Consider the following 222,183-nt stretch of genomic DNA (forward strand, 5'->3'; position numbering starts at 1 on the left):
TTTATGAGATTTGTAAATTATTCCATTCCTTTTTTACTCACAATTTGCATAGTGTCCCAACTTTTTTGGAATCATGTTTGCAATTAGTAAACTGTCAGTATACCTATAAGTTCACTTTTAGTATAATTGCAGTACAAACAACAAACATAGAGGTAAACTAGTTGTGTACTCAAAGTTTGCTACTGTTATACTTAAAGTAAACTTATATATACTAAAAAGTGGTATAATTAAGTCAAGAAGTATTGAAACAGTACACTACTAGAACACTGGTATTTGTATACTTGATACATAAAGTATACTTAAAAATATACTTGAACATTACTTAACCCTTTAAGCTTTGTTTTTGAAACCCCTAGATGCATCAAGAATGTGTTCATTGTTAACTGAATTTGCGCTGTTATGTTAAATTCTCTTATAAGAATGCTATCTGGTGTCAGTGATATCTCACTTCTAGCACTGGAATATGGACAATTTAAAGATGACTTTGTTCTTTTTCACATATCTGTCCACAGTAAGATGCACAGAATTTAGTGTTCCTCATTACCCATCTTTTTCTGTCTTGATGTATTTCATATTTAAACAAGAAGCCAGGGCAGGATATATTGAAGGCCTCATCCTTTTTTTTTAAATAGCTTTACGTTTTTTTGTCTCTTCCTTGCAAACCCACCATTACCAAAAAAAATGTATACTTCAAGTTTATTTTATTATATATACCTAGTTCACCCAAAAATGAAAAGTAGCCCATGTTTTACTCACCATCAAAGCAGTCTAGGTGTATATGACTTTCTTCTTTCAGATGAATCCCATCAGAGTTATTCGAAAAATCACCCTGGCAAGCGTTAGAATGGGTGTAGATGGGTGTTTTTGTTAAACAGTCCAAAAGTAGTCAAATAAAGTGTGCACATCCATAATAAAATGTGCCTCAAATGGCTCCAGGTGCGAATAAGGCTTCCTGTATCGAATCAAGGAAGCCTTTGAATGACAGAATGACTTGCACGTACAGTATGACAGTCATCCCCAGGGGCCTTGTGAGGCACATTTTATCACAAATGCGTGCAATTTCTTTAACTACTTTTGAACTGTTGAACAAAAACACCCACCTACTCCCATTCTAACACTTGAAATAGCAAGGAACTCCGATTGGATTTGTGTGAAAGAAGAAAGTCATACACACCTATGGTGATTTGATGGTGAGTAAAACAGCTAATTTACATTTTTTGGGTAAACTTACCCTTTAAACAGAGCAGGAACTGGATTCCACCACAATAAATTCCTTTAGGAGACGCCATGCCCCCAAAATGGTAGATAATGCACATCCTCGAGGACAGAGAGATTGAAGCTTTTACCAGAAATTTGACCCTTCAGTTCCTGGCTTTTGTTTTATTCATGACTAATGTAGCATGCAATTTTGTATGAATTAACTCTCCTGTTACCATGTTGCATTTCCCAGACATCCTTTGTGATTTCCTTTTGGACAGACACAGTCAATTGGTGGAAAACATGAGTCTTAGATTGAACATTTAAATGTCAGTGCACTATACTCAATCCACTTCCAGCTTATCATTGAAGAGAACAATATGCTTATTCAGGAGCAATTCAACCGGTGAACAAAAACAAGCAGGAAATCAGCCGAGAACACAAGATCCAGAGCTCTAGTCTGTCACGCCAAGAAGCTTTCAGTAATTTATTCATTAATTTGTAAATAATAAAAATTAATAAATAAATAAATAAATAACTGAATTGAGTAAATGCATTTCCATGAGTCCTGTCTGTATTTCATGTAAATGTTCTCAAAGTAAACACCTGATACTCTTTTTATTAGGCCATAGAAAGATTGTTTGAGCTCAAGCCCTGCTCACCTGTTTCTCATATGTTAAAGACAAAACTGTCAATACTTTCATCCCAAGCTTCTACAGATGCAGTCATCTAACAAAATAGCCTTTTAAACTCTACAGGCGCAGAAGCATAGAAAAAACTGCCAATAGAGAATTAGGTAAATGTGTTAAGATCATTAAAGGGTAACTAAACCCCTGGTCAGAGCCTGACTCCACCCACTGACAATATTTGAAAAATGCTGAAAAGTGGGCAGATCACAACGGAGATAGAGGGGATGAACCGAGGGTGGGGCTGAGCGAGTGCGGCGTGAACTTGAGACCCGCAATGACAGATTGATTGACAGCTGCTTTCAGAGACTCTAAAATGGAGAGTGACTATAATGACGCAAGTAGCTTTGCAACAGAGCGATCATTTGAAGTAGAGGACTTTTCTCCCCCACTTTCACCTTAAGTGGAGGATGTCGAGGTGTTCATATCAATTCGAGCCGCTGGCTCAAACTGCGGTCTTAACTCCCGCACCACGTCGCTTTTCAGCGCGAGCTGCGTGGAGAAGCCCATCTCCACCTCCATTGCGTTGGAGAAGCAATCCCGTGTAAAATGCAGTTTGCACACACCAGCTCTAGACGGGAACTCGCGGTCTTCCAGCCCAAGCGCATGCAACCACCGGCGCCTAATTTTAAAGCCTGCTGGTAAACTATGCAGTCCAGCAGTGCTGTTGCAACCAGCAACACTACACATACGTACCATCCTGACCACTGTACTAAATAAATTAAATCTATGCTAACTTGAAGATCTAAATAACTATATAATTGCTATGCTAAATAGATACTATAGTAGTCTATCCTGGTCGTTTTCAATACTCGCAATTCCAACTCCTGACTCACTACAGTGATCTTGACGGAACAAGATGGTTTTATACTCCCAAGGATGTGGTAGCTCGTACCAAGGGGCGTGGTGAGCTGGAAACTGCTTACGTCACTTGCCACCGCAACATCCAATAGGAAAAATCAACTGCAGTAGCCGTTTTTACACCATATATTGTAGAATTAAAACACTTTATACTCAAATGTCAAAAAAGTTACTCGAATCAATGAACAGCACTAATAAAGCCCCATTCTTAAAAATCATTAACTAAAAAAAGTTGGTGTAGGGTTTAGTTACTCTTTAAATAGTTTCATTTTATATGCAATTTTACTGTAAAATACAGTCGCATTGATGAATTCTGAAAAACTATTTGAAAAACCATACTATTAATGATTTTTTTTTTTTTAAGTTGCACGTAACATTATATTTTAACATGTTAACAATGCAAAATATAATTGGGTGAAATCTCTGCAGATGCCGAGCATTCCACTGCTGTCCCATATTCATAAAAGCCTCAGAATTCATATTCAGAAATGCCACTGGCATTTTTTTCATACAAAAGTTGCTGCAGCATAAGGCACTCTAAGTTTTTTATGTTACTTATGTTTTTCTGCATGAATTTGCATTTCACAAGGTCCGTTCCGATGAGACCGTTTTTAACCACAAACAGAGTTTTACATATAGTTTGACACTTGACTTTTGTAACCACAACACACATTCACAGAAAAGACATCTCCGGGCTTCTGGGTGTTTACTGTAAATAGAAAAGTTTGGCTAGTTGTCATTTTCCGCTAATGCCTATTAGTTCCCAGGCTCTGGAGGAATTTGGCTCAGTTGCAGAACTAGTTGAACTAAGCTGGGAAAAGAGATATCAAGTTGGATAATAAACAATAATGTTTGCTGCCTCTAGCTTGCTTTCTTTGTTTCACAGGCCAGCCGTTTGCTGTGATGGTGTATGTGGGCAGGTGACAGGTGAGGAAAATCTGAGAGCAGTTCTCACACACACACACACTCACACACACACACACACACACACACATTTGCATTTGTGGTTAACGGGGCCTCTCCATAGGCATAATGGTTTAAATTCTGTAAAAACTGTATTTTCTATAGCCCTACACCAACCCTATACCTAGACACAACACAACACTTTTGACTGTTCTCTTACAGGAAACTACTGCCATTTTTTCTTTCATTAAACACTGTTCTGGATGTTTTTAAGCCTTTAGTTTTATGGACACACAGGAAGTGTCCTCATAAACCATATATACCAGTACACACACACACACACACGTAAATCATACACATGCGTATGATTAAGATAATGTTATCTAAAAGGAGCTGATACATTACACATTAGGAATTTACTATTAAATCTTCTTTAAAATTTGGGTCTGAAAGTGACTCAAACTGATTAGACTGTTTTTTTTATTATTATTATTCTATTATCAGCATAACAATCTGAGTGAAAATTGGATCTGAAATCACAACATGAAAATCATAATTTCTTAGCATTTTTTTTCTTTAATAACAGCAGCATTCAAGCATGAACTCCAGATTTGTTTCTAAACTTGATGATCAGGTTCCCCGGCATAATTTTACATGATCAAAAGAGCATATTGAGCTTTAATAAAAGAACATTTGAACATCTGTACAAAGAGTCACGTGATCAATTTATTTTAATTAGGAATCTGGAATCCTTTTATTTGAAACAATATTTATATATTTTTTAAATATACGTATTTATTATTATTTTTTTGTCTATTTCACTGTTTAAATAATAATAAAAATCCATCATTTTTAGATGATACTGTATAAGACATCTTTTATAGAACCTTTCAGAAGTTCCAAACACAGGATAATAACATTTCATGTTTTGTTATTAAATATATATGGATATATATATATAGAACAAATTGCCCCTTCGGGGGGCAATAAAGTTTTTTACAATTACAATTAAATTACAATATAGTTGCAGTGAATAATAATTAATAGATATTAATGATTAATATTGTTATTTATATTATATGTTTTTTTATATAAAATATGTATATAGATATTTTATAATTAGTTAATGTAAAATTTGGAGAACTCTTTTGTACAGATAAGCTTCATTGTTTTTTAGAGAACTTTGTTGCATAAAAAGTTCTCCTTGAGTTGAGCAAAGGACCCTAATGAACTTTTTTTTTCTAAGGGTGACTAAGGGTGTGTATAATGAGAAAGTGACAGACAATCGCAAACAGAGGCAGCTGTTTATGGACACTTAATAGAAGATGTTGTATAACAGAATGATTACACAGGATTAGCGGACGTAAATTAGCCTTTGTCTTCTTCCACCATTCTCACAGTCACACTCCCTCCCACTTTCTTTATTAAAGATTTTCCTTTGTGGTTTCCCATCTCAACGACATTTCCTTCACAAGACTTCACACCACTCCCCGGCTGAACAAGAACTGGCCTGATTGGTGTCAGAAACTAAAACTGACATTGTTTGTCCAGCATCTTCTTGGACATTTGAGGAGCCTGTGAAAACTGCTGCGCCGCCATAGGAATATCTGAAAAGGTGGTTCACGTGCGATAAGACCAATTAGATAACAGGGACTTAAGTAAACAGAGAAGACTTCAAAGAAAATTCAACAAAAACATTTAATGTCCGCTGGGCTTTTTTTGAACGATGACATCAGTCTTATCATCTAGTGAGACACGGGGATCTTTGATCCAGCCACAGTGACTGATAACAGTCTTTAGAAAAAGAAAGAAGTGGAAGTTATGTCATTGATTCCTCATGGACCAATGATTATGTTTTAAACAGAATAGGTATGATTGATCCATTGATGCTAAATTTATTAAACTAACACCTCATATTCCCATATTCTCATATGCCCAAATCTTTGGAGAACCACGACAGATGTCAGATCTCAGATGTCAACAGCGAAGTACATCAGCAACAATTGAATTGCAGTAACATTATCGTGTATAATAACACACAGGGGTTTGCAAAGTTTATAGACAATATGCTGACATCTGTTATTTGTTATTTATACAAAGAGAGCAATAAGTCAGACTGCATAAATTACTTTGAAATCAAATTCAGCAGGGAAAAGGAGCTAAAGATAGGGACATTTGAATGTCACCTCTCTTATGGGACCATGTGTCACAGTCCCAGCGGTGGAACTTTATTTAAGCTTCATTCCCATGAATGAACACTGGTTATTTACCCAAAGTTCCAGACTGTATGGAGCCAATGTGTTTTTTTTCTGATCAGTGGTCCTTCGGGATCACATACAAACATCAGACTGACTGGCCATTTAATTCAGGTCTAAAATTATGTCGAATTTACGAATTTTCAAATAAAAATGTTTTTACATCGTACTTACATTTAAAAATATCTCTATGTAAATACAATATCTACATCTGTATTTAATTTATATTATTTTATAGACTGTTGAGACTCACCCCTACAAAGGAGCAATTTACCCAAAAATTAACATTTGCTGAAAATTTACTGAACCAAAATAAGATGTAGATGAATTTGTTTCTTTATCATAACAGATTTAGAGAAACTACATGCATTACTATATCACTTGCTCACCAATGGTTCCTCTGCAGTGATTGAATGGGTGCCGTCAGAATGAGAATCCAAAAAGCTGATAATACATCACAATTATCCACAATAATGCATGTTTGTAAGGGAAAAAATCCATCATTAAAGCATTTTTAATTAATACGGTTGCTTTTTGGCCAAAATATGGGTTCATAATTCATATTAAGGCTTCCTCCAATGAAAAGGCCTGTTGTCGTCCACATCAAATTCCACTGAGATTTTTGCTTGTAAATGGTGCTTGATTTCTGCATATTTCTTTCCAGATTCCAGAAAATGCAAAATGCAGATTCAGACGAGATGACTTTTGTACTGAAGAAAGCTACAGATTAGAAGACTCATATGTTAGCAAGAGACAATTTTTGATTTGTTCATTAATGCAATTCACCACACTCTCCCAGCTGGTTAGGAGCCAAAGACCTTTATTTATTTAAAAATACCTGAATTTAGTTTGCACTCTAAAACCTTTTATTTGAATTAAAGCAGGGGGTAAATGCCATCTGCCTCAGTGACATAGTGACAAATAAAAGATTTAAGAGTGCAGACAACCCATAGCTATATTGGAATTGTTTATTACAAACACATCACTCTCACTTCACAAAGTGTTAATTGGAGTCATTTGAATAACTTGGGGATTATTGTGATGTTTTTATCAGTTTGAACTTTCATTATGATGGCACCCATTCACTGTAGAGGATGCATTGGTGAGCAAGTGATATGATGCAAAATTTCTCCCAATCTGTTTCAGTGAAGAAGCAAACTCATCTAAACATTGCATGGCCTATGGTGAGTACATTTTTTGAAATGTAAAATTTTGGGCTGGACTATTATTTTAATCTACCCTTAAGTAGGGATGTCCAGATCCGATCATGTGATCGGAAATCGGGCCCTTTCGCGTGGTTTCAGACTCGATCGGAATCAGACGTTACCTCCCGATCAGGACTCATATATATATATATATATATATATATATATATATATCATCTCATTAAATTTTACACATCTTTAGTTATGCGGTGGCACAGAGTTAGACCCTTTTGACTCCACACAGAAAAAGCAACGCGTGCGGCATGACATCACTTTGTTTTCAAGAGCTGGTGTGAATAAATATAGATTGAAACTCAAAGAGACATGATAGTCTGTGAATGACCTGATATTTCATTCGGACCCAGAATACAGTGAGATGGACATCACGGAGCTCTAAACTCTCATGCAGTGTGTGTTTCATACTAGAAGCCGGAGCATGCTCTCGCGCTGATATCAGGAAATTCCTAATATGGACAAAAGCGTCCCGCTATCGCTTATCGCTATTGCTTTACAAGACTCAAGAAGCAAATCTGTAAAAACCTACAAATATACTGCAAATATCCAACAAACAAACTACAGCGGAATATATATATATATATATATATATATATATATATATATATATATATATATATATATATATATATTTACAGTACAGACCAAAAGTTTGGACACACCTTCTCATTCAAAGAGTTTTCTTTATTTTCATGACTATGAAAATTGTAGAGTCACACTGAAGGCATCAAGGGCTATTTGACCAAGAAGGAGAGTGATGGGGTGCTGCGCCAGATGACCTGGCCTCCACAGTCACCGGACCTGAACCCAATCGAGATGGTTTAGGGGTGAGCTGGACCGCAGACAGAAGGCAAAGGGCCAACAAGTGCTAAGCATCTCTTGGGGAACTCCTTCAAGACTGTTGGAAGACCATTTCAGGTAACTACCTCTTGAAGCTCATCAAGACAAAGCCAAGAGTGTGCAAAGCAGTAATCAAAGCAAAAGGTGGCTACTTTGAAGAACCAACAATATGACATATTTTCAGTTGTTTCACACTTTTTTGTTATGTATATAATTCCATATAAAATTCCACATGTGTTAATTCACAGTTTTGATGCCTTCAGTGTGACTCTACAATTTTCATAGTCATGAAAATAAAGAAAACTCTTTGAATGAGAAGGTGTGTCCAAACTTTTGGTCTGTACTGTATATATACTTACAATGTACATAATGAAAGTTCGGGAAGAAACTTTAAAAAAGTAAAATCTGAGCAAATTCATTCCCAGGGAATTCTGGGAATGCACTCTTTCTATGGTGATTCATAACTTTCACATAAGTCGTCATTTTAACTATATTTTCCTCTATATACATATTAATTAAATGGACAATTTAATTAAATTGTACAATTGTACTTCTACAAATATTTTTTCTAATATTTGACATAAAAATGCATGTTGTCTTTTCAAATATTATATCATTATTTCTATGGTATCGTTTGTGTAATTTTTACTCAACATGGCAACAGATTCAAATCTATCAGAAAGATTACTATTGGACATGTACAGATCAAAATGTGAGATACGTTGGCCTCACATTTGGGTCTTTAAATGATCAAGGATGCACACAGAGATTGTTGAGAATTAAGAGAAATGGGGCGACATGGGGTCTGTACCACAAACGTTCACATTCACACAACCTCCAACAAACAAAAGGGGGAAGTACCTCTGTGTGACCAGCCCAAAGCAACTTCCTGTTTGTGATTATGTAGCCAAAAACAAAGCCTGTAAGGGAACTGTCCTGCAGTTACAGCTCTATGGTGCATTACATGCGTGCTGGTGTTTGTCCACACGCTGTATCTCTGTACAATGCTGGGAAGCAGCTGTGGACTCTCTAAAACAGACAAGATAACAGACAGCTGGTCAGTAAACATGTCAAAGGTTTTTGGTTTGACATTTTTGGATTTTGAATTCTAAATTAGAATTTTAGAATTTTGCTCCACTCATATTTTGCCCTTTGCAACACATGGGCTCCATATCTACAAGAAGCCAATGTCTTAAAATGTTCTCATATTTCAAACAGTAAGAAGGCAGACATCTATTGTTAGAAGAATCCAGAGGAGCAGGATGCATAAATCAATCGCTGATTCACTAAGGAAGCTATTAGACTACAATAGAACCACAATAGGACATTGTAGTAATTTTTGGTGGGCTGTCCTCCAGCAACACCAAATCCTTACATGCAGATCCCACAGACAGCCTTGAAGTTACAATGGCAGGATTCATTCAGAAAAACAGGAGACATCAGACAATAAACATCAGCCATAAACCTGATGCTAAGTGATTTAGATTGTATGCTGATGTTCGAAAGCCTGGAATCAGTAAGATATTTGTAAAAAAATTTATTCAGCAAAGACACATTAACAAATGTGACGATCACATCGTACGTCAATCAAACTGTTGACTGGTGCACGAACGCCTCCTCAACATGGTTCACAATCTCCAATTGGAGAGCATGCGCGCTGTTCAAGCAGCCATGGCCAGTGTGGCCACGAAAAAGAGAAGATGGACTTTTAATAGCAAATGGACCGCAACATACTCTTGGTTAAGGCCTGTAGATGGTGAAGCAGAGAGAGCTTTTTGCATTTTATGCAAAGGCAGTTTTTCTGTGGGACATGGTGAAGAATACGACGTGAAGCGACATGGTGCATGAGAGTAGCTACCACAGACAAAAAGCACATCATCAAGAAACATGCAAATCAGTGCAATCGTTTTTCAATAAACCAAATGACCCACAGGCTGACAAAGTTTGGGCAGCAGAAGTGATGAGCATTTATCATGCCGTATACCACACAGATTCATATCGCTCTACCGACTGCAGTAACACGTTAGCCCCAGTCATTTCCCAGATTCTGCAATAGCTAAGACAAAAGCTGTAGAAACTTTGGGTGATATTTTGGGTCAGGTAGTGTCTTAATCTTTTAGTCGGTGGGCTTTAAAAAGAAATATAGGCAATATATTATAGAAAGCTTGAAATGTGTACCTTTAAACTAAAATATTCAAACCAAAATAAATAGGCTAACGTTACTCTCTGATTATGTAATCCATAAGAAATGTGTATTTCTCTCTGGCGATCATGTCTGCATCGACAATTTCATCTTAGCAGTGACACAGAAAACACCAGTTTATTACTAAACAATTAAATGTCTCCTTGCTAATTTTGGACACATTCATAATCATTACTTTAACCGGTTCTTTGTGGCAAGCCTTATTATTCTGTATTATTCTTATTATTCTTAATATAAAGGGGCGACGCATGTACTACTTTACAAATGCGGGTCAGGAACCGGGTCGGGTACAATTTTTTCTTTTTCGTTTTTTGCAGTCCGAGTTGCGGCCGGGTTAGTAGAAAACATCGGTCGGGTGTGGGTTGTTTATACATTGACCCGCGCATCACTGCTCTGTACCAATGAAATATATTGAGTTTAAGTAAATATTGTAAATAATGTCCTGTCTTTTGGCACATGCAGTAATAAAGTCTTTTACACATCCTGAAGCTATTTACGCCTCTGACCCTCTGTGAAGTGTTTGGTGATTAGTGGCTCTTTGCCAGAGTGTGAACACAGCAAGAGAGACCTTCACCTTCAAGCATAAACAATTGATCAGTTTATTAATGAAAGTATAGAGGTGACATGAATTGTGAACTGCGGTGTGATATTTTTATTCCAGTGTTTTCTTGGCTTTCTGTCTTGGTCTTAAATCATTTCAAATGCATCAGCAAACAATAAACTTATTTTTGAAGATATTTGTTTCTGTGCTATTAATAGCCTGTAGGAAAATATTCAGTAACAGTATAGTATGGGACCAATTTTCACTATAAACCTATTATTAATATATTGGCTGTTCATTAGTTCATTAGCACATATTCTGCATGATTATATTCTACATCCCTAAATCTACCCAATACTTAAACTTAACAAATACCTTACTATTCATTAATATGCAGCAAATTAGGAGTTTACTGAGGCAAAGTCATATTAATGCTTTGTTAATAGTGAGAATTGGATCTTAAAATAAAGTGTGACAAAATTCTCACAGTCAGCCTCATGTTGCTCCAGCACTTCTTCAGGAGGTACATTAAAAGTACAGTACATATTGTAAATTGTAAATATTAGTATCTAAAAGATACAAAAGTGCACCTTTTGAGAAGTACTGCCACAGTGTATTGCCTCGAACATTACTTTTATTGTATAAAACTATCATATATGTCATTGTCATATGTTTTTATTAAATAATATATCATTGTTGCTTATAAACCGAATGAGTCCCAAAACAATTGTGGGAAACAATGATTTCTATCTCTGATGTGCCTCTTGTGAACTGTACTCTACACAAGTGTTTTCTTTCCACTACAATACAATAATTACTTTGCAGTATGTTACTTCCATATTCACTTATTCATTAATAAAGACCAATAGTGTGAATAATAATGTAGATCCATAGAATGAAACCTGTACTGGTTTAGGGTTGTGTGGTAATAAATATCTTCACATGTTTACAAATAATTATTGTAAGTCATGAAGTATGCCGTCAGATATTCATGGAGTAGTGAGGGCAAATATTTTGAATGTTTTCAAGTGGGCCATTTAGTACTATTTGAGCTGCTTGCTAGTGTCACTTTCACATATAAAGATGATGATGGTTTTATCCTGACAAATAAAACCTCTATTAATATCCAATTAGAGGGTCTTTATTCATAGAAAACTGGAGTAGCACACAGTGCCTCCAGGAATGTTGTGGTTTGCAGGTTTCACTCAATCCTCCACAGATACGCACAGAAGTCCACAATAACAGCCTCTACTCACAAAACATATACTGTTTTTTTTAGCATGTCATAACCACAAATGCTTTTTAATAGACCCAGAGAGCACATTTGGTTCATGAATTTGGGGATATTGGTGTTTCATGAATTCCTGATGATTGTTATAATAATTTCTTATTTTTTAAAAGGGAAGATTATGTTATCATGTACTGTCCTCAACCTCAAGTTGTTCCAAAGCTGTGTGAATTTCTTCTAAAATATTATGAATAATGTTGATGATAGCCATTGTTTTCCAAAAAACTATGGAAGTCAATGGCTACCATCAGCTCTTGGTTACCAAACGTTTTCATTTTGTGACAAACCTCATAATGGTTTGGAACAACTTAAGGGTGAGTAAATAATGAATTAAAATATTTGGAATGAATTATTCCTTTAACTGTTCCTTAACTTAAAAAGGCTTGTCTCCGTTCTATGAAGTGATTCATCAGATTTAAAAAGCCCCTTATGAAATGGATTTTTTGGCTGGTGTGGGAGTCATGATGAAGAAACACATGGAATTAAGACAAGCTGCTTACTTGACAAAACAGAATACACAAATTGAAATGCAGACAAAGGTCAAACATTGCAAGCACATGCAGGTGCCAGATAGGATGTCAGTTCTCACGCTTCTGATGCCAGCTATGAGTGTGGGAAGTGTTTCTGCATGTCCACACACAACAATTATCTCCTTATCATGAACACCTCCTCTACAGTCTCTTAGTTTTCCCTGGCCCTCAGGTCACACTACATCTCGAGACATTGCCTGCACAGCCTCACTTTACCTGAAGCCTTTTGACTTACAGAAACAAAAACGCAAACACACACATATAAAGGTTTATAGGATACTGTAAGGATTTGAAACACAAAACTCTGCCTGCGGGTGCTAAAATATGCAAGTCACACCCTTAGCTTACTAATTCTACAAATACATCAGTCCTGATTACGCTCCAGGAAGGCCAAATTATTCAATTATTTATTTTTTTTCTTAATACTTTAGGACAATTTATGAATTTGGTCTTTCATGCCTGTGATTTCTTTATGTAGGTCATTCACAATAAGTGCTTTTCCATTATCTGTCTTTGTCTAGCTCTACTTTTACTGTGCTATAAATAAGCCAACAGTTCACAAAAAAATGTATATATGGTCATAATTTACTCACTGTAATGTTGTTCTTTCTTCTGCGTAACACCTAAGATTGGTGATTTCAGTGTAAATGTATGCATTTTTCCATCAAAAAACATCAAACATCATGCTGCCTCTAGTGTCTTTTCCCAACTTGTCATAACCTGAGCACTCATTGGCCAAGATTAAATGCAGTTAACTTGGATGTGCTTAATACTGTATGTGGTCTCAAGCAGGCTTACAAGCCTAGATCATTCACTTAAATAGTGTTACTTTCATCACTGTCAGGATATGATCCGGCCACTTATTATTGCAGCCTAATTTCAAAGCATTTCTGTTTTCTCTGCCTGATACTGCAAAGATCTGCTATATTCCTCCTGTGGTTCACAGCTATGGAGCTCAGGGACTTTCCAGTTGTGTTCAGAGAAAGTGAGAATAACCTCTGTGTGTTGTGATTCATCACTGCATGTTCTGACTCTGCATTGCACAATTCCTTAAAAAATGTTTGTGTGCACTTGGATTGGGTTAAATGCAGAGCACCAATTTCCTAGTTTGGGTTACCAAACTAGGAAAATGTCACGACTTTTCAAATATATAGCAGCACCCTAATTTTGTAGGTCCGTGGAGATGTAATTAAGACCCAACTAGAACTCTCACCTCTTAATGAAATTAAGAACTTTCGTCTTTTAAGTTTTGCTGTTATTTCCATGTATACAATACAGGTCAGTGTCAAAAACAAACTTTATTTTAATTTTTTAGGGGCATTATTTGAGCCATGTACAGATTGGCACCAGCATTTATATTTGTAATAAGGGCATGCAAACCATGGCACACTGAATTTATGTTAAACACTTTAACTGAAGTAGTTCATCAGAATAATTATGGCTGTTATTAATAACATCAGATGGCTCTTGGGTGGTTCTGCTTTAAACAACAGTCACCTTTAAGATGATTGAACACTACAGGCCAACTAAGAGGCATCAATCCCTAAACTGGAGACATGTAGAATATGAAATGTAACTATGCTATATACATTTTAAACCTTTGGAACATTTTTGAGCCTAAATTGTAGACTTTATGATCATAACAGTCTGACTCAAAACGAAATAGAATAAAAATGTACAGTCTGAGAATTAAAAATGTCAACCCCCAAACCACAGCATGCTGCACATAGTATATGTATCTATTTTCAACCCCTAAGCACACTTTATCAGCAACCAGCATCTCTCAGGCAAATCAAACGGAGAAAAATCTGTAGCCTTAAACTGAATCTACACATGATAATAATTAGGTTATGCATGTTACTGTGGAAACTGTTACTGTTTTATACTAAAAGTCAAAATAACATTATCTTAAAAAAGCACTTGAACTTTCTGCATTTACTTTGCACTTTCAATAAATCAAGAAGAAAAAAATCTCTGGTGTATATGGAGGAAAAACAATCACCCATTATAATAATAATAAATAATAATAATAAATACAAGAATAAGAATGCTTAAAGAGGTCATATGGTGCGATTTCAATTTTTCCTTTCTCTTTGGAGTGCTACAAGCTCTTGGTGTATAAAGAATATCTGTAAAGATGCAAAGACTAAAGTCTCAAATCCAAAGAGATATTCTTTATCAAAGTTAAGACTTGGCCATGCCCTCCTAAAACGGCTCATTCAAACACACCCCCACATGCCTACATCACTATGTGGAAATATTTGCGTAATGCCGCCCAAATGTTCATGCAAAGAAAAATAAAAAAAATTTCACTAACCGCAGTTCGTGTTGAAGACTAAAGTAAAAGCACTTTATTTGGCTATATAGAAATCTTTAAGATTAACAGAACAGCAACACATTTTACGGTGAATCTAGGAGAGAAGGTAATTCTGACTTTGCTACGACAATCTGGCGCTTCTGAATCAGCTACTGTAAGCATGTTTTGTTATTAGTTTAAGTATTTGCTGTTGAATGTTTAAAAGCAGAGTTTTGCGCAACGCATGTGTGTGTGTGCTCGAGCGTGTGTGTGTGAGAGAGAGAAAGACGGTCACACAGTGGAGTCAGCTGTCTTAACTGTCTGTGGTTTGTGTACTGCAAACACATACGAGCTTCATCACTGTTATTGACACGCGACTCTGTTCCCCTTTTGGGTTTGAACTGGCGGTAAAAAAGGGCAGTATTAACTGTCTTTCCATTTATTTTGAAAGATGTAGCTCACGATTATGAAAAGGAGCGTTACATTTCAAACGAGTGCTTGCAGTGTTCAGCCACTCACAATATATTGGGTCAGTTGGCCAATCAGAGCAGACTGCGCTTGTTGGAAGGAGGGACTTTGAGTGAGGGGGGCATAGAGGGCCTACAATAATGTACAGTATTTGTAAAATAAAGTGTTTTTTGAACATTAAAGCATGTCAACATATTCTGTTACACCAAATACACTAAATAATGATCTTTAAAAAAGCATCATATGACCCCTTTAAATAATAATTGACATAACCAAAAAAATAAATTATGTGAAAAATGTTTATTTGTCTTCATTTTGACAGATTGGTTCCCCTAGTGAACATTGTAAAATATCTAATTAACAAAATGTTGGAAGGGCAAAAATATCTAAGTTGAACAAATTTTCTTGCTTGGACTTAGTTGAAACAAATTATATTAATTATATTAAGACGTACAAATATATTTAAAAAACATCATATGAAGGGTCCATTTTAAAGCAACATTTCAGAATATCAAGTTACTTAACTTAGACTGAATGTATCAAAACATATATATTTAAAAGGTGTAAATGTTACCACTGGTATTTATCAACAACAGGCAGGACAGTTTTATTTCAAACATATGTATTTATACACAAACATTGGGGACAAGAACACGAGAACTAGACGAGTACTCTGCTCAATCTGACCTGGGTTTCGGCCTGTAATTAAACCACATCATGCTCCTGTGTATGAAAAAAAAAAGTTCAGACTGTTATTAAATAAATGCTATTATTATGCTATTTATATTTGTATAAATAGACAAAAAAAAAACATTGTGTTATAATTATTTTTATTTTATCACAAATCATTAGGATATTAATTAAAGATAATGTTCCATGAAAATATTTTGTAAATTTCCTACTGTAAATATATCAAAACTTAATTTTTGATTAGTAATATGCGTTGCTAAGAACTTCATTTGGACGACTTTAAAGGTGATTTTCTCAATATTGGGATTTTTTTTTTTCATTCTCAGAATACAGATTTTTAAATTGTTGTATATTTGCCCAATATTGTAATATCATAACAAACCTTACATCAATGTTCATTCACTTTTCAGATGATGTATAAACCTCAATTTCGAAAAAAACTGACATTTATGATTGGTTTTGTGGTCCAGGGTCATATATATAAAATGTAGTAACTAGTTCCACAGCAAATTCTTATGTTGCCCAAATAATAAATCTTAGTTAATATAAAGCACGGTTAGCAAATGGTTACATTTTAATTTACATAACTTGCTGTAGTTTTTTAAATGATTGACCAATTTAAACATTTTAGCTGAATGGACTATAAAACTAGTTCAGTAAAGGTCTAGCCTACAAAATAGGCTAACTACAAAACAACAAAAAATCTTAGTTTCAGCATCGAGTTCTGAGATTTTCCCGCTTAGATGTTTTGAAATCCCCAACCGAGTTTAAAGGGAGGGCGTGTTTTTCCCACTGCCATTTCAGAAAGTTTGTCAAGTTAATGAATAGCTCGGGCTACAGCTCGTGAAGTGCTGTGGCGGAAGGAGCCTCTGGATGAGACTGAGAGCAGGAGAATGAAGCCTTGAATACATGATCGCTCCCTCTCATTCACTCAGCTCAGACTGCACGAGCAGCACCGGATTCGCGAGCACGAGACACAAGTGCTGTTTTTGGATCTATTTTTTTTATACTTACGTGATTCATTTCCTTTTCTTGAACAGACCAATGTTGGATATAAGTTAAGCCTGCGTGGAATCCCACAACTATCCATAAGAAGGAATGCATCTTTTCCTCGTGAAACTTCTTCTGATATCACTGTTTACTTTGACGCATGGTACGTTGCATAAGATGTTTTCTTCATTAGCCGCGATTCGCAATTTCTGTTCTAACATTATGCTTAACATGCTTTCTAATAAATAGTCTACGTTTATTTCTGACATTTACAGTAAAATGAAACACCTTGTCCGAGAAGAATTCACTTGTTGCACACTGATGTCAGTAACGTTACTCAGTTTATTCACTTGTTTCAAACGGCATTAAGAGCATACATGAAAAATTGTTTAATATTCTGTAGACTGAACTTTAACTTTGTTACCTGTAACGGTATTACTATCAAAACCATGTCTGACTAACACTACTAACTTGTCGCTACTTTTTCTCTAACGCAAAATAGACCAATCCAACTTTTTAATAACCTATATTAAAAGTTTCGTACGTCATAATGAAACAGATTTTTACGCATACAAATTTGTTTTTGAATCAGTTACACCACATGGCGGTTTCATACAGTTCACACTGTGGAATAGTGTCACAAGCTTATTGCTCTAGAGCAGTTTGATTGAAGTTTCAATACTTTTGCAGTAAGATGTAACCCAGTGTAAATTATGGCAAGCCTTTTGTATTGCTTGCAGCTATTAACTATTTTTTTTCTTGCTTATTTTTTATGTTAATATAATTAGGCTAAGTAGAGTCTTTTGTAATATATTTAGTTATTACTGATAGGTAACAGTGTCTTAGAAGTAGGCAACCCTGTTCATTATATATTAATACTTATTCAGTTGCTTTTAGTCACCAACCAAATAGTGACAAGTAACATTTCATTAATTTAATTAATTTGATTAATTACGTTTTTACTCACAGCTATTCACTTCTGACTAGTATGCATACCAACTGCTTCTGGTAGCTACATATTTCAATCTAGTATCTATTCAAGTAGCAATATTGCAGTTTCCCAATATATTCAATCAAAACCATTTATTAGAATTTGTATATTCCAGCTATTAGTAGTATATATATGTGTGTGTGTGTGTGTGTGTGTGTGTGTGTGTGTGTAATCTTCATAGTAAGTCCTGATAAGGCATTGTATGTGACACATAATAAATAGACAGTCACTATAGGAAGATATACTAGCAAATAATGAATAGGTATTTGTAAAAAGATACTAGTCACTTTGGATTGCTTACTTATGATTAAATACAAGTACTACACAATAAGTGAAAGTAACATAACAGATATTAATTGGTTTTAAAATAATAAATGTTAAAACTGCTTGCCATAAGACATTCCCCAGAACAGCTGCAGAATGAAGAATGCTCACAGTAGTGTACTGTCAAGTCCCTCTGTCCACAAACATCACTTTAAGGTGTTAGGAGTCACACTTTCTTTTGGGTTTTTGCCCAGTATTTTACCAACTACAAACTGAAAATTTAAGAATGTGTAATAAATATTCTTATTAATATTTAAAAATGAAGGATGATACCACCTTTGGCACTATATATGGATCTACTCATGCAATACTCAGTAGAAATATATAACCCTGTTTCTATATTTCCAGGCCTGGAATGCCCAGAAAAATGCCAAAATGGTGGTACGTGTGAACCTACTGCAGACGGGAGGGGAGAATGCAAGTAAGTCATCGAATTCAGTTAAATAAAATTGCAGTTTCTGAACCACATCAATACCCTGTGGAGGAATTTAATAAATTGTTTCAGAATTGCACACATCACTGATATGAAATTTCATTGTGATCCGGTTCCGAGAGTTTCAAATTTTCAGCGATGCATTAAAAAAAAAGTTGTATACCAGAACACAAAGTGATCAGTGATTTGAATCTCAACCTTTTAAACAAAAGCAAAGTGTGATTCTCTCCTTGAAGAACATGGCCTCAGCTAATGAATGACATAGACAACCTCTGATGAAGAGGGCCCAGGGCATCACCCCCCTCCGGCTGGTCATGAGTACGGGCCACTTCTCCAGCCCAAGTCTCAGAGACACCCGGAGCCCTAAATCTTATTTCGCTTTTCCTTTATGGAACGACAGCTGGGGTTTGCTAGAAGCTCGACGACCATTGTTCTCCAGTCTAGATTAATTCTGTGTGACTAATCTGTTTGAGGCTTCCCAGAATGCCAGAGCCCCTCCAACCCCGCCGCCCCCCCACACACACACACCCTGCCCCTGCTCTGGTGTTTTGTCCTATTTTGAATGCCCATTCACTCTCTGTGATTTACATTAGAAGGACAGATGGCAGTAGAGTGTAATTGGACTGGATGTTTTCATAATTGGTAGCATTGCGCCACTGGAAAATCAAGAGCAAACAGGTTGCCTCAGCTCGCATAGCATCACATAACTCTCATTTCGCTACTGCGCCTGAACACGACGGTCGACTGCTTCTTTGCTCTAATTGTGTTGGTCGATTTTCTAATAGGGTCAACTCTCTTTGGCCCTCTGTACTTTTTACTTCAGCAGTGATGTGAATGCAGGATTGGGTTGCAAGCATTTGGCCATGGTTGCATTGTTTTTCTCCGGCTATCAATGAGTTTATCAGGGTGGCTGTGGAGGAGCACACTGGCAGGGTTCATTTGAAGTCGGATGGTGGCGGCTTTGTTTTTGGCCTCCCTCAGTGGACTGCGAGCACATGGAGCCGCGCTGGCGCTGGGCCACATCTTAATTCTGTCTGGCAGCCTCCCTGCCTCGGTCGGGCCACAAAGCCACCATTGTGCCCTATCATACTCAGGCTCCTCTAATTAAACATGGAGATACAAACGAAGGCCGCTCTCCCGCTCAGGATGGCACGTTACTATGTCTAGTACCTTTTATCTATTGTTCAAATGCAACTGGTGGATAAACCAATGTAGACTGGTGGTCCTGCAACATGTCTGACAAACTTTGGCTAAAAGTGAGTTCGTAGGTCAGTTTTGGCCATGCTGTCCCTCTAATCAAATGGATCCATTGCGAATGCCCTCAGATGCTTTGTGACATATTTTTTGCATTTAGTTGCCGCACTGTAAATACTGAAAATGTGCAGTTGTTCTCTTAAAAAGGCAGTTCAATCCAAAAATGTTGTTCTGTCATTATTTATTCCCCCTCATGTTGTTCTAAACCTGTATCACTTTTGTTTTCTTCTGATTTGTAATATTTTGAAAAATGTCTGTGTTTTAACTTAATAAAATAAGTCAATTTAAATATAAAGTACTTTATATTAATTGACAAAACATTCACATTGCAATAATTTAATGTGTCAAATTAAGAGTAAAATCTATGTAGAAACATATCAAATGTAACTGCAGGTAGATCATTTTAAATCAAGTTTTGTTCAGCTGGTCTTATATTGTTTTGGGAAGATGTGTTGAATCTATTTGACATTGCATGCCAGGAATACCTAACACTCATATCTGGCACTCTGACAGTGACAGGCTCGTAAAGGAGTGAGTGAGTTGTTATCTCTGACGCTTTGGCAAGGCCAGAAGACCAACTGACAGTAATACAAACCAGCGTCCACATCTGAATTCCTTGTATGTTTGAGGGACGGCAGATTTGAATCAAAAGGTTTAGTGTTCAACAAGGAGATGAGAGATGCGAGACTGGAGGGAGATGAGGAGGAGTTCACATGCGAACTTCAGACCTTCCGACTATGTCTTTGATGGGTGGCTGTTGATGTAATGTGCAAAAAGAGCTCAGTGTCTTCCGATTGGGTCCCAACAGAGTCATAAAGATTTGAATACTGAGCTGAAAAACTGATCGGTGGGATAAACCTTGCTTTAATTAATCACTAACATTATTCATCTCATACTTAGAGCTTAGTTAGATAATTGCAATTTAGATCAAGTGTTTGTGGGTTGGAATTATAACATCTTATAAGTTTTTTTTTTTCAAGATTCTCTGATGACTAGAAAGTTAAAAAGAACAGTGTTTATTTGAAATGGCTCTTATTCTTATCAAGAATGCATTTATTTGAACAAAGATACAGTAAAAACACTAATATTGTAAAGAAAATACAACAATTTAACAGTTTTCTAATATATATTTTTAATTATAGTTATAAGCAATGTATAAAACAGTTGCTTCCTAATATTTATGTGGAAACAGTGATACATACTTTAATAAAAAGTAAAAACAAAACACGTAGAAATTTTTTGTGGCATCATAAATGTCTTTACTATCACTGATCAGTTGTTCAGTTTAATGCATAATTGGTGGATGAAAGTATTTATATATTTACAAAATAATAATACTTTTTATTGACATAAAAGTTTGAATAATCTCTTATATATATTTAAAGTCAGTTCATGCAGGATACATTTTAATTTGTGTTTTAACACTGTATTAGTACAGTTTGTCACTGTATATTTATGATCCCTAGTTTGTAAATTTGAGCCAAAATGGTTGTAATTCACACCCTGAGCCATGTGTGGTGTTTCTAAAGCAGTAATCCTGAATGACCACTTGATTGTGTGGGATAGTTTCAGTACAAGCTTGGTTTGCTTTCTAGAGATGAGTTCCTTGCTGTATTTTGATACAGGAAATGGACACCAGTGCCAAAGGAAGAGATGTTGTAGTCTCTTACTATCATATCACCGCAGATGCGGAGTGTCCCACTCTTGGCAGCTTTATGGCACAGCATCATTTCTTGACTGACCAAAGGGACTTGTGTTGGGTTGAAATCTGATTCTGCCCTATTTCTATCAGGAATTCGGCAAACTTTGATAGTCCATTCTGTTATTGCCAGATTGTGTTCTTTACTGTATGTACAGCTGGCCAAGTACAAAAAAAATAAAAAATAAAAACAAACAAAGGAAAAGCCAGCAAAACACACCAGGCGTGTGTTGTTTTTGTTTGATGCTTTTGACCTGAACCATCTGCCTGTAGAACACAGCATTACAAGAGATCAGTATCAAGGTAAATAATTCACAATGTACAATGGCTGCTACTTACAGCATAATACCCGCTAATGCCTGTGGTTTTTCTATTCAGCCCTGGCAGTGGCAGATGTTTAAATGTTTCCTCTCACATTGTCACACTGTCACAGGGGTTGACAAGGATATTTTAAGGAATAACCCACGTCCTCTTAAGTTTCCGGCATCATTCCACTCCAAAATTATTATTTAGTGTCGTGAAGGACTTCTGAAAACATTAACCTTTTCCCTAGCCTCATAAAACCACCAGGAGCAACACTCATTAGAAAAGTACTGGGTCTGTAAATAGCTGCTCCCTGTTCCTCAGTGGAACTGTCATTCCCAGAGGGTCCTTCAGTACAAGGGACAAATCAACACAGGCATAATGAACACTAACCGATGTGGGCCTGGAGGATCAGGTCTCCTCTGGTGATTACAGAGAGAGTGCGAAGAGCCCAGGTCCGTTGTTTCATAAAGAAAAGACAAGACTGCAAAGACTCCTCAGAGTTAAACTCCAGACTCCAGGAAATTAGGGCTTAAAAGAGAGTAGATTTTGCGTCATTGACACACTGCCCAGGGGGACAAGCAGGCCAGTGGTGCAACGACCTTCTTATCAAAACCTGATGACAATCTTACAGGTAGCCTCATCACACAAACAACTAATGCTAGCTAATTGCCTTTAGGAATGTTCCGGGCAACTTATCAACTCTATTAAAGGCATTCAGGACATAATGCTGACAACCAAAGCAAGTAATTTCAGCTTGTTGAATTCAAAGCAAAATCACAGTTTGTAAGGTACTTATAATACAAATAAACAGGGCACAAAATATTACAATTAACTTAATATTAAATCATATTTTAAATATAAAACAGTAAATATGGTTGAAATTGTAGTTTAAAATAAAATTGTTTAAATAATGCACTGGTTCTAATAGGACACAAAAGCACCATAAATGTATCATAAAAAGTGCCCATGCAGCTTGTGTTGTCTTCTGAAGTCATTTGATAGCTTTGCGTTAGAAACAGACTGAAATTTAAATTGTTACCGATAATCTTCCCCTCCAGTGAGCTGTTAACTTGAGAAGCTTTGCAACCGGATAAGTCTGATTTATGAAAGAATCATTCAGGCCAGTTTCGTGAACTGGATCATGGGTTTTTGCATGGCTATGAGCTAGGGCAGACGTTAAGATTTTCTGTAAATAGTGTGTGTAATTTTTGTAAAATTGTGCAAAAATTGTATCAACTTAATTACTATCACTTTTGATCAATTTAATGTGTCCTTGCTGGTTAAAAGTATTGATTTTCTTAAAAGAAAAGGCTCTTATGCTTATCAAAGATGCATTTACTTGATCAAACATATTGTAAAAATTTTAACATTTTAAAATATTATTGTAAAATATTACTGTTAACATATTACTGCAACCGTGTCAGTCTGATTTTTGAAATAATAATTTAGGCCATTTTAATCATGGCTATTAGCATAGCCTCTGAACTAGGTTAGACGTTAAAATTTTCATTTTGTAATTTTTGTAAACAAAAATTATATTAACTTCAGATAGACATGGGAAGTATTGCATTACTAATATGGATTAACTTAATATATTATGCATTATACATTTATGCTGTTTTTGTGTCCTTTTTGAATAAAATAAAATGACTTTATATAGGGAAAAACAGCAGTATCCCCACCCCAAATGTTGGCTTAAATAATAAACATTTAAGCGCAAAAACACAAGCTTCATTTCTAGTTGCCTTACTTTAATTGTGATATTTGCTTTTTGTAAGGAAGACAGAAGGAATAATAGATCTGTGGTAATTAACGTTGTGCACAAATTTTCAAATGTCACAGTGCTGTTTTGGACATTAATTCATTGTCTTTACAGCCACTATTTACAGTATTCTCTGTTCAGTCCTGTAGTTCAGCCATGAAAGGGCTTTCAAGTTAGACTTTAACTTTTTGTTGTGAGAGACAACCCCCTTCACTTTGTGACCTTTCAATGGCAGATGGCAGATTGGAGCGCAGTGGGTGGAAACCCCCTGTGTTTCATCTGGCTGAGGGTCAGGTGTCAACAAAACATCTGCTCTGGCCTGGGACAGCATTGCAGTGCTAGTAAAATCCTGTTGTTATGGGCTACTGGTGGCCACAGAATGAATCCCATCACTTTTAGAGGACAAAGGGATTTCTGAGAGAGGATGGTGAAGGTAGAATAACAGTATGGGGTCATTCTCTGGTCACAGAATCAAACACAAACTAGGTCTGTTTACAGAACCTGTGATTTATTTTTATGGGCTTTTTCTGTCTGAGTTAAGGATGGAAATTTGCAAATGGAGATCTGGCAAGAAATGTCAAGAAATGCACTGATGGTTTTATAGGACACAAGCAAAACAACAAAACATTTTTGTTTTGTGCAGTTGCTGTTTGGGCAAGATATTTGAGATGAGAAAGTTAAATACACTTTTTAATTATCATATTATATAGATTTGTAGATCGTTGAACAATACACTGAAATATTTTTCAGTTAATTTAAAAGGGACAGCAAGCAACACATGGACAATTTAAATTAAAATGCTCATTGTTTTTGTTCTCTTTAATGTATTTTTATCTTAGTAGGCTACCTCTTTGTGGCCTAATGCCATTTTAAGTAGCTTGATTGCTAACGTGACAAGCATCTGCCAAGTTAAAGAGCAAACTGGCAGAGTTTCCTACGGAGGTCCTCAGTGCACTCACTGTGATTCCCTAATGTGTGCTTTACTAGCAGGAGCCAAGGCTGACTAAGTGCCCCATGTATTTACCCCCTCAAAAAGTGTAACTGTTTGCCAGGACGGGCAGGTCTAGTTGACTTTCAAAGGTGGTGTGATTTTCCGCAGGGTGCCGTTAAGTGCGGCTGCCAGGCCTTTCCATTGAGGAGTGCTGTCAGGGATGGGGACACATAGTGGGGTGATTTTTTATGTAAACGGTTACATTCCAGCAAGGCCATAGACTCCACCCTCGGGCAATGCAAAAATCCTGTAAACCAGGTTCATATGCTTTGTCTCAGAAAGAGTCAAAGGTCCATGCATCATGGAATCCTACTAGACATGTCTTGGGAAATTGAACTGAAGAACAACACAAGGATTTGGGCTTTTAGTGAGCTAGTCTTGTCAGACTGCTGTGTACTTTAGAAAGTGTTCACAGTTTATTTTATGGTCCAGTTCTCGCTATTAACAAACCATTAACTATGATTTTGCCTCAATAAACTCCCAATTTGCTGCTTATTAATGGTTAATAGTAAGGTAGTTGTTAAGTTTAGATTTGGGATAGGATTAGGAACGTAGAATAAGGTCATGCAGAATAAGTGGTTTATAAGTACTAATAAACAACCTATTATGTAAATAATAGAGCTAGGTAATAGCTGAGAATTGGCCACTAAAATAAAGTGTTACCTTTTCTTCATTCCACATAATATAGGGATTGGGCTAGATAGATGTTTAGTTTGGCAACTCTTTAGATTAGGGAACACATATTCACTATTAACTAAGGGTTTTCCCTCACTTGACTCCTAAATAGCTACCTACTGAAAGGAAGTAAGGCAGTTGTTGTAGTAGTTATGTTTAGGTATTGGGTAGAGTTAAGAGATCTAGAATGCACTATATAACAGCCAGCATGCTAGTAATATGCATACTAATAAATAACCAATTAATAGTGATTTTAATCAGATTTTATCCTAAATCTGAAGTGTTACTCATAATTCTGACCAAAAATGTTTGCAGTTTTTAATTGCTGTAGTTAAGTTAATCATCTTTTCCCCAAAGATAGTAACCATTGACTCTAAATATTAAATCCGCCAATGTAAGTGTTGTTGGTTGAATAGATATGTGCTTTTACTTCTCCAAGTCATCCAAATGCTGATTTTTGTCTACCACACAATAAAACAGAAAATGGCACAGTTTCTTCAGGAAATGTACAAATCTTGTAGACTTTCACCATCCAGTTAGGCACATCAACTATAACTCCTTCAAAAACAGTTATGATTGATGATCAGCTGACTTTCTCAGACCACACTGCTAAAACTGTCTGGTCCTGCAGATTTGCTTTATTCAACATCAAGAAGATCAGGGCCTTTCTTTTGTAACATGTTTGTTCAACTCATTGTTCAAGGTCTTGTTCTGTCCTGGCTGGAGTATTGCAATGCTCTATTGGCAGGTCTTCCAGCCACTTCTATCAAACCTTTATAATTATTCCAGAATTAATATTTAATGAAACATTAATATTTAATGAGCCAAAAATAATGCACGTAACACCTCTATTTATCAATTTGCATTGGCTACCAATAGCTGCTTGCATAAACTTCAAGGCATTAATGTTTGCCTATAAAACCACCACTTGTTCTACACCCGTTTACCTAAATTCATTACTTATTTATTTGCCCTCTAGAAGCTTTGTGTGGACAGCAAATACGTATATTTTCTAACTGCTTGTTTTCTTAATGGGGTCATCAAATGCTACATTAACTTTGAACTGAAATGTGTGTTGGCAGTGTGTGAACACAACCACCCTATAATGATAAAAATCCACCCAGTGTTTTTTTTTATCTACTAAAATATTTACCCATTTCTCAAATCGAACCAATCTCAGATGCTTGTCTGTGTGATGTCACAAAAACAGGCCCCTCCTATGATAGTTGGAGGCAACAATATTAAAATTCTGGCTGATACCAATAAATATTTCTGATTATGGCTGAAAACAAATATTTCTATTTTGCATATATGAATGAAAAATAAAAGACTGTTAAGCATCACAACATTATAATGTACAGTATAAAAATTGATATTCAGGTTTTTAATTTACTAACAATTACGTTCAGTCGTGTTTTACTAGATTACCTTTAATGTTGCTGCTAACTTATGTTCACTTAATATAAAAATAAGCAAATTAAGTAAATATCCAATAACCTAATACTTATAAATTAAAATAATATATTTAATACTGTCTGATAACCAATATATTGTACCAATATTAATACTGATTTCGCATATTTCTGAGTAATTTACTGGATGTAAAATAAGTGGTAGTTTAATTTTAGCAATGTTGTTTATGTCTGACCTTCACAAAAACATTGTTTATGTAAAATACTATAAATATATATAAAAACAAGAGTGCCCAGAGTGCAGAGGGCACATGTTTGTGTTTCTGAGTTCATTCTTTTGAGTTTCTCTATGCATAATTTCATAGATATGTGGCTATATTTAACCACTGGTTCACCTACAACTCTTACACTATCTGTAGTTAAATGGCATGGTTTGATATAGTGCTCAGGTAAATTTGATTAAGTAAATGTTAAACTTTTGAAATCAGAAAAAAAAGAACCACATATTGATGAATCAATACATGAAAATTATATATCTGTGTCCTGTTATTTATCTTTTGGTATGCATTTCAGAAAAAAAAAATGGTTAGGATTCAGGTGTAATTGCAAATAGTGATTAATCATGATTAATCCACTGAAAATTCTGATTAATTTGATTAAAAATTTTAATCATTTGACAGCCCTAACATATATATATATATATTACTGACACTACAGTTCTCTTATGAACTTTTGGACTGTGGTGTATAAGTATATTTTATATATTATATAAAATATAATAATCTAAGTAGTATGCAAATAGATATTGACACAGGCCATTAAATAACCCTTAAACCCTTTGTAACTTTTAAAAGCAGGAAAGGGAGTTGTTTTCAGCAAAGGGCTGAGGTGTTTGATTAAAAAATGACCTCATCATCCAGACATACTAGGAACTGCTGAAGATGAGAGGAGAAGGTGGGAGACAGTGAAAGGCAAACGTGGAGGAGTGTGAATACAGCTCTAGCACAGCCAAGTAGGAAGGAAGTGAAGAGGTGGCTGGAAGATTAAAAAGAGAGGCCATGATGAGAACAAGAGGGATAGAGATGTGACCGCGGGATGGGATAGAAGGGAGGGGAAAGAAGAGGAGGTTTAACAGCTGAAAGCACACTCAGAGGGGTTAGAGGCACCCAGACTGCGGTCAGCTCCGCTCTGAATGGTGGCAGGAACAATGGGCCTTCTCATGGAGCCTGTCTGCTCTGCTCTGTGGTGGGCAAACCATTCAACTGCCTGCTGCCTTGGCCCTCTTATTCTCTTTGGGAAAGTGTGAGGGGAGTTTATGAGTAGGGAGTCGGGTGCACTGTGACCAGCAGCTGCCGCTCCCTCATTAGCATGCGCACCTGCTCCCTGAGGCCTTTCTGGAAGGCCGACACAGGCCCTCATAACTGCACACAGCGATGTGTTGTCTGGGTTAAATCAGCCTAATCTTTCTGTATCGGATCCCAATTCTCATTGAAGGGGTGATATCATCTTTTTTGGGTGATATAAGAGCATGATAAACTATGAAACCAACTACAACCAAATACATAACTTCCTCTCTATATTTATTACAAAAAAACATTAGAACCGAGCTGTAAAAGACTTGGAGAAAAATAACAATATCATGAGAAAACTATTAAGATATAAGTCAATATAAGTTCATTCTGCTGTTCCCGGCTGTTTGGCAACTGCTGCTCTGCATCTCCTTCTGAGAGAAGTTAGAAATGATAAAAGTTCGAAATGACAGAAGTTAGAAAGTTTATTTCTATCAGTATACCTGAAAATTTCAGTCTGACTTTCAGCAGCACATTCAACACACCCCGAATCCAACCTGTCCTCCAACCAATACGCTTGTATAGGTCGTTTGTCCAACTCCCTGAAATACGACCCATCAGAGCGTATACTACAATTACGCCCCTATCGGCAAAAGTTGTTTTCATATTAATGTTTTGTACTCTTTTATTTGCACTCTGGTTTGCGTTTCGTGTAGCTCAGTTGGTAGATTAGGGTTAGGAGATAGGTTTAAAAAGTCTACACATTGCATTTAAATAAACGTGCATTTTGATTGGTAATGACGTTATACGTCATTTCATGACAACAGACGCAATACGATACTTTCATTATATTTATGCCTGTTAGAGGGCGCTTAACTTTAAAACGTAAATATAGGTCGTAATAAGGTGCTTGCAAAAATGACCTATATGGTCATATTTTGTTGGAGGACAAAATAAGGCTGGGGACGTCAAACGCAATCGGATTCCAAAAATTAAGTACTTGTTATGGGTTACATTACATTGTAAAATACTTCTAATTATATTACAGTTACTATTTATAGATTACATAGTTACATATTATTCATATATTATTTTACTCTAAAATATTCTCTTGAAAAGTAAATATTTCAGTAATTTAACAACACATTTGCATGTTTACATTAATCTAATATCAGTTTACGGTCATGCAGCTCAACAAGTAAAATATTTCTGTTTATAATGTTCAAGTATTGTTTTTATTTTAAAAGTATTTACTTTTTAAGTTTGCATTTTTATGATTTTTTTTTCATGTGCTTTTCATTTACCCACAAACCCCAAACTTTTTTTTTTTTTTTTTCAATAATCTGTCTAATTTAGATGACATCAAAAAACTGACTATTTAAATACTCAGAATTAGGTGGAAATAAAAAATATGCAGGTTTCTGGTGCAAAACAATTAATAAATGGACTCCTGTCAAGAGAATTAAACAATAAAAATGTAAGCTACGACCCTTTAAATAGAAATGGATTTGAATTCATAAGCATTTGTGGCTGTTCCACAGGCTGGAAGCCTTCTCTTCTATGTAATTGTTTTACAATGTCTAGCTTGATGACACTTACATAACTTCAGAGTTTGTCGCTGTGCTAGTGATGCATAAGATGTTTGTGTAATAATCACAAAAACCTAAATGAACCTGCAGAAATGTGCCAGGGTGGCCATAGGACAATGGGAGGAAAGGTAGCATTGTGGGCAGCAGTGCGGTTCCCACCGTGCACTTAATGGTTTTGTCGTGCCTGGCTCTCAGTCCCCTGTGTTTTCTTTTCTTGGTTGAAGTTATTGGCCATCATAATCCTGGGAGAGACACAGTAAAAACATCCAACCCACTGAGGGGGGCCCTGTTTGGATCAGAGAACAGTGCACTGGGAATGTGTTGAGATATTCCGGCTGCCCCCCGAGGCCAAAAACATGGCTTCGGTATTCCAGAGGCTCTGGATGGCTTTAGCTTTTTGCAAAAGGTTATTTCAGCATAGTCATGTCGAGGGAGGGCCCCTTTTGTGTCGCTGAGTAAAATCGGCAAAAGATTACTTTCAAGCCAACCCAGGAAAAACCTGTTATGAAGTCTGTATGGCTCTTTTACAAAGTTTCTGCTATGCCATCTCTGTATTCCCAAGGTCCTGATTGATGCTGCGGAGTTCTGTACTGTAGAAGAATAGCAGGCATTGAGGTGGAGGAAGACAGCTTTGAAGTCCTGATAATGTTAGGCCTGGGTTCAAAGACCCTTGTATAGACACTGCCTTGTCTTTGGAGTGAATGAATTCAGATTCATTCAGAAAGGCTGAGGTGCTTGTTTTTTTCCCCTAAGAGCCGCTGATGGATGGCTGACTTTCAAAAATCTGTTTGAAACAGGATTAAACCTGTGAAGCACAACCTCAATCTGTGAGAAATCTTAAACATTAAAAAAGCACCACCAGCTATCACTATTAACTAGTTGCTTATTAGCATACCTATTATTAACATATTGGCTTTTTATTAGTACTAATAAAGCACATATGAACATTCTACTGTACATCCCTGATCCTACCCAATACCTAAACTTAACAACTTCCTTACTAACTATGATTAAGCAGCAAATTAGAAGTTTACTGAGGTAAAAGTCATAGTTATTGGTTTGTTCATAGTGAGAATTGGACCTTAAAATAAAGTGAGACCGCACAATCTTTTTACATTTTGTATTTCTTACCCTTTTGGCTTTGCTGTGTATGTTTGGATTTCTCAGGCATACGTTACATGTTAGCATGCATGATGTTAAAATTATGGCCGATACATATAAGGTGATAATTATTTAAATTTTATGTCTGATAATGATAACTGATAAATGGCCAATATTAAAGGGACACTAAGTAGGAATTACTCCCATCTAGTGGTGAAATTGTATTTTGCATTCAAACTAATTTTGCTCTCCAGCGCCTCGCTTTTTCAAATGCGCGTTGCATCTACGGTAGGCGATATGTACCAAAAAGCTTTGACGGGATGTCTTCTAATAGCACTTCGTCGAGTTTTCCTTCAGGTGAACAGGTGTGTTATTTCAAACAAACTGCAACATGACAACTAACAAACGAATGTTACAGTATGAATTACTGACTGTGGAAAACATGAAATATTGTAATTAGTAGTTATGTCTTCTTTATTCGTTATATTTTCTGAATAATGTGCATTGTTAGATATAAAAAAATATTATAATATAGATTGTAACACTGACTTACCTGTCGAGAAGAAAACTGGCCACTTCAGCGTCTCTTTTGAAATCTTTATCCAGCATTAGCTCTTTCCACCTAGAAAAAGCTTCCCCGACATTAACTCTTGTTTTCTGTAATCTACGGTCACGTTTCCTTTTACGTTCTATTTTTGACTGTTTTGGCGACGATGTTTTCTTCTCCTGTGGCGCGGCATATGTATGGTCCATAATAAGAATGCAATCCAGACTTTTAAACTTGCCGGTGCAGTTTCAAGCGCCTCTCACTGCTCTGCACCTGCGTTTCTGGCTCTGACCGAAAACGCGCTGTGGAAACGCGTTGGCTTAGTACTTTTTGTCCCTCTCTGCTATTATAGTTTTGCAAGATGGCAGAACTACATGGAAGCCTCCGTCGACCTACCCGTCCCATGTATATAAAGATAATAAATTCTTCATTTACGAGGATTAGTTTAAACATTGGCATAGGTATTTGTACACCATTGAGGGCATATTTATGAATAAAAATATTGATTTTAGATAATAAAATACCTAAAAAGTTACTTATTGTCCCTTTAAAATTGCATACTTGTTTATCTAAATAATTGATAAAGAAAATACTAAATACTAACATCAATCATTGCAGAAATAGTGCAGAGTCAGCAAAGTTATACTTATATCACACTCTCTCTCTCTCTCTCACACACACACACACACATACATACAGTATATATATATATATATATATATATATATATAAATAGAGAGAGAGAGAGAGAGAGAGAGAGAGAGAGAGAACTGTAATAGATAACTGATATGTTACCTATATTACATATTCATAATTATATGATGGCTTAGTTATAGATAATAATAATTTTGCTATAGTTGTAAACCTATAAAGCCAGTGAGGTCATCATACAGAACCCGTTTTTGCATTTCACTGTGCTGCTGATCCATTGTTTCTCCATGTAAACATGCTCTGTATTGATATGTTTGACTGTTAAATTTGTGACAGTAACTCGCACGTGACAGCTAAGTTAACAGTGCTCAAGGTAAAATAAGTTAAACTTTAAAAATGTGTCCCAAGACCTTGTTTACCCATTCCATTATACTCGATTATCCTGAGCAAGTCCCGTTCAGTGCTGCTGCCAGATGATTACATGTTAGTATGCATGATGTTAAAATCATGCGCCGGTCTATGTGTGCGGCGGGGGGCGTTTTTTTTTTTTATAGGATAAATGCCTATATAAGGAGTTCCACCCTCATCTATGTCATCAAAAGCCACGATCGAAAAAATTTCTCCAAAACTTTTATGAACCCGTAATTAAGATTTTTTTGTCACAGAAATACTCATGTGTCCAAATTGAATTTTGTCCATGCTTAGCATGAGAATCCAACTATTTAACACTGTAAACTCTGAATGCATGAAACAGCATTGTACCCCCCCCCCCATTAAGAGAAGTTGAAAACTTAATTATAATGCAGTGGTTTCATTACAGTCCAGTTACATCGATTTATACTGACATTTTATCCATTGCTAGGCTAATGCCATTGAAAGTGGCTAACTATGAAGTATAAATCGTATACTGAGTGCAGTATATACAGTATTAATTCTCCCTGTGCTTGCTTTCCACTCTACAGGTGCCCCGAGCCGTTTGCCGGCACAGCGTGCCAGTTCCGTAACCCTTGCTTCCAGTCCCCGTGCAGAAATGGCGGTGTGTGCAATTTGATTACTTCTGTCAATAAGGTGGACTTCGTATGCAACTGCAGCCTGGGTTACACGGACCGACTGTGTCTCACTCCCACCAATAATGTGTGCCTTAGCTCTCCTTGTCGAAACGGAGGCACATGTGAACTCACCAGTATCCACAGTTACAAGTGTAAATGCCCACCAGGCTGGTCAGGTAAGACCACAATCCAGTTTGAAACTCTGTATATGAGGAGTATGAACTAACATCTCAAATCTAGACAGTGTTGAGCATATCCTGATCGTAAACATTCTTTATCACTAGGTAAGAACTGCCATCAAGCTGATCCTTGTGCCTCAAATCCATGTGCCAACGGCGGTAAGTGTAGTCCCTTTGATTCCGACTACATCTGCCACTGCACGCCCTTCTTCTCTGGCCAAACCTGCAAACAAGATGTCAACGAGTGTGCCCAGAGTCCCTCTCCTTGCAAGAACGGTGGCGTGTGTGAGAATGAGGTGGGCTCATATCGCTGCAACTGCCCTGCGGAGTACACTGGGAGACAATGCGAGACCCTCTATCAGCCCTGTAACCCTTCACCATGCAACCACGGAGGCACCTGCGTCCAGAAGGGAGAGACGAGCTATGAGTGCTCCTGTTTGCCAGGTAGGCATCCTTAACCTTTTAAGCTGCACGAGGACTCTTATTTTAATTAATTATTTCATCTTATTCTTTTCAATAGTAAATGCTCTGAAATCATTTAATTCAAATGAAAAAAAAACTGTAAAAAACAATTACAGAATTATTAATAAAATCACAAATACGTAGTTAAATAGTTCATCGATTGAAATGGAGAGATTGAACTGATTTTTGGAAATGAAAAAAAAAACTACCAAATTTAAAACAGTTTGGATCGAGAGAAAAAGTAGTCATGAAAAACGTTCAGATCAACTCAATATTCACAATGTTGCCATAATTTAGCCAGCTAAATCACCATGAATATGTGGATATTTGATATATTGCCTAGGTCTGAAGCTTATGTGATTATGTACTTTTCTGACTTGTTCGAACATATACCCATTCCTAGCTTAAGAGCTGTTTAGCAAGCTAATATTCAAAGACTTGTCTTAAATACCCCTCATGATTACGGGGTCTATGACTCTTTTTAATCATGATGAGGGCCTTAACTGACATTAGTTACGTAACAAATGAGTTCATTAAATGAGGGATCAATGGCAGCCTCTTAACTTTGATCACTAAGAGGAAATCCACTCAGCTTATTTTGACTCACAAGTGTCCTGTTGACGACATCGGTTCCAGCAGTAAGACAAATGATACCGGCCCTCTATCTGGGTCAACACTGAATTTAGAGATTTCAGATGAGCTCAGTGAGTTTGCAATAACAATGCAGTATCAGTGTTTCCCACAATTTTGGAACATGGGATAGGCTACCTCTCCCAGAATGCCCTTCTCACTTGTCACCTCATTTAATCCCAGCCTAGTCATAGAATCTATGCTCCCGCTGCAGCTCTGTTTGGATGTGTGTGTGTGTGCGTGTGTGTGTGAACAGACCGGCAGGAAAATATTTGCGCTTATCATGAGGAAATGTCTGAGCGACAACATCCTTATGCTGGTGTCCCTGGGTTAGAGTCAGTGTTGGGAGAATGAGAATGCATGTGTGTGTGTGTGTGTGTGTGTGTTTGTGTCTGTGTGTTCGCCTCCCATCACTATTCCTTTGACCCAAGTGGATCTCATTTCATGCCAGACAACATAATCTAAACCTCTGCATTGAGGAAACATCACTAAAGTTGTTATTCCATGCATTCATGGACTTTGAAGGAAGAATAAATAATATATGATGTGATCAGTTATGAAATATACCATAACTGCACTTTTTTGACTTAAATTGTAGGAAATTGTGGTTAGAGTCAGTAGAGTCGTTGTCGTTGGTGCCCCAACAGAATCCTGGTACTGCCAGAATTCTCAGAAAAGGAAGACTGTTGACCGCAACAAAAATAACGACTTTTTTCAGATGTTTCACAACATTTTATCCCTCTGTTTATACCAGGAAACAATTGAATTTGCATGTTTGTGTTAAAGGATCTGTGCTGTGCAATCTGATATAAATATTTAGTTCTTTGTGAAGAAACATGAATTATGTCAGCAAACAGTTGCTCAAATATTTATCCGTGGCTAGAAAAGTGCAGATTTTTTTTTTATTTCACACTGCTCAAAAGATACAGGATATGTTTATGATTTTTAGATGAACAGCTAAATAAATACATTGGACAGGTACACTGCAGTTCAAAGTTTAAAATCATGAAGATTTTCGGATATGTTTTTGAAAGCAAGGCTTTATTTATTTGACCTAATATGGAGCAAAAATAATATTGTGAAATATTGTTACAATTTAAAATAACTGTTTTCTTTTTTCAAAAAATTTTAAAATGTTTTGTCAAGGCTGAATTTTAAGCATTTATAACACAGTCTTCGGTTGTCACATGACCCTTAGAAATTATTCTATTATGCTGTTTTGGTGCTTTTCTTATCATCAATGTTATCAACAGTTGTGCTGCTTAATATTTTTGGGAGTGTGAGCCATTCCTTTCAGTATTCTTTATTCAATTTTGAATTCGATTTGAATAGAAAGAAACAGCATTTATTTGAAATAGAAATCTTTTGTAACAAGTCTTTACTGTCACTTTTTGAATTTAATGTGTTCCTCCTGAATAAAAGTGAAATAAATAAATAAATAAATTATAAAATTGCCCCAAACTTCTGAATAATACTGTATATAGTTCAGTTTATAGGAGTGTAACCTTGAACGGCTCTGTCTGAAATGGCTATGTGAACAATCTTGTCAGTTCTGACTTTTAAAACTAGACTTTTAAGAATTTTTACATTTATTTTCAGGCTTCAGTGGTCAGAACTGCGAAGAGAACATTGATGACTGTCCAGACCATCGTTGCCTTAATGGAGGAACCTGTGTGGATGGAGTGAACACCTACAATTGTCAATGCAAGCCAGAGTGGACAGGTACCAACTGCCTACTCAACCCCAACATTTTACTTACAGATACAAAAAACAAAACAAAACTGATTCAGTAAGACTAACTAGACTTCAATGGTAAAAAAAAATATATATGTTTTTGGCATTTCATCTGTGTCTGGAAAATGAATGTGGTGAAATAAATGCTTATATGTATATTAATTCCTCAGGTCAGTTCTGTACTGAAGACGTCAATGAGTGTGACTTGATGCCCAATTCCTGCCAGAATGGTGGTACATGCTTGAACACCCAGGGTGGATACAACTGTGTGTGTGTAAATGGCTGGACAGGGGGCGACTGCAGCGAAAACATTGATGACTGCGCAGATGCAGCCTGCCACGCAGGAGCCACATGCCATGATCGCGTGGCATCCTTCCTCTGTGAATGTCCTCATGGGCGCACAGGTGTGCAACTTTTTTTCTTCTCGTGAATCATGCATCGTGGTTTGAAACCCTCATTTTGTTATGTGAGCGTTAGTTGTGAGTTTTGAGCAAAATTAAGAGAAAAATCTCCCATTTTCTACTAGATTTTTTAAGAGTACACTTAAGTACAACTAAGTGACTTAAAACAAGTTTCATAGGGTCTATAAAATCTGCCATACTGTTTAAAAAAAGAGATGTTCAATAAGGTTTAGTTTTATATATTCCTGCACAAGTTCATTCTCATTGTGTGTCTCTGTGTTTTAGGTCTGCTGTGTCACCTGAATGATGCTTGTATTAGTAACCCATGCCAGAAAGGCTCCAACTGTGACACCAATCCAGTCAATGGCAAGGCCATCTGTACCTGTCCTCTGGGTTACGTTGGCCCATCCTGTGACCAAGACGTTGACGAATGTTCGCTGGGTAAAGAATGGCTGTATTGTATTGAATACATAAATAAATACTGATGATGCTTGATAAAAATACAAATCATGTTTAAAAAGGTAGCTATTACAATGGACTATTTTAATTGTTAATGTTTAAAGGGTGTTTTTTGTCCCCTTTTAGGTGCAAACCCTTGCGAACATGCTGGAAAGTGTATAAACACGAAAGGTTCCTTCCAGTGTAAATGTCTGCGGGGATATTTGGGAGCTCGGTGTGAACTGGACATAAACGAATGCATGTCCAACCCATGCCATAATGACGCTACCTGTTTGGATCAAATCGGAGGCTTCCATTGCATCTGTATGCCAGGTAAATGGTTTTATGGTTTAAATGCTCTCTATATAATACCCCCACACTGGTGATGTCATTACCTCACATGACAAATCTGTGATCCAATAAATTGCTTCTTTTGGCAGTAACACAAATTATACTGATGCCTGACTACATGCAATTAATATATTCTGTTTATTACACACAAAAGAAGCACTAAAAGCATTGTTAAGACTTGCTAAGTCTGGAGCTTACTCCCCTCTGTTAATTGGCAGGGTACGAGGGACTCTTCTGTCAGATCAATACGGATGAGTGCGCCAGCATGCCCTGCCTCAACAATGGGAAGTGCATCGACAAGATCAACAACTACCAATGCGAGTGCCCCACAGGTGAGCGTGCAGGGGTCAATCACCTCCCAGGACAGAACAGAGTGAAGAACACTAATCCCTGCCCGGAGGCGGGCTTACACAGCCCCGGCTAAAATGCTTCAAATAATCCAGATGAAAGCTTCTGGAAAGTTACAATTTCAGACAGTTTTTGCTTGAGTAAGATGATGCATATCATTTATGCACAGCAAAAACTTATTATTATTTTTATCCAATGTTTTTTTTTCTCTAGTGCACTAATATTTCTTTTTTTTTTTGTAAGAATACTTTTTGCCCCGACTTTGATCCTTTGTCCAGTTCCAATGACGTGAAACAAATTTTGCTGAAAATGTAGGTTTGTGAGAGGCTCTTCTTGTTGTAAACCAGCACATAAGGATGCAGAGGAATACATGCATAAATGAAATAGGGTAGAGCGGGGGTACAATATTCGGCATGATGAGGTTGTGTAAGCAGAGGGGCCTACGGGGACCCCCAAGAGTGGTGTAAAGAGTTTTGGGAGATAATTCGCTGAAGAAGTGGAAGCTAGGCCCCTTCACTGTTTCAGATGGAAATCAGAGCTCCTTTTCAGCATGCGGCGCAGGGATCCTTTTCAGTAGTGTACACATTGAAACCATAGGAACCACAATGGGCACTTTTTAAAATGTGGCATTTTAGAGACTCTGAAGGAATTCCTCTTCTGAAGACGCATGGGACACTCCTTGATTAACGATGCCAGGGGGTCTGAGGGAATGGCAGAAGCAAATTTGGAATTTGTTATCAGGATTATCTCTGTAATAATACAAGATGTGAAATTTATTTTCTAAGTGATCAGACTTGATGATAGAAAGGACAGAAAAATCCCATAGATTTAGACTGAAGCCATATCTAGAGAACAGAATGTCAAAGAGTCTGAAGGTATGCTACAAAGACTAACACACAGCACTGCAGGAACTGCATACCAACAATTTTGTTTTAGTGTTGCTTTTACTAGGATAAATGTCCCATAATTCTCCACACTGATGGATTTGTAGCCCTTAATGGGTTCAGACTGTATATTTGAACAGCAGACGTCTTTAGCGAAGGATTAAAATAACTGAGGGAGAAAGCACAAATGTTGGGGGTTGCTGAATAACATGAGGTCAGGGGTTGCGTGGGGCTCTTTTGGTGAGACAGACTCAGAGAGGGGGGCAAAGGCTGGATGGGAGAATGCACATTGTGATGGAAAACTTCTACGGGACAAAGGAAGAAACCGCCATGGCTTGACGTGCCTCTGAATAGACAGTTCCTCTTTGTCTGGTGCCCTTGGTCAGGAGGCCTTGGAAGGTTTTTACCGCCATTTTACACCCTTCTCCCCCTCTCACTGTGATGGTTGGTTGAAAAGCAGCTTGAAAACCTGAGAGCTTGTAGCCGAGTATTAATGAATGCTGACCATGTTGCATAGACGGGTGTGGAGGAATGAAGCGGGTGCAAACCGGAGGAATCTTTGTATTGACCCCCCTCCCCTTCCCTTCCCTCTCGTCTCCTTCTCAGGATTCTCTGGGAGTCAGTGCCAGTTCGACATCGATGAGTGCGCTAGCACCCCCTGTAAAAATGGGGCCAAGTGTATCGATGGGCCCAACATGTACACCTGCCAGTGCGCTGAAGGTATGAAGACGCCGTCTGCTTGGTTCAACTTTTACAAAAAGTCATAAAAAATACATAAAACATGATATTTCTGTCGTGATTATACATTTTTTACAGCTCTAAAATATTTATTTTGCTAGAAATTTCTCTCTGAGTCATGGAAAAACATGGAAATTCCAGGGCATACATGTGAGGAAATGTGTGTCATAATAAATATAATGAATGAATCTGTTTTCCTTTTTAGGATACACAGGGCAGCATTGTGAAACAGACGTAGATGAGTGTCTATCCAACCCGTGTCACTACGGCACTTGTAAAGATGGCCTGGCGTCCTTCACCTGTATGTGCCGTGCTGGTTTTACAGGCCGTCTGTGTGAGATCAACATTAATGAGTGTCTCAGTCAGCCGTGCCTGAATGGAGGCACCTGCCAGGACCGTGAGAATGCCTACTTATGCATCTGCCCTAAAGGAACCGCAGGTGCCACTTTTACTGTAATGGTCCAAAATCTGAACCGCTTGCTAATAGAATGCAAAAGCCTGCAAAAGCTCTATTCTAAGTTCTATTTTGTGTTAACAGGTGCTAACTGTGAGGTTAACCTAGACGACTGTCAAAGCAATCCCTGTGATTTTGGAAGATGCATTGACAAGATAAATGGTTACGAGTGTTCCTGTGAACCGGGATACACAGGTGAGTGGATCTTAGATTGTGTGCTTCATAGGTCGATAAATAGCAAATGCTCTGAAATATAAAATAGTCTCATTCATTTGAAATGAGAATTCAACTGGATAGTTTGCACAGCAAAGAAAATTTGGTCATGATTTCATCACCCTCTTGTCATTCCAAACCCATATGATGTTAAGTTTTCAAGATCTTAACAAGACAAAAATCTTTACAAATATATTTTCCATACAAAACAGTTAACAGTTTCCATGAGCTGTCAAGCTTCAAAAAAATCCATAAGAACTATAAAAAGTGATAAATTTTTTTTTAATTTGCATCATTATTTATTGATAATATTTTTTTGTGTGTGTTCTGTGTATGTGGGTTTTCTACCTTAGTAGCAATCGATTACAGGTACACACTTTACAGTTAAATAAAGAGTTAAATGTGTAAAACTGCTAATTATAATGTTAATTTTTACTACTAAGAGAGAAAAAAATGAGGAAAAACCTTTTCTTATATACTGCAAAATACATCAATTGTGCCTATTATTTTATTTTATTTTTATATCAGTTAATCACAAACCCCAACCCGCAAGTTATTTTTTATAGATAATCTCAGTCACCCGTAGAAGAAAAGCTCAGAATTTATGGATTCAGGTAAGATTTCAGAAAAGTCACATACGGATCTGATCGGGACAGTCATGATGTCTATCAGGATTTGCTACCAACTCTACACTATGTACTGCGCTTAACTGGTTTAGCCACTAAAATAAGTGTCCTGAGTAATTCTCTAGACTTTGTAAGTAAAATTGTCTGGTCATGGTTTTGGAGAGTGGTTGTGTGGTCTAGAATGAAGTGAATAGGTTAGCAAATGGAGAGGTGTTCTAAAGTTATTTGTACTCAATTTCATCTACTCCTACGTGTATCCTCTAGTATTTCATAAGAGATCTAAACAATGTCTCAGACTGTGCTCTGATTTGCCAATATGAACTCAAACATAATTTTTTTCCAGAGACTAAACTTACCACATTTACTGTGTAGCTCTTACTGCATGTCAACAAGTCTTATTTTTTTATATTTAACAGAGTCATCCGGGACAAAGTTGATACTTAAATGAAACTTACTCCACTAGGTCATTTAAGTACTGCGTTTGTGGTTTTATCAAGGCAGTCTAGGTGGTATATTGAGTCCAGGTCTTTATCAATGTAGAAGAGATGGGGAGTCAACAAAGAGTTCAGCAGGTGAGACAGGCAACAAAGCAGGGTGGGGAGAGACAGCTGGCCAGCGAGCACACATTTGGCCTGGGCCGTGGTGTTGGCTTACAGTCTCGCCCAATCCCCTGCCTGCCGAGCAGACACGCAAGCCAGCCCGCTCCCTCATTCAGCCAGAGATCTCCAGGACATCTGGGAGTTTGAAAGGAGAAAAGATTTGTGAAAGTCGATCTTTTAAAAGGGGGAAGTTGGCCAGTGCTTTAAAGACAAGTGACAAATGAAACCTCTGCCTTTATGCTGGCATTGCGTTCAGTAAATAGTGGTGCTGCCTGAAGTGAAGTCTAAAAGCCAGGCCTTAAGCCTAGGATTTCAAGAAAAACAAGGAACGGCTAAATGAATGCAGTTGATTCAGAAGTTATTTGGACTACTATACGGCATGACATTCTTTAACCATTTTCCTAATTCTGTCATTTGTTTTTTTGTTGTTGTTTTTTTTTTTTTTTTAGGGAAAATGTGTAACATCAACATTGATGAATGTGCCATCAACCCCTGTCACAATGGTGGAACCTGCCTTGATGGAGTCAATGGCTTTACATGTCAGTGCAGAGAGGGGTATCATGACACGACCTGCCAATCACAGCTCAACGAATGCTTTAGCAACCCCTGCATTCACGGACACTGTAAAGACAAAGTCAATGGGTGTGTATTATTATTTATGCACATACAATGCCATATGAAACGTTTGGGGTCATTAAGATTTTTTGTTAAGAAATTTATACCTTTATTGGAAAGGATGCATTAAATTGATCAAAATTGTAAAATTAAAAAATAAAAAATGTTACATTTACAATGTTACAAAGCATCTCTATTTTGAATGCATGCTGTTCTTTTTAACTCCATCTATCAAAGAATCTCTGCTTTGAACACTGGTAATTACAAGAAGTCTCTTAAGCAGCACATCAGCATATTTATATGATTTCCAGAGATTCTGAAGATAATATAAACATAAATTATGTCACCCTGCTGGAGAAACCAAGTACCAATACCAGTTTAAAATTGTTTTTTGCACGATCAATATGATCAAGATGGCATATTGAATCCAACCCCTCTGTAAAAAACAAAAACAAACAGCTTACCAGCTTACGCTGAACTCGCTGGTCTTTTGGCCAGTTTTAGAATAGTTTTGGCACTTTGGAGACCAGTCTGCTAGCCAGCTAAAACAGCTGAACACTGTCTTGGCCAGACATGAGACCTTATACCAGCAAACCAGCTCAATTCAGCTTAAGATCTGATGGTTTGTTCAAGACCAGCTAGGACAAGCCAGAAACCATGTAAAAGAGATCTCGTTTCTTACAGATATAACTGTATTTGTGACTCTGGCTGGAGTGGTGTCAACTGTGACATCAACAACAATGAGTGTGATTCCAACCCCTGTATGAATGGAGGCACCTGTAAGGACATGACCAGCGGCTACGTCTGCACATGCCGCGCTGGCTTCAGCGGTTCGTATCATTTATTTAGCAAATTTACTGTAACTATGTGGTGTGCCCTCTTGACCCATACTCAAACACACAGTGTCTTTCTAACATTTAATTATAGGTCCCAACTGCCAAACAAATATCAATGAATGCGCCTCCAACCCTTGCTTGAATCAAGGAACCTGTATCGATGATGTGGCTGGATATAAATGCAACTGTTTGCTGCCTTACACTGGTATGAGTTAGGCTTTATTCATTACATTTTGAGAATGTTATTTGTTGACTGTAATACTTTTCACCACAATGTAGTATGTGACTGTTTAGCTGTTTAAACCAGTTAGTTTGGGAGTTGATGAGACGCTAACAATCAAGTAAATCATAAAAAAATAAAGCTGTTTTATTTGATTCGTTTTATTATTTTATTAGCTTACCAGTATTTTACCAGTTTACATCAGAGAGCTGCGGACATGCAAATGGGTTGTTAAACTACTGAAATATTAACTCAAAATCTCAGGAGGGATTTCAAGAACAAAATTTAATTTGACTTCAAAGGGATTCGGGTGACAGAAATGTTTGAGAATGTCTGAGTGATTGATTTTGAGTGAGTGTTTTATTTTTTTCGAAAACCATGATGACATTACGACAATTAGCTTTCTTTCCTGTGTTGATGTATTTCCCATTGGAACAGGAAGTTGTGATGGGCTATTTCTTGTAAATAGCCAATACCCTTTAGTTTAAGACATAAACATGAACAATGATTTGCTAATTGAAGGAAGGATTCTCATTCTAGATACACCTGAAAGTGGAACAAGATTTATAAATATTGTTTGTGCATGTTCATGAAGAAAACCTTAATCTATTGAATATTCTAAAGTAAATTTTGAAATACAAAAAATAAACACATAAACCCTATTTATTTTATTAGCTGAATAATTAAAAGCCTGAAAAACCTTTTTACCTTTTTGATAGGGTCTTTAAACAGCTTTAGTGTGGCTATTCCTTTTTGTTAGATTTTGCTAGTTTTACTTTACTTAAACAACTTTAAATCAAGAGTAGTTTGTATTGCAATTTCAAAGTCAGGAACAGCAGACCCTTCTCCATCAATCGAGTCCCAGACTGCTGACAGAGGCCCCTCAAGAGCCCTACAAGTATCTCTGTTGACAACACAGGAAAATGTTTTTAACAGACGACACATTCTTTCCTCTCAATGTGTTATTTGACAAAACAGATAATGATGTTCTGCCTCTGGAACAGAAATCATTTTAATTCCCAGTGACAATCTTTTCGGAAAAATCCACACAGCGTTATATCAAGAATAACAAAATGTAGTCGTACCAGGGTGGGAACAGTGGCCTGTCATGTTTCCTGTTTGCCCTACTTCCTCTCTCACAGAAACGCAAATGGCCAGACAATGGCAGGAAAACCTGCTGGCTTCCTGCAGGGGCCGGCTGTCGTGGAAACAGATAGGCCAAATGTGCTTTGCTTTGCTAGGACTGACAGTCTAATCTCCAACAGAGAAAAGAGGAATCGGCACAGAACCTGTCCTGAAACATAGTGTCACCTTCTAAATTTAGGCCTTCATTGAGGAAGAATGTCTCTTGAGAACATCTTCAATGCAAAACACATACTGAATGACAAAACAATGTGGAGTTCTCCTAATGCTTCAGGTTTTCTATATATTTTATCTTCCAGGTGAGAACTGTGAAACCCTGTTGGCCCCGTGTAGCCCTAAACCCTGTAAGAATGGAGGCGTGTGTAAGGAGTCCGAAGACTTTGAGAGCTTCTCTTGTGTGTGTCCTGAAGGATGGCAAGGTACAAAATTCACAAAACTAGCAAGAAATTATATCCTAGCTTTAATATTATGCATAACTACATTCATACTTTGTGCACTCCCTCAATTGTAGGCCAAACGTGTGAGGTGGATATCAATGAATGTGTCAAAAACCCTTGTCGAAACGATGCCATCTGTCAAAACTCTATTGGCACCTACAAATGCAGTTGTAAATCGGGCTACACAGGCCGCAACTGTGAGACAGACATTGATGACTGCAAGCCCAGTGAGTGTCCCATTTCAGCCTTATTTCATTCTAGTTGATGCCTTGATGTCTAACCCAGTCCTTTTCCTGTAGACCCTTGCAGTAACGGTGGCTTCTGTAAAGACGCTGTGGACGCCTTCACTTGCACCTGCCTACCAGGTTTCCGGGGGAGTAGATGTGAGGAGGACATTAATGAATGTGACAGTAACCCATGTAAAAACGGCGCCAACTGCACGGATTGTGTGAACAGTTACACCTGTACCTGTCCACCTGGATTCAGTGGGATTCACTGTGAGAACAACACACCTGACTGTACTGAGAGGTAACAACGGCACTCTAATATAAAACAAGTCTCTGTTTTAGCTGCAACAGAAAACTCTTACAATAAAGAGACAACAAGACACACACATATCGACGAAGCAGTAACAGATATGTACTACAAAACAATCGCCCAACCTAAAAATTCAAACCCTATATGCCATTTCTGCACCGCAGTAGAGGTGCATGCAAACATGCTGTTTTCACAAATATAAAACCCTTATAAATACTTAAGAATTTAATTAATTGCCATCACATGATTAAATTACATTTAAAAATTTGTTTAAATAATACTTCACAATACCGCTGTTTTTCTGTATTTTTGAGTAAATAAATGGGTAACACTTTAAATTAAGGTTCCCTTTATAAAGGGTTTATAAAAACAAAAATTGATTGCATATAATGCATTTGATCGCTCACGTGCAGGTTACTGCTAGTCTGGATGAACAAATATTGAAGTTACAGTGGGCTTTATTAATATTATAATTTTCTGTAACAGTGCTTTCAGTCATTGATTTAATTCTATACTCAAAACTGCTAAAATAGATACAAATATTTGGGAGTTTTTACTGATTTTGCATTTATCAAATATTTTTAAGTATAGATTTGATGATTAGTTATAATGTGTGTTTACCTTTATAAGCCACTTTTTTATGTGAAGTTATGTTCAGTGACTTTCCATTGTGCTGTAAAAGAAAATATTAATCTTTTTGTTTCAAATTGAAAGTTGTTTGCTGATGTAGTGCAACAACAATAAAATTTATTTCACCAGAAAATACAAGCTTTTTCTGTGTGTGCAATACTAATCAATCAATCAATCAATCAATAAGTAACTAATATTGTGTCCACTTTACATCAATGTTCACTTTCACAGGTTATAAACAATTGTTACTCATTAATACATGGTTCACTTTACATCAACCTGTTAACCTGACCCCCATTATGGGACTCACAGCTGAAAGTGTCCTACCTAACTTAAAATTGCAACAGTTCCTTACTTCAGAGTGTTACACACATATTTTGGAGTCTTTGGAAAGAAGAACCTTTGGACTTGACTTTTCATCATCCAGAGTTGATAATACTCAAAAAGATTAAAAGTTATAGACACTATAAATATATTTTACGTGAAAATACATTAAATCAGTCCTGAAACAATCTAGAAAAGTTATGGGTTGAAAGTGACATGCATCATGAGTTTCTATTTCAAATCAAATCTGAAGAAGATATCATGAAATATTTGATAATATTCTGATAATATGTCTAGTCCCCCCCCCCCCCCAAATATAAAATAATTATAATACCACTGCATAGTTTTTCAATTATAAACAATAGACAAATTCTTAGACATCATATAAGTGATTTATTTGAGGACTAGAAAAAAACAATAAGAATAATTTTGAGTAATAAAAATAAATAGATATCAACTATGTATGCCAATTACAGTACATCCTGAGATTGCTAAAAATACAGCATTTACACTGATTTCTGCTCATATAGTCAGTTATCACGTGCTGATGACAAGTGTGTCACAGCGGGTGTCATGAGCTGTCATGAGAGAGTGGCAGAATTAAAATAAGCAATATTCCGCCTATCTTTGACTTTTTTTGTGGATCGTCTCATTCTGTTTGTGACACTGTATGCTACAAAACCATGCTGTTTTTTACTACCAAGACACAATTTTCTGAGCCTGAGTTATTCCATAACGGACACAAACAATACTGTCCCTAAAGAAATGAAATGTAAACAAAGTAATTATCATCCATATTACAACGTTATTGGTTCATTGGACTAAACGTGCTCTATGAGATGTCATTCAGTGGACCCTTACCTTTCTAGCTAAACCGGGATTTACAGCACGTGAATATGACTCATTGTTACGATGAATCTAGTATGTACTGCGTTTTGATTCTTCATGTTTTGATGTGTACTGCTTACACAAATTTAGCAAATACATCTTTTATAAGCTTTCCATTGAAAAACAGCGATCTGTCGTCGATGCTTGAGGCTTAGATCTTTATAATGATATATAGTTTGTCAAGATTAATTTTGTGTCGTTTCATTTAATCTATTCGTAAACATTGACACGAGCAAAACAAAGAGAGTTCAGTAAGCCCGCTTCCAGGTGCAGGTTAAGGCTTGCTTTCACAGGTTACTAACGTTTATAACTCATTAATAAATGGTTCACAGGTGTTCACTTTACGTTAAGGTTCACTTTCACAGGTTATTTAAATTTAAAACTAATTAATAAATGGTTCACAGATGTTCACTTTACATTAAGGTTCACTTTCAAAGGTTACTAACGTTTATAACTCATTAATAAATGGTTCACAGGTGTTCACGTTACATTAAGGTTCACTTTCACAGATTACTAACGTTTATAACTCATTAATGAATGGTTCACAGGTGTTCACGTTACATTAAGGTTCACTTTCACAGATTACTAATGTTTATAACTCATTAATAAATGGTTCACAGTTGTTCACTTTGCATTAAGGTTCGCTTTCACAGGTTATTAACGTTTATAACTCATTAATTAATGGTTCACAGGTGTTCACGCTATATTAAGGTTCGCTTTTACATGGTACTAAAATGTATAACTCATAAATAAATGGTTCACAGGGGTTCATCTTACATTAAGGTTCACTTTCACATGTTAATAACGTTTATAGATCATTAATAACTGGTTACCAGATGTTCACTTAACATTAAGGTTCACTTTCACAATCTATAAATCATTAAGAAGTCATGGCTTTACATTTATAATGTTTCCCCAAAATAAAAATAAAGATGATAATTTCATTCTTAATAAACAAAATATATCAGTTTCATACCATTGCTGTGGATAGGCATCATGAACTTTTGCGAAGAATCATGGGTATGGTACAGATTAGATTCTGGTAGGAAACATTGTAAGAAAAGTGACACGAGGACCTTAAATACAACACCCTTCAGTCTTGCTAAAAAATATTTTTTCTGCATCATGAATAAAATCAGGAATTTGGTTTTGGGTGAAATAAGTATTTATAAATATATTTGTTAAGCATTTATAACATGTGAGTTAAAAATGGCTCACTATTTGGCAGATATTGCATCAAATTCACCCTTTTATTCATGCATTTATAACTGCTTATCAATGATTTATAATGCATTTGTAAGTTAATTATTAGTCATCTATTAACACCTTTATAAACCCTTTATAAATGGAACCTTAAAAAGTGTGAACCTTAAAGTGTTACCAATTATTGTAAAATGTCTTTGAAAAAATACTCTTTCAAAAACAAAACAAAAAAATGGACCCCAAAAGTTTTAATTCTGATATGCAAAGAGATTTCAACATTATTGCTCTATACAACATGGCTATCACTGATCCCAGCTCAGTTTTCAGAATCTCATTGTTACGGTCTAGGCTTGTCAGTCAACCGATCTACCTCATGATAAAGTGAACCAGAAAAAAAGCCTCTAGCACTTTTTCCTCCTCTGTTGTCCATGAGTGCCCCCTTTGGTAAACAAAGGACAATGCACACCTTTACATATTACTTAAAAAACTACATGATGTTAAATTAATGTAGTAAATAAGACTTAAAATTATTTTTTCAAACAGCTCTTGTTTTAATGGCGGCACATGTGTGGACGGCATCAACAGTTTCACTTGCCTGTGTCCAACGGGGTTCACTGGAAACTACTGCCAGCATGACATCAACGAGTGCGACTCCAGACCCTGCATGAATGGAGGCACCTGTCAGGACAGCTACGGCACATACAAGTGCACCTGCCCTCAGGGATACCATGGCCTTAACTGCCAGGTAACAAATCAGATTTAGACAGCCTGTCACATGGATAAAGCTATCATACATTCATTGCTTACAGTGTTTCCTTGTTGATTCTGTAGTATAAATCTAAAAATTGCTGAAAAGTTCTCAAATTAAATGAATATTTAGTTATCACAATATTCCCTAAAATATATATACAATTTCTTTTTTAATACATTTCTATTCATTCCACTTCTTTTAAGTAATCGATGCCAATAGTTTAAAATGTAGGCCTATTACTTTATATGTTGAACTGAGGAACAGTGTTATATTTTACAGTTTCACGATATTAAAGTTACCTGTCCTTTTTCTTTGTTTGAAGCTCTATGATTTTAAGACATCTTAGGAGCACTCTTGATGTGAGAGAAATGTCAGTATAAATATATATAGAACTTATTATCTTTAAATTAAAATAATTATACTTGTAAAATATATAAATAAAATGCATGAATTTTAATTGTAATTTTAATATTAAATATTTATCATGTAGACACATATCCTTTATTTCACTTTTTTCTCCATTTTCTAAAACAAGTCTAATCAGAAAATAAATTTTTAGTTTTCTCTGTATTTTTATACTTTAGAGTATCACATTCTTAGCTTAGCAACAAACTAACATCAAATACTGTTATTGTAATTAGAATGCATAGCATAATTTAGCCGGGCCATTATTATTATTTCTTTTTTATACATATATCCCTAATTCATGTCAGCACTTTATGTCAAAAATAATAAAATAAAATAAAATATTTATTACGACTCATGGATGCATGAGTTCAAATTGGATGAACTCTTGTCTTGCAGGAGCTGGTGAACTGGTGTAGGCCGTCTCCCTGTAAGAATGAAGGTATCTGCAGACAGAGCGGCACTAGGTACAGCTGCCAGTGTCAGGCGGGCTGGACTGGTTTATACTGCGATGTCCCCAGCGTTTCTTGCGAGGTGGCCGCCAAACAGCAAGGTAGGTTTGTTTGTGTGTATGTATGTGCCTAAAATATGTTTGCAGTTCGGGGCAGTTCAGTGTTTCACAAATCTGCTGTGATGTTTGTTTCTTCCGTTTTTAGGTGTGGAGGTGGCCCGGCTGTGTCGTAACTCTGGCCAGTGTCTGGACGCTGGAAACACACACTATTGTCACTGTCAGGCCGGATACACGGGCAGCTACTGTGAGGAGCAGGTGGATGAATGCATTCCCAATCCTTGCCAGAACGGAGCAACCTGCACCGACTACCTGGGTGGCTATTCCTGTGAAGTAAGTCAAGAAAACCTGGTGGTTAGGGACAGAAGTGACTGTAGAAGAAGACAATTTAGGTCAATGCCTGCTAAATCTCCCTTCTTTGTAGCGGAATTGCTTGTTTGACAAAGAAGGACGAAACCGCCAAGTAAACAGAAACAGGCTTGTTTTATGTTTGGCATTAATTCGCCTCGCTCCTTCTCTCGTTTCTTGAAGTGCGTGCCAGGTTATCATGGAGTGAACTGCTCTGATGAGATCAATGAGTGTCTGTCTCAGCCCTGCCAGAACGGAGGCACATGCATCGACCTGATCAATACCTACAAATGCTCCTGTCCTCGGGGAACACAAGGTCAGCTATCACTTACTCCTCGGTTTTGCTCTTTTTGCCCATTCCACGCTTCATTAATTAGGTCTTAACTGTTATCAGCTGGCTTAGACGTTTCTCTCTGATTGATGTAGTCATGCTTAATTACAGCTCATAAATGGACTTTTATTTAAAAAAAGAATAGAAACATTGAGTGTGTTGTATTACCCAGTTGTATTAAACATAATTATCCTTTTTCTTTGTCTGTATATATGGTTTTAAGGCATCATGGAAGCAATGTCTAAATAAATTAATAATTAAATAACTTTATATTAAAATAGTTACCGGTATGCTAATAACATTTAGCAAAATGTATTATTGCATTTTTATTTAAGTAAGTTTAGTTATATTTCATTATAATTTATATGTATATTATATTATAGAATTATAATGAATTTATAGAATTCATATTATATAGACATATTTCTCATGTAATTAATCATGAATTATCTACAATGAATCGAATTAAAACAGAAATGTTTGTGTTTGCTTTGTGTTTTTATGTTTAGAATACATCTTTGTTAGCTTTGTAACGTTAACATCCATCTCTGTTGTAGTCAGTAGAGTGCTTTTTCACTGGCCTTGGTTCTGGAAGTATTTTTTTTTTTCATAGGGATTTAAACAGTTAAACAGTTAAAAGCCATAAACCAAACAAACCAGCTACAGGATGAATCACAACATTACAAACTATGACTGAAGCAAATATAAAAAAAAAAATTTAAGAATGTGCAGTAAAGGTGCATGAAGCACAGGCAATGAAAAAAATACGTATATATATATATATATATATATATATATATATATATATATATATATATATATATATATATATATATATATATACCAGGAATTCTGCAATTAAAAATGATTATATAAAACAATAAGTTGCAATAATGCATGCATATGGCCACAACAGAAGCATAAATCATTGATTATCATCCTTATAGCTCATAGGTCAGTTTTTAAAGGTTCAAAGTTATTGTTCCATATTCCATCATGGAGAAAAAGAAAAGTAATTTTATTCCAATTTTACAGTAAACCAACTGTTGCACTCTGTTTTATTTAAGTCATGTTTCTTCATTCCAAATTAGTCAGTGATGGCTATTATACTGCTTTAGAGGACAGCTAGGCAGTATTCAAGCAAGGTCGCTCACTAGGTTTTGTAACAGAGCCTAAATTTACTCCTTTACTTCTGTAATAAGGTTGGCTTTTATGAGACCTTTCCTCCCCGTTCTCTCTCAGGTGTGCACTGCGAGATCAACATTGATGACTGCACACCCTTCACAGACCCCATCACCCAGGAGCCCAAATGTTTTAACAAGGGCCGCTGTGTGGACCGTGTGGGTGGATACCACTGCATCTGTCTGGCCGGATATGTGGGGGAACGCTGTGAGGGGGATGTCAATGAATGCTTGTCCAACCCTTGTGACCCCCGTGGCACGCACAGCTGCATCCAGCTAACAAACAACTACCGCTGCGAGTGTCGCACAGGATACACAGGTACTGCAGTTTGCTTGGATCATGAGAGTAACGCTACATTCTGATCACATGATAACCTTGTTTGTGGGTCACTACAGGTCAGCGCTGTGACAAAGTCTTTGATGGCTGTAAGGGGAAACCTTGCCGTAATGGAGGCACCTGCGCTGTGGCTAGTAACACTCCTCATGGCTTCATCTGCAAATGTCCACCGGTTAGTCATAATCACTGATTCATTTAGCCATGGTCTTCTGAACCTGCTTTGCATCATTTTGCAATCCTATTCTTACCACTACTTTTATTATTTCATATCATGAACTAATCAGGCATATCATATACAGACCATAAACATAAATGTGGCCTTAAATATGGTAAAATGTATTATAAATTATATATAATAACTTATATGAATAAATGATTTATCATTTTAAACCACTATCTTTATCCTTAGTTTTTCCATTTCAGTTACAAGGACACACATTTATTCTATTATACAAAATGTTTTAATTTCTTATATATATATATATATATATATATATATATATATATATATATATATATATATATATATATATACTATTATACTATAGATAGATAGATAGATAGATAGATAGATAGATAGATAGATAGATACAGATAAATGTTTTAAATGCTTTATTCTCACATTCTCTCAAGGACACACTAAATTGATCAAAATAAAGAAAATAAACTTTCACAAACTTTTTTTAGTAAAAAAAAGGGTCTGTTTCAACATTTTTCTTTTTCGTTATGTTATTTCTATCCCTAAAAAGTTACATTTTCCACAAATATGAGGCAGTTTTCAACATTGACAATAATAAAAAAAAATTATTGAGCAGTATAGAATAATTGCTGATCATGTGACACTGAAGACTGGAAATATGGCCGCTGAAAATTCAGGTCTGTCATCACAGGAATAAATTACATTTTAAAATACATTACAATCCAAACAGTTATTTTAAATTGTAATAAGTTCTCAATATTACTGTTTTACTATATTGTTTAACAAACAACTGCAGCCTGAGACTTTCAAAAGCATTCAAAAAAACTTTTAACATAGCTTTGGAACGATACTGTATAGATTTGCTATTAAAAAATCAGTGTACTATGATACATACATTTTACAACTGGTGTATGTCCCATTTAGGGTTTTATAGGCTCAACCTGTGAGAATGACGCTCATGCATGTGGGAGTCTCCACTGTAAAAATGGCGGTACATGCATTTCTGGTCACAAGAGCCCCAAATGCCTGTGCACCCCTGGCTTCACTGGTCCTGAGTGCCAGCATCCCACTGAGGGTCACTGCACCACCAATCCATGCTACAATGGAGGCACGTGCGAGTATATATCAGAGGCCCCATACTACCACTGCATCTGTCCTACCAGCTTCAATGGCCTCTTCTGCCACATCCTGGACTTCAGCTTTCAAGGTGGCCCTGCTCGAGATATCACACCAGCTCCAGGAGTGACAGTGAGATGCGAGATAGCAGACTGTGAGAATAAGAAAGGCAATAAGATCTGTGACAGTGCATGTAATAATTATGCCTGTGACTGGGATGGAGGGGACTGCTCGCTGAACTTCAATGACCCGTGGAAGAACTGTTCAGGCACGCTGCAGTGCTGGCGCTATTTTAATAACGGGAAGTGTGATGAACAGTGTCACAACGCTGGATGCCTCTACGATGGATTTGATTGCCAGAGACTGGAGGGCCAGTGCAAGTGAGTGCGGTTTGAGAATTTTTACACAAGTTTCAGGGAAAGGTACAAGTTGTATATTTGCAATAATAGCCAACAGTTTTAATATAAAACGATCATGCTAAGAGAGATTATCAGGAAGCTTTAATTGGAAATCACAATTTTTTTGAACTCCCAGGCAATTTCTCTTCAGCAGCTCTGAAAGTGTCATGGCAAAAAAACATTAAAGTTATGCAACATTTTCTATTGAAAATAATTGAAAATGTATGTTTTCTCAAGAATCTCTTTAAATATTTTTTGCTCCCAAATTTCTGGCTTTATTCAAATCCAGTCTTATTTTTTTAAGAATTTTAAATTTCTATTATAATTGTGACACAGCTAGAGAATTTCTGAGTGAAAGTCAGTATTGTAGTAATATATGTAATTAGCATTTAGCTAATTATAATTCAGAATGCAACAGTTTCTTCAACATTGTTATTAATGAAACCAGCATGTTAGGTAAACTGAAAAACTACTAAATAAAGACTAAAGCTATATAAAAGAGTCATTACTTAAAATAATATTACTGAAATAACATTTACTGAAATAAAGTTAATTTTATATATATATATATATATATATATATATATATATATATATATATATATGGTAATGATGCTGAACATTCAGCTTTGCCATCACATTAAAAAAAATACATTATAAAAAAAAAAAATAAATATATATATATATATATATATATATATATATATATATAATTTCAGGAAACCTTTTACTTTTTGCACATTTTAATAAAAACAGGCATATTTAAAGAAAATAACAAAACTAAAATGACTAAGACTAATGAAAATAAAAATAGAAAATATACAAATAAATACTAATTTATAATATAAAAAAAACCTCAATCATACACCATTTGAGAAGTAAGACTAACTGATTATCATTTAGCTAAATGCTAGTTGGTCAAACAAGTTCTCACGACATATAATAGCTGTTTCTGCAGCTGGTCCATGGTCTTAAATCACTCTGCTGTATTTTTGTTAGATGGTACTGTAGCTTGGCCAAGTTGGTATACATGTAGTCCAGCTCAAGACCATTTAGAAATCCTATAAAACCAGAATCATATGCTTTTTAGCTCTGTTTCCGAGAATGAATGCTATTTCTAAACTCTGCTTTCCTCTCTCACAGTCCACTCTATGACCAGTATTGCAAAGACCACTATGCAGATGGCCACTGTGACCAGGGCTGTAATAATGCAGAGTGTGAATGGGACGGCCTGGACTGTGCCAGCAACATCCCCGAGAAGTTAGCTGCTGGGCTCCTAGTTGTGGTAGTCCACATTTTACCCGATCAGCTCCGAAACAACTCCTTTGGATTTCTGCGCGAGCTCAGCCGAGTCCTCCACACCAACATTGTTTTCCGGCGCGACAGCAAGGGAGAGGAAATGATCTACCCTTATTATGGTAACGAGCAGGAGCTGAGAAAGCACAACATCAAACGATCACTAGATGGCTGGAACGATGCTTCCACCAGCGTCTTGAGCTCCGTAAAAAGCGGCATTTACAATATAGTGGTGGAAGGAGGGAGGAAACGCCGGGAACTGGACGAGATGCAGATCAAAGGGTACGTTTGTGACAGTCAAGGCCTCGTATGCTTTAAGAATGTGTTTTAATAAAAAAATAAAAAAATAAAAAAAATCACACTTTTGATTTCCATCAGCTCGGTGGTATATCTGGAGATTGACAACCGCCAATGCTACCAACAAACCTCCGAGTGCTTCCAGAGCGCAAACGACGTAGCAGCTTTCCTCGGAGCCCTGGCTTCCAGCGGCAATCTGAATATGCCTTACGTCATCGAGGCCGTCACAAGTGAGTGCTTGGCACAAGCATTGTCGTGTGCCTCACGTTTTCCCATAATGCCCTTGATCAAGACTAGGCCTCCCATCTTACTCAATGTATTCAGCACACCCCCAACCTTTAACCCCACCACCTCCTACCACAGATTACAGGGATCACTTTGAAGGTTGTATGCTTCTTCCTTATAACAATGAAGCAAATGTTCTTTGTGCGTTAGACAGACTAAACAATCAATGCGGCAGTCTGAGGGCAGATCCGCTGGCTCCAGGCACCAAAAATAGTTAATTGATGCAAATCATGTCAACTCGTTTGGCCCAACAAGACGCTCTCACAAACGCGCATACAGCCCAATCATGGTTTGAATCTAAAATGATGGGGGCTGCTACAAGCATAACCTTTTGAATGTACCAGGAATTAATGCATCTCCAAGGGTTAAGGTGAGCAGAGTTGATCATTTCAAAATCGTTAGTGGAGAGAGCATGAAAAAAGCGGGGAGAAAAATTGATCGGGAGTGTGCTAGAAGTTGGGAGTCTTTGTTATCTCGAAAATCCTAATAAATCCTTCGTCTTTACAGCTTAAAGTGTGCGCGGTAATTTGAAGTTCATTAATCCCTCCCTTTTTTTCCCTTAAAGAAGAACTGGTAAAGTTGTCTCCTGGTACCCTAGGCTGAGAAAGGGGAGAGGAGGTGTTCTTTCGTTTTTCTTTTTTCTGTCCTCCTCCTTTTCTTATTTGCCAGCTCCTTCTTTTTGATGAGAAGCGGTTAGCAATTCTGATGACTGCGAACGTGTGCCCTGCCGTAATTTGTCCACCTAATCGTCTTCCAATTTGTGCCTCATAGTTGCATGAGGAACGCATTCTTGTCTCTTCTGTGGGTTTGACATGTCAACTGTGCTTCCTGTGGCAGGTAAGATCGATGGACCATCATCTATAGAGCTCTATCCAGTCTACGTGGTTCTGGCAGGACTGGCGCTGCTGGCCTTTGTCGCCGTTGGAATGGTCGCGTCCCGTAAACGCCGCCGGGAACACGGTCAACTCTGGTTTCCAGGGGGTTTCAAGACCAGTGAGCCCAGCAAGAAGAAGAGGAGGGAGCCGGTCGGCGAAGACTCCGTCGGTCTGAGGTCAGTTGCGTTATCTTTGGGGACAAACTATTATGGAGGGAAAGTTTTTCTTTTTATTGATCATCTGTTGAGTTGAATTTAATTAAGTGGTTTTAGGAAGAAGCTGGTGGTTGATTACCTATGATGGTGTTTGGTGTTGGAGAACAGTCTTTAAAGTATCAAAGTAAAGTATTTTAAAGTAATGGATTATTGTTCTAAAATCAGGCCACTTAAGAACTGCTCCGACATTTCATTAATGGATGACAGCCAGAATGAATGGGGAGAAGAGGAACCGTCAGACACCAAACGCTTCAGGGTGAGCAGAGCAAAGAGTTTCACATGGAAGAATATCTGTCTTACAATTAGTACTCTTGCATTAATTAATAATATTAATAAAAATGTTGGTTTTTAATTTGTTAATGTCTCATTCTCCTATTTTAGTCTGAGGAGCAGGCGATGCTGGATTTAGACCATAAGCCAGATCACCGGCAGTGGACGCAGCAGCACTTGGATGCAGCCGATCTCCGCATCCCCTCCATCGCTCCTACACCCCCTCAGGGCGAGATTGAGAATGACTGCATGGATGTCAATGCCCGAGGACCAGGTTTGGCATTGTTGTATACCCCCCCCCCCCATGTAATAACGTTATAGTTATTGGGTATTGATGACCTATAGAATAATTAAATATATTTAAATGTAACTGTAATAAAATGTTATTAATGCAAATTTCAATTCTATTTATAATAATATAATTTGATTATAATTAAATTAAAAACTATATATATAAAAAAAAACAATAATTTAATTCATTTGAAATTCTAACTTTATTATATTTGCCTTAAGTTATATGTATATATATAATGTGGCCTCATTGACTAGGTCATTTTTAGGTAGATAAATATAATATTTTGGTTGATTATATTTTTGCTGAAATCATTTGTTCTAATTCTTTGCTTATGGATTACACCTGTTCTCCGGTTTACCCTCGATGTGTGTGCGCACGCTGTCGAGTGCTGGGATGAGGAACTGAATTGAGTTCTAAGTAGGAGTTAATGCTCAGGGCCCTTTGGGGAAAAAGAATCCACTTCAAAGGCTCTGACTGAAAGCTGGAAACCCTGGGGACTGAGCACATTTTTACCAGCCTTACCGATTCATCCTGTGATATCATTCTGCTGACATGTGTTTTGTTAATTAAACTCTTTATGATAAGCTCACCCACTCTTTATGTAAACACCAGAAAGCACTCCCTGACAACACTTTATTATTGTCAAAGGCAACATTATTTTGCCATCTCTATGCGAGCTGTTTTTCCCTTTTTTTTTCTCTTTGTGTGGATTGATGTTTTTAAATCGACCAAATCAGGTCTGATCTGGGAATAGCTATTCTTTTGAAGCCGAGAAGCCCCTGTCGAAGTCAGCAAAGAAAGCAGCTTCTCAGAGGTGATAATACTCTGTTTTACCAGCGGTTGAAATTTCAAAGCGTGGCCCTCGTCCCTGAGATTTTCCAAACTCCCACGCTTGATTACAATCCGTTATCAAAGCCATCTGGGGCGCTTCAGAAAGAGAGTGCGTCCAATCCAACTTCGATTTGTTTGTTTCTTTGCCGTTACTTCGGTCCAGGAAAACATTTCTTTAGGTTGGCCTCAGACTAGTCCTACTCAAAGGAAAACTTGTGCTACTTTCAGTGTTTTCTCTTCAAATTGTGTAGTAGAAATAACAATGGAAACCTGAAATATGAAAAAAAAAATTGATTGGCTCCTGATTGGTCATAATGGATTTTAGAATTTGAAAAATGAATGTCTCCTTAGTATAAAAGCTTGTGCTACCTAAATACTAATAAACATAACATCTTCACTTTCTTTTTCCTTTCTAGATGGCTTTACTCCTCTCATGATCGCATCTTGTAGTGGAGGAGGGCTAGAAACAGGAAACAGCGAGGAAGAGGAGGATGCTTCGGCCAACGTCATCAGTGATTTCATCTACCAAGGTGCCAACCTTCACAACCAGACAGACCGAACGGGTGAGACAGCCCTACACCTGGCTGCCCGTTACGCCCGCTCAGATGCTGCAAAAAGGCTCTTGGAGGCCAGTGCAGATGCCAACATCCAGGACAATATGGGACGGACTCCATTACATGCTGCTGTGGCTGCAGATGCACAAGGGGTCTTCCAGGTATGTGAGCCAGTTTTTCATAAGGGAATACAGAATAATAATAATGTTTAACATTGTGTGTCTCCACCGATTTCTGCATCATTATCTCTTTTTTCTGAAACATGTTAACTTTTGTCCCTTTGCAGATTTTGATACGTAACCGTGCCACAGACCTGGATGCCCGCATGCATGATGGCACTACACCTCTGATACTGGCAGCAAGACTCGCGGTCGAGGGCATGGTGGAGGAACTCATCAACTGCCATGCTGATGTCAATGCCATTGATGATTCTGGTATACTGCCATACTCAAACACTGTCAAACATATTATTGTTATCAATTATCATTACATGTACAAGTTGAATCAGAAAACATTGAACCAAAAAAATAAAGTGTTCAGCAAAGGCCAGGTGGCACCTCATGAAGTTGGTTCGGAGAAGATAAGATATACATTACCATTCAGTTTGGTTTTGATTCAAATCTAATTTTAAAAATGCGGTTCCTTTGCACTTTCTATTCCTCAAAGAATTCTAAAAAAAGTGTATTACAGCATCGACAAAAATATTAAGCAGCAACAAAAATGTTTTTAGCATTATTAATAATAAAAAAATAATAGTAAATCTTGAGCACTAAATCAGCTTATTAGAATGATTTCCGAAAGATTGTGTGACCCTGAAAACTCAAGTAATGGCTGCTGAAAATTCCACTTTGCCATCACAGGAATAATTACATTTTTAAAATATATATAAAAGAGAGAGAGAAAAAAAGTTATTTAAAAAAAATCACAATATTACTGTGTTTATTTTGTTTAAATACATGCAGTTGAGACTTATTTCATTAAACACCGAAAATATTTGACCAGCCTCAAACTTAAGTTTTGATGTATCCATATTGTTCACCAATACACAATCTACAATATTTAATTAGATTTGTTTATTAATTTTTATGACTTTGCTATTATCCTAAAATGTGTAAAATAGTAATAATTAAGTAGTTTTGTCCAAACATTTCACTGGTCACATATAATATGGTGAGATTTTACTGCTAATGTATACAATATTATATATTTATTACTATTTTATCTCAATGACATTACCATGTATTAGTATTGTTGGTTTCTTAGTAAATGTAATTGAGCACAGGCTGAAGTGGTTTCTGTTTGTGCTACAGGTAAATCTGCACTTCACTGGGCAGCCGCTGTCAACAACGTAGATGCAGCGATGGTATTGCTGAAGAACGGGGCAAATAAAGATATGCAAAACAATAAGGTAAGCAGCACTTTATTCATTTGCATCACAAATAATGCTGGTATTTTCAAAATAACACACTTCACATTATATTCATACTCACATAGTACAAACACTTATTTTTTTTCAAAATGCTTTTGGCTTACCAACTATTTTCCCACGTTCAGGAGGAGACTCCTCTATTCTTGGCGGCAAGAGAAGGAAGTTACGAGACTGCTAAAGTTCTTATCGAGCATTTTGCTAATCGAGAGATCACGGACCACATGGATCGGCTCCCACGGGATATCGCTCAGGACAGAATGCATCATGACATTGTGCGGCTCATCGACGAATACAACCTGGTCCGCAGCCCTCCCATGCACAGCGCCCCTCTCTGCACCACCCTCTCCCCACCTCTCTGCTCCCCCAACGGATTCATGGGTAACATGAAACCCTCCATACAAAGTAAAAAACCCCGCAAGCCAAGCGCAAAAGGCATTGGTTGCAAGGATGGCAAAGATACGAAAGTCAAGAAGAAGAAGGCACAGGATGGAAAGGGAAACTTACTAGACAGCTCAGCTGTGCTCTCGCCGGTCGATTCCTTGGAGTCGCCCCACGGGTACATATCTGACGTCGCCTCCCCACCCCTGATGACGTCACCCTTTCAGCAGTCACCCTCCATGTCGCTTAATCACTTACAGGGTATCTCAGACACCCACATGGGCGTCAACCATCTGGGAATGGGCAACAAGCAAGACCTGGCCCATATTCAGTTTGATCCGTTACCCCCACGTCTCACCCATCTTCCAGTGGCCGGGTCTAATGGCTCAAACATCATGAATGGCCAATGCGAATGGCTCGGGCGGATGCACAATAGCATGGGTCCACAAAATCAATTCGGAGCCATGAGGAACGCCTCAGGTCAGACCAGCCTTCACCAAACCGGCCTGATGACGTCTCTTCACAATGGCCGTCCCGCCACGCTGTCTCAGATGATGAACTATCAAAGTCTGCAGAACACACACCTCAGCACGCAGCCGCATCTAATGCAGCAGATGCAGCAGAACATGCAACAGAGACCGCAGCAGACCAACATCCAGCTGCAGCACCAGAGCTCCAATCCACCCGGCGGCGTGAGCCAGAACTTACTCGGCGGTGAACTGGGTGGACCGGACAGCATGCCCATCCGCACCATCATCCCCCAGGAGACCCAGCTGTTGAACCCATCTTCTCTGGGTCCCAGTATGGTGGGAACGCAGTTCCTGACGCCACCTTCCCAGCATAGTTCCCATTACTCAGCCTCAATGGACGCCAACACCCCCAGCCATCAACTCCAAGTGCCTGACCACCACCCTTTCCTCACGCCGTCTCCGGGTTCACCGGACCAGTGGTCCAGCTCATCGCCCCATTCCAACATGTCTGACTGGTCGGAGGGCATTTCCAGTCCTCCCACAAGCATGCAGTCACAAATCGGACACATACCGGAGCAGTTCAAATAAAAAACCATAAGCCTGCTCACTGAAGGTCTTTTACATGCCTCTTTTACTAACCTTACATTTTTTTAATTTATTGATTTTTCGCTATTTATACTTCTTTCACCATTAATTTTCAAATTGGGGCACAAGAAATTATCTTAAAAATAATGAAGAAGGATTTTTTTGTGTGTGTGTGTGTAATACTTGTGACTGCAATACACTGTAAATGTACACACTGGGTATTTATTGGTTTTAAAATATGCCTGTTTTTTATTTCAGTTAACCGGCCTTCGTTTTTGTTTAAATAATTATACCTAATATTGTATAGATTACATAAAAATGCTAAGTTCTTGTATGGGCATTTTAGAGAGCATGTTTTTATACAACAAACTTCAGTGTTAAAGTAGATTTATGTTGTTTGAAACGAGCTGCTTTTCCGTTACTAGAAGATGAATGAATACAATTGTTTTGTGTTATTTCTTATATTTGTTATGATTAGGTTCTCATCTTTTTTTATGCGGCAAGGTTTATACTACAAATAAGTAGTGGTATTATAACTGAACATTTGTATAGTTCAAAGTGATTTGCTTTCTCTTTTTTTTCCTTTCTTGTATATTAAATTCCTGCTTAAGCAGATTTCTAAACGTCCACTGTGAGTGTGGATGTAAAAGTGAGGATCTTCTTACAGGAAATACTTGATACTGACTTGTATGAAACAGGTTCAAGTATCAAGTGCTCTGTATCTTTTTCCTCCGATTTTGTAGAACCGGTCATGTGGCCAAAAGTGTCTGGGGTTTTCTGGAGGTGTTTCAAATTGAACTGCTCTTTACTGTACTTCAGTTTTGTAACTTCGTTTGAGCCTATGGCTAATGTAAATAGATATATTGTATGCGTTTGTCATGTAAACAGGATTTTGTTTCAGAAATCTTAAGTGTGCCTGTGCCATGGAAATTCTAAATATTTTAATGCTACGTAGTTATGTTTTCTATCATACGCAGAACATATATATTTTTTCTCAGTATCACTGGGGTAGAGGTAAATACAATATAAACAATGTATAGACACAAATGATTAGAGGATATGACATTCAGAATAACATAATTTGATGATTTATGACTCACAATTTATTGGCCACCAATAGTTTTCCGTAAAATCACAAAAAGAAGTTAAAATGTCCTCTTTAAGTCTTCAGTACTTCCGAGTTCATCAGATTTGAACAGCACTGAGTATATATTGTCTGTAAATGTTACCTGCAAATGTGTAGTTTACATGCAGAGTATTTTCTGTCAATTCTACTGTCTGTACAAGTTTCTTTAATAAAATATACCAATGTGTATTAAAATTTCAGTCTGCTGTAAGACTTTCTTTATGGCTTTATGGCCTGTCTAGCGTATTTGCCAAGTCTATTTCTTTCACACCTTATTTTGAGTGATATCAAAGCAACTAAAAACATTTAAAGGCTGGTAATGGTTTTATTGCATTAGCCTGCAGCGCCATCTGCTGGAATACTTGAGACTATCAACAGCGCCCTCTGACGCATGTATGTCTTAACTACAGCGGGACACACACACAGCCTTCAAAATGTTCAAATGTCCACTTTAGGCACTATAAGTACCACATTAGGTAAGGCTCATTGTGTAAGGCTCACCCATAATTTTGCTCTGGACCCCACAACAAATCTTTTCAGGGGACGTGCACAGACATTTTTAGGGGACGGGGCACAAGTGGAATAAAAATTATAATCAAAAGATTAAATATCTTGAATTTTGTGATCATTCTAAATGCATTTTAATAAACTGAATCAAGCAGTGAACTGAATCATGTAGCGCTCATGAGTCATGGATGTTAGCAAGACAAATGAATAATTGCCTTTTGTCTTTTGGGTAATTAGCTGTAAATTCTAGGCACAGTTGCTTACTTCCAACCCGAATTGATTTTTAGATTTTTTATTAGTTTGACAAGGAAAGCTGTAAGCACTTTAGAGCAGAAACATATGCGCACATATAACGTAGCCATATATACAAAGCCGATTCCAAAAAAGCTGGTACACTATACAAATTTTGAGTAAAAAAGGAATGAAATAATTTACAAATTTCATAAACTTATTTTCTATTCACAACAGAATATAGTTAACATAGCAAATGTTGGAAGTGAGACATTTTGAAATGTCATAAGAAATATTGGCTCATTTTGGAGCTACACATTCCAAAAAAGTTGGGACAGGTAGCACTAAGAGGCCAGAAAAGTTAAATGTGCATATAAGGAACAGCTGGAGGACCAATTTGCAACTTCAAGGTCAATCTAATCTTTCTCTGGGCCACGGCTCATTTAAAATGGACTGTGGCAAAGTGGAAAACTGTTATGTGGTCAGACGAATCAAAATTTGAAGTTCTTTTTGGAAAACTGGGAAGCCATGTCATCCGGACTAAAGAGGACAAGGACAACCCAAGTTGTTATAAGTGCTCGGTTCAGAAGACTGGATCTCTGATGGTATGGGTTTGCATGAGTGCGTGTGGCATGGGCAGCTTACACATCTGGAAAGGTACCATCAATGCTGAAAGGTATATCCAAGTTCTAGAACAACATAGGGAACACAGGGAAGACCTTGCATTTTCCAACATGACAATGCCAGACCACATACTGCATCAATAACAACACCATGGCTGTGTAGAAGGAGGATCCGGGTACTGAAATGGCCAGCCTGCAGTCCAGATGTTTCAGAATAACATAATTTGATGATTTATGACTCACAATTTATTGGCCACCAATAGTTTTCCGTAAAATCACAAAAAGAAGTTAAAATGTCCTCTTTAAGTCTTCAGTACTTCCGAGTTCATCAGATTTGAACAGCACTGAGTATATATTGTCTGTAAATGTTACCTGCAAATGTGTAGTTTACATGCAGAGTATTTTCTGTCAATTCTACTGTCTGTACAAGTTTCTTTAATAAAATATACCAATGTGTATTAAAATTTCAGTCTGCTGTAAGACTTTCTTTATGGCTTTATGGCCTGTCTAGCGTATTTGCCAAGTCTATTTCTTTCACACCTTATTTTGAGTGATATCAAAGCAACTAAAAACATTTAAAGGCTGGTAATGGTTTTATTGCATTAGCCTGCAGCGCCATCTGCTGGAATACTTGAGACTATCAACAGCGCCCTCTGACGCATGTATGTCTTAACTACAGCGGGACACACACACAGCCTTCAAAATGTTCAAATGTCCACTTTAGGCACTATAAGTACCACATTAGGTAAGGCTCATTGTGTAAGGCTCACCCATAATTTTGCTCTGGACCCCACAACAAATCTTTTCAGGGGACGTGCACAGACATTTTTAGGGGACGGGGCACAAGTGGAATAAAAATTATAATCAAAAGATTAAATATCTTGAATTTTGTGATCATTCTAAATGCATTTTAATAAACTGAATCAAGCAGTGAACTGAATCATGTAGCGCTCATGAGTCATGGATGTTAGCAAGACAAATGAATAATTGCCTTTTGTCTTTTGGGTAATTAGCTGTAAATTCTAGGCACAGTTGCTTACTTCCAACCCGAATTGATTTTTAGATTTTTTATTAGTTTGACAAGGAAAGCTGTAAGCACTTTAGAGCAGAAACATATGCGCACATATAACGTAGCCATATATACAAAGCCGATTCCAAAAAAGCTGGTACACTATACAAATTTTGAGTAAAAAAGGAATGAAATAATTTACAAATTTCATAAACTTATTTTCTATTCACAACAGAATATAGTTAACATAGCAAATGTTGGAAGTGAGACATTTTGAAATGTCATAAGAAATATTGGCTCATTTTGGAGCTACACATTCCAAAAAAGTTGGGACAGGTAGCACTAAGAGGCCAGAAAAGTTAAATGTGCATATAAGGAACAGCTGGAGGACCAATTTGCAACTTCAAGGTCAATCTAATCTTTCTCTGGGCCACGGCTCATTTAAAATGGACTGTGGCAAAGTGGAAAACTGTTATGTGGTCAGACGAATCAAAATTTGAAGTTCTTTTTGGAAAACTGGGAAGCCATGTCATCCGGACTAAAGAGGACAAGGACAACCCAAGTTGTTATAAGTGCTCGGTTCAGAAGACTGGATCTCTGATGGTATGGGTTTGCATGAGTGCGTGTGGCATGGGCAGCTTACACATCTGGAAAGGTACCATCAATGCTGAAAGGTATATCCAAGTTCTAGAACAACATAGGGAACACAGGGAAGACCTTGCATTTTCCAACATGACAATGCCAGACCACATACTGCATCAATAACAACACCATGGCTGTGTAGAAGGAGGATCCGGGTACTGAAATGGCCAGCCTGCAGTCCAGATGTTTCAACCATAGAAAACACTTAGCGCATCATAAAGAGGAAAATGCAACAAAAAATACTTAATACAGGCTAGTTGCTCAACTGTCTTAGACAAGAATGGGACAACATTTCTATTCCTTAACTTGAGCAACTTGTCTCCTCAGTCCTCAGACGTTTGCAGACTGTTACAAAAAGAAGAGAGTTGAGATGTGTTGATGTAAGGGGAAGTCGTGGCCTGGTTAGTGACTCGGACTCACAATTGAAAGGATGTGAGTTCGAGTCTTGGGACGGCAGGCATTGTAGGTGGGGGGCGTGCATGTACAGTGCTCTCTCCACCCTCAATACCACGACTTAGGTGCCCTTGAGCAAGGCATCGAACCCCCAACTGCTCCCCGGGTGCCCCGCAGCATAAATGGCTGCCCACTGCTCCGTGTGTGTGTTTGTGCATATTTTACTTCGGATGGATTAAATGCAGAGCATACTTGGTGAATGTCACGTCACTTTCTTTTTCTATTTTTCTGAATAAAATATTGAAATTTGAAACTTCCACATCATTGCATTCTGTTCTGACATTGATAGTAGTTCATTATGATGCTGCTAAATAACCTCTGACCATCCATACAATCAATATTGTTTTTGTATAGTATTAGAACAATGTCTGTTTTTCAGCAATTCAAGCTCTTTGAATATGAATTATAGACGGTTTCAACAGCATCAACATAAACAAACATTAATGCGCGTGCACGCTTTTGCGGACCTAACTTAACTTCCGGTAGACTCCAAATAGAATCAAATGACAACAGCCAAGTCCCTCTAGAGTTGATATTTTTTGATAACAAACAAAATGTTTGCTGCGTGGATCAGGCGGACTTAATGATATGCAAATTCATTATTTGCCAACAGGAGATGTTTTAGAGCATAGACATAAAGCGCGAGAAATAGAGGTTTCCCCAGTAACAGCTGTAAACAAAGCAGAGCTGGTACGCTCATACGCTGCTTTATCAGGCATATAACTTGCAAGTCTTCCTTCAGAAATACAGCAATATAAAAACACCTGTGCCTCGTTTTGATATTTAAACATATAAATGTAAGGAATTATTATTATTAAAAGTGCAGTACGTAGCGTTACTCATGTTTATTCAACGAAGCCTTTTTGAAAATCTAGCAGTTTTAAAATTGTGGCGAGTCTCCAAAAATAAAATAAATGTATGGGAAACACACCCCACAGCACAACCACCTGAGCCCAACTTCAGTCTACTCATCACCTTAACTTTAACTGCGTTTGTAGAAGGCAAGACACTGCAGCCAACAGACCGGAAGTTAACTTAGGTCCAGGCGCGTGCGCCCGATGAAACCGTCTATACAGTATAATGATTCATGCCAGTGTTCTCAACGCACTTAACTGTAGACCACATTTTACTTGTATGTGACACTGCACATAAGTGTTGAAACGGTGCTTATTTCAGACAATTTTCTCACCGTCATCACCTATTGCACCTATTGCAGCTAATAGAAAATTCACATTAAAAAAATCTAACAAATATGAAATAGAAACTGATTGTAGATAGGCCTGCTCTAGATACTGTGATTTACACAAAAACGACAAAGGCACATCATGACATTCAAGTAAAACATTTTTTTTTTCTGTAAATCTATCTGATGTTCATATCAAAAGCAAATTTCACCTTCTGCAATTACCTTCCACACGTCCACAGTTTATTCTACTGAGTTCACTGTAACGCATTTGTTCCGCGTGTACTGACATTCAAATGTTTATGGTCGTTAAGATTGTTTATGTTTTTGAAAGATGTCTCATAACTTAGATAACCCATCCTCTGCTTACTCTGCACTGAAATGTAATTTATTCCTATGATGGCATAGCAGAATTTTCAGCATTACTCCAGTCTTCAGTGTCACATTATCCTTTAGAAATCATTGTAACGTGCTGATTTGGTGCACAAGAAACATTCCTTATTAATATCAATGTTGAATGATAATACCAACCCAAAATGTCAAACTGTCTTGCAAAACTGGTGTAAACTACAGAATAGTAATGCTATTTTCATTTATTTACCATTTTGCAAAGTCCCTGTTAAATCTGAGGCTTGAGAGATACTGTAGGGAGGTATACCTTTTCTTATTAATCCAAAGATTTAGACTGCATCAGTTAAATCAGACCAGCAGAAAGTTACATAATACACAATGACCGCACCTCTGCATCTGCTGCATGTTCTTATAGCACACAGGGTAAAAACTTTGCCCAAAATATAATGTCTACACATTAATAAATATTGTAAGTCAAAAGCAGTGTTTTGCAGTGCTTGCTCAGAGCAGGACAGTGCAAGGAGGTGAATGATTGCTGAGTAAATGTCTTTTCAAGATGAATAAGTGTTTAGGTGTGACTTTCTAAATGAAGGAAATGGCCATTAAAAAAAAAATAAAAAAATAAAAAGTTACATATAAAATTATATTTATTATGCTTAAATATAGAATATTGAATTGTATGCAACAATGCAGAAATTGATCACTAAATCATTAATTTATTCTCAATAATTTCTTTTCTATTAAGGCTCTCCTTAATAAATTCGTCAGATACTTCAGATAAACGCAGACCAATGGTTGGCGGCTGACATCCCAGCTAGGAATATTATTGTTCTGAATGGTCTGAGAACATGTATGTGCTAGTAATGTTTTCAGCTGCAAGTTTTGTTTCAGTTCCCAGAATGTTCTGCTAAAAGGTATAACATTCTCTAAAAAACATTCTAAAAATATTTATTTATAACATTATTAGAACATCATCCCCTAACATTCTTATATTTAAGAAGGAAACTTTCCATTGGACATAGGATGTGGACTCAGATGTTGCTCAGATGTCAAATTTTGGTTAAAAGTAAAAACAAGACCTTTGTTTGATGAAGCTTCAACTTCATTAAATAACTCCAAAAACAGCACTATCAGCTTCACTAATTATTTCTTTCATACATTTACAAATGTTCTTATAAAGATTAACAGAGGTTTAGATGTTGATGTCTGTTTAAAAGTAATAGTTTGGTTTGACATCACCATTATGTTGATCAGTGTTTGCTTTAGTTGGGCAGTTTGACAATTGACTTTTCAATGTTTTTTCTTGCTGCTGTGTATGTTATGGCAAAAACAGTAAGAGAAGCTGTGATTTGATGGTGTTGGTTGCTTGCTAATGTTTAAAATAACAGCAGAATGGTTATCTGATTTAATCTATGGTGTTAGTTGCACACTGTTTATTATCGCAACTCAATGGTTCAACAGATTGAGATCCAGCAGAAATGTAATCAGATCATTTCAAGAATAAAATAAAAACTTGTTTGTCACACAAACATTAAGAATCAGTGTATGAATCTAAACAGTGTTGACGTGCTTCATGCTTATGCTCTAAACAATGTGATGACATGACAAAATGCTAAATTCACAAAACTGTGTTTTCCTTGTAGTCAGGAGGATATTTATGTAAAAATTATACTCATTCATACTTATTCTGACCTTTACTTATTGAAATGAATGAAAGTGATCATACTAAATTTAATTAAAACCACTGACAAATGTGTAAAACCTACTGGTTTGAAGGCAGAGATTTGTAAATTTTTAATGACAATTAAGTATTTTAATTAAGTAATCTAATGACTCGTTCTAAATCTTGGAAATACTCTTGACAACATTTTGGAATAACAATTGTTAAAATGTTTTCTTTTTTTTTTACTCAGAATTAATTAATTATTCTGTAATGTGCAAAAAAATATAATTATGCTGTACTGTACTTGTATTGTTTTTATTCTTTTATTCCATATACAAATTGGAAACTTGATATCAGACTTGTATCTCCCCTTTAATACCTACATTTATATATTTTACATTACTTCACAAATTCACCAGGAATCTGCACATAATAAATTGACTATCTATATATCACAACAGACAAAGTATTGTCAGTGCACTTATGTGTAACCTGGCTTCTTCCATAGTACTGGAATGCCCATAAACATAATAAAAAATAATATAGCAAATAATTATCGTTATATAACTGGGAAAGATCAAGACTCAGCTCATGAATTTAGCTTCATGCCTTAGCATTTCCAAGTTATCTTTTAAAAAGACAGTTAAAACAGGTGCGTTCTTTCCTCAACAAAACACAACATAAGGCCCAATAACAATATCTGTTGGCATAATTCTCATTCACAACAGCACATCGCCAATTATTCGCATTTTAACTGTATTTACAGTGTGTGTTTGTTGCTGGTATTTTGAAGTGTGGTAGTAGTGAAGGCTGTACTCTCAAGGGGTTGTCATTCATCCACCTATACTCACTCGTATCTGTTCGGACTAAACGTGGCCTCATGATTCCCGCCGGAGCCTTTTACCCTTTTCTCTCATTTTTCTCCCACAGATTTGCCAGAGTGGATTGTTGATAGTTTATTATCTGGAAGGTACGTGGCGGTAAATGTGGCTGTTTTCATTAATTGCCGACAAAGGGGCTGTTGTTTAGCTGCGGGTTGCTAACGTTAGTCCTCATCTCATTAAGCAGCGTTAGCTGTTAGCTGCTTGTAACTGTATTTCAGTCAAAACATGCAAATCAGTTTACGGTCAGGACAGCAGCTCTCACAGATGGTTAAATCTACCTCTCCATGTGAGTGTGTGGTCATTTAATATATTATTTAGTTTTTTTTTTAGATGCCTGGGCGACAGCTAGCTAGTTACTTTCTATATAAACTAATAACAGGCTAGCTTGTCTTGTCAGAATCCAGGCGGTCAGGTTTGTGTTCAGTAATGTTAACGTTAGCTGTTTGAAACAAATGTACATGTCATTTGTGTCTGGGATTTTATTGTTATTATAATTTGATTGGGTAATGTTGGAATTAAAGCTGCTCGTGTGCTAACGTCAGTTAGCTTGGACGCCAAAGAACTGAGTTATTGCTCCAAAGCTCCTGACACCCCGATGCTTGACATGCAGCTTATGAAACGCCGCATGCCCTCAAAAGAGAGCCGTTAAGGTTGTTTGAAAGTGCTTTTGCTTGTGTGTTTGCAGACGGTGGTCGCAGGATGGACGCGGAGCTGGGTGCTGACAATACCCGCAGAAAGATGGAGGCGGCGGGCGAGGCGCTGGAGATCATGCCGCTGGAAATGTATGATTCAGCCCGAGCCAAAATAGCGGCTAATCTGCGATGGCTGTTTGCCAAAGCCTTCGGTATCGGTGAGTTTGTTTGATTGTGTTTATGAATAAGTACAGAGACTATTTGATTATTATTATTAATAACAGACTGTGTGATATGTAGTCAAGGACAGTTGGCTAGACAGACAGACTCACCTGTGGTATTACCACCTGATACCATCTCTGTACTATGGTACTGAGCAATGATTATGGGAATGATTGATTACCATATTCATAGTTACTTAGGCTTGTCGTGTTACATGTCCAAAATGGTATTTCTATACTACTTTAACATGTACTTTGTTCTTTTATGTAGTACTTAAAGGATACTGTGGGATGTACAAATTATATTTTAATAAAACCATGGTATATATTTACTCTGCCTAACTGTACAAAAAGCACACGGACATTGAACTGCACTGGTATCAGATGATAATACCGTGGAACTGTGATGGATACTGCTGAAAGTAATTTTCCTGGGTATTTAAATAAAACGTTTTCAAGTTGGTCTAACAGTAGTGTTTAAGAAATAGTATATAAGTTGAAAATTAGTAATCAGATGTAAAATAAAACGCTGCATTAGTCTTCACTGTACAAATTAAATAAACAGGGATTCTAATTAAGGCTTCTAATTAAGCTGCTACTTTTTTGTAAACATTTACATCAGTATCATGGTGTTGCTATGGTATAGAAATGGTATTGCTGGTGTTTTACTCTGTTATCCATTCAGAGGGCACGTGATTTAGGGTAATTATTTTAAGTAGTGCACAAAACAAATACCACTCAACACCTTGCGAGGTCAAGAAATATTACCTATGTATTAATTGCAAATTGCCTACAAATGTTATGCCTGAAAAGGCCTAATCAGCCCTATTCTTTACTGATTTGTCTAGTTGAATTATGTAAAGATCTCTCTGAAGTAGCAGTCTGTGGGATTTATGGGGGAGTGAAGTTGTTTTGGAGTGGGAGGGCAGCAGTCCGAGTCCACTGTTGTGGTATTTCAGACAGGATCACAAGCATTTGTCCCATCTGCAGTGCTTGCACTATTGAAATGTTGTGGATGAACAGGAAGGGTTTTCCTAATGCTAGTGACTCCCTGTCAGCAGATATGGAGCATTGTATGCAGGGCACCTAGAGTCGGTTTTGTTAGTTCAATGCAAAGGAGTATATTATGTATACGTTAAAACAATGCTAGCTTTGCCATCATTTAATTGCCTTTACATTATTCAATACTTTTTTTCTTCTGTGGAGCACAAATGGAGAAGTTCAGCAGAATATCCAGGCTGCTCTTTTGGATATGAAAGTGAATGGGGAGAAAGCCTGTTTACTTTCAGTACATTCAGTTAGGGCACATAAAGACATCAAACAAGTGCAAGTGCAACTCGTCTTTGCTGCATATTTTATACATAAAAGTAGGAAGCTTTCTTGTTTATTTGAAGTGGGCATAATTAACCAATATACACAACAGTAGTGTTTAAGGATGCCTTTAACTTGTAGTCATGCACAGTTGATAACTCCTCACTAATGAGACATAATTATTAATTCTGTACTCAGTGTGGGTTAGCTGTGAGTACTTGCATATGGAACAGGCAGTGACCAGAAGCCATAGTTGCCCCAGGTATATTTTTAGCCTTTGCTCTAATATCAGTCACTGATGACTGTTACATGTGAGCAGTGCTGTATGTGGCCAAATGATATCAAACTTCTAAGAGGTGGAACATTTTCATGTACAGTTGTGTACAGATTTTACGCATGTACTAATATGTAGTCTGTACCCCCCTTTTACTAAAAGGCACTAAAAGTCTGTCATCATGAGTGAATGAAACAGAAATGTGGTGTGCAAGACTCAGTTTTCGGTGTTTCAGTTTGCCATAACACTAATTGGTAACAATAATAATATGAATTTTAATGTATTATGTAAACATGGGATAATTCATTGCATTTCTTGGAGGGTCAGATATGTGCTTGTTAGCGGGTTGAGGTTCAAGTACAGTTTATCCCACCATTATTCAGTTCTTTGTCCCCCCACCCCATTCTGGCTCATCTGTTATTCAGGGATTCCCTTCAGTAAAGCTGCAGTTAAAGCGGAGTTGTTTCGGCCCAGTAATTGGCCTGAATGGCTATGAAGGCCATGTGCCTCTTTACTGGCAGAAGTGGCCCAGATTTGGAAGGCTTCTTTGCATTCTGCTAATCACTGCTTTGAATGTCGTTTTGAATGTCAATCAGTATATATATATTTTTTTTTTTATTGAGATGTAGTATAAAGGCAAATGATTGCAACTGGGCTCCTGTTTTCTGCTTCTAGCTCATTGGTGTAGATTTGTGAATTTTTCATGTTTAATATAGTTAACATACACTAAGATGACATTCTGGTACCACTTTACAAAAATGTACATGCATATAACTTTATTTAACTGCAGTAGTTAATAGCAATGAAAATACTTCTAAAGCATTTATTAATCTTGGTTTATGTTAATTTCAACATTTACTAATACAGTATTAAAATCAAAAGTTGTGTCTGTCAATATTATTCAATGGACCTGAGCTAATATGAACTAAAAATGAACAGTTTGATTCATAGATATTGTAACAAGTGTGTTGCTCATTGTTAGTAATGTTATTGTGAAGTGATATCAATTCTTAACTATTATGTCTGCAGGTTTATGACCTCATAAGAACTGACAGATTTATATAATTGAAAGTATATATTTTATGCATTGCTTAATGAATCATTTGTCACAGTATATGACAATTGAAAATGAACTAGACATAACTGAATAAACCAAAAGATATGTTGATCTCTTATAGGACCTAAAGTAGACACTCCATTTATACGTTCATATAAATATTTTTCAAGTCATTCATTAAAATGTTCCAGCTGTGAATAGATATCCCCATGCACATGTTATGCAATGCTAAAACAATGCTTTGATTACTTTCTTGTGTCATAAATGTATAACACTTACTTGCCTTTTTTTTTTAACACTATTGAGTACCATTCTTTAAACTGCCTGCTTGTGGCAGACATACTGGTTTGGAACAAAGCAGACAGCTCCACGTGGTATATCAGAGGGGGCAGGTGTGTGCATAAATGCATGCTCTATGATTGCACCCTGTGCCTTCACATTAATGATATGCTTCTCCTGGGGGATACCGGTGCAGAGGGTGTGGATGTACGAGAGCTGGGTGTGGACGGACGGAGCAAAGGCTGCCCAGACTAGGACACGTCTGGCCTTGCTCCCCTCTGTTTCAGCTTTTTGGTTACAGCCAGACCCCAGCTGCCACAGCTCATCTGCGTCTGCACAGGAGATCTCGTGAAGAGGGTAGAGCCCTATGGCTGGCTTTTCACACCATCACGCTATTGTCTAGCACGTAGTGCATTAGTTGGCAACAAAGCAAGGGATTGCTGGCAGATTGCATCTGATGCCAGATGCAGCAGAGTTATAGCAGCAATAACAGTTGAAAACATCCTCCGTAGACTTATTTCATCAGGGTCTTTTTATCCTAATTTATTATTTTCTCCTCCTGTCAGATCACATCCCGGAGGACCTGCGAGATCCGTTCTATACAGACCAGTATGACCAGGAGCACATTAAGCCTCCAGTGATCCGGTTACTGCTGTCCTGTGAGCTGTACTGTCGCGTGTGTGCCCTCATTCTCAAAGGAGACCAGGTGGCCTCTCTGCAGTCCCACCAGTCAGTCATCCAGGCCTTGTCTCGCAAAGGCATCTATGTCATGGAGGGGGATGACACGCCTGTCTCAGACTCCGATCTGACCTGCCAGCCAATTAAAATGGTGCGTCAATGTTGCATTTAAAACGTATTATGTCATTTTGTATCTTTGGATATGTTTGGAACACTACTCATACTATTTTTGCATCTATGTATATATGGGGTTATATATTTATTAATATGTGATTTACATGTAATATACGTTTATATATACAATCATGTTACCATTCAAAAGTTTGGCAGTAAGAAAAAACAAAACAAAGAAACTAATGTTTTTTTTCAGCAAGAACACATGAAAGTGCCAATATAAAAACTAATTTATTAAGTTTATTATTTTTGGCTATGATGCCTAATTTATTAAGTTTATTATTTTTGGCTATATCATCGGCTATGATGCATTTACATGATTTACAGTTCTCTTTTGGAGCGTGTGTTGGAAATGTAACACCCCTTACCAAAATTAGGTTTCATCACCCAAGTCTTCACGAACCACTGTAAACAGTATTATATCTATGATAACTATGGCATCAGTATTGGAGGTTGATACAATGTGCTACCTCAGGAAAAAAAAGGCCAGAGCAGCCAGTAGTTGGGCATTATGCATATGTATCACGTGGTGATGTAGCTAGGTCACTGGAAAAATTTAAATTTCTAATTAATGAGGGTTCATATACAAGGTACTTGAAAAATCCTTGAAAACTGACATATTTATAAAAAGGTTCTTGAATGTTTAAAAGGCAGTATATATGAAATTAGAATTAATTTTAGTGTTTGTTTTAAAAACAATGTTTTCTCGCAAAATTAACCATGCAGCATGTCTGATATAAATACAGAGCTGTTTCTCCTGGCTTTTAGCAGCGCACAATATCTTGCGATATTACTCCTGTAGGTGAAAAGCGTTCTCACAATATCAGGAAAAAATGTATTCTTTGGTAGAGCTTTTGATAGGGCTTGCTTTATATTGTTGTTATATTGCTATATATTGTCTTTTATTACAAGCTTGGATCACATCTCCATCTCAGCCGCTCGGTCCACAAACTCTTCCTCTGCATATATGTTGTGAGTTTCAGCTGTTTTAATGTTCATCTGGAAAAATGGTGTGCATTATCTCACTAAATTTATAACGTAAATATAAATCATTAATAAAAATATGGAAAAAAATAAAAGTTTTAAACCTCCGCTCGGAGTTTGTATGTGGCCAAGTATTAAATTTACATGGATTTAAACATCGTTGAATCACACAGTAAAATGAAACATCACCAGGCTGTTGGCACCCTCTGTGGGTATTTGTTATAATTAGGGCTGTAGCTATCGAATATTTTAGTAATCGAGTGTTCTACCAAAAATTCCATCGTTTTATCGAGTAATCGGATAAAATTCGTTATTGCTTAATTAAAGTGCAATATTAATTATGCAAGAGAAAATAAGACTCCTGGGTCTCTTAAAATGAACAACTAAGTTTCCTTTTTAATTTTTTTTTTTTTTTTTTTATTTTTTTTTTTTTTAAATGCATAGAATGCAATGCTTACATCAAAAATAAACATTTAATTATTACCCATTGTACTTGTACTGTGAGCAATGACAATAAAGTTGACAGATGAATTAAGTGCCATTCAGTTGGGGTTTTAAAGAAATTTTTTTTTGAGATGCACATTAAACACTTAATTATTAAATTATTAAACAATAAATTTATCTCTTAATTATTGAAAATTAACTTAACTTTTTGGAAAACGGGGTTTACTATGAAAAATAAAACATTCAAGAAAAAAAAAATGTTTTATTGTTATTATTATTATTATTATTATTATTATTATTATTATTATTATTATTATTTTTATAGTAGTAGGCTATGTACATTCTGCTAAACAATAGTCTTTAACCAGACGTTTATTTTGACGGGTTGACGTACCTTTACAGTTCTGTGTGTGTACGCTAGTTTTACTCAAATCAAATGGTCAAATGCTCATGAAGTGACTGTCAGAGCAGTTCTGGAGATGTTGTTCATGTGTTCACGTCCTAATTTACTGAGACAGCAGACGCTGAAATCACTGTATCATCACGCGCGCTTCAGTGTGTGTGATAAAGGAAGACGCGCTTCCGCTCCATTCATTAACACAGACACCCAGTACATGCAGGATTCGTATTTAAATGGACTGATCCGGCTTAAAGGAACACTCCGACCTTTGGGGACTTTAGCTTATTCACAGTATCCCCCAGAGTTAGATAAGTCCATACATACCTTTTTCATTTCTGTGCGTTCTGTAAGTGTTATTTGACGCACCCACCGCAAGCCTAGCTCAGCACAAAGACTGGATGTAAATGGATAATGGTAGCATAGTAATCCCAATAAGTGACAAAATAATGCAAACATTTTACTATTTACATGTTGTGATCTGTATAGTCACAGCGTGTACAAATAAAAAGGCTATATGAGACCGAGACCCTTTTTAATCGTATAAATACTGGGAACTATATTCTCACTAGGCGTAGGAGCACAACTAACTTTACTTGGGCGGAGTGGCTACTTGGGCGGAGTGATTAGCGCAGCACACGAGACCATAAACAAAACAAACGTGACTAACTAGCTAGACGTGACTCGTGATCATGGCTGACTTTGAGGAATTGTCAGACTCAGAGGAATTTTACTGTGTATCAAATCAAGATCCAGAACCATATAGTTTTGAGCCAGAATACACAGACGAGGAGTTACAAACTTTGGAAGCTGCAAGTCAAGATGCCGGAACAGATTGATGTCGAAGGGAGAATCAGAACGAACACAGAAATAGTTTTTGCACAATGAACCCACAGACAGTAACGTTAGCCTACTATTTCACAAACCAGCTCTATCTTGCAATGGACACACGCAACGACATTCTCTTTACGTTTGCCCGCACCCTCAAATAAAAACACTGCGGAATCCTTGCAGTATGCGATTTTAGACGAACCGCTTGTCTCCTTCCGCTTTGTGGGTGATGTAAACGCGTTGTCACATTAAAAAAATCATTGCGAAAGAACCTGACGTGAGATTTAAAATAAATTAAAATAAGCTTTGATGCAGAGGAATTTGCCTCAAGAATTTCTTGTAATCGAGTTACTCGAGTTACTCAAGGAATTGTTTCAGCCCTAGTTATAATACATATTATGTATAAGCATATTACACTGTTTTTTTGTATAAATAAAACCATGTGATTACTTAGTTTTGATATTTTATTTGAACCAACTATTATTGTCTCATCGTTAGTTTAATATATAAACGGAGTCAAATATAAAGCCTGTTTTTCACTTCTATTTTTTTTTTTTTTTTTTTTTTAAATCAGATTTCTCAAAAATAATCAGTATTAACAAGATTATCATTAGTTATGGCTCTAGATTAGTTAAATGTTTAAAAATATCACTATATTGTTTTGCATTTTGTGATTAAAAGACAAATAATTTGTCATTGAACATTTCTTAAAAATAGTATTAAAATACTGTCTTGTTCTAGTAAACCAAGTATCTGTATTTTGTCTCATCTCCTGAGTGTATTGTTACACCCCTAGTGTCTACGAGCATGATCTAGTTCATAACTTTCCAAGTGTATGATAAAGCTTTTACTCTTTAGGTCAATCATATATTAATTAAAGAAATAACTTTGAATAAGGAAATACCTTGCCACAGCCATTGCATGCATGTGCTGCACTTTATTTGTACCCTTTTTTTTTTTATTAGTTTATTTATTAGAATTTGAAAGATGGTGATATTGTGATCACTGATTTTAGTCCTTGAAAACAAAAAAAGTATTGCTTGAAAAGTCCTTGAAAGTACTGGAATTTCATTTAGCAGATTCTGTACGAGCCCTGATTAAAGCTGTTCTTATGAACTTGTTAACCAAAGAATCCTGAAGAAATACCACAACATTTTAAGCATAACAGCCATTTCCTAGATTATTATTTTTTTTTTCAAAAGCTTTAGGTATTTACCGAAATGAAAATTCTGGGCCAAAACCCAAAATTCTGGATGCACTTGGCCGAAAACTGAAATGGAAAATGCTTTTCAATAATTATTTATTATTTTATTCAATAATGAAGTCGTTTTGGAAGTATTTTTAATTTGAAGTCAATTTAAATGATACTGAATTGAAAAAAACACAAGCCAATAAAATAACCAGTTTGATTGAAAAACAAAATTATACAGAAAAAAATATTAATATTAAATATTAATATTTTAGTTTTATTCCATTCATTGAATTTTTTTTATTCCATTCACAAGAGGGTAGCGTCATTTTACCAGCGTTGCCATGTTACAGCACAGTAGCGCTATAGCAAACAGGAACAAGTATTCTGCATAGAAATTTTCTGTCAGTTTGAGCGGACTTTAATTTTCCAGTGCTTTTCCATGAGCGGCACATGAGAGACTGAACGCATATTCATAGAGCGGGATATTTAGTGTCACGTAAGGGAGAGTTAAACCTGCGTGCCAAATGAACACTGCGGGATGTGGCACAGCATATATTTTTGGATCATATTTTCGGACGTCCTTCGCTTTTGGCCGAAAATTGCCTGGAAGATTCGGTGCATCCCTAATTATCTTTGCCATCACATAAATTGCATCTTAAATATCTTGAAATGGAAAACTATTATTTTAAATTCACAATATTTCACAATAATACAGTTTTAACTGTATTTTTGACCAAATAAGTACAGCCCTGATGCGTGTAAAAGATCCTTCAAAAACATAAAAAAAAAAAAATCTTACTGACCCCAAACTTTTGATGTTTGAATTCGTTTTTGTGCACTGACATGGGTCAGAAAATTCCTACCCCCATATATCTGATATTCTGCTGCCAAGATACAGCAGGGGCCCCTTATGGATGTCAGTACCCCTGTCAAGAGAGCCCATCTCCAACTCCCTATAATGTTCTGCTGCCAAGATATGGTCGAATCATTATTACTGTGTGTTTTCTAGGCTGTTTTAAGTGGCTGCTAGGGGGTTCTGGGAGGTTTGACGGTAGTTGCTTAAAGCCCCAGTTCTAAAGGTATTATTAGATACTCAAACTAGTAATAGCATGCAACACTCTCCTCAATAAGTTGAGGCATCATTTACATGCATAGCACAAGCACCAGCATTTTATCTGGAGGAAAAAATCATGATAGTGATGGTTGTCTTAGCAATCACTAATTACAATCCAAAGTCAGACAAAGAAAAAAGCAGGTGTGTGACATGGAATCTGTGGTTTGCAGAGCTCTTCCTGTTGCAGATATCTACTGCACTGACAGGAGAAAGCTGATATTGTTGGCATATCAAGTGTGCCCCCCCCCCCCCCCTTCATGTATAAGTACTACAATCACCTGTCCGAACAATAAGTGAGATGTGCATGAGCTTAAGTAGCACAGAGTGGAGTGGATTTCATTGATTCACAACGGAGTTATTTCAGCCAGTGATGTGCTTTCTCTGTTGAATGGCAATCTCTGATGTTGGTGAATCAGCATTGTACACTCAATCATGCTTTTATCACTTCAAATGCAAATCTTTGTGGTCGAGCCCACACCCTGTACAGAGTTTAGCACGGTCTGATCCACACAAACCTGTTAGACTGAACAGAATGGCTTTATGAGGTGTGTAGGTGCAGCTTAATGACTTTAAAAGGTAGAGGTGTCCTTTGTTTGCTTTGAACCAGTCTAAAGACATCAGCGCTACATGCATGCATGACGTTTTTCGGAGTGGAGTACTAGGGAAAGTCAAAACGGGTTTACGCCTTTGACATGAAGTGCTATTATTAATATTGTTTAATTTACTGTGTGCTTTGAGAAGGATTTATATATATTGTACTATGAAAATAAATGTTTAGCATCCTATTTAGTTGTCCCCCTGACGTAGAGGCTAGTGTTTATTTGGACTTTAGGGGTCCGTACTATTTTAAAGTCTAATGGCAGTCTCTTTATTTTCTGCTACATCTCGTGATGTGAATGCTTCATGTCATTTTCACTGACCACTAAATTTGGTTGACCACTAAATCCTGTTGTGTAACTGCACACATAGGCAAAGTTTTGGAATGGAATACTAACTTCATTGTACACTTACATTCATAAGTTTGTCAGGTGTTTTTTTTTTTTTTTTTTGGAAAGAAATTAATAATTTAATTCATCAGGGATGCATAAGATAAATTAAAAGTGACAGAAAAGACTAATCAAAGAATCGAGAAATTTTTTTATCACTGTTACCTCAAAAATACTAAGCAGTACAACTGTTTTCAACTTTTATTATAACTTGTTTAAAACTGAAAATTCAGCTTTGCCATCACAGGAATAAATAACATTTTTAAATTTATATTATTCATACTGAAAATGGCTGTATTTTTTACTAATAAATGTAGCTTTGGTAAGCACAAAAGATGTCTTTCAAAAGCATAAAAAAAATAATCTTACCAACACCAAACCTTTGAATGGTAGTGTAATTGCCTTCTATTTTAAAATAGTGTGAGACAGAACGCATTATGCAGTGATAAACATTTCAAACTTATGTATACTAGATGACCTGCCTAATTGCAGTTCACTCTCTTTGAATAAAACTTTCCCGAACCGGATATGCCTCCCATATATTAAATTGCAGTAGATTAGGTGGGTGGGTGATCCACATATTGGCAAATGTAGTTGGTCATTGTTTATTTCATGCATGTACCGTACACATACTTCAGAAATGGTAGAAGTGTGATGATGTGCTTTTTCTGCTTTAGTCCTATGTTTATCTGAGTCCAAAGCTCTTCACGTTCCAGCCTTCTGGTTTATGCTTGTCAGACGTCTTGCATGCATATCTGAGAAAAACTCTGTGAAAGTCTGCTGGCACTGTTGCCCTTATTCAGGGATCAATATGCTGAGATTGTGCTGAAATGTACTGTGAGCCCGTATGAACAAGTCACTGGTCGACTGGTTTTAGGATTGGCTATGTAAATAACAGTTCAAAGACTCAGACTGGGACTCGATGTTGAAATGCTTGGTGTTCTTTGTAATTGATTTAAATCATGAGGTAGTGTTCAGGATTGTGATTGTAGCCAGCATGAGGAAAGTTACATAAAGTGTTTTGCATTTCATGACAAATGTGAAATATTATGTTACTTCATCTTGACTGTGCTTCGTTTTGGCAGATTCACTGAGCTCAGTGTTGTGTTATTAAGAGCAGTATGACCTTCTTTGGGCGAAATAGGATGGATTTTTTTTCCCACAGAGTTGTTTGCACATTTTTACCTTTCTTGGTAAGGAAAAGCAACTCCTTGAAGCATGAGGGCTATCTGAGTATAAGGTTCATTTTATTAGCTTATAAAGTACCGTTTTGTCAGTGCCTTGTTAAAAACAATAGTGTTTTTATAGTTTTCATATAGTTATCATTGGGGGGGTATGTATTTCTCAACTTTAAAAGTGCAGTAGGAAATCTTGGAAAATGCAAATTTTAGTCTCATAACACCAAAAGCGAAGGTCCCAGCCTCCCTGCAATAGCAGTCCAAAGCCATGCCCCCTGAATGCATATATGCTGAGAGACCAGGGGACTGGAATTTATTAACCGCTGGGATACATCATGTGTCATTCACCGGTAAAAAAAACTTAAAAAGTGCTACAATACCAGGAAGGAAGATCAGGTTGTTGATGCTTATCTACCATTCTTGCTCCGTCTGCACGGCATGCTTGAACGTGCTGATGACTTATCCTTTCTACGTGAACAGGGTGTGCAGAGGTATGCAAATACATACGTAGATGTAGGCAGGTAGGAAAGCCAATTAAAACGCTTTCTGAGCGTTTTAATTGGCTTTCTTACCTGTCTACATCTACGTATGTATTTGACGAACATTTCTTGGTCCTACGCCTTCCACAGAACTTATAAATACAGATAAATACATTTAGACCACTCAACTTTGAACCAGCATAACAAAAAATTAGAGTTGTTCCGATTCCGATACTAGTATCGGAAATATCTCCGATACCACAACAAATTCTGGCATCGGCATCGGCGAGTACATGAACCCATATACCGATCCGATACCATTTTCTTAAAAAAGACCTAGTTATGACCGCAAGCTTTGCCTAACCGCTGCACGGTTCTTCTTCGCTGCTCAAAATGCATTGAAAACACAGGAAGTTGTGCTGTGTTGCCACAAGCAACCCCTGTTTAGAGCAGCGAAGAAGAAATGAAAACGCGTTAGCAGCCCTTATCTATATATGACTGGATCACTCATCACATTCTAAACTGCCAAAACACAGTGAAGCCGCTACTATATTATAGATCAGTGGTTAGCAGTATGTCTCTGTAGTACCGGTAGTTACAGACTCTCGAGTATATTCAGTACCGGCAGCTGCGTTCAGTCGCTTCCGTGTAAGTCAAAGCGCAGGGCTCCAGACAGTAGCCGAATATATACTAGTGTCTGTGAATATTAAACTGCAAAATACTATTTAAATATTACTCCCGCAAAATCTACATCTCTGTGGGTGACTGGCACAGATGCGCGAGAGCTCGCTGTTTTGTAGTCTCTGCTGTGTGTCATGAGGACACGAACGCATAAACCGTCACTTCATGAGAATTTACCGTTTCATTTGAGAATACTGTCATATCATAAACACAGACACTCAAAGATCTTCATGGCAGCCCATTAAAATAAATGTTTGGTTTACATGAGTAAATTGACAATATATAAAGCTACTGTTGTAGCCTACAGTAATAATAATACGTCTCTATAATAATAATAATTATGCCTAGATGGTTGCTTGTTTTTTACTTGTTTTGTTGTAAAGAGATTATCTGATTAATAGATCTTTTTTGTTGCAGTTTTTTTATACAGTTATATTGTAAAACTTAAATACCTTTTTTAGTTTGCGGTGTTAGATTTTTGGCTGCATTTGAAGTTCTTTTTTGCATAAGAAAATAAATAATACTGTCAAATTCATGTTAGATAATAAAAATACTGTAATAAATACAGTAGTTCACCATGTATTTGTTCATGTTTTGAGGGATCTGTCTGAAGCACACCATAAAAAAATTCTAGCAATTTACACAGGGCTAGTAGTATATACAGCTGTATATACAGATATACACCCAGGTATCGGATCAGTACTCGGTATCGGCCGATACCCTGAGCCCAGGTATCGGAATCGGTATCGGGAAGAGAAAAAGGGTATCGGAACATCTCTACAAAAAATCTTTCTGAAAACAGTCACCTATTGCACCTTTAATCAATTGTAATTTTATGATACTATATTGATTCTTAAATCCCAAGAATCGATTGGTCTAGCCTGTTTCATTTAATGAATGGAATATTGTAATGTAATCACTCAATCAGTGTTTCAATCACGGAAAGACATCAGTGTAACAGCTTGTAAATATTTCACGTAACATCACATTTACTTCAGGGGGAAAAAGAAAAGGAAAAAAGATTACCATAAACGGGCTAGTCTGCTAGAAAAAAGGATTGTTTACTGATTGAGTGATTACATGAGACAGGAAATGGAATTCAGGAAGTTGTACAGCACAGCCTTTGAATTAGGGATGCAACGATACCATTTTTTTCTGAACTGATCCGATACCGAAAATTCTTAGTATCTGCCGATACCGATCCAATCCGATACTAGCAGTTTTTTTTTAAATCAATGTACAATTTCTATACTTCTCTGTGTTGACCTGATCATCACTCTTTTGTGTGTTAAACAGAATCTACTACGTATAGACAATTTCATTTTAATGAAAAATAACAACTTAAAAGAATAATAATTATAATATAATAATATATTGTAATAAAATTATAAACTAGTTTAGTGATTTATTCAGCAGCAAACAATACTCTTGATTCTAGAAAAATCATGGGTGCACAATAATTGTATAAAATCTAATGAAATTTTGTATTTACAAATAAAAGTGAATAAGTTTCAAATCTGGTAAAATGTTACACATTGCTCTTTGTATTGTTGTAAAAAACATTCATGTAAAAACAAGTATATACATTTATATAGAAATATAAAAATTTTCTTTTAAATATATAGCACAGTAATAAAGGCAGCAAAATATAATAGATAGGACAGAACAAGAAAGACTATTAATAATCTTTGATTGCGCAGAAAAGTATTTTAATACCAATTCAGAGCGCTTATGCGCATTCAGTGTGCAGAATGATGAGCTTGAAACAACACTGAGTCACAGTGTGCAGACTGCGCAGTCCTCTGAGTCCACATAGAACAGTTAGTAAAACCACACAGTCTATGAGTACAACAAACCAGCTGCTCGGCTCGTGTTCATCCTCAGTTCTCTCTTCACAGGAGTTCATTCAGTGTACTGTTAGAGTAAATGAATTACTCCGGGAAATAGGTTAATTTTGACTCAGAGGGAGTGTCAGCCACGTTAAAAAAGTGAATAACTTAAGTAATTTGTGGATTAATGCTTACTGGAGATTAGAACTGATTCAAACGATTCATTCTGATTTGGTGAACTGGTTCAACTAGTTCACTGAGAAGAACCGGTCAAATCAAATGATTCGTTTGCGAACGACATCACTAGTACAAAGGGAAGAGATATTGATACGTAGTGTATTACATCTGTGCGTTAATTTAATGAGCCTTTTCTTTGAAAAGTTTTAAACATCAGTCACTATGCACTCTTAAAGAGCGTTTCATGGTTTTGACTGTAGTAACTGAACGCAACAAACAGTTTGATTGTTGAATGGAGGATGACAGACAGCCACAGCGGAGAGAAGGGTTTATGTAACTGAATTTAATGACTTAAATATTGTTCTGTACCTCACATTAAACTATGGAACATCTTCAGGACACTTGAAATATAGTGCAAAAAAAAAAAGTTTTGGGGCTTTACAATGTTTTTGTGCCTTTCGTGGAATTCAATAAGAACACAGAATAGTATACCCAGGATCGGATTTGGATCGGTCTCGTCTGACCGATACACGATCCGCAGAAAATGCCAGGATCGGAGCCGATACCGATCCCGAGTATCGGATCAATGCACCCTTACTTTGAATGTTCATTCATGTTTATTTCGAACTGTAACTGGTATTTAAAGCAGTGGGAAATGTTGTTTTTATAGAAATCAGGTAATTTTAACCTTCAATATAATACTGCTGTAGTACCAACAGACTCTGTTTATTTTAACATTAGTTGAGAACTTTAGTTTTTTTATGTGAAAGTTTACTATGTAGTGTACCTAGGGCTGGGCGATAATTCGATAATGATAATTATCACAATATCATTTTCCTCGATAAAACTAAATGAAGAGTTTGATTAATGTTTATGTGTAACGAAAAGCGTAACGAAACAGTGCGGCTCATTTGAATTGCGGCACACAACCTATTTATCCACTTGGATCAAAGTTCAAACTGCTGCGTAGCGCAAGCTCACTAGAGCAGTCACACGAGCTCTAAACAGCGCTGTGAGATCCAGTGTGAAGTGCTTGAATTCAGTGATGAACAAAAATGACTTGCTGATTTAAACTAGTTTAAAGCCAAACAGGGGAAACACTTTTTGCAAGGAGACAGTCAGAAGGCTTTTCAATCATATATCCAAAATAATCGATATGGCATCAAACTGAATCAAATTCAGATTGAGTCATGAAATTTGTTAGCATATCCCTCGATGTTATAATTGGTGGTAATAATAATAATAATGTTTCATTTATTTGTAGTATTTATTAAAAAAGTAAAATAAAATTACAACATATGCTGCTTGTTGTGATATAACGTATAGTTTCACAAATATCACAATTTCATAAAATTTATTTGTGAAAGTTGCTTCTTTAAAATGTAAACTTGTGTTTTTGTTGCTGTTCATTATGGTGCATGTAATAGAGCAGTGTGACATTTCTTTCTCTGTTGTGGCACAGAGTTCCCACATCCCCATGATTGATGCTTTGATGATGGCCTACACCGTGGAGATGATCAGCATTGAGAAAGTTGTGACCTGCGTGAAGCGTTTCTCCACATTCAGTGCCTCTAAGGAGCTCCCCTTTGACCTAGAAGATGCTATGATCTTCTGGATCAACAAGGTGTGTGTCTTTTGAACTGTACATTTGTCAAGGTTATGTTTGAATAACATGATGTACTAATAGCTTACTTGCATTTTTCAGTGCTTGGCCAGAGCATGTCTATTCTTGCTGCCAGCGCATTCAAAAGAAAGCTGTATAAACCAGATTTTCATTATTAATTCTTTATATGTATCATAATCGCTGCTTTGTGTTGCAGGTGAACCTGAAAATGAGGGAGATCACAGAGAAGGAACACAAATCAAAGCAGCATTTGCTGGAATCTCCAAGTCATCAGAAGGTACCAGACTTCCCAGCAACAGAGTTTCACACATGCATTGTAAAACTCTGATTCTCGCGTGCTGTTTAGACCTGGTTTTTCACATCTGTATCCTGTAAATGGGGTTGTATCTGTCTTGAAAACATAATTCAAACTGCACTGGAGGAAAAAAGCTCTATTTGGGCATTTACAGAAAACTTCATTTTTATTTTATTTACAAAAAAAAACAACAAAAAAACACACAATTTGATATTTTTACCTTTGGAAAATTGTGCAGTCCTTGTCTTTGATTTTTAAGTGAAAAAACACAGAATTGGCCGACCACTTGATGGGATCAAATGCAACAGTTAATACCAGGTATAAACAGGTGTGTAATGATTTAGCTTGACCCACATCTGAATAGATGGTACTAATGTCTTAATGTGATTATCTTCCGTGGCATCACTCCTTCTGTTTCTCCTCTAACTTCATAGCAGGGTCACACCTGTCTGCTCTTTTCTTCCCTGACCTTACATCCTCTCTGCTCCTCTTCCCATCTCTTTCACTTTAACCTCCTCCCTCGCTACTGGGATAGTCTCCCTCAAAATGGTATTGGAAACTAGTACCTGTAAGTTGGCTGTGAGTGCTTCCTCTCCACTGCACGAGTAGTACATGTCAGTCGCAACGTACGCCATCACCACTCAGGCCACGCTTTTATCTAATCAGTGCACACTGGGAGACACTTCTGTTCAGTGGCTAACGCTGTAATCGCACAAAATGATCTGCCTTTCAACCTTTGAGCACACGCAGTTATGAGCTAACACATGCCGCTGTGTGCGTACATGTGTGTGTGTGTGTGAGCGTCTGTGTGTGTTTGAGTCTTCAGCTTTCATCTTCTAATTTCTTGCAGTTATTTCCATCTTCATTAGTCTCTTCCTTGTTCTGTCCGTCTCTCTGACATATGGTCCTTCAGCCTGATCTTATGTTTGTACTGGCCCATTGCATGCTGGAGCCTGTTGGGGTTTCACAAATGGCACAGAGATCCTCTGTCTTCTTTCTGTTGCTTCTGTACCTTTGGATCTGCTTTCTAACTTTCACTGTGTCTGTCTGAAACCTAGACTTGGTGACTGTTATTTGAGTACATTCACAAGATTATGATTATGGCTTTCATAGGCAATGTGTAGAGGGCTTTTGTGTAGTGGTCGACTGGTGTATATATAGGCCAATATTTTTTTTTTATTTTTTTTTAGATTATTGACATTGCCAGATACCTCCCCCCCCCCTCTGGCTGATAAAGAATTGAAAATGGGACTTTTATTTTGGCAGGGCATAAGCACAGATACATAGGAGCACCCATTCACTGTTTACATTAGTCTGCCGCCATTGTTTTGTCTAGTCATACAAACTGAAGTAAACTGAAATAAAACCGCATATAGCCAAGCTATGTTTATAATATTTACAATGTTTCCCTTTATTTGCTAGGTATTTCTGAATTTAATAAAATGCAACTTACACTCTACTAAAAAAACAAACAAACAAAAAAACATGCATATTATATTTTTTTTAATCATGCAGCAACCGTAATTTACATTTCATTGCAGAAATTATGCATCTGTTATTTACTGTCTTTAAATGAGCTATTCATTGGCTTTAAATTGGCCATTGGCTACTCTGCTTTAAAATATCAAAATTGACCATCAATAAATCCATATCAGTCAACCACTACTTTTGCAAATTGTATGTTCTTTAGTTTCCTGTTTTTCTTTATTTTTTGTTTTGTTTTTGTTTATTCAGGTTTATTATGCAGCAATGTTGCATATATTCATGTAAAATTGTAGTCCTTAATGTATTAACAGCATAGTCTCGTGAGTTATTTGTGTTGTGGCTAATCACTGTTCTCTGTGTTGTTGCTAAAAGCAGCAGTTCACCCAAACATAAACATTGTATCTTTTAATCCCCATGATTTTGTTCCAAACTCATAATTTAGCTTTTTCTATGGAACACAGGGAGTAGTGGTAAAGAATTTTCAAGCTGCTCTTGACTGCACAACAAAAGTGAATAAGGACTGGACCTGGACTTTTTAGAGCTACATTAGAGCAGATGATTTTAGCAAATAACTCATTATGTTTTGGTGCATAAGTTGTATTGGCTTGACAGCTCCGGTCCCTATTCTCTTTCATTATTTAAAAAAAATGAGCTGCTAGGACATTCTGCTGAACATCTCTTTTTGACTTCTTTGGAACAATATGAGGATTATTATATAGGGCTAATTTAGTTTTTTGGGTGAACTATTCCTTTTAGTTGTCTTATAGTCTAATTCGCCTGTGTTGTAATCCTTTCCAGTTTATTTAGATCAGCAAATATTCTTACAAATACAAAGCCTCAATGATAAAATCTATTTCTCTTGTAAAACTCCCTCTTGCCTACACAATGTCAGTGCCATATACCAAAGGTCACTGTTAAATACAGCCTGTTTTTGATCGTTTGGCTTCCTCTCATGTCACCTGCAGGTACGGTATCGGCGGGATCATGCCTCAGGTAGACAGCTGCCCTACTTCCCCCTGCTGGAGGACCTGATCCGGGATGTGTGTGACGGTGCTGCACTGCTAACTGTGGTCCATTACTACTGCCCAGACCTGATGAAGCTTGATGGTAGAGTGAAATAACACTTAGGGATACTATGCTAGTTAGCGAGTCTAAAGAAAGCCATGTGTGTAATCTCTAGCACCAAACCTAATCGGGTTTCCCAAACACTCCTACAGTCAGTCTCCTTCACCCCACCCCAGTGTTACGTCATTGCTTCAGACGGTTGTTGCCATGCCAGGCAGCTCAAACAAACAAAACATGTTTTTAAGGCGCCACAGTGCTTACATTCTTTGGAAAATCATACAAATGGTTTGCTTACAGTTGTATGCTTCACATTTTAGCTGGGAAAGGAGAAAGTATTTTAACACACTTCCCCTTTTAAGCTGGACGCTTTACTTCATTTTAATCCTTTTAAACCTACATTAAACCATAAAAATAATTATTTAATTAGTTTGAAATGGAACATTTTATTGAACCTTTAGACAAATTATATTTAACAAAATCTTTTTTTAATATGTATATATTTATTTGAATATAATATTTGATACATCAGGCAGTTTTGGCTCACATAGTATGATGTAGGAGAATATATAGTTCATACTTGAGGAAGGGGAATAAAAACTTCTTTTTCACAAAAGAGGCTCAAACTGAGCAAAAATATGCATTTACCAATATTATTTCTTTGTAAGAAGATATTTGGATATTGCTTAGTTTTTAATGATCATAGCTCTGGCGTTGTCCTCTTGAAATATTACGAACACTGTAAAAGTTATACTCGGGTTTACTTTATAAAAATCTGTAAAAATGTCAGAGTTCCACAACACTGATCATGTTGAGAATTTAGAAGTCTTAGAAATGTGCATACCATATATAATACACTAGGTTATGGTTTAGTTGGTTTGCTTTCTTATATTTCTGATTGTAGTTTTATTCACTTGGTGCTTCACTGCGCATTGCCTCTTGAGCCAAGTAAATATTCTGTAAAATGTTCTTCTCTGATATTTCAACTCATAAGCAAATATTGACCTCATTTGGATTCAGCCCTTGATTTAACGTTCATGAATGTCAGAGGCTATAAGCCTCAGGAAAGATTATTTGCTAACTTTGTGTTTTCTGTTATCTGCAGATATCTGCTTGAAAGAGGTGACCTCAATAGCAGACAGCCTTTATAATATCCAGCTGCTGAAAGAGTTCGCCAATGAGTACCTTAACAAAAGCTTTTATTTGACTCTAGAGGACATGTTGTACGCACCTCCTGTTCTCAAGGTAAGTTATTCAGTCATGTATAATGTGTTTTGTCATCAACAGGATGTTTCGTTTCTGCATGGGTCTGTTCTTAATTCTCTCACTGTTCATTTTCTTCTGCAGCACAATGTCATGGTATTTATAGCAGAGCTCTTCTGGTGGTTTGAGATCGTCAAGCCTGAATTTGTCCAACCGAGAGATGTTCAGGAATTTAAAGATGGTGAAGTTGTTTTTTTCTTTTGTTTTTTTTTTGGCAGTAAATTTGTTATACTGTTGAGTGAATGGGCTTTAATGTGTTCATTTTGCCTTTAAAAGTTTTATTGGGTCTAAAATACAAAATTGAAAACAAAGTTTGCATGAAGATTCAACCAAAATCCTCATATTGTGCCTGTTGTTCTGCTAATTTGAGTTAATAATATATTTTTTTTATTATAGCAAGAGCAATGACTCAGCCTAAGAGTGCCAGGCCTACTGTGCCCATCTCCAATGCCACCAAACGGAGCTTCCTGGTATCTCCTGGTGTGGCTGATCCAGCACTTCCTGTTCAGAACAGCCCGGATGTTTGTAACAGGTACTTCCTGCACCCTGAAGAATCTGAGCCTCTGTAAGTGCTTCATGGTTTTGTCTTTTCCATGTGTTGCTTTGGGTGTAAATGTCGGTGATCTTTGTCAATGTGAAAGTGAAAGTTTTTTTTTTTTTTTCAAATAAACTGTCTTATAATTAATATTCCCTCTAATTTTTAATCTTGCTCAGCCAAACCTTTTTTCTCCTGGGCAAACTGTTGGGCCACCAGAGTAGAAAAAAATATATTATTCATATTATTCACTGAAGGTTTTTGTTTTAAACAATTCACTTGAGAAAACATTCAATACAGAGGAGTTATTGATAGTTATTTAATTTTTTAGGCACCTGGAGACATTATTTTTCTATCAAAAAATGAAAGCAATTTTTAACAAAATGACAAAGGTTTATCTGTAGCTGCTTTCTTTTTAAAGCACACCGATCGCATCAAATTTTGCACTTGTTTTGGTCGTTTTGCACATTCCTAGTCATGATGTCAGCAATACATGGATAAAAATAGTGTGGGCTTCCATATGCTTGAAATTGTTTTGCAATTCACAAGTGCACAGCCATTCCCAAATGCACATTACAGGGAACTTTGCTTGTGTTATTATGATTCACGCCTGAATCATAATGTCCCATCATGTCTTTGCTTTGTCATGTTGTGCCTGTGTCTTTCTGACATGCTGAGACCGAACTGCACTGCCCTGCCTTACTCAAAAGAACTTTAACTTTATTGTGGATATTAATTGACACCGATATTAAAAAATAGTTACTTGGAATTAAAAGGCATTTTAATATTATGCTAGTGCTTTTAAAAAAAACTCATAAGGCGTAAGCAGAGCAGTGCTGCTTGTCTATATTTGTCCATCCACATGGAAAATGCGTAGTGTCAGTTCCGATTAGATTTTCACTGGATAGGCCTGGAGACCACTCATACAAATTTTTTGTACTGGTGGTTTGCCAACTGTGCCCTCTGCTTGCTGTTTCAGTAATAAAGGGAGTTCCAGCTTTAGCCCCTCCCACCCACTACTTCCACTGAGACAAAGACAGAAGAAAGCTCAGCCAGGAGAGGAAAGCACGGGTAGGGATGCACGATTATGACAAAAATCATAATTGTCGATTATTCCCTTGAAATTGTAATTGCGATTTAATTACAATTATCACAAGTTACACTGAATTATGTTTATACCATTTTTTTATGCAACTGCATGCTGTATTTTTATTAGAGCCCAGCCGATATATTGTTTTGCCAATATTATCGGCTGATATGACCCTGTCACTGATATTTCAGTGTCTGTGAATATGCCGCCGATGTGAATTAATTAATTTATTTTACAGAATATATAATGCAGATAAAATTCTTGAAATGGTGTAATTACGCCATTGTAATGGCGCCAATGTTTGCAACTGGCGACCTGGATGAAATGCTTTAAAACATAAGTCTATTGAAAAACCACTGAAATTTTGAAAGGCCATATCTCCGTAACGTCGCAGCGAATCCGCACCAAATTTTGGGGATCCCTTCAGCTCGAGGCACCCTCTCGAACGCATATAGAGTGTACGACTAGAGGCCCTCTTTCGAATGAGACCAGTCAACACTTTCCCTTCAGTAAGGAGGATTTTTGTGCAGGAAACATTCAAGCATTGTCTTATTAATGGCAAATTAAAATAATGGCATTTTTATGAATTAAAGATGATCTGATTTTGGAGTTTGACAATGAATACGGTGAAATAATCAATAGTAAATAAATAGTAAATGGTGTAAATTACATTGCTAATGTCATATTATAGCACATTGTAATGCAGTGTTACAAATAATAAATAACTGGTTGGAGATTAAAATAATATTATAGCACATTGTAACACAGTGTTACAAATAATAAATAATAGATTGGAAATTTAAAATAATAGCAGATTTATCTCATTTTAAATAAATAATGAAAACTGAGATGGAAAAATTTCCTTAAGCTAGATTTCAATTTTTACTATGGTAAAATAAATGTTTAAACTAACCTCACATTACTTTGTTCCCCGTTCTCCACTATATTATGTCACTCTTCTCTAGTAAGTTTTTTCTGTGTGTGAAGACTGTGAAGAAGTGAAATAAACTTCAATGGAATAAAGTTGAATGGAATTGAATTTAATTGAATTAAAGTTAAATAAACTTAAACTTTGCATTTCAGTGCACTGATGTCAGACTAATTTTGGACAGTAAAGTTTGTTAAATGCTCTGCCTCAATTACATATCTCTGTCACATTATTATAAGTCTTTGATCACCACATATTGAGTGATCATTGCAAAAAATGTTTATGTGTATATATATTCTGTTTATGTATATACTGTATTCTATATATAGTATCAGTTAAATGTTTGGACACACGAATGTAAAAGTGTCCAAACCTTTGCCTGGTACTGTACTATAATATAAACAAAGAATATCGGCTGATTTTTTTTTTTTTTTTTTTTTACTCCTTTAATATCTCATCGGCACCAAAACAAAAACACCACATATCGGTCAGGCTCTAATTTTTATATGAAAATAAACAAGCTGAAAACACTCTTAACTGAAAAACCTTCAGTGCTTTTCTATAGTATTAAGCCTCAAATATCAACTATACATCGGATTGGTTTCTTCTTTAAATTATCAAAAAAGTATGAATGGTATTATAATGTTATACGATAACTAAAACAATGTAAATACACATAAGATAACATGTAGAAAGAAAAAAAACATCTTAAGTGTGCAGAATAACATAAGTGGACTTAGAAATATTAATTGCCGCTTTCAATGAATACGGAATTGGGGCATCCATAATTGTAATCGCAATTAGAAATTTGATTAATTGTGCAGCTCTAAGCACGGGTATGGCATTAAGTTTCTAATGCCATTCATATGAAAATATTAATTTTCATGCTCACATGGAAGGGATACTCAGAAATGTAGAGTCTCCGAAATAGAAATGATTTTTAGCACCTTTGGTAATTTATTTTTGTTATCTTATGATTGTAAACTTAAATTTTCACAAAAATGTGAAGTTAACAAAACATCAACAAAGTTTGTATAGAATCTGTAACAGAATAGAATCCTATTAATTGGGATTAGTGGTATAGAACAAACACCTAACCAGAATGTTTAAGGATGAAAAATATTTGTCTTACAGATAAATATTATTTTATACCCAAAACAAACATCTTTGACAGTTCAGGCACTTCTGCATTATGGTAATTTGAATGAAAGCATCAATTGTGCAGTACATTTAATATTCTTTTTTATAACTTTATCATGTAAGCATGTTCCTTTTTACAGTTTATAATGTGAGTGACTTGAGTGTAATAGAGTCTGCTAATCCAATTTTTGTGCTTTTTTTTTTTTTTTACCAGCCTTTAGAAATCGTTCAAATTCTTTTACGCAAGAAAGTCACTCCAGAGGATCAGTGGCTTGGTCAGATAAACGGCAGAGGTACCAACACTGTTAATAAATATGAGTACTTAACGTATCTTTTAAGATATTACATCAAATCTATATTTTGTTTGGTCATGATTCTCTTACTGTTATTATAATCAGGCCACTGTCTCAGCTGAATCGGTATGTTCTCCACTCCGCTATGGACAGTGATGCAGATTTGGCCTCGGGCGACAGCGTTAGTTTGACTTGCTCTATCAGTGAGGACAGCCTGGCCTCCACTGTAACACCCAAGCACCAGAGTCATCCGGGTCAGAGCAACGTTAGGCGGATCAATGGCCATGGTCTGCTGGGCAACGTTAACATGGATGAGGAGGATGAGCTTGTAACTATTTTCAGGCCAGATTCATCCAAGAATGAGACAACCCTGTTAGACTCTGAGGATGCGGAGCGACAGAATGCTACCCCTGGTGCTAAAACCAGCATTTGGGGAAGACAGGAGGACGCATCCTCAGATTCCCGAACAGCCAGTTTCTTCCTGGAACCTCTGATGCCTGCAATTCTCCGGCCAGCCAAAGAGAAGTCAGTATGCCTAAATAAGGAAGAAGAGTCGGGAGAGGAAAGGCAGCGAGCATTAGACCGGAAAGTAGCAGGAGCAGAAGGTGCTGTTTCATCTTCCAGACGGAGACCTCCATCCACCCTCAACCGGACCTTTACCCCCAATACTAGCTCTGAGTTTGAGACCACTATTGAGCCTAAATCCAGGGAATTTGTGCCTCCAGCCCCTGGGCAGACGCAAGCTTTCAGACCATTGGCAACAAGTAGTGTTGAGCCATCTTCTGCTGTGCGGTCACCTGGGTTTTACCTTCATTCTTCAGTGCCTGAAGATAAGAGGACTGTCCAAGCATGGGACATCTATCCAGGGTCTGATATAGAGACTGTGGAGACCATTGAGGAACAGGATGCAGAGCTCACTAAAGAGCTCCATCCAGACAAGAAACTGTTCTATGAGGAGCACGAAGAGTCAGCAAAGTTGCAGGAAGATATGAATGTAAAGGAACATGAGGATAAGGATGGTGGGAGTAGGTGCTCGAGCCCTGGTCAGTCCCAGGTCAGCAGTGTAGCTAGCGGGAGTGTGCGCATGACCAGTTTTGCTGAACGAAAGATGCAGAAGTTTGGTAGCAATCAAGATATCCGCTCCAGCACAAGCAGCTCACAGCGGACCACACCAGATGGCTCGGAGAGTTGCCCCCTTCCTCTAACCTCCTGGAGGATGAAAAGAGACCAGAGTCCCACACCACAGAACAAGGACAGTGCCAACATGCTGGCCTCCGAAATTGTTCAACTACACATGCAACTTGAAGAAAAGCGACGTGCAATTGAATCCCAAAAGAAGAAAATGGAGGTCTTGACAGCAAGACAAAGGCTTAAGCTTGGGAAAGCAGCCTTCCTGCACATAGTAAAGAAAGGGAAGAGCGATACTCTCCCTCAGCCTACGAAGTCTGAGTACTACTTGAAAGATGGCCAAAAACTCAATCAAGAAAAAGAGAAATCCTCGAAAGACGACACCTCTGTTGGTGCTCTGAGAGATGGGCCAAAAGAGGCTGAAGAGTCAGAGAAGGCATCTCTCGAATGGGCAGGTGGGGGTACTGTGTCTCCTAGTGCCTTAGAAATGGACGAAGAGATGGATCTTAATGAATGCAACCGCTCCATTGAATTGTTGAACGAGGCTATAGGAAACATTCAGCAGCAGATGATGCAACTTTCGCTCCAGCAGGAAATGCTCATGAAGCAGAATCTTCAGTCTCCAACAGATGCTGCTCCACCACCTAGCAGTGACCAAAGTAATGCATCTGAACCCAGGGTCAGAGCTTCAATACATTTTGTTGAACCAAGTGGCAGCCCTGTGGTACGAAAACCACCCAAACTAAGTTCAGCACGGCCTCGTACCAAACCTTCAGAGCTGTTGCTAGCTAGGGAGCATGGCAAAGGGCAAAAGAGCTCCACTCCTACACCTACTGACAGCCCCTCTGCCAAGTCCATTCATGGGGGCAGGACCCCCAAACCAGAGCCAGAGGACTTTGTGCAGAACTCCACAAGATCAGACTCATTCAACAAAGACAAAGGGAACTCAAAAAGCACTACATTCCACCTTAATGATGAAGCTAACTTGAGGACGGTCTCAAGGGAACCAAGTTCTGTGGCCCTTGGTGTCACTTTCCAAGAATCTATGTCCACTACCTTACAGGATGCTGAAGCTACATTTGATGATGAGCCAGAAATGTTTAATGTCTCCTCAGAAGATATTTCTAGAGGAAAAGTCAATCTTATCGAGGTAGACTTGTCTGATTTGGCTGACAATCCAGATGAAGAAGGTGCCAATGTATTGGACGTAACCACTGATGGGAGCGATGGGGAAAAGAAGTCTGGCATGGGCTTCTTTTTCAAGGTAAATATATATTAAAATAGAAAATAAAAAAGTCAAAATATTAATTTAACTATGACTTGTAAACTTTCCCACTCACTTTGTGGCCAAGAAACCCCACTAAGTAACACACTAGCAACTACAAACAACCACTTAGGCACAAGTTTCTCTAGTTTTACTTTCCTACTGATTTTGTTGTTTTATGTCTGCAGGATGAGCAAAAAGCAGAGGATGAATTGGCCAAAAAGCGAGCAGCATTTCTGCTAAAACAACAGAGGAAGGCAGAGGAGGCTCGGCTCCGCAAGCAACAGCTTGAGGTTGAAAGTGAGCTGAAAAGAGATGAAGCCAGGTATTGACTACCTTTGAAGTGTCATCTGTGATGAATGTAACTGTGACAGAGATGCTTTGTAACTTTTTCATGAAGTTTGTATGTTTTAAGCCTCTTTTCTTTTCCAATTCCAAGGAGGAAAGCTGAAGAAGAAAGACTCCGAAAAGAGGAGGAGAAAGCCAGGAGAGAGTTAATAAAACAGGAATACCTTAGAAGAAAACAGCAGGAGATGTGTGAGGAGCAAGAGCAGCCTCAGCCCAAGCCCAAGCCCAAGCCCAAAAAACAAAGGCTGAAGTCTGCGCTAAAAGAAGAACCATCAGTTGATACACTTCACAAATGTCCTGCTACCAGTAAGTATTAAACTGTGCCTTCTGCTGTTGCATTGTTACTGAGCCAACAGCAGACATGTTTGATGACACTTAAACTAAAATAATGAAACCATGTTCCTCACCAGATGAGAATCTCATCAGTGCACAGTCTGGCTCTAGCCTATCACTGGCCTCTGTAGCCACCACTGAACCAGACAGTGTCAACTCGGGAGGGGCGGGATCTCATCGGTAAGTCCTTCCCATGTGGTGCAGGCTGTGTGCAGACGCGTGCTTGGATTTCATTAATTTATTTTAGAATCAATCAACTGTATTCAGACTGTGACCTCCAAAGCACTTTAATGTTGCTGTTCGTTCTTTCCATTAACAGAGGAGAGTCAGTAGATTCATTTCCAGGCCTCAGTCGCAATTCCAGTCGAACTACAGAGAGAGACTGGGACAACGGTTCCACTGCATCTTCCATTACATCAACATCCATGGCGGAATACACTGGTGAGTTTTCACTTTCCATTCTGTAGGATGCAAGTGGTTTATATTTGTGTCTGGGTACCACATGGTGGTCTGGAGTACTAAATAATTTACACTGTTTTAGATTTCGCTACACCAGGAAAACCTCCTTTGTTAAAAACAGCAGCATGCTGATCTTGACTATGCATCAGGCAATGTTTGTCTGTGTAGTTGAGTATATGAGTGCACATCTGTTTTTTGTTTGGGTATATATCAGTGGGTATATATATTTGATTAGCTAAAAATGTTGACTAATGCATTTTACAGGGAAAATACATCTTTTTTTGTTCTATTGCTTATGTTTGTAGAATAAATACAGGCATTGCTTGGCTCGAAAGCTAAAATTAGTTTGAAATTAGAACTACCTTTTCATGCTATGTATTCAAAGATCAGTGCAAACATACTTGGGTTTATGTAAATTATTTGGGTAATGCCTCAGTATGGCATGGTTACACTTGACATTGATCAACTTTATCTTGTTATTGTTCACCTCAGGGTCTTTGAACCATGTTTAGGAGGAGAATAGAAAGGTTTGTGTCATTTGTTGGGTGTCAGAGTGATGGATGAGGTAGTTTAACTTTTAATCATGGAGACTTAGAAGCTCTAGTGTATGGAAGCATATGGGTAGCATTATTCAATTTGGGATGTAATATGCAAAATGACAATGCAATATGTAAAATGGCAATGCATTTCTGTATTTACATTTACATTTTCCAATACATTTGTGCAACGTTTGGTGCAAAATGAAAATGAAAATTAAATTACATAATTTTCATTTGCCATTTACTACACCAGTTTTAATATGTAAAATGAATATTAATTTTAACGCTTTATAAGTTGCAAAATTAAAATGAAAATGTATTACAGAAATGATTAGATATGTCTAACATGTTAAAGCAAAAACTGTGGCAAAATGATCATTTAAATGCTATTTTTCTTAATTGCATTAACACTCACAGTCAAGACACTTACGATTGCATTTTCATTCGGTGTCCCGCAATGAATGTAGCAAAACTCAATGTGCACATTGAAAATGCATTCCGAGCCGATCACGTGTCCCCGCCCTCGCGCCACGTCAATCATTGCGTGAACAAGGCGGGGCTTGCAGAAGGTCAGAGACTCAAATCTCAAGAAGAGGATTCAATCAAGTGAGACAACATGGACAAGACAGTTGGTCCGTGTATGTTTTGATCATTTCGGTTTATGGCTTCAATATTTCATTCGCACTTGTGGGCGGAGCGGAAATGCTGCTTTCATCTGATTGGTCGAATCGGATCGGTTTTCATCTGACAGCCTTCAGCTCGGTCTTGTCATTCTTTCAGGCAAAATAAGAGTCAGTGCGAGTGAAGCACTGAAATGTCTGAAACTACGCTCACTGTTAATTAGCATAATATTTGAATCAGATGTAGCTGGGCACATAATTCGTGCTGCTGAGACCTGCAAATTAGTTCTAGGTTGTAGTATTGTATGAATATTGTCCCACTGATAAATACAGTGCAAATAGTTCTGTCCCTTTGGATAACAGTGAAGTGGAAATTAAAATCAATAATAGACTGAACAGTTCCATGTCTGTAACATTTACCACTCTCAATCTTTTAAGTCATAAGGCACTAGGTATGTGTGTGTGTGTGACATTAATAAATAATTGTAAAAATGAATATAGTTATATTTCTAAATAAAAATAGTAAAATTAGCTCTATGCTGCTCAGTGCTCCTGTAGCCTACCCCAGAGCGCCCTCTCGCGGCTGTAGACGGTAATGTTTTCTCTTGGTCTTGAATAAATGTGACATATAGTCCAGTGCGACTTATATATGTTTTTTTTCCTCGTCATGACGTATTTTTGGACTGATGCAACTTATACCGAAAAATACAGTTAACATTATTATTATTATTTATTATGAGAGTAATTGACACAGACTAGAACTTTAATGTTTCACCCAATTCAGCTCATATCTTTAGACTCGTCCGACTCGTGTTGCTTGTATAACTGGCCAGACTTACCTTCCCAAAAAATCCTATTTAATTTTATTTCATAAATTTAACTATATTTATTTCCACTTTACTGTTATCCAAAGGGACAGAACTATTTGCACTGTTTTTATCAGTGGGACAATATTCATACAATACTACAACCTAGAAATAATTTGCAGGTCTCAGCAGCACGAATTATGTGCCCAGCTATATCTGATTCAAATATTATGCTAATTAACAGTGAGTGTAGTTTCAGACATTTCAGCTGAAGGCTGTCAGATGAAAACCGATCCGATTCGACCAATCAGATGAAAGCAGCGTTTCAGCTCCGCCCACAAGTCCGAATGAAATATTGAAGCCATAAACCGAAATGATCAAAACATACACGGACCAACTGTCTTGTCCATGTTCTCTCACTTGAATCCTCTTCTTGAGACTTGAGTCTCTGACCTTCTGTAAGCCCCGCCTTGTTCACACAATGATTGACGTGGCGCGAGGGCGGGGACACGTGATCGGCTCGGAATGCATTTTCAATGTGCACATTGAGTTTTGCTACATTCATTGCGGGACACCGAATGAAAATGCAATCGTAAGTGTCTTGACTGTGAGTGTTAATGCAATTAAGAAAAATAGCATTTAAATGATCATTTTGCCACAGTTTTTGCTTTAACATGTTAGACATATCTAATCATTTCTGTAATACATTTTCATTTTAATTTTGCAACTTATAAAGCGTTAAAATTAATATTCATTTTACATATTAAAACTGGTGTAGTAAATGGCAAATGAAAATTATGTAATTTAATTTTCATTTTCATTTTGCACCAAACGTTGCACAGATGTATTGGAAAATGTAAATGTAAATACAGAAATGCATTGCCATTTTACATATTGCATTGTCATTTTGCATATTACATCCCAAATTGAATAATGCTACCCATATGCTTCCATACTAGTGTGCATCAGCGAGAGATGTATAGTGCTCTGAGAGGCATATCATGACCTAACCAGGTGAAACAAAAAATTGGCAAGTGAAAAATCTAAGGGGATAAAATGTTGTTGCCGTAACCAGCCATGAGAGCAGAGAAAAACAATGTATTATCGGTAAGTTGTTTTCTATTTGTCACACTTGATAGTCCCGCCCACAGTGAAATCCCATTGGTCCAAATTCCTGCCTTTTGAGCAACAAATCAGCATATTAAAATGATTTCTATATCACAGAAATCATTACAAGAATAAATGACATTTTAAAATATATTCAAATAGAAAATATTTCGCAATATTAATCTTTTTGTTTTTGATCAAATAAATCCAGCCTTGGTGAGGATAAGAGGCTTATTAAAAAAAAAACTACCAAACGGTAGTGTATATGTGGTAAAATATAGAATGAATCAAAGATAAGGAGAAAATAAATCCATGACCTTATATGCTTCATATGTCTATTGTGTATTGATGTTTTTGTTGTTGTCACTGTAGGACCCAAGCTTTTCAAAGAGCCAAGTTCAAAGTCCAACAAGCCTATAATCCACAACGCCATCGCTCATTGCTGCTTAGCGGGAAAAGTCAACGAACCGCAGAAGAACTCCATTCTTGAGGTGTGTAACCAGTTTGCAGTTTCATGTAACCAATCAGTTTTGTTACCTTTAGTTACTTTTTTTCAATTATTTGACCGGTAGGAGCTGGAGAAGTGCGAATCCAACCACTTGATGATTCTTTTCCGGGACAGTGGCTGTCAGTTCAGAGCTCTTTACTCCTACTTCCCCGACACAGAGGAGATCCTCAAGCTCACCGGCACAGGGCCCAAGAGCATCACTAAGAAGATGATTGACAAACTCTACAAGTACAGCTCGGACCGCAAGCAGTTCACTGTAATCCCTGCCAAGACTGTGTCTGTTAGTGTAGATGCGCTGACTATCCATAACCACCTGTGGCAAGCCAAAAGACCTGCAGGGCCAAAAAAAAGCGGAAAGTGAAGTTCGATTGCACTTTTGCAACGATTCCCGTTATTACTTAACTGCTTCCATCAGAGTTTGGATGGAAGAGGCTCGCTGGACAAACAAACAGGCATGAACGAACATGCACTTCATTTGAATGTGTTCTGGGTTGAAGTAGTCCTTTACTCACAATCCTGTGGTCTTTTTACATGATACATTTTTTTGTTACTTGAAGTATTTATTAGTTTGGCACTGATTAGCTCGTTTAAACGAAGCACTTCCCCCATGATTGTTTTTGATTCGTTTTCCACTTTTTTTTGTGAGGGATACACGTTTTCCTCCTAGCGTCTTCAAAACATGTCTGCTGGCTCTAAGGACTGCCAGAACTCAAATTCATGTAAAAAATAGCTGACTGGGCCCTCAACAAAACGTTTTTGCCTCCAAAACATGCTGCTCCTTTGTTGTCACTGGGGAAATCCCAGGTCTGCATACTTTTGGCCTTCATGCATTGTGGTTCTATGTCTGTTTATTCAGTGCTTTAAAAAAAATCAGCTCGGCTATAGCTTGTTTTTTGGAAACTCTGTGGTCCTTTCAATAGGGAATCAAACAGACCTTGATACGTGTCAAATGCAGTTCTCTTCTCTTCTGTTCTACTCTGTAGCGGCCTCTCCTCTGGACAGTCTGTACTATGGTGCACTTATGATCATGTTTAAGTAATATTATCATGCAATGTAATCATGTTGATGTTGGCACTGGAGCTTTTCTCGTGCAAAAGAGCAGCATGCTCTGTTATGAAGAGTGTCGCTGTAAACGATTTGAATGACAGTATTTAATATATTCGTAATCGGTTACTTCCCTTGCCGTCGCGGTCTAATTATTTACCAAGGTTGAAAACATTCCTCAGTGAAAGAAGTGTCAACACTGCCGACATCTTTGTGTTTAGATGTTGGAGAACACTCATAAAAGCCTCGTGTTTGGTGTCGAGATCAATTGAGTGTTGCACATGCACTTTATTTGTTTGCTCATGAAGGTGTATAGTGGGGTAGATTTCAAAGGGCTTACTAAACCATTTTTTCTCCTAAAGGTAGTTGTGAAAGGTGAAGGTACTCTGTTATACACCGAGAAACATCTCTCAAACACTATTAACACAGAAAAGAGCACACTGACAGCCCCTTAATGATTCTTAAACTACTGTTTCCAAATAATAGGTGTTCGACTTGTCTTTACATCGTTGCATTGTTTAATTTTAAATTGCAGTTTTGCCTGTGTGTTTTTATATCTCAACTAAAAGATTGTATTGATGTTGATCACCTGTTTTCTTTTTGTTTGTTTGTTTTAAACACTACTATTCATTCTTGATCGTTTTGCTTCTTTTACCATATTTTTATTTATTTTAAATAAGACTGAGAATTAATAAATATTTCAAGTCAAATTCATTCTCATTATTTTTTTTCCCCTTTTAATTATTGACATTGTCATCTTCCACTTTATTTTATAACACCTTTTGCGTTGTACGTGAGCTTACCTCATAGTAATGAATATTAGTACCAAGTATTGTGCAAAATTGACTCTACGTGAACTTTTCATGTCGGCAGTTGATAAACTTTTGTATTCATAGCTTTACTGTTGTTGGATGATTGCAAGAGATGATGGCAGTCTAATTACTTGTGGTCTCGTGATGGGCGTCCCAAATTCTGTCAACTGGAACACCACAGCCTCACCGACAAGCACTGTATCCTTGACAGTCCACTGAAGACACATTTGTATCCTGGTAACTGGTGGTTTATCCTCAGCGGGGGGCTCAACAGGTCAGGCATTCGGTGGATGGATGGTCATTAGACAAGAAGACTTAGTTACTTGATGTTGGTCAGGATGCACGGTGAGTATTATTGCACTCTTTGATGTTGGCTTCAAAATCAAGTAATTGTGACGAATGTTTCTTTTTTTTTCTGCCTAGCTCTTTTTATTTTTGTGGTGTTCCAGTATATACATGAGGCATGGTTTCAGCCCTGTATATACACCGATACGGACTTTGTTTGCAAAGAGATACCAGAAGGTACAGTAGGATGGTCACAAATAGTATGTGCATGTTAACTGCTAGAGAAGTTGGTCAGATATGTTTGGATAATTGCATTTGAGATGAGATAGATCTCTCAAAAGATAGTTGTCACGGTATACTTTCATGTCGTTCCAACTCCTATGGCTTAATAAAATATGTTTTGAAGAATGTTATTGCTGCACTTCTACAATTGGTGAAAGTGAATGGTGACCAGTGGATGTCAAGCTACTGAAAGGACAAAAAACTATTGCTGTCAATGAACACGATTAATCGCATCCAAAATAAAATTGTGTGCTGTGTATACTGTATATAAATACACATACCTGTACAGTATATATTTAGAAAATATACTAGAAACTTATGTCTATATTCATACAGTTTATATGTAATATATAAACATTTTCCTGAAATATATGTGTGTGTATTTATATATACATAAATATACACAGCACACAAACATATGTTAACAAAACATTTTATTTTGGATGCGATTAATCGTTTGACAGCATTAAAAAAAAAAAATCTTTTCAACAAAAGCAAAACTGATTGAAATGTTTTTTCACTGGAAATCGTACCTGATCCCTGGTCACCATTGACTTTCATTGTTTGGAAAAGTGTAGCTTGAACATTCTGCCCAACATTTCCTTCTATGTTCTATAGAGGAAAGTCATAAAGATTTTGAATGATGTGTTGAGAAGTTATTTTAGATGAACTTTTCCTCTTTTCTCTATAGATTATCCTGCTGGTTTGACCTCTGTGATTATCTTTGTGAGTGGTTTAGGAGAAATCAGCTTGTCTATGTTTAACAGCACCAGTCTGACCTCAGTGAACAGTCTGACTATGGCAATCCAAGGTATCACAGCAATAGGACCGCAGACCTTTGATAGGTTTCAAAACCTCAAAATACTCAATTTAGACAAAAATCATCTCTCCCAAGTCTCCTCAAACTGGTTCAGCCATCAGGTTACACTTGAGACACTCAGACTCTCAAATAATAAAATCTCTACACTGGATCATAGTTCTTTTAATGGGCTGTCAAACCTGCTCAACTTAGATTTGTCTCAGAACCAGGTTCACACTATAACCCCAAGCAGTTTTCTTGGTCTCAGTAAACTGAGGCACTTAGACCTGTCCAACAACAAACTGACACATTTGAGTACGGATGTGTTTCTTCCACTTAATGGCACAAAGATCAGCTTGGATGGAAATCCCTGGGACTGCTCCTGCTCTGTGAATGACTTTGCCAAATACCTGAGAGGTATGCATTCATTTCCATCTTGTACTTATCTAATGCTGTTGAAATATAAACTTTTGATACTCTGATAAATGCTTGCAGGTCTGCAGAATGCCTCTCTTCTGGAGAATGAGATGCTGGTGTGCTGCAATAGCCCTCCTTATTTGGAAGGTGTACCAGTATGGCAGGTACCTGAGTGTAAAACCTTCACATCCATGAGCCCTACCACTACCAGTCTTGCCACTATGAACCTGACCACTGGAGGTGCTGGCACAGGGAACCCTGCCACTGTATTAATAACCAAACCTCTTATAATTGGTCACTCGACTTTAATCATTTTTATTGGTAGGTGGAACTGATTCATGGCATTAATTCAGCCCTCAGCTGGGTAACTTTCATGTCCGGTAGCTTCCGTTGTGTATGACTAACCTTTTATTATGTAACCAGTGGTACTGTGTGCTCTGGTTCTTGTCATCTGTGTCCTTTCAGCATTGTATCACAGGAAACGAGAGAGGAGACATCTACAGACTGTAAAACCTGCTTCAGAGAAATCAGAAATGATTCGAACCAGTGAATCAACTGCAAAAAGCAATGGAGAAGAAAACAGAAAAGTGAAATCTGAAATCGCTAATAAAAAGCATATTTCCACAACAGAAGTGTTATTGACGGCAAACCAGATGGTGGCTGGAGATGAGAAGATATCACAGATTTACCAGATTTATTCATCAGGGCCATATGACACCAGAGAACCCATTAAACGTGTGAGATCTGCTGGGCCGGTCTTGTGCAGGATGGAGATGATTTCTAAACTGACAAAAGCGGATGAAGTTGGGGTAAGGAATGATGAGTATTACGATGGATGGATGATCTCAGAAAAAACAAAAGACAATGTGTCTGTTAATACTGAGGAGGTGGAGAAGTTGGAGGATGGAAAGTGCATAGCAGATGAGGAGAAAGAGGGATCCACTGAGGTTAGTAAAACCACTGACGCTCTGGAATCACATGAGGAGCTTAGAGATGAAGATACTGATGAGAGCGTTCGAGCCGGAACAAGCGTAGATAAAGACGTTCATCAGCATAGAGTGTTGAACAATGTGTTGGATCACCTGAACGAGTTGGCGGATGGAGCAGGAAGCAGTCAAGATGTTCTCCAGCTAAAACATGTCACGTCCCAGTCTGAGGAGCCTGATGAAAACCTGCCATACCTCACGATCGGTGCTGATCCAGAAAAACAGACCACTGGGGTTGATCAGAATACTGCTAAAGGAACATCTAGACCTTCAAGACCTATTCGGCGTGTACTTACCTGGCCTCCAACTGCGGCCCAGTGGAAGAAGCAGTGGGCTCAAAATCAACAAGTCCTCAATGTGTTCCCGCAACTAATATTTGTATCTGGTTGCAGGCATGAAATTAGACCATTTCCACCCAACATTTCTCCTGCAATCTTCCCAACTGCCCCACAGTTCACTGCAATAGAGTTTCTGCCTGAAATCCCATTACCAATGGAAGATGTCCGGGTCACTATTGATGAGGACACTTACAGGGCACGTCTGGAGTCATCCAATCAAAGAGTCCTGCATTTCAATGCAAATGAATGCTTCTCTAATATGTCACCAAGGGAGGATGGCAGAATTATTTCAAATGGGGAAACTTGGATGTCAGGTCTCGAGTCGAACATCTTTTCTGACTTGTCCTCCAAGAACTCGCCAATTGATGAAAGTGAAGTCTGCTCTGAATTCAGTTTTTTTAATCCATCATTTGGTGGCAGCAAGTCAAAGCCTGCTTTTCGAGAGGAAGTAAACAACAAAGATGACGTTGAGGAAATACAGAACATAAAAACAAAAGCACACAGAGTTCACCAAAGTGAGCAGGTTGCATCAGAATTGCAGAAGCCATCCAAGAGAGCAGGGAAAGCTGCACAGAGACCACGGCAAGGTCAGATGTGTGAAGGGTCTGACTCAAGAGCGCCCCCTCCGGGAGGTTCTCCAAAAGATGACAGCCTGTTGCTGGGCAATGAGTACACCTTTATAGACCTGCTACATGAGGTGGTGGAAAATCACGGGCGCTGGACCCGAGACAGGTGGAGACAAACACAAAAAAACAAAACCAAACTCAAACAGAGTCGTTAAGTACTGGAAGTATGTTTCTAAATATACAATTGATGGAAAAATTTATATTAAAAAGATTTCAAAATAATTTGTTCTTATGCTCTGTAAGGTGAAACCTGCGAAACAAACTGTAAAATATACAAAATCTAATAATGGAAACGGTATGTAAAAATGCACCTGGTATGTACAGACATTTGGATTTTTTTTACTGCATTAGTAAATAAAAATAAATAAATGTGTGAACCTATGAATCAACAGTCGAAGTATCTATTGGGAGAAAAATAATGCCACATTTCTCTGGCTGCATGCAGCATTTATTGATTTCATTCTTATATGTAGGTACAGACTTCATTTAAGAAATTGTACAAAATTTAGAAGATCGTTCAGCACAATCCAAAAACAGGAGCCAGCAAATGTAAACATGGTTCTCTGACACATTTGGCAATATTAGGACATGCATGGTCCATGTTTTTCTAAAACTACTGGAAAAAATAACACAAAGAAATTGTTGTAAATTACAACAGCTGTAATCAGCCGATCAGGTTTAAATCTCAGGGAACTAGTCAAAAATAAGGAATCTGGCAGGCGATTTTTAACATGCACATTATGCATATCCTTTCCAATTATGGCTAGAAATTTAGGAAAACATTATTTTAAAAACATTCCCAAAGCAATCTGCATGAGAAAACCATAAACAATGGACAGAATGTAAGTGACAACATCTTTACGCAAGCAAAAAACATGAAAATAGTCTGACGAGCTATACAGTATTCTGCTCAACATGTCAAGGGTTGACGTTCAATTACTACTGACAGTATTGGAGCTAAGCAGTTAATAATCTGATATGCCAGATCAGTAGAAGCAAAATAAGACAGAAAAATTCCTTAAATACGCAAAAAACATGAATACAGAATTATAAATATTTGAAACAATAGCTACAAGGATTCCCGTTTCGTTGCTTTTACTCCCATCAGTCACATTATTTCGTGCAGACAAACAGGTAAGAATGATATGAGAGGTATTCAATCTTAGCTACTTTGCACAAAGTGGACGTTCACATTTTCTGTTCAGTCAGAGATGAATACATCTGTTAAAAGAATAGAAAGAGTAAAATGAAGCAGCTTTCCATGATGGCTTTAAATGTCAGCTCCATATACTGATGGAAATGACAATGAACAATGGATTAATACAGAAGGCAAAAACTAATGTATTGTGAAATGTAAAATTTGTCATGTTTTATTTATGTAGTTTAAAGGGTTACTGTGTACTGCTCAGCAGAGCTTAGTGCAATAAAATTGGAAAATTCAAATGTATACTCTCCCTCATACTCTCTCTCTCTCTCTCTCTCTTTATTTAGATCTATAGCTATACCTTTCTGTCCTAAATGAGCAGTAACGTACATTGTGCAAACTGAAATAATAAAAATATTAAATAACCAATTATTTTTTAGAATTGCTGAATACTGTAGTAAAGAGAAAAACAAAGAAAACGTATTAGCTTTGAGGCAAAACATCTCTGATAAATGGTTACCAACAGTATGTATTACATCTAATATTTTCTCATTTATATCCCAAACAATTTCAATATTGATCTTATGTACTGTATATTACCATTTGGCATCTCTTCAAGATCCATGAAATAATTGTGACGCACCTGAAGCACATATCTGCTGGTGCAGTACAGTTCCTGTCAGTCTTAAGAAAAATCATGTGTTTGCTGTAGAATATGTTCAATTTTTTTGCTTTAAATTTGAAATTGTATGGCAATTGATCTAGCTTCCCTTCCCGGCACATGTAAACTGGCATATGATAACATTTATTGTGATAATTGGCAGCGATTTATAGTAAAACATCATGGGGTTTAATTCACACGTAATTTTCATTTTGGGATTAGCAGTTTCAAACGTAAAACCCTTTGTGCTTTGAGGACGAAATCACAACAAAATACTGTGAATACTAAGGTCACTGAGCATGTAAAGAATATGTCTCTAACTTAGGATATGTACAAATACAGCACTGATGTAAACTAATTCTGTTCAATATCATACCTGTGTCAATATCATCAATACCTTGCATGTATGACAGGGCACTATCCAGAGTTTGGGTCAGCTTACTGGCATAATAGTTGTTTTTTCCTTCTGTCCTTAGCTGCCCTCTTGAATACTGCTTTACTCTTTCTGATATATACTGCCTTATAAATCCAAAGTGCTTGGACAGCTTGTTTGGTCCAAAGTGATTCAACACCCCACACTCACACTGAGCCAAGTCTTAAAATACAAAAAGTTAATGACAAGCCACATTTAGAGAAGTCTGAAAAGTGCCACGAGATTCTATATATCCGTGTCGTAAAAAAGAGACATCTGTAAAGTGTTTCAGTAGTACAGTTCTAGCCGTTGTGCAGCTTGGGTAGTGAATGTGTTGGCACATGGGTCGTGTTGGTTGGACGTGTGTCCTGTCACTCTTCATGCAGACTGTAGCAGCTCAAGGCAGAGGAGGGAGGGTAGAGGGTTAACAAGAACTTCCTGTTCTTACAGATGGGTCTCGTCCCTGGTGTCAGGTCCATAGTCTTGTCGTAGCTTGGCACCGGCCGGAGCCCCTGGGAGATTCTCAGGGACGTGTGCCAGCGGATCAGAGCGGATGATGTAGCTACAGAAATTTGGAAAACAGGTTGAATGGTTAAAAACCAGCTGGTCAAACCGAGCACAGCATTTAAGGTGGTCAAATATCGATCTATAATGAAAGTTGGATCAGATAAATCTTAAATGTTTAAAAAAAAATTAAGTGTATAATTTCAGTGCCAGTAGCCACACCAACATTTATTTTCAAAATATAGCAATTTGTATGTTGTGTTCATATTGTAGCATAACCCTAATGTGATAGTATATAAACAGTTTAATGGTACTTATTAATGCCTTATTCTGCATGAACATATACTTGATTCCCATACCTAAACTTAACTACCTTACTAACTATTAATAAGCAGTAAACTAGGAGTTTATTGAGGCAAAAGTTAATTATTAGCGGGGTATTCCCACACCAAATACAATGCCATTGGTTGAGCCAAATGCTGATGAAGGATTGAATATTTTAGTGCAAAAGCTGTCTTGCTGCCAAATGTATTTTTATTATTAATTAAGAAAAGGATGAAGTAAAGTACCAAATAGATGTTGCAAAGGCCTGTAAATAGTATAAACCTCACACTTATTGGAAGGGCTGGCAACATGTTTGGCTTAAGAAAATGTTTTTATAATTGCATACGGTTTTATATTGTATATACAGTATTTGCCACTATTTGCAAGTATAAATGGCATCTAACACCATTAACATTAAATAAATAGCACAAATTAAGTAGGATTTAACACACTTTGCACACAAAGGCATACAGCATTTGGCAAATAAATATTTTATAAATATATTTTTTATTTACAGTTTCCTTTTCTTTGTACTACATCTACAGACTTATAAATTGTTTACTTGTCACATTTAACTGGAAAATAAGTTTCACAATATTAATAAAACTGCACAATTCCCCCTTAAAATATGCCACTTACACAATGTCGTTGAGCTCTAGAATGGTGTCCGGAGGAGGGTTTATCAGCACATATGACAATGTGTTCTGATTATCATTCATTTCATCTGCAAGAGAAAAAAAAAACAGTATCACTATGATACTTAACTCATATCAGTTCTTAATAATCTAAAACATTTATTCTGAGAAATTAGCCATAACATTTATCTCTGTTCCTTCCTTTAAATCAGAATAGAGTCAGAATAGCCAACAACAACAACAAAAAAAATACTAGAAAATATATTAAAATCAAATTTTCCACAAAATATGGAAGGCCGTTGTTGTGTAACCCCACTGTGTTTGGATTTTGTTGGCTGGGTTTCTGGGGCTTTGTTGTATTTTACCTGCTTGTAAATGACTGAGAAGTGTGAACCTTTGCAGGTCTGGAAATAAGGGACTCAAGACTGGGACAAAGTGCCTCTGCTTCTCCAAACCCACCTGTTTGAGCCACTTATAGCGCCAGGCCAGGTAAAAGAGAGAGAAGGGCTAACCGTTACTGACAGGGCATGGCTGCATTTACGGAACGCCCATGCAACCGCAAGCGCACCCCATGCGCGGACGCATGCAGACAGGGTCCGCATCCACCCACGCATTCAGTCTCTCAATCCATCCATTCATCCATCCATCCGTCTACTGCATCATAACCACAGCTGACTAAGTGAAAGTTGCTTGTTGCCATGCCAACACACAGCCCAAAGTCAGCAAACAGTAAGACCAACACACACAGATATAAGCATGCTTAGAGGATCTGTCAGGCCCACCAAGCCAAGGCTCAACCAATCAGAGTGAAGCAAAAAGCATTAGTAGTGTGGGATTGGGAGGAGTCAATAGCCAATTACACCAATGGGAAACCCGAATACTTCTCCCAGTATCACCCAATTAAAAATCATAAAAAAAAACTGTAAATCAGGTCAAGCAGACTTACAAGTGTACGCCTAAATACCTGCTCTAGATGGACCATTCCGACAAAGACTGAATGCTTTCTACTCCACTCTGTCCAAACATCTTGGAATCAAAAGCCCTCGCTCATCATGTCTTATATCAATGCTCAGATGCCAGTGAGTACCTGCAGTACTCTCTGTCATGTAAGTACCCTCTTCAGTTTGTACCAGAGGAGAAAAAGACAACTACATCACTAATTTAACTATAAAATTAGACTTCATTATTTCAGCAACAGGTCAGCACTGCTGTTAAATGATGTTGTTCAGGAGCATGTTTTTGCAAATATACTAATATAAAATCTTAGGAGTGATACTGCTGATTAGGTAAAAAAAAAACACTGAATAAATAATAACATCAAATAAATACTGCATTCACATAAAAAATGTAATAAAAGTGGCTATGTAGAAAATACAAAGTCTACATATACTGTATTTGGAGTCTTTATCCATAATTGTATTAAATTCATTGTAAAATGCTATACATTTTGCATTTATGTACAGTATAAGTATGGAATAAGGTTCAGTCATCACTGTGGAACAAATCCTGTTTTTTTGCAATAACGACTGGCTGACTGTGCATTATAACGATTATTACACCGTTATATATATATAAAAAAAATTGGATGTGAAATATTAATTTGAATTGAAATGACTCAAATGGGACAACATTAAGTTTAATAGCTCAGTGGTCATTATATAAGACTGCTGAATGCTGCAGTTGACCAATCAAAATCAAGTATTCCAGTGAGCTGTGTAATAATGAATTATACATAAATGCAAATTTGAGTATAATGATTTCAGTTGGCTTTACAGATAAGCACAGAGGCTGTTCCACCATGTTTCTAAATCCCACTCTTTTGTCCAGCGTCATTATGATGTCAATGGCCAGCAGTTTCCTGCGGTCTGTTTTTAAGATAAGAGGAAAGCTCACTGAACATCGACTCGCCTAATGATGATGTCATCTGGAAAAAATGTTGTAAAGGGAGAACTGCAGGCAGCAGACTTTAGACATTTCCATGTACTTCAATTTAGGAATCAGTTACATAAAAAATACAAAACTGAATTGCAGCGAATTTTCAATGTGATCGAAAATAAAATAATAAAGGCCTGTTAAAGGAATAGTTTACCCACAACTGCACATTTGTTGAAAATGTACTCCGCTTCAGGCTATCCAAGATGTAGAGGAGTTTGCTTCTTCATCAGAACAGATTTGGAGAAATCCAACATTAACACGTTTTATACCAGTGCTTCTGGCCAACATATCAGTCCATAATCCAGAATAACACTTTCTCCAGTGAAAAACTCCAACCTCTGTTGCCCTCTGACAACAAAATCCATTGACATATTGTTAAGAACAATTTTTGCTTGTAAACAGTGATTGATCTGCGCACATTCCACTCCCGATTCAGACAAGATGGCTTATTCACTGGAGAAAGCAATATTACAAATAGAGCACTCATATTTTAGCAGGAAGCTTTTCACTTCACAAGACATTAATTGATGAACTGGAATGCTTGTGGATTATTGGGATGTTTTTATCAGCTGTTTGACTCTCATTCTGACGGCACCCATTCACTGGTGAACAAATGACGGTCTGAGGGGGAGTACATTTTCAGCAATTTTTTATGTTTTGGTCTGAACTATTCCTTTTTATACTACAGGACCAGTGATGTTGGGTGGATTTACCTTGCAGATATCCCAGATTTACTCGGTTCATCACATCACTTGCTGTTAAATTAGCTACGTCCTCTACAGCGTGCGGAGAAAAGGCCGAGGTGAAAAGAGATGAGAAAGAAAAGGTCAAGCAAGCAGCAGAGAAAGCAGCACTTTTTAAAGAGAAAGATCAAGAAAGTGTCATCATGCAAAAAAAAAAAACACATTCTCAAAATACTTTATTACGACTCCTAAGGTTTTTATTTGTCATAGTTATTTTAAAATGTCATCAATAACAGAACACTATGCTTTACATCTAATTTTTAAAAGATAAAATGCTTAAATGTCTGTGTATGATGAGACAGGAAGTAGTTTTAACATGAAAAAATAAATTTCATCTTCAGTTTTCAACAGTATTTCTCAGGGCGGACTAGTGAAAAGTAGAGAATGATTTTTTTTGCAACAGTGAGGATAGAAAGTGAATAGAATAAACAACAATGCAAAAGTCAATGGCGATCTATCCTTCAACAATAAAAGATATTCATTATGACACAATGAACCCACCTTTTATAATACAGGAAATGTTTCTTCTTCTACAATACATCTACAATACACAGTGAAGTCCAAAGGTTTGAGAGTATTAAGAAATCTTTGTTTATCTCTGGAAATATGTTTCGGGACACTGGTAAATAAATAAATAAATATCAATAAAATGAAATAAATAAATAGTATGATGCAAAATTAAGATAAAAATGTAAGATTCTACATGTTTTCTGTATCACCAAACATATAAAGAAATAAATGTGTAATTATGTGACTCTTCATACAGAAGGTCAGATGTTCTTGCTTCCTCTGAAGTTCAAGATGTTGTTTGTATCATCTCAGATCATACTGGAGAGCTTTGACCCAAACTTGTGGAGTTCATGCAGCTTGAACAATTTAAGATAATCATTAAAAATTTAACTCTACTCAAAGCAGTATGTCAGTTACATAATTTGAATGTAAAGATGGTTTAGAATTAAAAAATAATACATAATATAAGTACCTTTGGACCCCCGTGTAGATCTAAAAAACAACAAAAACAACAACAACAACAAAACCATTACATAGTGGCATGTAACCTATATTTAGTTTCTCTTTAACCTGCCATTTTCCTGTGACCCCTGATAAAAGACGTTTCAGATGAATAATTATTGATGCAGGGGACACAAGGGGACACTATTCTATGATTTACAAAGAGAAACACTGTGAAAACTGATCTCCAGCATAGTACATTTATAATAACGCACTATAGCAAAAAGACATCAATGTAAAGGGTTCTTTAGCTTCAGTATTTTCGTAGGTACTAACAGAAATACTCACTTCCCCTTGTCAAACTCACCATATCCCACAGTGGGCAGCCCTAAGTGCTTCATGCGGTTCTTCACCAGCTCTGACAGCTCCTGTCTCTCTGAGCGTCGGTACAGGTTCATGCGCTGTTGACTGATGCGTTCAGCTCGACTGGGTATTTTGGTGTTTTTTCTGCTCAGCCGTCTCGCCCACTGCATGCTCTTCTTCCGCAGAAGTGGGTGCTCTGATTGGTCGCTCCCTGTGGAGTTTCTGTGGGCGGTTTTCTCTTTCCAGGATTCCCTGCGGTCGCGCGGGTCCTCACTGTCCTCCACAGACACCTGAGATTGCTCAGCATGGAAACAGGTTGTCATAGGTTAACTGTGTTTAAGTAGCATAAATGTTGTTCTTTTGAACTTTCTATTCAGCAAAAGGACCCTAAAAAAATGTATCACAGTTTGCCCCATTATGGATTTTTGAAAATGAGCTTTCATGCAGTGTGTAACACAGCTCTTAAGTGAATGAAAACATCCTGCAAAGTTTTAATTCTGAAAGTGCACCATTTATAAAAAGTTAGTGTCTCTCAAAAGAAAGGGTTGACTCTGAATCATTGAAACGAGTCGTTTTTAAACGAATCCCAAGCCGTTTCATGTTGATGTCAACATAAAAAGACTAAGTGGTTGGGCAATATGTTTCAAGTAAAGGCACAGTTACAGATCGTATCTGCTATGCAAGCATCTGGAGCTGGATGAACTGTTTAAAATGAGTCTATTCAGCTGAGTCTGAACTTTCTGAACTCTTCATCTCATCTTACCTCTGAGGAGGAGAACATGTGAGATTCAGTGCGGTATATCCCAATGGGAATTTCTGAGCTGGATGAACACAGCTTCTGGAAAAGTCTTCCATACGTCCGGATCCATAAGTCCTCTTCTGTTACCTTCATCTGTTTCAAAAGTGAAGGGTGAAGATTATTAAGAAACATTCAGGTCATATTTTACTAAACTAAACTAAATTCAAAAACTAGTAATGAGTAATTAGGTATAACCATTTATATCAATTAAAGTGCCCCTATTAGGGATTTTTGAAAATTACCTTTCATTTAGTGTGTAACACAACTCTAAGTGAATGAAAAAAAAAAAAAAGCGAAATGTGACTGGGCTAGTTTTTGGCTAGTTTTGAACAGCAATTGGGTAGGTTTCGTGAAATCCTGACAACCCTGCAAGTTCCTGTGGTTAGCATCAGGTAGAGAAGACGCTATGAGGGTAAATCCAAGTTGTTTTTAAGTGGCAAAGGATGAGGCTGTGAAAAATCAATGGTTAAAGTTCATTTCAGTTTTTTGACCTTGCATGCATGTCAACCTGTTGTTGGGGACTCCCAAAACCTAATTATGAACCTTTCATAACCCATAATAGGAGCACTTTAAATATTAATAATTTGTAATAAAGAAAATCAAGCGAGAAAAAAAAAATCACCCATATTGCCCATCATATCACATTCAACTAAGCCTTTAAAACATGATGATATTTGTACACCATCTGCTTCATTTAAACACCACAGATTTGTGGGTGGACAAGGTCAAATAACCAGCTTTATGCATTTTAACTGAAACAATGGCTTGCATAATGTTTGCAAAAAAAAAAAGGCATGCAATGATTCCAGACGTACTGGCTGCTGATGTTGTGTGGGTGTGTTTCTGTTTGTGAGCACACTTACAGCACAGAGGTAGCCGGAGCCCGGGGTGGAGTCTAGACCGAGCAGGAGTCTTGCAATGAGAATCATATAGTCCTTCACAAAAGACTAGAGGATAAACACAAACTGCATAAAAGCACACAGATGATATCCAGACCTCACAATCAATAAAGACTCAGTCACTCAAGTGCCTGAGGGGAGCAAAACAGGATCACAGTCTACTGCAAATGCCACTCAAGGTACTCTGATTCAAATCCACAGAAAGATTAAAATCTGCCTTTAGTTTTGAGCATCAAATGTGTGGAGGAACAAAAAATACACTACACACACACACACATACACAGCAGCCCTCCTTTTGAAGACCCCCAACTTAAAAAACAAAACAAATATGCCAAATATATACTGTAAATACATACACTAATGTTCACAAGTTTGGGGTAGATGATTATTATTTTTTTTAACTTAAGAAACATCAAGCAGCACATATCAGCAATTGGTTTTAACGCTGATATGTTTGAAATTTTTTCAGGATTATTTAATGAAAATACATATATTTTTTAACTCTTTAAGAGGTTTCTTGTTTTCATCAAGGCTGTATTTATTTGATCAAAATACTGTAAAAACTGTAATTTCATGAGATAATATATATATATATATATATATATATTCAGCTTAGACCTCTCTCTCTCTCTCTCTCTCTCTCTCTCTCTATATATATATATAAAATGTAATTTCTTTCATGTGATGTCAAAGCTGAATGTAAAGGCATCATTACCAGTCTTCAGTGCCACATGATCCCTCAGAAATCAATTTTAGTTTGCAGATTAACAGTTCTACTCTGCAAACTGAAATTTGATGAGTTATTAGATGAATAGGTCAAAAGAACAGCATTTATTTTAAATAGAAATCATGTTATTGTCATAATTTTCCTAGCTGAATAATAGCATTCAATAATTAAAAAAAATAAAAACGTACTAACCCCCCAAATGTTTTGAACAGTAGTGTACTGAATATAATATATATTAATAGATATCCGAGTGTCACAAGGTGGCGCCAAAAGTTTCATATCTTGGTAGAGTATTAGCAGAAGGTGCATCTGATCTATTACTCACCTGGTAAAGGAGAGTATCCAGCATACTGATACTGAACACTCTGCCTGCAGCGAATGGGAGGCGGAACATGAATGCCAGATTGGAGCCCTTATCTCTCTCTATCTGGAGGAAAGGGAAAAAGATCACGACAAAAGATTGATGGCTCTTTCCACTGCTGATGATTCAGAGATCATGAGACCATCTGGCAATCACTCAGAAAGATTCAGAATGAAAGTTATTTCATATCCTAGAAAGTCTGAAATGTAGTAGGCTAATGTTATGCCTGGTTAGAGTAGTTAAACTGTTTACTTGCAAGGAGGAAATAATTATAAATTATTATTGGAGTCCAAAAGTCTGAAACGCAAAATTGAATTTAAACTTGAAAAAATAAAAGAAAAACCAAACAAAAAATTATTTAGATTATTTATTATTATTTCTGTCCTATTTGTAGATCATGTGATATAAGGTTTTACACAAACTAATGGAGTCCATGGGTGTTGAATCATTCTCAAATTCATTCTTTTTTATTCAACTTTACACACCGTTATCATCAATATATTTTACAATGACTGAAATAATCAATTCTAAAAATGCAAAACATCTCAGACTTTTGGACCTAGATAATAAGAGAAATGGTGAGGATGTTAAGAAGACACCTTCTCAAGTTTGGAGAGAGCCAAGGAGTAGCAGTCTTTGGCACGAAACTGCATGAATCTCATATTAGAAGGATGGGTTAGCTCAGTGATTATGCTGAGACTTGGAAACAACCTAGAATAGGACACAACAACAGGAAAACAAGGACGAGAATGAAGTCGTGCAGGAAAAACTCGGCCAAAGTCATTAGTATCCAATGCCATTTTCAGCTAATGTAGAGAAAGACATCAGCTTGAAGACAAATGCAATCAATTTGCTGTTAGTGGATACGATGTACCTAAACATGGTCTGCACGTTGACTATGGTTTTAGCATCTGCCATGTAGTCTTCCTCTGCACTCATGGTGCTCTCCTTATCCACCACCACCAGGTTATCAGCGTAGATGATGCCACACTGCAGCAGGTTATCTAAACTATGACAGAAACCAGCACAAACGGACCATTCAGATCGGACTAAAACCCATTTGGGGTTGTGTTTGTGCAGTGAAATGTTTAAAGACCTACTTGTCAATGGTACCAGCCATGTAGTACACCATAGGGAAACAGCAGATGGCTTCGAGAAAATGATTATCAGGCCTGGAAATGGAGGGGAAGAGCAGTTTGACAATGCTAATCCACTCACAGCTGCAGTTTTAAAGTTCTTAAAAGGTCTGGCACTGGCAAACAACCTTATAAAAATGTATTCTCAGGCTAAAAGCTTGTGCAGAACACATAAGCAGGTAATTGCAAAAAGGATTTTGACACATCTCAGAGTTGCCATGGAAACTCTGAGGAAGAGTCTAATGTGATGAAAACTGTACACTATTTTGCATTACTGAAAGAAAGAATACGTGGAGCATAATGAACAACACTTTCGAAAGAGTTTAGCATTAGAGGGCAGTATAAGATATATAAGGACTCCATCTAATACATGACAGAGTGTGAACTGAGATTAGTTTTTTAAGTGGTAGAGTTGGGTTAAGCATTGCTTTCGACTGGCTTTCAAAGTCTAAAGTCATCACTATGAACAGTAACATGATGAGGCAGCTCGCTCACGGATTATCCAGCAGCAGCACGATGGGATTCAGCTCCTTCCGGGCTCGGTAATAAGCACGCAGCGGCACTATGAAGTTGTACAGGCCATTTCCCGCTGTCTCAGCAGAAACGATAATCAACTTGTTTTTGAAACCATATGCCTTGGCATCTTCAAAGCTATTGTGCTGACAACCCTGAAATCAAAAACAAGTGTTTAATGGACTGAAATAAATGATACAGATATCAGCTCTAAATTATATGTAAATGCATGCACACACAAACGTTCTTAAATGCATCATAGAATGTTGCAATAAATAATGCATGGAATACAATTATTTCAATTAAATAATGAATAACAAATTCATTATTTAATTAAGACTGTAAAATCCCTCCATATAAATATACTATAAGTCATACATAAGTCAGTAAAAACGTCACAATTTTCTCTTTCATCAAACAATGCCACAACAATTTATTAAGCTGAATCGATTTCAGTATTTAAGGGTGAATTAAGAGTTATACACTCACCTTGTCAAGTCGTAGGCAACAGAATGAGGCCTTCTGTTGCAGAAGGTGACAAAGGGTTGGGGAGCTTCCGATGTAAGGGGAGTTTGGAGGATAGCCTTTAATGCACCTTGAAAAAGAAGAAGGATTTACAATGTAACAAGTATGAGTATTAATTACAATTAATGGTTCCATTTAATGCATATACAGCACATGACTGACATCAATCAGTCTACAAAGGCTTCATATATTTTTGAAAGCATTGGATGTAAATGATCAGTAGATGGCACTGTGAAAGCACTGAAGAATCAGCAAAGCAGGGATATTCACCAATTCACTCTGCTCACAACAGACTCAGTGCTGTTCTGGAAAGAGATTTAGTCTTTATCAATAGTGTGTGTGTGTGTGTGTGTGTGTGTGTGTGAGAGAGTGTGAGAGAGAGAACCGGTCCACGTCTCCTCCGGCTCTGACTGACATACGCAAATGCTGTAATTATTCTGCAGCATGACCGCTGAAAGGCTGATAGAAACTAATACGTTTAAGGCTCATCTGATCTTCCTAAAAGCTATAAAATTTAATTCAACAATCACACTAGAGAGAGTGCACAGTTAAGAAATAACTAGAAGTCATAGAGGTAACATAAAAATTACGTTTTATTCAGCAAGGATGCATTAAATTGATGTCAGTAGAAGTGCCAGTAAAGACACTTATAACTTGATCAAATTTATATTTGACTTAAATGCTCTTCTTTGTAATTTTCCCTTCTTCAAAGAATCCTGAAAAAATGTATAACAGTTTCCACACCATTAAGAAGCACAACTGCTTTTAACACTGACAATAATAAAAATGTTTCTTAAGCAGCAAATAAGAATGATTTCTGAAGAATCATGTGACATTTTAGAGTGGAGTAATGACTGCTGAAAATTCAGCTTAGCCATCATAGCAATACATTTAATTTGATATAGTAATACTATATCTTTCTTGGTGAGCAGAAGAGACTTGTGAACAGTAGTGTAAGTGTCCAGGGTTTTCCTGATTCGATTTTCACACGATTTTGAGATTTGAAGACATTATACAGTAAATGAAAAGATGTAATTTTATTAGGCGGTTGCTGCATGTTTCTTTGTAAAATTTAAGTAACACAACTAATTTGATATTTTAAAACAAACCCCAAATCAAACAAGTTACACAAATAAAGAAATCTCCAATACAAAACAAACTAACGCTTTGTCTGTGCTCTGTCCATTTAAAATTATGAGAGGCAACCACTGGATTTTAATCATGATCCAAACACAGATGCGGCATACCAATCAGCGGCATACATGCAACATGAGTAGTTTTTAATTTAAATAAGACTGTATAATTTAGAGATTTGAAATAAAAACAGAATTGTCTGACTTTAGTTTTGTGAAACTATAGTACATTAAACATCTGAACGAAACAGCAGACGAGCTGAACGAGACGCAGATTCACTCTCTGACAGCAGGTGGCGCTCATGAAACAGCAATGATACAGTGTTTCCTGGGTTACGCTGTAAACAAAGCAGAGCTGCTTATGAACACTATATATTAATATGCATTGTTAAGAGGCAAGATGAAAAGAAATTACCACATACACTTTTCCAAAGGTAGTCAGTTCCCCTCAGAGACACATCCATATAAACTCCTACTCAAATTGTATCACGGTTTGTTTGGCATCTCAACTGATTTGAATCATAACATATTTGAATCGATTTTCAACCGGCTCACAGTTATTCATTACATCCCCAAGTAGCGCCGCTATCCACATGAGATTTAAGGCTCATGTCTTTCACATTTGCTGGCTCTTTAAAAAGTCAAAGACAAACGATTCTATCACGATTTCCCCGAGAAATCACACTGATTTTGTACTTTTAAAATGGTATTTACTCTAAGGCTGGTGCTCCTTCCTCATCCGATTGGTTGGTCTCATCTTCCGAGGGGTCACTGAGAAGATCACAAGGCAGGATTGCAGAGGAATCGGCGATCTCCAGCACAGGGGCAATGCTGGGTCTACGACTCCCAGCTCCGTTCTCTGTGGGCAGGGTCAGTTTACTGCTGTCAGCCGGGGGATCTGGGTTCTGCAGGTCAATGGCCACAGTTCCTGTAATGCACAACAAATGAGCCATGAGAGTTGAGGTTTTCCTATTTGAGCAAGCTTTGGAAAAGTGTGGTGTGAGGAAACTGATGTGTCCACCGATGAAACAATCTAAAAACTGTTGTCTGATCTGAAACGTCAATTGCTTTTGTGCTATTTTCAGTGCAATGAAAGCAGCCAAAGAAATACTGAGTGATGAACATCAATTTTTGATGACTCAGAATTTGAGGTCAATTCCAGTTCATTTCCATCAGCACAATGAATAAAATGAAAAATCTTTCCTAATTTACTAGGAAAATTTGCCTATGTATATAGTAGATGGTATAAATATTTAATTACATCACAATATTTCTTAAATGCACTGAAGTTGACCTCAACCCTGATTTATTGCTTTTTATGAATGAAGACTGATTTGCACATTTCAAATCAGTGCTTTGCAACCAAAATCTTTAAGCACCATGAAGTTTCATTTAAAAATGCTGAAGGGAAGAAAATGTTGTGAACGCATATTCGAAAATTGATCCTTTGCAAAATGGTAAAGGCTTTAAGAGCAGTCTTGAAATTAATGAACTTATTCCTTATATATAAATAATAACAGTAGAGAGTAAGCCAGGGATATTTTACACATGCAAAAGCGGTTTCAAAGCCCAATCAAGAAAAAAAATCAAAGCCTTGGGCTTTTGAGTTCCACAAAATAAGAGGAATGAAGTGGGGAGAACGGTTTCTGTAAATGTTCACATTTTACACAGACATCCACTAATGATGTCTTATGTGTCTCTAAACCACATGCTCAGACTTACCATATGAAGTAGACTGATCAACTTCAACAAAGGAAAAACAATGAAAGAAAGCATATTTTATCATGAGCATGACTTCAAACTTCTTTAATTTGATAAATTCACCCTGACAATGTTGTTTCTGAATGTTACTCTCATACCACTAACTGACATATGGCATCCATATGGAAACCAACCCTTGGGCTGCACTGATGTAAACAAATTCAAACTTGTGCTCCATTTGTTTAGGCTGTGTTATGTAACAATAACAACATCACTAATGTTTAAATCGGCCATTGTTTTCGTATTTCCGCTAGGTGCTGCTGGTGGCACAGAAATTACACAGTGCAGCTTTCAAGAAACTCATTAGGCTCATTAAGATTTCACTTCATCAGGCAGATGAACTACTATCTGTTCCCTCACCCATGCTTGCGATGATGCTCTGCACCGGGAGACGAGAGGGGGCGTCATACACACCGGTGGCCGACAGCCCTTTGCTGTGCTTCTCCTCCTGTTTGAAGATGAAGGCAGAGTTCTCCTCTTTAGTGATGTTGATGTAGTAGCAGGTGTCCGTGGCAGACATGATGTGGCGTGGGCCGGGGTTCAGAAGTATGCTCTTGTTGTCTTCTCTCTTTGTGCCGATAAGGCAGACGCCATACCTAAGGAACAGATGATTTTGGCGTGTTTAACTTGGTTTAACAGAGAAAGAAATTGCAGAGGGGTTGTGCCGGATAGACAATAGTTTGTTCCATCATATTTATTTTCCGCGTTTTTAGTGTTTCGCATTATAACCAAATCACACACACAATTCTGTTTACTTTATGAATGGCCAATCAGAGGCATTCAGATGAGTCATCGCTAAAATACCAGAGTTTTGTTGTTCAGGGCAAGTGCACACCGACTGAATCCTGCTCTCTCACGAATTGCAAACAAAGTGCAGACATATGTATGATGTAACTATAAGAGATTCATACGTCATATAGTGTATCAAATGCTAGACTGAAGTCAGCGATGATGTTCTTTGCTCATGTTCTGTAACTGCTGTTTGAATAACTGAGTTTGAATAAATAATCATGTTAAATACAAATTTAATCATATTAAAAACATTTATAACATGACCTCCCTAAGGTACTGGACAAGAAGTTGTGTACTTAATAGATTACACTAACATTAGGGCTGCGTTAAGCATTACGCTGGAATTGCTTCACTCTCTGGCAATGAAGCTAAAGTAAATAATTAAAATAATACTGTGTATCAGCGATCTCACAGGCTGACGATAGCACGATGTTGATGTGACTATGGAGCATATCGCCCAATACCAGATTGTGGTGCTAACTGATCTTTATTTGGGAGGATCTACACCCTGATGCTGCTTTGAGGATCTTGAATACATTATATTCAGTACAGTTTTATTATATACAAGTACAGAGCCAGTGAAATGCATATAGTAATAGATCACGTGAATATTATGAAGCAAAGGAAATACACATAGTAATAAAGTGCAATTGACCATTATAATGCAAATGAGATTAAGCCATAACAGGCTGAGCAAAGTAGCCAATAGAGTATGAATTACCTGATATATACACTACTGTTTAAAAGTCGCTGCTGAAAATTCAGCTTTGCATCACAGGAATATATTACATTTCAAAATAGAATAAATTTTACATTTTTAAAATTTTTATCAAATAAATGTAGCCTTGGTCAGCATAAGAAACCTTACCCATCCCAAACTTTTGAACAGAAGAGTATACAGGGTATGTGTTTTAAAGTTATCAATAAAACCGGTGTAAATTTAAAACAGCGGTGTGCAGAGTGGCAACAGTATTACAAGAAAAAAAAATGGAAAGAAAAAACTAGAAAATGAACAAAATACCAGTATGCACAGGCAGCTGACAGCTATGGATTTTTTTTATACATAACTCACTTCACATGCCTCCCAATAGTAAATTGTGCATCTCAAAGTAAATGATTCACAATCACTCACTTTTTATGTGCATGGAAGGAGGCATAAGTAAAACTCTTCCCATCATATTCGCCAAAGAACTTGCTGTCCATTAGACGAATGTGGTAAACTTCATTCCCAGAGCAACGGCCATATGTCCTCTGCCACTGTTCTGGAGACATCTGTCCCTCCCTGAAACCCCAAGCAGACAGGTCAAACACAAGCACAAAGATCACACCTCAAACCTTGTTTCATCAAATGGGGTATTACTGTTATTTTGAGAATATTTGAGAGTGTCTTTATATAAATATAAATTAATCTGAGCAAATTCAGGTGTATGCATGGTCAGCCTTCCTCTGGGAAATGATCACATGACATTTAATGGCATTGATCGGCTCTCCTCACAAATCTGCCCTGAGTAATTATTTGTGACACTTTTAATTGTTAGAGAACACAGAATTGGAAAGGTTAAGTGAGATGCCCTTATTCATTATTAAATCTTTCTTTGAGAAAACGCTTCTTTTTGATCAGTGTCAGGGAAAAAGGAAGACATCAGTACTCACTGTCCACGAGACGTGTGCACTAGGAGTGTGACCAGTGTAGAAGTGGCTGGACACACACAGTTGAGGGCCAGCATGGCATACTTGAACTCCTCCTCACACACCACATGATCTAACAAACAAAACATACCGACACATCATTTGTGTGAGAATTAATAATGTAATGTAATATAATCATGCACTGGTTGTTATGGCTTTGGTCAAATAATAATTTCATACTCATCAAATCACCCTGGATCACAACAGTAATGAACAAATATTAAATACTGATGTTCCCTTAAAAAGGAATGAATTTCAACAACATTAGATTTTCAATTAATTGAATTTCAACAGCCATCAAATGATAAAGCACCATGCACATATGAACTCCCTGATGAATTCTATAAACACTATGACACCAGTCATTTGTGAAATTTGGAGACAAAAAAAAAAGTTTCACCACACAAGTGAACTGCCCTAATCTGAGTGGTTAAAAAAATGAACATAAATCCAACTTTACCACTTTAGATCACTAATCAACATAATGTCAACTTCATCAGAACAGCTTTAACTAGAGTGGATTCTGTCATCATAGTCATTCAGCTCAAATTGGTTTCATTACATGCAGACACTTGTAACAAAAAAGGGAAACAGAACATAACTGATCAGATCTTAAAATACTGGGCATCATACACTGACTGAGGAGGATCACACACTACCAGACTTTAAAGTAAAAAAAAAAAATCACACAGAGTTTGCATCTTCTGATTTTTTGCATCAGAGTTTGGGGCCGTCAGCGATGTTTGCACGTAAAGGGGTTAAAGAGACTTGACAAATAAAACAACGTGTGTTCTAAAATCCAAACGTTTCTGACATCCTCCAACTGGATGGAATCAGAGTTAATTTTAGTTAACCTTGATATACAGTCATGGACAAAAACATCGGCACCCTTGGTAAATATGACCAAAGAAGGCTGTGAAAATTAGTCTGCATTTTAATCCTTTTTATCTTTTATTAAAAATAAAAATCACAAAAATGTATCCTTAAAATGGGGGGAAATATCATTATAAAATAAATGTTTTTCTCTAATATTGGCCACAATTAATGGCACCCTTTTATTCAATACTTTTTGAAACCTCCATTTGACAGTTTAACAGGTCTAAATTTTCTCCTATAATGTCTGATGAGGTTAGAAAAAACCTGACATGAGATCAGAGACCATTCCTTCATCCATAATCAATCCAGACCCTTTAGATTCCCAGCTCCATGTTGGTGCTTCTCCTCTTCAGTTCCCTCCTCTCATTTTCTATAAGGTTCAGGTCAGAGGACTGGAATGGCTATAGCAGAAGCTTGGTGAATTGAAGGAAGCGGAGCCTGGTTCGCAGCTCAGAGATGGTCATGTTCTCGCAATGAGAACATGACGCATCCAAGAAAGCCACCTCAGCGTGCTTCATGCCCAGATATGTGTGGCAGCGATCGTGACCATCACCTGGTGCCAGGTAACGACCGCATCCAGAAACACACGGGTGAAACGGCATCCTTATAAGAGGGGGCATCATACAGACCCAGCCCTGGCTTTGCTCTGTCCCGTCCGAGCATTGAGATGCTACGTAGACCGGACACAAAGCTTCTGGACCTCAGACCAGCTCTTTGTCTGTTACGGGGGATGGCAGAAGGGGAGCGCCGTCTCTAAGCAGACCCTATTGGTACCTGACTCTAGTGCTTATATCACTACAGCAGGACCCATGTGAGCCTTTGCATTCAGTTGAGCTAAAGTTTCTTTCATGGAAAACTCTACTCCTGCTTGCACTGGCCTCCATCAAGAGGGTAGGGGACCTGCATGCATTCTCAGTCGAAGATTTGTGCCTAGAGTTTGGGCCGGCTGACTCCCTGGTAATCCTGAGGCCCCGGCCTGGCTACGTGTCCAAGGTTCCCACCACACCCTTCAAAGACCAAGTGGTGAACCTGCAAGCGCTGCCCCTGGAGGAGGCAGACCCAGCCCTGGCTTTGCTCTGTCCCGTCCGAGCATTGAGATGCTACGTAGACCGGACACAAAGCTTCTGGACCTCAGACCAGCTCTTTGTCTGTTACGGGGGATGGCAGAAGGGGAGCGCCGTCTCTAAGCAGAGGATGGCCCACTGGATTGTGGATGCTGTAGCCCTGGCTTATCAGGCTCAGGGTGTGCCCTGCCCGTTCAGGTTGCGAGCTTACTCAAACTAGAGGTGTTGCATCATCCTGGGCGCTGGCTCGTGGCGCCTTGCTGACAGATATTTGTAGAGCTGCGGGCTGGGCGACCCCTAACATATTCGCTAGGTTCTATAGCCTTCGTGTAGAGCCGGTATCCTTCTGTGTTCTCACCTCAAACGGGTAGTGGCACTGAGAGGCCCCGGTTAGTGTTGGTTTGCTTATACTGCTCCAGAGTGTCCGTACTGTAAATCCTGTTGAGATCCTCCATCACCCTAGGCAGCTGGACGCAGTGGAACGTCCGGCGCCAGGCCTTCATGATGAATCCGTGAGAACCATGGAAGGCTGGGTTCCGTACTGAGACCTACGTATGTGGTACTCGTATGTGTATAGTCCACAGTATAACCTTAGAGCCCGTGTTTCCCAGCAGACTTCTGCCTTCCCAAGAGGGTTTTAATCACCTCAAAATTCTCCGTATATACCTAAACGGATGCTATATGTGTATTTGCTACCGAGACCTCCTTCGGGAAAGATGGGGCTTCCACAGCATCCCTGTTCCAAGCGGAACGGGTACGTTTTCTCAGTGTTATCCAATCCCACCCAGTGAGGTAGTGCTTTGACAATGGTGAGTGGAACTATTTGTTCTGAGCCCCGGCCTACAACTAATAGGGGTGCAGGCGGCTCGCACAGGGCACTGGAAGGGGCAGCACCCATGGCACTTTGGTAGATCCCATTTTGCATCGATCATCCATGTGGCATATAGAGTGACCGACGTCCCGTCGCCATGGTTGCTGTACTGCCGCTGAGCTGCTGGGTCTCCGGCTTGGCTCCTCAGCGAAAAGCTGGTATGGCATTGCACCTGCTGCTTACTTATACTCACGCTGTGATCAACGGATGCAATAATTCCATGCCGATGTGCATTGGCTCGTTTAGTTTAAACTCGAAGTAGATTGGTCTATCGAAGCGATATCCAATTTTGGGTCGCTCACCGATGTGGCATCTCCGTTCCCTCCTTCAGGGAACGAGTGTTACCATACGTAACAGAGACGCTATAAGCTGCTAACAGATAGCTTTAAGAAGATTTAATATTTCACACGTTTAATGTTGGATTTTATGTTTATAACTCAAAAGCCATTTAAAATGTTCGATTTTTGTTGACTTGCTGTTGTATTAAAAGTAATGGACTATAAAAATGACATAAACATTGGTCAAAAGACCAAAAATCATGACTACTGTATGTAAATAAACACTATCTCATTTAAAATTTGATTATGGACAGATTAATATTTACTGATTGCATATAAAATGAATCAAACTGAAGAGGGAAAAAAACTAACCTGCAAATTTGACATGGAATTTGTTCTCAGGTTTGAGAATCTGGACATATAAAGGACAATTTGGAGCAAAGTCCTTCACAGCCCACGCTCGCAGAATGGTTTGATGATCCTGTAAGAGCAGGCATCATTCTTACAATATGATATGCACACTTCATTTTGCCATTAAATACAGTTTTAGTGAGAATATCACTCACTGTATTTGTAAAGTGAATCACAGGTACATAGTCATTCTGAAATACATGCAATAAGTGTCAATAATAACTTTTAGAGCTGCAACTAACAACCACTTTGACAATCAGATTATATGTTGATAATTTATTTGATTAACTGGTTAAACAAAACCATCTGAAATGGTTAGGCCTAAAATATAAAGTGATAAAACTTCAGTCATCATAGTTTAAATGATGAAAACAAAATAATCAAATTATGAATAATATTACAATATCCGTTTCAAATTTCCCACTAGCTTTAAGTTACTGTTCATTAAAAAATATAATTGCTTGCATTCCATACTAGAGTTTCTATTATAGCTAATTAGTTTATAAAGTAAATTTGTAAAAAAAAAAAAAAAAAAAAAAAAAAAAACCTTTGCAGTTGCATTTCATTTGATTTATTTTAAAAAGTTCCTCTGCTTGGGAAAATGTGTGTTGTATATTCATCCGCTGCAGCTCACATTTAAAAAATGTGTGTTTTTTGATGTAAATGAACAATTTACTGATAAAAATTCTCTATACACAGCTCCAAGTCCCGACTAATCGATAATGAGATAGGATTTATGATCATTCTCCTCCTCAGTTATTTACAGAGTTGTTTTTGCAGCCCTAATACCTTTTACTTTTGGCAAGGAATTATATTATGAGTCTATATTTACAGCTGCGGTGCGGTCCACTTCATTTCTGCTGCTGAGGATGAAGCACGCCTCGGCATCGTCCATCCTGCAGGACACAGAACATCATTACACAGCAGTGTCACTCAGATGTAAAGTGAATTCCTCCTGAAGGCCTGCACATGTGTGTATGCATTAATGTGCTGAAAGGTACTGAGGAGCAATTTCACGGTATACTAGCCTCACTTCCAGCAAAATGCTATAGATTTAGATGCTTCTTCTCATTCTAAAAGCTGCCATTAATATTGACATGGTTTTCACACTTTTAATGCTTTCTGGATATGTTCCACTGTCTTGTTAAACTCTGTCAAGAGTATCTGTGACATGATGTCAGTTACCACAGTAAATCATTTTGACTTTTCCCTCAGTTTGTAAAAACAATAAAAAATTTAGTCTAATGCTTATACAATGGAAGCATTTGGTGTAAGACTACAATAAGATAAATGTCACAAAATACACACTGCATCTTCAAAAAAAAAAAAAAAAAATAGACATGGCCACTTACATTTGCAAATCCACATTATGGAAAAACTGTCTCTAAATCTAACAGTCTCTAAAGTCATTAAAATCGCAAAAGCACACATTCACGTAGAGTGCAAATATAACAGCTTATTTTTGCATTAAATTACAGATAAAACATGACCTGCGTTGTACAGTATTGTGAGTGTACTTAAATATGTAGTTGTGCAGTTGTATGTGTAAACTTCAGCATTTGTGAGAACATACTGAGAAATTTCAATAATTTCTCTGAAGATGCAGGGAAATCGTATAATAACTTTTTTTATATTAGCTGATGTAGTTACAGCGTCTAGCAGCAGGGACAAGCTAAATTGTACTAACCAGCTAAACAACAGTTAAAATATGATTTGCAGTGCACAATTCTGCACAACAAATGCCTTGGTCGCATAGATTTCCAAAGAAAGAAAAATTACTCCAAATTTCTTAATCCTACATTATACCTAAATGTAACAACTACCTTACAACCAGTAACTATTGTTAAGCAGTTTACAGAAAACTCTTAACAGTGAATATATGTGTTCCTTATTCTAAAGTGTTACCAAAAGGAAAGTGCTCACAACATGCATAATTCATCCAGTAATATGCAGCAGCAATGAACACATTTTAATAATTAGTAAATTACTTTTTTTCCACATAGAAACAAAATAAAGTATAAATTCAAGCTTTCCCATCCAAAGACACAGATTACACGTCTGGCCAGGAAATTCATGCACTAGAATATGACGTGGGCATATTGAGAAACATTCAATGCAATTATAATGAAGGAATATAGTAGGATTTTCAGTGCAGTTACATTGCAGGAATAAGCAGATATATATTTTCCTTAAATTTGCTGCTTTAATAAGGAACCGATGGTTTTAAGACTGGTGTCAGGTTTGGATCTGGCAGTGGAGCATGCAGGTTGACTCTTCAAATTTCCTCTCAGACTAATTATTTATTTTTTATTTTTTTTGGGAGCCTGTCCAAAGCTTCCATTTGGAAACAGTTCATACGTGAGCCTATACAAGTTTAAATTATAGAAATGCCACACTGATTTACTTGTACATCACTGTGCAAAAGTGACTTATGACTGAAGTTTACTAACAGCTCTTTCACTCTCAGACTATAAAAGCCAGAAACACACATTGTCTTTCACAGAGAATAATGAGATTATGCTAATTGAATTAGCTAAACTTCTCAGCCTGCCATTACTTCAACGGTGAAGCACTGCTGTGCACTTTATAGTGAGCCATAAATCATCTAACACATTGCAGCTTTAAGTACCATTCTTGCAAGTTGTACTATTGATGTCTACACTTCATAGACATTGAAGTCACCTTACCCAATATAAAAACAGTTCAGTTATAAAGAACTGCACTCCATATCTTCTGTCCTTAAATGTTTTTTTGGTGAATGTACTGTAACTCTCAATCCACTGTTGAAAATGGAATCTCTACATGACTATATTAATCTCATTCTGAGGTCAATTCTCAAATGTTCTCAGTAATCTAGAGATAGTATAAATGTATTTAAAAAGGATTGATGAAATCACTTACTGTAACATAAGTTTGCTGATCTATTGGACTGATGTCTGTATCAGTATAATGACTCTCTCATGGACTCAAACACGGAGTCAGAACCTCAATTCAAACTGCAAGCTGACTCGGATTCAATGAAAATCTAACTGTAGGTCCATTTTTGTAGGTGAATTCAGTGGCAGGCAAGTGAGAAAGCAAAACCAAAAGAAAAAAAAAATAAACCTTTAACTAGTGGTTTACATACACTACAAGTAAAACCCAGTTGTTTTCATTGTGTGGAATAAGAAATTGTTTGACATTCATATTCTCCATAATAGTGCAACTTCATATTCAAAGATACAAATCTTTTTTTGCATTTAAATCCACTTGGTTTAAAAATGTCAGTGGACATCACACGTCTATAAAGGTCTATCCAAAATTGTAGTTGATTCATTTCTTACTTGAATCATGCTCAAAACGCATCTATATATAAAAAAGGGACAAGAACCACAATTGTAAAACATACTTGGCTCTCATCAGGTCTTGATCCTTCAATGCAGAGCCTTGGAGGTAGATGACCCGCTGAGACCACAACGGGATCTGCAGTATACGCCGCACCTGGATGTCCATCTCAGAGGGACAGAGTATCACCACATAATAATCCTACAACACATTAGAGAATTAATGGTACTACCATCACATACTGAGCTAGATTCTAATACAAATTGTTGGAATACACAGAGCAAAAATAAACACTTGCATATATGGGATGATGTATGTACCTGTAGTCTCGGGTGGGCATAGAACTCGTTGAGGAAATCCATAAGCAGGTCTATTTTGAGCGAAGTGACGCAGAGAACCACATGTTTCTCTGTCTGAGCACGATGTCTGCTGTAGTTTCCACCTGACTTCTGCCTCTCCATCCAAAGATACGCCAACTCCTCAAACTGGTGACAAAATGAGAGACAAAAAATTAAGTATTGTGAAAAAAATGCAGTATATTATTAACCATTCCACTTATTTCTGCTTTAATCATCTAAAAAATTAAATGCAAAAAGTGCTCAGTCTCTCTTCATTAAGCAGTGTAAATTTAAACATGGCAGGGCATTAAAGGAATGGTTCACACTAAAATTAGCTGAATATTAACTCAGACCTTTTAAGATGTAGATGAGTTTATTTCTCCATCAGATTTGGAGAAATTTAGCATCACACTACTTGCTCACCAGTGGATCCTCTGCAGTGAATGGGTGCCGGCAGAATGAGAGCCCAGACATCAATAAAAACATCAAAATAATCCAGTCCACCAGTCTGGACACCAGTCCAGCAATAAACATCTTGTGAAGTGAAAAGTTGCATGTCTTTAAGAAACAAATCCATCATTTAGATGTCTTTTCTGACTATTTTCACTCGTAAATTGTGCTTGATCTGTGCATATTTCTCTTCTGATTAAAGGAAGATGACTTTCACTAGAGAAAACAATACTATGGATAAAGGATTTGTATTTTGGACAGAAGCAATGGTTCAAGGTTTAAAACATCTTAATGAATTTCTTTATTACAAATATGCAGCATTTCACTTTACAAGATGTTTGAGCTGTTTGGACTCTCGTTCTGAAGGCACCTATTCACTGCAGAATATCCACTGGTAAGAAAAGGATGTAATGGTATTTTTTCTAAATCTGTTCCAATGAACAACAAATGAATCTATATCTTGGATGACCTAACTATTCTTTTAATACTGAAGGCTAGTGATTGTGCTGTTTGTGGTCGTTTCACCTGTAATGGCAGCACCACCAGAGCCACACAGATCATGATGACCACGAGTAGCTGAGAGGGCCAGATTCTGGGTGTGACGTCTCCATAACCAACAGTCGAAAAGGTGACGATGCAGAAATATAAAGCATCGAAAAGTGTGAGAGTCTTCCCTGCCCGCTCGAGGTGCTGAATCCCACAAGCCCTATAGAGTATTAGAAAAAAACTTAAGGAAACTATTTTGAAAATAGAGATTTTGATAAATATTTCATCATAGTTGATAGTTTCATTAGAAAGACATTTCAAGGCTCTTTCCATGAATAGGGTTCAATAGAGCTGCTCAGTCATGATGGCAATTTGTAGGCTTGCCCAGAAGGCCATTTCACCATGGGCTCCCTCGGGAATTTCAAATGGGTTTTTAAAATAACAGTTTTCGATTTTGAGTAAAATAAGGTCTGTGGTTAGCATTATTTCAAGACTTTCACATTTTGCTCTACAACATATTACATGTCATGTCTAAAATGGGAATTTTAAAACCACTAACATCAATTTAAATGATAATGTAAATACATAGGGACTGTAACAGTTGTGTGATTTATTAGTTTCTGTGGTAGTTGTAGTCCGTAAGAACTTTATTCAGAACCAATACCCAATATACTGATAAAAGTGTATCAGATAAATATATACAAATATATGCTAATACAAAATAAAACACATGGGCTAATAATTACTGTAGTTTGACCACCTGAGAATAATACAATTTAACTTCCTTCTGCTACTGACACTTCAACTTTGTTAAAAAAAACAACAACACGGTTTTAGTTTAAGAAGTTTGAGTTGTTTCATTTAAATAATGAATCCTTCCAAATATAGCACAAAAGTTCTGTTTTAAAACTCGATACCATTTACATGCTCTAGATAGAAACTGTTTTTTTCAACAATTTAAGTATTTACTGTTCAAGACAGACTTATAAAATGCAGCAAAAATAGTCGTAAACAATGAATTTTTAATACATTCTAAAATTACTGTTTTCTATTTGAAAATATTTTAAAATGTAATTTATTATTGTGATGATGGCTACATGGCATACACTGTTTTGATAAAAGGCATACAGTTCACAGTCTTATACCTTTGTCTTTTTCTCAGATATTCAAAGACTTTTTTGCTTTGAAACAAAGTTCATAATAAGATTCATGCCAGAGCTGGGTGGTTCAGTTTATGGCTTACGGCTCCTTACTAAGGATTTATTTTTCAATCCCTACAGAGAAAATGAATAGGGAAATACTTCCAGAACCCAGACTGCAGAAAAAACTGAGCGGTGACTGTTGTACTCTATTAACAACCCGGCAGAGTTCGTTTTTAGAATTTCTAATAAAACAGTAGCATCTTGTTTTGACACTGCAGGGGTAAAAAATATTTTTGGATGATTTGATGCATTAATGATCAGGACAGTTAATTCATCTGAGTGTGACTGTTTCAGATTTGCTGCATTAGATCCAAGCCTGTAAAAGGCTGAAGCACCATCAGAGTTGTAAGAGATCAAAGAGCTTTACCCAGTAAAGACCAGACAGAGCAGAGTGCAGATCAGAATGAGGACCTGGTTGAACATGGCAGAGTGTGTGCGCTGAATGGCACGATGGAGATCATTCTAGAAAGAACAGAGATAGGCGAAAGTGATCTCATCCCTCAGAGAATAAACCAAGACAAGTACAAGAATAAAACGCATACTGCAGGCAACGTGATATAACTGCCCTGTTCTGATAGAAAGACAGCCCATTTAAGTGCCTGCTTTAAAGAGAACTTAATAACCTTCATTATCTTTCATTCATTGTACAATGAAGGTCTAGTGCTCCTCAAATAACTTATTCTTCTATTCGGCTGAATGTAATAGAGCAAAATAGACAGTAGTAAGAAAAATGTGAATACCCTTTAATAACTGTACTGCTCAATTATATATGAGATACACATGTTAACTAAAATGTCAGGCCCAAGGGATCATGCCCTTAATGACAGCCTTTTTCGTAATATTCACCTCACAAGGAAAATATATTTTAAAGAAACTTTTGGGTAAAATATGGAAATATTTCTTCCATGTTACATTTTGGTTATGGCTAGTATTTCTCATCAACCAATATCTTTGCTTAAAGCATTTGTAAAAGGACATACCCCCTGCCAGGTTCTCTCTGGCCATTTGACCCGACCATCTGGCAGGGAAGGGAACACTGCCACCCTCTCAAATTTTAGTTCATTGATGATGCATTTGAATTTGTCAAGTGGATAATGAAGTACAGCTTCCCAACAAAGCAATATTATCAAAAACCACCCGTTATTCTGCTAAAACACCCAACTTGATTTCCCATAGGCATGTGAAATGCACTGCAGAGCTGCAAAAATGACTTACAATCATGTTCTCCAGCGCGGATTTGGCAAGCCAACAGTTAAGAAACACGGGAACAAATATGTTCCTCAGCGGAGGCCAAAAGATCTAGAAAAGAAGACACTCATAGAATGAAGGATGACTGTATCAGACATATTTCAATCTAGTCTAAGAAAGTAAAAACATTTGTAACAAAAAAGCACAACTGTTGTGTTCCACTCTATAACTTTTACATCTGTAATGGCATTAGCAGAAAGGAATTAAACATCCTATAATTAGCTCCCACTGAATGCAGATCAAAAAATTGTTATTTGTTTCTTGGCTAATTGTTGCATTTCAGTAATAATCATTCCCTATCACAAATGGCTTTCAAATGGCAATGGCTACTCATATAATTACCATCAATCACAACAATACTATCCCAACAGTACTCAATAATTACTATCATCAATGTTCTGTTTGACAGCAGCAACTCGATACATGCTTCTGTGTCCACCAGATATCTTCATAACTTACTGTAATTATGAATGGCACTGTATTGATCATCTCAATGATGAAGGAGATTTGGAAAATCTGCTCCCAAATGTTCCCCTAGAAATAAAAATGTTATACTGCAGAAGCATACAAAAAAGCATATTTAATGCAAATGTATTGAACAAAAATAAATATATAAAAATTAATAAAAACATACTTATCTAAAATAATCCGTCCTAAATAGTGACTTGGGAATCATTGCATCCAATTTACAGTGTGAAAATAGAGATTTTGATATATCTTGGATGACCTAAGAAGTTTGTACTATTTTGTATGGAAGCCCATTTCCACAGCAGAATAGCAAGATAAAAAAGGTATTTGCGACTTTTAATCTTATAATTTTGAGATAAACTGATAAACCTTCAATTCAGAGAAGGAAAGTCAGTGTTGAGCGATAAATTTCACAATGACATTTTCCACAGCTGAAACAAAAAACTGATTTACAACATGTAAACTTCAGAATTCTGAGAAAAAAAAGTCAGAAAATATGTGATTTAAACTCAGAATTCTGAGAAAATGTAAAAATTGCAATGACCTTTTCTGTTTATTTTGTGGTGGAAACAGGCTTTGTGTGATGTGGTGAATTTCACAGATTTTAAATTTATGACAAATGGGAAGTACACTACAAATCTTTGCATAGTGTACTGTAAGTGTGCAAACTGGGATGCACCCTTTAATTACAACAAAGATTAACCTCCCAGCATTATTCTTGTTAAATCAATGAAGAAACAAGTTGGAGAAAAGTCAAAAGTGAAGAGCACTTCCCATTACTGGGGAACTAACGATGCAAAGTGGCCCTTAAGCAACCCAAGAGAAGCTGAAATAGTCAGATTTATATTAGATCGGTGGTTAGAAATCTCACAAGGGCAGAATCACAATGACAACAATCTTACCTTGTAGCTAAGATACACCAGGAGCATTGCTTGCAAGAAGCTAATTAAGGCCACTGTCACCTGTGGTGTAGGAGACATTATAATTTTGATTAGTGGAGTATCAAAAACAGAATAATGAGATTTCAGGAAATAACTTTAAATCCTATCAGAGTCTGAGTGCTGTGTGAGAGTGAGAAACAATTAGTTGTCATAAAGACATGCAAACAGTGATGCACACTCTTAAAAAAAATAAAAAGTTTACGCATTGCAAAACCCTCCTGGGGTCTGTCCTGTGCACCTCTATTACTGTCTGGTTAAGTTCAGACAGTAAACGGGACAAAAGAAAATTGCATCTGACAGTCAGGACCACTGAGAGGATAATTGGTGCACTGTTTGCCACTGTTTATATCACTCTGTTTGTCTGTCTTCCAGACAGATTGTCAGTTAATGCAGTAGGGGGTATTTTTCATTAACACTGAAAGTTACATCATACACCAGTTGATGGAAATAAAAGATCATCTTGATGAGAGAAATACTAAAATTATTTTTTTTAAAGCACACTGATTTATAAAAGGAACCAAAGAACGGTCAGATTTTGTAGTCATTGATTCATTCAGTTAACCAATTTGTTCAAAGCACCCTGATGTATTCAGGAATTAAACCGGTTACTATTTTCATAAATGTATCACTGAATTACTCACTCAAACAGTGTTGCACTCAAACATTGCATTAAAAAAATATTCAGACAGGAATAAAAACACCTCTACAGTTGTTTTGGCTTAGCGGCTTAGAACAAATTAGTTTGGCGGACCAAATCCAGACAAAGTATCTGATTTTCAATATATTTTAATAGTATGTCTGTAACTTATCGTTAATGAACTGCTGTATAAAAGCAATTTTGTACTTGCAAATCCAGTGATCTGAATTCCAGCAGGGTATTCATATTTCAGATATTTAAATTAGGGCTGTCAAATGATTAAAATTTTTAATCAAATTAATCAGAATTTTCAGTGAATTAATCATGATTAATCACTATTTGCAATTACACCTGAATCCTAACCTTTTTTTTCCTGAAATGCATACCAAAAGATAAATAACAGGACACAGATACATACTTTTCATGTATTGATTCATCAATATGTGGTTCTTTTTTTTCTGAATTTCAAAAGTTTAACTTTTACTTAGATCAAATTTACCTGAGCAATATATCAAACCATGCCATTTAACTACAGATAGTGTAAGAGTTTTAGGTGAACCAGTAGTTAAAAATAGCCACATATCTATGAAATTATGCATAGAGAAACACAAACATGCTCCACCATCACATAAGCAGCACTCTGGGCACTCTTGTTTTTAGGAGGTGTTCATTTGCTCTGCCACAATACTTTAGGATCGATATTTTCACGTTCTGAAGGCTTCAAGTGCCAGTAAAACCAAGTAAAAATGCATATGCTTTTCCAAACGGCTGTAATATTCGCTGCATTGCATGTAGGCATTCTGCGCATGGGCATTGTGAAACACAGGACGCTATATCAGGAAGAAGCTCCAGCGTATCAACTACCAAAGTCGTCTCTGTTTATCGAGCTTGGCATGAATGTATTTGAGAGTAACTGGGGTAAAACCTTAAGCTTCTTCTGTGTTTTCGTCTAGGCACTCGCCGCTGTTTTTTACTATCTTGAGAATTCAGAGATCGACGAGACTTTCCTAACCTGAATAATTTGTCACACTGCGCATGCGTGAAATGCGTTAAAACATTTGACGTAATTAACGACAAACAACTAATTAACGTCGTTAACGCGCTATTTTTGACAGCCCTAATTTAAATATATTGACATTGAGCCAATAAGCACACATCTCTCTACAAGCTTTTTATATTTCCATTTAATCAGCCTAGATGTTTATTATTGCAATGGATCTTATACATATTTAGTAAATGTTATTTCCAGGAATCACAAAAAAACAAAAAAAAAACAAAAAAAACTTCTACCTACCTGTATCGCCCATACAGGAACTCTCCTATTCACCCAAAATATTAACTCCCTTTAAAAATATGTCACAAGAAACACAAACACATAATGAAATATACATATTTGTAAAAAATAATTATTTAATAAGTTTGATTTATGATCACAATATCAAATATGCAGACAGATCTCACCAGTTTATTTGTGTGGGATCTGCAGTCAGGTTCGTTGTGTAGTTGCCACAGGCTTTGCTGCAAAGAGCATCTGTGATGTTTGTGCAATGTTTCCTATAATCACAATAACAGGCAGTTAGTACATAACACACATTAAGAAAAAGGCATTGGGATTGAAACACTGAGGGATCATGAATGCTGGCTCTGACATAAACGACAGCATGAGATGGCGATTACTGCTCGTAGGGCACCCTCTCCTCTCCCAGCATGCCTGCACAAAAGTACACACTGCTCTCTCTTTCTGTCAGTTACTAACACACGCTGTCCCTGAATGGTTTTTGTGACTGGTATTAAAAGTGACTCTAATGGACACTTCAGACGATGAGTCTGGGCTGATCCCAAGAGTCGGTCTCATGCAGTGCTTTTGAGACATGCTATAATGCATTTTGTTTTGGTGTGCCATAGTTGTCATGTCACCAAAGAACTGAAGTAAAATCATTATACAGAAGTTAGTGCTGGTCCTCTAATACTTTATACTACTTTTATACTAGGATACTACGTATCCTGCTGATACTTTGCATGGCATGTTGTGAAAGGTTTTTCTGTTCATGTCATTCTGCTTTGGTGTGTTAACTCTTTCCCCACCAGCAAAAAAAGTTGCCAGCCACCGCTAGCGAATTTAATGATTTTCAATCAACTTTGATGGCCTCCAGAATATTTGCCAGTATGAATATTTGAATATGCAATTCACCAAAATAGAGCCTCTATTTTAAAACAAAAAATTATTTTTATTCTATCTTAAAGCATTCTTTTTAAATCAACACTTGAATATAGGTAGGTTTCATAAAATGCATAATTTTGAGCAAAAAGTTGAGAAAAACAAATTTTTGGGTAATATTCAGTACGATTATTAAAGCATAAATCCAGTTAATCCCTTCCATCAATACCTCCAAAGCGTGCATAGCATATAAATGAAAACTGTTCCAGGATGTGGTATATGTCTGTCTATTGCTGATGATAGCATTGTTTTTCATATGCATCTGTTTGCATACATCGCTTGTTTCTCCATCCTGTTCACATGTATTTTTGTTTGGGAGGTTTTGTACTTGTTCAGAAGATGTGTAATAGCGCCCCTGAGTGTATAACAGTGAAAGCAAAAACAAAAAAGGGCGGAAAAAACTTGTCAACGGCGGGGAAAGAGTTAATGTTCCAGACCAGAGTATAAGTCCATGTCTTTTCCTTAGACAAATCATGGACACAGCTGTCCCTGGTCTGTTATTGGTTATTAACAAATGTTTTTCTACTGGTTCCTTCCCTAAAAGTCTTAAAATGTGCAGTGGTGATGCCTTATCTTTAACAAACAAACAAACAAACAAACAAACCTGGATCAGTCTTCTTTTTCCAATTTTTGTCGTCTTTCTAATCTACCCTTTATTTCAAAGATCCTTGAGAAAGTTGTATTGACTCAATTACAATCGCATTTGACTGTTAATTCTGTTCATGAGATGTTTTAATCAGACTTCAAAGTTTTACAAAGTACTGAATCCGCCCTTTTAAGAGTGTCAAGTTCGATCTTTACAGAAACTGATTCCGGAAAATTCATGGCTTTAGTTTTATTAGATCTGAGTCCTGATTTTTATTTGGTTGATCATGAGATCCTGTTGATATGTTTGGAGACATGTGTGGGCCTATGTGGCACAGTTTTACAGTGGTTCCATTCCTACCTGACCAACAGATGTTTTAGTGTTCATATTGGTCATCAATCCTCCTCTAGTATACCTATTAATTGTGGAGTTCCACAGGGATCAATCCTTGGGCCGGTATTATTCACCCTGTATATGCTACCTCTGGTGTCCATTTTTTACAAATATAAAGTATCCTTTCATCTAAGTGTTGATGCTACTCAGATCTATTTACCTTTAAAGCACAATGATAAAAATGGTTTATAATCACTGTTGGCATGTCTATAGGAATTTATGCTATGGCTCTCAAGTAATTTTAGAAATTTAAATGAAAATAAAACGGAAATAATTATATTTGGGCATAAGGAAAATTGTGTGTTAGATGTTGACTATGGCTCTCTGGCCCAATATTAAACTTTTCTCTCTCCCGTCTACAGCTAGTGCAAAATGCAGTTGCTAGACTTCTTTCTGTTACCCGCAAGTATGAGCCAGTAACTCTATTTTATCGGCATTGCACTGGTTACCCATCAAATATAGAATTGATTTTAAAATTCTTCTATTTCCCCTCAACAATTTGGTCCCTCAGTACCTGACAGACCAGCTTCGTCTATACACCCCTTCTAGAACACTGAGATCTTGTGATCTCAATCTACTCATCTACTCACAGAAAAAAGTTTAAATTATAAAAATATTTCAAAATATTACAGTTTTTTTTTTACTTTAAGAAATTAGGTATAAGGGACCTGTATCGAAAACATAATAAAATCATAATAACTGCAAACTTTTGAATGATAGTGTATACAGTATATGAAGTAATGAATAAATGACAATTTTCATATTATATTTATCCCTTTAAAAATCATGCTTGCTCACCGTGCACATGTGACCTGGTTAGTTGGATCATCAAGTGAGACTCTGATTATATAAAGGAGGCATGTTAATAACTTCAAGGAGAAGTTGAAGAGGCGTATTCTGAGACCTGCAATACAGTAAATTATGAAGTAGAGCTTCATACCATAGAAAAACGATCTGGAAAATGTGTTATAAATAATTCAGCAGTCTGGCAATTCTGCAAACTTACAGTACCATCATAAATTCACACAAACAGTTCAAACAAAGTCACCTTCACTGTTATGATCATTTTTTCTGTAATATGCCACATAAAAGGCAAAAATATGGAGGCACTGTACATGTATAGTGATATCGAGATCCATAAAAATCTTAAGTATTGTTTATGCTTGCAGTAATGGACTCTGTTTTGCTGGCTGTAAATGGCTCAAAGGTTCAAAAGATGTTACTTACTTGACCTTTGGTTTTTGATGAAAAACAGCTTCAGCCTCTCCTTAAATGTGTTTTCATTTACATAAAATTCCACCTGCACCCTGTGGAAAGGAAATAAAATATTTGGACATGTAATCACACTTTATAATGATAATCACACATTTTCAAATTTCCAATTTAAAAAAAAAATATATATATTCTTCTGTAAACAAAATAAAAAATAAATAAAAATTGTTGATTATTCAATTGAAATTGCGCTAATTAATTATGATTATCACAGTTTAAATTGAATGATGTTTAAACCATTGTTTGATGCAACTGCATGCCATATTTTTATATGAAAAAAAACAAGCTGAAAACAATCTAGCGGAAATTTTTTTAGTGCTTTTCTATAGTTTTAAGCCTCAATTGTAAACTATGCATCGGATTGGTTTCTTCTTTAAATAAAAAAAAGTTAAAATGTGAATGGTAATATAATGTTATACTAAAATTAAAATAATGGGAAAAACCCTTAAGTTGATATGTGAAAAGAAAAAACAAACAAATCTTAAGCACACCAAATAACAAAAGTGGACTTTAAACGATTAATTGGCGCTTTGAACAATAACGTAATTGTGGCATCCATAATTGTAACTGTTATTAGAAATTCAAGAAATTTTGCAGCCCTACTCCAGATCCATCTTTATGATGTACGAGAGCGTTTCAAATCTTTTAGGACATCTGACAAGGAGCATTAGCAATGGCACTTCTTTCAGACTCTCCCACTGCTTTCAGCCTCTCCCATTTATGCATGAACTTTCCCTAAGTACAATTTCAGTGTCTATGAGTTTGAATTTGTATATATCATCATATTGCTGTAATATCCTTTATGATCCAAAATATAGCATCTTTGAATCAAGCCCAAAACACACAACACAGTAGCTTCACGAAATCTGCAGTGTCACCACCCACACAATGCTGTAAAGTGATTAATCACATCGATGCTCATCATGAACATCTCTAATGAGATGCTTTTGGCTGAATTTCGGGAAATACTCAAAATCAAAAGAAATTCATATTTGCATACAGAAAATAATTTCACAAAAAAATAAATCTTAGCGATTTTTTTAAGCAAGACGCAAAGAATATGAGCGTGTACTTGGTGGTGCTTTAAGTGATTTCAGCCATTTTGTCAGTTTCCATTATTTTTGTTTTTGTCTGTCATCCAGCCACACTCAATCCAAACCACGTCTTCAATTCATCAGAAAGCCAGAGGCCAGGAATCCCAAACACAAAATATCACAGCATCTAATCTATTTCAGCATCACAGCCTACTTCGTTACAACACTAATGATCAAAATACTTAATAATTAAGATTTTTTTTTATATTTGCTCACCAAAGCTGTGTTTTTAATAGATCAAAAAACAGTAAAACTTAGTAAAAAAACAGTAATATTGTGAAACATTACAATTTAAAATAACGGTTTTCCATGTTACTATCTTTTAAAATGTTATTTATTCCTGTTATGGCAATGCTATAATTACACTATATTATGATGATAAAAAAAAAATCTTAATTAATAAAATCATAATTATTCCAAACTAATATTATGATAATAAAAAAAAAATCTGAATTATTCCGAACCTCTGACCCGTAGTGTTTACATAATATGCGATAACCACTACTACAACAAAAAAGGAGTATATCCAAATACCCTCATAAAACACAAGGCAAAAAATGCTTCCAAAGAGATTCTGAAATCTACATGACATGCACTGAATATATTGTATAGTTGAGAAGACATTTGCACATTTGACAGTATGTGATTTTGGACGAGGCTAATGATTCGCAGCAGAAAGCGAAAATACAGCGCTCACACCTATGACAGAGATGTGCAGTTTCCCAGGACATCTACTGGTATTTCTGTCATATCTGTCAGCCATAGAGACATTTTATGCATGGTCTTAAAAAGAAACACACACAGATACACATTTTTGTTTCTGTGAAATGTGGGGACTTTCCCTTACAGAAAACCTGTTTGAATCGTTACACTTTCAGATAAACAATTATTAAACAATTAAAATAATCCTATTTTTCTAAAAATGTTCACCTCATCATGGGGACCTGTAATGTCTAAATTTTTCAGGTTTTACTATCCTTGTGGGGACATTTGGTCCCATCAATGTAGCATAAATAAGTATATATACACACACACACACACACACACACACACACACACACACACCTTGAATAAGCATATTTATTAATCAAAAAATTGTTTCATAATGCTACAGTGTGTACTTTATAATGCTATTTTTTCTTTTGATTTTGGGAAAAAATATGATATAGAAATTCCTTTTTCTTTTTCCATATTACCATTCTTTCTTCTAATTACTCCACTAATGCACATTTCTTGGTAATAATGCATATTAGGTCATAAAGCTTGAATAATACATGATTTTTACACTTTCAGTTGCTCTTTTAAAACTGAAATCACTGTGGTACAAGTTCACTATGGGAATCATTATACTGAGTATGTTTGCTATCTGTGATGTCACAAGCATCATACCAACGATAGGCTAGAGCTTTCCAAAGCCCTTTACATTTGTCGAGGGCATGACATGATGTATATTGCAGGCAGCAATTATGAGCACCATATCCAGCAGAGAAAGAGAGAGATATCCTAGGGAACAGCCATTGTTTCCTGCTTCCCCTGTTCTGTCTCCATGGCAATGCTGTTAAAACAGGCTGTGGTGACACACATACTCAAAGGCAGATGTTTACTGAGCATTTTGTTGAAGTCAAAAAAAGAAGTTTACAATCATAAAACAACGACTGGTGTAAAGCATTAGAAAAAAAAACAAAAAAAAAACAACATGCAATACCAGCTTCTTGAAATAGGACTGAATTTCACATATACAAGATTGGATCAGAAGACACACACACACACAAAATGTCCGCAAGTCTTCACTGTGCCAGAAATAATTGCTCTGTCTGACTGACAAACTGTTTCTCACATTAGAAAAGACTGACATTATAATTGCAAGGCAATCCAAAACATTTTGTTGCAACATGGAACAATAGGGCTGGTCAGTTATAGCTGAACTTAGGACTGGGCAATAATTAAATAACGATAATTATCGCAATATAATTTCTCGATAAAACTATATGAATAGTTCGATAAATGTTCAATATAATGTTTATGCTCCAAAAATGGAATGAAACAGCGTTATTTGAAACATGACAGACGGCCCGTTTATCCGCTCGGAAAAATGTTCAAACTGCCGCGCAGCGCGAGCTACCTAGAGCGCATGCGTTTACTAGGTAACGTGACACTACGCAGTGCTGTCAGTGTTGCCAATTTTGCGACTCTGTTGCAAGATTTAGTGACTTTTTTTCTTCCAAAAAAGTGACTTGCGACAAATCTACCGACTTCCTGGAAAGGCGAGTTTCTATGACTCACAGTTACTGCCGCATGAGCGAGATGTCTTGCTTTCCCAGCGCGCACACAACTCTTTCTCTGTGTCTGCTCTGTTCAGCAAGAGGCTAAAAGGAGCAGGGCTTTCAGTTAAAAAAATATATTATGTTGCTTTTCTAATTTTGCATGCAAATATAGCTGCAATCACAGCTCAGGATTTGTCTTTGTCTTGTTTTATGTTTGATTTCATTAGACGGAATGCTGAATTACAAATCAGGATTTTTGTGCAGATTAACATCTTGGAAGGGAAAGCTGGTCAATAATCTAGTTTTAAAGAGTAGCGTTTCAGTCATTATTTTATATTTATCCTGTTGTCTGACACCAGAAACAGTCAAATAAATTAAAAGTTTTATTGAGAATTTAGCTAAATTAAAATACCGTTTGTGAGCACAGAGAGACAAAAAAAGTAAAAGGCAATATGACGTGACGACATCACGAATATGCTAATCTACTGCCTGACTGGTTTTGGCTACTTTCCATTGAAAGACGTTGGCAACACTGAGCACAGTGAGATCCAGTGTGAAGTGCTTGAATTCAGTGATGAACACAAATGACTCTGTGATTCAAATGAGTTTAAAACCAAACAGGGGAAACACTTTTTGCAATTAGACAGTCAGAAGTCTTTTCAATCTACACATCACCATCATTTACCATGCATTTACTGTAGTAACACTCACTGCACCATGGTATTGTGGCAGAAATTTGGGATATTCAGACTGAATTTTACTACAAGAGTAATGGTGTATAATTGTAGTATGTATTTGTGATTAAGCTATAGCATGTGCGTATTTACACTGAATGTTTTTAGACTACGGTTTTTCATACAAATATGCTACCTAAAAACCATATAGTTATATTTTTCACAATGGTATTGAGGATCTATATGTGTGGTTTTAATTGTGTTTATCATGGTTTAAAATGTATGTTACCATGGGAAATCGATTCTTAATTATAATATATATTTAAAAAATAAAAATGAATAAATAAATAAATACAAATTTGAGATGATACTGATTTTTTGCCCATATTGCCCAGCCCTAGCTTAACATATAGTAATACACTCTCTGTGAAAATCTCTATTTTCTTTTATTTATTTGAGCGGCCCAAAATATACCTTCAATCCACCCAGGTACGCTAGCTCTCCAACTGACAGATAGTGTGTAAGCTCTATTTATAGTGTGAGGAGCATAAATATCGAAGGCTCAGAGCCTGTGTGCTCATATCAGCCTACAGAGCATTCCAACGGGAAAAACACTAGAAGTTAGAATGGGGACATTCACATTGTTCTGTAAAGCAAGGTTTTCTTAGCATAGGAGTAAGAAAATCTCAATATTTATGTTGTAAGTTTAGAAATTAACCGTTACTGGTAACTGGTCTCTTCTTATGTGATATAGTCGCACAATATAGTTTCACCACTGGCTTGATTGTTTGGATCTTGGGGCTCTATATTTTGTATACAAATGAACTAATTTATGAATTTAAGTGAATCTGAACCCTATTAAATACAATAAACAAAAGTACCATGTGTGACTCCAGGAGTCAACAATTGATTCCCTAATATGAAACACGAATATATAACTACAGAAATATGGGTTTCCCTATTTTACCAATTATGATCACTTACATGTACTTACAGCAATGGGTAATATAAGGAAACTCTGAATGACACCCCGGTGACTTATTTGTACCCTTTTCTCTGAGAGTATAACATAGCATTTCGGATAAAGGAATAGTTCACACACAAAAAAAACAAAAAAAAAACAAACAAAAAAATTATATATATATATATACACACTGACCGCTGCCACTGTAGCTCTCACACATAATTTATACTTGTAAAAATTAACTCTTGGTGCATCAATGGTGCCTTGTGAGCAGTGTTCCAACATACAGTGGCGTTGCGCTCTGGGCGTCCTGAATTTGAGTCCCGGCTCAAGGACCTTTGATCCTACACAACATGGCCAAAATGGCCTAAAAATAAAAACAGATCGTAACAACATATTCAGTATATTTCATTTTATTATTTTTGAGCCTTTGGTTTCCAGAATTCTTCACATTTTTTTTATCTTAAACACTGACCTATTTCAAGTTACCTTGTTTGTAAAGTGTTATATGTAAAAATACAGATAATGCCAGGTTACAGGTATTTCTAACTTTTGTGCAGCTTAAAATGTCAAAACGAACGATTACTCCTTCTGCACTGGACTCAAGATGTTACTGACAGAGAGCAAGTCATGAGTCACTGCTCGAAGAGTGGCATGACTTTTAACAAGCTGAAGATGTGTTGTGTAACAAATGCACTCCAAAAGAGCACCTATGCCTTCATTTGATCATCCTCCTCTTTATGGGTCACAAAGCAACTTCAACAGACATTTCAATACCAACATTCAACTTGCAATGTCATCAATGTCATCAAAAACAATAACCACATTCACAAATTTAATTGGAGTCAGAAAGCCATTTGAGACAGGAAGCCTAAAACTAGATGTGATGTATGCAACCTGCATACTAATCACAATCAAGGCATCCAACTTGCAAAACATTCGCCAACCTCAAAAGTTGTTTCACCAGGGGAGCAAGTCAGAGCCTAGCATGGGTGCTATTTTACTGTGGATTTGACTACTGCAATTCTTCGAATTTTACTTTCCTCACACTCAAACTGTAGAATCAGCTTCACTGCAATTTAACCCTGCATAGATTTTTTGTTGAGAATCACATTTGATACATTAGGTATTTATGGCTCATATAGTATGATATAGGATAATATGGAGCTCATTACCAAAAAGAAATAAATAAATAAATAAAATTACGCAATTCAGTCAAGATGGTTATATTTACTTTACAAACCTGCAGCGAAAAATAGTGGAGCAATATCAGAAAGGAGTTTCTCAGAGAAAAATTGCAAAGAGTTTGAAGTTATCATCATCTACAATGCATAATATCATTCAAAGATTCAGAGAATCTGGAGCAATCTCTGTGCGTAAGGGTCAAGGCCGGAAAACCATACTGGGTATCCGTGATCTTCGGGCCCTTAGACAGCACTGCATCACATACAGGAATGCTAATGTAATGGAAATCTCAACATGGGCTCAGGAATACTTCCAGAAAACATTGTTGGTGAACACAATCCACCATGCCATTCGCTGTTGCTGGCAAATGCTCTATAGGTCAAAAAGAAGCCATATCTAAACATGATCCATGTGATGCGACAAAGAAGACCTAAGACAGTTGAGCGACTAGCCTGTATTAGACAAGAATGGGATAGAATTCAAAACAACAATCCTATTCCTTAACTTGAGCAACTTGTCTCCTCAATCCTCAGATGTTTGCAGACTGTTATAAAAAGAAGAGGGGATGCCACACAGTGGTAAACATGGCCTTGTCCCAAGCTTTTTGAGATGTGTTGATGCCATGAAATTTATAAATTAACTTATTTTTCTCTTAAAAATTTTTTTTCTCAGTTTAAGCATTTGATATGTCATCTATGTTGTATTTTGAATAAAATATTGAAATTTGAAACTTCCACATCATTGCATTCTGTTATTTTTATGGAATCGGGTTCGTATATGGCCAGAAAGTAAGATGAAATTCTCAAAGCTTTTAATTTAAATCAGTGAAATTTTTATAACAGTATACAGAACTATACTTACAATAAAATACAAATAATTTCCAGGTGGTGTACAGTTGTAACAGTGTTGATGTGCTGTTCTGATCTGGAAGCGCTGTTCATTAACTGCAAGTCCTTCTAGTCGCCGCAGGAGTTTTGCTCATTCCTTCTCGTGATTGTTAACATTCCTCTGCAAGCGCACGTGAGCTCAGCTTTACAAAAACTAGCTGATCAGATCACAAACACAGAACAACAACACCTGGACTCTGTTTTAATCATTCTTGTGGACTTTAATAAAGCCAATCTCTCCTGTGAAATGCCAAAATACAGACAGCGCATCACATGTCCCACTATAGACAGTAATGTACTGGATCACTGTTACACCACAATAAAGGATGCATATCACTTTGTTCCGAGAGCAGCTTTGGGGCTCTCCGATCAATGCTTAGTTCATCTTATACCAACCTACAGACAGAAACTGAAATCAGCTAAACCTTTATTAAAGACTGTAAAAAGATGGACTAATGAGGCAGAGCAGGATTTACAAGCCTGCTTTGACCACACTGATTGGAGAGTTTTTGAAGCTGCTGACACCAATCTGGATGAGCTCACATGGACTGTAACATCATATATCAGTTTCAGAGAAGATATGTGCATTCAACACTCATTTTACTCATTCAACAATCCATGATTCACTCCACAACTCAGACAGCTCTGTCAGGCCAAAGAAGATGCTTGCAGAAAGGGGGATAGATTCTTGTATAAACAGGAGATAAGAGTTGCAAAGAGGAATTATACTGGAGAGCTAAAGAACCAGTTCTTTTCCAGTGATCCTGCTTCATTGAGTATGGAAAGGCCATGTGTGTTTGTTTGTTTGTAGAAAATCAGATTGTTAAAAGGATTTCTGAAGGATTGTGTGACTGGAGTAATGATGCAAAAAATTCAGCTTTGAAAGTCAGCTTTGATTGTTCCTAATAAACTGTTTAACTACACTTGCAAGTGGGTATTAAATTAAGTTTTGGGATAATTACATTTATTCTAAATAAATGTTATACATTTGTTTTGTTCTCACATTCTTTCTTCTAACTCCTCCCTCTCAGTGACACACACAGCTGTCTGAAAGGCTCATTATGCAGCTCATTATGCAGGCCTTTGTCTTCTCAGGTGTAAATCACAATGATATTCATGATAGTTTGCGCCTACTTGCATATGACTTTTACCAACAAAAAGAGTCTTAGAAAATTTAAATCAACATATTGTTATCTGTGAGTTAGTAAACAAGATGATTTTCACATAATTTAGAAAGAAAAATTCCAGGCTACAAGTTCCAGTTCTCAAAAGTCCCGGGAACCATTGTTCTGTATGTGTTTTATGGCCTTTTTCAAGTGATTTAACATATTTAGTTTTTCACTTACCACTAGGGGTGTAACGATACGCGTATTCGTATTGAACCGTTCGGTACGACGCTTTCGGTTCGGTACGCGGTACGCATTATGTATACCGAACGGTTCGTTGGAGTAATTAATTATATTTGGAAAAAAAAAAAAAGAGAGAGAGAGAGAGAAATATAATGATATGCGTTCAACAAGGTAGCCCAATAACCCAAACAACGTAACAGGCAACGCCCCTGACACTCCCGAAGAAGAAAAAAACACCATCTTATATGTTTATGTTAGGCTACTCAGCAGGCGCTCGCTCACTCAGTACGCGCTGAAGGCTCGTTGCAAAATAGCCAATGCGTTTAACAGACTAGAAATGAGAAGATCCTCCAATAACCAACAGGTCTGGTGTTTGGGTGCACTTTGGATTCCCTTTAAGCTATAATGGTGATGGCAAGAGAGTGGTGGATAAAAAAACAACGGTATGTCGCATCTGCAACATGACAGGGTACACCAGCGGGAATAAAAAAAAAAAAAAAAAAAACACCAGCGGGAATATCTGGGATGTATGCGTCAGTACTATCTGGGAAAAGACGAAAAAAAGGAGAAACATGCACGCAGCAAACTATCCCTGCAGCATTTAGAAACTATAGCTTACAGGGAATCCAACCCAAACACCAGACCTGTTGGTTATTTTAGGATCTTATATTTCTGGTCTGTTAAAGGCATTCGACATTTTGCAACGAGCCTTCAGCGCGTGCTGAGTGAGCGAGCGCCTTAGGGGCCGTTCACATATCGTGCCTAAAAACGCATGGAAAACGCTAAGCGCGTCTTTCTCCTCCTTTCCAAAGCGCTTGGGCAGAAGCGCTCATGATGCGTCTGTCTTTGCTAAGCAACAATGACGTGCTCTCTCCATGAGACGCGGAAATTTCAGCGAAGGATAAATGGATTTGCAGCTCTCAAAATCGCTTGCAGTAGCTCTGCTACTAAATTTATTTCAAAATTGCAATCCATATACAACTATGATCAGCTGATCCTTCATCTTGGCTGAGCTCTCAACGTTGTTACGGGAAAGGATGAAGCTGATTGGTTAGTTCTTGTCACATGACCCGCGGTGCGCTTGCGGCATTCTGAAAAGTTGAGATGTTTTTACATTTTGCTGTATCTAAAACGTATCGAACCGAACCGAACCGAACCGTGACATCAGTGTATCGTATCGAACCGAACCGTGAATTTTGTGAACCGTTACACCCCTACTTACCACACATAATTTTTTTTCCCTCAAAAACACAATCATGTACATACACGCTGCTCACGTATTATTAAAGCCCAGATTATGCCGATTACAGTGGGATTAGATTTTAGGCATTCAGATATTTATAAGAAACTGAAAAAAGCACAAATGTCAGGGCATGACAAAACTTCTCCAGGCCCCAAAAATACCCTTAAGACTACAGAGGGTTAAAGAGGTGGCTGTCTGGTGCAGTCTTAACAACCTGGAGCTCCACAATGTTCAAAACTGTGGAGATGATTGTGGACTTCAGGAGAACAGAGGAGCGAAGAGACGAGGAGAGATATTGAGAAGCACCCATAGACTCCATTGTGAAAAAGGTCCAGCAGAGGTTTTACTTCCTTCTCCAGCTGAGGAAGTTCAACCTGCCACAGGAGCTGCTGAAACAGTTATACTCTGCTATCACTGAATCCATCCTCTGCACTTCAATAACTGTTTGGTTCAGCTCAGCTACCAAACCTGACCTCGGAAAACTACAGAGGATAGTCCGAACTGAACTGTACTGTTCCAGACTGAGCAAAAGGGCCAGTAAAACCACTCTGGACCCCTCACATCCAGCACACTTCCTCTTTGATCGGTTTGCATCTGGTCGACGCTACAGAGCTCTGAGCACCAGAACGCCCAGACACAGAAACAGTTTCTTTCCTCAGGCAATCCCTCTCATGAACACTTAACAATAATCTTGAAACACAACACTATATACCTATTACCTATTTAACACCATATTCGTTTACATTTTAAATTTGCACACATCATACCTGTACATCATAATTGTCTATATTATATATATTTATTCCTTTTTTTGTACATTGTGTATTTTTATATTATTCTTCTCATTATCTATATCCTATCTGGTCACTGTCATTCTGTTGCACTGTGGAGCTCCTTCACTAAAACAAATTCCTTGTATTTGTAAACATACCTGGCAATAAAGCTCATTCTTATTCTGATTCTGTTCAAAGCTCTGTCGTTTAACTGTGGGGGCAAAACATAATATAATGATTGAGAGCTGGACAAATAATGCAAATGCAAATAATGCAGAAGCCTAATGCATTATATTTAACACTCACAAATTAACTTTTTTTTCTAAACAATTATGCATGGGTAATCAAGTAAACCTAAGTTGTTTGATGTTCATCTTGAAATATAATTATTTATAATATAATACAATATAATTTATATATACTATATATAATTATGTTTACTTTAGAAGCCAGTAAATCAGTAAAGATTTTACAGCAAAAAGACATGTACCACAAGTTGAAGGGAATGTTTTTAGAATTATGCTTTCTTAAGGCTGATTTATACTTCTGTGTTGAAGCTACGCTGTATGAAACATCAGCGCACATCCTAAACCGTAGCCTACGCTATAGCCTGACGTGCACCTCTCTGAAAATCTTACAGCGCGTCAATTCTACACGGACTGCAAGCGCCGTGATTGGTGTGCTAGAATCCTTCCCTGTCACGTTCGGCGTTGCAGGAACAAAGCGAGAGAACCAAGTGCAGGTATGTATCTTTAATAGGGGTAATCCAATTTCGGGTAAACAATCAGAGCAGGGTCAAAACCAGGATATCCAAAACAGAACATAAACAGGACAAGAACACAGGGCAAGGCAAAGCAAGGCAAGAAAAGGCAAGAGTAGACGGACATGTAACGCTCTGACATAAAACAAGGACTCCGTAACAAAGACAGAAACAATCCAGGTATTTATAGACAGGTACAAACGATGTAAGTGGAAACAGCTGAAAACAATGAACAGTGATGATAAGTGGAAGTGAGACCTCTAGTGGACACCCAGGGATACACAAACCAGACACACTGTGACATTCCCTCCATATGTACTTGAGTTTTGTGTGTTTATGTGCACTTTAATGTTACACCTTATATAAAATAAAACAAAACAAAGAACAAATTATTTTGTTAGCATAATAGCATTATACAACAGTTGTTGTCCTCGAAAAAATGTTGATCTGCCATGGAAGAAGTTCTTGTGGAGATGGAAAGAATGCCATCTTCTCATTTTCCATTGTTGTCTCCTTTTGTTCTTTTAAATAATGATTTAATTATTTGATATTTATTTGCCGCTTGCTTCTATGATGAGCCACTGCAGGTTACACCAGATACATGCCCATTGACTTTGCAGACTAGTGGTTGGCATGTGTACTGCACATTGACATAGAAGTATAAATGAAAACTGACGCATAGCCTATGGCATAACGGCTATAGCATAGGTATGATGCAGAAGTATAAATCAGCCTTTAGACACTAAGGGAATATTTACTCACAGCTTGCATAAAAAAAAAATTGGCGTCAAAAAAGTGGTGAAAAGTGGTTATCTTTGCAACTAAAATGAAGGGGGTCATGAACTGAGAAATCAATATCCCCTTAATATTTTGCCATATGAGTTCAATGTACTATAAAGAAACTGAATATGAATATGATTAGACCATTAGCGTCTCACTCGCAAACGAGCAAAGAGTTTCAATATTTTTCCTATTTAAAACTTGAACATCCTATACGAAAACAGACAGAAAATTCAAAGTTGCGATTTTATAGGTTGAAATGGCTATGAACTATACTCTCATTCCGGCATAATAATCAAGGAACTTTGGGGTCATACCATGTGTGCAGCCATGGCCATAGCCAGCTATGAGGTCACCGAGGTTCGGACCTCGGTAAATTTTTCACGTTCAAAAATAAAATTTGTTTTTCTCTGACTAATTTGCTGCTAGACTCCTCATTTGAATGTCTGCATGTATAATTCAGAATGTTTAGCATACGTGGTATGAAAATGATCACTGTGTGATGCTTCCGATCCAGCTATTATAAGCTTTTTTTGACTTCTTTTTCCACTAAATTTGAAACTTTAAAAGGTTAATGAAGTAGGAAGTTGCGGTTTAGGGTCAGCGATAACTTTCTCTTATCTAATTTCCAAAAGATTTGAAATAATTTTGGTTTATGTTATTTATTTTGTTTATTTTAATAGTAACATTGCATCGCCTGCATTAGTCTGGCAGTAACTATAAAGCAGTGGCTATTTACCCTAAGTGCAAATAGCTATAGATTCTATTTATACTAGGATTTTCTGCTATTTATACTACTTACTGCAAATAGTGGCAATTATCTGCATCTCAGTATTGTAGTACATTATAAAACAGTATGAAATAATAACTTGTTGAGTCTAATTTAACGGATGCCAACTTCTTTGGACAATAAAGCCCTCCCTACACCTACCCTTAACTTTTTGGTTATTTACTTAATTTTCATTGAACATAAATGCTTTTCTGATGTGATTTGAAATTTGAAAAAGGAGAATTTTTTTTGCCAAAAGGCGGATTTGAACCCGGGTCGATCACTTCAAAATATGTATGACACACACTTTACCTTCTGCGCCACTGTCAGATATTGTCTTTTGTAATCTTGACTATCTGAAAATAACACGTTTGGTGGGCAATATGTATATTTGCATATATAATAAAACAACTGATAAAATTATCCACCCCATAAATATAATATTAAACTTTGATGCAATAAATAGGGTAGGATTTAAAAATGAGCATCCCTCCAAAAACATTTACATTTCTACCTCTTTTCAAGTGTTAGAGTATATAATTAGTTGTATTTATAGGGGTTATTATAGCACAATTCTATAATAAGGGGGTTATTATAGAAACCCCCCTGGACCTGCATATTTTGTATGTCTCTCTTTGTTAAAGGTCACGTTTTTAGTGTTTTTTTGACGCTCTGATTGTGTTTACAGTGTGCAATATAACATGTGTTCATGTTTCGTGTGTAAAAAAAACACAGTGGTATACAGATAAGTGAATTGTGTGAAAAATACTGTTTTCACTGTCATAAAAACGGGCTGATGACTTCCTTGTTCTATAAAGTCCCTCCTTCAGAAATAAGTCACAAGTTCTGATTGTGCCAGCGGCACCATCTTTCAAGAATAATCTTTGTGCGAATCCGGCATTAAACTGATTGAGACTGAGGAAGCTGTCCTCAGCAAAATGTGCTGCACATAGTTTTACATGTGGATTATAATTTTCGGGAACAGAGTTAAACATAAATTGTAACCACTGATCTCCAGGTACACCGTCCCTGGGAAGGCCAAACAAAGGTGATTGTTCTCCGAGATGAAAATAACAGCGTTTCGACGATATGGCGACAAAATGTAAACGGATGAGTTATAAAAAAAATTCACCCCCCTTACAGTTGTGATGCAGGGCAAAATTAGCTATATAGACCAAAATCATTTTTGCACCAGGCTGTAAACATGTTTGTTTTCTGCTGTAAATTTGGGTATTTTAACATGGCGAGTCTATGGGATTGACTCCCTTTTGCAGCCAGCCTCAAGCGGTCAGTCGATGAATTGCAGTTTTAGTCACTTCCTTGTTGGCTTCACAAGAGACAGTGCATATGGCATAATCTTATCATTCATCTTTATGAACAGAAACGAAAAGCCAAAAATGTATCAACTAGAAAAAAATTCATATATTTTGTGTATATAATAACACATTTCATTGTGTTTAATTACCTCTGACAGTCCACATCTTCCAAGCCATATTCTCTAGTGTAATGATTTCTTCTTTCTTTTAGATAAAATAACTGCACAACTGAAGGGCCAGTTGATCACCCATGCTTGAAGAAATGGCCTATAATTGCTGTAATGTCTTGCGAGAATTTATGTGAGAAGACATTTTCACTGATGGTTGGGAACGCTTCTCCACCAAATGTTCTGTAGTGTGTGCAACCTATTTATTTTATATAGCAAGCAGCTATGAAAAGACAATGACAGATGACAACAAATCTTATTGCATAGTGTGAGCAAAACAGTGATTCGGCTTGTCTTTCAATCCTGTAGTGTGAACCCACCTTAAGAGTGCTACCGCCAGACCCGGAAATCCGCTAAATGGATTAGAAAATGGTAAAACTCAACTGTTTAACTCTAGGGGAGTTGGAAAATAGTGGAGTGTTCCTTTAAAAACATCCTGTAGGTACTCAAAACTTTCTTGTTAGTCTAAAAACAGTTTATATTTACAGTAATCTACCAAAATGACAGATTGTGGAATTGCCACTTTACCATGTAATGGTGTGGCTTCAACATCACTGCCTGTTTAGCCCCGCCCACTGATTCGTACATGTAGTGTAAATAATGAGAGAGACAAATGCAGGGCCCTGTTCTTCGTACGTCGCTAACTCAGTTAGCTGGATTTGAATGTTGACGATTTGGCATGATCTTGGATCATTTAGTTCCCTGAGCTGCTGTGATAGCAACAGGTCCAAAAGCTTAAACCTGCTCGGGAGGAGGCTTATTTCATGTAAACAGGATTAGATCGCTTATTTTCAACTGAAATATGTCTGCTACCACCGCTACTTTATTACAAGAGTATCGTACTGATCCAGGGACAATAATTTAAAATAATAATCATTAAAAAAATTATTTAAAAATAATATAAAAATGCTGTGTAGTCCATATAGACACAGCCAGTTTTACTCACTGAAATATTTATTTGTCATAAAATTATTACTTCATAATTGTATTAGAGTCTTAAACACATGCTATAAAGATAATAGAGTCGTGCATTATGTTAAGTGATGACTGCTATTATAAGAGTGTTTTGATGGAGCGCCGGAGATGCAGATATCATGATATTGACCCTTAAGAAACTTTCATTAATGCTCTCACGTAACAAATCTGTCCAAATATAAAATGAAATGAATAGATAATTTCTACATTGAAATAAAAATGTAAAGACTGTACAACTATTATAAATTGTGAATCTAAATAAATGGGAATCATGAAAAAAATTCTAATAAAATAAAAACATGTATCTATTATCTGTCTCATGTATCTATTATAACATTTATGTAGTTTTGTTTGCTTGGCTGTTTCCTTATAAAAGTCCAGAAATTAGTCAAGTTTTTCGTCGGGTGTCATTTTAAATTATATGACGTCATTACATTGCCGTCTTGCCACCAGCCAATCGCTGCACTGCTGATCATGGTTTCGAGTATCGATACATATCCCCTTTTAAGCCAACACATGAACGCGCAATTATCTCAGATAACTCAATCCAGCGATACTAATCATACACAACAGGTGTGTTCGAAGAACCCAATTAGCCGGATCATGATTAGCACGATGATATCATCTTGGATGTGTCATTTGATCTCGGATGTAATAAGCGACGTACGAAGAATGGGCCCCTGAATATCATTGTCAATGCTTTTTGGCAATCCTACTTGAGCTGCTGTCGACTGCGATGGTTATTATGAAAACGAGCCAGCTGTTATCTTTAATTTGCATATTGTCAGTAGATCAGCCTCAGAACTTTCCATTCCCTTTGGCACTTTAAAGGGATGATTGCGATCTTACACTAATTTCCCCTTTTAGTAAATATGACCCTTAGGTGTTTTACTTCCTTAAAATCATAAACTATGAATAAGATAACAGAAAGCATCTAGAAGATTGTGTACAACTATTTTCTTTTTAAAAAATCAGCAAATATGGGACCCTGGACAGTGTAAATTTTTTGTTTGGATGAGACCATATTTGACCGAGATACAACTATTTGAAAATATGGAATCTGAGGGTGCAAAAAAATCGAAATACTGAGAAAATCGCCTTTAAATTTGTCCAAATGAAGCTCTTAGCAATGAATATTACTATTTACAAAATATCTTCATAGAACTTGATCTTTACTCATTATCCTAATGATTTTTGGCATAAAAGAAAAATTGATAATTTTGACCCATACAATGTTTTTTTAGCTATTGCTAAAAACATACCCCAGCGGGTCACATATAGTGTTGATAATGCAGATGTCTTAGAAATCTGCATATTACAATATGATACAGTAGGCTTTATAGAGTTAAAATAGAAATCACCTCCTTCAGGTTTATTTTGTATGTTCTCTATATGTACAGAAGCCTTTATCACAGTCTCATTTGTGTAGTCAAATAGATTTTTCATGAAAGAGTGTCTGCTAAATGTAAACGAGTCACAACGTTCCAGTCTAAACAGAGGTGACCACACCTAATAATACAGATTTCACTCGCCACCGAAGGCTAGACAGTACCACGCTTCTGCTCTGACTTACTGTGCATTGGTTGAATCCATACTGTACTCCTCTGTGTACCTGGACAGAGCAGACATGGTTGACAAAGAAAGGGAGAGATTTTTCAATAAAAGACATGCAAATTACAAACATGCAAAAACATGCTGGAAGAATCTGGGTTGACCACAGTCCTTGTGAAGAGCACTGCAACAGAATATTAGACACACAGATTTGTCATTGTGCTGTGACACACTGCATTTTTACAATGTGTTTGGCGTGTGACATTTGAAGTGCCATTTGAAAGCTTTGAGCACAGTGCCGGATCCACAGTCTGGGTGCAAACCTCAGGAGAATAGAGATTTCATAGCCCAAGGATTGCTCTGTGTGGCCATATAGTTGACAAAACAATATATGATCATGATGTGGACTAAATGGAGGTTAGATGATGACTGCATTATCACAAACAACTTGTACTGATGTACAAGAATATTGCACCAAATATTAAGTGTTAAATAGTAACAACTGTAAAACATCAGAAAATGGCGAAACAAAATATTATACTAAGCAAAGAAAATGTGCATTCCTGAAGGAATATGAACTGCATATTCTCACTGAATTCATGGGCTAAATATTCTCTGTGAATGTACTGCATTAAATATTCCCTCTGTGTGGTGTGGTGTGATGAGCAGTGCAATATTTCAGCCCAACAACCACAGGGCTGTGAAGGGTTCATCACGCTGTTACACCATCTCACAAACAATACAGTGTAGTTGAAAATTTTTTGCTATTAGAAATTTATATTAAGAGTCCAAAAGCAGGAGCCCTTAACCCTGAATAACCCCAAATTCCAAAAGACTGCTGTGCAAGTTTTCTCATGGGACGACATCTTCTGCATTAACTGTATACTTATTCATCGCAAATTCAAGAACCTTTTATCCTATACTTCATAATGTCTTTATCATCTAACTACATGGTTAAGGTCATTTACGTAACAGCAGTCATTAGATTACCGATTGAACTATACCTTATCAAACTATATAAATGTATTTGCTCTATTCCAGTAAAGTACAGTAAGTGCTCTGCTGATATTATCAGTGTTTTGTTCTAGCCATATAATGTATAAGTGCACAGAGTTAAATACATAAAAGATATACCAAAATACCTACAGTATATACAACATTCATTAAATTTACAGTAAAAAACTGGCAGCTGTGGTTGCTGGAATCTTTACCATAAAAAATACATTAGCACCATTTTATATTTTATTTATTGATTTATTATTATTATTATTATTATTATTATTATTATTAGTTTTACTTGAACTCAAACTTACAATAAAACCATATATATTTTATCTTAATGAAGTGCTGTAAATTACAAGATGACTTGTTCTTTTTCAATCCGAAAACTGTGACTGTGATAAAAACAAAATTTTTACTGTACAGTTACATTTACATTAGGAAATAACCAAATATCTGGCAACTGAAATTATTCAGCTGAAAATAGCAAAAAGATCTCTTTCGGTGTTCAGCCGAATAAGCGAAAAGGCAGAATAATATGTACCGAACAATGACTAACGCAATCAAACAGAGGCACGCACTAATGCAGCAAACATGCCGGCAGTGTGAAAGTAGGGCTGTGCAAAAAATCAAATGCGATTTTCATGCTCATCTCATCAGTAACGATGCTCCTGTAATTAGAAGTATATCTCCAGTACGTGCATTAAGATCAGGGTTGCCAGGTTTTCACAACAAATCCTGCCCTGTTGATTGGTAAAACTAGTCCAAAACTAGCCCAATCGCGTTTCCGGGAGGTTCCCCGATAAAAATTGATTCCCGGGGTTAAAATATACATTTTTTGGAAGGGTTTCCCTGATAAAATTCACATTTTAGGGGCTAAATATCACGTTATTGGTATTGGGGTTGCTTCAAACCGCGGACATGAAAAACAGCCGCAGACTTGGCAACACTGGTTCAGGTGGAGCGGCATTTACTACACAGAGTCGTAGTCTACCGACAACTAACACAAAATCGTTTTCAAAATCGGCAAAGAATCACCTGCGATTTTAACATTGATTTTGTGTAGATTGTCAATGAATTACGGCTCGTTGTAGTAAATGCCAACCGGTGTTGCCAAGTCTGTGGTTGTTTTTCATGTCCGCGGGTCAAATCGACCCCAATACAAATAACGTGATATTTATCCCCTAAAATACAATTTTTACCAAGGCAACCCAGCTAAAAAAACGTATATTTTAACCCAGGGAAGCAATTTTTTTAATCGGGGAACCTTCTGGAAGTGCGACTGGGCAGGATTTGTTGTGAAAATCTGGCAACCCTGATATGAACGCACGTACTGGAGATTTACTTCTAATTACAGGAGCGTCTTTACTGATGAGTTATGCATGAAAATCGCATTCGATTTTTTGCACAGCCCTACTTTCAAACTGCCGGCATGTCAGACGCACAACCATCGCTAGAGTTCACAGAAAATGGACCAAAAAAGAGAAAATATCCAATGAGCAGGCTGTTCTGTGGAAAAATGGCTTGTTGATTGACCAATTATGAGTATTTCGGAGAGCTGTCTAAGCTGTCTTCTTTTTTTTTTTATGTTACAGAAAATATTTATATTTTTTATAATTCATTGTCTGCTCCTTTACATGGAATTACAATAAATAGGGTCTGAAACTGAAGATTAAAAAAAAGAATAAAAAACAAGTAAATAAGCATTGTGTATTTACAGCAATATAGATGTATAATAATTACAAACATTTGTATAGTTAGTTTTTTTTTTTTTATCAGTTAACCCAAAAGGTACAAAACGCAGTTCCTGGGGGGGCCACAGCACTGCAGAATTTAGTTCCATCCCTGCTCCAACACACATACCATGTAGTTTTCAAATGAGCCTTAGGATCTCGATTAGCTGAAACGGGTACATTTAATTAAAACCATTAAAGTATCATAAGTGGTCTGCATGACATGACTTGACTACAATCCAAGCATTTAATGATGGTTTCTGTCATTTTGGACTTGGCCATCCCAGTCCTTATTCACTTTTATGACACTGAAAAATGCAATCAGTGACCTTTTGTGTTCCGCAGAATCAATAATATCACTAGGACTAGAACATCAGGGTAAGAGAGTGACAAGACAATTTTACTCCAAACTATCCCTTTAATAGGTTGAAAAGGGAGTGAAACATCTGTTCTAAGTTCACATTCATCAAAGCAGCAAATTAGCAAAGACAGTTAAAACAGCAAACTATGCTGTATGGATCCCGGAGACCAAATAATTAGCTGAAAAACCTTTTACTCTTGCCCCATCCAAGAAACTGTCAGAACTTTAGTCTTCAAACGACATAGTTTTGTTCTGCAGGGAACTGCTCCCACTTACATCCCCCAGAAAATCCGATAGAAACCCCATGACTAAATAAAATAAGTGACACGGAAAGACACATACAGTAGTACAATAATGAAGTGTAGGAATGATTTTAACAGTCTTCCAAAAGCTGAGAGGATGAACCCCACCCCCATCCCGACAAAAACACTCCCATTATACTGATTGCTGTGAGTCTGGCCAGGTGGCAGATTTTCAAGCTTTTTTTAGCACTAAAAACACTTGCGTTCAAAGTTACCACAATATCATCTGGGGCAGCTTTATAAAGCTTCACACAACCAATATCCAAGTAGCATATCTAACACTTTGTTCCAAAGTCTCACAAAATGTATGCTTTGATAAAGGTAAAATTAGATACTGGATGATTTCTATCATGTTTTCCAAAATCTGGCAAGCTCTTTTGAACAACGGAAGAGTATTTAAAGTTCAAGCTAAAACCAATTACAGTATAGGGAGCTTAATCTTATTGCTGGAACTCAAACTGCGGTTTTACACCCCTGCCTTAATTGGATAATTGGATTTTTCTTTCATGCCAAAAATCATTAGGATATTAAGTAAAGATCATGTTCCATGAAGATATTTAGTAAATTTCATACTGTAAATATACAAAATTTTAATTTTTGATTAGTAATATGCATTGCTAAGAACTTCATTTTGGAAAACTTTAAAGGAGATTTTCTTAATACTTAGATTTTTTTGCACCCACAGGTTCCAGATGTTCAAAGAGTTGTATCTCAACTAAATATAGTCCTATCCTAACAAACCATACATCAACAGAAAGCTTATTTATTCAGCTTTCATGTGCAAACGCATCCATAGACAGCAACATAACTACCATGTTCAATGCCCAGAAAGGTAGTAAAGGCATTTCTAAAATAGTCCATGTTACATCAGTGTTTCAACCTTAATTTTAAGAAGCTACAAGAATCTCTACTTTTCTGGGCCTTTAACGTGTCAGTTCCATGTTGTTCCATTTCTTATGCAGAAAGCTCCCGGATTTGATGAAAAAAATATCTTGTGTTCTGAAGATGAACAAAGGGCTTACGGGTTTGGAACAGCATCCAGGTGAGTAATTAATAAATGAATTTTCATTTTTTTATTTTCTTTAGTCCTACCCGCAAACTTTATCATAGCCACTTTTATAGAGAGTATAAAAGGAATATAAACATATAAAAGGCTAGAATGATTTTTTTGTTTCAATATACCAAATGAATTGAAATTTTTGAGCTGATAATACAACCACTTCTAAATATACATTGTAATGTCAAATGTAATGGACAGTTGAGTGTAATCACCATTATTTATTGCTATAATGTAAAAAAAACAAAACAAACAAAACTAACACTTTAAATGTACAAAACAAATAATATCTGATACTGTGTAAATCTAATCTGTTGTAGTTAACTACTAGCCAAGTAGCTCACAAAAGCAAAAAAATATATAAAATAAATAATAATAATAATAATAATAATAATAATAATAATAATAATAATATATGATAACATAATTAACAAAGATAATATCTATACTAAACCTAACCACAGGCTCTACTCTTTACTACAATGGTAACTCTCCAAAAACAGACCCATTTAAATCCAAATAACAGAAACAAACACTAACAATACTCTCTCTATTTTAAGATTGTGCAAAAACACACAAAATATGTTAACTTTTATTAAATTTGACAGTTATGTTTTAGAATAAATGATTTACATTTTACATGTATGTCTGTATTGTCTGTATTATAATTAATATGGTCTATGCAAACATAAGAAAATGTACATGCAGTAGAACCACACTTTATGTAAAATACATAAGAATACAAATATAATCATATAATACTAAGAATACAATGTTAAAATAATCTAAATTTAAAATGTAAAAAAATAAATACAAGATACCAAATCAATCATATTTCTGTTTTCCCCTCTATAAGTATACGTATATGTTTTTTACAGAAGAACATTCAATTCATGAAACTTCTGGAATCACAAAATTGTCAGAATTTTAAACCATTAAATAAACAGATATATTCAGTTTCTGTTAATAAAATAGTTTGAAAACAAGCATCTTTGTCAATTACAGAAATACCAAAAATATTTTAAAACAGAACCACTGATTTAATACACAGTATCTACCTACTCACACAAACACAATTTCTAGGCTTATGGAATAGAGTGTATAAGGAAGGAACATGATGCAAAGTTCTGATTTCAGTCTGTTGAGTCCCTGCTGTCAGATTGGATGATTTTTCACTTGTCTAAAGCTACACCTACATACAGTACAAATACAAACCCTGCACTGCACCACAGCATTTCACAGCACCCTCAGAAACATTTCACTATCACTGCAAGCTGCTCTGAAGCTCTAGCTCTTTTACAAAGCTCAGAAACAGAGTTCTTGACATATTAAGGCACAATCGCAGACGATTCATTTACACTTTCATTATATGTAACTGGTTTCGGTCCCCTCATATTCTGGCTTACAATGCCCTGTGTACTACACTTATGTAACACTCATTTCCAATAAATGTTTTGACTGAGTGTACCAGTTCAGTATGATAAAATGTGATATGTCAAATTGTCCAAATAAAATGAAGCAGGCTGCTCTGATATCGTTTTTGTACGAATGCAATGACTTTTGCCACACAATCTCTCATTTGACAGCTTGCCAGGAATTTATGAAAGGTATAACAGCTCAAAAATGTGCCATCTTACACATTGCAAATACCCCAACATTTTAAAGAGAGACGACCATACAAACAGTTTCACTCCTTCACTCCTTGCTGTTTTCACTATAGAAAGAGCTGACAGGGCAGAGAAATGCCCTTCAGGTATAATCAAAACATGTCACAAAGTGGTCTAAAAGAAGCTTTGAAATCAAATCAGTTTAGATCCATCTGAATTTTTATTTATTTATTTTTTTATGTGGGTCATTTAGAATCGTAAAAAAAAAATTTGAATTAGCAATTGTACATAATAGATATTTTGAAATTGTATTGCATAGTGTACCTGTTGATGCCAATGGCCCATTACAAATATTTACCAATTATTGTTCTTGTAAACACTTTTCAGCATTTAAGTAATAAAAGTGTACATCTTTAAATTAATTCATTTGGTCAGGGATTTTTATGCAGGTGGTAAGAGAAAAACACTAACATTCTGGATTCGGAAAGCATTAGAATCAAAGACTAACCCTTGCAAATGCTGAAAATTCCTTATTTCCACAATGAAACAACTACTGTCTGTACAGGGCTTTTGAGACATTTGAAATTTAATGCCAATTTGTCCGAAATGTTGTGTTTTAGACCATGATGCGTTGTGTTGAGCCTCTGAATGAAGTCATCTTTACTCTACAGTATGCGTCACTGCATTAAAAATTTGCCTTTTTCACTACGTCAAACATGGGAAAATATTTATTTATTTATTTATTTATTATAATAACGATCAAGTGTCATTAAACTCTTTGATAATTGGTTACAAAACAAGTATTTTTATAATCTAATAATATGTATAAAATAAACTTATATTAGGTATTCCACCCTATTAAGGCTTGTTCATGAGATAATAAGAAAGTGTTTAATAATATGAATGATAATACTAAGCAATATTAAGACTTAAATGTTTTAAAGTTGGTCAACATATAATATCTAGTGCTATCAAATGATTGACCATGATTAAATCACATCTAAAATAAAAGTTTTTGATTACATGATGTGTACTGTGTATATTTATTATGTATATATAAAATACACACACACATACAGTATATATTTTGAAAATATTTCCATATATATATATATATATATATATATATATATATATATATATATAAAAACATTTTCCTTAAATATATACACGCATGGGTTATATATATATATATATATATATATATATATATATATATATATATATATATATATATATATATATAAAACATACACAGTTTACAAACATAAACAAAGACTTTTATTTTGGATGCGATTAATCGTTTGACAGCACTAATAATATCACATCTATAAAGTGCCAATGCAGTTGGGTTTTTAGAGCTTGTTTTACTGCTTCAGGTAGTACTGATAAAAGTAGAAAGCAATTTCAATTTTACAGTGATGGTGAAAATTTGAATGACAACACACTGCTTTTTTTCTGTTTTCATTTTTTGTTTTTTCTTTTTTTCTAACCATTGCTTTACTCCTTAATATGTCAATAACACACCCACAACAATAGCTGGCGCCAAAAACGCATAAAACGAGTGAGCCATTGTTGTAAAGATCGCGAGTGAAGATTTACATTTTGGCCTCCAGTGATTCTGAAAATACAATAATCGAGATAAAATGATTATTGTGCCCCATTCTGTCCCCTTTTGCAGCGCTGTGCTTTCGTTCCTCCATAAAAGCCAAATTTCCCGTCCAAATCAGTAAAATCATGTAAAGTGACGTTTGCAAGATGGGATGTGATTGATTTATCGAAGTATGTTGATTATTTTGAAAGCTTAAAAGAGAACTTGGATATGGATATGCACTCAGAACAGAACAGGGACATGTAAAGTCATCCTTTAGCTCAAGGTGCGTGCCTGAACGGTCAGATACATGCAAAAAAAAGTGTCAAAATGCTGCGCATGGTGATTATTCATGTATACCTCCGTTGGTCATGTAATAAATGAACATAAAGAGTTGAGAATGAAAATACATGTGTATCAGTAATTTGGATCCGTGCGGCTCTTAACGTGACAGCGGGCTATGTTTCATTTTACGTTTGATTATTCATTTCTGTAGGCTGTACCACGCCACATGAACCTTTTCATATAAACTACAATAAATACAAAACTAGAGCCAACCTAAATGAAATGAGACATTAATAATAATAAATAGTATAGTGAATAATGAAATAATCATACTTATTGAGACTTGCATAAAAAAAACATTAAAGAACAGTTTGTTTCATTTGTATTTTAATTGTATTGTATTTGTACTTTGCCTTTTTTATTATGGACAGTTTAATTATTTTCAATAATTTTGAGGATTTGTTGTTTGTTTGTTGAAATTCTGCTGGTCTCTAAAATGTAGATTTCATAGCAACCTTATTTATAGGAAATACATATTTGATATTTATTACTATCTTTAAATAAATCACTCATATAAAGATTTGGTCATATGGCCCCCTCATAAACTTTTTCTGTAAGTGATTTTAAAACATAAGACAGTACCCAGATTTGAAGACTACAATAAGATTAACCTCTACTGTTAATACAATTTTGGTAGGCTACTATGATATGGATGGACTAAATGTTATATAATTCAAATGGGCTATCTGTTATTTTTCTGGTATATCAAGTATAACCAGTATTTATTATACTTTCAAAACTAAAATTTGAATAGGAAAAATATGCAATATGAAAATGGTTTGGGAAAAGATGTGTTTTACAGAGAGAGAGAGAAAGAGAGAGAAAATAAGATTTGGTTTTTCAAAAGGTACATCTGGTCGTCTTATAATCAGGGTCGTGTTATATTCGGGTCAATATGATACTTATATATTTCAGATGATAAGCCATATTTGTGGTGGATCATTGATAGGCGAGTGTTTGGATGTACTCTATTACCATAGACTGGCCGTTAACGATCTGCAAGACTCTGGCAATTATATATATTTTTTTAATAAAATAAAATTTTGGTGAACCAAGCCTCTTCTGGTCGACTAACGATAAGTGAACTATTAGGGGGCAGCCCTATAAAATACATAACACATAATACATAAATGCTATTACTGTGCACATTAATGTCATATAAAAAATCCAGAGTATCCATTTCTCACACTTTCCTCCTTATACAAAAAAAATATTTTGACATTTTTACACAACTCTACAGCTCTTCCTTTGCTCATCTCTCATATTCAGCTCAACTGCAAACACAAGTGCCTTTGTGCACCATTATCGCTGTACACAATAGGGCTTTAGGCTGAATGGGCATTTGGAGTGGATTACATTAGAGGACATCATTAAACAGATATGAAACCAACTCTACAGGAAGCTGCATTAGGTCCATACAGCTTCAGCTCACATTGAAAGAACTGCTTTAGAGTGAGAGAAGAGCTGGGTGAGGACTAAGAATAAAGAAAATCACAGTGGATGATTATTTTGCCTGACCAAACCATGATGAAATAATCATATTATGTGAAGTGATAGTATTCTTTACAGGTACCTGTTCAGTTTCAGTCAACAATCATATCCAAATCACATGACCATGAGTTATTATTTTAAACTCATTAATAAATGTAAACTTATCTGTCAGTTGGATCCAATAACATTTCACAATGAGATGTGAAATAAAACATGCATTCAAAATTAACGACTGAGGTGTATTGATCAAATAAATACACATATAAAGGCCACACAGAGCAAATGTGAAAATGAAAATACATCCGCTTACTAGTTCACCAGCACTTTAAAAGTAATTTGTTTATAAGAGAACAAAGTGATTTGCACAAAGCATCGTATTTGACTGTCAAATGATTATTTGACACTAAATTAGTAGAGGTTTCTACAGGTCAAGCCTTCTGAGAAAAAAAAGAGGAATACCAACAGTTTGTATTAGACTACAACAAAATATCAATATCCACAACTATATAAGTTTAATTTCTTAATGTAATAAAGAACTATTAGATTACTGGGTACATACAAGATACAAGACTAACAGAAAGAAAAATAAATGCAGCACCCTCCTGTCAGTCATATTAAATTATAGACGTTTTAGGTGGCTTTTATGTAATGATATTAATATTGCCACAGCATTATCAGGCAGCCTGACATTCCAGTTTTAGATCGTATTGGTGTGAAATCATCAAAACGAATAGAATTTCAGATCACTGATGCGGTTCACTCAAGATTACTTCAACAAAATCGCCAACCATTTACATGCAAGCTCCAATAAACACGAAATGTGTGATTTCTTGATCGTTTCATCCATCATCGCCATAAGCGCATCAGTTTTGAGTTATCCCCAGTGAATGTGGCGCGTGTTGGAGGATGCTGCAGTTTTGTTATCAAACAGTGTTCACAAACACATGCTGCTTGAAACGGGACTGCGGTACCTTTGGCCGGCATCGCTCTCAAAAGAACCCCTCGTCCGAACCGGCACCGCCGAACTGAGCCAAATGTGCTCGAAGGATTTCCTGGCTTCGGTCTTCACGTCCGGGTCGATTTCAGACGGCGACTCGGTTCTTTTGGCACCTGCCATTCTTCTTGCTCACAACACAAGTTACCACCAGCAGAGATGGACGGGGGCTGTCAGCGCGCGCTCATGCTTTACTTTACCGCGCGTCGCATCCGTAAATACACCTGCTGCCGGTCGCGCTCACTGCGACTATGAGGGGTTATCATACTCTCTCACGAGTCACGAGGCGCGCGGAGTCTGAAGATTCTCCAGCCTACAGCCTCAACTGCGCAAGTGTATCTGAACCGAATCACATTACCACATCAAAACCAAGACATCAAGCTGACCCACACATATTAATAATGATGAATAATACAGCCTTTCATTTGAGAGATGAAAGGTGATGATAATGGGCTGTATATGATATGCATTTAAAACAACAACAACATCATTATCAGCACTTGGAAAAGTCAGGCCAGAAAGAAAGAGTTTAACCAAATTCAACCAAACACATAGGCCTATATAACTAGGCTTCAGATTAAACTATAACGTGAATAATATTGCATATTGCCTATTATCTGCTCCTCAGTATTGTAGTACTTATAAAACATATGCAATAATAATGTATTGAGCGTGAATTGTAATTTTAACTCAAATTATTAAATGGGACAATAAAGCCCTCCATACACCTACCCCTTACTCTACCTAATGCTTTATTTTCAACTATTTGATTGTTTCCTGAATTTTTATTGAAAATAAATGTCTTTCTGATGTGATATGGGATTTTAAAAGAAAACGGCAGAATAGAGTTCGGCAAAAGGTAGATTCGAACTCGACGATTATGTCAAAAACACCATATGTTATGAGCTTTACCATCTACGCTGATAATCGTCTTTAGTAGTGTTGATTAGCATTAGCCCAATCAAATGTTGGTGGGTGGTTGTGTAAATAGTTAAAAATGACCAAGAATTTAAAATTTTCTAAAGAAAATGATGCAACTTGCCTCCAGGATGTAGTGTTTTGGGTGGTTTCTAGGGTGTTGCTATGCAGTTGCTAAAGTGTTCTGGCGGTTGTTAGCACCTTGCTATGTGGTTGCTAAGGCATTGCTTGTTTTGTGTAGTTTCTGGTCTGGTCTCCGGAGTGCTACATTGTTCTGGGTGGTTGTTTGCTGGGGTGTTGCTATGCAGTTGCCCAGTATTCTTGGTGGTTGTTAGTGTGATGCTATGTGGTTGCTATAGTAACTGAATGGTTGCTAGGACACTATAAGGGTGTAAAATCGATGGGATTTCATCCCATATGGTCTGCCAAGTGAACATTGTGAGCAAAAGTGTCTAGAAACATAATATCACACCTCTCCTCAAGTCAGGTAAAGTCAATGCTTATTTCTACATCTGTTGAGGGGTTTACTGATCACGCTGTTAAACTGATAAAGTGAGACACACTTCAATTACAGTTTATCACTATATTGTCCTTTTTTGCTATGGCACTCAATATGTTTACTGGCCAAACGTAAAATTTACCCTAAATAAACTGTTCAGGCTTACTAATATTCAAGTAACTACTGTATAGCATACCTCCAGAGACAAGACACCTTTTATATAGAAGATAACAGCACATGCACCAGAAAGCAAACATCAATACGCTGCTGTAAGCATTAAATCTTCACGAATAGAGAGAACGGCCCACTGGCTGAGTGGGAATCTCAGTTCTCTCTCAGTCTCTGCACTGAGGATGATGATTATGTAACAGTAGATTATGAGAACAGCAGACAGGGGATTCCAGCAATGAAACATCACAGTGACACCCTGTGGTCAGAGGAAGAGCTGTACTCATCTTTCCCAATCCTTCCTGAGACAGTCTTACTGTTATGGTCAGAGAATTATTGATTTTTATGAGCTCAGGAGGCCTGAGGAGAAATCTCAATGAAATCTGAATCAACTAGACATTCACACCAACAACCAACTTTTCCTTCTTTTTTTTTTCTTTTTTTTTTTAAGGAACTAATGGAATTGTTTAACTAATCAAGTTACAATGTTAAATCATATCATGAAAATATAAACATCATGAAAACAAGATAAATTTACCTGTGAAGCTAAACAGTAAAAAAATAATTGTAAATGTTTTTATCAATAAAACCTTTAAATGTTTTAAATATATGTCAGTTAGCCAAATAATTTATACAGTTGGTAAGAAATGTAATTTACAATGCATTTTCCTACAGTATTTCTTACAGGGAATTTTTTTTTTTTTTTAAACTGGTTGTGTGCATTTTCTGCTTTAAGATAGGAAACATTTTCATCCATTAACAAGATAAAATACTTTAAAGGGATAGTTCACCAAAAAGTGAAAATTATGTTGTTAATTGTATTAATACCAGATTCAAGGCCAAGAAAGATAGGAATGACATTGCTAAAATAGCCCATGTGACATCAGTAGTTCATCCGAAATTGTTGAATAAAGCTGTTATTTTTTTTTCTTTGCACACAAAAAGTATTCCTGTAGCTTCATAAAATTAATGTTTAACAACTGATGGACTGTTTTAACAATATCCTTACTCCCTTTCTGGGCCTTGAACACAGTAGTTGCATGTAAGGAGGGTAGAAAGCTCTTGGATTTAATAATTTAAAAAAAAACTTTATTTGTGTTCCGAAGATGAACGAAGGTCTTACAGGTTTGGAAGGACCCCCATAATAAGATAATTCTTTTTTTTTTTTTTAGATATGTAATATTCTTGAATATGGGATTAATGTTACAAAGCACTGATAAAGCACATTGGTGTGATTAAGATTAATTATATGTTCCAAACATATTTTTTAAATGAGTTGAAAGTGTGGAAACTGTACAAACAGTGGCTAGGAAAAGTAGTGCTAATGCTACATTTGAATTCGATATGTACATACCCAGACTCAATTTGTAAATGTAATCTGACTGAACAAACTAAAGTCTGATCAAATAGAAACAGCTCCTTAAGGTAATAACTACACATTACATTGTAAAGAAATGACACAACTAATTAAACCCGTTCCTTGATGAAGCTTTAATTAGAAAACATATGACTGGGTATGAAGTGTGGTGGCTTATCTTATGCATCTTTATGCTGTACTTCTACAGGTGGATTTATTTATTTTTTTCTGCTGTTAACCACAAATGATTAGAAGTCAAGCAAACAAAGATGTTTAAAAAATGAACGCCACAGTCAGAGAAATCACAGCACAGCATCTGACAGAACAGACCAGTAATAATCACTAAACCATTTCCCTGTTCAGGACAGCAGATGGAAGTCGTGAGTGTAGAGATGATTTCATGACACTACACATTAGCAGAGAGCTGAGAGCTCCAGATTCCTCTTGCAGCTGCCTGAATCAGTGCGAGAGCCCCACTGTGCACAGTCAGCACAGCATCAGCCGAAACAGCAGCAAACACGCATGTGAGAAACAACACATGCTGCAATGCCTTTAATGCTCTTCTACAGATATTATATTACACACAGTATTGGATTCTTCATGGATTCTTATCCAGTCTTGATACAGCATGTCTGGGAGTCTGGTGGGAGAATCATGCAGAGAAAGCCAATGGATATTACAGATGGATGATTCAGAACATGGCTACAAGTTCCATGTTACTGCATTTTATTAAAGGGAATTTTGAGATCACATGGCACATTTTACAAGAACATTGAGCATCTAAGTGAGGGACAGAAGCAGTACAAAAGGAAAAAGCATGAATAATTGGGAGTTAAAAGAATCAGCTGTGCGGTAGACAAGAAAAAAAGAATGCGTGCAAATAAAGAAACTAAATAAAGAAAAAAATATTTTGTTATTTCTGTAAATAAATAGCATTTGATCATTAATATTAAATTTGTAATAATAAATATAACAGAATCTCCAAATTATTGTTGAAATAACAAAGACTATTTTAAATATTCGATATGTAAAACTTTTGTTTAATGGCATATTTTTACTAAGTACTATGAAAGAAGGCCAATATCATTGATATTTTTCCTCAGGATATTTGACATTGCCATAATTGAAAACCAAGCCAATAACTGCACATAAAAAAAAAAATAAAAAAAATAAAAAAAGTTGGATGCAGCATTAATTGAGTTAATTATTTTTAACATGTTAAAACAGCAAGTATCAATTATGGAAACGTTATTTTTCCAGCCCAGTATTTAAAACAAGTAGAAAACTTTAATTCCATAACCAGAGAATTCACTCTGAGATTATTTTGTATTATTTTTTATTCAACAAACCCTCCTGGAGAATGAACGGATACAAAAACTGAGCATAACATGAATATTAAACAACCGTGTTATTACTGAAATGTTATTTAGCAGGGAGCTGTCTGCATGTAATTGCTATGCAGTCATCACAATATTCCAAAAATACCTATGAGATTTCTTGGTTAATCTCTTAATAGGCTGGCATTTTTTAGTAAGGGGGATTGAATAATTAATCAGGGAGATATTGTACTGTCGTCTTTTGCATCTTTTTTTTTTTTAAATGAACAGCTATTTGAAATGAACACATGTACACAATCAGAGAAGGATTTTGCCTCACTGTTACATTGATCAGTCTTTGTACTGTATACAGTTCAAATGGTAAATGGCTCAGATGGCCTGTTTAAACTGAGATAACGGGTCTCATGGTGTTTCTCACTAATACAAGTAATCATGGCCACAACATACACTCTGTGAACATAACACGGTTTATTCATGGTCATGAAATGTGATTTGCACATTAAAGGGATAGTTCACCCCAAAATGAAAACTCTGTCATCTTTTTTTTTCACACTCACATTATTCCAAGCAAGTATGACTGACTTTCTTCTTTGGAGCAAGTCTGTTGAAAAATGTCTCCATGTTGGCTCATTTAAAAAGTATGCCTAATTTTTTTTGCCACATAAACACTTGAAATAAACACTAGAAAAAAAAAAAAAAAAAAACTTTAAAACTTTAGAATGTAAATTTAAATACAAGACTTGCACAACAATATTTTAAGACTTTAAACCATTTTTCCCATGATGCATGGTTTGTAAACTAATACATTTTAAATTAGCATTGCATTACCAGCTACATATGGATGGTTTTTCTAACATTGTAAACTTGCTCAGTAGCTCACCTGGTATAACACTGTACTTGCAACGTGAAGCACAAAATTTGCTCAAAAAAAGCTTAAAGACAATTGTAAGTAAGCTAAAACAGCATGTTTGCTTCAGCTGATGCTAATGCATTATTGTGAAGAAATGTCACCACATGCATAGAACATAAAATATGTTTTTCAGATTTTGGTTTTCTAAGTCAATTAAAAGACAGCATTTTCATTTTTATGTGAACAAAAACCTTTTTTTGCTGCTGTTTATGGTATAGAAAAACTGTTGCCTTAATTACGTTTTTGCAAATCTGAACTCTAATCTGACGAACCAATATGTTCCACAGAAACCAGATTAAAATGAGCATAAAATCACCTGTCAGCACGGTGTAATATGAGACGGCAGTATAATATGAGCTTAAATGCAAGCTGTTTTATTTTCTGGTCTTGGGGATATTACTCAGGCTTTAATGAGAGGATTGAAATCTCCACCTCCACTAAGCAGCATGTCTCCCTCTCCGCTGAATGGCTCTTATGGCTAACCTCTGAGACATCTCTTCACACTCACGGAGGAGCGTGACACACAAATACCCACGTGTTCTCTCACTCCTGTGCTCTCTTTTGCCACCTTCATTAAACCAGCTTATCACTTTCGACAGCCAGGTCTTCAACAATGTCATCTAATTTCACAGCAATTGTCAAGCCAAAGGTCTCATTGGCAACTCTGCAACAATCTTTTATTTGGGAAGGGTAGTGTCAACATATCGGAAAGGATCCTTTGGAAAACCCTCTGGTGATTGCATTTGTAACAGTTTTTTTTACAAGAATTAGAAAGCTTTATCTGTTTACTAGCAAAACGCAGGTGGTCAAAATACAATAAAATACTTTTTAGGTTTTTCTTCTTCAAAGTGGCATGTTTAAATCAATGCATGATTTGCCATTTCTTTGTAATAGTTTTTGAAATTGACAGTGAAAAGTGAAAATTGCTTCTACACCATTTTCAGTGTCTTTCATTGTGTTTCTTTTCTTTTCTAGCTTTTATGTTAAGCTGATGTGTTTGTTTGACTTTTTACTTTTTATTTTTTTGCGTTGCTTCCTCTTTGTTTTGATGTCTTTGGGATCATCTTCTTTTAACAAATGCTGCAAACTGATCCACAACTCATACGCTCTTCCCTAAGTGACTGTGACTTTATTGTCAGGAAATCAATGTAAATTTGCCACACTGAGAAGAACATTCTGGGAATGCAATGTTAAACATATGATTTACGTGAGGAAGAGCTTCAGCTCCACGCAGCCAGTGGCTGTTGTAAAAGATGGATATTCTGACAATAAATGGCAATCGCCCACTCACTGCAGAGGCTACTTTGGCCTTTTGTCTAGACTGCATCACAGAAGGAACAGCTGTAGAACAGCCCTAAAGCACCTTCACCTTTCATACTCATGACAGCACAAACCCAGACTAGCACACTGGAAAAACACCTCCACACTCACACTCTGATTGACGTCATTTAAAAGCTTCCAGGCTAATAACACCTCATACCTAAAGATCATTATAAATTATATACAGCAACATATTTATACTGTCAGAAAGTCTGACTGATATATATACCGCACTGAAACAAATCCAACAAGTAGCTGTTGTGCTCATGGGCTTTTTGGAATTAGTTTTATGTAATATTATGAAATAAGGTACTTCAACTTACAGCTGCAAGTTTAGCTAAAACGTTTACCCATATGTTTAGACAAACAAACATTTGTTACAATGACCACAAAACAAGCCTTTGGATGTTGAGACAATTTGACGAAGTCCAAGTTGTGTGTATATGAATGATCAGTCTATCTATGCATCTATCCACACACACACACACACACACACACACACTTTCACATTTCATATATTACTTCTATTTTTTTTGTTCATTTTTCCCAGATAGGTTGCATTAAATTGATTTAAAGTGATAGTTTTATTTATAGACCTTTCCAGTTTTCCAAAAAAATATTGTCAACCTTGATAAAAAAAAAAAAAAGTTTTATTTTTTTTAAAAAAGCAGCAAATCAGATTTTTAGAAATGGTTTAAAATTCAGGATTTGCCACCAGAGAATAGAAAAAAAACTAACACACACACACACAACAAACAAAAACAATGAAATATATTATTTAAATAGAAAAAGTTAATGCGTTCAAAAAAAAAAAAGACCCTAAAACTTCTTAATGGTGGTGTGTATATTTATACGCTTAAGTTGTAAATACATTTTTGAAAGATTACTGGAATACGTTTCAGTTTTTCTACTTCAAAATTTGAATGCGTCACAGTCACACATGCCGTTTCTTGGAAATTTACCAGCAATTTTGAATGAAAGCTTTCTGCACCATATAAAGGCATCTGTATAAACACTCAACAATATTTTGTATGAAGATTGTTTAGACCAGAATAATTCTGCTGTTGATGAGTACACAATAGCTTTCACTGATGCAACCACAAAAAGGCCAGATTGATGTGATTGGTTGGAACAAAGTCACCTCTGACTGTCTGATGAGACTGACAAACCACTTCTGAAGCATTGTACTGTCATTTTGGCATGAGAAAATGTCCGCTGTCCTCTTCAACTCCCACACAGTATATAGGTGCATATATACACATAAACAGTGAAAAATTGGATGGACAGAAATTGAAATGGAGGGATCAGTGATGTAATGGAGAAAGAGACAATAGCAAAATGAAAAGTTGAAGGAAAGGACCTCTGGATAACCTTAGAGATAATCACAGGATAATCAACAGCCTTCAATCTCTGTGTTCAGAACAGACACAAACACACATTCCCACACAATATCATAATTGAAATGACAGCAGCATGTGGAGATTCCCGACTTCACACTTAAAGCATTAGTCTTTGACTCAAGCGCACACACACTAATCTCTAATGATCAAAATTTTTATTTTGCAGACAGCATGCATTTCATGAAATGAAATAGTGTAAAACATTTTAGTCTGAATTTATCATATTCCTGCCTCCTAGTTGCATTTCTATCCCTTTTACAATAGTACCTCATAATAATGAAATGATAGCTGGCAGAGAGAAATTTAATTAAGTAAGGGATCGTCGTGTACAGCCTGTCATTCTGGCAAAGTGTTTTATTTTACATTTACATTATACTTACCTACTTACCAAATCAAAAATATTGGCATGAATTATTCAATTTAATTGTACTTGTAGAGACACAAAAATACAGGTTTCCAGAATGACTGGCTGTTATAAAATGTTTTGTCCTTGACAATGGCTATTAAATGGTCATTATTTTGAAATTTCTGACCACTCAGAGCTGCGACTGATGCATTCTAGATAAGTTCAGAAAACAAAGGGTCAAACATTAGCATATTATATACCTTTAATTAAATTATTGAATTGACCTTTTTATTCAGCAAGGATGCATTCAAAAAATTTAATGACACGCTGTTCTTTTAAACGTTATATTCATCAAATAATCCTGAAAAAAGTATTACAGTTTCAACAAACATTGATGAAAAGATAAAATAAATAGTGAATCAGCATATTAAAATGACTTATGAAGGATCAGATGACACTGAAGACTGGAGTAATGACAGCTTTACCATCAAAAGGAATAAACTACATGATCAAATCACATATACTTACAAAATGTTCAAATAGCAAAAAAAAAAAAATGTAAAACTGCAATATTATTGTTGTTTTACCATGTGCCTATTTTTGATTTGATAAATTGAAGATCCTGTTTTTAAGATTAGCTTTTTATTGTAAGAAATTACTTCTTACAACCCTGCCAATTTGTCTAGTGTAAAGTCAAGTATATCTTCACAGAGGACATGTTAGTGAAAGAAGCCATCAGTGATTGAATGAGCCTATGATTATAGCACACACACAGCAAGATATTGCTTTCTGAGTGCTTCGTTTCTAAAGGAGCTTGAGTCACAGTTGAGATTGAGTGTGAAGATAAATAATGTAGTGTCCTCGTTAAATTGGCCTGGCTTGGCCTGGCCTGAAAAAGACAAACTTCGAAAGGAAAAAGTTAGCAGAATCCCCTAAGATATATGGTCCACTTACAACCTGCCAGAGAGAGCTCAAATATCAGTGTGAAATAGCTGCCATAAGCACTACAAGGCAAATAAACCAAACCAGTAAATCTTGTGACTACCCGTTTTGGCTAGCAGAGACATGCCACAGAAAAGAGAAGTAATAGAAGAACAAAAGCAGATGGATTTCAAATAAACAGATCAATGGTTTGTGGCTTACACCACAGCAGAGTAGTGGAGCACAAATTTCCTTCACCAGTGGGAAAACCAATACTGTGGCAATAAAGAATAAACAAAGAAAACCACACCAGACTGATAGCAGCCATGATATCTGTTATTGTTAGCTAAATGAAGCAGAAATAATGCATTTTTTGTGTTAATCCTTGTAAAACAGCATTCACAGAAATCTCACTCAAAGCCCAAGGATGATTAAGTTTTCTTGAAAATATAAAGGTTGCTCTGAATTTCACTTTCCTGAATTTTTTTTTTCTGTATGCATGATCAGAGACAATAGCTCACAGCTATTTTAATAAGCTACAATGACTCCTGCATTTCAGCTTCTATTTAACTTCAGCACCACAGTGAAGGACAGCTCCCTTTAACCCAACACACACACACTTTATCTTATTCTCACACAAGCACAACGTTTACGTATACGGTGTACAAATACAGTATATCTCCATAAAGCAAACACAGAACACATACATCATGTGTACATAAACAATCTGGCAAGTTGCATTTTATGTATGATATTATAGAACAGTTGATTACATGCTTATTCTGAAATGCTTAATTATGAAACAAATTGTGAAATATGGTCTCTTTTCTACAATGAAATAAATGTAACAAATGTACTGCATGTGGTAGCAAAGATTTATTTTATCTATTCATATTTGGTTTAATTTAGGCCACAAATTAATTACATTTATAATTGAAATGTGCACTTAGTAATTTTTTCCTCATTAAAAACATTGTACACATTGAAACAGTAGTTGCTTTGGAATAGTTGTTGTGATCTTTGAAGCTTAAAAGAATCACATTGGCTTAAGTCAGCATATTGTATGCTTTTCCTAAAGAATGTTATTAAAAAAAACGTTTAATAATCTAAAGATATAAAGAACCTTTCATGAAATGGAAAGGTTCCATGGGTGTTCATGGAACCATAGATGTCGATAATAACCTTTATTTTTAAGACTGTAGAAGTCTAGAGATAGTTTTTTTTCTTCTTATGGAGCGATTATAACTGGCAGTTATACATTTTACAGTGCTGCAATATCTTTATTTTTTAATTATCCAGCTCTTGGTTAAAAAGCAATGCCAAGAAAAACCCTACAAGTGGACTGCAGTGCCAGCGTTTATGAATGCTGTATGAGAGTAACCCGCTGAGGACACACAGTAGGAAGTTACCTGTCATCATTCTGAAAAGATTGATCCCCGAGTAGTAGATCTCGAAAGCGGTATCGTGGAGGTAGAGGAGGCACCTCAGAGTCCACGTCGGCCATTTTCAAGGTGGAAATGTCCAGAATAACACCAGAATTACTGCTGTTATTCCTCTGAACAGTCTCCGTAGGCAACCTGAAGAAACAGATGTAAATCTTAAAGTAAATATAAATCACACAACATATGTTATGCATGCATACACCAAATATATATTCTTTATGAATTGTGTCAGGACTGCAGCTAAGCACTTGTAGGACACACTTGTAGTCTGGAAACCATTTGCACGTTTCGCATAATTGTAAGTCTACGCTGTAAAAAAAAAAAAAAAGTTTGTAGAAACTAGTTTTACTGTAGGAAATGTAACAAGCACTTACAAACAAACAGCAATGGAATTAACTTGCAATTTGAGTTTAAAACTGCAATAGTGTTTTATTGTTAAATGAATTCCAAAAATCTTTTCGTTATAATTGTGTATGTTTGCGAGGTTTGGTTTACCTGTCAGCAGCAGTGGATGAGCGTCGTGGCAGAGTCATGCTTGGTTCTGAAAATATAGAGAGAAAGGGGAAGGAGTATTGCTACACATTATGGTCACATGCATAAAGAACACCAATAATGTAAGCATATAAAATTAATCCATCCAGAAAAAACACCTTACTGTAGGCTTACTCATCTTAACATCTAAGCTAGAAAGCTTTAACTGGGTCTATTATCAAAGACAGTTTCCAATAACAAGGCATCTTTCACAGATAGTTCACCAGTACCCTTGGCCATAATTATACCCTTGAGGGACTACAATCCACAGACTGACATTCACCTTTTATGTCATTCTTGTCACATTTGGCACACTGTGAAAACCATCATCTAGAATGTTCCCTGTATGGTTTCTATTAGCGCTCTCGGGGAAACATAAGTGTGTAATGACAGTAGTGAGCGACTGCACTAGTGTGCAAATCGCTGATGAGTGGGTGGACGGTGATTTGTTTGGCCAAGGGGGACAATGAAGTACAGTGCATAAAACTCTAAATGTCCCTTTGCTCAAGGGTTATACAGTGCTCTGTGGTCAGACACTAATAAAAAGAACACTGCTGAGGATGCAAAAAAATAAATAAAAAAGGGCATACCTTAGAGAGAAAATGGCACTGACAAAAGAAACTGCATCTGTGTGCACTTGCAGACACAGTATGAATGTTTTGACAAAGAACCAATAATATGAAGTATCATCTCAACTAAACGGTTTTTGTAAATAAATAGAAATGTTACAATAATAAGAACTTAATGTATCTGACTACAGTACATAACAAAATCACAAATATATTACAGTATTTTATGGGTCAAATCTGGTACAAATAGCTCCTTAATTGTTAAACCAATAATAATTTTAATATTTATTACAGATATTCACACTTAATTAGGTACTAGATGTTTCCTACTTAGTCTAGAAATAACTAGAACCATTTGGTAGAGCTGTGCAGAGTAACATCCAACAAAGGTAATTACTCACTCTTTACATAACCGTAATTTATTCTGAAGTGAAATGCATAGCTCATTCAATAAATTATACAACTCATAAAAAAAGACAATAAATAGTAAATAGTATTTGATGAAAATATGTGCATATAAAAGCCAACACTGCATAATTAGCAAAATGTTATGAATGCCTCCATCCATAATAATAATAATAATAATAACAATAACGGTTGTTGTTGTTGCTACGTAAAATGCTAAAATGAATAGAATGAAATCTATTCTATGGCACATGGTTAAACAAGAACAACAACAACAAATCTCAATATATATGAAGTCAAAATAATCATTACTTTATACCTAAGTTGGCCACTACATTTTTACACTTTTTTTAGTGTTGTTTGGATTTCTTCCCTGAAAAAAAAAAAATAAAAATAAAAATTCAAAAACAAAAAGTTTTCAAAAAAAATTCTAATATAAACAGTTCTAAATCAGATGTCTTGTTGGTAATGTATTTCCACTAGCAAATCTACAGCACTAATAGGCTACTCATGCCCAAAAGCAAAGCCATCTTCACAAAACAATATGATAAATGTAAAAAGTACAAAACACGAACACGAATTATCATTCGTGCCATGACGAGATGTTCTCACCTGCCTGAGACTGGCTGCGCGGTCCCATCATTGTAAATAACCGTGTTACTGGCGACCCAAACGCCGCGCATTTTTAACTGAAGCCACTGCGAAGTGTCCGTAAAGGACTTTGGATGGTAATGTCCTCCAGATGGATCCGTCCTCCATGGACACTTGCATTAAAGGGGCGGATAACGACCCTGATTAAACCCTCCTCTTAGAGAAGAGCACCGCAGGGCGCAATACTCGGTACCTTCAACACCTCTGTTTCCGTTTGTCGCGTGCAATTTAACTTTGCATCCATGAGATACTGATGATGCTGGTCATTAATTAAAGAATGATAATATGTCGTCCTCGTTCAATTCACACGTTCAGTCTCTGTTGTATCCAGTGAGCTCAAAGCCCTTGTTTGACGAGAACAAAACAGCAGCTGCTGCGCGTCAGAAGAGATGTAGAGCAGCAGAGAAATGTTTGAGACGCTGTCACCTCTGCATCTGTTAGGTAAAGCCACTATAAGTCATCCTTACAGCCTCTCTTCTCTCTCCTTCAAAGCTTACAACGCCATCTCCTGGACCACGTGAAATCCTCAACAACACGGACACGACTAATAAAGAGACAGCTACGCGTTTGCAAACCAAATTAAACCGTGCACCATAAACATTCGCATGACGTCAATCATTTCATGGTATGTGTTTGATTACAATGAGCTGCTAACCAATCAAAATCAAGACCCTGATTAGGTCATTAAGTTTTAGGTGTAATTAATTTTATTGGCTGGTTCAATTTCAGTCATATACAAAGGCAAGGAACTCGTTTCCTTTCCCATAAAACCATTCACGCAGAATAAGATGGTAACTTTTGCTATTATTAAACATAGTAAAAATCGTATAAAAATTCTTTACCAACAAACTGACATAAAAAATAAGCATGGATCAAGAATCAACTAATCATATCATATTAACATACACTGAGGATATATTCACGTAAGAAATACAATATCCGTTTGTTTCAATGCTAAATAAATAAGGTAATAACAATAAAACGGGCCAATTACCTCATCCTTAAAGGTTAAAGTAATAAGAATGTTAATCTTGAAATGCTCATGGACCTTGAATACACAAAAGATTCATCCATCCATCCATCCATCCATTCATTACAAATATTGTGGATTTTTAGGGTTGCTCTATATGACCTGAATGTCATTCTATTCTATTCTATTCTATTCTCACATGATAACCAGATGTCTTCCTGAATACTGGTTATTGCTGCACTGATCTGACTTTGACATATTCACAGTTTTAAAATAAGATTTATTAATAAAAACTGTAATATAATTATAAAAAAATTATTAATAAAAGATTATGCTAAACTGCATATGCATATAATTTTTTCCAAGAATTATTCTAATGGTTTGTAGTGTCTGACACAATATTTTTTACTTAAATCCCACCAAAATATCAAAATACTTTCAATTCAGAAATGTTATTCACACAAAAGGTGTTTTACATCATTTTTCTATAACTGCTTAATGTATTTTTGAATAACATTCAGACAAATAAAGAGGGTCAAATTAAGAGTATGGAACCTAAATACACATTTCTGAATAGAAAAAAATGTGTCTGATTAATTATTATTTTATTTTATCACAGTCTCATGCTTAAAACCTTTGTTGTTTGTCAAGGGTTGTGTCTAGTTCTTGCATGAAGATGTTGAAACATATATAGGGTTGTTGTATGACTGAGATCTGGGATGGCTCCCCAAAGGCCTGAGGTTTATACTCTGAAAGAGGTCAAATGAAGAAGCACTAGAATCTGGTTTCATTAGAGTCTCATTGACCAATGAATATAACTCCAGGTTGATCCAGAGGGACTGTCCATTAGTAAGTGTCCATAACAAGGCACTTTCAATAAGCGTGCACTCATTTCCCACGCCAGTCTTTCGGTCTGTAAATAAAACCTTCCCAGAGAGTTCCATATAACGTAATGGATGGATGATATTAAATAATTTTTCTGCTTTCGTATTTTCATTACTCACCTCTAACCCAACATTTTAGCTCCTCCAGTCATAAAACTACTATAGCACATTTTGTTACCATCTCAGATCTTTCAAATACATTTCACTTAGAGAGCAAACTAAAGGTTTAGCAAACAAAGCACAAATTTAGTGTGTTTTTAGCAAGACAACTCCACCGACTGGGTGTGTCTTCATACATCCAAAGTGTCTGTCAAGAGTAGAAAGAGAAGAAATGTAGGAGGATAAGAGTAGACTTGATGTTTAAGAGTATAGTTCACACCTCCAAGTGTTTGAGTCGGGTTATAAGCCTCAACCAATGTAATCTATTGATATTCCATCTGAGCCTCCTCCTGCCAGCAGCATCCCACCAAACACAGTCAGGGAACCCTCCAAACTGCAAATATGACAAGAGATGGAACAAAACACTAAGAACTGTAACCTCATTTTACTCCGTCAGCCAGGAGGCAAGACTAAATCGTCAATAAAGTGTCAGCTGTTGCTGTGATGTACTTCAGGATGGAAGTCAAAAATGTCAGTAGGTGTGTATTAAAATGTCAATCGACATCGGAGAATAGAAAACAGGTTGCTGTGAGGAGAATAGGCTTAGTGTCTGGATTGACAGGGGTCCACTTCTGGTTGTCAGGGTCAAACTTCTCTCCCATGCTGAGCTCCAAACCCATATCTTCTCTGCCGCCTGCCACAAATGTGTCCTAAGTATACAGCACAGCCTGGCTGCTCTCTGGCAGTGGGCATGGGGGGACACGGTCATCACATTCCTTCCAGTGCGTTAAAGCATTCTACTGCTCAGGAATGTATAGTGGGATCTGTTATGCATACTTGGCATTTAAAAGTGTGCTTCATGTTCTTACAAACCTGTATGACTTACTTTATTTTGTAGAACACAAGAGAAGATATTTAGAAGAATATCCAAACTGCTCCTTTCCATATATTAGTTTACTCCATGTTGTTTACATGAATGATTTTGTTTCAGTTGGAGTGAATTAATTCTGATTCATGAATCTGAATGTAGTGTTTACATGAACTTCAAATCAGAATAGATTTTTTTTGACATGTGCGCACTGCACATATGTAGAATTTCCCATTGTTTGCACATAATAACCATCCTACACGGTTTCTTTATTTGTTTTATGAAGCAGAATTGATGTTTTTCCATTTCTGGATAAACAGCCTTCTACATATAAACCACTCTGCCAGGCAGCTTATACTGTATGCAGCTGTGCCCAAACCAGTCGTCTGTGGATGAGAATCCGAAACAAGGACTGGTGAGACATTGTCCTGCTCCACTTCACAGACTCTGTGTGAAAGAAGAGTTTTATAATGACACTACAACTCTTTATCCTATTGTAAAAACAGCTTGTTTCGTAAGTCGTGTCATTACCCTATTTCTACATCATTGGACATGCACAGTCCTTTTCAGTTTCGGTTTTTAATCTGATTGAGTCTTTACATGCACTCTTGATTGAATTACAAAAGTAAAAAAAAACTCCTTTAAATCCGATAAAAATTTAATTCAAATTGAGATCAGTCGACTTGAATAGTCGACTTGAATAAAGTAATCTAAATTACTTTCAATTTTCCTTTTTTATCTGCTTCATGTATTTTTAAGTAACTTTCAAATAAATGAAAAGGATCATGTCTTTGGCATGGTGTCCAGACCGCTTAGTAAAGTGTACGAGGATGTGGTGACCATTCTTTGATTGGATGTAAAAGAGCAGCGTTAACATTTTGTTAAATATCTATTTTCTGTTCTGTGAAAGAATGAAAGTTAGTTAATTATACCAGAAATTTCAGGAAAATGTTTTTGGTTATTGGATGTTATTGTAGAAATACCATAGGCAAAAGAGTATAAATCAAGTAATATGTGGCTGATCATATGCATAAAATAGTTTTCTGTGAGTACATAATATTGAACAACAACATAGTATTTGGCAAATGTACTACTTCAAAGGTAGATTTGTATTATCATTAATAAAAAAAATATTTCTAAAGATGAAGCAAATGCTACCGTAATTATTAATATAGTGCAGCACAGTGTTTACACTCGGTATACAATCATCTACTTTTTTTACTCTATTTTGGTTCTGTACAGGATTTACATCTATTTTATTTACATGAACTTGTCTGTTTGTTTGTCTCATTGTCTCATTTGTTTTTTCTCAATGAAAAGGCTCAAGTGCACTGAGAAGTAAATATGCAGAGAAAGGTTGTGGGAGTTCTCTCGACCCTTACTTCTCACAGACAGAAATAGGCATTCATACTTTCAAGCGTAGTACTTATATTTGCCCCATTCTCCGGAAATATTTTTATAGCTTGACCAGTTTTTCTGTGTTTGTGTGAGTGTCTGCGAGCTTGCAGCAAAGGATTTTGGGTCACTTTTTAAAAACATTAACAGATTCAGGTCTGTTATTATTAAGTAGAGAATGACAGCATTATGTAGTGTATTTCATCAAGATATAAGGTTTGTTTAGTCTTTTTAAAGTGCTGAATAACTTTCACTATAGACATTGGTGGGCTTTGTTGAGCAGCCCTTCAGAAAACAACTGACTGTTACTAAGAGATGTGGTCTAGATGTGTACATACACACTCTGACACACAACGCTCTGCTTCCCATGGGGTGATGCAAGTTCAAAGTTGGTGAAATTTCCCAATCCCATTCTCATTTCTTCTCCCTACCATTTTCCCTCCCACTAAATAACAGATCAACCAATACAAAAAAAGAAAGAAAAAAAAAGACATCTCTTCGGAGAGAAGCCAAAATTGTTTACAGTTAGGGTTGCAAAAAGGTGGAAAATTTCCAAGAACTTTCCATGGGAACTTAATCTGGGGATTTTTGGAAATATTCCAAATTGGAAATTTTACAGGAATATATGGGAATTAATTGCACAATTGGGAAAAATGATAGAAACTGTGACTCAACATAAATATAAATATAAACATTGTGTGTGGTTATAAGCTGACATGCATGCAAATTAATACAAATTTTGGATTTTTTCTATATATATATATATATATATATATATATATATATATATATATATATACATAGAGTTTTGGGGAGTAACTAGTTACATGTAACGGCGTTACGTAATTTAATTACAAAATTAATGTAACTGTAATTAGTTACAGTTACTAAGAAAAAATGAGTAATTAAATTACAGTTACTTATGAATTTTTTAACGATTACAAAGGGGATTACATTTGAATATTTACACACATCCACATACAGATTTAACTGATTTCTTTCCCAAATTGCACTGACTATTCTAAGACATACGCCCTAATAATATCCGGGATGCGGAAACACAGTCTGGTTCGTAGAATCCAGTCAGAAAAATGGAATGCCTAATGCGGACGGAATATGCCACATTTTGGATGACTAAATAAAAAGTAGGTCAGTACACTTGAATCAAAACATGACATGGACTGGTGTCTGTGAATATCAAGCCCCCAAAATGCAATATATGACTCCTGCACGTTCTGCGTGTCAGTTGAAATCACGCGCGGACTGGACACCGGGAGAACCGGGACAATTCCCGGTGGCCTGCCAGCTTCCTCAGTCTTCCTCAACTTGTCCCAATATTTTAATATCATTATTGTATAATTGCCTGCCGAATGTACTAAAGCGATCATTTGCGAATCCGCCATTTGATAATTAAATCTCTAATAAATCTGTTAGTCGTGACTCGCGCGCTCTCCGCGCCTCCGCCAAACGGTTTGGATCAGACTCCAAGTAATCAATGCGAAAGAGAGATAAAAGAGTGGACTGTGGAAGCGCACAGCTGGAACAGAGAAGCAGAACTACTGTTCAGGGTTTCAGGTCAGTTTAATCTGTAAAGATGCTTTTTTGACACAACCCTTGCGAAAATTAACATTTTATTGTTTTACTATAAATCCAGTGAAAATGGTTACTATTGTTTAACTGTGGTAACCAAAAATGTAAAATTATTTAACAAATTTATTTATTTAAAAATAAATACGAATCCATTTGCAAAACAAAAAACCATACAAGGTTATTGTACTTTTATATAGGCTAATAAAAGCATGGTAAATTTTTGTAAGGGAAAAACATGACTCCTGTACAGTATTAGGCTTTTTCTATAAATATATTGTAGTATTGTAGAGTATTGTATTGTAAAGTATTGTAAAGTACAGTTTTGTTCAATCTTGAGTATTAAGATGGATAAGGGGGCAAAATAATGAGACTGAAGAGAAAAATGGAAATGAAGGTGCCGTTCAGTAGAGAACTTTTAATTATTTGACATGTCCCCATATTAAAGATTTAAACCTTTTTTATGTCAGGTCCATACAAAAAATAGTATTGTCCATGAATTTGTTTGTATGAGTTTGAATTTTCCATTCTGATTTTTTTTTCCCAGTCTGCCCCTCCTGTAAATTAATGGCAAAGACATGCAGTTTCATTTACTACACATAGGCCTACTGAAGCTCGCAGTGTTTTCAACCTCTGCCGTCTCAATATATGACTACACGAGAACATACACATAATTTCTAGAACTGCTCTGTCACTTCATGCATTTTACTTATTTTGAGAAAACTATCATCATATCATATATAAAGAGACAGCAGTTTTAAAAAAATAACACCAATGTTTCAGGAGTTTATTAAACAGCATATGACACATGCTTATTAGATAACTGTATTTGAGTTGATATATATGCTTTTATTTATTATAATGTTCACAAATTTAGAAAAGTAATCAAAAAGTACTCAAAAGTAATTAGTTACATTACTTTAATAATGTAATTGAAAAAGTTACACTACTATTACATTTTAAATAGGGTAACTTGTAATCTGTAACCTATTACATTTCCAAAGTAACCTTCCCAACACTGTGTGTATATATATATATACTTTTTTTTTTTTTGGAACCAGTGATATTTTTCAAGGTTTCATTGATAAATAAACAAATAAAAAGAACAGCATTTATTCAAAATAGAATTTTCTAACAATACGTCTATTTAAAAGTCTATTTAGATTTAAAAAAAAAATCTATTTAACATGTTTTTGCTGAATAGAAGTATTAATTTCTTTAAAAAGAAAGAAAGAAAGAAAGAAAGAAAGAAAAAGAAAGAAAGAAAGAAAGAAATCATGATAAAAAACCTTATAGACCAAAGCTATCTCACGGCCAATTCGTACATATTTTATGAGGTGACTAATTAGTGTGAATTTGTATGAGCTCACTCGTACAATTTTGTACGATTTGTCTAGACCCTAGTGACTGGTGGGTTCAGGGGTGGGGTTAGGTGTAGGTCATTTGTACAAATTCATATGAATTGTGCAACTCGTAAAATATGTACAGTTTAGCACAAATCATATGAATTTGTACAAATGAGGTCGTACAAATTCATACGAATTAGCCAATAATTGATTTTTCTTCTACGCCAAAAATCATTTGGACATCACGCAAAGATCATATTCCATGAAGCTATTTTGCAAATTTCCTACTGTAAATATATCAAAACTTTTGATTTAAAATTTTTGATCAGTAACATGCATTGCTAAGAACTTCATTTGGACAACTTGATTTTCTCAATATTTTGAATGTTTTTTTTCTTTTTTCTTTTTTTTTCTTTTGCACTCTCAGATTCCAGATCCTAACAAAACATACATCAATGGAAAGTTTATTTATTCAGCTTTCAGATGGTGTATAAATCTCAGCTTTGAAAAAATCTATCCTTATGACTGAATGGTTTTGTGGTCCAGGTTCACAAATTTTGTGAAATGTGCAAGAAGCAGCGTAATATTACATTGCAGAAATGTCACCACCACATTTGACTTGGAAAAACATTCAAATGAGCCTGGGATGAAAAACATCAACAATCAATTCTGACCTGAATTCAAAGGAGTGTCTCCGTCAGTTCCTCCCATGACATATACAGTATAAACCCATCCAACTGCCGCTGGTGCACTGGAGCCAAGTGTTCAGCACAGGATCATACCAGAATAAAATAATTAGACAAATCACAGAGGCTATCACAATGTCCTATATTCCATATAAACAAAATATATTACACTAGTTGTAGTTTTGTAAATATTTAAAACTTATTTTTGTCTACACAATTGATAATTAACTGTCCTGTTACAGCATGTTGTATAACAATCATCAACTGTTGCCTGACACATGTCTATATGCATCATGTGTAAAGTACCTCTCTACGATGTAGGTACAGACTGCTCCATCCAAGCCCCCGGGGCAAACATGAACACATCCATCTCCACCACACACACACACACACCGCTGCGGGGGCTGCTGAGGGATGCCACCTTGCTGCTTCACACATCCATGCTGGAGTCGCACCTGAAGAAGAATCAGAATGCCATGCGGAATTTAATCATTCTCTGTTTCTAGTGTTTGCTAAGTGAGAGATGAGTCAGACTGCAGAGAAGGAAGGGACATCAGGTCTTAACTAAAAAGATCAAATGGCAAAGTGAGTCTCATATAGACTGAATCATATTACTAAATGATGATGTCTAGTAGTGTAGAATCGGTATCTGCTAAATGAATCTGTCCCCGGAGCTGCTGTGCTGTGAGACAGAGGAAGAGGAAATCTATAAAGGAGACGTGCAGGATGTCATTATCACATAATTTGATCACTCACTCATCAAGCCAAATGCACAGTGGGGAAAAAAAATGGCTCTGTCTTGTGTGCATTTGTGGTTGCCGTGGAGATCAGCATTATTCAAACATTTGAATAATGTTTGTTTGTGTTTTTATGGAGACTGTGATGTATGAGTGTGAATGTTGGTGGAAATGCTAAGTGAACTATATACAGTAAGCTGTCATGTGCTCTCAGTTTTTGGCTTTATGTTGCTAATTGGAGCCCATGTCCATATGTCAGGACAGTGTCATCATTTCACACATTTATACATAATATTAGCCATATCTCATATTTGCAATGGTTTTCATACAGAAGTGATGATTTTTTTTGCCAAATCTCAAAGGGATAATCCACCCAAAATCTGAAAATTATGTTATACCAAGCTTCATGTAATTCCCTAAATCAAAGAAAGATGTGAATAAAAGCCTAAATTAAATCGGTTCATCATCTATACTGATTGTGTCTTTTCAGAAGACCTTGATTAAACTGATTTATTCATATGAATTACTTTTACAATGAAAAAAAAAAACTTTTTGTACTTTTAAAATAGTTTGGTTACATAGTCTTTTAATGGATGGGGGTAAAATGATGATAGAATATTAAAAATGTCATAATTTGTATTCTAATGATAAAGTCTTATGAGTTTGGAATGACATGAGTGTAAGTACACATCATTTTCATTTTTGGGTAAACTAACCCTTCAACAACCCTGACAGAACCCTGCTGATAAAATAAAAATGTATGATTTATGAGCTTTTCAAATAGCGAGATCCACATCAAATGTCTTCACAAGTATGATTTTGACTTATCACTATATTTTCAAAATCTTGGACTTCAAAACTGCAGCCAATGCTGCGCGCGCACACACACACACACACACACACACACACACACACATTTGTAGCAGAAGGAATCCAGAAAGTCTGAGTTTTAAGGAAATCAAAATAATTATGTTTAAACAGATTAGACCCCTTTGCATATTTTGCAATGCTTTATTTTTACCTTAATGAAGGTGAATGGAATAAATCACTGACCGAATATGAGTAAAACAAAGCTTATCATAGGGGTTCAACGACAATACTCTGTGAAGGTTGACTTGAGTTCAAACAATATTACAATGCAACAAGTAATTCGATTTATGAGACTGCCCTAAAATGAGTCATGGTATATCAAAGAGCAAAAATACTTCACCTTCACACCTGTGTTAGAGTGGATTATAATAAACACATTTGTCTTTTTGTCACATTTGCATCATGGTAGAGATATTTATGGGCTAAAGAGGGCTTCTGCACTGACCTTCTTTATTTACAAAATCTAAATGTTAATAAATATTTTGCCCTTTACAATATGCTCTTGACGGGACCAGATCAGTGAAAAGATCAAAAGAACTGGGACTTTTGTTTCTTATTGGCATTAGCCAGATGCTTTTACAGAATACATTTTAACTTGGACTTACTTCTCAGCACTGCTCACGCAGGTGATGTCATCACGTCCACCTGTAATAGTGAAGATCATTTCACCCAATGAGCAGACAGACACATCTCCACAACGCTTCAGTATCAATGCCATTGTTATCCTTTAATTATAGAAAGGATAAAATCATCCCACAGTACACGAACAGATGTTGGGGATGATGCCCAACCACCAGCTGTTAATTTAAAAAAAAAAAACTAACAGAAAAAGAGGTTATTACAGAACAAGAAGTGCTTGATCTCATTGCTTTTATAAACATCAACTAAAGAACGTATTTTGGACGACTATGTTCCAACACTGAGAAACAAGATGATCAAAAGCTGGCTTATGTGATTAGTGATGAAAACTTTTTCATACATTTTTCATTTATAGATTTTTTTTATTATTATATTATATATTCCAGATTACCAGTATGCTCTCAGACTTGTGAACCTCACAGTGGATAGATGGACAGTGCTTGAATGGGAGCCAATAGCAGTTGGCACAATGTGTAATAAGTGAGAACATGTTTTCTGTTGCTGGCTCCGCATCAGTAGTGTCCTTTGAACGGTTGCATTGTTGTCTCCTTCAAAATGTACAACTGCAAAAGAGAAGACATTGGTGGCTGAAACATAATTTCACAGTTGCAGAAAAAATACTTACATTAGGATATCAACCACATAATGCAAAATGTGACCGACCATATTAAGTTTTTGAAGCTCCAATCTTAATACTTTATTAAAACATCTTCTGTATATTTCTGAACTATTTGTAGATACAGTAGAAGGGACAGTTCAACCCAAAATGAAACTTCTGTCATCATTTACTCGCCTTTATGTCATTCCAAACCTGTATGACTTTTTTTCTTTGTGGTACATTTGAGTAATGTCTCTGTGTTTTTTTATTTTTTATTTTATGAAAATCTAAGGCCACCAAAACTGTTTGGTCACCAACATTCTTCAAAATATTTTCTTTTGTGATCTACTGGTTTGGAAAGACATAATGGCATGTTGATACTATGATTTAGCAAAATGAAGAAATAAAGTACCAATAACAAAACAGAATAGGAAGACTGAAGAAATCGAGTGATCTTGACCAATGAACATTGTGTCCATGAGCTTCTTTTGAGGAGAGTGTTTGGATGGACGGACACAGGTAATGTGTGGGCTGAGGGGACACCAGCTCCCCTCGGGGCTTTTCTGACCAGATTTCTTCATGAGGTCAGTGACTGTCCCTCTGACAGTTGCCCTGAGGAATAAAAAGCACTCATGTTACATTTAGATTTTTAGAACTGTCAAGTGACTTCAATAAAATATAAAAACTTTTTATAATATACGTAGATAACAATGATGCTTATTAGAAAGTTTCCTAAATGAGTTTAGTATTCAAATATGCCGTAACAACAATAGACTGTAATTGTATCCACAGTCATAAGTGCACTTTCAATCACTGTCAGAGGAATCATTTCCTTCATTAGCAGCAATTCATCTTAATCGTTTCATAACATTAGATTTAAATCAGCACTAGACACAGAGACAACCACATGACAACCACATATCCTAATTGCCCTTTTACATAACCAACCACAGCTTTCATAAAGCTACTATGCTGATTTTCATTTCTCATGTCTCAGGTTTCATATATTATAGATTTTTACTCATTACACTATTTCATTATGTTGAGGTTTAATTATTTTTTGAATTTCATTATACTTCATTTATTAATGTCTTGCTCTGCTACATCCTTTTATAAATAATAAAGCAGTTTCATTACTTGTCAACCTCAAATAATATATCACCCAACAGTGTAAATGATTTGTCACTTTTTGCTCTGACAGTATCACATGTTTATGTGCACTTTCACTGCAGACAAATCCCTTCAGTTCTTAAAATGTTCTGCTGACAATCCTAACAGTTTTTAGTTTGCTATGTATATCACAACCTTGTATGTCCAAAGATTGTCTCTGTCAGTCCAAAGAGAAGGCTACCACATATCAGACAACAAACACACCATGTACTGGAAAGAACAGAGCAAGAAAGCCCCTTGTGATAGTGTTGCTCATTTATGATATTGCTAATATAAATCAACTGATTTATAACCAGGACTGAGAACATGGCCTGTAGTATTTAGAATCCATGGCTTATTGAACTGCATAACCAGAATCCCCAGCCACAGTACATTACAAAACACGAGGCAGCTGTATATTTGCGTATTCTTTGTATCATTTGTATGTTGCTTGTTGATGAATGCAGTTTGTTATAACAGGCTAGAATATAGTGAAAACTGAAATATTACAGGTCCTAAAAGAGCAGCAATCAGTGAGCTAAAAAAATATCTATTACTATGAAAATGATTCCATCCAAGACATTTAATGTATACAATTTGAATATTTTTCCCAAAAGTACTTTCCGTCACGATCAAGTGGGTCTCCAGAGTGTAAACTCCAAATAGTTATCATTAAATTCTTGTCCTGCAGGCTACATTTGGCTGATCAGCTTTTAGGTGTTTGATTAAACTGGTTACATGTGCAAACAAGCCATATATATAAATACTGTATATGTATAATGCTGTCACATAAATTGTATTTGCTAAAACATAATGTAATCCCATTATTCAAAATAGTCAAAAAATAATATAATGCCTTTATTCCAGAAATAATTACATCTAAAAATTGCTAAATATTGCTATATTTTAGCCAAAAATTGCTAAAAATATTTATGTGGTTGGACCTCTGAGAGATTTGATGGAACTGAATGTGCCACTTGATTTGATGTATGTTTAAGAGACATCTCAATAACAAATGTGCATCAATTGGAAGGACTCACTAGGGGTTGGCTTATGAGATAAATAAAAACAAAGGTGGTCTTATATAAGACACAGAATGTCAGGACAATTTAAGACCAGACTGAATGAGTTATCCTCAATTTTGAACACAGCAGGAGTTCGAAGGTTCAGAACAAAAGGTTTGTGTTCTTTCAGAGACTGCATGAAGGAGCAATAACAAAAAAGCAGGAGAAATGTCATCTTGTTATTGCAAAATGAGACCTCATAGTGTTTTTATAGAGACGTTAATAGAGAGCAATGAGGAAGGCGGCCATAAGAATTTAATGTGCTCCCTTGATATGACGTCAAATTTATTGGGTGATCCTATGATGAGAGCACATGACTGTAACTTTGACCACAGCGGTGGTTGCCTTTTATATTTTGGTTCAGCCCTGATCAGATTATTAGCTCCTCATAAGGATTCTGTGCTAATCATCATTTGATAAAGGTCAAGCCAAATTATGAAATCATCAACCTCATTTCTAAAGAACTAAAATGTTCCAATTTGTTTATCATTAAACAGCAATTAGTTACAGCCCTCAAATTTAATATGCAGTCCAACAGCACTTGGGGCTTTTCACAGTTGGTATAACTCTTCTTTTCCATGTTTACACATTCCAGACAAGCTGCCAGTCTGTGCATTAGTGGTAGGGCTTTTTGATTCAGCAACAGGTGGAAACAAGTGCTAGTCTTTGTTCATTCAGAATCAAAACACTACTGTGTGTTGCTCAAGGTATAACAGTTCATTCTGCTGTGGCCTTATTTGGAAATATATTTTGCTGGCTGAGCAAAAAACTCAAAGGAACCATTAATGTGTCAATGTAAGTGTTATTTCACCCAAAAATGTAAATAATAATAATAATTATTATTATCTTTATTAGGTATTTATGTCACTTACATAGACTTATGTTGTTCCAGACTAGTAGGATTCGTGTTCATGTGAATTTATGTGAATAAAACTCTACATTGAATCTGCTCATTATATAAAGCAACAGTTCCTCTTCAGAAGACTGGGATTTAACCATTTGATTCATAATTTTACAATGTTTTATAAAACTTTTTCGTTTTTAAGGTGAATGGAAGTCCCATGGGCTTGGAAACAAAATAAAGGAGAGTAAATGATGAAAAAAGTTGTATTTTTTGGGGAGAATTAACAATGTATAGGGTTAGTTTACCCAAAAATTAAAATGTTGTCATTAATTACTCACCCTCATGTTGTTCAAAACCTGTAAGACATTTGTTAATCTTCAGAACACAAATGAAGATGTTTTTGATGAAATCTGAGTTTTCTGACCCTTCTTGGACAACAAAGACCCTTATCTACCACGTATCTACCAAGGGCCAGAATTATAGTAAAAACATAATTAAAGTATGTTGTATGTTAAAGCATATGTCATCAATGGTACATCCATTGTATGAAGCTACGAGAATACTTTTTGAATACTTTTGTAATATTGTAGTTATGTTGCTTTCTATAGAGGGTCAAAAATACCTTAATTTGTGTTCCAAAGATGAACAAAGGTCTTACAGGTTTATTACAGGTATTACAGGTAATTAATGACAGAATTTTCATTTTTTGGTGAACTATCCCTTTAATGCTAATTTCTTTTACCTTGGATATAAAAGTAATATGATGCAAACATACTTGTTTTAAATATCTGCACATTGGTCAAAACCTGTGGCGTCAAGCTTTTGTCTGACCACCAGGAACACCCTATTAACTGCATAGCAACTCACCAATTACTGTGACATCTCACAGCAAATGCCAGAACATTGCATCTTTATGTGAGAAACTATATGTTCTGACTAATGAATTTTATCCCAGTGGGACAACCGACACACCATGCTGAAGCATGCGGGGTGTCTAAAATACTGAAGCACTGCTGGCAATGCCGAAGACCTCAGCAGCTGTCTCAGTCTCTCACAGCTCAGGCAGATGATAACATAAACACATGCCAAAAGACCCTGCAGTAGGATTTTTACCTCCTGGGCTGCAGTAATAGGGCCCGAATTGTCTTCATTATTGTTGTTGGATGTACGTGTTATGGTGATCATTTCACATTTTTGTTGCAAGTGGATAAAATCTTTTTAGATAAATGCAGAAAAAAAAACATTGAGATTAATCCCCCAATTAATCTAAATGCACCCTATAAAGCGAGTGGACAATAATGGCTTGTCAGCATAGGCTAAAACATTCAGAGTTGTGACAGAATCAGATATAATCGAGCCAATATAACTGGAAGCAGGCAGTGGCCGTATCAAGAAACCATGGCTATAGTCTGTGAGATCACATGAGTCATAATAACAGTGATTCATACAAGCATCCATCAAGTCAACCAGACATTAATCATCAGCTGGCCCTTCTAGAAGACCTGAGGCTGGAAATGTCAACAGGCAGCTATTTTCACAGTCGATCTGTCAAACAGACCACATGGTGAGTGTTGTTGAGTGCTTTAATTTATTAGTATAATCAAAAGGCCATTGTGAGGTCAACTGTAGATAAAAAAAAATAGAGCCATAAAGAACAGATCAAAATTGGTACAGTTTCTTCTTGTGAAGAAGTCAATTTTATCTAGAAATAAAAAAATAAAAAATAAAAATGATTTTAAAAAATGTCCTACAATTTATTACTACAGTGTAATAAAAAAGAAATGTTTTGTTAATTAAATTTCTTCAGTACTACTTTGTAATCAGTCTGAATTGGACTCACTAAATTCCAAATCTCCCATTAAGCAAATACATTCTGCTTGTGAAGCAAACAAACTACTACAAACAGTTAATTTAATAGCTTTAATATTTATATAGCTTTAATAATAGCTTTAATAGCTTTAATATAATATATTTTCATTACATAGTTATTACAACCCCTTGTGATTTCTGCCTCAGAAAAACAGAAGAGTTTATTCTGTAAGAAACAATTCTGTTTTTCTAAAACTTTTCTGCAAAACATATTTAACATCTCACACACAAACTTCAATAGCAGTAGCAAACATTAAGTAAAAAAAGGGATCTGCACATAGCAAATAACAAAAGAAGAGCAACACCATAAAGCCAACAAATAGTAAAACAAAAAGCCTATAACCCTAAGCACACAATTTATCCATGCTGCAATGCATGCTGGGAACTTGAAAATCAAGTCTTTGAACTTTGAACTTTGTTTGGCTAGTTGGGAGAACATTTGAAGTAATACTGTTGGTTTAACACTTTTCATAGAAATTTAAATTATCTTACATTTCTCAGTATGTGTGACTCAGAAAGCCCTGTATCCTGTATCCTTTTTTTTTTTAGCACACTTTAAACTGATACATTTCTATTTATATTGACAGTATTTGATAGCTACATAAAACATGTCTTTCCCTGAAATGTGTTACATAATTGATGGGATATTTCATGAGGTCAGTAAATGCAATAGAATCCACTCAGATTTATGAAACTATCTATTCTGAACAATAGAGAACAGGAAGTTCCCTGGCATATGATGACCAGAAAATGCTTGCCCAATCACACTGGACTAATGTGGATGGTATGGCAGGCCTGCCCTGCTCCATCTTAAATGATATTCTGGGAAAAGAGAATCACTCACCTCATGAAGTCCATTTTGGTCCACTGTCCTTTTACATATAATTATGATCACGTCCTTGAATTCCCAGGCCGGTTCCCCAAAGTACAACAGGAACACCAGGATATTTTAGTCTGCCAAAATAAATTGTGAGGACCTAAATTATTTTCTGGAAGTAGGTCTGCCTCCTGAGATTTCTAAAAATGTTAGAAGGTTTGGTAGCACATATTCACTATTAACTAAAACTCTTTCCACAATAAACTTTTTTATTTTATTTTTTACTTTTTTAATATTTTGCTACTTATTTATAATCATTGGTGTAGTTATGTTTAGGTATTGGACAGAGTTAGGGGATCTAGAATATGGTCATGCAGAATAAGACTTATAATATATGCTTTTAATACTAAATACTAATAAACAGCCCATATGCCAGTAATATGCAATTATTTTAAACAATCTCATTAATAAAGGAAATTAGCAGTTACATGAATTGTAGTTATAGTGAAGTAAAATCAATGCCATAATTCATTTTAAATCAGAGACCACAAAACAGGATTTTGTCTGATTTTTGCTGGTATTATCTGTGGATGTCTCACACTTATTTTTATACAGTACCTTAATATCCAGGTACAATGAACCTAGTCTGAAATCCCAAAATAACAGGTTTAACCAGTAACTGCCCTGTGAAATCATCAAGATGATAACATATTTAATAGCATTATCCTATTACAAAATCTATGAAAGGGTGAAATTCTCACTTAAAGCAGTCACTGAGAATAATTAAACAATTAGATCAGTGCTATATTACAACTTTAAACGCTGATGGCAATGAAACTGGATCTTGGACCGGCAGTAACAAAGCAAATGTTCCACTGTGTAAGTGAGACTGCTGACTTTATCTGAATCCTTCCAAACTTATTGTCCATTTACAGCGATTGTTAACAAGCTGAAAAAAATACCCTTATATAGTGCACTATTTAAGGGGACAGCCATTTAAAGTGGTGTCCGAAACCATACCATATATTATCAAGTGCACTCTCTATAGCCCATAATGCACCATAATAAGGAGCGCACACTCAGGGGCTGGATAATAATGCAGTAGATGGTGTGCATAGTTGTTAATTGTTTAATTAAGGTTTATACTAGCAATTCTCCATGACAGATTTCAATATAAAACATTTTGTTGCTACTGGAGCTTGCCAGTTAGCTAAGACAGGTGGAGTACAGTAGAAGCTAGCTAAGTAGCAAGTACAAACTTTGCAGAAGTGTCCACACACTGTTATTTCATTTATTTATTTATTTATTTTTTTATTATTTTGTATTTATTTTTCTAAAACTATAACACTACTAAGAGGCAGCATAATTAATTCTCACTTTTCTCCAAGGAAAACACAACAATATAAGAAATTAACTCATTTTCATTCACTCATTCACAAGTGGACTATATTTGAGGACTAATAAAGGGAATAGTGAATAAGGGTATAGAAGGCAATTTGTGGTACAGTCATAGATTTTAGATATTGCTTTGCAAATCCTATAAAACAGAACTGTTTTATGAATTAAAATAGTATTTTTTATAGCATTTCACCAGTTTTTGAGACAGCACAATGCACAATAGATGCACGCAATAGTGCCTAAGAAGTTGGCCAAAAAACGAGGCAGCATAATTCATTTGTCACTTTTCTCAAAGGAAAACACAACAACAAAGGACATTTCTTCCTGTTTTCCAAACCAACATCAATGTAAATCAAGTTAGAAAAAAACTAAATATAAAAAAATAAAGAAACAAACACAGATTGCATATTTGTTAGACCACTTTAGTGGAAGCTATTGTGTCTGTTAACTGTTAAAAAGTCAGTTATTGTAGCAAGGGTCATATTAATCATATTCAAGATAACCAAATGATATCCAGTAGAATAAGAGTTAAATGAAACACATTTCTGGTTTAGTGTCAGTGAACGGGTACTTAATCTGAACTGATGAGAGGAGAGGGAGTTACATAGGCCAAAAAATGTTTAGAAACACTAGCCATGACATGACGCATAAGACACTTCAGTTAAAAAAAAAAAAAAAAGATTGAAAAAATGTGAACACATTTCAGCCCGGGACACATGAATAACTCATCACCTAATTTCTCTGTGAGAGAAGTAAGCTATGTGCCATGTGTTGTGAGCAGCAGGAGACATGAGTGCCTGAAGGGCAGCCAGGTCCTCGCTCTCCTAACTGTGCTCTCTGCTGAGGTCTCCATCATATGCACACTTCCAATTCACACAATGACATATTAGTCAAATCTTTCACCACCACGAGCTGCTTCATATTACAAAAAGGTTTTTAGTGTTAGTTCAGCACCTATTGTTGCAGGAAAAAAAACACTGGAAAAAAACACTGGATATGACCGCAGACTGGACTGCACATCATCTAAGCCTTTGAGCTCTTCCTGTTTTGAACATGTCCCGATTAAACAGATCTTATTTCATTCCCTTGGCAGAAATGAAAATGCGATACTGCACGATCAGGCCAGGAAAATGAGCAGAAAAGCCAGTAATGGCCAACAGCAGAGAGAGTTGATTCTCTAGCAGACTCTAGTGGTTACATTTGTTATTGCTATTTTCCAAACAAACGAGAATCACAGATCCCTCATCGCCATCACCATCACCATCGGCCAACACTCCTTCCTGCCTGTCTGATGGTACTCCAAACAAAATGACTAGCACATGTGAATGTTCTGATATCTGCAAATCCTCCTGACACTCACTCTGACAGCTCCAGGACATTTCTTTGCCTAAAGCGAAAGAGGAAATTTAGACACTCTAAACTCTAAAGGAAATTGCAAACCAAAATGCATACTTGTCATCATAAGGCAAGACAGTCCAGCTCCTTCACTGACTGGCATCTTGCTTTAGTGCGACTGGCAGGGAGCGAGATGAAATCTGCCAAGCACAACAAGAAATCCAGGCCTGTTTATGGACATAACGAGCACAGCGGGGAGCCAGTGGCTGCCCGATCCAGAGGCTCTCTGAGGCTAATAGAGCAGATTCATTCATTCAAAGCACAGTAACTGCATGAGGGCCTGCAGTGACTTTACAGAAACAATGCACTGATAGGAGGCATGTTCGAAGGGAGAACACAGATGAAGTCTTACTAACAAACAACAAAAATTACTTTTTGCTATTTTGACATTAGGTAACAGAAATCACTTCTGACTGAGACATTATTATTTATTTTTTTCCCAAGAAAGACATTTGATTTAAAATGTAAATAGAGACTTTTGCTTTTCCTAGATTTTTCTCCTGATAAAAAAAATAAAAATGTCCTCCAAATAAGCTCATATGCCTCAGCAATGCCTTAACCTGTGCACATATCTGCTGACACCCACACCCACAACATCTGAGATTTCAATATGAACTCCCAAGCAATAGCATTTTACAGCTTTGTGCTAGTGATTCTCAAACAGAAGACTGGGGGCCCAATGGGGGCCTCATAAAAACCTCTAAAATGGTCTCAAATTGACTTAAAGTATGCAAAACAAGCAATAAAATAAGCCAGAACAACTAAAACACATGATGTCTTATAACTACCTCGTCAACTCTTTTTATTTTTCCCAGTAGAATCCAGTTGTGTTGAAAAATCTGGTGAATTAATAAAATCTTAAGTTATTTCACAATGAATTTTCTATTAATTAAACTCTAAAATTATTAATCAGGCAGAAATTGTAAGTAAAAATACTTTTACTCTACTCTTTACTTCATCAAGAGACAAGATAATCTTTGCATGATCTGATGCTATATTCATATCCAAAATGAGTCCATGTGACTAGGGGTCACTCTGGGGAGCCCAAATACCTCTGACATCTTTGAAAAAAGGGCCAATGAAATTGGGTGTGCAAAATTTGCATAGCTGGCCAAGCCCTGGACATCCAGGTATAAATAGGCCAGTGTTTTCCAGGAATTTGATATTCCAATGCAGACCTCTGATGCTGCAAGCCCATTGCACACGGCACTACAGCCTGTCTTGGAAGCATCTGTTCTAACAACAATGCGTCAAGGCACCTTAAGGTACGGCAACACAACGGTGTGATGTTCACACGGCGTGAGCCGTGACACCATGCCCATCTAGAGACTCGGGTATGAAACCAGTGCCGAAGCGATCTCATATGAATCAGTCCCAGTGGCATGACTGTGGCTGAGGATGTTATATGTCTGGAGAGCCACTGAAAGTTTTTTAAAAGGGACTGCTGTTCATTACTTGAGAGCTCTTAAGCATTTCAGTACTGACTAAGCACGATCCTGAGAGAGGTGCGCTGTTATTTCTACACAGAGAAAAGAGATACTCTGCACAGGGGAGAGTTTGCTCTTTTACCAGTTCACCCGAAGTCCCAATCAGGCTAGGTGGTCAAGGACCATGTCCCTGTGTGCGCAAACCAATTCTCATGAGTAAGCTTGGATCAGTCAGTCATCGAGGTAATTAAGAATGGGAAAGCCAATTTTCCTGAGAAGGGCAGGGACAGCCTAAAGGGAAGAACTTTGCACTGATATGCTCGTCCTTCGAAGGCAAACCAAAGAAATGGCCTGTGCCTTGGTAGGATTAACATTCTGAATGGAAGCTTGTGAATTACGGGCTCTTCATTGTACCCAAGAAGGGCGGGGGGCTCAGACCAATCCTGGATTTGAAGACTCTGATCCGGGCACTTCACAAGCTTACGTTCAGAATGTTATCCCTCAAGTACATATTAACACCCCTTGTTAAATTATTGATGCCATTTGTCTGGACCAGAAGAAGGCTTGTGAAGATCTCACAAGCCTGAGATCTTCACTAAAGACAACACACCCAACTGAGAGAAACAAAAGTTTCACACCTTTGTATTATTCTCAGCATCCACTCCCTTTACTCACTATCCCATTCTCTCTCCTCATTTCCATCTAAACACAGTACAAAAGTTCATTGAAACCCTTAATCAGAGTTTATTACAATGCAAGTATTCTTGTTTGATGTTGTTTGAAAGGTCTCTGTGTGTCTTAGCTCATTTTCATAACAATAGAACAGATGGTCATCAAGATTAAAAAACACTAGGGCTGTGACAGTTGCCATGACAACCGCGTCACCGTGGTGGTTGGTTGCTACCGTGGTTGTCTACTGCCACCGGCGGCAGTGCAGGTGACGTCACAAACTCTATAGCAAGCATAATACAAAGTTTCGTATATAAGTGTAATAACTGTAATAGTTGCAAATTCTAAGTCTATGGTAATTAACAAATTACCTCAAACACAGCGTTTCCTTTAGATTGACAGATTTGAGCGCAGGAAAATACAGTTTATGCATTCAGCAAATTAATTAAGTGTTGGGCGATGGATCTTGTGTGACGATCGCGATAAAGTTAAACACAGGGAGAGAGAGAGATCCAAATGCAGGTGTGTCTTTTTATTGGGATAATCCAAATCGTCGTGAAAACAAGCCAGGGTCAAAACCAGAATGCAGTCCAAACAAAACAAACAAACAAGAAAGGAACAGGAAAGGGAATGGAATGGGAACTCAGAATATGAGGAATCTCGGAGGACGAGAACACTGGGAAGTGAAAGGAAAGGACTCCATACAGACAACAGGAAAAGACTGGTAAATATAGGGAGGCTAATGACAATTAAGTGAAGGCACCTGGTGCAATTAGCAGGAGTGCAATTACTGTGTTGAAAGGACAGGACTAGTGGAATTCTAGTGCCTACGGTGAAGTGCCAAAGGGGAAGTGAGCCCACTAGAGGACACCCAGGCAAACAGAGACTAGACAGCCTGACATTACCCCCTCCTCCATGGAGCAGCTGCCAGATGCTCCACCCGAACCCAAGAAGAGACCAAAGACATAAAGAGACCAGGAGGGAGGTGGAGCGGCGGAGGACCAGGGGGAGGGACGGAGGGCCGGGTAAAATGGGGAAACAGAGACAAGAGGACCAGGTAAAAGGGGGAAACAGAGACCAGAGAAGTGCAACACAAAACAAAGAGTCCAGGAGGGAGGTGGACCGGCGAAGGATCAGGGGGAGGGACGGAGGGCCAGGTACTTAGAGGAAAACAGAAAGAAAGACACAGACAAGAAACCCAGGAGGGAGGTGGACCGGCGGAGGATCAGGGGGAGGGACGGAGGGCCAGGTCCATAGATGGAAAAACAGACAGAAGAACAAAACAAAACAACCACAAAAACACAAGTCCAGGAAGGACATAACGTGACGCCCACCAGGGCTGAACAGAAGACCACCACATCCATGCGGTCAAAACAGACGCCCCCCAGGGCGGAGCAGAGGACCACCACATCCGTGCAGCCGAATAAACAGGAGGGAAAATCTGGCTGGGTAAGTCTGAAACAGAGAACAAGTTAAGGGTAGCCTCCGTGGCCACGACAGGATCAGTCGGGCGCTCAGAAAGTTCGGCTGAAACATGACGAGACTCTGGAAGTTCTGCAGAGGCGAGGAGAGACTCTGGTAGTTCAGCCGAGCCGAGGAGAGGCTCTAGTAGTTCAGCTGAGACGTGGAGAGGCTCTAGTAGTTCAACAGAGGCGTGGAGAGACTCTAGTAGTTCAACAGAGGCGTGGAGAGGCTCTTTTAGTTCAGCAGAGACGTGGGGAGGCTCTGGTAGTTCCACAGAGACCTGAAGAGACTCTGGTAATCCCATGGTGTTCCTACTGGATTCCAGAAGATCAATGCTGACTTGACTCTGCTCATGAAGATTATTGGTGACTTGTATTTGTGACTAGCCCCGACTCTGAAAGGTCAACGGTGACTAGCCCGGACTCTGGAGGGTCACTGAGCACATGACCCGACTCTGGAGGGTCAACGTGACTAGCCCTGACTCTGGAAGGTCAACGGTGACTAGCCCAGACTCTGGAATGTCAACGGTGACTAGCCCTGACTCTGGAGGGTCACTGAGCACCTGACTCGACTCTGGAGGGTCAACGGGAACCTGACTTGACTCTGGAGGGTCAACGGGAACTTGACTCGACTCTGGAGGGTCAACTGGAACCTGACACAACTCTGGAGGGTCAACTGGAACCTGACTCGACTCTGGAGGGTCAACTGGAACCTGACTCGACTCTGGAGGGTCAACTGGAACCTGACTCGACTCTGATGGGTCAACGGGAACCTGACTCAATTCTGGAGGGTCAACGGGAACCTGACTCGACTCTGGAGAGTCCACGATCCAGGCTGACCAGACAGTCCCTCCTCCTTGGGTTGCCCGTCTCAGGATTGTTTTGAAGCCTTGCAAGGGTTCCTGGTGCTCTGATGACAAACTGGCAGTGCCATCTTCATGCTATTGAAGTCCCAGGCTGTTGTAGGGCCTCAGCAGTCCTCGCAGTGGACTGCCCCCAGCGATAAGAAGACGAGGAGTGCTGACTCTAGGGTGCAGGAGCAGGACCTGACCCACGCTGAGGCAGGATTTGTTTGATGGCCTCTGCCTGCTTCTTCACCATGGAGAACTGCTGGGCAAATTCTTCCACTGTATCGCCAAAGAGACCAACCTGTGAAATGGGGATGTCACAAAAGGGTACTTCCTCAGCTTCCTGCATCTTAGCCAGGTTGAGGTACTGGTGGCATTCCTGGACCAATAAAGCGGATATCGCTTTCCCCAGAGCTGGCGCCATGACCTTCATAGCCCGGAGGGCATAGGACCACTGCAGGCTCTCAAACTCAAAAAAAAACTGGTAAGTACGAAGCAAGAGAAGAAAGGGAAGCTCACGGAAAGTTTTTCTGTGATGTGGAAAGGTTGGGGGTGTTTGGAGGAGTTGAGATTATTCATGTTTTTAGAAGGAAGGGGCTTTGTGTGGGGTTTCAGAGGAGGGTGGGATGATTTGAGTTCAGGGCTCTCACGGCCTGAGGGAAAAAGTTGTTGAACAGTCTGGTGGAGCGGGCTCTGATGCTCCGGTACTGTCTTCCTGATGGTAGAAACTGGAAAAGACTGTGGGAGGGATGGGTGGGGTCCTTCACGATACTGTTTGCTTTGTTGGAGCATTGTGTAAGGAAAATGTCCAGGATGGAGGGGAGAGGGGCACCGATGATCTTTGCAGCTGTGTTCACTGTCCGTCTTGCGGTCTACTGCACTACAGTTCCTGTACTAGACAATGATGCAGCTGGTCAGCACTCTCTCCATGGTGATGGTGATCCTGATAAGTGTTGGTCGTCACAGCTGTAAACACGAGGGCTTTCATCTATCGTGGGGGGGTTTGGCGCCTTTTAAAAATCTTTGTTTTAAGGTGAAATGTTAAAGAACGCAATACACACACGTCTTGAAGAAATCCTGTAGAATACAACTACTCTGATAACAACGTCGACATTCCTGAAGTGTTTCCACTTTTGTGTTCCATATGCTTCAGACTTTTAGCCAATGGTCCATGGGAATGACGTCTGAGGCTGAGACTAGCATAACAGAGATGTGATCCGAGTACCTGAGGTCGGGGCAGGGTACAGCCTTGTATGCCTTCTTTTCTGTTGTGTAAACAAAGTCCAGTATGTTTTTCCCCATGTTGCAAAGTTCACATGTTGGTCGAACTTTGGCAAAACTGTCTTTAAGTTTGTGTGGTTGAAGTCACCAACTATTATGAAAAAGCCATCTGGGTTTTTTGTTTGTTGTTCGCTGATGATGCTGTACATCTGGCTAAGCACATACTTCACGTTAATACAGGGGAATGTAGACTGCGACAATAACAATGTTTGTGAACTTCCGTGACAGATAGAAAAGTTGATACATCACAAACATAAACTCCACCAGCGATGAACAGTGTTTTGTCACTACCACATTGTTACACCACTCTTTGTTGATGTACACACTCAAGCCACCCCCGTGAGCCTTACCAGACAGTGCTTTGTGCCTGTCCTCTTGATTGCAGGCAAGTCTTTGCAGCGGAGTAGCAGAGTCTGAGATGTTGTCATTTAGCCATGTTTCAGTGAAAACTAACACACAACAATCCCTTGTCTCATGCTGTGTTGACCGACTTATGAGTTAAATAAAGTCCAGTTTATTTTCCAAAGTTTGAACATTTGAGAGCATGAGTGATGGAATCGCTAGTCTAGCCCATAGCCTAGCTCGTGTGCCTCCATGTTTGCCGTGCTTTTGTCCCATCTCACATAGACGACATTTTGTGCGGGTAGCATAAGTAGGCGGCACTGCGGTTTTGGGGTTTGGTTTCAGCAGCAGACAGAGGCCTCTTGGGTTCTCAGTAGTCACCAGCGAAAGTTGATGTTTGTACACACTGCCGATAGGCTCCTAAGAGCTCTGAAGAGCAACCCTTAGTGTCCTACACTCCACACAACATCGGAGTGAACGACAGAAAAGGAATATACTTTCTGCCTTATTTGGTGATAAAAAGTGTTTGCAGTATGTAAACCATAAATCCTAAAATTAACTTTAAGGGGAAAAAATTATAGAATACAAATTATTGGTTATTGTCCAGCACAGTGTTTCTGGTTTCTCTGATAATTAAAGATATAAAAGAAACAAAAAAACTATTAATTAAACAGGGGTAGGTGTGGGGTATCACATTTGACACTTATCTCCTCACTGTTGAAATAATTGAGAATTCAATCCCAATTTCCTCAGCATATTATAAACAAATTAAATAAATAAAAACATCTGAGCGATAAAATTCCATTTGCATTTGATTAAAACATGCCTCTAATAGTACACCGGTTGTTTTTGTTGAAATAGGTTGCAATTATGTCACTTTTTTATTTATGGCCACAACAGGCCTTTACAAACTAGGCAACACCTGAAAAGCAGCATACCTTTTTCTCTGTTCTGCATATGGCCCTTGTTGAAGACTGCCAATTAAACATGCATGAGACGCTAGTGTAGAGTGTAAGACCTGGGTGTCAAAGCCATCCAGGTATCAGATGACTCCTTGACGACAGAGATAGAAACAACGGGTAAAACTACAATATTGCTGTTTACCCAGATGAAGCTGTGAAGAAAAGCCAGGTAAGTTTACTAGCCTAACTTTAAAAAACAAAATGAGCGTGTAATCATAATCTAGATGTCTTGAAATATATATACATTGCTGTGTTTTGTGGTCTGAAAAATTTAAGCTCTATCAATGAATTTCTTTGAGATAGATGACCGTTGCCTATTTTCCATACAAATCTTCAAATCTAATGTCTTTCTATAAAAATTGAGTATAGTAAATGTATTTTTCAAATAATCAAGAATTTTAAGTAATATGTATCAACAACAGTATACAATTCCAGAAGTGAATCAACAGTTACAAACCAGATTTAAGTGTCCACATAGGCGGTTGACTATTATCTTTCTAAAACACATGTACAGTTTTCATCAGGCATTGTAGGTGTTTATGCATTATTTAATTATGTGTCTGTGCCTTGGCTGTTTTCCTGCCATCTGCAACTGACACTGAGCACCCGATGAAAATGTTAAAGACTCTATTGCATGTAACATGCATCTTATTGTACAGAAGTTGAAAGGGTATTTTTTAAAACAAAATGTTTAAAGACATTGGACAAATGGATAAAATGCTAATTTAAAATAAAATGACCCATATTTGTGTTTAAGAGAGAGCAAGGATGGAAACATATCAGAAAGATTCCATGAAGCGCATCCGCAGGCACAGTCAGAGTGTCCTCCAAGACCTGCTCATCAAAGGATTCAAAGATGAAGTGAAAGATGTAAGTAATAAGACCATTTCAGCTGTTGTGTAAGATGGCAACAAAATAAATTTCCTTGGCCTCACAAAAACAACAGCTGAGTAATAAAACTTTCTCTGTGTTTGATTAAAACAGTCGAAATTGCCTTATAATAGCAGTTATGTCACTTGTGTGTCAAAGTTTACTTTATTTAGCTATTCTTACTTACATAAATGAACTATAGTGTTCTGCACCCACTAGTAAAAAATATCAAAAATGAATAATGAATAATTCTTGAATTGACAGTATATGTATAATTAAGGGTTTCAGTTGCTGCTATTTCCTTTTAGCTAAGCTAAAATTGACCCAATACGTATTTTCAGATTAAATATGTACATTTTATATTCATGTTTTGGCATTGGAAGGTTTAAGGTTTAATCTACGCCTTTTTTTATTATTAAAAAATATATTTCCTTAAGCTGCACTGGTTGTAATATACTTTATCATATATCTGAAATATACTTTGGCCAGAAATCATATGGAATGTTTTCTGTTTATTCCTACAAATAAAATGTTTTAAAAAAATGATTATTGGACATAACTTATGTTACAAAACTCCATGTTTTTGTATTTGAAAGCAGACTTTTCCTCGGGGTCGTAGAGGCGAGAGACCGCTGACTCCCAAATGGCACAATTCTCTGGATAGTGTTTTTCCACGTAAAGGCAGCCACATTCTGCTGGATGGAAACAATTCTGTGGAAATCTATAAAGTAACGCAACAGATACAGCACTTGCATGTTGGGATTCACACCGACAGTGACATTTATTTGACAAGTGGACAAAATAATTCTTCTTCACTTCCTCTAATGTTGAAATTCTTTGCTTTAATCTGTGCAGTCCAACAAGTCAAGCCAGCCAGCGATCAGAGGACGGTTGAGTGACTTGTACCTTCCTGCTATCACAGGAACGATGTCAAACCTGCAGACAGCAAGGGCCAGACTCAGTCACTCATGTCCTTATCTGAGCCCCAGCAGACGTCGTGGCTCCACCTCCTCCATCAACTCACAGAGAGCTCCTGACTTCAAGAGCAAGCAGGCGAGTCGCCTCTGACTCTGTTGACAGATTACACTGCAGCTTTGAACCAGATTGAAGTGTTGAGTTATACGTTTTAGTTGGTCTCTCTGACTGACAGTGTCTATGCTTTGGGAAAATTAGTTTTAGAGCATTTTCACTGTCATATAATGTACCTTCTTTGTAACCTGGTTTCTGAAAGTGTTGCATGTGATGAATATTTGACTTCTCTTTTTTTAGAGTTACCTCAAAGCACAAAAAGAGTCCAAGAAGTCCAATGTGACTGTGACGATGATGTACCTGGGTCAGGGGCTTCCTGGCAGCTCTCAGGATGAGATGAAAGTGCTTCAACAGATCTGTGGAGGGGAGAACATCTGTGTGTTTAAAGGATTTGTCCAACCTGGAGGTAAAGCTCATGATCCTGATACACTGCTTGAGATGTTCTGACAATCTTTTTTTTTATATATATATACAAAAATAAATAATGAAAAGTAAAAAATATTTTAAAGGTAAAACAAATAGTGCCGTTAAATGCATTTTAAAGTTAAAATAAAACAAATGCTGAATAAATGAATGAAATAAAATTTTAAACAAAATGTTACAATGGTTAAATACATTTGAAACAATGATAATAATAATAATAATAATAATAATAATACAATATTTTTCCCCAATAGAGCAATTTCAGTTCATATCGCAGAGACACCTGGGCTTCCCCTTCAGTGCTACTGTCTTTGTGAATGGAATCATAGCAGCCAGGATCAGTTCCTGCTGTGAGTACAGATACGCCCCTGGCTTTCAGCAAGGCCGCAGGAGCTGCTTCAGACTGACCCGTCTAAATGGAGGAAAACCCTGCTACAAGTGAGATATGATGACATGCGAGATCAAGAAAAGATTTAAAGCAGAGGTTTCTTCTCAAGACCAAATGGGTTGCCACTATAAACATTTTCTCCTTTTACAGATGTGTGAATTCAAGGCATGGTATTGGCACCCCAGCGATTGATAGTCCAGCTCCAGTCTTGCAAAAAGCCATCAATTCTAATGAAGGTTGGTGTTAATGCGACTGCTGTTAGACTTTACCACTGGCATTCTTCAAAGTAATAATCTACAAGGGCACATTATTTCCAGAATGCCTCACAGTAATCATGCCTTCTGTGCAGGTGTTATGGAGTCATGCCCTTCTTCCCCTTTGTTTGTCCCTCTTGGAATGGAAAGATCGGTGCAGAAGACCAGAAAGCTCTCTAAAGATGGAGGTGCTTTGTCAACAGACAGTGAAGACATAAATGGCAGTGCAAAAGAAAGAAAACGTCACAAACGCCATCAAGGGCCACGCAGCCTGCGAGGAGAGGGCAAAGGTTTAGAAGAATTGCAAGCACATAAAAAGGAAAACAAACCACCTTCCAACACCAAAGAACAACTGCAAACATCAGTAAAAGAACATGTGCCAGACAAGGAGAATTCAGTCACCGAAAATAAAACTAAAGTGCCAGGTGAGTGCAAATCTTTTCCAGCGATGTGGTTCCCAACTCTCAAGGCCGCTGGATGGAGTCGCTTGCCAGCGCAATGTAAAACTTTGAAGCTTTGTTGTAAATCACTAGATTGTATTTTATTTTATAGACAGCACTATCAGAGACAGTTGCATTTCTCAAGATTCATTGCAGGAAGGAAAAACCTTGACTAAGCGCGATGGCGAGAAAACGATGGATGCTTCGCAATCAAATGGAAAAAGCAGCAACAGGGGAAGGCTGAGGGACTTCTATGAAGAATGTGTTGAAATGAGCACTGGTCTGGAATCAGGCCAAGACCAACAGAGGTGGTTCAAAGTAAACAGTGAGTCAAGAACTGTGGCTCGTTGCTCACAGACAGGGTTTCCCCTGAGTCTTTTAGTCTGATTTAGTGGGAGTCAATCATTTTACCATAAAGGTTATGACAAAAAGTAGTTTCTAATTCAAACTAAGGTTAGTGTTAGAAGGCCATGAGAATTGGTTTCATTATTCTAACTATGGGCTTCTCAACTTGGGACAAGGGCCTCAAAGAAAGACCACTTTTGCCTCAAGATCTGAATTTCAATTATTATTATTATTTTTTTTTGCAACGCTTCTTTTATACTATTTTATACTATATTATATTTAACAGTTGAAATATAATACAATTAAAAAAAATTATTGAGTGTACCAGTTGATGTATTAGCAGGAATGTATAGACATCATTTTCCTAGTTCTTAAAACCTGAATTGTGATGTTATCATGGTGAGACGTGATGAAAAGTGAAACAGATATGTATTTTTTTTTATCATCTGCTAGAGTCTGAGAGGAACAAAATCAAAGAGCGACTCACTTCAGGACTCACTGCCAATAGCTCGGCATCAGAAGTGGAACTTAGTGAGGAAAGTGACAGCAGTTTTACAGAAGCAAGGAAACCTAAAATGAATAACAACCAAGGTTCTGATAAGATTAAGCTCTGCAGTATGTGCCTTTAATTTATGATCAACTCTTATATATCTCTATGTGATATATATATATATATATATATATATATATATATATATATATATATATAGATAGATAGATACACAAACACACACACACACACAAACACACACACACACACACACACACACACACACGTACACACACAGTATGTAAAAGTGTTAAGTCATTCCCTCCTTTTTTTTCATGAAGGTCCAGAGGATGCCTTACAAGACTTACAAAAACAGGTAATCTTAACTCTACAAATTAAGTGCTAAAATGCCTACAAAATTAGATCCATAGATATTTCTACAGATACATCTATAAATATCTGTCTTACTGGGCTCTGCTTTTGTTCTGCACAATTAAGCAAAGGGCATAGCATGATTTTGCACCAAGAGAGAAAATGGTCACAGTCAGTCTGGCTTTACTCAAAAATTCATCTTAACAGTATCTCATAGCCTATCTATATAGCACACAGTCTTCACAAGTCAGTAAATTCAGAGATAATGTGCTGGATTAAGTTAATATTCCAATAATTCAATTTTAGAAATCAAGATGGGAAATGTAACGAGCAGAAAGCCACAGTATTGAATAAAACAGTTAGTCCTGTTTTTTACATTTAATTTGAGTGTCTTTCTGAGAGTAAGATTTACACTACCATGTTAATAAATACATGCAAATTGGTATTTTTATATGAGAAACTGATGCATTTATTGACATTCACTTACAATATTTTTCAACCTGTCCTCCAACCAATACCGTATAGGTCGTTTGTCCAAATCCCTGAAATATGACACATCAGAGCATATATTACAATTGTGCCCCTATCGGCAACGGAACGTTTTCATATTAATGTTTTGTACTCTTTTATTTGCACCATAATTCAGGTTTTGTGTAGCTCAGTTGGTAGAGTTGCATTATACAACTATATGTAATAATGCAATCATGGGTTAGATTTCAAAGAACGCACATGCAAGAACGCAAAGTGTACAGTATATGGTCTATAAATCACATTTTACATGATTTCTGTGAGGGCTAGGTTTAGGGGTGGGGTTCGTTGTAGTCATTCGAGCGAATAAGCCACCTTGTAAAATATGTACAAATTACTGTGAGATCGATGTAAAAAGTCCACACATTCCATGTATATAAACGCGCAGTTTGATTGGTAATGACGTGTCGTTTCATGACGACAGACGCAACACGATACTGTCATTATTTTTACACTTGTTAGAGAGCGCTTAAATATAGGTCATAATAAGGTGCATGCACAAATGACTTATATGGTTGTTTTTTTGTTTGAGGACAGGCTCATATTATTAGTAGAATCTGTTGTCGTTGCTTCAGATGGATGCCATGACAGACGTGCTGAGCAAATCTGACGAAGTGGATCAACTAGTACTGAGGAACACAGGTCTGACTGATGAACTGCTGAAGAGTTTGGCAATCGCGCTCAAGAGAAGCCCATCTGAAGTCACAGTGATTAACCTTAATCTGAACCAAATCGGACCCCCTGGAGTCAATGTTTTGCTAGACCTCCTGCAGGCCAAACCACAGATCAAAGAACTACTGTATGTTTCACGCCGACCTTCTAAATATGTCCAAAAATAAGCTGACTTTTCAAAACTACTCTAATAAAAGAAACTGTTGAAGGTAGTTATAAATCATTCTGAATAATGAAGGTCATTTTCTTTCTTCTTTAGATTGTTTGGAAACCAACTTGGCGATCTTGGAGTACAGACCCTGCTTAGTGGATTGGCCGAACTTCAAGATAAAACAGCAGCACAGCCTGGAAACTCTGAACCCATCTACTTCTCTCCAGTTAGCATTGTGATCAAAGAGTTAGACCTAGGTGGAAACGGCATTGGGAGCGAGGGCCTGAGGGTGCTGGCCACTTTCATGAGGTATCATTCCCACCTTCAGTATCTGGGCCTGGCACAGACATCATGTTCAGACATGGAGGCTTGGATAGTCTTGTTTGAAAGCCTGAAAGTGAACACTACGCTGACACACATCATCTTAGATGAAAGCAACCTTGGGGACAATGGTATCAAGCTGTTTGCTGAGGCACTGAGATCAAATAAGACCCTGAGGAAGGCAGACTTGGATAATAATCGTTTCGGCGAGGTTGGAGGACAGTATCTCCTTGAGGCTCTACGCTCTGGGGGAAAACGTTCCCTTGAGAACCTCAGCTTGGAAGGTAACTACATCAGCAGCACACTGATGGCCAACATACAGCAGGAGCTTGAATCTAACAAACCAGCTGCTCTGTAAACTGAGATGTATCATCAATTAACTTGTGCTTTACAACTCAAACTTCTGGCGGGATGTACAGTAAATAAGCCTGATGTCTTCAGTGCAGGACAGAGGGAAAAACTTTGTGGAAAGCACATGGGTGGCTTCCAAACATTCTAAATGGATTGCTTTATTCTGTGATCCATCTATTTGGGAGTTTTAACAGTGGAGGCAAAACTTTAGAGAAATATTTGCTTGGGCTCTTGACCCGGTCTTTACACCACAAGCCAACAGATTCTCCCACTCATGTCTTTGAAGCTTGTGAATTGTCCGTGCATCTGGAAGGTGAGATTTTCATTTTGGTTCGGGGAAATTTGAGAAAGATCTTTTTTTTGGGGGGATCATATGTAAAATTAGCTGATCAGAAATACAGTTCTTGATCAGAATTTGCCTTAAGTTCTCACTGAAATGTGTTGCAGTGGACTGTAAGTCTGTTATATTTATTAGGTTCATATCATTTAAAAAACTGTATTTCCTGTTGCTTCTGGTATAAAGATAAGAGCAGACCTCTAGATATAAGATGTTATTTTCACACATTCAGTGCATCCACCCTACCAAAGAAAGGATTATAAATAAATTCAGAAAATTTAATATCTGCCCTCAAAGTCAATTATTATTATTTATTTTTTAATTTTTACATACCTGTTGATCATGATTGTTGTATTCATAAATGATGAGATGGATGAAGAGTTGATGTAAACCACTTTTGGATGTAAAAAATAACTTTAAATACTTATTATAGATATTATTTGTTTCATGTGCTTTCACCCCCTGACCCGCGTGAAATAAAAGCTGACAGTAAAAATAAATATATGTATATATACATTTTTGGGACCAATATTCACAGTGTGATATCAGAGATTTTGGTGGAACAATGTAGAATCTTTTTTTCACATGAAATACACACATTATCACTATTTTGTGTGATTTCACCTTTGAAATACAATTGAAACTTGAAATAAAATAATTTCCAAGAACATATAACCCATAAGCAAGCTGGGGCCTTTTGTTGAAATCTTGAGTACAATGCCTTGATTCATAGACAACTAAATGAGTTTCAGACATTCACTTTACAGTGGCATGACATTGTTCCATCAGCAGGGACATTTGGAAAAACCTTGATCAAAGCTTTTCACAGAAGTCATTTCTGCTGGAGGTTGTAGCTGTGCCAGCAAGAAATCATAGATCATAGATGCCAGCATGTCATAAATCTGCTGATAAGTATCCATGTCATGTCTTCCTCAGCTGAGAGATGGAGAAGCTATTAATGGCATAATATAATTTTTTTTATCCATTTATGTGTGAACATTTTCACAATAATACTCATGGTTAGTGTCAATGCCAGCCTAGTCTCAGCCTCAAACGTCATGCTCATAGTCCACTGGCTCAACGTATGACACACAAAATGGGAAACACTTCAAAGTCGTCGTCTGATTGGTTGGGCTCTACAGGATTCTTTAATTCTCTGGAAACAAAGCAGTCGTGATGACAAAGCCTGTTATGGAAGAAGAAAACCGTTGTGTTTACAGCTGTGACAATGAGAGCTTTTCATGATAAACTAACCACTGGATTTTCAAAAGTATGTGAAGTTCACAGCACCTTTCTTGCACCATTTTTGCAGGAAATTTGCATGACTTTTTTGATTAAACTGCACGCCAGTCTGTCATCATATAGGGACATCGACTTTATATTTCCACACCCCTTAATATGATGCTGAAATGAACTGTTATCTGTTGCTATGCCTTTCGGTAAGATGTCTTCTCGAGCAATCCTTGGCCAGTGAAAGCTGCTTTGGATTCCAGACCTTCTGCTGTCAGTTTGAAGCTCTGGCTAGTAGAAATTGTGGTCATTAAGGTGTGAATATTCAGTCGTATCATGTGACTGCTAAGGATTTGCAAAAGAACTTAGATATATCACCAATGATATGGGAAAAATCAAATGTGCCACTTTAGTATAAATAATCCAATTAACAATGTCAGGTCAAAAAATGTTTCATTAATCTCAACACGCACAGACTTTTTTAAAAATGTTTAAAAGCAATGAAATAAGATCCCAACTTCTAAAGCATTCCTGGATTCAAAGCTCTGATCCTAATGCCTTAAAAAAATTAATCTGCTTTGAAGAGAAAGCCTTTTCAACTTCTTTGCCAAGAGACAGTACACTCTGTTCATCCATGGCCTTCGTGGGTATGCAAAGGTTTTGCTAGTTTAAGCAAGACGCTGTGGCCATTATATTCAAAAACAAAATGAGAAATGAAGTCTGGCGGAAAAGAAAGAAAAAGAAATGTGCATCTGTTTAAAAAAGTCTATATAACAACAAAAATGAAGAATAAAACATGACCCCTTGGGTAGAAGCTGTAAGCAATGTGGTTCAGAAAGACTTTCGGTATTTTAAAACATTTGTTTGCATCATTCCACTCCATTGTAGTTATGTGCAAGAACATGGAAAGTGGATCCACTCGTTTTCAATGGACAGTTGTTTGAAAAGCAAGGTGAGTAAGCTACTATAAATGCATTTCTTTGATGGTAACAGACAAACAGAGACTTGGTGTGGAAGGTGTGTTTGTGTAGTTTCGGCTGGCATGTGTTTTTGTTTTCTGAGACACCAGACAGCAGAGTCTCTGTTTGCTTCCTCAGTTTACTCGATGCCTTTGACTCATGTAGAAGCTCTTCTGTTTTTATCTAGTTTTTGCAAACTGGGAATCTCATGCTGCTAGACATAGGGTAACGTTCTAAGAGAGCCTGCAGAGCTCATTTTTTCAAACTCCAAATATAATCCTTGTATGCATTAAACGCAGTGCAAGTGTGAGCTTTAGAGATTTATTTCTGCCTGACTTTTGTAAAACTTTTTCAACTTGTGTAAAATAATGAAAGTTTACATCAGTAACTTTCTGCTATATTTCTTTAGTCGAACACAAAATATTTTTTAAAGGCATAAAATTTCAATGAATGTGAACTGAAGTACCAAAGTACCAAAGAGGCCCCAGTATACTATACTGCATGCAACCTTAATTTCTTATGCCACAGGGTCATTAGAAATTTATTTGAGAGTATTTGGTCTCATAAACAAATGCAGATATTTAATATTTTAACCACAAACATGTCAAAATCCTATAGGGACTCTATGAAGCAGCATGCATTTCTTCAAAATCTTAATGCTCGTTTCACTCTTGGTATGTTGTTAAAATGCACAGGACAGAATACTGACTGAAAGCAAGTGCAGGTCTCAAGGCATGTGGTTAACTGCATACCACTGCAGCCAATTCCAAACAAGACACTTGTTGTTTAGGGCAGGTCACTGCCAAGTAACTGATGTCCAAATAAGTCAGGAAGTGCTCTGCAACAAAATGAAACACTCAGAGGAATGCCTTGCTGAATCTGATACACAGAACTTGTTCATGGGCAAGTGCATCTAGAGCAGCCAAGTTTATATTTCTGTGAATACAGACTACAACAAAACAAGTGAGTCCTCTGAAACCCAAGCGGGATCAATGGTATCCTGTTTGTTTCCCAAGGAACCTATTGCTGTCTTTTCTGTAAACTCATCAATCAGAATGTTTTTATATTGAATATTTCTGTGGTAGCACTAGACAGATGCCTGATGAAAAGCACACCTCTCAGGTAGGATTCAGTTTGGGTGAAAATGAGAGAGGCGGTTTATCTGTGAGATTTATCAGCATGGTGTTACTGGCACGAGTTCAAGTGGCTGATAACTCAAAATCGCTGAAATAGGAAGTCGTATAATGGATTTCTCAAACTCTTTGATTTTTGATAGAGCGGGCTTAATTTCTTTCCAGCTACTAGTCAGCTAATCTGAAATAGAATTCCCTGCCAAATAATTTCAATTAGCTCCAGATCAATGTACTGGGAAAAAAAAAAATATGATGTCCTCATCTGTTTGTTGTGTTTGAGTTATGCCTGGGTGAGTATGCTAATGATTCGATTGAACTGAAGAAATATTGAAATGCCTGAGAAGCTCTAATCAATGATGAAGTGCATTTTTCTATATTACATCAGTGAATAGAGATTATCAACTATAATCCGAATACGTAAATCCATGTTAAATTTAGCCAGCAAAGGGATTATCTGAATTTTAAGTGCTGACCTGCCGTGTCTGCAGACAATGCTACATTTCTTTCAAACACAGGTCCCACTTTATATTAAGTGACTTCAACTACTATGTACTTACACCATAAAAATAAGTACAATGTACATATTGCTGGTACACTTTATTGTAAAACACTTTTGCTGCTATAGAGGTATAGGTTTAAGGGTTGGTTAAGATGTAAAGGATGGGATGGGTCAACAGTGTGACTATGTAATTGCAGAAATTAATAGATGTAATTACATGCAGGTATTTTTTAGAATATAAGTACAATGTAAAAACATGTATAAGTGCACTGTTTCAAATGATAACTTTAATTCTTATTGCATAGTACTTAAGGCCACCTAATATAAAGTGTGACCCAACACGATTATTGGGCTGCCAAAAAACAACAACAACTGATAGTTATAGACAATAAAGTCTGGTTGATCTATGAAGCTCTTTTTGTTCTGGAAATGTTGATATTTTTACAGACTTTGCTTGAATTCGCCTACGGAAAAGCAAGAAACTTTCTCTTCCTGCAACATTGTCTCATGGGTCTTCACTGCTTTTTGACATTTTCCAAAAAGTCTTCTTTCCATTTCATTCATTCGCTGATGCATGATCTTTCATGTGTCATGAAAGTGTCATGGCTCATTTTTTGACAGACCACTGTAAAGGATCAGTTTACAGAAGAGAGGAACATTGATGTGTGCTTTAGACTGGGAGGACTGTTGTAGAATGTAGTAAGAAATTATAAAGTATAAAAAGATGTGTAGTACAGGAATATTTAAAATACTGAAATTTTTCTTTTAACATAGTATATCCCCATAGTAGCCATGTCCTTGTATTATTGAATACATCAGAGCGAGAGAGAAAAAAAGAATATCAGGATTTTTCTTACATGTGATAACAAAGTTTAAAGTTTAAATATTCTCCTTAGTTGTAGAAGCTATCAAAACGGAAAGAAATAACTGAAGTCATGCTTTTATGTCTTGTGTTTGTAATGGTTAAGTCAGTTTAAATGGACTTCCTCAGCAATTCCGTGATCGAGATTTGCAAAATGAGCATAATTTATATTTGTGTCAGTAATGGTCCACATTTCTGAAGAAAGAGACTCAAATGGAGGAATGACCTCACACTAACCCCCTTTTCTTTGATTTTGGCCCAATATTACACCTTCTCACAAGTAGGATCTATGCAAATACCTTACAGCCCCAAATACCTGAAATGCCTCTCTGACAAATAGCCCCTTCATAGGCCCTTCTGATCCAGCTAACATCATAAGCTTCCAGTGTCCGTTAATCAGGTCTTAAAAGAGGGGAAAATAAACATATTTTATGGTAGTAAGGTTTTCAATGCTTTAGGATGGAAGTTCAAAATTACACCTAATACTATACCCTGAGAGAAAACACACTTTAAATGGAAAATCAACCCACTTCTTATTGTAATTAGTATCTTTAATATTCTCAATTTGCAGTCTAAAAATCTTTGGGTTATGGAAGTAGGTCAGTTGCCACAGCTGGTACAGTACATTCACAACTCAGACAATAACAACATTGCTGGGCTAGGATTCTGCCCTTTGTAAATCTACCTCATTGGGAAGGCAGACAATATTTTCCAAATTTCCTGTTTACATGTTGAAAGAATAAATATTGCAAAAGGAGTGGACTTGTTGAATACAGCTGTACCACAGACAGATGCTTTAGCTCTGTGGTGGTACTGTGCATGGTGTTTACCAAAGTTAAGCTGCAGTTAAAGTCTTGTTCTTTTAAAATGGCGATTGCTGCATTTTGTGAATATATGTTACACTAATTGTGTCTTACAGTGTGCAATTAACCATAAGGCACTGCCATTTTACTAATTTAGAGGATGTGCTTAAATTGATTTACTGGTAAATCACATTTCTAGATTTATGTGCAAACTCCAAACATATTCCTCTGCCATCAATATATTAATGCAACTTTGTCATTTCATTAATGTACAGCATTTCCTATGGACTTCCAACTTGGCGCCATCATATCTGTTTACAAAATCCTCTAAGCACAGGTTATACTTATGAAATTCATTATGATAATAAGACATAAAATGAACAGGTTACCATTATTATCCTTCTTCTAAGAATACAAAATTAAACTAAATTGGCACCTGTAAGCATCAACAAAGATCTTTATGCTGCCCTTTGTATGACAGGTAGTAAAAGGCTCAAATATGCATCAGTTTCACATTCACAGTAAGCCAGTGCATCTGAAATCTGCATTATTGATACAGTTTCCTCATTGGAGTCATTTGAACCACAGTGTGAGCCATTACTAAATGGAAAAGATTATTCCCAGAAGGGACCAACCTGTCAAATTTCAACAAGGGCTTCAAACGATCTCTAAAAAAAAAGGTTTCTTTGGCATTGGCTAAGGTCAGTTTCATAACTCAACCTTAAGAAACCATTGCTTAGCAAGAAGAACAACAAAGTTCTTCTCATGCTTGCTTAAAACTATTTGGATGATGGCCAAAACCTTTGGGATGATATTCTAAGGACAGATGAGTCAAAATTAAACGTTTTTGGAGGATAGGTCTTCTTATGTCTTGAGGGAAGAAAAAAACGCATTACGCATTATGCTGTAAGAACAACATCTACAGAAGTAAACTGTGATGGCGGCAGTGTGCTTATATTGCCACTGTTGTTGTTGTGAAACAACCTGCTTAAAGGAATCATAATTTCTGCAGTACTCCAGAGAATAAAAGGGATACACTACCCAAAAATTCTCTCATGATATAAGCACATCATGAAGTGCTATGTTAGCATATTAATAAACAAGTCTTTGAGAGAGAAATAATGAGAAGTGCTGTTTTGTGGAGCGCTGGCAT

General features: G+C 36.7%; 5 protein-coding genes and 1 long non-coding RNA gene across 22 annotated transcripts; 4 read left to right on the forward strand and 2 right to left on the reverse strand.

Annotated features, from left to right (window-relative positions):
* The first annotated feature begins 16,799 nt into the window (after positions 1 to 16,799).
* notch1b (notch receptor 1b) lies at positions 16,800 to 62,611 on the forward strand. The gene is made up of 34 exons (XM_026212203.1): positions 16,800 to 17,131; positions 18,632 to 18,704; positions 32,955 to 33,217; positions 33,326 to 33,664; positions 35,912 to 36,034; positions 36,217 to 36,450; positions 36,733 to 36,888; positions 37,033 to 37,218; positions 37,455 to 37,568; positions 39,075 to 39,188; positions 39,412 to 39,645; positions 39,745 to 39,855; positions 41,548 to 41,740; positions 42,398 to 42,543; positions 42,641 to 42,754; positions 44,212 to 44,331; positions 44,424 to 44,576; positions 44,649 to 44,877; positions 48,475 to 48,676; positions 49,487 to 49,640; positions 49,744 to 49,928; positions 50,127 to 50,259; positions 51,517 to 51,774; positions 51,852 to 51,964; positions 52,916 to 53,487; positions 54,649 to 55,083; positions 55,180 to 55,328; positions 56,221 to 56,434; positions 56,639 to 56,729; positions 56,855 to 57,017; positions 58,286 to 58,584; positions 58,710 to 58,857; positions 59,734 to 59,831; positions 59,978 to 62,611. The coding sequence occupies exons 1-34, from the start codon at positions 17,077 to 17,079 to the stop codon at positions 61,286 to 61,288; spliced, it is 7,482 nt and encodes a 2,493-aa protein (XP_026067988.1). The 5' UTR covers positions 16,800 to 17,076; the 3' UTR covers positions 61,289 to 62,611.
* Positions 62,612 to 69,867: 7,256 nt separating this feature from the next.
* camsap1b (calmodulin regulated spectrin-associated protein 1b) lies at positions 69,868 to 104,925 on the forward strand. Of its 6 annotated transcripts, XR_003276624.1 has the most exons (21): positions 70,073 to 70,243; positions 70,643 to 70,807; positions 74,298 to 74,560; positions 86,338 to 86,499; positions 86,696 to 86,776; positions 87,330 to 87,362; positions 89,245 to 89,386; positions 90,447 to 90,586; positions 90,689 to 90,785; positions 91,001 to 91,169; positions 92,119 to 92,210; positions 94,512 to 94,590; positions 94,696 to 96,982; positions 97,171 to 97,307; positions 97,422 to 97,636; positions 97,741 to 97,843; positions 97,983 to 98,104; positions 101,567 to 101,685; positions 101,767 to 103,903; positions 103,982 to 104,080; positions 104,817 to 104,925. XR_003276624.1 is itself a non-coding variant. In XM_026212206.1 (19 exons), the coding sequence occupies exons 2-19, from the start codon at positions 70,657 to 70,659 to the stop codon at positions 102,061 to 102,063; spliced, it is 4,689 nt and encodes a 1,562-aa protein (XP_026067991.1). In that variant the 5' UTR covers positions 69,868 to 70,043; positions 70,643 to 70,656. The 6 variants fall into 6 exon arrangements, 2 of the variants coding, with proteins under 2 accessions (XP_026067991.1, XP_026067990.1); XR_003276626.1 differs by lacking the exon at positions 104,817 to 104,925 and having other exon boundaries at positions 91,001 to 91,136; positions 103,982 to 104,402; XR_003276623.1 differs by lacking the exon at positions 104,817 to 104,925 and having other exon boundaries at positions 103,982 to 104,401.
* LOC113049671 (uncharacterized) lies at positions 104,854 to 107,676 on the forward strand. Its single transcript, XM_026212219.1, has 3 exons — positions 104,854 to 105,341; positions 105,420 to 105,662; positions 105,765 to 107,676. Exons 1-3 carry the CDS (start codon positions 104,882 to 104,884, stop codon positions 107,444 to 107,446), a joined length of 2,385 nt encoding a protein of 794 aa, XP_026068004.1. The 5' UTR covers positions 104,854 to 104,881; the 3' UTR covers positions 107,447 to 107,676.
* Positions 107,677 to 109,573: 1,897 nt separating this feature from the next.
* kcnt1b (potassium sodium-activated channel subfamily T member 1b) lies at positions 109,574 to 182,949 on the reverse strand. Of its 11 annotated transcripts, none has more exons than XM_026212209.1 (34): positions 182,328 to 182,949; positions 180,706 to 180,751; positions 180,178 to 180,345; positions 142,317 to 142,396; positions 141,888 to 141,993; positions 139,354 to 139,446; positions 139,187 to 139,235; positions 137,217 to 137,276; positions 136,306 to 136,380; positions 135,814 to 135,897; positions 134,966 to 135,060; positions 133,436 to 133,616; positions 132,443 to 132,607; positions 132,187 to 132,323; positions 129,631 to 129,694; positions 128,760 to 128,868; positions 125,263 to 125,371; positions 124,742 to 124,891; positions 123,178 to 123,413; positions 122,779 to 122,799; positions 121,771 to 121,984; positions 119,888 to 119,993; positions 119,381 to 119,553; positions 118,850 to 118,921; positions 118,624 to 118,758; positions 118,349 to 118,460; positions 117,714 to 117,815; positions 116,626 to 116,709; positions 115,727 to 115,855; positions 114,968 to 115,253; positions 113,620 to 113,682; positions 111,431 to 111,442; positions 110,976 to 111,060; positions 109,574 to 110,070 (listed from the first exon to the last, which is right to left on the reverse strand). In XM_026212209.1, the coding sequence occupies exons 1-34, from the start codon at positions 182,356 to 182,358 to the stop codon at positions 109,953 to 109,955; spliced, it is 3,750 nt and encodes a 1,249-aa protein (XP_026067994.1). In that variant the 5' UTR covers positions 182,359 to 182,949; the 3' UTR covers positions 109,574 to 109,952. The 11 variants fall into 11 exon arrangements, with proteins under 11 accessions (XP_026067994.1, XP_026067993.1, XP_026067992.1 ...); XM_026212208.1 differs by having other exon boundaries at positions 114,968 to 115,259; XM_026212207.1 differs by having other exon boundaries at positions 114,968 to 115,262.
* A 2,605-nt stretch (positions 182,950 to 185,554) lies between these two features.
* On the reverse strand, positions 185,555 to 191,015 carry LOC113050050 (uncharacterized). Of its 2 annotated transcripts, none has more exons than XR_003276710.1 (4): positions 190,817 to 191,015; positions 190,508 to 190,656; positions 190,190 to 190,266; positions 185,555 to 185,634 (listed from the first exon to the last, which is right to left on the reverse strand). It is a non-coding gene; the product is annotated as an uncharacterized LOC113050050 (long non-coding RNA). The 2 variants fall into 2 exon arrangements; XR_003276711.1 differs by having other exon boundaries at positions 190,958 to 191,000.
* A 20,638-nt stretch (positions 191,016 to 211,653) lies between these two features.
* LOC113050051 (leucine-rich repeat-containing protein 74B) lies at positions 211,654 to 215,539 on the forward strand. The gene is made up of 6 exons (XM_026212759.1): positions 211,654 to 211,962; positions 212,123 to 212,302; positions 212,776 to 212,913; positions 213,154 to 213,188; positions 214,288 to 214,511; positions 214,644 to 215,539. Exons 1-6 carry the CDS (start codon positions 211,680 to 211,682, stop codon positions 215,212 to 215,214), a joined length of 1,431 nt encoding a protein of 476 aa, XP_026068544.1. The 5' UTR covers positions 211,654 to 211,679; the 3' UTR covers positions 215,215 to 215,539.
* The last annotated feature ends 6,644 nt before the right edge of the window (positions 215,540 to 222,183 follow it).

This window comes from Carassius auratus, chromosome 30 (assembly GCF_003368295.1).
Source record: "Carassius auratus strain Wakin chromosome 30, ASM336829v1, whole genome shotgun sequence".
Classification (NCBI taxonomy): Eukaryota; Metazoa; Chordata; class Actinopteri; order Cypriniformes; family Cyprinidae; genus Carassius; species Carassius auratus.

Bases quoted from the DNA above. Each gene is read 5' to 3' on its own strand.
- LOC113050051 (XM_026212759.1), top strand. From the start codon at position 211,680: ATGGAAAGATCGGTGCAGAAGACCAGAAAGCTCTCTAAAGATGGAGGT. The intron at 211,963-212,122 runs GTGAGTGCAAAT...GCATTTCTCAAG, and splicing joins AAATAAAACTAAAGTGCCAG to ATTCATTGCAGGAAGGAAAA. The intron at 212,303-212,775 runs GTGAGTCAAGAA...ATCATCTGCTAG, and splicing joins GAGGTGGTTCAAAGTAAACA to AGTCTGAGAGGAACAAAATC.
- camsap1b (XM_026212205.1), top strand. From the start codon at position 70,183: ATGCAAATCAGTTTACGGTCAGGACAGCAGCTCTCACAGATGGTTAAA. The intron at 87,363-89,244 runs GTAAGTTGGCTG...TGTCACCTGCAG, and splicing joins GGTATTGGAAACTAGTACCT to GTACGGTATCGGCGGGATCA. The intron at 94,591-94,695 runs GTACCAACACTG...TATTATAATCAG, and splicing joins TGGTCAGATAAACGGCAGAG to GCCACTGTCTCAGCTGAATC.
- kcnt1b (XM_026212207.1), bottom strand. From the start codon at position 182,358: ATGATGGGACCGCGCAGCCAGTCTCAGGCAG. The intron at 141,994-142,316 runs GTAAGTAACATC...ACTGTATTGCAG, and splicing joins CATCAAAAACCAAAGGTCAA to GTCTCAGAATACGCCTCTTC. The intron at 137,277-139,186 runs GTAGGTAGAAGT...CCTACACCACAG, and splicing joins TTCCTGTATGGGCGATACAG to GTGACAGTGGCCTTAATTAG.
- notch1b (XM_026212203.1), top strand. From the start codon at position 17,077: ATGCATCTTTTCCTCGTGAAACTTCTTCTGATATCACTGTTTACTTTG. The intron at 36,035-36,216 runs GTACCAACTGCC...TTAATTCCTCAG, and splicing joins ATGCAAGCCAGAGTGGACAG to GTCAGTTCTGTACTGAAGAC. The intron at 58,585-58,709 runs GTATGTGAGCCA...GTCCCTTTGCAG, and splicing joins ATGCACAAGGGGTCTTCCAG to ATTTTGATACGTAACCGTGC.
- LOC113049671 (XM_026212219.1), top strand. From the start codon at position 104,882: ATGTTTAACAGCACCAGTCTGACCTCAGTGAACAGTCTGACTATGGCA. The intron at 105,342-105,419 runs GTATGCATTCAT...AAATGCTTGCAG, and splicing joins CTTTGCCAAATACCTGAGAG to GTCTGCAGAATGCCTCTCTT. The intron at 105,663-105,764 runs GTAGGTGGAACT...TTATGTAACCAG, and splicing joins GACTTTAATCATTTTTATTG to TGGTACTGTGTGCTCTGGTT.